A 288358-nucleotide genomic window follows, 5' to 3' on the forward strand; every position below is an offset into this window, starting at 1 on the left:
AAAGACGGTTTCCAGAAAAACATCACATGACACAACTGAGTTTTTAAAGAAACCAGAAACTTCCACTGCACAAAAGTATTTTTTAAATACATAAGAAAAGCTAGAAGCAATAAAAAGAACTTAGTGAAAAAAAAAAGAACTTAGTGATATTTACTTAGCCTCATAAAAATAAGGACTATTTTAAGAGAGACAACACTGAACATCCTTAAGTAAAGCTGCACCATGAGGACAATGTGTGGCTGGTAAAATTACTGAGTTAAAGCATATGGGATAGAGTATACTATACAAATTAAAGATTGGTCCCTAATCAATAAGTGCAATTATAATGGGGCAACAAAACAAAAACAAAACAAAACAAAATAAAGAAAATATAGCTTCCAAACTGCCTACCTCAAAAACCAACCATGGACAAATATAAACAGTACCAAAAGGGGCCCAAGACCTTCTTAGCCCCTTAGCAGCTGAGACGTAAGCAGAATATTCCATTAGCTGAGATCCAAAAAGATGTTGGGCTCAAGCTTAAAGTGTTTATCTGAGATCCCCAATAATGTTTCTAAGGAGGTTTCTAAGGTTAGCCACTGTATGGAAATACACAAAATACATTTTGTATGAACTATGGTCAAACATGGTGCAAATGAGGATTAGATGCAAGGTTAGCTCGTTGAACCCAATGATGCAGAGGACTTATAGACCTATGTGATAAAAACAGGAAATCTGTACCAGACACCAAACTGCCAGTGATAAGAGGATTCCATAAGAGTAATTAGGCATATGAGAGATATGAGTTAAGGACTGAGTTCACTCAAGAGTACAAGAGTAAAAGAAAACCAAAAGTCTTCAGAAGATCATATTGCTGTTTTGGATGACATGCTAACACCAAAACCAAAAGCCTAAGTTTAGACAAGAAGCATGCTGAACCATAGTTGGAGCATTCATCCTCCCAGAAGCAAAGGGAGAGTCTAGAAATGAAGCAGGGCTTGCCAGTGTGGGAAAAAGGCCACCTGTGCAGTGAGCACAAATTTATTTTGCCATTAGCAAGTGTATGATAGTTACTGTTCTCAATTACAGGGCTTCTCAACCTTCCTAATGCTTTGATCCTTTAAAACAGTTGCACATGTTGTGGTAATCCCCAACAATAAATTTATTTTCCTTTCTACTTCATAATTGTAATTTTCCTACTGTTATAAATTGTAAGGTAAATAACTGATATGCAAGATATCTAATATGTGGCCCCTATGAGAGGGTCATTTGACCCCAAAGGCGTTGTGACACACACAGGTTAAGTACTGCTGCTCTAGAGAACTAGAATCAGTGATTTTATATATACATATATGCTAATATGTATATATTTAAACCGTGTTTTTTAAAAAATTACACACCACATCATACTTTGATGATATTCTTTCCTTTCCTAACTTAACCTCCCCAAGATTCAACCTACCTGTTTCCCTACCATCACTCTTCCTCCCTCTCTTTAAAAACTGAAATCACAACAAAAACTTAAATAAAAAGAAAACAAGCAAGACAAAATGTACTAGATACAACAGGGGTGATATACACATGAACTCATAGAGACTATGACATTACATAGAAGACCTGCACAAGTTCAAACCTGACAAAATCTCAGCATGAAGAAGAGGAAATGAACATCCCCTAACAAAAAGCTATTTGCAATTTATACTTGTTAAGAAAGGGAATAACAGTTTTTCTCAATAGAGTGTCACTGAGCATATCCACTATACTCCAGGGCAGGCCCAAAGTCCAGGAGTAAGTAGTTAACCAAAAGAACATTCCACCTGCTTATGTGTGCATATACTGTTGTTTTCTTTGGGTATTCTTTTTTTTTAATTTATGTATTATTATGTATACAGTGCTCTGCCTGCATATATACCTGCTGGCCAGAAGAGGGAATCAGATTACATTATAGATGGTTGTGAGCCACCATGTGGTTGCAGGAAATTGAACTCAGGACCTCTGGAGGAGCAGTCAGTGCTCTTAACCACTGAGCCATCTCTATAGCCCCTTCTTTGGATATTGTTATACATGAATTTATCAATTTAGCTTATGTTGATATTGGACTCATGCATGAAAAGCTAAGAAACCATTAGTTTCTCAGTCCATAACACTGAGCACAGAAGCAATAAGAATAACCCCAGAGTAGCTTTCTGTCACTGGGAAGGCCAACAAGCTGGTAGACATCAGTCCACAGGATGGGTGTTACAGCAATTCCAAGCCCATTTTGTTTTCTGCACAGTGGCAGTCTGGTTCTGCTATATCAGAGAAATCAATAGCAGCAACAAGGCAAATCAACTTGGTGTCAAGAGAGAAGACCAGGAAAACAAAAAACAAACGACCTTCCTCTGCCTTACATTATTTAAAAAATTCGGACTGCTAGAAGATGCTACCCACTATCAGGTATATGGGGGGGGGCGGGCAGGGGCATGGAGTTGTTCTTCCTGTATCCATTTGAGGCAACCAATGCAGTTTTTCCAATGATGATGCATACTAATGGGTCTAATTTGTGGCAAGCTAACATGAAAATTGACCAGAAGAGTAAGAAACCAGAGAAAGCACCCCTCCCATTTAGAGACTTTCGCACATAATAAATTTATACTTGCTTGCTGTGTAAATTCCTCTAAGACGATCCATATCTCTGCGCACAATTTTACATATCTTTAAAATCAATGCAATAAAAAAAGTCTATATACCTCAAAGGTGTGTATGGAAAGCTAAAAAAATATGTGTATCTGCTACTTGTGTGAAGAATTAGTTTCTGTATTAAGAGGCCAGAAAGTTAGCCTTCCTGAAAAGAAGTGTGCGTACCACAGAAAAATTGTCTCAGCTATAACCTGTCCTGTGAGAAGTTCCAGGCCTTGTTCATATATCCTAAAGGAATACTACCTGACTCCAGCTCTTTAAGCCTGTGCTATGAAACAACCATGGAATAGGAAATTAAGTGTATTATTTGTGTCCACAAGTGCAAGAGTTAGATTTCCAACCAAACAAGGCATAGCCTTGTGACAGGTCTATCTAGACACAGCACGCACTGATCAGACAGCGAGACAATTACAAAGAAGTAAGAAGAAAATACTGAGAACTACAGGGCAATTAGACTGGTATGTTCACCAAGAAACTGGCTTACAAAGACTGCTGAGAGGAAGGTTTACTTTTCTTCTTTGCCTGCATTAGTACATGGCACTGAAGAAAAGAAACTTAAAGTAAGCTGAGCCTGCCACAAAAGACATGATTACATGATGATACATGTCCTTTATACTTTTATTTTTTCTCCACAAAGAAGTGATTTGTTTCCCATCAATGTATTAATTTACAAGAAAAGGAAAACTACTTTTTGTTTTGTTTCTTCAGATAACCTGTAAAATTATCTACCAAAGCTTAAAGACCTACTTGAAGGAATCTTCTCCCTAAGGTGAAAATATCTCAGATGAGGAGGAAGCACGCTACCAAGAAGAGACCTGATAGGCTGTGATCACAGACTTAGGGGAGGGGAATAGGATGAAGGATGGAGGCAGGGGGAATGGGAAGATACAAGTGAGGGGCTAACAACTGAGATATAATCTGAATAAATTACTTGAAGAAGAAGAAGAAGAAGAAGAAGGAGGAGGAGGAGGAGGAGGAGGAGGAGGAGGAGGAGAAGAAGAAGGAGAAGAAGAAGAAAACATCTGTACTCTACGGGAGAAAGGATGTGAGCTACTTTGAAGTTATGAACATAAGATGTGATTGTGCCAGTAGTACCTGATCTTTTAGGAATTATGAATAAAATGGCCTTCTAAATTTTTGTACAGCGTGCTATTGATTGCGCTGAAAAGGGTTTGGAAGTGGATATTAATTGTGGGTGGAAATTGCAATGCCAAATACTCCCCCAAAACCAAGACAGCCTCTCTTCCATTGTCTTCTCTCCTTCTAGTCCATGGTCCCTGGCCCTGGCTAAGCAGGCAACATGCAAGAGCCTTTTGTAAATATAATAAAGCTAATCTTAAGTGAAAATATCAAGAGGGTTTTGCCAACTTCCTCCCTCAAGGCAATGGGTGGTCACTGCAGAAAGTGGATAGTCACCATGACAACACTTTTAATGACTAAATACAGCAATGGAAGCACACATAAGGCCCCCACAATGGATCCTGGGAAGAAATAGAATGGAAAATTTGAAGGAGTTTATAAGGACAGTTTTCAAATGAAAAAAGAGGCTGCCCTGGGCAACCAGCTACAAGCAGAACTCAATGCCCACATCTTGAGTCCAGTTCCTGTATAGTTTAAAAGCTTCAATACTAACTATTACATATAGAGAATAGACATTTCATTGCGTTGATTGGTATTTTTCCCAAAGAACACAGGGTACCCCTCCAATTATTTCTTTATCCCAATGGGGATCTCAACAAGAGATATGGCAACAATTAAAGATCTAAATCCTATTTCTTTGCTTTCAAGGGAAAAAGTGAGATTAAAGCAATGAAAATTTGACTACAATGGTAGCTTCTCCTCTGCAACAGAGACAGAAAATGTTATAAGTTACCTGAAGGAGGATCCTCTTATTGCTATTCTCTTTTAGAGGAACAAAAATTTTCAAGAATGTTTGCTAAGTCTTCAAAATCTGCATTTAGTACAATATTTTTTTCTGCAGCATAATTATTCTCTGCAGTGTTTACCACCAGTCTCTCGCAATGACTTTAAAGAAATTATGGAAAAGTTTGAAGATCAATGCTATATTTGAAGAATATTTCTAAAATAGCTCTGTATAATCTTTCTCATCTAGATTGCCTCTGAAATTACTAATTATATTTTTGTTATAAGTAGAAACTTATAAGTACAAAAGCCTGCCTCTACCCACCTTTCTTGTTTTCTGTCATTTTTCCTATTTCCTTGACTAAAAGCCTGAAATCCTATTAACTTCTTATATATCTTGTGACTTGCTTTATTCTTTGACATTTTGTGATGAACTAATTTTTTATGATGAGTTTTCCCTTTTCTTCCCAGTATGATGACTTCTTACTTATCTTTTGAGACCTGTTTCAGTTTATTACTTCCCTAGAAATTCTGTTTGAATCTCACCACTGCTTTATTTGTTCTTTTTTTCTATTCCTATATACTAAATTGACCTGAAGTTGAATTTAAGAGTGTTACAGCAGCTATTTAAGAAAACTAAACTACCAAGTCAATGCAGGAATTGGCTTTTCCTGAATATTCTTAACTGAACCAAAATATAGCCATTGAATTAACACCAGTGAGCAAGAGATGTTTGCTAGTCGATGTTCTATGCTTGCATTACATCTTGTTGATAACAGTGATTCTTTGCCATTTGGAAAGTATCGATGAAAACTATCCTTGACATCAATAGCAACTCACTTTAGTAGAAACTATATAACAAACAGCCAAGTAGATATGTAGCAAATATTTTGGCTTTTATAAGACTTGTTTCCTCCACTTTATAAAGTAGCTAAACATCAAAACAATACAATATTTACCAGTAGCCTAACCAGGAAGAAAAGATTTGTATGCTAAAGTATAGAAAACATTAATGAAAGAAAATTTTAAAACCACAGATAAATGAAAAGATACCTGTAAATTTGGACTAGAAAATGTAATATTATTAAGATGTCAATATCACTCAAAGTGAGGTTTTGTTTCAACATAATCTCTATCAAATTCTTAGTAAATTTGAAGAAAGAAAACATTGAGTGGGGCACGATGGTATGTGCTTTTAATCCCAACATTTGAGAGACAGAGGCAGGTGGATCTTAGAATTCAAGGCCGGTCTGGTCTACAGAGAGATTTCTAGGACAGCCAGGACTGCACAGAAAAACCCTATCTTTAAAAACCAAAGCACATCGAAAGAAAGAAGGAATGAGAGAAAGCAAGCAAGCAAGAAAGTGACACTGCCTCAAGCCTTGTACCTTGTTTCTGACCCCTTGATATTTATCTAAGCACCTAGCCTATTCATTGACCTACTAAAATCTCATATCCAAAGAAAGCCAATATCATAAATTCAGATGCTCAAGTCATTACACCAAAACAGAAATAGCACAACAAACTAAAGCAATATGCCGCAACCCAATTATCTATCATTTAGTAACATAAGGGGAAGAATTAAAATTAAACCCAAAACACACATTAATGACCATTGTGGCAATATTTCCTGAAAGGTTTTGTAGTGGCACTAATATCTTGGTAGTAACCCATAGCTATCTACTTGGATTTAAGGCTGGCTCAACAGGCAGGAAATGGGAAAGTAGTAAAATACATATGGTCAGAGAGGTCATAAGTCTTAGAGAAGAGCCTATCACTTCCACTTTCCTAGACGAGTATAATTCCTAACTACATACTAAAAACATATTTTGTATGCACAGATAAATGTAGGTTTTACACTTCATCAAAGATGATTATTTTTCTGCTATAATTGAAAGCTACAATTAGTTAAAATAAAGAGAACCACTGACTATGGGTTTCCAGGCTCAGTGGATACATCTACGATACACTTCTACACCTAAGGTTCAAGGAATATTATGAAAAAGGAAACATATTGGTTGTATTTCCAAGATGTCTGCTTTAAGATTGTACCCATGAAATATTTTTTAATTGAAAGATAAAATCATTCATATTACATCTCATTTACTATCCCATCCTATGCATCCTCCCATTCCTCCCTCCCTCCCGCTTTCACCCCATTTCCCTTCCCTATGACTGTGACTAAGGGGGACCTCCTCCCCCTGAATATGGTGCTAGGATATCAAGTCTCTTCTTGGTAGTCTGTTATCCTTCCTCCGAGTGCCATCTGGCCTCCTCATCAGGGAGACATGGCCAAATATGGGGCATGAGAGTTCATGTGAAAGTCAGAACCCAGGCTCCACTTAACTGTGGAGAATGTTCTGTCCCTTGGCTAGATCTGGGTAGGGGTTTGATGAGGACTGCACGTATTGTCTTTGGTTAGTGCCTTAGATCGAGCAGAGCCCCTGGGCTCAGATCTGCTCATCATAGTATTCTTCTTGTAGGTTTCTAGGACCCTCTGGATCTATCTATTTCCCTATCTCCTATATTATTCTCACCTAGAGTCCCAATAGGATGTCCTCACCTCTATCCCACTTTCCAGGTAAGTGACGACTTTCATGAGACATGACTAGCCTCTTGGGCTAGTGTTCAGTTATAAGTGAGTATATACCATTTGAGTCTCTTTGTTTCTGGATTAGCTCACTCATTATGATCATTTCTAGTTCAATCCATTTGTCCACAAATTTTGGAAATTCCTTGTTTTTTATAGCTGAATAGTATTCCATAGTGTAAATGTACCACAGTTTCTTTATCCATTCTTCTACTGTGGGACTCGTAAGCTATTTCCATGTTCTGGCTATTATGAATAAGGCTGCTATGAACACGGTTGAGCATATGTCCCTGTTGTATGCTGGAGCATCTTCTGGGTATATTCCAAGGAGTGGAATAGCTTACCCATGAGATCTTAATATCATTGTTGCCTAAAGAAGACCTGAATAAGTCAAACAGTCAACATCTCAATGTAAATAAGAATGACAACTGATTAACAACTGCTGAAAGGATAATTAATGTTCCCCAATATTGAATGGTTATCCCCGAAATCATCTGCATATGAGGAACACTAAATGCATGGAGACAGTTTTAGTTGTATATGTAGTTGTATGTGTGTGTGTATGTGTGTGTATTTGCATGTGTGCGTAGAGAAAAACGTTGGTTACAGAAAAGTAGGCCATGAGTTTTAGAGGGGGGCATAGAACAGACAGGTGGGAGAAATTAAGTAATTACATTTTAATTAAATTTAAAAACAGAGTTAGAGAATGCATGCTCAATGATTTCAAAGCACTAACAATAGTACAAATACAAATAAAGAGAACAGAAATGAATCTAAGAAAACAAAATCAAATGGCTGAGTGAAATAATAAAGACAATGCAGGAAAATAACTGAATTCAAGAGCTATAAACACTAAAGTAAATCCAAAGAGGAATGAAGCAGGAAATTTTAAACAGGTCATTAAGCCTAATTAAAAAACATATAAACCTCTGTGGAAAGCTTCGCTAATAGAACAGATGATATAGAATACACAATACTGGATCTTGAAGAAATTCTAGAAATACTATTCAAAAAGGAAAATTACAAATTACAAAAACCATGATTATTGTATGCAGGAAGTTGGGAACACCATGAAATGTCCATTCCTATGAATTAAGGGTAAAAATAAAGGAGGAAAATACCTGGCAAAAGGCATGGCTAATACATCACCTTAAATCCTAGAATAATTTCCTATATCTAGAGAAAAACGGATAGACAGGACTGGAAGTCAGAAACAGATAGAGAAATGGTATTGAAAGGTTCGGTAAACTAATAGTTGATTATTTGATAGAAATTTTAAAGCAAGAAGGGATGGAAAGATGCGTTACAAGTTATGAAAGATCATAACTGCAAATTTAGACTATTATACCTAAGTAAAACTATATCATGAAGCTGAAGAAAAAAGAGAAAACAAAATATTCCATGATAGAAATATACTAAAGAAATACATGATTACTAAGCCAGCATTAAAGAAGGCATTGGAAAGAATATGTTCGACTGAACAGAAAAGTAAACACGCCCACAAGCCACAGGAGAAAAATAAGTAATTGTCAAAGAGGTATGAGGGAGGAAAAATCACAAAATCAACAAAATGACAAGAATTAATACAAATCTTATGATAATAACTTAGACTATTAATATTCTCCATTTAACAATAAAAAGACTAAATAAAAAATCACAAATTAATGGTCTAGATTAGAAAACAAGATCTACCTTTTTGTAGTCTCCAAGAAATGCATCTCAGCATCAAAGATAGGTACAATATCAAAGTAAAATTGTATAAAAAGATACACTGAACAAATAGAGTTTGAAAACAGGTTTAGCTATTCTAATATTATATAAAATGGACACATGTTATATGATTAAAAAGAGGGTGACCTCTGGGTATAGGAAAGTCTAATGAGATATAAGTGTGGGTAAATGAGGGACAGGATGAAGAAGGGAGAAAAATTAACCAAAACTAAGGCTATATTAAAAAAAAACAATGGAATCTTACTATTTTGTGGACCCATTAAAATATGTTATCCCTGAAATTTGAGGTCATGCTAGTTTGTTTACCCTAGTCCTAATTTTTCTCCTTTCATTAAGAAGTTCTAAAGTATATGGACACAGTATAAAATTGTGTGAAAACTTCTGGAGAAAACTTGTACTTAATGAATGAACTACATCATGGCAACAAAGTGTGTAACCAGTGTTCATAGTATTTTAGAGTATTATTTGAAAGGCAGCTATCCTACTATTTTGTTAATGCTGGCTCGGCAAGCTGGAGGTCACTAAACAAAACTCCAGAGACAGGTTTAAGTTATGTCTGTTATGACGTATTCTTCACAAAAGCCATCAAAACATGATATTACCACTTTCCTATGCTCCATACTAAATGATAAATCTCTACTTATCATGATTATAAGGTATAAAGAAATAAAGATGGAACTGAACTGTTAATTTCTTTCCTGCTGGGTAGCTTTTAAGGTCCAGAAGACATTATTTATGATGGTGGGAAGCATCAGCATTCCTGCCAAGCTATGAATTCTTTTATCTACAATACCAAACTATTAGGTACTGCAGCAGTGGCATGGCTGTTGTGGGAATAAACAACCATTCTCTGATTGTACTTGAGGCTTATTCAATAAGAAGAAATTCATACATGTCATAGTGAACCTTTGAAATCACACATGTATGAAGTTTTCTTATGGCTTAGGGCCAAGCTTAATTCTGTTATTTGAATTATGCTACCAAACTGCCTTCTAAATATATCTGTATATACATATAGACAAATGTTTTTCTATACTTTACTCAGATAAACCTTTCTTTATAATGACAGCAATGACCACAGAGACTGAGAATACAAGCGCTGAGAAAAAATAAACTTGCACCAGAGTACGTGAGAAAGTGATATCCCATTCTCCACTCTACTGTGGAGAATGTTCTGACCATTGGCTAGATCTGGGGGAGACCTGGTGGCACTCAGAGGAAGGACAGCAGGTTACCAAGTAGAGACTTGATACCCTATGAGCATATACAGGGGGAGGAGGTCCCCCTCAGGAACAGTCATAGGGGAGGGGAGTAAGGGGAAAATGGGAGGGGGGGAGGAATGGGAGGATACAAGGGATGGGATAACCATTGAGATGTAACAAGAATAAATTAATTAAAAAAAAGAAAAAAGAAAAAAATCTTGCATATTTACCTCTTAAAAGGATTCTTATAACATTTCTATAATGTTGTTAATATTATCAATAAGGGCCTAATAATGTTTATTATCAGGCCTATAATTATTATTACTTTAGTAAAACCTGATAGCAATCAATCAAGACACAGAGACTTGTTATATTTTAAATACCTTTGATTGACCTGGGGCAGGGCAGACATTAATGCTCTAAACTACTTCACATAATAGGGCAGGTATGGGATACCTTCCCTAATCCCATGCAATCTGCTCCTGATAGTGTCTATCAAGCTACCTCCCATCCATAATCCCAAATACTTGCTAATGTTCTTCATCTGGGCTGAATCTTCTATCCACGCCACGTGCTTTTCTTCCACCTAACCCATGATGGCCTTCTTCTCTCTCTCTCCTCTGGTCTTTCTCCTTCCTCCTCATGGTGGTCTTTCTTCTTCCCAGGATTCCGCTCTCTCTAAGCCTGGGAACCTTAGCCACACCTGTCTCCTTTACCCTGCCCAGGTGGGATGGCTTTTTATTAATTAGCATAAAAATACATCAAACCATCCCCCAACACTATAAAGATTATAGAACACTCAGAGGAGGGAATAGAATGAATGTAAAGTGGGAAGACAGATGGGCTGTGGAATGTTGCATTTTGACCATTGTATAGCCAATGCAATCAGGAGCTCACAGTAGCTCTGGTTGTTTGAAATGGGCCTAATATGACAATGATACTGTTAACAGTCAATTATGGATTGGGGGGATGAGCTTATAGGACTTAACAGATCCTGACAACTACTGATTACTGATGGATTCTTGGGGAAGGACAGTCATTGTAGTTAGTTGTTTACCCACTGAAGAGTTCACTAATTACAAGTTACTAGATACAAAAAAGAAGGCCCAATAGTTACACATTCATGGTCACACAGATGATCTTGGTAAAGCACACTGGGTCTGATAAAAAATGCAAACAGAAAATAATGGCAAAACACCTCATAAAAGTAGGAAAGAACTTGTAGGCAAAGGAGAATGTAATACATGTGAGAAGAGCTTAGAGATATGGGGGTTATAATAAGCAGAATACATTATTACATACATATGACATTTTAAAGAGGAAAAAAGAAACATATACTGATAAGTAAGTGCATTGTCCTTCATGAAAAAAAAAACCTGATATAAAAACACTTTGAAAAGAAGTAACTGTTGGAGATTCACAGTCTATGATGCTGATCATGCCAACAAGTCAGTCTGAGGGTAGAAAAATAAAACAGAATTATAACTAGTCATTTTGATGTGAAATGCATCAAGTCATCCTGTATAGACTAAGGCTGATTTGGAAAAGTCAATCTTCCCACCTCCTGCTGCTGTTTCAAGGGACTTCAGTGGATAAAGAGGAATAAAAGCACAGCCATAAATCCTACTATTGAGAAAACCCTGAGCTGTGTTTTACCAGATCTCATTTATATAAATTGGACTTACAGAGACATCCCAAGGGTATGGCAAATCAGAGCAATTCATTCTTATGGACTCAGATCTTTATAGCTCTAAAGGACCTTGGAGACTATGTAATTCAGCTTCTTTGTTTTACAGATATGTAATCTGAGGCCCAAGGGGATCCCATAAGACGACTTATTAGCAATAGTTAGTATAAAATCTAAAACTAAAAAAAAAAAAAAGAAAAAAAGAAAAAAAAAACCTCTTCCAATGTGCTATCATAAGTATCTGGGTCTCTAGATTTTTAGGAACATGCCTCTGCCACTATCCTTCTTCAAATAATCTTGGGATATATATGAACTTTATTTCTGCTCCTCCTCCAAAATTCATATCTAACAAGGTAAGCACAATTTCATATACACTGTCAATGCCTCAGAGACCTCAGCTTCCTTCATTCTTGCATACAGTTTCAGATTCCACACCCTGCATCTTACCCACACTTTCCAGTGTAAAATGTAAAGTCAACGGCTGTATCTCTTTGCAGTTATACTTATTCCACTCTTGCTGTCCATGGCATCCTGAAAGTATAAAGTAACTGAGAAAATGGAAAGGGGAAAATCAGACCTAACAATGATGGAGTTTCTGCTGTATATATTTCTGATGTCTAGTATATAAATATGCATGAATTTCTTGTAAAGGAGATACTAGTTTCAATAGATTATAGTCTCTTTCACTTATGTGAAACCTATACAAATTTCCACCATCAATTTGCATAACAGGTCTGAATAGATTCTCCATTCTTGCCTAGTCCAGTGTTGCACTTTTTGAATAGCACATTGTAGGTGGGATACAAAAGTAATCCTGTCCCTTTATATCTAGAGCAAACATGAAGTTTTGCAGGAAGTCACAAAGCCAAAGAATATCATTACTGCCAATGTCTCTTAAAACACATAAATTCTGAAAGAAGTGGGTTTTTCAAGTTATAATTCACATTTCCAAATTTGTGTTCCTTTGGCCTCTTATCCCATGCCATGATTAATAATAAAACCTGCAGATGCCAGGTGAGTAGCATCAGCTTTCTTGAGAAGATGAGTTCATATCCAAATGTCATGAAATCATATTCAGTTGAGTTCTCCCTGCTCTTGTCTCCATTGTCCAGTATGCATTATAAGAACAAATAAGATTGACACATGTAACACCCAACATGGATCTGATTTCCCTCAGTCTTTCTGCTTTATCCACTTATCTTGATTTATCTCTCAGATAGTAATCCTTTTCTTGTTACAAGCTACTCTAAGTCTGATCTCAGATTTCCATAATTCTTTAACTGCATATATACAATTCTATTATTAGTTCCTAGAGAATTTCTATGAGCTACAATACTCATTGAATCTAGATTATGTTAGAATGTATTGACCCAATATACCATATATCTTTTCAGCCATATGTCATTGGGTAGTGAAAAATCTGCATACTTGTATGTAGCAGCTTTGTAGATACAAATTAACATACATAATATGTGGATGTCCGTTTGTAGATTATATGGACTACAACAATATGTTTTTAGTACATGCAAAGAATTGGAGCACTCTGTGGAAGTCTTTGACATTCTCTATAATGAGTATACCTATTAGAAAATAGAGAAAGGGAAGGGAAGAGAAACAAGGTAGAAGGCATAAGGTAGTAAGAACTAATTTATGTTATTTTATATATTGTGAATGTCTCTATTAACATTTTATTATTCTAATTTTACTCTCTTGGATTACAAAAGAATTACTGCTTAAACCAAATAAGCATACAATTTTATTATACTGTTTATGTTTTATTATTTCTTTTAATTCAAGGCATCCACCCTAATAACCCCTTCCAGTTTTCTGAATTCCATAAGATTACAAAATTAAACACACAAAACTAAGTATTTGAGGTTAGTGTGACATTTCCCCATCATCATCCACCATTATCATTTACTAGGACAAAAGGAGCAGAGGCAATGGATGGTCGTGGGTTTCAGATGGCCAGCGAGTAAGAAGGAATAGTTGACTCCTAGGATCAGCTTCAGAGAGACTACTCAACTTTATTAGGAAGAAACAGGGGATATATATATAGTTCTTGAGGGTGGATGGGCAAGGGTTCCCAGGTTAGGTTATACCACTGGCTAGGGTGAGAGGTGCTATGAATGGGTTACATTCCAGGAATTCCAGATACTTGTAGGGCAGGTTCTTATCAGGAGAAAGGCAGTTGAACCTGCATTTTGACCTTGAGCTACTTGACCTCCCTCAGGGTAGGGGTCATGCTTAGAAATACATTCCAGATGGATTCAGACAGACAGAAAGATGCCCCTTGCTGAGAAAGGGAGTCCTCTATTCTGTTCTGAACTCTCTAGACATGGTGGACAGGGACCTCAAAAAATGGGGTCGTCCAACAGGTTAACATCCATATACGAAAGAGAACATGTGGTGTTTTTCTTGCTGGACCACTGTTATCTTACACAGTGTATTTTTTCAAGTTTCATTCATTAATTTGAAATTTTCATAATTTCATTTTCTTTACAGTTGAATAAAACTTCATTGTTTATATGAGCTATTTTCATTGTCCAGTCATCAGTTGATAGATATCCAGGCTGTTTCAGTTTCCTATTTTGTGTAGAAAATTAATGAATATATATGCACAGGTATCACTGTAGTATCATATAGTGTATATGTCCTTTGCATATATATCCAAGAGTGGCATAACTGAAAAGAACTATATGGTAGTTTTATTTCTAGTGTTTTGAGAACGCCCCCAGTATGATTTTCCATGCAATTGTGTAAGTTTACACTTCCATCACAGTACATAATGGTTCAGATTTTTTCACATATATGCTGACATTTTTATTTTTTATATTCCTGATGATAGTCAATATCACTAGGATAAACTGGAATTTTAAAATAGCTTCAATCTGCATTTTTTCTGCCAAGGGATAGTTAACAATTAACAGCATTTCTAAACACTTTCAATTCCTTTGTTGTTAACTCTAGTTCTGAAGTATATTTTATGTGGCTTGTTTGTTTTCTTGGTATACAGTATTTTGAAAGTTTTTTGTTTATTCTGGCCTTTATATGTTAATATTTACCATTTACTATACTTAATACAAGATCAAACACTAATTCTAAAATAATAAAGCTATAGCCAGACATGGTGGTGTACAACTGTAATTTAAGTACTTGGAGAGGCAGAGGCAGATAGATCTCTGTGAGTTCAAGGCCAGCCTGGTCTATAAAGCTAGTCCAGGACAGCCAAGGCTACACAGAGAAACCCTGGCTCAAACCCCACACCCCAAAAGCTATGAATTTTGTAGAAAAAAAAGCAATGAAAAAACATCTTGAAGTTTTGTCCTGGGTAAAGATTTTTTAGACTGCACCTAATGCCATAAGTCATAAAAATGGAAAATTTTTAAATAGTATTATTATGATTCAAATAATGCTTTTCAACAGACACTATAAGAACATATAAGAGTAAATTATATGGGGCACCAGAGTTCGTGTAAAAGTCGGACCACACTCTACACTCAACTGTGGAGAATGTCTTGTCCATTGGTTAGATCTGTGTAGGAGCTCTGGTGTCCCTTTTCTGACCACATCCCCTGGATGCAGAGACCTGGTGGCACTCAGAGGAAGGACAGCAGGCTACCAAGAAGAGACTTGATACCCTATGAACATATACAGGGGGAGGTAATCCCCTTCAGTCACAGTCATAGGGGAGGGGAGTAAGGGGAAAATGGGAGGGAGGGAGGAATGGGAGGATACAAGGGATGGGATAACAATTGAAATGTTATATGAATAAATTAATAAAATATATTTTAAAAAAGTAAATTATAGAATGGCAGAAATATATAAAAACCTTTGTCATAAAATACTTGCATAAAAACACAAAAAGAACATAAACACTTCCTTTAGAAGAAAATTGGTCCCCCTAGCTCCTTCCCATTTTCCCTCATAGGCCTTCCTTCTAGGGTATTAACATTCTTATCAATAATCTATGAACCTAGAGAAGCACTTTCTACCAAAAACCCCATAGCCACCACACTTGCCTATGATACCAAGAGGGTAACAGCAACCAAAAACCAAAACATCATTCAGTAAATACAAGATGAACTATTAACACCAAGAAACAACAAAACCATAACTCCAGATGCCAGACCACAACACAAAACAAACTTTAAGAGTGAAGACAATATGCCTCTTCTATAACCCTGTAAAAACAATGTGTTTGATATTGAAAAATGAAATATAGTTGAAGAAAAATACTTCAAAGTAGCAAATATGAATATGCTCAATGACCAAGAATGGGATATATATAAACCCCATCTGCAAGCATAGCAACAAGTCCTTAATATAGTCATGGAATGGTTCTTTTCCATGTAGTGGGTCTCATATTGGGCCAGGCTTGGTTGGACATTCCCTCTATCTCTGGTCTATACTTATCCCTATACATCTTGCAGGTATGGTAAATTTTGTGTCCAAGGTTTTGTGGATGGGTTGATATTTTCCTCCCCTGGGAGTCCTACCTAGTTAGAGGGTGTCTTCTTCTGTCTCCATAACCCCTCCTACTATGTAGAGTCATGCCCATCTCCTACCTGAATTCTACCCTGCCTTGGGTCTCTAGCTTGACAGAGAGATGCCCCTACCCATGGTTTCTCTTCTCTCTGTAGGCCCTCTGTTTTCCTCACCCCCACCCCCATCCCTGTTCTCTCCAGGTTGGGTGTCCTCAATCACTTTGCTTTATGCTCCCTCTCTTACCTTGTTCCCTCTCTTCAACCACAACCTCTATCTATTCTATTTCCCCTTCTCAGTAAGATTTAAGCATCCTTCTTTGGGTCTGCCTTGTTACTTATCTTCATTGGGTCTATGAGTTGTAGTATATTTATTTTGTATTAGGTGGCTAAAATCCACTCATGAATGAGTACATACCATGTGTATCTTTCTGGGTCTGGGCTACCACTCTCAGAGTGATCTTTTCTTGTTCCATCCATTTGCCTGCAATTTTCTTGTTTCCTTGTTTTTAATAACTGAGTAGTATTACATTGTATAAATATGCCACAGTTATTTTATCCATTCTTCGATTGAGGGACAGCTAGATTATTTCCAGTTTGGGGATTTTATGAATAAAGCTTCTATGAATATAGTTGAACAGGTAGCCACGTGGTATGATAGTTCATTTTTGGGGTATATGCCCAGCAATGATATACTTGGTTCTTGAGCTTAAAGTAGATAAATTACCAACCTCCAAATTAATATCCAAAGTGACTGTGCAAGTTTGCCAGCAGTGGAAGAGTGTAACCTCTGCTGCACATGCTTACCAGCAACTGCTGTCATTTGAGTTTTTAGTTTAGTCATTCTGACAGGGATAAGATAGAATCATGGAGTCCTTTTGATTTGCATTTCCCTGATGGCTAATAATGCTGCATATTTCTGTAAGTGCTTCTCAGCCATTCAAGATTCCTTTGTTGAGAATTCTGTTTAGCTCTGTATTTCATTTTTTTAGATGAAGTTATATAGTTTGGTTATATGGTTTGTTGGTGTTTAAATTCTTGAGTTCTTTGTATATTTTGGATATTATCCCTTTGTTGGGGAAGATTTTTTTCCCAGACTGTTGGCTGAACTTTTGTCCTACTGACAGTATCCTTTGCCTTACAGAAGCTTTTCAGTTTCATTCATTCCCATTTATTAATTGATGATCTTATGGTCTGACCTTAGGTATTGGTGCTTTGTTCAGGAAGTTATCTCCTGTTTTCCTGTGCCATTGAGTTCAAGGTTATTCCCCACTTTCTCTTCTAATAGATTTAGTGTATCTTTGATACACTTGGACTTGAGTTCTGTGAGGAGTGATAAGTATGGATATATTTTCATTTTTCTACATGTAGATATCCAGCACCACTTGTTAAAGATGGTTTATTTTATTAGTTCTCTGTCCCTTCATTAAAATACATTAGGTTATATTTTAGCTTGGGACTGGCTTTTCACATATTCAATTCTAATGACATGTTAATTTAGGTGAAGATGCTATTGGGTTTCCCCTTGTCCACAGTTATTTTGAATCTTTCTTCACATTTTGAGTGAATTTAACTTCATATGTTCTATTTTAAAACTCTGAATGATCACTTTGTTTCTTCAAAGAATTTATCAAGGTACTTTGCAGGAAATTGTAACAATTGGGATATCTTCTCATAATAACTTTTACATTTCAAGCTATCCATAGTTTCAGGTTTGGGTAGTACCCGAGAAAGTATCCTTGTAATCTAGGTAATCATGTTTTGTGCCTTGGATAATTTTTTTTACTATTTTTATAATAATATTTATAAATATATAGAGTAAAATATAGTATTACAAAGCACCAATAATACTTTTAGAAATAGTGTATTATGTAGCTCAGACTTACCTCAAACTGACCGTGTACACAAAGTTTACCTTAAATTTATTCTGATCTTTTTGTCTTTACATTCCAAAAGCTAAGATTAAGATGTGTGCCACCATGGCTGGATTATGATGTTCATTGTATAAAGCCCAGGATTTTGTGCACAGAACATAAACAAATTATCAACAGAGCTGCATTTTCATTCCTAGAACCAAATATATTAAAATAAAAAAGATTATATATTAAGATATATTTCCATATAGTAAAATTAAAATTTGGACCTTGTGGTAGATAAAATAACTATCACAAATTTGAAGTTTTGTTGAATCTATACATTATATAGATAATTTAAAATCAGTGTACTATATTATGAGGTTATCTCTTATATGTATGACAATGATATAAGTATTATTATTACTATACTAATTTGTTTTTGATATCATAACTGAAGGAAATTAGGTAGGTAAAACTATGATATTTTTTAACAAAAATTCATTGATTTCTTAAAACCATTCTATGATATTTAAGAACTTTGATACCTGGTATATGAATGATCTTAATATTCTTCTTGATATATAGGGATAAATAGTTTTGCTTAAACTTTAGCAGTGATAAGGAAATAAGAATATAACTATTAGTGAGTCTATCATCTTTCTATTGTCAACTAATTTAGGCTGCACTGGTAGGGGTCTGTAAGCTATTCCCCACAAATTCCTACCATAAGCTCTTGTTCTCTCCACATCTTTATCATAATATCAGCTTTACCTTCAATGGGACAAATATTCAGATGCTGAAAAACAAGATTTCTACTCCTTTCTTTGGCTATTTGTATTATAGTTAGCAGTGGTTCTTTTATCTCTGACTTAGATTGTAATACAATGGAGTTGAATTTGTGGCAATTCAGTTTGTGGAATTCAGGAGCAGTTTTACCTGGAGAGTTTTACCAAGATAGGTTGAAGAAAGAACAAGCTAAGGTAAAGAGAGAAATAACCAGAAAATGAGAAGGAGTCAGAAGATTAGAACAGATTGCTAGAGTTAATCTGAGGGCAAGCCGAGCAATTCAGTCATGGCCAAGAGAGAGACAGATTGAATCAGTCATCTTGGAGAGGAATTTGAGCCAGAACTATGTTGAACCAGTGAACAAGGGTTCAGAGAGAACAAGAAAATGTAGGCTTATTCAGCAGTAAGTCTCAGAGGCTGAAAACATCCTAGGTCTAGATTAGATTGTATGGAGGCTAGAAGCTTCTAGAACTAGGCCTAGGTTAGCAGAAGAGAGAGTAGGTCTCAGAGATGACAATTACATCTGGCAATATGAAAGTTACTTTTAAAACAGAGCCCAAGAATTCTACAATCAAACTTCAATATATAATCAATAATTTAAGCAAAGTGGGAGGATATAAAGTTTACTTAACAGAAATTAGTAGCCAACAACAAACATACTAAGAAAACAGAGCGCTGGGCTGGAGAGGTTGCTCAGCTGTTAAAGACTATGCTCACAACCAAAATATAAGAAAACAGAGCATAGACATATTTGCATTTACACTAGCCTCAAAATAGTAAAGTATCTGGGAATAACCTTAAGCAAGAAGGTGAAAGACATATACAATGAAGACTCCAAAACTCTGAAGTAAGAGATTGAGAGAGATATAATAAAATGATGTTGATATTGTGCAAACAAATGTTCTACCAAAAGCAATTTGATTAAGTGCAACCCAATCAAGTTTATGCACAACATTTTTCATGGAAATAGAAAAAAATTCCATTCTTAAAATTCACATGGGACTGGAAAATATTCTGAATAGCCAAAGTAATCTTGAGCCAAACAAATATACTGGAGAGATTATAATTTTTAGTTCAAGATATATTATAGTTGTATAGTAATGTGCATGTGTGTGTGTGTGTGCGCGCGCGCGCTCGTGCGCGTGTGCGTGTGGTGTAAAATGATTAAAGTAAAAAAAAAATTACATGATGACAGGGTGACCATGCCTCTACTAGACTTTATAGGCTAATAAAATTCCCGGGGTGAAGTATGGGTTTCTCCTTTTTTGTGTTGTTGGCCAGAGAATTTCTATAGCTATTTTGCTGTTCCAATCCTTCCCATTAATAAGATATAAACACTATCTAACCCTTCTTATACTGTCTCAGTGACAAACTGAGATATGATTCTAAAAAAGTTTACTCTGTGGGACCAATGAGTTTATTAAATTCATTTATAGAGCAGTACGTGAGGGGTTTTTTTTGTTGTTGTTGTTGTTTTGTTTTTTTGGCAGGGGCATAGGTGACCTTAAAGTCACCACTCTGGAACATCTGCAACCAGTGTAGATAATAACTTCTTCATGGTTGTGTAGGTGTATCTCCCTCTTTTGATTTTTTCACCTTTGTCCTTTAATCATTCTCAGTTACCTCCAGGCCAAGTGCAATTAGTGCAGAATTGTAAAAACCTGTTTGAGAGAGGGGTGGCTAGATACTTTGGTGAGAGTCACAGAATCTTCCCTGGACCTTCCTTTGAAGATGGAAAATGAACAGGCAACAAGTTGAGCTTTGAGGCCGAGCTGATCTCCGGAGAGTAGCAGCAGATTAGCTCCAAGGACATTCTTGTATAGGACCCCAAGTATTATAGGCTACTTACAATGTTATTGATTACCCTTATGAACAGGAGAGTAAGACCACATTGGTGAAGACACCCATACTTGAGCCATATAACATGGAAAAATCAACCTGGTAATGAGCTGGAAGTTTCATTCCTACTGGTTGCTTTTATAGATAGAGAGAATCATGCACACCATAAAAAGATAAAAGTAAACATCAATCTTAGTCAGCTGTGATCCCTGTAAGCTAAAATAATGACTGGCCTGTTAAAACAATGTCCACAGTGAAATAGTGGCAAGGATATCATGGCAGTATCTTGCCACTTTATGATTGGATATAAATCCCACTCCAGAAAATGAAATGTATACCTGGAACCATTATTGGACCAGGAACCTAGGACTAAACAGGTCATGGGCCCTAGGAGAAAATCTACTATATATTACTCTGCTAAATGAATAGAGTGTTAAACTGATTCCAAATGATTTATCTCTATACCCATAGATCAATACATCTTTCAAACCTCATCAGAGTGCTTCTATTTGGAATAGTGATGAACACAGAAATCTAAAACTAGCTAAGATGCAGAGAATAAGAGATATATTATATGAGAAAAAAATCCAATTTTTAATGAAAGAGAATAAATGTTAAATGAAATTAGGTTAAAAATGTGCCAGATCAAACGTTGTAACTTACATGGAACAATATTATGTTTATATATCTACTTTGAGGAAAAGACATTTCTTTTCAGATGTGGTCATACAATTTTTATAGATTATCATTGACATCTTCATTTTAGAGATGTGCTAATTAATACAGTACATACTAGCCATATATGTCAATTAAGTTTTTGAAGATTACTGTACTTAATTCAAATGTGCTGCAGTTATGACCTGTATTCTAAGTTCAAGGCCATAATATGATAAAAATGTATAAAACATGTTACATTTTAAATTTTTTCATATATTACATTTTGATCATATTCTTTCCCTGACATTAATGCTTCTCTGATCCTTCCTATCATCCTACATCCCTAACAATACACTTCATAGTCTCTCTCTAAAATAATAATAGTAGTAGTATTGCTGCTCCTGCCACCACTGCTGATACAAAAATGAAACCAAAACAAAACAAAAATGTAAAAATAACTTTTATTCTCCTGGCTCAATTGTTGTCTAGGAGGCTTACTGCCTCTTTCTACTAACTGGGGCCTAGTCCTGGAAGCTTCTAGCTTCACCTAGGTCTAAAATGTTTTCAGCCTCTGAGACTTACTGCTTAATATGATCACTGTTACTTGTTCTTTCTGAGCTCTGGGGCTGGTTGATTCAACTCACTTGTTTCATCTCAAATTCTTCTCCCAGATGACTTATTTAATCTAGATTCTTTCTCAGCCTGGAATTGCTCTGCCTGGCCTCAAACTAACTCAGAAATCTGCTGTAATCTTCTGGCTTCTTCTCATTTTCTGGCTCATTCCTTCTTCACCTGAGTTCTCCTTCTGTAACCCATCTCTCTATTACTGTCCTGGTAAAACTGCCTCACCCCCTGTATAACTGCCTCTTAAATGGCTTCCATTTCCTCTCTCTTCTCATGAGAGTTGCACATATCCTATTCTGTCAAATCTTCTCTGATTCATCACCTTTTCTGCCACTCAATTAGACATTACTTTCTAACATGGGTGCTTTGTTCTACAAACTAACTTTACCTTCATTGTTTGGGATTAAAGGCATGCACACACACACACACACACACACACACACACACACACACACACACATGCACACCCATGTCTTCACCCACACACATACTCCACAAGCATGGAGTCTATTTTTTGTCATTGTGTTAACTACTTCTGAGCACGAGGCCTATTTTAGAGTATGGTTGATATAACCAGTGACACTACAAAGAAAAGTGATTTTCTCTTTCCCATCAGGCAACAATTACAAATAACGTCTTCATAAGGCATGGGATTTATCTACTTCTCTTTCTTAGTGCTGAGGTTTTGACTGGTTTGAAGCTGTGAAGATCTATTCTATGCTGTTATAGTCTCTGCAAGTTCATATGTGTACCAGCCATGCGATATTTAGAAGACACTTTTCTTTTAGTTATCCACAACCTCTGGCTCTTATAACCTTTCCACATACTATTAATAATAGACCACTGAGCCTTTCTGGAAGGGGTTTGATGAAGACATTCCATTCAGGACTGAGGGCTTCAAAGTCTCTCACTCTCTGGATACATTGTTCCATTGTGGTTCTCTGTATGAATTACCATCTACTGTAAGAAGAATGTTGTCTGAAAAAGACTAAGCGATGTACTGATCTATGGGTATAGCAATTTGTCATTAGGGACCATTTCATTTCTATGTTCCTTTAGTAAAGATAATAGGAGTACAGTTTCCCCTAAGTTCCACAACCTATAAGGACTCATGTTCCCAGCCACCTTAGCAGTGTCAGATGTGGGCTGTATCTCATGGTGTGGGTCTTAAATTAAATACGGAACTGATTGGTCACTTCCATAGAATTTGTGCCACTATTATACTGGTATATATTGCACATGGGTCACAATGGACAGTTTCAGGGATTGTAGCTAGCTGGATGATACTGATGATTACTTTTGTCTTTCCATATCATACAAAGTACCCTTAAGCACCATGACTAACAGTAAATAGGGGTGAAACTATTAATTGGACAACAGCTCAACTTCTCCATACTCAATGACATAAATAAAAGGAATTTTCAGCAATAGCACCTTAATTCAAGTTGTTGAGGATAATCAAGAGCCTTGGCAAGAGCCTGTGTTGTTTGTGGGGATGAGTCCATTGGGCCCCTCTAGTCAATGACACACAAAATGCAACCCATTCTGGCCACTGAAGGCTTTACTTTACAACATAAGATGTCTTGTTTAGACAGTTTCTCTCCCCTTAATAATATAGTAACACCATTTAAAATTTTTAGATATCTGTATATTTTTGGAAATATCTCAAGCAGTCCATTTTCACAGATTTTCCAAATGGCCTTTAATGCTAGATTCCCCATCCTTCATTATTTTCTTTGCCTTGCCCTCCAATTCCACTCCTCATTAAATTATTGTTATTCTAGTTTCTTCTTCTTCTCATTGTAACACTATGTTCTATTTCCTCTTCCTTGGAAGATCCTCTCCCTGTCCTGTTGCTTTGTTAGATATTAAAACACTATGGTTAGTCTGATCAAAACATACATATCTAAAGTTTAAAAGTGAACATCTACATATAAGAGAAAACACAATATTTTATTTTCTGTATGATCTCTTTCATTCAGAATGACTGTTTTTAGCATGATCCATTTGCCTAAAATTTCACTTTCACCTTTCTTAACATCTGAATAACAGTGTGTAAGTATACCAAAGTTTCATTATTTATTCATCATGTGATGGATATCCAAGCTGTTTCTAATTTCTAGCTATTACGAATAGATCATCAATTAACATGGTTGATCAAGTGACTCTGTAGTGGGATAAGAAACCTTTGGGTAGAGTCTCAATAGTGGAATAACTGGATGTTGTATCAGACAGATTTTTAAGATTTTTGAGGATCATCCACACTTATTTCCATAATGGCTGTACCAGTTTGCAACCCAACATATAAAGGATAAATATCCCCCTTCCCCTGTATCCTCACCATCACGAGCTGTATTATTTTAATCTTGGCCATTCTGACTGGGGTAATATGAAGTTACAAAGTAGTTTTAATTTGCTTTTCCCTGATAGCTAAGGATATTGAACATCACTTTAACTGTTTCTCAGCCATTTGTGTTTCATCTTTTGAGAACTTTTTATTAGTATCATACTCAATTTTAATTGGATTATTTGTCTTATTGAAGTTTAGAATTTTAGGTCTTTGTATACTCTAGAGATATCAATCTTTTGTTAGATGTACAGTAGATATAAAATCTTTTCACTCTTTAGTCTGATGCTTCGCTTGAATGATGGTATAGAGAAGCTTTTTAGATTCATGAGATGACATTTAAACGGTAACTATTGGTCTTTAAACCTGTGTTATCAGTAAACTGTTTACAAAGTTCTTTCCTGTACCAATGAGCTCATTCCTATTCTATATTTTCTCTTCTATTCGTCAACATATCTTGTATTATGTACTTGAATCATGTGGAGTTTAAATGTTTACAGAGAGATAGACAAAGCCGAACTTTCCTACTTCTAGATAAAGCTATCCAGGTTGACCAGCACCACTTTTTGAAGGCACTGTCTTTTCTTCTGTGAGTATTTTAGGCTTCTTAAAAAAAATCTGTCCATACTAGAAATGATCATAATCAGTGAGCTAACCCAGAAGCAGAGAGACTCAAATAGTATAAACTCACTTATAACTGGACACTAGACCAAGGGGCATGTCCCATGAAAGTCTTCACTTACCAGGAAAGTGGGATAGAGATGAGGACATCCTAAAGTGAGAGAAATCTAGGAGATAGGGAAATAGATGGATCCAGAGGGTCCTAGAATCCTACAAGAAGTACACTATGATGGGCGGATCTTAGCCCAGGGGTTCTGCTCGATCTATGGCACCAACCGAGAATAATACGTGCAGTCATCATCAAACCTCTACCCAGACCTAGCCAAGGGACAGGACATTTCTCCACAGTTAAATGGAGACTGGGGACTGACTTTAACACGAACTCTGGTGCCCCACATTTGGCCATGTCCCCTTGATGGGGAGGCCCGATGGCACTCAGAGGAAGCAGACTACCGAGAAGAAACTTGATACCCTAGCATCATATTCAAGGGGAGGGGGTCCCCTTCAGTCACAGTCATATGGAAGGGGAATGGGGTGAAAGTGAGAGGGAGGGAGGGAGGAATGGGAGGATGCATGGGATAGCAATTGAGATGTAATATGAATGAATTTATTTTTCAATAAAAAAAAGATTATTGAAAACAAAACAAAACTAAACTAAAGCAAACAGAAAATGAAAAAAAATCTGTCCATAGTTTGTGTGGTCTTATTTATGGCTCTTCAATTCTTCTTCAACAATCAATGTCTCTATTTACATAACAATACCATGATGCTTTTATTACTATAGAAGTACAAGGTACATATAAAAGATTTTGTTTTAGAATGAAAGAAATTACAGTGTTATTAAATTGCCATTCTCTTATTTCTTCATATTTTAATGTTGTATCTATAATATTTAAATTTTAATATGTGATTTAAATTTTTAATGTTATTAATCTAAATAAGTATATATTATGTAAAGGAAACTTTCTACAATAGGTACAATATCATAACTAGCTGAGTTTACTATGTCTGTAAGATGTTTCTCTATCTGCTGTGACAGATTTGTTTAAAGAGACTTGCTTAATAGTTGTTGAATTTTGTCCAGTCTTAGAAGGAAGGTGGCACCAAACTCACACAACCTGTCAATCAAGAAGCATCCCTGCTTGATATCTATAACTGCTACTTCAACAACTTTTTGAGTGGTGACTTATTATGTCTTCAGATAATTTGCTATTTAGATTGATCATAAATCCACATCTTGACCATTAAATGCAGTAGAAACCTCTCTTTCATAGAATTATCCTGAAGGTATTCAAAGCAATCTTTTAATCATCTCTTCCTACTCTCATTATTCTATTCCTTCAAGTTGATTTTCTTGTACCTAATGTGGGAGTTGATTTCACTTTTTCTCCAAAAAAATGTATTATATGAGTTTGAACATATCATTAAAGTCTGTTGAAATCCTATCATCTGATTAATCTTATATCTTTCTTGCCATAACTCCATTTACTGCTCTGGCTATATTCTGGTGCTACTTATTTCTTTTGTCTGTAGTATTTCTCAAAGACAATTTTACTCTTTTCTGTTGTTTTATTGTCTTTGAATGATTCTAAACACCAGTAAATATCATGTATGTGCTACTGTTTGTTGAATCATACAGTAATATCTTATTTGTTGAATAATGAACATCAGAAAAATATTTAAATTTATCTAGCCCTATTTGTATAATCTCACTCACATTTCTTATCCGGCAGATAATTTTCTTTACAAGTACATTTTTAAGAAATCTCAAAATTCCATACTCATAATCTTAGAGATCAACTAGAACTAATACAATCACTAATATATTCTTTGTATAACCTAGTGCCAAGATTAAGTTTTATAAAAATACAGAATGTTGGACTGAATTACAGTTCTTTCACTCTTTCCTTTAGTGCCCATTCCCCAACTTACTAATTTTCTTGATTATGGAAATACAGTTGTCTTAGTTGGAGTTTCTATTGCTATGATGAAATACCATGAGCAATGCAACTTGGTGTGGAAGGAGTTTATTTGGCTTACTCTTTCACATTACTGCTCATTTTTGGATAAATTCAGGACAGGAACTAAAATATGGGAGGAACTCAAAGGCAGGAGCTAATACAGAGACCATGAAGAGGTGCTGCTTACTATGGCTTACTCAGCCATTTTTATTGAAATCAGGATTACCAGGCAAGGGATGTCCCCACCCACAATGGACTGAGCTCTTTTAAATCAGGGGATAATATAGAAAATGGTCTATAGGTTTGCCTTCAGCCTAATCTTATGGAGGCATTATTTCAATTGTGGTTCCATCCTCTCAGATGACTCTAGCTTGTGCCAAGTTGACAAAAATTAGGTAGCACAATATGAAAAGAACACAATATATGATCAGTTTCTTGTTCCGTTTCTTTATTGAGCAGTTCTGGCTTTGGTGGAAACACTCCTGAAAATCTGCATGGGTTGAGTTGCATAGCAAGCAGATTCAGGATCCTTTATTTCTGTGTTTTGAAGTACAGCTCTTGATAATAAGGCCATAGGAGACTTTCTTCATCTATTGCTTTGCAATAAATTCTTGACAATAGGCTTCATTTAACAATACACGATTTATTAGTTAACCAAACTTCACACTGATCCACAGTAGCTCAAAGAGAACATAATCCTCCTCAACATGTTTAGTTGTGACACAGTGGTTTATGTTTTAAAAAACTATTGAGCTACTCTAACATAGACAATCATAAAATCATAAGAAACCCCAGGTGGTTATGATATGTTTATCACAAAATATTTCAGGGGAATTTCCAGTTATTAAGGGAAATAGAGTCATAAGTCTAAAGTAAGAGATGGAGGAAACTATATGCATAAAATCTCTTTTATTAGGGCAAGTACAGAGTTATACAGCTTTAATAATAGAATTAGCGAAGCAGAGGCAGGTTGACTTTTGTGAGTTTGAAGCTATTCTCATTTACATAGGAAGTTCCAGAACATCCAGGGATAAAGAGTGAGATTCTTTGTCAAAAATCATCATTAGGTGCTATCAGTTCCTTAAAATTTGTGTTAAGCACATTACATATATTATCTCACTTAGCTCTCATAGAAGTTCCATCATGAGTGACATTATCATCATACTACAAATGCGTATCTAATGTTCCCAAAAAGGAGACAGTTGACCTTGAGTTGCATGAGTTGTTGAATTGGAATTTGCATCAACTTATAGGTACAACCCAAAGCTATGACTTGGCTGGAGATGAAAAATATAGACACTGAGGATTGAGGAAGCATAATCCAGTAGCTCTGATATCCAAATCTCTGTGTGTGTGTGTGTGTGTGTGTGTGTGTGTGTGTGTGTGTGTTTGTGTGTGTGTGTGTGTGTGTGTGTGTGTGTGTGTGTGTTTGATTTTTTTTGTTTTGTTCTGTTTTTTTTTTTTTTGAGACAGGGTTTCTCTGTGTAGCCTTGGCTGTCCTAGACTCACTTTGTAGACCAGACTGGCCGCCAACTCACAGAGATCTACCTGCCTCTGCCTCCCAATTGCTGGGATTAAGCTCCAAATCCATTTTAATGAAGTCAGACACATAAACTTTCTAAATCTCTCTCTCTCTCTCTCTCTCTCTCTCTCTCTCTCTCTCTCTCTCTCATTCAATATTTCTTTTCCTTCTAAAATTTATATATTCAATTTACATCCTTCTCACAGCTTCCTTCTCCTCTTGGTTTCTCCCTCCCACTGTCTTCCCCCAAGCTTCAAAAAAAGGAGAGACCCTACCCCACCAACCCACCTCAGTATATCAAGATGCTTCAGGACAGAGCTCATCCTCATCCACTGAAGTCACAGAAGGCAGCCCGGTTATGACAAAGTGAGTGAAACATGCAAAAAATGTTCATTTATAAACAGTACCTGCTCAATTTACTAAGGGATCCACATGAAGATCAAAATGCCTATAAGTTGCATATGTGTATGGGGTTTCTGTCCAGTCCATGCACACTCTTTAGTTGGTGCTTCTGTCTCTTTGTGCCCCCATGGGTCTAGGTTAGCTGAATCTCTTGTTCTTCTTGTGGCATTCTTGTCTATGGCCATACCACCTTGAATGTGCCTGATCTCATCTAATTCTATATGATTTCTGCCATTTTCACATTTCATTTTTTAAAATTTTGGCTTCCTCTATTATATGCCAGAGCTTAAATTGTGTTCCAAATTCCTTTAGAAAAATTTTGGTATGACTTTGATATTGCTCCTAAGTAGAGCCAAAAATTAATTTCGGAACTCTGAGAATATAGCACTGACCTGCCTGTGGCAAACAAGTGCCCCATCATGAGAATCTTGGTGCAAGAGTGCAACAGCTTTTCAGATAACTGTGCTACTAGATGAAAGATCAAATTATTAGAATGCTTTTTTCCATTTGGCACATTTCCACCTTCTTAGTCCTTTGATTTTTTTAAATCATTAAGATGTATAGGAACTCTTTACCTCCTGCTTTCCAAGGTCTTTCTTCTCTCACCCACTGCATAATTTTATCCACAAACAGTCCTAATCACCTGCAATTTCTGTTTTCTTTCCTACCCGCTTTATGCCCTAACTGCCAGACCATGAGTTTTTTCCACTGGTCATTGTGAGTTGCTTCTGTTCTCCTTCAACAAATTGGCCAAAGCTATGTAAAAGCAGCATGACAAAAAAGCAGAGGCAATAAAGACTATAAGAAAGAAAAATTTAAGACAGATTACAATTAAAGTAGTGGAGCAAAAAGAGTGCTAATCAGAAAAAAATATGTTAGGGCAAAATGAGAAAGGAAAGAATGTAAAACAGGCTTTATTGGATGATTTTGACAGTGGTAAGGTACAGTAGAACAGCGTGTCCCTGACAAAGCTGAAACATTGGTCTCTGGCCAAATAGTTCCATCCTAGTGACCTTTAGATAGCTAACTGTGTATGTTCAGCACAGACACATGGGTAAATAAATAAATAAAATGTAAACACACACACACACACACACACACACACACACACACACACACACAGAGAGAGAGAGAGAGAGAGAGAGAGAGAGAGAGAGAGAGAGAGAGAGAGAGAGAGAGAGAGAGAGATCACACTAGCAAAAACAATCCAGTAACAGGGAGCTGATCAAAGGCCTCTTACTCCTCACTATATTCAGTGATTAGCTTGTTGTTCCAACCTGCAGCTCCCTACTTCCTTGAGCTTATTTCCTAGGAGGAGAGGGAAGGCCAAAATTGTGATGCAGGCTGATAATTTCTGAAATGTCCCTTCTTTTGGCACCAACAAGGCTTGATGAAACAGAAGCAAAGTAGCAAGCCTGGTGCGGATGTAGCCTTAGGAAATGGAAGAATACTCTAGAGAGCCAAGAATTATTTGGCTACAGAAAGTCTCAGCTTACCCAAATAATAGTAGGACACTTGAAAATGAGAGAAACAACCTCACGGTCATACAGTTTTCTCTACGTCTTTTTAGGAATACCTACATTTGCAACAAGTTTTTTTTTCCTGGCAGTATTTTGTCAGCCTAACCTGATATTTTTTATTTTACTTGTTTTTTTTGTTAGTTTGTTTGTTTCAAGCTCTCTCTCAATGCACATTACCCAGTGGTGATTCTTCTCTTCCATCTTTCTGAGAAAAAGTTGTCATTTTGTCCAGAGTAAATGCAGGTGACTTTCTCATCTCACAAGGCATAAGGACCACTGTACTATGGTGACACAAACTTCTTTGAAAGGAATTAGAGCACAGAAACAGAATGTGTTTGAACTAGATATTAAAGGGACTGATCTTGGAAACCTTGAACTTTATGCTAGTTTATCAGGTCATTTTAAGCTTGTCAGTGGTACAACCTGACCAGTGCCTCAAATCCATCCCGTCAGATATAAGAACAAAGACCACAATGCTTTCAAGACAGAGAAAAAAATCAGCATTATTTATTCCCTTGTCCATTCCAGGTTAAAAGTATTCCTTTAAAAGGTTATAACTTTGGGTTATATTTTATATTTTTACCTAAAAGAAGACAACATCACTCATATAAGATATTTGTTTTTCCTTTGTAACACTACAAACAATCAAGAATGTTTCTATAGGGAATTGTTCTATAGTGTCCTCTCACACCTTATACTAGCTATAACACATTATGAACTATGGAGAGGTTTGAAGACATAGGCAGATCTCTAACAGTACTTCATATCAAATCCCAGTGACTTTTTACTTTTTCATATCACCTCAAGCCAATATTATTTTCCTTCAATTGTATCATCCAAAACCTCTTAAGTAGGAATAAATCAGGTTGAGACATAATATTTATGTGCTTTCATAATAGAAATATACTTATAGTTGTTCTGTGGGAAACAATTCAGTTGAAAAATATTTTAGAAAATATATCAGAGCTTCAGTATGGGATGTATCATTTGTTTGCAGACTACTACTTGAGCCTTTATTTATTTTTTAAATAGAGACAACAAAATATAAGATACCTTCACAAAGGAAGAAGAAGAGGATCAAGAAGGAGAGAAGGGGCATGGAGGGAGGGAAGGAGGAAGATAACATGGTTATGGTCAAAATAAAACATCAATCATAACATAGACACAGCATAACCACTGTTCATCATCTTTTCTAGTAAAGTCTTTTTTCTAAGCTTAGAAAGGGTGAAAATTAAAATTCTGATCCCCCACAAATTGTTCTCTTGACTTTCCATTGTCCTACTCATGAAAATTGCCCATCCTTTAATGCATGTCTCACTGAAGCTATTAGAAAATTCTTAGGTGTGTGGTGACCAGATTTTTGATAGCTTGATGACAATTTTCAATTAGCTTTCCATTGAACAACTCAAGATGAACTGTACCTTTATGGGAATTACTACCTTAGGGTTGTTATTGGCATAGATTCACTTTACATTATGCCCTGTTCAATCCTCCCCCATGACATCTTAGAGCCATTCTCAATTCTGCATATGTCATATTTCTTTGTTTTTTTCTTTACATAAATTTTAACGTCTTATTTTCCTTTTCGTAAACATTAAATTCAATTTATTCTAATTTTATTAACTGCAATTTATACTATGTATCAAGAAATACATTTTGGTAATATTTTCTTAAAAGATTTTTAAAATGAACTGTCATAGGGGAGGGGAATAAGGGGAAAATGGGAGGGAGGGAAGAATGGGAGGAGACAAGGGATGGGATAACCATTGAGATGTAACAAGAACAAATCAATAAAATAATATATATCTTGGAAAAAAAGATTTTTAAAATGACTTTAAAACTGTCCGAATGAATATAAAACAGTAGCATTTATTGACTATTATGATATAGCCCAAGTCATATTCACAGACAAAAAAACCAACCATTTTCGTTAGAAAAAGTATAGGGTACCAGAGAAGCCTAGAATAAAGCTGCCTAAATCAACTGCTTGATGAAAAACAAGCATCTGAAAATGACAAAACTTAACTTAGATACATGTGGGATATAGATAATATAGATATATTTCAATTGAAATAGAACTATACAATTTTCCCTCAACCTTTCCTCTCTCTGGTCCCTGTCAACTACCCAGCTGTTCCCCATCCAACTTGTCCCATGATCTTGCCATTCTCAAATTGAGTATCATTTTATTTTTTTATTATTGTTACATATAGGAGTATTTGTATGTATGCACGATTTAATAACTATAACTTGATGAGTAATTTTTCTTGATGCAGAGTATATGGTTCCAAGGCTTACCACTTTGCAATGGAAAACTAATAAGGAGTATCGCCTCTGGGGATGCTAGATTTCCGTCTCCCAGAGTCATTAGTTGCCTATAGTTGAATGTGTAGGGACAAGGAACCCCCAAAATGTTTCTGTTAGGTTTTATAAAACAGAATACTTGATTTATGTATTCAATTCCTATTGATCAGGTATTTGCAATTATGTTAGTGCAGTACTGGTACTAATTATGCCTCAGTAAGCAAAGCATTGGATTCAGAAATAAATATTCTAAGGCACATATATTTCAGGTGAAAATAACCACCTGAACAAAATAAAGAGAGAAGATAAGGGGTTAAAGATAATTGAATAAAACATGTTATAAGGAAAAATGTGAGGACATTTGGGCAGAATTGTGAGGGAAAAAGCAATTCAATCAATGGTAGTATCAGGGTCAAAGATCCTGAGTTGAGAATGCTTCTCGCATGATCATTTAACAGGAAGAAATAGAAGCTAATGGCTGATGTAAAGAGATGTAGGCCTTTAAAAAATGGACATTAAGGCTTTGGAACAGTGAAAAGTGATCAAAGGATGGGGAGGATTAGCAAAAGGATTGATAGAGAGGGAGGAGAGGAGAGGAGAGGAGAGGAGAGGAGAGAGAGAGAGAGAGAGAGAGAGAGAGAGAGAGAGAGAGAGAGAGAATATGAATTGTCAGAATTTCAAGAACATCAGTTTCACTGAATAATAGTCTGTGTATAAGATGCAGCCAGATATAAGACTGAAGCAGAATGGAGGGATCAGCTATAAATGACCCACAAGCCACGTTAAAAAGTTTTCTCTTTCATTGTACCATAACCATGATAAGGGATCGCTGAAGAATTTTAAGGTGGAAAGGGACATGATTCAATTTAAGTTTCAAAAAAGCAACTACTATTAACAGTGAAAATAGTGGAACAAAATGTAAAGATATCAATTTGGATGCTGTTGTATAAATTTGATGAAAGAAAGACAGCTAAGTTTCCAAGTGAAGAAATGTATGTGAGACATTTAGCAGGGATCAGGCTCAATTAATTCAGTCTTCTAGTGGTGTAAGGAATTAATGACAGGGAATGAGCAAGGATGACTTGCAGATTACGAGAGAAATCACACAATATATTGCAGCTTAATATTCTATGGGTGTTAATTTTATCTTCTGAAAGATATTGACAATAATCTATGCATTCCAGTAGGGATTATAATCCTTTATTTTATTTAATCCATTCTAAGAATTTATTGTGTAAGTGAAAGGAAGCAATGGATTGAATGTTCATTCGCCTGGGATCAGCAATCAATGGTTAACATTATGATAGAAATTTTATATACATTATGATATTTTAGTACATTATTATCCTATTTTACCAGGTACATTACCGTGTGTGTGTGTGTGTGTGTGTGTGTGTGTGTGTGTGTGAGAGAGAGAGAGAGAGAGAGAGAGAGAGAGAGAGAGAGAGAGAGACAGAAAGACAGAGAGAGACAGAGAATTTCATGCATTCATTTAAATGTTAAATGTGTAGAAATATAAAGAGAAAACATTTCTTATCCAAAATAGCTTTAACATATCGCTTCATCTTTGTAATGTTTCATGCAGTTTTAGAGCTTTTAACTTCCAGACTTGCAGAAGTGGCTACTTTGGAACTCGTGTATAATCATTTGTGAAGCAATAGATAGTGAATTATATTCTCACAGCTGATAGGTACTTAGGTCATCTAAACCATAGGAGACAGTTTGCTTTCTTATCTACAGTAGTCTTTTGTTTGCTTTGCCATGGGGTCTAATATAAAAATATATTGTCTATAATGCTTAATGTAGCATCTTTAAAGTGTAGTATGTTTATTTTTAATTGAAAACATGTTTACTGTTCCACAAGTTAACTACGCTACTGGTTCAACATATACCTGGTATACTCACTACAAAGAATTTTTCATTTAGAACAACTACACAAAGAAGAGAGATGTCTTTCTCTTGCTATCTGAGGAGCAGTAGAGAGAAAAAAATATTTGCACTATGAAATCTGATTGCCTGCCTGAGACTGAATTCTGGCTTCAATATTTTGTTTTATGGTTAAAAAAAAAACAATGAGAATTTGTGTAACTAGGGAACAGTGAAGAGATCCTTTTGGTTATAGCATTGCAAATATGCTTACGAGAGAAATACTAGAATCTAGCTTCTGCTGAAGGCCAGCCAAAAGGCCTTGGACTTTATTCAGAATATCAAACCCTGTGTTGCAACCCAGTGATGTATCAAAAGTAATCTGTTACCCATAAGAGTTAAAGTACCAATGTTTGCAAATGATTTACCTGGAAAGAAAATTGAATAAATTAGTCTCAAGGTTATTGTATAATAAAATCCTCTTTACTACCTTGTTTTTCAATGTGCTTTTTGAATAAGAGACAATGTTCAATATAGTTGTAAGCTACTTACTGAGATTTATATAAAACCTTCACAGTTATACTAATTAATTCTATAATGGATGACCACAATTTTAAGTACTTGGATGCTGCAAGAATTGGTAGGTGTAACTTTGTAGTCACTTATGTAAGTTTTATCTTTTTAAACCCTATACTTGGGTGTCTTCCTTATTAGAATGAAGACAAGAATAGGTAAAAGCATGTCTTGTGCCTTACTACATTTTCACTGATACTTTGGTAAGAAGCACAATTATTTCTGTTGATAATGTCACATGATTATTCATATGTGTTACTAAATAAGTGCTCAATAAAAATATGGAATACTCATGAGTACAAAAGTGATCTTTTAAACATCAGGGTCAATTTAACTTGTATAAAGCAACTACAAAATTATTGTTTGTTGTAGGTGTTATGCCCAAATTTTGAAAGATTCCCCAAACAGACTACCTAAGAGCTGAGTCCAAATGCAGTGGCAAGGAAATCTTTATTGAAGGTTTGAACAAGGGAAATACCTCCTATGCATTGACACAGCAGATGCAGGGAAGTGGCCTCAAGTCTCAATTGAGAGGGGTTTTTTATAGGTTTTAGACAAAGAAATAGGTTTTACAATATATTATTGGATGATATTTGGGCAGAAAAGCTGCAAGCAGGGAGTTACAAGCCTTGGCATTTCATGGCTGGGTAATAGGTGTAGGGACGAGTTGACCTATAAGAAAGATTGGTTGAAGCAGTCATAGGGGCATTAGGAACTTTGGCCGGGCTTCTCCTAATTGGTTGTTGCTATGTGCCAGACCACCTGCTTGTCAGTTTGACCAGCAGAGAGTATATTTGGACTTTCCCAAGGTGAGCTGATTGTGTTGCTAGGGAATATTGTTCTGTTTAAACTAGTTTGTGGTTTTCCTGGAATCTGGCTTGAACTCTTGGCTAGATTATACACAAAATGGAGTTTGTCTGGTCCTTAAAGTAGGTAGTGCAGTAATGGTTGACTTTATCAATGATTTGAAAAGTTAAAGAGACAATTATTTTCAAAACCTGAGAAAATAACCCAGAAACTAGCAAGTTACTTTCACCAAATTAGAGACCTGATACATTCTGGTCATATGGTTGGGGAGGAGGTCTCCTTCTGTCAGAGCCTAGGGGGAGGGAATAGGGTGGAAGAGAGAGGGAAGGTAAGAATGGGAAGATACAAACGAGAGGATAACAGCTGGAATGTAATCTGAATAAATTATAATACATTTTTAAAAGGGAGAAAAACTATACTAAATATATTTATTGTCAAGAACATGGAATAGAGTTAGAGAAATTGTCTTCACTGTGTATAAACTTAAGCCCTGACTTGTCATAATTTGTTTCTTATTAAAACTATTAAACAATAATTCATTCTTTTAAAAAAAGAAAATAGGAGATCAGGACAGCAGTGACTGTTCAGCAACCAAAGGACCAATCCAAGAACTAGAAAACACTGGTAGCACACATCTGAGGGGGACTCAAATTGTGTGGAGCATGGTTGGGTCCAGCATCTGGACACTGGGCAAAACCACAAAATCCCCGGTCCCTACAGAAATGGGTGAGCAGCCTCTGAAGGCTAGTGCCACACACTTGGACGGCAGGCAACTCTTAAACTCCCTGGGGCACAGCACTAACTGGGGCCTGCAAAATCACCAGAGTCTGTGAGTTTAGCACTGTACAGATGCCACAGTCAGGATCACAAGTGGATCTGACCTCAGGTTACCCAGAAAAGCCACAGAGAGCTCCTAGGTTTCTAAGTAGCCACTGTGCAACTGTGCAACTGTGCAACCACCACACACCTGGCCAGTAGGCAGCCCTTGAACTCCCTGGGCACAGAGCTATCTGGGGACTACAAAATCATCAAGATCTGTGAGTTCTAGCATTGTGTAGATACCACAGTCAGGATCAAAGTGGATCTGACCTCAGGTCACTCAGAAAAGCCATAGAGAGCTCCTGGGTTTCTAAGTAGCCAATGTGCAACTGCGCAACCACCACACTCCTGGCTGGTGGGCAGCTATTGAACTCCCTGGGCACAGAGGTAGCTGGGGAATGTGAAGTCACCAGAGTCTGTGAGTTCTAGCACCAAAGAGACACCATAGTTAGAAACACTAGTCAATCTGACCTCTAGTCACTCAGCAAATCCACAGAAAGTTCCAAAGTCCAAGCAGGAACTGGGCATATACCCCAACCAGAGACATCACAATTGGAAGAGGTCAGCATAAGAAGACAAGCAACAAGTCCCAGAACAATTTGATACCACAAACAAATAAAACAAAACAAAACAACAACAACAACAACAAAAACCCAGGAGTCCCACCACCACAACAAGCCCTGGAGATACTATCACAGCTGATGCACAAGAGGAAGATTTCAAATCTGAGGTTATGAAAATGATAGAGGCCTTAAAGGAGGAAAATAAATCCTTCAAATTAGAACTGGAATACACAAAGCAAGGGATGAAAGAACTGAGCAAATCACTTGAAGAAACTATAAGAAAACAGGAGAAGGAAATGAATAAAAGCTTTCAAGATCTAAAAAGGAGATAGAAGCTACACAGAAACTACAGTCTGAGATAATCCTGGAAATGGAAACCTGAGAGAAGAGGACAAGATCTACAGATACAGCATTACCAATTGAATTCAAGAGATGTAAAGAAAAATATCAGAGATAGAAAATATAACTGAAGAAATGAATACAACAGTCAAAGAAAATATTAAATTTAAAAAGCTTCTGATACAGAAAGTCCAAGAAGTATGGGACACTATGAAAACACCAAGCCTAAGAATCATACGGATAAAAGAAAAAGAAGACTCTCAACTGCAAAGCCTAAAAAATGTTTACAACAAAATCATGGAAGAAAACATCCCTAATCTAAAGAAAGAAATGCCCATAAATATACCAGAAGCTACAGAACTCCAAATAGAGTGGAACAGAAGATAAAAACCTTCTACCACATAATAATCACAACACTAAATGTACAGAACAAAGAAAGAATATTAAAAACTGCAAGAGAAAAAGGCAAGTCACATACAAAGGCAAACCTATCAGAATCATACCTGACTTCTCAATGGAAAATATAAAAGCAAGAAGGGTGTGGATGGTAGTCATGTAGACACTAACCACAGATGCCAAACCACATGACTATACCAAGCAAAGCTTTCAATCACCATAAAGATGTTCCATGACAAATCATGTTCAAACAGTATCTAACTATAAATCCAGTTCTACAGAATATGCTAGAAGGAAAACTCCAACCCAAGGAGGGTAATTTTACACAGAAAAACAAAGGAAATGAATAACCACACATTCACAAAAACAATAGAAAGGAAGCTCCTCTCTCTCTCTCTCTCTCTCTCTCTCTCTCTCTCTCTCTCTCTCTCTCTCTCTCTCTCACACACACACACACACACACACACACACACACACATACACACTACCACTACCAACATCAAAATAATAGGAACCATTAACCACTGGTCATTAACATCACTCAACATCAATGGCCTCAACTTCCTAATGAAGAGACACAGGGCTACAGAGTGGATGTGAAAACAGGGCCCATCAACCTGCTCAACCTGCTATATACAAGAAACACACCTCAGCAATAAAGATAAACATTACCTTAGAGTAAAGGACTGGAGAAAGGTATTCCAAGCAAATGGATTGAAGAAACAAGCTGGAGTAGCCATTCTAGTATGTTAATAAAATAGACTTTCAATCAAGGCTAATCAAAAGTGAAGTGAAAGAACACTTCATACTCATCAAAGGAAAAATACACCAAGATGATGTCTCACTTCTGAACATATATGTCCCAAATACAGGAGACCCCCATTCAAGAAAGAAACATTACTATAAATCACACATTGAACCTCACACTTCAATAGTGGGAGACTTCAATACCCTACTCTCACCAATAGATAGATCATTGCAGCAGAATCTAAAAGGAGAAACAATGAAACTCATAAACGTTATGAATCAAATGGACCTAACATATCTACAGAACTTTTCACCCAAATAGGAAAGAATTCACCTTCAAATCAGCATCTCACGGACTTTTTCCAAAATCAACCATATACTTGGTCACAGAGCAAACCTCAACAAATACAAAAAAATTGAAATAATTCCTTGCATCTTATCAGACCACCATGGATTAAAGCTGAAACTCAATAACAACAGAAACAACAGAAAGCCTACAAACTCATGGAAACTGAACAACTCCCTACTCAATGATATCTGGGTAAGGAATGCAATAAAAAAATAATTCAATGAATCTGAAGGTGTTACATACCCAAACTTATGGGACACAAAACTAATAATAGCTAATACATTCCTGAATAATAAAATATCTTCTGGAGGAATCTCAATCCCAGATCTCTAGCTGTACTATAGAGCAACAGTAATAAAAACAGTATGGTACTGTCAGGGAAATAGGCTGGTTGATCAGTGGAATCAAATAGAAGACGTAGAAATAAACCCACACATCTATGGCATTTGATTTTTGACAGAGAAGCCAAATCCTTACAATGGAAAGAGATAACATCTTCAACAAATGGTGCTGGTCTAACTGGATGGCTATACATAGAAAAATGCAAATAGACCCATATTTATGACTGTGCACAAAATTAAAGTCCAAATGGATTAAAGAGCTCAACTTAAAACTGGACAGCCTAAATCTGTTAGAAGAAAAAGTGGGGAAGAGCCTTGAACTCATTGGCACATGAGACAACTTCCTAAACAGAATACCAAGAGCTCAGGCTTTATAAGATCAACAGTTAATAAATGGGACCCCATGAAAATGAAAAGCTTCTGTAAGGCAAAGGAAATAGTCAACAGAACAAAATGACAGCCTACAGATTGGGAGAAGATCTTCACCAACCCTATATTGGACAAAGGCCTAATATCCAAAATATATAAAGAACTCCAGAAATTAAATACAACCAAGCCAAATATCCTAATTAAATAATGGGGTATAGAGCTAAACAGAGAATTCTCATGAGAGGAATATCAAATGGCTAAGAAATACTTAATGCTCAACATCCCTAGTCATCAGGGAAATGCAAATCAAAAACAGCCTTGAGATTCCATCTTACACCCATCTGAATGGCTGACATCAAATAATCAAGTGACAGCATATGCTAGTGAGGATGTAAAGAAAGGGGAACAGTCTTGCATCGCTTGTGAGGGTGTTAACTTGTACAACCACTTTGGAAATCTGTCTGGTGCTATTTCAGGAAAGTGGGAATTAATCTACCTTAAGACCCAGCCATACCACTCCTGGGCATATACCCTAAGGATGCTCTACCATACCACACGGACATTTGCTCAACTATGTTCATAGCAGCCTTGTTCATAATACCTAGAATCTGGAAACAACCTAGATGTCCCTCATCTGAAGAATGGATAAAGAAATTATCATTCATTTACACAATGGAATATTATTCAGCTAGCAAAAGCAAGGAAATCTTGAAATTTGCAGGCAAATGGATGGGACTAGAGACAATCATCCTGAGTCAGGTAACCCAGAGCCAGAAAGACATGCATGGCATATATTCATTCATAAGCAGATATTAGACACTTAATTCAGGATAACTATATTACAATGCATAAACTGATGCACCAACCTAGGTCCATGTATGATATGGACCTAGACCCTCTGCTCAGATGCAGTAGATAGGCAGCACAGTCTCCTTCTGGGTCCCACACTATGAGGAGTAGGGACGACCTCTGACATAGACTTGGGCCTCCTAATGTTGATCCCTCCCCCCCCCCCCCGACACACATGGCAGGGCAGTGTTGCCAGGCCACAGAGGAAAAGGACATAGGTAGTACAGATGACACTGGATAGGCTGAGGTCTGTGGACTAAGAAAGGAAAGGAGGGAGGGAGGGAGGGAGGGGAAATGAAGGAAGGGATGGGGTCTGGAGGTGATGAAGGAGGGGGCTTCAATTGGGATGTAAAGAATTTAAACAGCAGAACAAGCAGGTAACTTATATTGCTAATCCCACTACATGGGAATGGCTTTGAGACTGGCTGAGACGTGAATGTCTATGCATAGACAAGGCTTTCTGTTGGTCACAGAATCCCTGTCAGTTGGTATTAGATGCCATTCTTCATTCTGCATGAATGAAGACTTAGAGATGCCTTACTTCTACTCATACAGAGAACCAGCCTTTACTGTTTTTGTGCATCCTGCATACCTCATAAAATTATAATTTTAGAACTGTATAATACTTGTGAGGAATTATGTTTTCAGAACAAAAGAACCAGACACTGATGCTGGATCAGACCTGACAGTATTCAATCCACTTGGCATTGGACACTGATGTCCTGCATGATTCATGTTCCAGCCCCAGATGCTTCAGTTGCTTTTACTCCTCAGAAAAGGATGGCTTCCATGACAGCTTCAAAGAAAGCTTCCAATCCCAGTCGGTCCTGCATTTCAGGCTGTCCCACACAGGACTCTTATTAATCCTGGAATTTCCCAACATTTAGAAACTGGACTCCAAATGCTATCCTTGGCTTATTTAACCATTTCCCCCAATTTTATTTAGGCCCCGACAAAGGTATTATTTGCCTAAAATCAGCCTGAAGAACCTTTAATACAACAACACTTCATTTCCCCTAAGGGGATTGGGTAGGTTTCTGTTTGCTTTGTTGGGCAACAGATGCATATTTTCATCAGGAGTTGGTTATAAGTTACTATTGGTCTTATACAGAGAGAAAATGAGGTTGGACTGAGGGATGTCACTCTTTTCCTTTCTCTTTCTTTTGTATGTATGGATATACGGGTTGAGAAGAAAGAAAGGGGGATATAGAAATATATAGAGATGATAGAACAAAAAGTAAATTTATTGAATCTACTCCTCAACTTAAGGCCTTAATTGTTTCTCACAAATAGGTTGTTTTCAGTTCATTAGCATAGATTTTGCATAGTGATGCAAAATAGTGTAATTTAGCTACATTGGTATAGAATTTAAATTTAAGATTATTCTTCACATATATTATATATTACTGCTCTAATATGAGGTATTATACCCATACAACTCAATTATAATACAAAGTTAACTTCCAATACTTTGAAAGTGCTATTATAGGCTTTTTATGATAATTAAGTACTACAAGCTAATTCTTAGTTGATCAAATCATGGTCATGTCAATTACTAGTCTATTTTTTATCACAAGAATATATATTCTAGGTCTGTCAGATAGATATGATTCTATAGATATATAAGGTAAAATAGTTAGATAAGGTCTTCAAAAGCCTCAGAGACCTACAGAAAAATGACATTTAAAGAAGTTTTTATTATTCTAAAGATTCTTTGACAAGAAGACAGGTTAACTCATGGCAACACTCAGCCTACCTCAAAGAAAATGATAAGCATCAAATATCCTCCTTATGGAGATGGCTTCAAATATGGCAAACTAACCACTGGTAAAATGTCCTTATTTCTGCCGCAGACAGAATTCTGCCACAAAATGGGCAAGCTTAGATGCAGGCAGAGTTGACGGCCAAACTCTGCCAAGACAGGGTAAGCAAGTTCTCAATAGCTCCTTCCTCATAAATATGCCTGTCAGATGTATTGGGCCAGAAGGCTGAAGATAATGCTCCAATGTTGTAAAGAGTTTTGGGTGACTTTTCAGGCAGTAAACAGTTTCTGTCATTTTTTTTTTTCATTTTAGAAGCTGCTAACCTGCACTTCCAATTCACTGAGGAAATCAAGTTTTATTCCTTCTCAAGTCTCTGATGGGGTTCAAGACCAGATAGTTTAGTCTTAGAATTTAGATTAGTTCGTTAGGTGTTAAGGTGTTTTTAGATCTAGATAGATGTTTTAAGTTAATGGAGATGAGATATGATAAACATTGATTTTCATTCAGAATTTTAGACTCACTAATATAGGAAAGATGTTTACTTCAAGTTTTCCAAATACAAATAGCAAAATCACTATGAATGTAAAATTTATATAATTCTTGATTGCTTTGTGGTTCTTCCTGCTATATGCAATTTATTTTATTTATGAGTAATAATATAAATGTATATGTAAAAAGAAATATAATAAAAAAGAAACGAAAAAAGAAAATAAATCATCACTGAAATTATATTTTCATTCATTAATTAATTTATTTACCTTTATATCCAGATCACAGCTTCCCCTCCTTCCTCTTAAATATAATAAAAAAGAAATGAAAAAAGAAAATAAATCATCACTGAAACTATATTTTCATTTATTAATGAATTTATTTACCTTTATATCCAGATCACAGCTTCTCCTCCCTCCTCTGCTCACAGACCCTCCCTCTCACCTTTGCTTCTGTCATCTTCTTTGCTTTTCTTCTCAGAGACATGGAGGACTCTCAAGTATATCAACTCACTTTGGCATATCAAGATGCAGTAGGACTAGGTGCATCTTCTCTATAAGGCCCAGGGAAGTTGATTCTGTCGGTTTTTTGTAGTGTCTTTAACACCCCTGGCTCATTTAATCCTTCACTCCCCTCTTCTACAAGGTTCCTGGTCCTCCACCTAACATTTGGCTATGGGTCTCTGCATCTGTTTCCATTAGTTGCCAGGCATAACCTCTCAGAGAACAGTTTTGCTAGGTTACTGTCTGCAAGTATAGAAGAGTATCTCTAATAGTGTCAGGGATTAGCTCTCTCATAGAATGGGTTGGGCTAGTCATTAGTTGGTCACTCCTTTAATTTTCTCCATCTTTATCCCTGCACAGCTTGTAGGTAGGACAACTTTTGGGTTGAAGGGTTGTGGGTTGATTGGTGTCCACATCTCTTTGTTGAAACTCTTTCCTGGTTACAACAGGTTGCCATTTTAGGTTCTATATCATCTTTTTCTAGGCATCGTAGCTAGGGTCATCCTCATAGATTATTGGGAATTTCCCTTATCCTAGGTTTCTGGTTCATCAAGAGATATTCTCCTCCATCAATTTCAGCTCTTTTTTCCAGTTCTCTCCCTCAGTCCTTTCCACACTTGATCCCTCCTATTCCCCTAACTACTCCCTCTTCCACCAAGTTCCTTCCCTCTATCTACTGCTGATGTCAGTTTTATTTCCACTTCTGAGTGAAATTCAAACATCCTCTCTTGGGCCTTTTTTGTTACTTAGCTTCTTTGGGTCTGTGGACTGTAGGTTGGTTATTTTGTACTTTATGGTTAATATTCACTTATAGGTATCTTTCTAAGTCAGGATTACTTTACTCAAGATGTTACTTTCTAGTTCTATCTATTAGTCTGCAAATTTCATGACCATGTTTTTAATAGCTAAGTGGTATTCCATTGTGTAAATATACCACCTCACTACCTAAACAACTTTATATCCTTTTTGTCTCTCTCTATTTTTAAAAGAAGCAAAGAAATGTTCATATCAGCTTATTCATAATATCCAGAAACTGCAAACAAGCTAAATGTCCCTCAACCAAAGAATGGATAAAGTTGTTGTACATTTATGCAATGGAATACGACTCAGCTATGAAAAACAAATAAATCTTGAAATTTGCATGCAAACACATTAAACTAGAAAAGATCATCCTGAGTAAGGTAACCCAAACCCAGAAAGACTCACATGGTATATACTCACTTGGATATTAACCAAATAATACAAGATAACCACACTATAATACGCAGAACCAAAGAAGCTAAATAACAAGGAGTACCTCAAGAAAGATGCTTAATTCTCATTCAGAAGTGCAAAGGGAATAGACACCAGAAGTGGCTCAAGAGAAGGAATAGGATGGGAGCCTACCATAGAGGTCCTGTGAAAAAGACTCTACCCAATGTAGGATCAAATCAGATGCTGAGAATCACGGCCAAACTTTGGGGTGGAGGGCAGGAAGTCTTATGGAAGAGTTGGAGAATAAAGGGACATGGAGGGGACAGGAGACAAACAAGGAGACCTATGGAGCCACCAAATCTGGGTTCTGGGGGAGGGGGCTACAGACACTGTTGCACCAACCAAAGACCATGCATATTGAGGACCTAGACACCTTTCTAAGATGTAGTTGATAGGTAGAACAGTCTCTTTGGGGCCTCATAATACGCAGAGAAGGGGCTACTTCTGACATGGACTCTGGTTGCAACATATTGATCACTTCCCTTTGGTGAGGGAAGCAGTGTTGCCATGCCACAGACTAAGAGAGTGCAGACAGTCCAGATGAGACCTGATAGACTGGGGTCAGATGATAAAGTAGGATGGCTCCCCCTTTCTGAGGACTAGGAGAGAGGGGGGATGAAGTAAGGAGGGTGGGACTGGAAGACAACAAGGGAGGGGTCTACAACTGGGATGTAAATTGAATACATTAAAAATAAAAAATAATATTAAAATCAATAAACATACACATAAACAAAATAGAAATAAAAATAAAGGAGCAAAAGACCAGTAAGACAGGATTCCAAGATTTATTTATTGTAGAAGGATTTTAATGCAACAATATGGTTGCTCTGTCAGGAGATCACATCCAAAGACCTTCTAGGTCTGTGTGATCTGGTTGGAGTACAGACACACCTTTAATCTCAGGAGACAGTGGCAAGCAAATATCTGAGTTCAGGTCCAGCCTGGTACAGAGCAAATTTCAGGTAATCAAAAGCTTAATTCAGCCATGTTGGTATGTATTTTTAATCTCAGCACTCAGGACACAGAGGCATGCAGGTCTCATTAGATTTACAAAGGTTAGAAGCTTCCAGGACTAGGCAGGCCTAGATTAACAAACAGAGATGACAATTACACCAGGAGAATAACACTTACTTTTATAATTTCTTGTTAAATTATCACAAGAAGGAAATCAATTGAATCATTGTCTCTGAGTTCAAAAGTTATGGTCTTTATGTAGGGAGGCTGGCTAAAACTCACACACTCCTGCCACTGTCTCCAGAGTGATATAATTAAAACATGCTTGCTGTTGCAAATAATTTTTATGTGTTCTTGACTTCAGATTGCATGAATTTTCTTAACTAAATAGCATCTTTTTTCCATAGAGGTTGTTGTATCTTTTATTATATGGTTTTATTTGGTTTGGGGGGGTCAATGTGATACTAGTTTCATATAACAATTTAAAAGCATCCTGTGTTTTTCTTTTGTATGTAATAATATGGGGAGTGGTAGCTTTAATTCTTCTTTAAACATACTGTTGGATTTTGCAGTGAACTCATTTTGGGCCTAGGATTTTTTTAAAGCAAAACTTCATATTTTTATTACTGTTTCAACCTGTCTCTTGTGGAACTATATACATTTTTATCTACTTAACTTTATTTCACCAAGCATAATTTTTTCAGTTTCCAATTTGGTAAGATATAGATTTTTAAGTTATGTCTCTGTAATTTTCTGAATTTAATTTGTATCTGATTTAATTTCTCTCCTTGTAGCTCTAATTTTGTTCATCTTTTCATTTCTCTCTTTAATTTAGCTACAGGTTTGTAAATCTTATTTATTCTGTTAAACACCAAACTCTACATTTCAATTGTGTATTTTCTATCTCATTGATTAAGTCATGCCTTCTCTTTCTGTTGGTTAGTTTGTAATTTTCCTCCAAGACCATGAAATGTATCATTAAATTATTTATTTGAAGTATTTTTTTTACATCTATTATGAATGGAAGTTTTGCTAGGTATAGTAGTCTGTGCTGGCATCTGTAGTCTCTTAGAGTATGCAGCACATTCATCCAGGTCTTTCTGGCTTTTGGAGTCTCCATTGAGAAGTCAGGCTTATACTAATAGGTCTGCCTTTACATGCTACTTGGTCTTTATCCCTTGTAGATTTTAATATTATTTCTTTGTTCTTTATGTTTGTTTCATGTTTTAATTGTCATGCACATAGGAGTTTTCCCTCTAGTGCAATCTGTTTGGTATTCTGCATGCTTCTTGTATTTTTATAGGCACCTCTTTCTTTAGGTTAGGAAATTTTTTCTATGATTTTGTTTCAAATATCTTGTGGGTCCTTGGACTCTTCTTCTTCTTCTTCTTCTTCTTCTTCTTCTTCTTCTTCTTCTTCTTCTTCTCCTCCTCCTCCTCCTCCTCCTCCTCCTCCTCCTCCTCTTACTACTACTACTACTACTATTACTACTACTACTACTATTGTTATTTTTAGATTTTTGTCTTATCATAGTGTCTGAGATTTCCTGGATGTTTTGGGTCAGGAGTTCTTTAGAATTATCATTTTCTTTGACTGATGTGTCTGTTTATTCTTTGTATCTCCAGTGTCTGAGATTCTCTCTTCCATCTCTTCTATTCTGTTTGTGAAGCTTAACTGTGTAGTTCAGGTTCTAATTTCTTAATTTTTCACTTTCAGAATTCCTTCAGTTTGTGTTTTCTTTATTTATTATATTTCAATTATAGATAATATATATATATATTACATTGATCCATTTCCTGTGTTCAACAGTTTATACATTTCCTCAAACTGTTTGTTTGTGTTTTTCTGCCTTTCTTTAAGAATTTATTTATTTTGTCTTTAAAGACTTCTGTCATACAGGTAGTTTTAAGGTCTTTTTCTTGTGCTTCAGATATGTCAGGCCTGTTATGGTCAGGTAGATGTGCTTTAGTAGAGATATATATCTCTCTGGCTGTTAGTGTGTGTGTGTGTGTGTGTGTGTGTGTGTGTGTGTGTGTGTGTGTGTGTGTTTATGCTAGCCTCTAGGAATCTTGGATTGGAATGACTGTAGGTGTACTTGCTGATTTCTAGATTTATCGTTGTTGAGTGCATGCAAGCTTTGTCCCTTTGTTTCTGTTTCATCTCTGGGTTTTTGGAGAACATGATGGATGTATGTTGCCTGATAGGGAAATTTCTTTAGATTTTAGGGTTGTGGCCACTGGGGGTTACAGATAAAATGTGTCTCTAGGTATTAGGAACTATCACTTAGGAATGGGAATAGGTTAGGGGTCGAAAGGGGCTCACAGAAAGGTGGAGAACAGAGTGTTCCATAAAGATCTTCCAATTTCTTCTATTTAGAATGGGGGAAGAGAGTGAACAGAGGGCACCCCTGAGAGTCTCATGTAGCACTGGTGATGATACTAGAGGGTTGGATACAGATAAACAGAAAGAAAAGGAAAGATATTTTACCTGTGTCCCTCCCAGTAATAGTCTGTGGATTAGCGAACAGAGTATGATGTAGTTGGGCGCTGCAATAAAGCAACAAATGGGGAGAGAAGATGTGGGCAGAGCAGGAAGGAAAGCCGTGGATGCAGTAGATCTTTTTGTTTATACATAGGCATGAAACTGGGGGATTGAATTAGTTGAAGAAGAGAAAGTGGTGAAGGTCTTCAGTTAGCTAACTTGTTTCCTTTGTCAGCTTAGCAGATGTGTTCATAGCAAATCTCTACAGGTGGTGAAGTTTGAGAACTAGAATAAATTGGGGGAAAAGGTTGGAGAAGAATTCTTTGTGATCTCTTGGGTATAGGATCTGAGAGGAAAAGGAGACTAAAGTTAGTTTTCTGCTATAGAGCTGGGGAATGAGATTGGAAAATTGGATCTGAGGAGCAGAAGGAGAGCCATGATAAAAGCAAGTTTAAACAATATTTATCTACAAATACAGAACTATAGAAAGTGCTAGAAGGAAAATTCTAAGCTAAGGAGGTTAGCTACACCCATTAAATTACAGGAAATAAATAATCTCTCTGTTTTTGTCTCTCCTTCACACAAATACACACACACACACACACACACACACACACATGTGCACACATACACACCACCATCACCACTACCAGCACCACCACCACCACTACTGCCACTAAAATAACAGCAATTGACAGTTATAGGACATTAATATTTCTCACTATCAACGGTCTCAATTCCAAAGAAAAAGACACAGAATATTAGAATGGTCGCAAAACCAGGTTTCATCCCTCTGCTGCATCCAAGAAACACACCTCAACATCAAGAATGGCCATTACCTCAAGGCAAAGGGTATGAAAAATAAATTCCATTAAAATGAACCTAAGACAGAAGCTGGTGTAACCATTTAATTTCTAACAAAATAGACTTCAAAATAAAACTAATAAAAAGATATGGGAAAGACTAAATACTCATCAAAGAAAAAATTACCAAGGTGATACTCCAAATCTTATCATCTATGCCTCAAATGCAAGGGCATCCAGATTTATAAATGAAACACTGCTAAAGCTTAAATCACACATAACTTTTATACTTTGATTGTGGGAGGCTTCAATATCCCATTCTCACTAATGGAAAGATGATTTAGACACAATGTGCAGAGAACTGTTATAAATTGAATTGACCCAGCATATCTACAAAACATTTCAATCAGACACAAAGGAATATACAATCTTTACAGAACCTCATGGAATGCTTTATAAAATTCCTCACATACTTATTTACAAGCCCAGTCTCAAGAAATACAAGAAAATTGAAATAACCACCTGTATTCTGTCAGACCCCATGGTCTAAAGCTGGATTCCAACAACAGAAACAACAGAAAGTCTGCAAACTCATGGAAACTTGAATGACTAGTGGGTCAAGACAGAGAAAAAAATGGACTTTGTATAACAGAAGTTATACAAACGTGTGGTACACAATGAAAGAAGTTCTAAAAGGCAAGATCATAGCAGTAAGTGCCTACACTTAAAAAAAACTGGAGTGACCTAATACTATAAACCTAATAGTGCTCCTGAAAGGTCTAGAACAAAAAGAACAAATCACACCTAAAAGAAGCAGATGGCAGAAAATAAACACAGGGCTGAATTAATGAATAGAAACAAAGATAACAATACAAAAAATCAATGAAACAAAAAATTTAACAAGATAGACACACCCTTATCCAAACTAACTAAAATTCAGCAAAAGAATATCCAAAGTAACTAAACCAGGAAGGAAAATAATCAGAAAGGAAAAGTGGAACATAACCACAGACACCTAGGAAATCCAGACACTCAAAAGGGCATGCATTTAAAGCCCTTACTCAAAGTATAAAATCTAAAAGAAATGGATAATTTTCTCCATAGGTGTCACTTACCAAAGTTAAGGCAAGATCAAAAGAACAATTTAAAGACACCTGTATCCCCAAAGAGAAATAGAAGCAGTTATTAACCTGTTTCCCAAAGAAAAACAAAAAACAAAAATGAAAACAAAAACAGGGTCAGATATTATTATCATGGAATTCTACTAAACATTCAAAGAAGAATTAACACCAATACTTTTCAAATTCTTTCACAAAATAGAAATGAAGAAACATTACCAAATTCCTTTTTATGAGGTTATAGTTACTCTGTTACACAGAGTACATTAAAAACCCAATAATGAAAAAGAATTAAAACTTCCCATATGAACATTAATGCAAACATACTCAGTAAAATGTTTGCAGGCCATGAACACATCAAAAAGATCATTCACTATGATTAAATAGGCTTCATTCTAAGGATGCAGGGTGTTTCAATGTATGAAAATCCATCAGTGTAATCCATTGTATGAACAAACTGAAAGAAAAATCTACATGAATATCTCATTAGATGCAAATAAAGCCTTTGCCAACCTCCTATGACAAAAGTCCTGAAGACATTAAGGAAATAAAGGACATACATAAATATAATAAATTGAGTTTACAATAAGCTCACAGCCAGCACCAACTTAAATGGAGAGAAATTCAACGAAATTTCACTAAAATCTGGGGGAAGAAAAGGTTCTGTACTCTTGTCATATCTATCCAACATAGTACTTGAATTTTGAGCTAAGGCAATAATGCAACTAAACAAAGAGGTACATATTGGAAAGAAATAATTCAAAAAATAATTATTTGCAGATGATATTATAGTATACATAAGTGTCCATAAAATTCTCCTAGGGAAGTCATATAGCTGAGTAACACTTTTAGCAACGTAGCTTGATACTGAATTAACTCCCCAAATCAGTAACCTTTCTATATACAAAGGGTAAACTGACTAAAAAAGAAATCAGTGAAATAACAACTTTCACAATATCCTGAAATAATATAAAATATCTTGAGGTAACTCTAACAAAGCAAGTGAAAGACTTGTATGATAAAACTTCAAGTCTTTGAAGAATTTGAAAAAGATATCAGAAGGTGGAATGATCTCACATGCTCATCAATTGGTGGCATTTTCCAATGCAACTCTTCTCAGATCTTTAAAGGACAATTCTCATTTTCATATGAAAAAAAAACACCCAGAATAGCTAAACAAATCCTGAACAACAACAACAACCACAACAACCACCACCACAACAACAACAAAAAGATCTGCTAGAGTTCTCACCATTCCAGATTTCAAGTTCTAATACAGAGATATAGTAATAAATCCTACATGGTATTGGCAAAAATACAGACAAATGGATCAATGGAATCTAATTAAAGACACCAATATAAGTCTATACAAGTATGGACACCTGATTTTTAATAACAAAGCAAAAAATACATACTGGAAATAAGCACAGCATCTTCAACAAATGGTGCTCATTAAACCTAATATCTGCAGGTAGAATAATAAATTTAGCCTTATTACTGTGGACAAAAATCAACTCCAGACGAATCAAAGACCTCAACATAAAACCAGATGCATTGTACCTAAATGAAGAGAATGTGGAGAATGCATAGACACAGGAGAAGACTTCTTGAACAAAGCAACAATAGTGTAGGCACTAAGATCAACACTTTAATAAATGGGACCTCATGAAACTGAAAAGCTTCTGCGAAGCAAAGGACACTGTCAATAAGACAAAACTGCACCCTACAGAATGGAAAAAGGTCTTCACCAACCCTATGTCTGATGGAGGGTAATATCCAAAGTATATAAAGATCTTAAGAAATTAAACACCAACAAAACAAATAATCCAATTAAAAATTGGGGAACAGAGCTAAACAGAATTCTCAACAGGGGAGTCTCATATGTCCAGAAGCACTTAAATAAATGCTCTACATCCTTATTCATCAGGGAAATGCAAATCAAAATGACTCTGAGATTCCATCTTACACCTGTCAGATGAGTAAGGTCAAAAACTGAAGTGAGAGCACATGCTGGGGAGAATGTGGAGAAAGTGAAACACTTCTCCATTGCTTGTGGGAGTGCAAATTTGTACAGTCACTATGGACATCAATATGGCAGTTCATCAGAAGGTTGGGGATTGATCTACATCAAGATCTACCTATAACACTCTTGGATCTATAACCAAAGGACATTTCACCCTACCACAAGAACAGATGCTCAAAGATGTTCATTGTTGTTCCATTCATAATAGCCCCAAACTGGAAACAACCTAGATATTCCTCAACACAAGAATGTATAAAGAAAATGTGATACATTTACACAATGGAGTATTAATCAGCAGTTTTAAAATGATGTCATGAAATTTGCATGCATATGGATGGAACTGAAAAAAATTATCCTGAGTGAGGTAACCCAGACCTCAAAATGAAAATATGATATGTATTCACTTACATATAAATATTAGCCTTTAAATAAATGATAACCAACCTATAATTCATAGACTGAGATAGGTTATATATAAAAGAAGGGCCTAGGGAGGACATAGATCTCTCTGGGAGGGAGAAATAAAATTGGTATTACAGGTGCACTGGGGGTGAGTGAGGATGGGAAGTGTAGGGTTGGATGAGGAGTGGGAAGGTAGATAGGGTAGATGGAGAGAATGGGGGAAAGACAGCCAGAATTGAGGGACATTTGATCAATGGTATGGAAACTTCCCCAAATATATGAAATTGATCCTAATGAGGTCTCTTAATAATGGGTCATATGGAGTCCCAATTGACCATCTCTTGTCACCAGGGGAAGGACTGGTTTGAATTTAATTAGGTTGTTGGTGAAGGGGTTCTTATGGAAATACCCAAACAACCCAGGTTGTTGCTAAGACAGTGGATTGCTCTCTGCAAATTCAGAGCGGTGCCCCAATACCTACAATAATACCCACACAACTCACTGAACAAGGAAAAAATGAGCTTTTACCTACTTGGAGCTTTCACCCTTATATTCTAGTGTCTTTGGTGTGGGAAGGTGCTCTGTTACCAAATGATAAAGGTAAGCACCAACCCAGACACAAAACATTTGACCTACAATCTCTCCATCTGGAAGATACGCTAGATCAATAGTGGTACAGAACTTGTAGGAGTAACCAACAAATGTCTGTTTTGACTTAAGGACCACTCCACAAGATGGAACTCTTATCTGACACTGCCTGGGTAACTAAGAACCAGAGACTAAATAGCCCAGAAATCAATCTAGGGCAAAACTAAACATTTCTGGCATTATATATATATATTCCTCATGATATTCTGCTATAGTCATAGATCCATAGCTTATTCAGTAATCATTAGAAAGATGTTTCCTACAACAGGCAGGAATAGATGCAGAGGGACCCACAGCCAAACATTAAACAAAGAGTCCTTGGGACATACAGCCATAATAGGATCCCATCAAATTCCTCTCCTTAGAGCTGAATGAACCCTGCAGAAGAGGAAGCAGAAAGAATGTAAGAGCCAGAGGAGATGGGAGATGAAAGACACTGGAATAACACAATTATGAATCAATTAAGAAAGGCTCATATTAAATCCCAGCCTGAAACAGCAATCACAGGAGTATACAGGTCCACATCAAGTCCTCTGCATATATGTTATAGTTTTCAGCTTAATATTTTAAGGGGCTTCTGTGTGTGTGAATAAGTGGGTTTCTGATTCTTTTACTTGCTCTTTGGGCACATTTCCTACTGTTGTGTTGCTTTGTCCAGCCTCAATGAGATGATGTTTTGTTTTCTTTATCTTATTATATTTTATTTTCTCATGTTTTGTTGCCATCTCTTAGAAGCTTGTTCTTTTATAATGAGAGACAGGAAAAACAGTGGATCCAGTAGGGACAGGAGGTGAGGAGGAACTGGGAAGAACAGCAGGAGGAGAAACTATAATCAGGATATATTGTATGAAAAAATAATCTACTTTCAATAAAATAAAAACAAATTTTAAAAAGTTATGTATTTGAGAATTCATTGGTGTAATATAGACAAACAGAACTACAATATTCTCTCTTAGGACTGCACTCATTGTTTCTTTTTGGTTTTGTTATTTTGAATTTTCCTTTGTTTCTAGTAGTTTTCTAAGTTTTTCCTTGATTACCTCAATAGCCCAATAATTATTCAATAGTATGCAGTTTAGTATTCATGACTTTATTTGCTTTCTGCGTCTTCTCATGTTGATTTCTATCTTATTCATTTGTGGTCAGATATAATAACATTAAGTTATTTCAGTTTTACCATATTTCCTATATCATATCTTTGTATGTGATCAATTATAGTGTAAGTTTTACGGACTACAGATAAGGATGTTGTTCTATAATATTTAGGTAGTATATTTTGTAAATATTAAGTTCATTTGATTTATAGTATTATGTAAATCCAGTGTTTTCTTTTTGCAGTAACTCATTGGTTCCTGATTCAATCACCTTTTAAAAATTATATTTCAGTTAATCTAAAACTTTAAATCTATTAGTGTTTGTTTTATGAATTTGTGTTTAGCAGTACTCAGTGTGAATATGTTTAGAATTTTAATGTCATCTTAATAAATTTCTCTTTTAATCAGTATGAAATTACTTTGTCTATCCTGACTAATGTTGATTTGAAGTCTGTTTGGTCAGATGTCACCATAGTGACATGTGTTTCTAGGTGAGATGGCAGACTAGAAATCAGATAAGAACAAGTGGTTGATTTCAGATTGGTTATTAAAAAGAACACAAATATTTAATCTCTCCATATGATACTTTTGCAGTCCCAGAATTGATCTGGAGCCAGATTAACCCAGTAAAACCTGTTCTACCATTAACCCAACAACCTTTTTTGCCATACGATTGGACTTACAGCTGGAACAGCAATGCAATGAAAGCAGCAACCATTGCTACAGTGGCATTTTACCACAGACAAACTTGGCTAAGATACTCTACTAGGAAATCTACAAAAGAATTGTTGGAAGGTGTTTCACAGGATGTACTCCATCAACTAATGACATGGTCACCATCAGTGCCCAAACAGGGAAAGGTAAGATTTAGGGAACTAAGTCCAAATTTAAACATTGTTTTTCCATCACACAACCACGAGCTGCCACAGACTCCATGTGAATATAGCAGTTATGGATGAGCAGAGTTTGATTCAGCTTTCTACAGCCCAGAGAACAGAGTCAAGAAATTCCATACACAACATAAGCTGTTATACCACAAGAGAAGGTTACTTTTTATTATCTCAGGGAGTGCACTCCAAAACAATACCAATGAAGTGAAGCAATAGCTTACTCAAAAAAAGAGAATGGACTTTTTGGCCAGTGATCTCACTTCCTTATATTTCTATCCAGATCTCATTTCTCTCAGTATCTATTTTTTTTAAAAACTGCCATTGACTCCATTATCTCTTATCTCCTCTCATTGCTCCTTTACAGCTATTTCTTTTCCATATAGAAGAGGAAGGTATTGTAGCAGGCCAACACTGTCCCCTACTGTTTGTACCTTTTGTTGTTTTATTATGCCTCTTTCTCTTTCTTTTTCTTTTTCAATTTTCTGCTTCCTTTCTCTTTTCCAATAGTCATTTCTCTTACTGTTACATATTCCAAAGCCTAGTGGATGACCTGGCTTATGATAAAAACATACATATCTTTCCATCCTCCTTTAGTTTATTGATAACCCACATCCTAGCCTTAATTATTCTCAGATATATATATATATATATATATATATATATATATATATATATATATATTGCTCTGTCTTCCACTTTTTCCCATTTAAAACCCAGTCTTTATCACTATCATTGCTTTTCTCTTCTTTTTTACCTTTACATTCATACTAATATATTCATATTACCTTCACTCTGTAAACCAATTTTTATATTTAGTTTTTGTTGTTGGCTTTGGTTTTGTTGTTGGCTTTGGAGACAGTGTTCCTCTGTGTAGCCTTAGCTTTCCTGGAGTCATTTTGAAAACCACGCTTGTCTTGAACTCACAGAGATCTCCCTGCCTCTGCCTCTCAAGTGCTGGCATTAAAGGTGTGCACCACCATGCCCAGCTTCAATTTTTACATTTTAAGCATCTGTTTTGTGGTGACTTGCTACTTTACTGTGAATGTGGGTTATGTACTAGATAGTTACCATTGCTGCAGTCCACATAAACAAACAAGAGGCAAGGATTGGTACTAGGACTATCAGTCTAACATACAAAAATATCAAAACAACAGTATGACAACCTTGTCTAACCTGAACACTGCATACACACCAATTGAAATAATAGAAACAACCAGAATTAAAAGAAAAAAATAACAAATCATAACTAGTGCTCTAACTCCACATAGGCAGAAACAAATAAATAAAAATTGAAACAACATTCTGTATTCTACATAGAAAAAATTCAATAAAACAAGAATTAATCAAAAAGAGGAACTACTGAAAAATATACAAACACATTAATCAACAAACTATGAAATGATGAATGAGCCATTGCAGAAATCAAGAAAGAAATGTAATCATTCTAAAACAAAATGAAAATAAAATCAGAATACATTTCCTTCGATGGGAATCAATGAAGAAGGAAGATCATAGCTTGAAGTGCTAAATTATAAAATTAGAGAGCTCTCAAACAACCTGATGATTAGTGTTAGGGTGTTGAAAAATATAAGAACAAATAAACTCCAAGCAATAGGAGGACATAAATGATGACAATCAAAGAAATTAGTGCTAGAGCAATGAAAAATAAATTGGTTCTGTAAATAAAAAGAAAGAAACTTCTTGAACCTCTAGTCAATCTAACCAAAAGTAAAAGAGAAGACCAAAAATAATAATATTAGATAGAAAATTTACACAATACAACAGACACTGAGGAAACATAGAGAATCATGTGGATATACATGAAAAGATATATGAGGTAAAATAGTTTAGTAAGGACTTAAGAAACCTCAGAGACCTACAGAATATGACATTTAAAGAAGTTTTCATTATCTAAAGATTCTTTGACAACAAGACAGATTCACTTATGGCAACACTCAGCCTACCTCATGGAAGATCATGAGCATTAAAGAACCTCTTTAGGGAGATGGCTTTCAATATGACAAACAAGCCACTGGGCAAAATGTTCTCGTTTCTGCCGCAGACAGAATTCTACCCCAAAATGGGCAAGCTTGGATGCAGGCAGAGTCGAAAACCAAACTCTGCCAAGACAGGGGAGGCAAGTGCTCAATAATTCCTGCCTTACAAATATGTCTGTCAATATATTGGGCCAGAAGGCTGAAGATGGTGCTCCAACATTACAGAGAGTGTTGGGTGCCTGTTCAGGCATTAAACTTTCTCAGTCATTTTTTTTTTCATTTTGGAAGCTGCTAACCTACACTTCCTGTTCACTCAAGCAATGAAATTTTATTCCTTCTCAAGTCTCTGATGGGGTTGAAGACCACCGGACAGTTTAGTGTTACAACTAAGCTTATTTGGTAGGGGTTAAGATGTTTTTAGATGTAGATAGATGTCTTAATTTAATAGAGATGAGATACAATAGATATTGATTTTCCTTCAGAATTTTAGACTCACCAGTATAGGAAAGATGTTTACTTCAAGTTTTCCAAACACAAATAGCCAAACCACTATGAATGTAACATTTATATAATTCCTGATTGCTTCATGATTCTTCCTGCTGTATGTAGTTTGTTTTATTTATGTGAAGTAATATAAATGTATATGTAAAAAAGAAATATAACTTAAAAATTAAAAAAATGCGAAAACCAAAAAGTTTATATTTGAGTGGTAAGTCCTCTGAGCCCCATTTTATGGCTCACAGCTCTGCTTGCATTCCAGCATGCCTGCTAGCACCAGGGACAACCAGGTAAGACCACTTGTCCCCAATTCTCTGCCTGCCAGTTCCACCAAAAGCATACCCAAGAGTAATACACCACATCTACTTCCCTGCATCCATTTTCCAGCACACAACACTGCCTACATTCCTGGATGCCTGCCTGCATCAATGATAGCCAGTGGTCTAACTGCAAGCATAAGAACCCAATCAACAAGAGTCAAAACAAGGAGTTATCTTCCTAATTAATCCCTGGATATCTTAACATAGCTGTGCCACAAGAATATGATCTTAAGTCCAATCTTATTATGATGGTAGAGGCCTTTAAAGAGGAAATGTATAATTTTTAAAAAGTACAGGAAAGTGCAATCAAACAAGAAGTGAAGAAAATGAATAAAACTCTGTAATACATAAAAATGGAAATAGAAGTAATAAAGAAAACTCAAACTGAGGGAGTCCTGGAGATGGAATACCTAAGGAAGAGAACAGAAACTACAGATACATGCACCACCAACATAATACAAGAAATACAAAGATGAATCTCAGGCACAGAAGATAAGATTGAAGAAGGCATTATATCGTCAAAGAAAATGTTGAATCTAAAATTGTCCTGACACAAAACATCCAAGAAATTTTGAACATTATGAAAAGTTGAAACCCAAAAATAATAGGAATAGAAGAAGAATAAAACTCCCAGTTTGAAGGCCCAGAAAATATTTTCAACAAAATCATAGAAGAAAATTTTCCCAATCTAAAGAGATGCCTATAAGTATACAAGAAGCTTACAGAACATCAAATAGTTTGGACCAGAAAAGAAAATCCTCTCACCACATAATAACCAAAATAATAAATGTACAAAACAACAGCAACAACAAAAGAATATTAAAAGCTGCAAGGGAAAAGAGCCAACTAACATAGAAAGGCAGACCTATCAGAATTATGTCCACCTTCTCAACAGAGATTCTAACAGCCAGAAGGGCTTAAGAAGACATCTTGTAGACTCTAAGAGACCACAAACATCAGTCCAGCCTTCTACACCCAGCAAATATTTTAATCACCATAGATGTGGAAAACAAAATATTCCACAACAAAATTTAATATCTATGCAAAAATTCAACCCTATAGAAGACACTAGAAGGAAAATCCAACTCAAGGAAGTTAACTACATCCAAGAAAACACAAGAAATAAATAACTCCATAGGAGCCAAAACAAAAGAAAGGAAATACACACACAAGCACACACACACACCACCACACCACTCCCACCACCATCACCACACCACCACCACCACCACCACATACTACTACTACTACTACTACTACTACTACTACTACTACTACTACTACAACTACCAACAATAAAATATCAGGAATTAACAATCATTGGTCAATAATGTCTCAATATCAGTGGACTCAATTCCCCAATAAAAAGACACAGGCTAACAGAATGGATGTGAAGACATGATCCACCATTCGGCTGCATATAAGAAATACACCTCATCAACAAAGATAGGTAATACTTCAAATTACAGGTCTGCAAATAGGTTCTTTCAAGCAAAGGGACACAAGAAGCAAGGTTGAGTAGCCATTTTAAAATCCAATAAAATCAACTTTCAACTAACATTAATCAAGAGATTGGGAAGAAAAATTCACACTCATCAAATAAAAAAATCCACTAAGATGACATCTCAATTCTGAACCTCTATGTTTCAAATGCAAGGGAACACACATTCATATTTTTAAATTGCTAAAGATTAAATCACACATATAACTTCACATATTAATAACCTGAAACTTTAATACCCTACTCTACTCAATTGACAGGTCCTCAAGACAGAAACTACACAGGGAAATAATGAAACTGACAGATATTATGAATGAAATGGACCTAAGAGATACCTTTGGACATTTCACCTAAACATAAAATAATATACCATCTTCTTAGCATGTCTTGTAACCTTCTCCAAAATTGACTATACAGTCAATAACAAAGCAATCTTCAAGCAATACAAGAAAATCGAAAGAACCCATACTCAGAAAATTCACTTATAAGCAAATTTTAGCCATATAATACAGTATAACTACATTACAATCCACAGACCTAAAGAAACTAAATAAAAAGGATGACCTAGGGGGGATGCTTAATGTTCATTTATAAGGGCATCTAGAATAGATACCAGAAATGCGTGAAGAGAGGGTACAGGATGGAACCCTACTATAGAAGTCCTCTGCAGGACTCCAACCAGCAGGGGATCAAAGCAGATACTGAGACTCACAGCCAGACCTTGGGCTACAACTCAGGGAGACTTAATGAAGAGATCGGGGCTAGAAGGACCAGAAGGGGACAGGAGGCCCAAAATGAGAATAACAGAGCCAACAAATCTGGTTCCAGAGGGACCTACAGAGACTGATGCACCAACCAATGACCATTCATGGAGAGAACCCCCTGCACAGATGTAGTCGATTGGCAGCAGTCTCCATGTGAACCTTATAAATTTTAGAGTAGAGGCTGCCTCTGACATGGACCCTGTTGCCCACTCATTGATAAGTTCCCCCTTGTGGGATAGCCATGACAGCCCACAGAGCAGGAGAAGGATGCAAGCAGTCCTAATGAGATTTGATATGTTTCGGTAAGATGGTAGGGGTGTAGAGACGCCTCTTTCTGAGGACTAGAGGACATGGGGAGGGGTGAAGAGGGAGGGTGGGACTAAGAGGAGAAGAGGGGGCTACTATTGAGATGTAAAGTGAATGGATTAAAATTACAACAAAGAACACAATCATTTGAATTATGAGGCAGCCTACACAATGGGAAAATATATTTGCCAGTTATACAAATTACAGAGGACTAGTGTCTTGAATATACAAGGAACCTTAAAAACTAAACACAAAACAACCAACAAATTATAAAGTGTACAAAGAAACTAAATAGTGGGTTCTCAGAAGAAGATATACAAAAGGCTAAGAAATATTTAATTTTTTTTTACCATCTTTAGCCATAGGAAATTGGAAATTAAAACTACTTGAAATTTTATCTTACCATAGCTGGAATGATGACATTTAAGAAAACAAAAGACAACAAATGCTGTCTTTTTGTAGTAAAGTTAGTGAGAATGCAAATTGATGTAGTCAATATGAAAACTGGTATGGCAGTTCCTCAGAAAACTAAAAATAGATATACTATATGAACCAACTATTCCATTCTTGGGCACATATCCAAAGGCCCCTATGCCGTAATACATAGATGCATTTACATCAATGTTCACAGCTTCTCTATTCACAAGAGCTTGGACATGGAAACAGACAAGATATTCATCAACTGATTAATGAATAATTTTAAAAGTGTGTTATCTATATATAATGAATTTTGTACTGTTGTAAAGAAAAAAAGATATGAAAAATTTAAGTTAATGGATGAAGCTTGGAAATATTATACTGACTCAGACTCTGAAAGATATTTAATAAAGTGTTGTCACATATGTGTATCATAACTCCAATCCTGAGACTTTATGTTTTATTTGGAGTACCTATAAAATTCAGACAAATACTATTTGTGAGGAGGGGAGGGTAGATATTAAGGAAGGAGAAGACAGAAGAATGCAGGTGATGCAGATATATCAATAGATGCAATGATGACACACATGCTATGATATTATTCAGCTGCTTTTTGACTGGACTTAAGGCTGGCTTCACAGGAGGAAACACATATCAACACCTGGTATGAGAAGCTTTCCTTTGAGAGATGTTCATCAGGAGATTTCAGAAGACTCCCAAACAATATAGCCTTTGTTGTTTTCCTTGATTACATCCTAGAGATTGAAGATAAGCCTTTATTGTTAAAGACATTATGTAGTTTGGACAAAGGACTTGGAAGTTTCAATGGAAACAGCCTAAGTGTCCCTCAGTAGAAGAGTGGATAAAGAAACATTGGTACATTTACACTATGGAATACTGCTCAGCTATTAAAAACAAGGAATTTCTGAAATTTGTCGACAAATGGATGGAACTAGAAATGATCATACTGAGTGAGTTAACCCAGAAGCAGAAAGAGTCAAATGGTACATACTCACTTATATCTGGACACTAGCTCAAGGGGCATGTCCCATGAAAGTCTTCACTTACCAGGAAAGTGGGTCAGAGGGGAGAACATCCTATTGGAACTTTAGGTGAGAGAAGCATGGGAGAATGGAGATACAGAAGGATCTAGAGGGTCCTAGAATCCTACATTATGAGGGGTGGATCTGGGCCCAGAGGTCTTGCTCAAACTATGGCGCCAGCCAAGGTCAATATGTACAGTAAACTTCAAACCCCTACCCAGATCTAGCCAATGGACAGGACATTCTTCACAGTTGAGTGGACAGTCAGGACTGACTTTCACACAAACTCTGGTGCCCCATATTTGACCATGTCCCCTGGAGGGGGAGGCCTGGTGCCACTCAGAGGAAGGACACCAGGCTACAAAGAAGAGACTTGATACCCTATGAGCATATACAGGGGGAGAAGGTTCCCCTCAGTTACAGACATAGGGGAGGGGAGTAGCAGGAAAGTGGGAGGGAGGGAGGAATGGGAGGATACAAGGGATGGGCTAACAATTGAGATGTAATATGAATAAATTAATAAAATATTTTTAAAAATATGTCTTTAAACTGGGAAATCCTAAAGAAATGATTGTATTTCTGGACAAATACCAATACTTCTTATCAAAGCTAAATCAAGATGAAGATAATTAAGTATTCTTTCCTTTTATGTACACATGTCCATTAATATTGACATTGTTCCATTCTTGATTGTACAACCATTCCTAGGAGACACTGTTTCCCAGTAGATTTTATGGTATTCTAGCTCTTATAATCTCTACATTCCCTCTTCCATAATGTTTAGTTGGGCATGGTGGTACACTCCTTTAATCCCAGCACTCTGGAAGAAGAGGGAACATCTCTGAAACTGAGGCCATCCTGGTCTACAAATAAAGTTCTTGAACATCCAGGGATGCATAGAAAAACCTTGGAGAGAGGGAGAGAGAGAGAGGGGTGGGGGAGGAAGAATGAGTCAGTGAGGGTGAGAAAGTGCTCTGATTACGGGTGTTTTCAAATATCCAGCCATGACAGCTTTTGGTTGCCACTGATGTGTGAGTGCCATTTCTTGTACCTTTATGCATATTTTTACCATGTTGGTAATTGCTGTGAATCATAGGTATCACAGCTAGGTAGGACCCTTTAATTGGTTCCATTCCTTGGCAGTTTATGTAGTATTTTATGGAACCATAAAAGCTAGGGCACAGGAAAGGACTTTAAGATCATATCCATCTCAAATTATCTGAGTCCTGTGTCCTAACCTCTGAGAGGCAAGAAAGCATGCGTTAATAATCTATATTATTTGGGTATTAACAGACTACACTTAGAAACCATTTGAAAGGAGGTTTATTTTGCCTGATATGGAGTTTCTGATAGTCTTTGATTCTTGTCAGGAACACAATCAGAGAATACCTTAGCAGCCTTAAGATATATACTATAATTCAGATAAATAGAAAATAAAATGGTTACTTAAGGGTTTTCCAAACAATCTTGGTGTTATTAGTCCTTCTCCTTCTGTATTGACCTCTTTCCATCTTCCACGATTGGAACACCCTCATTATTTCATTTTCCACTTCATATTACCTGTATCCTGCAATTCCACTGCCAAATACCCCTCTCCAAATCTGGTCTCTTTATTTCCCATTTTTCTTGTTTTTCTATGTTGTATACTCCCATGTGAAGATTTAAAGCTAGGAATCACAGATGGGAGAGAAGTTATGATGTTTGTTTTCCTTAATTGAAGTTACCTCATTGAATTCAGAAATGTCTGTCCATTTACTTGAAAATTTCATAGTTTCATTTTTATTTATAGCTGAATAGTATTCCACTGTGCATAAAGATAGAATAGAATTTGAGGGAGGGTTTCAGCCCTAGACAAAGAACCACAGGTAACTAATTAGTTCCATAATAAGAATACACTTCTTTCAGGGGTGATCATCTTATTGTTTGCCCAATGCAGATTGGTCATCTCAGAAACCATATACACACACAAACAACAACAACAAACCATATACACACAAACAACAACAAATCATACACACACACAAACAACAACAACAACAACAAGTATTTTTGTTTTAACACCAATAAAGGAAAATGGACTTTCAAATTTGGAGATAGGAGGGATGTTTAAAAACAAATAATTAAATACTAATATATCTATAACATCCAGTGAGATAAACACAGTAATCAAAAATTCTTTCAGTAAAACAAACACAACCCTGGGGCAAGAAGGATTTAGTGCACAATTCTACCATATCTTCAAAGAAATATCCCCACTAACGTTTCTCGAAATATAACCAGAAATAATATTTTCAAATTCCTTTTATGAAAGCAGTATCATTGCTTTAATACCAAAACCAATTCCTCAGTTGCCTTATTGCTCTAGCTAAGACCACAAGTAAAATATTGAATAGTTATGGTGAATGGGCAATCTTGGTCTGTTTCTGATTTAAGTGAAATTTCTTTGAGTTTCTATCCATGTAATACAATGTTTGCTATAACCTGTTACTAAACTGCCTTTATTATGTTTAGTTATATCTGTTGTATCCATAATCTCTCCAGGATTTTTATAATGAAAGGGAATCTGACTTGATCGTGGTACCTTTTTTGATGTGTTCATGATCTTGATTTGCAAGTATTTTATTGAGAATTTTCACACTCATTTTCATAATGGAAATTGGTCTATAATTATCTTTATTTGTTTGGTCTTTATGTGCTTTGTGCATCAGGGAAATTGGGCCTCATAAAATGAATTGGGAAATGCTTTCACCATTTAAACCAGAAACATGACTGCTCTGGTCATATCCAAAGACCTTCTAGGTCTATGTGATCTGCCTGGAATACAGACACACCCTTCATACATACCTTTAATCCCTAACAATGAAGGTAACTTTAGTTGGTAGAAGGAAGTACCCATGTTTGAAAGTGATGTCTAATTGAGGGGCATAAGTGACAAATCAGAGAAAGATTTTACAGAATGAGTCAGAGATAAGATATTTCCTACTCTCACGAGGACAGGAAAAAGAAGCTACTTAAGAGCAGTGCAGTAGGCTAAGTGTGGTGGCACCCGCCTTTAATCCCAGCACTTGGGAGGCAGAGGCAGGTGGATCACTGTGAGTTCAATGCCAGTCTGGTCTACAAAGCAAGTTCAGGGCAGCCAAGGTTAACACAGAGTGGCCCTGTCTTGAAAAACCAAAAAGAAAAGTAATAATAATAATAAAATAAAACAGTGAAATAGACCTGTGATAGTAGAGTATGGTACAGGAGAGAGAGAGAAAGAGAGAGAGAGAGAGAGAGAGAGAGAGAGAGAGAGAGAGAGAGAGAGACAGACAGACAGACAGACAGACAGACAGACAGACAGACAGACAGATAGACAGACAGACAGAGACAGAGACAGACAAACAGACAGAGACAGAAACAGAGAGACAGAGAGAAGAGAAGCCAGTAGAGTAGTGTGAAGCTTAATACAGTAAAGGAGACAGTAGAATATACTTGAATTCAGTACAATACTGTACAGGCAGTTTTGTGAAGTACAGTTGAGTTCATGTAGTTCCGTGCAGTTCAGTTCCTTAAGTTCAGAAGCAAAGCAATTCAGGAGAAACCAAGAGAAGCCAGTTTGAATCCATCAGCTTGGAGAGGAGATATGAGCCAGAACAGCAGATTGAACCAGCTAGCAAGAGTTCAGAAGTACTAGAAAGGGCAAGCTTATTTAGCAGTAAGCCTCCAAGATGAGAATTCTTCAGGAAAATAAAAGTTACATTTACACTTTTGTTTTTATTTTGTGGAGTCATTTGAAGAGTATTGGCATTAGATCTTTGAAAGTGTGATAGAATTCTATAGTAAAACCATCTGCCCTTATTCTTTTCCTTGGTTGGGAGAGTTTTCATACCAGTTTCTATTTAACTAGGAGTTACAGATCTGTTTAAATTGCTTATATGATCGTGATTTAAGTTTATTAAGTGGTATATATTGAAAAATATTTTTTTAGATTTTCCAATTTGCTGAAGTGCAGGTTTTGAAAATTCTTTGAATTCCCTCCGTGTCTGTTTCTATGCTCTCTTTCATTTCTAATTTTGATAGTCTACCTGACTTTTAGTTAATTTTGTTAAAGATTTGTTAATCTTACTGATTCTCAAAGAACCAACTCTCTATTTCATTTGTTTCGTGTATTTTTTCTATTTTATATATTCCAGCCCTGATTTTGACTGTTTTGTTATTGATATTGTCTTACTTTGCTATGCTATCTACTTCTCTGGGTATTACTTCCTCTTTTTGTTCTAGGGTGTTCAGGTTTCCTATTAAGTTACTAGTGTGAAAAGGAGTCTCTCTTTTAATCAGGCTCTTAGTGTTTCTTAACACATTACTCATTGTGTTCCACAAACTTGAGTATGTTTTATATTCATTTCCATTAATTCTAGAAAATATTTCATTTCTTTCTTATGTTCTGTGAATACATCTTTTAAAATCAGTAGTGATGCTCTCAGTTTACATGAGTTTGTAAGCTTCTGTTGTTTATATTGTTGATGCTATCAAGCTTTAATACCATTGGTGGTGATGTGATAGAATGCAAGGAATTATTTCAGTTTTCTTGTATCTCTTGAGACACGCTCTGTGTCCAGTTTTGGACAAAATTTCATGAGATACTGAGAAAAAGGTATATTCTTTTATTGTTGAGTGAAATATTCTGTCAATATCTGTATGTCAACTTGGTTTATAATTTTAGTTAGCACCAAGATTTCTCTTATTAATTTTTGACTATGTAACTTGTCTATAAGGAAGAGAAGGGTATTGAAGCCTCTTGCACACAGTGTTTGAGAATACATATGTGATTTAAGCTGTAGTAGTGAGTTTTTTAAAAATGAATTTGGAGGCCCCTGTATTTTGTGCATATATATATAAGTAATTGCATTGTCCTTTGATGGATTTTTGTTTTTAATGAATATATGGAATACTTCCCTATCTTTTCTGACTAGTGTTGGTTTGAAACTTATATTTTTCAGATATTCTAATGGCCACAGAAGCTTGCTTCTTGGGTAAAAATCCCTTGGAATATATATTTTCCATCCTTTCACCTTAAGTTGATGTCTATTTTGATGTTAAGGTGTGTTTCTTGGGTGCAAAAGAAGGAGGTTTCCTGTTTTTGGATCTTTGCACATATGAGACTTTTTTATTAGGTAATTGAGACAAATGATGTTGAGAGATGTTAATGATCAGTGCTTGTTGTTTTCTTTTATTTTGCTGTTGTGGTATTTCTGTGTATGGATGGCAATATGTGTGTTCCAATGTGTTTCTATACTTTTGACTGGCTGCTCTGTATTTATGTATTCTTTGTTTTCCTGGGTTTGGTTTACTTCTTTACATTAGAAATTTCATTTGACTGCCTTCTGTAGGGCTCAGTTTGTAGATAGATATTGATTAAATTTAGTTGTATCATAGAATGTCTTATTTTCTCCATCTATTGTTTTGAAAGCTTTGATTGATATTGTGGTCTGGTCTGAAATTTGTAGTATCTTACAGTCTGTTCGGGCCCTTTTCGCTTTGATTATTATATGCTGAGGAAACTTTCTATTTTGGTCCAGTATATTTTGCTGTTCTATGTGGTTTTTGTACCTTAGTAGGCACATATATCTTTAAATTAGAAAAAAATTGTTTTGTGATTTGTCGAAAATATTTTCTGCACCTTTGACCTGGATTTTTTCTACTTTCTCTATTCCTATGATTCTTTGATTTTGGCTTTCCATAATGTCACATATTTTCTGAATATTTTGTGTCAGGATTTTCCTTCTTTCTTTCTTTCTCTTTCTTTCTTAGATTTAACATTTTCTGTAACAAACATATCTCTTTCTGCTATCCTGCTGTAAGTAACTGAGATTCTCACTTCAATGTCTTTCGTTCTGTGAATGAGGCTTGCCCCTGAAGTTCCTGTTCTAAATTTTAAATTATTCATTCCTAGATTTCCTTCAGTTTGGGTTTCTCTACAGGTTCTATTTCAGCTTTCAAGTCATGAACTGTTTATCCATTTTCTTTCATTGTTGGTTTGTGTTTTTATATATTTCTTTAAGAGATCCATTCATTTCCTCTTTAAAGACCTTTATCATATTCAGAAAGACCTTCTAGAAGAAGAAAGTTTCTTCTAAGGTCTTTCTCTAATGCTTTAGCTATGTTGCTAATACTCAGGGTCCTACTGTGGTAGTGTTGCTGGGCTATAGTGAAGATATTTTTGTGGCTATTGTTTATTGTCTTTTTACAATGGCATATAGGCATCTGCAGTTAAGAAGATTATAGTCTATGTGCTGATATATTGTAGAGACTTTGGTGAGTGGGTTTTGTTCCTTGGTATCTGTGCCTTCTCTCTTTCTTAGCAGAGTGTGGTGGCTGTGTGTTGATTGGTAGAACATTCTTTTGAGATTTTGATATGTGGGGTTACTGATGGTTCTAGGTAAAATGTGTTTCTAGGTATTAGGGGCTGACAGCTTCTAATGGGGATGGAGCAAAAGGTGGGGTGTAAAAGGTCCCAAAGTAACGAGGAAAGTGGTGTGTTCTATCAGGCTTTGCTTAGACCTGTAGGCATGGGGTCTGAGAATGAAGAAGGGCTGCATCCAGGGATCTGCTACAGACCTGGGGATGAACCTGGGTGATTAGACTTGGAAGAATAGAGAAAGAGGGGAAGATCCACAGTTAATCTACCTGCTTCTCTGGCTGGAGTGACCTTCAGGAGGAGGTTGTCCCAGGGAATGTCTGTTGGGGTTAGGGGCTTGGAATGAAACAATGAATAGGGGAAGAAAAGTTAGAAAGGAAGTTCTGTGTGATCCACTGGTTATAGAGTTATGGGGGAAAGAAGGCCATTGCAGGCTATCTTCTGTTGATATGGGAATGAGACTGAAAGATTGGATTTAGAGAAATGGAGGGAGGAGTGAAGATCTACAGTTAGCCTACATGCATCACTGGCCAAATTGTGTATTTTCAAAATGTTCAATGTCTTTAGCTGTTATTGGAAATGAAAATTAAAACTACTATGAGATTTAATCTTATTTCAGTCAGAATAGTTAATGTTCAATGGACTACTGACAACAAATTCTTATGTGGATTTGGGAAAAGCAGAAAACTTACTGAGTGATAGTGAGTATGTAAACTGGTATAACAACTGTGTAAGTTACTGTGCATGTTCCAGAAAAGGTTGAAAATAATTTATCACATTATTCCATAATTCTATTCTTAGACATATACCCCAAAGACTCTGTATCTGATTACAGGCATACTTGCTCATGCGTGTTCATTGCAACAGTATTCAGAATAGAAAGCACCTAAATTCCTATCAACTAATGAATAGATAATGAAACTATGGTATCTTTACTCAATGGGAAATTACCCAGATGCTAAGAAAAATTAAATTAGAAATTGCTGTGTAAATCAAATGAGCAGCAAATAATCATTCTCAGTTAAGTAACCCAGGCCCAAAATTTGTGAATGTTTTCTCTCATTTGTGCATATTAGCTTTAGTTCTCTAGATATATTTGTTTCCTTTGAAATTTGCACAAAAGTAAGGACATTCTTAAAGTTTACTGGGAAGTATTTTACATGGAAGGGGGAATATAAAGTCCTTGAATACGATTTTGAAGTCAAAGACATTGAAAGATCAATTTTCAACTTCATATGGAAAAACAAAAAACCCAGAATAGCTAAAACAATCCAATACAATAAAAGACCTTCAAGAGGAATCTCCATACCCTATCTCAAGCTGAACTATAGAGCAATAGTAATTAAAAGAGCATGGTCCTGGCACAGCAATAGGTTGGTTGATCAATGGAATTGAATCAAAGACCCAGGAATGAATCCACACACATATAGTTATTTGGTTTTTGACAAAGAAGCCAAATCTATTCAATGGAAAAAGAACAGCATCTTCAACGAATGGTGCTGTTCTAACTGGATGTCTACATGTAGAAATATGCAATTAGACCCATTTTTGCCACCATGCACAAAACTCAGGTCCAAGTAGATTAAAGACCTCAACATAAAACCAGAGACACTAAATCAATTAGAAGAAAAAGTGGGGAAGAGCCTGGAACACATTGACACAGGAGACAACTTCCTGAACAGAACACCAACAGCCCAGGCCTTAAGGTCAACAATTAACAATTGGGCTCTCATGAGGCTCAGAAGCTTCTGGAAGGCAGAAGACTCTGTCAACAGAACAAGGCAACAGCCTACAGACTTGGAAAAGATCTTCACCAACCCTACCTCTGACAAAGGTCTAATATCCAAAATATATAAGGAACTCAAGAAATTAAACACCACCAAATCAAATAACCCCACTGACAAATGGGGCTCATAACTAAACAGAGAATTCTCAACAGAGGAATATCGAATGGCTGAGAAACACTTAAAGAAATGCTCAATATCTTTAATCATCAGAGAAATACAAATCAAAATGACATTGAGATTTCATTTTACACCCATCAGAATGGCTAAGATGAAAAATTCAAGCGACATCACATGCTAATGAGGATGTGGAGAAAGAGGAACATTCCTTCATTGTTAATGGGAATGCAAACTTGTACAACCACTTTGGAAATCTGTCTTGCCCTTTATCAGAAAACTGGGAATATGGCTTTCTCAAGACCCAGCTATTCCACTTCTTGGGATACACCCAGAAAATGCTCCACCACACAACAAGGACATATGCTCAAGCATGTTCATAGCAGCCTTATTCATAATAGTCAGAACCTGGAAATAGCTGACATGTCCCTCAGTTGAAGAATGGATAAAGAAACAGTGGTACATTTACACTATGGAATACTACTCAGTTTTTAAAAACAAGGAAATCCCAAAATTTGTGGACAAATGGATTGAACTAGAAATGATCATAATGAGTGAGTTAACCTAGAAGCAGAAAGAATCACATGGTATATACTCACATATAATTGGGCACTAGCCCAAAAGGCATGTCCCAGAAATATCTTCAATTACCAAGGGATTGGGATAGATTGAGGACATCCTACTGAGACTCTAGGTAAGAGAAAAATAGGTGATGTGGAAGTAAAAGGACCCAGAGGGTCCTAGAAACCTACAAGAAGAACATCTTGACAGGTGGATCAGGGTCCAGGGGTCCTGCTCAAACTACTGCACTAACCAAGGACAATACGACCCCTACTCTGATCTACCCAATGGACAGGACATTCTCCACATTTGTGTGGGGAGCAGAGACTGGCTTTGACATGAACTCTGGTGTCCCATATTTGACCACTTCCCCTTGGTGGGGAGGCTTGACGGCACTCAAAGAAAGAATAAGCAGGCTACCAAGATGAGACTTGATAGCCTATGACCATATAGTGGGAGAAGAGGTCTCCCTCGGTCATAGACCTAGGGGAGGGGAATGGGTGAAAGTGGGAGGGAGGGAGGAATAGGAGGATACAAGGGGTGGGATAACAATTGAGTTGTAATCTGAATAAGTTAATAAAATTAAAATTAAAAATCTTTGAAGTCAAATTATAGAACATAAAGGGTTAAATTGGGATGGAAGAGTAGAAAAGTCAGACTGGGGGGTGGGTAAATAACACTAATGACTTTGAAAAGTCATGTGGATGTATGGAATCATACTAGTGTAGAAACTTCCTAAAATAAATATATTAAAATTACATATATAAAAATTTAAAATAGAGTTATTTTCAGTGCCTCTTCTAAACACCAGAGGTTAACAAATAAAAGACTCAGTCTCAGCCATGGGTTGTATATTTTGGATTTATTATCCAGTGAGTTTCGGAAGACCCCTTAACGTTACATGGTAATGACAATGCTCCTGGTTCTCCTCCAGAGCATGATGTTAAGACTCTGCTGCTGAAGACATCAAATACTTGAGTATTGGAACATGAAGAAACCAAGGTCATACTTACCTAGACACATCATCACTACAGGCTAGCTTTCATAAATCTTGAAGGTGATATGCACATTCCTGTAGAAGAGAAGTGATCATGAGCCATACTCAGTTGTGAGCCCTGTGACCTACAATTTTATCAGGCCTCACTAGATGTGTCACCTGGTGTCAAAGTGGCATGAATGTGATGGAAGTAACTAATCACTTTCTTATTATGCTTAAGTGTCATTCTATGAGATAAAAACCAACATCTAGCATTGTTATTGGGCTATTAACTTGTGGCTAGACATATCATAGTTCCTAGTGGAGACACTAATTATATTAGTAGTGGATAAAATAGTAAACTAAGTCTGCATGACTTATCATTATACCCATAAATTAAGACACCTCTCAACTCCCACCAGAAAAAAATTTTATTTGTAGGAAATGGTAATTAACACAGAGACCCACTGATGCCCAAGGTGCAGAGGATAAAAGGAAGCAGAATGTTCATCACTAATGGGAATATTTATACTTCAGCCCCTCCTCTAAATATTCAGCAATTATTGTGGAAAATAGCAGGAATTGTATAAGAGCCAGAGGTGCTGGAAAGAATGTCTTCTGGACACAGCAGGGAAATGGAACATATAAATATAGAGCAGCTCAGGAGAAAATGCAAAGACCTCTCTAGCCCAATCCCAACCAAATTTAAGTATAGTGCATTGATTGGGACACAAAGTTCTATTTGTATCCATCGAGCTATTATTGTTAGCTTCTGGGAAGGGAAGGTTCAGTATTCTCCCAGAGTGTAGACCCTGGCATTTCAACCACATTCAACCCACAAGCCACATGTGCACCATACAGTGGTGGCACATGCCTTTAATCCAAGCACTTGGGAGGAAGAGTCAGGTGAATTTCTGTGATTTTGAGGCCAGCTTAAGCTGTCCAGGGCTTCCCAGAGAGACCCTTGTCTTGAAGTTGCCCCCTCCCAAAACAAAATGGGTAATGGTGTTTGGATAACACAAATTAGCCTTGATGAAAGAAAAAAAGACAAAAAGTTGGGAGGAAGTGTGGCTGGATCTGGGAAGAGGTGGAAGAAAGAGATGGTTGAAAGAAGGTGAATATGATCAGCATCAACTGTAAAAAATTCTGAATGCAGGAATAAAAATTATTAATTGGAAATGAAAAAGAGAAAATGGATACTGAAAGGAGAGTTAGCAAGCCTTCTCAAAGTACAAATATCTGTTTTCTTTGAACTTCTCTTTGTCATTAAAGTATAACCATTATTGAAGATGTGATAACACTAGATGAGACATTTATTTTGCATGTAAAGTACAAAGGAGTCTTTTAAGAGAAAATTATGTCACTCTAAGAGAAGAGAGGGTCAGTCATACAAAATTAGCTTAATAAGAATGTATCAAGTGGAGAGAAAGAATGATAATGAATTCAGCACAGAGGATGTCAGTTGTATTTTTACATCCTCCAGATTTCATACACTAATTTCTAAGCTCTTGTGGGAGGAAATTGTGAGGAAAAATGAACTAGATGTTTCCATGGAAACCTCTAAAGAAACAAGAATATGAGGTATGACAATATGTATCAAAACAGGGTATATATTGTCTGCTTACTTACATCTTTACTTGTGCATGTAGTGTATCTTACCAGAAGTAGAAATAGAAACTCCATTTTCTATTAAATACTCAATGACATACATATTTGTAAAATCAAAACTTCTTCTGTGACAGATACTATATGCAAAGCATTTTGTGGCTCTTCTCATTGACTCAACAGAATAATTACATAAGTTAGTTACTTTGTTAGCAATTATTAAACCGAGGCCCATAGAAATACAAAGATATATAACCAAGGTCAAAAAGTAACATATGTTTAAATCAATATATTTATTTCTTTTATATTATTTTCATATTTAAATAGCACAAATTATTGAGCATCATCATGATATTTTATATATGCATAAAATATGCTTTGATTTATTGCTCATTTTCTTCCACTTCCAATTCCTCCCTATTTAGTCTCATTCATTTTGCTACATGAATCCTTACTACATTCTTATTTATTTATCTACTTTAATTAGCATAAAATTATTGGGTTTTCTTATGACATTTTCAAACAAAATTTGTTGATTATTCTCTACTCATTACCTCTATACCCCTGCCCTTTTGTACCTATCCAACCTGGTAAGAACTCCTCTTCAATAAATCACGAATATTTGTATACAAGTATAATACTAAAATGTGGATAAGTGTTTCAGGGAAACATCTAATATTTCCCTGACATTTACCAGTGTAATATCCTGGTAATGTTGCAGACTAAATGAATTTTATAGGCTTACATCATGCCTCTCATTTTTCTGATTCCTGTATTGCAGAACTTTTCCCAGAGTTCTAAAAGTTGATCAAGGAAACTGATGAAGTGTGTTCAAGATATCCAAAAGGCACACATGTTAATCTAGTCACAGAGTAAGATTTCTCCTTGTTATTAAACAAAATTATATGGCCTCTAAACAGCTTCCAAGGCAATGCTGATGTCTGGCTCAAAATCTTCTGCAAAGCCACTTTTAAGATTTTTAAAAATATAGTAACCATTGGAAGAGAGAAAATTACAACTGTCTTCCATGAAACACAACTCTCACATAGACATATACATAGAAGGATACTAATGACCTTGCTGCAGAAGTCAGGCATGATCTTGCCCTTCTGGATCGGGAAGCCTGGTAACAAGCCCCTACCTCTTTGCGAAATGTAGTTGTAGGAGAGTATACGGAAAAACTTGAAGGTAAGGTAATGCCCAGGTGAAGGCCTTGAATGGGCACAAAAAGTAGACGCTGGATGAAGTAGTCAGTCACAACCAACAAGTATGAGGTAGATGGCATTGATGATGAGGGAAAAGAGAAACACAGCCTGAGCCACTAGCATATTATTCTACTGACCAGTAAGAACCAATACTGAGGAAGACACTGAAGCCTTGTTCCAGAAAGAATGTTGGTTCTGCATCCTCAGATGATATGCCTATACAATGTTATGCCTCACTCTCTACAGTGGCTCCAGTATAATTACTCTGTCCTCATTGAGGGCTACATCCTTCAATGTAGCTCAGAAATATATGGTGGCTCTTAAGGAAACTAATATAATGTGAAGCTGTCTGTCACTGCCATCCACATGAGAAAAGACAACAGAATTTACTATGATTAAATAGATGCACTTCTCTCTAATTTTTTTTCTTTTCTCCTGATAGTTTCCCTTCTGTTTTCATGACTGATATGATTGATTGTGTAATGTGTAAATATATCACATACACAAAAATATCACATAGTCACACATGTATTCAAAATAATGAACTAACAAAAGTTGTTATTATGGGAGCAAAATGTGGACGTGCACCAGACAAACTACATTAGTATTCCAGCACAGATGGTGAAGAAATCGTGGGATCTGACTTCTCAGCAGAGAGATATTGCCATGTAATAGCTACTGGACAAGGGCTTGTCATTGTCTTAAGTGAGGTGCCCGAGTTTCAGTGGTTATTTCCACACCCATGCCCTAGTAAACAGATATGATTTAACTTACTGGAAGACAAGGCAAAAACAAGCAAAATGACATAATAGGAGAGAAACATGTAGGGGGGATGGCATCTGTAAGGTAATCACAGGAGGCAGTGTTGTGAGTGTGACTAGAAAGTATTATACACATGTATTCAACTATCAATGAATAATTGGCTTTTTAAAAGAAATAAAAGTTAGGAGAATTTTTCTGGTTATTCTGTAGAAGATAAATTGGATCCTAGGTTGTATAATCTAATAAGTTCATATATAGAAAGGGTGTTTTAACTGTTGAAGGTGCAAAGAATGGATGATGGTTGAATTTTTTCCCCAAGTGGGACATTTATACCACTCCTGTATGGCTCAGGGAACATCTTAGACTAGTGAGATGAATGAATATAAGAGCTGGAAGATAGGGAGAAGAGCTGAAAAAGGTTATCTCCTTGCTAAGCTACTGCCATTGCAATTGTGATCTCATAGCTAGCAACAGCTATAATTTCATGTATAAGATTGAGCCTGCCATGAATGAGGGAGGGACTATGAAGATTATGCAACATCTGCCGACCTTTGGGATGAGAATAGTCATTGTATTAAATTATATATTCACAGGTGAGTCCACTAACTACAATGAATTTCTTGAAATGCAGATGCTGCCATGATTAAGCTCAATCAGCCAAGAGAAAAACAACAACAAAACATCTACATGAGAAAGGGACATGGCTGGAGGAGGAGTGTTGACAGACGTGCCAGCGAGATATAAGAATGCTGTATATATAAGAGAGTAACAAAATACATATTATGTTTGCACAACATTGCCAAAAATATATTTAACAAAAGATTTAAAAGGAAGAATGGGAAAGGAATAGGTGACACAGAGGATTCAGGAGAGGCGAATGTAGGGTGGAAATTATGTAAATACGCTGTTTATGTATGAAATTCTAATAAAATAGATGTTGGAAATAACTTAAAAATTTAAAAAGAATTAAAAAATGTACCTCATGAAAAATAGCACTTATTTAGCTATCCTCATTTATAGTTTATATCTTAATAATATTCAATTTTTAAAATTTTGATTATACAAAATTGTATTAAAATATGGCATTAAAATCAATAAAAATGATTTTGCCTTCAACCAAAAAAGTGTTACATAAAAAAAGAAGAAAAATGATGACATTTGACCAGGGCTAGGAAAGAATTAAGTGGATTCCCGCACATTCAGATATACATATATAATAAAATACAAATATATTTATATAAAATATAAATATATATTCCTATAATATATATAAATATAAAATACACATTATAAAATATTGTTTAATATGTAATATGTATGTAATATACATATATATATATATAATCAGGATGATGAATAAGACAAGAAATATAGTAATGGTAAAATAGGAGAATAACAAATAATATTTGTAAAATATTTCCAATTCATATTACATTTCAGAAATAATGTTCAGTTTAGTGTGTATTACCTCATTTAATTTTCAAAATAACCCTTAGAGACAGCTTAATATTATTATTACCTCACAATTGGGGAGAGAATGGAGTGTACGTTAATGAGGCCTCATTCATGTTAAGTCCTGCTTTAGAATCCCAGCCATTTCAAGATCCAGACCCAGACCATTTGCATCTAGACATAACCTATGCTCTTAATCTCTGCAGTATAATTTTTACAATAAATAGTGAAAGATCATACCAGATATTGAAATGCAGGAGAAAAGATTTTGTGCTCAATTATGTTGTCTTTTGTTAAATTTCTGTCTCTAAAATTCACTAGCTTTATATGGCTTAGGTAAATTAATTGATTTATCTGATTTTTTTTGTTTCTAATTTTGTAAAGTAGAGATAATATAATAAACTCCTATAATACACAGGACCTATTAGAGATATTAGCTTGAAATACTCATTGAAGGTAGCTGTTAAAACTCACCATACAGTTCACATGAGATGATGGGGTAATTCAGGGAAAAGGAATTAATTTCCTTCAATTGCTGTTGTATAGGCTATAAGGTCATGCGGTAAGGAGGCTGAGAAAGAATTGTGGAGAGTTTGTTAAGAATGACTTGGATGGAACTTGAAATACATAACTTTTAGTCTACTTGTTACAAAGGACTCTCTAGGGAAAACATAGTTTCAAAGGGAAATTGTAAGAAGTGTGTTTGGGGTTGGTCGGATGATATGTGCTCTGATGTTAATTACTGGCTCCCAAGGTCTAGTTGCTGCCCAGATGAGCACATTCTCACACTTGCCATTGTTGTGTAAACCTTGCCTAAGAAATTATTCCTGTTTGACCAATAAAAAGCTGATACCTGGGCAGGGCCAAAGGAAGGTTGTTGCAGTTAATTTACCAGTATGGCCTATTAATGCTTATTATTAGGCGTATAATTATTATTGCAGAAGTATTTTTAACCCATTAGCAATCATCAAGACACAGATCCCTGTTATACCTGAGTTAACCTATGCAAGGGCAATATTGATCTCATAAACTACTTCCCATAGTGGGACAGGTATGGGATACCTGCCCCAATCCCATGACATCTGCTTCTGATAATTTCTATCAAGCTATCTCTCATCCATAATCCCAAATACGTGCAAATTATCATCATCTGGGCCAAGTCTCCACCCATGCCTCCATGCCAGCCATGTGTTTCTCTTCCACCTAAGCCATCATGGTACAGCCTCCTTCTTCTCTCCTCTACTCCAGTCTCCTTTCCTCCCAAAATTCTCTCTGTCTCTCCAAGTCCTGGAACCTTAGTCACACCTATCCCAATTGCCCTGCGCAGATGTGATGACCTTTTATTGGCCAAATAGGTTAGACTCTTAGGCAAGGTACAGGTGGGGCAAAGAAAGCAAGCAATAATTAGCATCAAAATGTATCAGACCAACCTCCAACAACTCCCCTTTTCTGTCTAAATAAAAAGATCCTTCTTTTTATATTCAGTAGGAACAATTATGAAAAATTATAAAAAACAATAGGTAAGACTTATATACATAATGTCTAATCAAAAGATATTTGTCAAACTTGAAGAAAGATTATCTATCCTACCTTGGTGAGTCCAAAGTTTTGAACCTAAATCCATATCTATTAAGCTCATATCTATCAGTCTTAAATATTTATCTAGAACTAAAAGGATCTTCTTAACTCCTAAACAACTAAGTTTAATTTTTAAAACTATCTGATCTTCAACCCCATCAGAGACTTGAGAAGGAATAAACTTAATTATCTGAGTAAACAGAAAGTACAGGTTAGCAGCTTACAAAATGAGAAAAAATGACGGACAGTTTGCTGCCTGAACAGCCACCCAAAACTCTCTCTAATTTTGGAGCATCATCTTCAACCTTCTGGCCCAGTATATTTGACAGACATATTTGTGAGGCAGAAACTATTGAGGACTTGCTTACCCTGTCTTGTCTTGGCAGAGTTTGACCATCGACTCTACCTGCATCCAAGCCACCCATTTTTAGCCAGCATTCTGTCTGTGGGAAATATGATATTTTTGTCCAGTTGCTGATTTGCCATCTCTACAAGGAGTTTCTTCAATGCTCATCATCTTTGAGATAAACTAGGTGTTGCCAGGAGTTAACCTGTCTTGTTGTCAAAGAATCCTTAAAATAATAAAAAAAAAATCTTTAAATGCCATATTCTGTAGGTCTCTGAGGTCTATCTATAGAATTATATCTATTAGACTTAGAATGTATATTCCTGTACTTAACATGACCATGAGTTGATCAACTAACAATTGACTTGTACTACTTAATTATTCTAAACAGCTTTCAATAGCATTACCAGAGTATTGGAAGTAAACCATGTATTAATTGAGTTGTATATGCATAATAACTCATATTAGAGTAGAAATGTAATGTGTGAAGAATAATATTTAATTTAAATTATACTTCAATGTATCAAAAGTAAACCTAATTTGTATTAATATATAAAATTCTATATCAATGAATTAAAATTAACCTTATTTGTAACAATTAAGGCCTTAAGTTGAGGAATAGATTCAATAATCTACTGTTTGTCCTATTATCCTTACATATTTCAATATTCCCTTCTTTCTTTTCAACCCCTTTCTCCATACCTAAGAAAGAAAGATAAAGGAAAAGAGAGAAATCCCTGAGTCTAACCTCATTTTCTTTCTGAATAAGACCAACAATAACTTATAACCAACTCCCAATGACAATAAACATCTGTAGCCCAAGAAAGCAAACAAAAACCTACCCAACCCCCTTAAGGGAAATGGGATGTCTTTCTCCTAAAATTTCTTCCGGCTGATTTGGGACAAATAATACCTATGTCTGGGCACAAATAAAATTGGGAAAAATGGTTAAACAAGCTAGGAATAGTATTTGTGGTCCATTCTCTAAAGTTTGAGAAATTCCAGGCTTAATATAAGTCCTGTGTGGGACAGTCTGAAATGCTGGACCAATTGGGATCAGGAGCCTTCTTTGATGCTGTCCTCTTCTCGTGAGGAACAGTAACCAAAGCACTTTGAGCTAGAACATGAAGGATGCAGTATGTCAGCATCTCAGCATGCTGGAGGAATGAGTCCTGTCAGGTCTGATCCAGCATCGGTGTCTGGTTCTTTTGTTCTGAAAACATAATTTCTCATAAGCACTATACAGGCTTAAAGCTATGAATGTATTAGGTGTGCAAGATGCACAAAACAATTAAGGCTGGTTCTCTGTTCTTTGTATGAGCAGAAGAAAGACATCTATAAATCTTCATATAATACAAAAAATGGCATCTAATAATAATGATCATAATGAGTAAATTAACTCAGAAGCACAATGATTCACATGGTGTATACTCACTTATAATTGGATACTAGCCGAAGAGGCATGTCCCATGATAGTCTTCACTTACCAGGAGATTGGGATAGATGTGAGGACATCCTATTGAGACTCTAGGTGAGAGAAGTATGGGAGAATGGGAAAATAGAAGGATCCAGAAGGCCCTAGAAACTTACAAGAAGAACATCGTGATCAGCGGATCTGGGCCCAGGGGTTCTGCTTGAACTACTGCACCAACCAAGGACAATGCATGCAATAAACATTGAATCCCTACTCAGATCTAGCCAATGAACAGGACATTATCCACAGTTGTGTGGAGAGAGGAGACCGACTCTAACATGAACTCCTGTGCCCCATATTTGACCACTTCCCCTTGGTGAGGGGCCCTGGTAGCACTCAGAGAAAGGATAAGCAGGCTACCAAGATGAGACTTGAGAGGCTGTGACTATATAATGGAGGAGGAGGGCCCACTCGGTCACAGACATAGGGGAGGGGAATAGTGTGAAAGCAGGAGGGAGGGAGGAACAGGGGGATACAAGGGATGGGATAGCAATTGAGATGTAATCTGAATAAATTAATAAAAAATAAATAAATCATGAGGATCCTGTAACCAACAAGAAGCCTTTCTATGCACAGACATTCATGTCTCAGCCTGTCTTAGAGCTATTCCCATGTAGTTGAAATAGCAATATAAGTTACCTGCTTGTCCTGCAGTTTGAATTCATGTAAGTATAAACTGACTTAAGTTAGGAGTCTATCTTTCATCTAGGTCTGTTTCATTTTGACCACTTTCAAAGAGGAAGTATAACATCACCGTTACCAACAAGCAAACAATCATTATAATATTGAAATCAAACAAGATTGTAGAGTTCTAAATGTCTGTCTCTAGGCTCTATGGCATCTGATATATAGGTGATGCTGATATCTGTTTCCTGAGAAGATGTATTTCATTTTAGAGCCAAGCCTGTTGCCCTCAGCAAAAGAAAAGGCATTAAGCTTTAAATAAACCTTATATAACCTCCTATTTTATTTTAGAGTTTATGCATACCCTAGTCATCTTGTTCCTGTGTTTTACATTTGTTGTGGGTATTTTGTCTCATCCCTTCTCTAGATAGAGGATAGAGACTTTCACCTTTTAGTTCTAAATGTCCTTTTCTATGCTCTATGGCCCTTTGATATAAAGGTTAGGCCACTACCTCTTTCTCAAGAAAATGCACTCTGTTTTAGAGACAGGCCAGTTTCCTTGAGCAAAAGAAATAGCATTAATTAAGCTTAAATTAAACTTTATATAAACTCCCATTTTATTTTAGAGTTTATGGCTACCCTAGGCATCTTATACCTGGGTTTTTACTTTTGTTGCGGATATTTTTTGTCTCATCTCTTCTTTCCATCATTTATATGTATGAATTGTAGCCTTTGAGGTTTTGAGACCTAACTAGGCTGATTCGTGTTTTGTCACCTTTAAGTCTTGTGTATCTTTGTATCCTGTGTGACCACCACCTGTCTCCTGTGAAAGTTGTTCACATTTAGAGGGATAAGCCTGCTGCCAGAGCAGTGACACCTCAACTCAGCCTGTATACAAAATCTTTTTGACGTGGGAGGCATGCAGCTTGCATGTTTGTCTGCCCACCCAACCTTGGCCCTTACATTAACCAACAGAACATATCTCTTAGGCCAATTACCCTTTGGCATCAGTTCTCCTGTGGAAGCTCCACTTTTAAGGGGATTGACTGGCCTTCTTAGAACAGTGACATCATTTTTCCTTACATAAATATAAGACTGATGTGTATCCATTTTTTAGATCAGTAAGGACATAAAATCCATAATTAAGAAAAGGGGAGGAGGTCCCCCTCAGGCACAGTCATAGGGGAGGAGAGTAGGGGGAAAACAGGAAGGAGGAAGGAATGGGAGGATACAAGGGATGGGATAACAATTGAGATGTAATATGAATAAATTAAAGAAAAAATATATAAAGGGAACTTAGATAGTAAATTTAAGGAAAAATTATCAGTTTAAATCCTAGGCAATATCTGCAAATATCTTATCAGCAGGGGTCACACCTTGTGGAGACCAGATTGGTCTGCAACTCAAGAGCTTTGCCTGTCTTTGTCTCCATTGTGTTGGGATTAAGGATGTGTGCCACCACCGCCCTGCTCAAATATTTCATCTCAATTCCGGTCAAAATCTTCAGAAATCTCAAACAAAAGTCAAGAAAGACAATAAGAAAAGTCTAAGTCTTGGTTCATTTGTGCTGGTTTAAGCTTCAGTTAGTGAAGCCCTGTTCATCGTTTCTTGGAATTTAGTTATTCCTAGCTATAGATGGACCCTTTCTAGAAAGATCTGACAAATACCTTGCAGTTAGAAGGCCTTGAGCTCCGGCTTCTATCAATTTAGCATTCTGTTAATCCCCTAAACTACTTCCCATAGTGGAGCAGGTATGGCATGCCAGCCGCAATCCCATGCCAACTGCTTCTAATAATTTCTATCAAGATACCTCCCATCCATAATCCAAAATACTTGCTAATTATCATCATCTGGATCAAGTCCCCATCCATACCAGCCATGTGCTTCTCCTCCACCTAACCCATGATGGTGCAGCCTTCTTCTCTCCTCTCCTCTTATCTTTCCTCCTCCCAAGATTCTCTATGTCTCCCCTAGCCCTGGAGCCTTAGCCATGCCTATCCCTTTTGCCTTGCCCAGGTTGATGGCCTTTTATTGGTCAAACAAGTTAGGCTCTTAGGCAAAGTACAGGAGATGGCAAGCAGTAATTAGCATCACAACACATCAGAACAACCTCCAACAGAAGGTAGGTGTGGTGAAGGTTTGTAAGCTTTGGGAACAGAAGGATCAAGGGAAGGGAAGCATACAGGTATTGGCAGAAGAAGGAAGCAGAGCCACAGCAATGGGTTAGCTTAGAGAGGAGAGAGGCAGGATCAGTGTAGATGGAGTAAAGCGGGCAAAATGAAGAACATTAGGAAGTATTTTGGAATTATGGATGGGAAGTAGCCTAGATAGGAATTATTAAAGCATATGACATTGGATAGAGGCTGGAAGATAATGGAAGGTAGCTTGGGAGGTAATACTTGCCATTCCCCAGATGAAATAAGGCTATTCTAAGAATCTATTAGGTGTCTGTATCTTTTTAATTGTGATAGCAGGTTATATAATACAGCCATAAGAATTATAAAGCTAATCATAATCATCACTAGGCCATACTTTTAAATTAACAGCAACAGAAGTGAAAAGGAGAGATACATGCATAATTTATGCCCCAAGCTCCTTTGCATTGGCTCTGTGACCAGTAGCAATACAGCATCTAACATGTGGGTGTGCAAATATAGAAAGCCAGTTTTTGTTTACAACAAATGCCACTGAAATAGTGGAAGAAAACAATGGCACACCTGGTTTCAAAGAAAGGTTAGCAGTTTTCTTAAATAGTTAAAAATTCAAACTTATATTTATATATAAAACTTTTTAGAAATGTTAATAACAACCATATTCTAAATCATCAATATGTGGAAAATGTCTATCTACAGATAAGTGTGACATATCAACTCCATTTGATGCTACTTAGGAATAGAAATATAATGACTACTCATGTTAAAAATAACGTAGATAAATGTGTAAAATAAAGCTAAATGGAAAAATAAAATTTATAAAGGACAGAGATTCTAATTCACATAGTGTATTCTTGTATTTCTATGAATTACCACTCTCACTTCTTTTACCTTGCCTGTTGTATTAGTTGGGGTTCTCTAGAGAAACAGAACTGATACAATGAATATATGTATTAGCTAGTCCAAAAATGATTGCCTAGCAATGGAAGGTCCAACAATCTAGTAGTTGTTTAGTCCAGAAAGCTGAATTTCTCAGGTGGTATTTGGCAGATGCTAGAATCCTATAGAACTCACTCTAATGCCAATGAAAGTAATGGGCTTGCTAGGAAGAGTCAGGGTAAACTTTCAAAAAGAAAGAGCAAGCTTCCTATTTCTATGTCATTTTTATAGGCTTCCAATAGAAGGTGTGGCACAAATTAAAGGCATATCTTTCCACCTTTGAAGACCCGGATTAAAAGTGGATCTTCCAACTTCAAATAACTTAATTAAGAGAAAAAAATCCCTGACAGTTGTACTCATCCAATTGGGTTTTAGTTAATTACAGATGTACTTGAGTTGACAGACAAGAATAACCATCACACTGCTCTACCTTCCCCTTGCTCCTTGGAAATTCTCATAGTCCTTGCCTGTTTTCTTTATCAATATACATTCTCTTGCATGCCCAATATGACAGATGGCCTCCCTGGGGATAAGGCAGGATAGGGACAGGAAACATATTCATCCAAGACTTTGAGAAAAGTGTTTATCAGGTTTTCTAATCTTTGCTTCCATGACTGTCTTTTAACGTTTGTGATATTGACAGTGTATTGACAGATTCAAGTGAAACAGATTAAGAACCCTTAGGCATCATTTTCTGTTAGTTCTTCTGGCTTTATCTTCATTGTTTTTGAATGTATCAGATTTTGTCTTTCACTGAGGGCTTCCCATAGAGGGTTGAAACCATTCAATATGCTTTGAATATAGTACAGTGTACTTGTATATTCAAATTATCTTCTAAGCATAGTGATAAAAAATGTTGAAGACCATTTGGAATCAGACTCTATTCTGAGTACTAATAATAATTTACTTAACCTCTCCTTCATGTCAAGAAATTTACTCTTCATTACTGTATTTAATTCACATAATATCTTGTAAGTATGTACTATTACTACTTTCATTTTTCTATATGAAGAAACTGACACTTAAAATTAATGGGCAGAGCTATCATGGGATTATGGGTGTCCCTGATAATGAATACAGAAGCAGTATCTAAGAACTTCACAGTATTTAGTAATAGATGGAAGTTACTCTGCCATTTTAAAGGGCAGAGACAAGTTATAGAGGATCTAGACGTTATCCCTCTGTGTTCCTGTGACTATGTCATCACTTAGTTCTATCCTTCCTGTTAGCATGTGTGGTGTTCCATGTCTCTACAAATCTGAAAACTGGATCCCAAATGCTCAGCTGGGCCATGTCATAAAAGAAAAAGAAATGGATGTCAGAGGAATCAATGACTGATATTATCCCATAAAGACAGAGAACCCAACAGTCTCTGGGTTCAGCAGTGGGTAATATTAGATGACTCCTAAGTGCTCAAACATGGTAACACCTCATTGTAACACCTAGGATACCAGCCCTGAAATTCTTGTCCAGGTTAACTTGTCACAAAACTCAGAAATCTGAGTATATGTTGTGGTGGTCTGAATAGGAATGGCACCCATAGACTCATATGTTTGAATGCTTTGCCATGCAGAGCTAGGGAATGACATAATTAGAAGTTGTGGTTTTGTCAGAGTAGGTAAGGCCTTGTTGGAGGAAGTGCATCAGTGTGAAGGGTGGTTTTGAGGGTATATATGCTCAACCCACACCCAATGTTGCACAGTCTCCTTCTACTAGTTGTAGATAAAGATATAGAACTCTCATCCCCTTCTCCAGCACCGTGTCTGCTAACAAACCACTATGTTTCTCTTCATGATGATTGTGGACTAAATCTCTGAAACTTTAAGCCAGTTCCAGTTAAATATTTTCCTCTATAAGAATTGTCATGGTTATGGTGTACTTCACAGCAATAGAAACCCTAAGACATATATTAAATTCCTACAATGATTTGGATACAGATTATTCTGGACTGCTTTGTCCTAAGTGAAGAGTTAGACCAAATAGCCTTGCAAATTAATGCCTTCCAGCTTTATAATATATTTCACAGAATAAGTTATCATGTTTAAGACAGAAAAAGAGTAGAAGCATATCAGTGCTATAGAAATAAATGGTAGCAATAGCTTCATGGGACATTCGCACTCTGGATCTTGAGGTAAAAATCAAATTTCAGTGCATAAAGACAGCTTGGAGGAACAAAACCTCAAACAAAGAAATAAGTGTAGTTTGTATGTAAGATTGGGTGATTTCTGAAGTCTGAGATTAGGAAATATTCAGTCAATTTCCTTAAAGCAAAATAACTGAACAGTTGGTACAATAGGAAAAGCTTTGATATTGAGAAACAAATATAGAGCATCTTTTAGAAAATAGACCTATAAGTTATGGTACCTAGAGGAAAAATTGACTGGGAACAAAGTTTTCAATTATTTTTGGTACACTTTTATGTACAAGTGTTTTGGTGACATGGGTGCATCTGTACATTGCAAAAACCGAACTTCAAAACATTACTTTTGCTAAGGAGAAATTCTCTAAAATTTCTGGTATGTGAAAGGCAAGATCTCAATTATTTGCATCTCAAAAATAATTTTATATTATTTATTTATATTTATTCTATGTGCATGAGTGCTTTCCTGTAATGTAGGCATGTGTAACACATATATACCTGGTGCAAGCAAAGGCCAGAAGAGGACATTGTATCACCTGGAATTGAAACTGCAGACAACTGTGTGCTAACATATAGTCACTGAGAACCAAATACAGGTCCTCTGAAAAGGCAGTGGGTACTCTTAACTACTGAGCCATCTCTTCAATCCTGAATATAATTTTGATTAAAAACATACTTGATGCAATCTGACATATATTACATAAATACAATATGTACATACATATGAAATATGTATTACATCTGTACCTATATATACTACTAATATAATTGTGTATATATACACAATATATATATATATACTATCAGTAGCAAATGTCTATTTATATATTTGTATACATGTATGCTATGTATACTCTATACACGTAAAAATATTTAAATATATGTGCATACATACTAGTGATTTGAATTAGCATACTCAATTTTAATTTCACACCTTCTTTTTATTTAATTTTAATTTTATTAGTTGTGTATATGTGTGCAGACTATACACACATATGTGCTTCAATGTTCTTGCAGAAGGAGTCAGTTCTGTATTTTTAACATGTGTTCCATGGTCTGAACACAACTCCAGTGTTTTTACCCACTGAGACATCTCACCACCCCTCATGCATTTAAAAATAAATACATATATTTATTTCCCTATTTCTATTCTATTTCTTTTTTTCTGTTTTGGAAGCTTTATATATGAGTGTGATATTTACATCATTTCCACCTCTTCCTCTTCACTCTTCAACTCCTTCTGTATCCTTCCTGACTCCCCAGTAACATGTTAGAATTGACAGCTGGAGAAACAGGAGTTTAAGGTAAATAAGATAATTTGTTCCTTGGATGTTCAATTTTGAGTTGATGAACAACAGCTTCAAAACACCTATAGATATTTGACATTATTTTCATTAGAAAATATATCTTAGGGATATTTTGAGCAATTTTAATAAATGTCCATGTGGTCTCAACCCTACACAAAGAACTACAGGTGACTAAAGAATGCTGGTATTTGGGGAAAAAAGTTTTTCAAAGGAAAAGCACACCAATTGGCTATCCAATACTAAATTACCATCCCTAGAAACATACATACAAGTAACATTATACAGACTGATCAGATTGTATTCAGGAATATATATGTGTATGCATGTAACAGCAAATTAATGAGAAAAGAGGCCATGATGTAATTATAACCTCAGATAAAAGAAAAATAATTATATCTATATGTAATTGAAAACTATTTACATATGTAATATACTCCATTAGTATTCATTAAAGAATCAGTTAAATATTAATGTTTTTTACATAATGTTTCAAGACAGATATTGAAATAAACATCCTACAGGTCTGAACACTTTATTTAACCTTCTAAATATATTTCTTTTTGAGTAGGTACTAATTTGGTCTCAATTTTTCTGTAATTTCAGTTTCCTTGTATCCAATCAACTGGATAAAGTATTTGACCAATTCATTTAGCTAATATATGCCTGTCTTTGGGCATAATAGATGAGCAACATGAGAAGAATGTGTAACATGTTGTATCATGTTATAAATTAATATGGGTAGTTTGTGTGCTTGTGCTAAATTTTAAGTGCAATGCTTTTAACTTCCATGTTGACTATTTGTTCTATTAAGTGGTGTTTCTTAGAGGTATCAAGAACTTAGCTAACCAGGTATAGCTGTACATACTGATAACTCAAATGTTCAGGAAGCCAAGACAAGTGATCATGTATTCAAGGCCAACAAACAAAACAGAAAAATCCTGTATCTAAAACATCACAAAAAGAATACCCTGTTAAAAAATTTTAATAAAATCAACCCATTTTTCTATTTGCATTATTGATTTTATCCAGATCAATTACAAATTATTTTATTATTTATCTTCAAAATAAAGTTCTTCATAGATCACTTTATCATTGTACTATAAATCTCTAAAACTTTATTTATTCCAGAAGCAGCACTCCCATCAATAAATGTCTGCCATTTGAAGTCTTTGGTATAGCTGTCTATAACAGTGATTAACTACAAAGGAAATGCTTCTGGTAAGTGGATTGAGAATAAATGAAGTTTCTCAAAGGTAGCTGAAAGACGTACACTTAGTAACTTTTACCACATCATTTAAATTTTTAACTGTAATAATTATTGTTTTATTTCTGACTGTCTATATTCCAAGTTTATTTTATGAATCCAGTTTTCCATGCATTGGGATTTCAGAAACTGGCCTTCATATGACCTATCCATTGGAGCAGAATGTACTTTTAAGCTTGCCTTCCATTTCATGAAGATAGACTAATGTTAGATTACATAGCAGAGTCACTTTGAGATTATTTGAAACTTGTTTGATTTCTCTCTCCAGAATCCCTCTTCCTACTGGTTTTGGAAAAACCCTTTCTGCTTTATTTTTCAGTTGCTTGGGAAAGTCTTTCATGCTGGAAGTCATGTAGTTGGTTAAAACTCATTTTCAGCTGTTTTCGAGTATGAACACTTATGTCATGCTAAGTTATTCGGCACATAGTCATATAGCACTTCAACCACACCTGCTATGCTGTCACTTATACTTACTGCAAGGTATTCAATTGGCAGTTACTCTATACTCCTCATTGAAAGGATGAATATTGTCTTTTCTTGCCTTTTGGAAACTAATTCCTTGTTATCCTAAGATTCCAAATTACCTCGAAAATGTCTATTAAAGTTTTTGTCACCCAGTGTTACAGTATTCATTTATATGTTCATTTTGTTTACTGAACTATAATATCATTGTAGGACAAACAACTTTGTTCTATTCTATTTGGTCCCATATAAAGATATATCCCCAAACATATCTTGCTCTGTATGTATAATGTTAGAGAAACATAAGCAGCATAAAATTTTAAAATTGTCTAGTAGGTAAAGATTTTAAACAGAGGTTTTGGAGAAAGATTATTTGTAGGTGTATTTGAAAAGAGAATCATAAAACAGTTCATGAAACAAATGCTTTCAAGTGAGATGGAGTGATTAGAAATAAAACAGAAAGAAATGTGCATGAAAAGTAAAAATGCATGGGTAAGTGAATATACAAAAACCAACTGAGTGCCTTAGCATAGGCCACCAAAAACAAGTGCCATAATGTTAGAAGTATGATAAAAATCTATCCTTGCTATATAATAACTGTGTAATGGAAATTTTAAATGTCCAGGTTAAAAAAAGCCACAGGATATGACCTTATATCTTACCTTAGACTTTCAATGCAAAAACTCTTACTACCTCAAGTAATTTTGAATAATGAGCTCTTTTTATCATGTATTTTTGTCATATTCACCTACCCAACTACTGCCAGACTCAGCCTTTTCCTCTACCCAAAGTTGTATTGTCATTTAGTTTTAAACCCATTAAATCCAATTTTTCCTGTCCATATATCATGGGTGACTTGTCAATCACTATACTCTAAGAGAAAATAAACTATTATTCTCACTGCAGCTATCAGTAGCTCCTCAGTTAAGGTTTCTGACTTTGTGTCCATATCCCTTCTCTAAGATTTTATTTTGTCTGATTTGATCTTGCTGCATGCTGTCAAAACTGCTATAAATTCAAATGTACAGCTGTTTTACTGTATCCAGAAGACATGATTTCCTTGTATTCATATACTATGGGACTGTATTGGATAAAGTCGATGTCTGACTTCTCAGGGAAGCTATTTCATGCCTAGTCTATGAAGGCCGATTCCCTTTTCTTAGCTGGGTACTCACTCCACCTGATCTGGTAATCCCAGATTTCATAATGAATGTCACATATACTTCAGGAAAGAGTAGGGCTTATAATCTTTCTTTACAAGCCCTAATCTTTCCTGATAAGGAACTTGACCAGCAAGCTCAGGAAATTTCGGTAAGTACTTCACCCTATGCTGAGATCCTAGCCTCCAGCAAATGACCTTTAATTGAACCCAGAAGTCATCTCCCCTCACATAGGATAACTAAGTATTGTTTTAGCCTTCTTTTGATGGGAAACCTCCAATGTTGCTGCATGCAACTGAGCTATTGTACCAATGTATGTAGAGTAAGTATCATGGTACTCTTAGCCTTAGTGAATCAGACCCATTCACCCTCATAACCCCTCCCTACTGCCCAAGGTTTATAAATAATGGCTGGCTGGCTTTCAGGAGATCTTGTGCTTTTGTTCATGTTCTCTTGCTCACCATTCCTTCACCACAACTGTCTGAGACTCCATTTCTTCAGTGGGAAACCAACTCTGAATGCCCAATGGCCAGGCAGCAATGACAGAACCTGCATTTGCACCCACTTGGGCCTGATCAACCACTGCCTATAGCTCCATGCTGACCACCAGTGAAGCACTGCTGGACTATCTCACTGGACTTGCTTGCCAGTGTGTGTAGGACATCTGCCTGCTTCTGCTGTGCTTGGCACGGCAGCTCAAACAAGGAGCTGTAGCATTTGTTATCATCACGGGGTTGTGGAGCTCCTGAGTTTCCACTGCCATTGGAAGACAGGCAGTTTCATGACACCTTGTGGAAAATTCATGTCTGAAGAACGTGGGGCCCAGGACACCTACTAGCCGGACACAGAATAACAATGCATAATTGCAGGCTCTTACACTCTGTGTATAGCTTCTTTCTTAATGATGTCTGAACCTTGAAAGGAATGAGTGTAATATACATATGCCATTGAGGACTGAGCATTACACAATATCTAAGTCTCAGTACCTTGGCCAACTGTCTCTGGGTTACATATCATGTAGAACCGTCTCTAATGAGGGTGGAGAGATGCATTAATCTATGGCTATAATGATAAGCCATTAGGAGTAAATTTAACATTACAATTGGTTACTTTGTGAAGTTTGTGTCACTATTTTACCATTAGGTGTGTCTTTCCAGGATTCACTGCTGGGCAAGATAGATGATTATATTTTTTCCTCCAGTAGCATGCATAACATCTTCTAGTACTATGGAAGCTCTTTTGGAGTTGTTGTCCAGTGAGGTTTTATAAATCCTCAACCACAAACATTAAAAATGTTCATAATTCTACAAGTTACCTTACAGAATTTGATGGTAAGTTCCTATTCCTTATTCCTGAAGATAACACAAATTTGAGACATAGTACAAGGAGAAATCAGCATGGTAATCACTTGGAAGCTTCATCTCCAAATACTTGTTAAGAAGTTTAAGGGGGATACCCAAGCAGCTTTGGGCTTGGATCTCCCTCCCTCCCTCCCTCTCCCTCTCTCTCCCTCCCTCCCTCCCCCCCTCTCTCTCTCTCCTCGTCACCAGCCTGGCCCATCTGAGACACAGAGAACAAACCAGTAGAGATGAGTTAGGCACATGCCACAACCCATATCAGCCGCTATCCCAAGGAAGCCTATAGGGCACCTGAGAAGCTTTGGGATTTCTTTTCACCTGTACCTGACTGGCCTGGCCCATCTGGGAAACAGACATTGGACCAGAAATGTTGAGTCAGGCACTAGCCACAAGCCACATTGTCCACCATACCAAGGAAACCTGTGGTGCAAATGGCAGCTTTCATCTTTGAGCTCTCTCAGCCTGCTCGTCACCTGCCTGGACCAACTGGGACATAGTGAACACAGCAGAGCTGAGCTGGGCAAGAACTCCAACACTCATTGTCCACCATTGTGAAGAGGCTGCTGGGGAGCCCTAGCTATAAGCCCTTATCTTTGAGCTCTTTTCGCCTGATCCTGACCTTCCTCGCCCACGTGGGAAACAGGTAGTGACCTCCATTAGAGGAACTTCCAGGCCTGCCAACACAAACAAAAAAGCCCTGAAGATCCATATGATACCACTGGAAACCAGCATTCCTACTACAGCAAGTTCTGGAAATCTTAATACCTCTTAAGCATAAGAATAAGATTTTAAACCTGAGGTGATAAAAATGATAGAAGCATTACAGTAGGTAAATAAATTTCTCAAAGAAATACAGGAAGATGAAGGGATATAACAAATCACTTAAGGAATAAAGGAAAATATAACCAATGGGAGAGAAAAATGAATAAAATTACTCAAATCCTAAAAATGGAATTAGAAGCAACAAAGAAAACACAATCTGAGGCAATTCTGGAGTTGAAAAGAACAGAAACTGCAGACTCAAGTACACCAACAGAGTACAGGAAATGAAAGAGAGAGTCTCAAGTGTAGAAGATAGGGTTCAAGTAAAAAATACATCAGTCAAAGAAAATCTTAAAACTAAAGTTTGTGACATGAAACATCCAATAAATCTGGGACACTATAAAAAGACTAAACCTAGGAATAATAGGAATACAAGAAGGCGAAGATTGCAATCTGTTGGGTCCCAGCCCACTGGAAAAATTGAATCAGGGTTCAACTGAGAGAGGGAGTGGGGATTGAAAGTAGGATACAGAGACACAAGAAATAACGAATGAAGTCAGGAAATTTCTGATCAAAATTCCCTTTAATGCAGACGAGTAAAACTTTATATAGTAAGGTCAATAGGATCTATTCTGATCCCTTTCTCCTATCTCCCAAGGCAAGAAGAACACAATAGCCTGAATAGCTCTCTGTAAGAACTTCCTTCACCCTCCAAGTGTTTCTCAGTAGGGACTTCCCTACTTCATTCAAAGGTAAATAGTCCAAGGATGGCCTGGAACACAAAGACCTCCTCCAGCAGAGATTAGCAGCTGGAAGGTCACAGCATGCAGCCTAAGCATGGGATTTCTGACTTGGCAGAATTTGCCATGGCTTCCCACAGCAATCTCCATGGCCCAGAAAATATTTTCAAAAAAATCATTGAAGAAAACTTCCCCAATCTGAATAAAAAAGAAGCCTATAAATATACAAAGGGCCCAGAGAACTACAAATAGATTGGACCAGAAATGAAAATTGTCTCACCACATAATAATCAAAATACTAAATGCACAGAAGAAAGAAAGAATATTAAATGCTGGAAGAAAAAATGTCAAGTCACCTATGAGAACTACACCTGACTGCTCAACAGAGACTGTAAAAGCTGGAGGGCCCAAATATATGTTATGCTGACACTACTTGACCCCAGATACCAACCCAGACTACTATAGCCAACAAAACTTTGAATTACCATAGATGGAGAAAATAAAATATTCCACAACAAAACCAAGTTTCAACAGTACCTAGCCACAAATTCAGCCTCATAGAAGATACTAGAAGGAAAACTGCAACCCAAGGAGGCTAACTACCTGCAGGAAAACACAGGACCAAAATAACCTCACATCTGTTAAAACAAGAGGAAGAAAACACAGATAAACACAATCTATCAACACCAACATAAAAAAAAAAAACAGAAACTAACAACCATTGGTCATTAATATCTCTCAACATCAATGGCCTCAATTCCTCAACAAAGCATAAAAAGATACAGCATAACAGAATGGATAGGAAACCAGGACCCATCATGCTACTGCATACAAGAAACACACCTCAGCAATAAAGATAGACTACCTGAGAGTAAAGGACTGAAAAAAGGCATTCTAAGCAAACAGACTAAGAAGCAAGCTGGAGTAGCCATTCTGGAAACTGATAAAATAGACTTTCAACCAAAACTAATCAAAAGAGATGGGGAGGGACTCTTCATACTCATCAAAGGAAAAATACCCCAGAAGGATGTCTTGATCCTGAACATCTATGCCCTAAAAGCAGGAGCACACACATCTGTAAAAGAAACATTACTAAACTTAAATCACACACTGAAGAATGGGGGACTTCAACACCCCACTCACACCAATGGACAGATCATTGAGACAGAAACTAAATGAGAGATAATGAAAGTAATAGATGTTATGAATCAAATGGACCTAACTGATATCTACATATCATTTTACCCAAGCATCTCATGGAACCTTCTCTAAAATTGACCATATACTTGGCCACAAAGCAAGCCAAACAGATTAAAAAGACTGAAATAACCCCTTGCATCTTGTGAGACCAACAGAACTCAACAACAGCAGAAAAAACGGAAGCCTACAAACTCATAGAAACTGAACAACTCCCTACTCAATGACCTCTGGGTTAGGGATGAAATAAAAAATGAAATTAAAGACTTCATAGAATTTAATGAAAATGAAGGCAAAATATACTCAAACTTATGGGACACAATGAAAGAAGTGCTATGAGGAAAGTTCATAGCACTAAGTGCCTCCATAAAGAAATTGGAGAGATCTCATAATATCAACTTAACAGCACACCTAAAAGCTCTAGAACAAAAAGAAACAAACACATCAATGAGGAGTAAATGGCAGGAAATCAACAATGTCAAGGCTGAAATCAATATATTAGAACCAGAAAAAAATTTGAAGCAATCAATGAAACCAACATCTGGTTCTTTGAGTAAATAAAAAAGATAGACAAATTATTATGCTATCTCAAAGGCAAAGGGAAAATATTGAAATAAACAAAATAAAAAATGTAAAGAGAGCTATAACAACAGACACTGAGGAAATCCAAAGAATCATTAGGTCTCCTTCAAAAGCCTATATGCCACGAAGTTAGAAAATGTGACAAAATGAACAATTTTCTTAATAGACACCACTTACAAAATTGAATCAAGATCAGGTAAACAAAATAAATAATCCTATATCTCCTAAGGAAATAGAAGCTGTCATCAAAAGTCTCCTAACAACAACAACAACAACAAAGCCCAGGGCCAGATGGTTTCAGTGCAGAATTCTACCAGACCTTCAAAGAAGAGATAATATGAATACTCTTCAAACTTTTTTACAAAATAGAAACAGAAGGCACATTATCAAAATCATTCTATGAGGCCAAGGTCACCTTGATACCTAAAACACACAAACATCCAACAAATAACGAGAATTGCAGACCAATTTCTCTTATGAACATTCATTCAATAATAGCCAAAAACAGAATTCAAGAACATATCAGAGCCGGGAAGTAGTGGTGCACACCTTTAACCCCAGCACTCGAGAGGCAGAGGCAGGCGGATTGCTGTGAGTTCGAGACCAGCCTGGTCTACAAAGTTAGTCCAGGACAGCCAAGGCTACACAGAGAAACCCTGTCTCAAAAAAAAGAACATATCAGAATATTCATCCACCATGAGCTAGTAGAATTCATCCCAGGCATACAGAAATCCATTAATGTATTCCACTACATAAAGAAACTGAAAGAAGAAAAAAACATGATAATTTCCTTAGATGCTGAAAAAGCTTTTGACAAAATCCAATATCTATTTGTGTTAAAGGTGTTGGAGAGATCGGTGACATAAGGCAGATACCTAAGCATAGTAAAGGCAATATATAACAAATTCATAGCGAACATTAAACTTAATGGAAAATGACATAAATTAATTTCACTGAAATCAGGCACAGGAAAAAGCTGTCCACTCTCTCTGTATCTCTGCAATGTAGTACTTGAAGTCCTAGCTGGGGCAATAAGACAACTAAAGAAGATCAAAGGGATACAAATTGGAAAGGAAGACGTCAAAGTATAACTATTCATGAATGATATGATAGTATACATAAATGACCCTCAAAAATCTACCAAGGAACTCCTACAACTGATAAACACCTTCAGCAAAATGGCTGGATACAAAATCAACTAAAAAAATATGAGTAGTCCTCTTGTATAAAAATGATATACAACAGATCTGGGCCCAGGGGTCTTGCTCAAACTACTGCACCAGCCAAGGACAATACGTGCAGTAAACACTGAACCCTTACTTAGATCTAGCCAATGGACAGGACACTCTCCACTGTTCAGTGGAGAGTGAGGAATGACTCTCACACAAACTCTGGTGCCCCATATTTGACCACATCCTCTTGATGGGGAGACCCGGTGGCACTCAGAGGAAGGATAGCAGGCTACCAAGATGAGACTTGAAAGCCTATAATCACATAGAAGTGGAAGTCCCCCTTAGTCACAAACATAGGGGAAAGGAATAGGGTGAAAGCGGGAGAGAGGGAGGAACAGGAGGATAAGAGGAATGGGATAACAATTGAGATGTAATCTGAATAAATTAATTAAATAAAAAAATTTAAAAAATGACATATAGGCTGAGAAAGAAATTAGCGAAAGTACACCCTTCATAATAGCTACAAATAATATAAAGTGTCTTGGTGTAACTCTAACCAAGCATGAAAGGCTTGTAAGAAAAAAAAGTTCAATTCTCTGAAGAAAGAAACTGAGGAAGATATCAGAAGATAGAAGATTTCCCATGCTCATGGATTGATGAGATTACCATAGTAAAAATGACTATCTTAACAAAAGCAATCTACAGATTCTATGCAATTCCCATCAAAATGCCAACACAGTTCTCAAATTCATATGGAAAAACAAAACAAAACCTGAAATGCTAAGATAATCCTGAGCAATAAAAGATCTTCTGGAGGTATCTCTATCCCTGATCTTAAACAACGCCATATATAAAGTAACAGCAATCAAAACTGCTTCATACTAACATAGCTTTATCTGACATGAACTCTGGCATCCACACATTGATCACTTCCTCCTGGAAAAGCAGCCTTGCCAGGCCACAGAGAAAGAGGGTACAGGCAGTCCACATGAGACTTGATATAGTCTGGGGTCAGATGATAGGGGAGGAGCACTCCCTATTTCTGAACTAAGGGTGTGTGAGAGAGGGAAGGTGGGATCAGGAAGAGATGAGAGAGGCAGCCTACTATTGGTCTGTAAAGTGATTAAGTTCAATATTAAACTTTTTTACAAAGAACTTCAAGGGGAATGTGATTTGTAATTCATTTTTTGGTATTCGTAGTACTGAGGATTTTATATTTTTCAGCATATTTAATATGTATTTCAAGGCACAGATGATTTATATTTCGGTTCATAGGTTTATTCATAGGCACATCCAACAATGTCTGATGCACAATAAGTTTAAAATAACTCCAGGCTAAGAAGTTAGCTTAGCTCTTGAAGTCATGATTAGCCTCAAATTCTTTCCCCTTATAAAGTGTATTGATAACAGTTGTTTAGTTTGTCTGCATTTTCCTTTTGTTCTAACAGTTTTAAAAGTCGATGATTTCATGTCTTTCAACTGTTGAAATATGGGTTTCTGCCAGTTGGAAAAAGTCCAGTGTACACAGCTATTTTCTTTTGTTTTACATCTAGGAATTTAACCTTTGCAAAGAGCTACATGCGTCTTTAGCTTAGGACTAAGATTTCTTGAGTGGTCCTCAACTTGGGACTATCTTTTCTGACATGCTCTTAATTTGTAAAGTTGTCTCACTGTAGCTAATGGGTAATAGAAGTTGTGGCATTCAGATAAGGAGAGTAAAACTTTTAAACTATGGATGGGATTGTGATAGTCAATCTTGACTATTAACATAATGTGATTTAGAATCACCTACCAGAGAACTTTTATGTGCTATTGAGGGAATCATTTTCAGGAGGCTTAAGTGTAGTACAAAAACCTATCTTGAATATGGGTGACATCATTCAATAGTCTGAAGTTCAAGACATTAAATGGAGAGTCAGCATTCCTTGCTCTCTGCTTTAGGATTGTGGATAGAATCTGATTAGCTTTCACATGTAATTGATATCACAGTGCTTTCCAGGCATTATGAATTATACCTTCAAATTATAAAGCCAAGAAATTGTTTTTTTCTTAAGGTTCTCTTGTCATATCAATTAAAGGCTAGCTAATGAAATGTCACATACAGTTCATACAGAAATAAGGAGCAAAAACTCTTCATGTTTGACTAAATTATAATAGCTGTTTATTTAATTCCTCTTGAAAAATTATTTTTGGTTCTGTTTAAAACATATTCTTGCTATGCAGTTATGATTGTCCTGGCACTAATTTTATAGCACAGAATAATCTAAAATCACAGTAGTCTCCCAATCAGCCTAAATTCCACTTATGGAGGAGAATAAAATTTTTTTTTTATTTCTGACAAAACTAGCAACCTGGTTTACTGATATACATTCTACATCAATTCATTTTTCTGAAATATTTGTAATTTCATTTTTCTTCAGAGATGAATAGTATTCTTATGACTTTAAATATTTACAGGCATATGTATCTATAGTGAATAAGGGTTCCTTTCTCTACATACTCTTTCTAATATGTCATCAAATTTGTTGATGTCATTAATGCATGTTTTAATTTTAGTTTCCTTGATGCCTAGGAATACTGAACACTTTTTAAAACAGTTACTTGCCATTTGTGTTTAATTTTTTTTGAAAATGTCCCATCTCAGTCTTTTGCCCATTTTTTTAAACTGACAAATTTGTTTTCTTTCTTTATAATTCATGCACTTTTTTTTGTAAATTCTGTATTTTATCCCCTTGTTGGAAGTCTAGAAGGTATGAATGCCCTCCATTCTATGACTTGTCTGTTTTCCCTTATGATTATTTGTTGTACAGAGATTTTTTTCATGTAGTCCTACCCTCTAATACTTTGTATTAGTTCCTATGCTATTGGGATTTTATTAAAAATATTCCTTTCTACCTTAATATCTAAAGGGTAATTTCTATGTTTTCATCTAGAATTTTTAGTATGTCAGGTTTTAAATTAAGGACTTTGATTCATTTTGAATTGAACTGTGTACAAATGAAAAATTATAAATCTATTTTCATTCTTGTGCAGTAGAAATCCAGTTTTCCTGCACCATTTGTTCAACAGAATATCTTTTCCCAAAGTTATTTTCACCAATTACATCAAATATTAAGTGGGTATAGAATTGGCATTTTATTCCCTGCTTCTCTATTCTATTACATTGGCCTACCTATCTATCTTTTTAATTTTATTTTATTAATTTATTCTTGTTACATCTCAATGTTTATCTCATCCCTTGTATCCTTCCACTTCTCCCTCCCTCCCATTTTCCCCTTACTCCCCTCCCCTATGACTGTTCCTGAGGGGGATTTCTTCCCCCTTTATATGCTCATAGGGTATCAAGTCTCTTCTTGGTAGCCTGCTGTCCTTCCTCTGAGTGCCACCAGGTCTCCCCATCCAGGGGACATGGTCAAATATGGGGCACTAGAGTCTGTGTGAGAGTGATACCACACTCTCCACTCAACTGTGGAGAATGTCCTGTCCATTGGCTAGATCTGGATAGGGGTTTGAAGTTTACGGCCTGTATTGTCCTTGGCTGTTGCCATAGTTTGAGCGGAACCCCTGGGCCCAAATCTGCCTATCATAATGTTCTTCTTGTAGGGTTCTAGATCATGGAAACAGCCTAAGTCTACCTATCTATTTTTATGGGAGCAACATTCTGTCTTTTTCACTATGGTTTTGCAATATAATTTGAGAATGGGTATTGTAATACCTCCAGCATTGAACTTATGATTACTTTGATATTCATGGTATTTAGGTTATAGAGTAAGATCCTTCTATAATATTGCCTCTTTTGATGCTATGTTTTTTAAGGTCTCAAATTTTAGTTTGCCAAAGGATATAGTTAAAATACTCACATGGAATTTCTTTGAATAACTGATGTGTTAAAAGTTAGTTTTTGGTTATGGACTCTTTCAACTTAGTTTCTGGATCCTTAAACGAAAAGACACATACCTGGATATTATCTATATTATCAGTAGGTTTTAATATTTTGTTAATGTATTAAGGCACAAATAACAAACTATAATAACTTATTTTTTCAAGAATCTAAGATACTTCTTGCAACTCTTTTGAAAACCCTTTATATGTAATACCAAAACCATAGTCTCATGAAACTGATTGTTCCTTGAAAGTACTTGTATTCAGTTATTTTTTAGTCTTAAAAAGAGATTACAAGGAAACTGCATGCCTATGGAGCATTCTGTCTCAGGCCAGCTGTTTCATGGTATCAAAGTTCTGAGAACTAGAATCTGGCCACTGTCCTTTGGTACAGCCTAGTCCAAGAACATTCCTATTAGTTTTCAAAAGCTAATGATTGGCAAGTGGACTGATATTTTCAAAAAGATATAATTGGATAAAGATCAGAGAGTATGAAAACATAAAACAATGAAATTTAATACAAATAAAAATTCTAGGAAAGAAAAATAATCAGTTTGTAGCAACCAAGGAAAGAAAGACAGGGTGGTCTCAAGAAGTTTAATTTTAACAAGTTTCAGTTATATTTTATGGTAGAATGTTTAGGCTAGTACATTGGATAAGTACCATCCTTATTTTAAATGAACAGATAAAGGATAGCCTATAAGATTTTCAGTGGGTAAGATGTTGAAATATAAACCAAATTAATGTATTTTTTGGTGAAATTTCAGAGTATTCTTTGGCTACCCAAACATGAACTCAGAGCTAGTTTTTCAATTTGAAAGGTTTTCTAAGTTGCTTTCTGTTTGATATTTTATCATAAAAATATATGAAGTTGTGGAACATTTGTTAAATTTATAAATGATATGAGAAAAATGCCATAAAATGCTAGTAACTTTAAAATTATCTTATGAATTTCTTCCTGTTGAGTGTGCCTTAAGTCCATTTAGAGGGTGTTGATTATCTCAAAATATAAGTACCACTATTCTACACTTAGTGAGAACTTTCAATGATGGTCATTGTCGTGGTGCATAGCATTTACAACTCTGTAGAGCTGTTAATTATTTTCCTCCCTAAAGCCTGCATAGCTAGATCTTAGGGAGAAGGCCTCTAGGTTAGTTTTGGTACACTTTCTACATTTTTGCATCATAAATATGATGTGTTTTCAGTAAATACTTTCTTACTTTCAAGTTATGGGTGGCAACCAAGGACAAAGACAATAGCTTATATTACTTTATGACATTCTTGAACTTTCCTGAAAAACAACTCAAGGGAAAGTTTCACATGTCTGGTACTGGGGCTTTTATGAGATAGTTTATGAGTCTTGGGTAAACATTACCCCTAGTGGTTTAACTTCAAACACACACACACACACACACACATACACACACACACACACACACACACACACACACACACACACACACACACGAGAGATCTGTGTATCTATATACGGAAACTTACATATATATGCATTTTAGGTAAACATAAAATATTGTTTTGCTATTGCTTTTCCAAACATTATTAGATTCATTTATCCCTTTCTCTAACTTACTTGTATGTACTACCATCTGCCTTCCACTGGATTAGTGACCCTTGCAGAATCAGGAATGGTTGAACTATTAGAGGAAGGCTTATGCAATATCCGAGAATATAGTAGTGTAGTGTAGGACCTATTCCTTCATTCTTTTCAAAATTTCATAGTAATTTCTTTTTCTTTTCTTTTGCTCAGAAAAATATATTTCCTTTTTATATATTCTTCTATCACATATTACATCCCAACTGCAGTTTCTCCACCCCCCCCCCGCCACCTCACCCTAGTTTATCCCCTCTCTCCTTATCTTCAGATTCACTCCCCTTCACCTCCTCTCAGAAAAGAGCAGGCCTTCTAGGGACTTCAACTAAATACAACACTACAAGTTATAATAAGGCTAATCACATATTCTCGTATTAAGGCTGGATGAGGCAGCCTAGTAGATGAAAAAGGAACCTAATGGCAGGCAAAAGAATCAGATATATCGCTCCCACTCCTGCTTTTAGGAATACAACAAGAACACCAAGCTATACAATTATAACATATGTGCAGAGGACTTAAGACAGACTCATCCAGGCTCCCTGATCTTTGTGAGTTTGCTTGAGTCCTAGTCAGTTGATTCAGTGTGCAATATTCTTGAATCTTTGTTTCCTGATTTATTTAACTCTTGTCATTGAACTCCCTGTGATTTTTCTGTTTCTTTGTTTCTTTCTTTTTTAAACTAAGCTGCTCCCCTTTCTTTCTTCCTTTGAACCTTGAACTGTGTCAAGACCTGGCATGATTTTCTGATTTCAGATTTTAGATACTATAAAGATGTTATATAGTGTTGATTGTCAACTTGAAAGGGTCTTGAGTCACATCAGAAACAATATCCTGGGCATGTCTATAATTCTGATTATGTTCTGACTATACCTGTGAAAACATTGTTTTTATTAAGTCAACAGGATTAGAAGATTAACCCTAAAATTCATCATTATTCCACAGAACATATGAATAAGAAACTGTTGAACACAAGAATTCCTCACTCTGCTTTCCTGATGGTAGATGCAATGGCACCAGCTTCTTAAATCCTTGTCTCCATGATTTCTTTGCCTGAACAAACTGGTTTTTTTTTAGTATAATACAAAGAAGCCTGCATCCCTTAACTTTTCTTCTTGCTAGGTGTTTTGTCACAAACAGGAGACAACTAACTAACACAGATGATCTTGTTTAGAAAGGCGTTAACTTTCTCAATTTCTGGAAATATTCAAGACTCAGGGTCATAACTGAGCAATGACACTTCAAGAGTGAAAAGGAAAGTTTTCCATTCTTATCTGTAAAAGAAGTCTTTCATAAAAGGTGTAAGTTTCTGTTTATTTATTAATGTTACCTACTAGTTTAGAACTTCTTTGGGTATGACCATGTCTTCTTCATTCTTGTCCACAGCACACAATATAGTGCCTGGAATGTGTATATATATATGTGTGTGTGTGTGTGTGTGTGTGTGTGTGTGTGTGTGTGTGTGTAAGTCAATGTATCATGTAGTATTTCCTTTCATAAAATACTTATATATACCAGAAACAATCAAGTTACATAGCTACATTAGAATTATCTCCCTTAAATACTGTGAATATATAATCAAGCCACTAGAGAATTTTACCTATATACACTTTGGGGTAAATATAAGAAAATACACATGTAGCATTTTAGGTGTCATGAGTCAGATCATAAATTGATTTTCCAAGTGTCTAAGCATTTTATTTTGGAGTACCATAGTAAACTCCGTATTTTTCACAATATCTTCTTATCATATTTTCCTTTCAGCCTTTAGAGTAGCTTGGCTTCCACTTGCTATAAGATTTTTGATATTCTACCACATTTTATTTGATATACAAAAAGACAGAAAAATTATACTACTAGACAAGCAGTTAGAAAATCAGTTTAAGGTTGTTAGTTCTGCCACAGAATAATCATATCATTATACAAGTTTCTCCTTTTACTTCTCTGAGCATGATTCTCCCTGTTACCTTTACTTGAGATTATTTTAAAAATATGACAGGATTGAAACCATAGAATTTATAAAAAAAATAGGCCTAATGAAAAAAAGAAAATTCAATTTTGTTTTTGTTTTTTTAAACATTTTTCATTTTTACATATACATTTATATTATTACACATATATACAATAAACTACCTATAGCAAGAGGAACCATGACACAATCAGGAATTATATAAATGTTACATTCTTAGTGCTTTGTTTATTTGTATTTGACAGTTTTGAAGAAGACATCTTTCCTCTCTTGGTGCATCTAAATTTCTGAATGTAGATCAATCTCCATCATATCTTGTCATTATCAACTTAAAACATCTATCGAGACCTAAAAGCATCTTAATCCCTAAACAACTAAGCTTCATTGTAAAACTAAACTACCTTGTCTTCAACTTCATCAGAGATTTGAGAAGGAATAAATTTCATTACTTAAGTATGCTGGAAGTACAGGTTAGTAGCTTTCTAAATGAGATGACAGAGACAGTTTTCTACCTTAATATTCACCCAAAACTCTCTATTATGTTGTAGCATCTTCTTCAGCCTTCTGGACCACTATGTCTGATAGACATATTTGTGAGGCAGGAACTTTTGATGACTTGCTTAACCTTTCTTGGAAGAGTTTGGCCCTCGACTCTGCCTGCATCCAAACGTGCCCTTTTTAAAGCCAGAACTCTGTCTGTGATGGATATGAGGACATTTTCCCAGTGGCTTGTTTGCCACACTTGGAGCCAACTACATAAGGAGGTTTTTGATGCTCATTATTCTCTTTGAGGTAGGCTGGATGTTGCTAGGAATTAACCTGTCTCATTGTCAGGAAATCTTTAAAATAAAAAAATTATAAATGCCATATTCTGCATGTCTCTGAGGTATTTAAAGACATTTTCTAACTATTGTACCTTATCTTTCTATAGAGTCATATCTATCTGTCACACTTAAGATGTATATTCTTGTGATACAAATAGACCATCAATTGATATGACCATGGTCTGATCAGCTAATAATCAACTTGTATAACTTATTTAACCTAAACTGCCTGCAATAGCACTTTCAAAGTATTGGAAGTAAACCTTGTATTAACATTGAGTTATATGGGTAAGCAGGGTTGGGCTGGATTAGTACTTGAGTGGGAGAATTCACTTTTGTAACTTCTGATGATTATGATATCATCAACACAATTGTTTCTTAGGGCCTAGAGTGATGGCTTTCTTGTGAAGAGTACTTGCTGCTTTTCCAATGGAATTGAGTTCAGTTCCTAGCACCCATGTCATGGAGATAGTAAATGACCTTACTGTAAGTCCACCTCTACAAATATCGGACACTTCTAGCTTTCTTATACAATTGCATTCACATGCTCATAATTAAAATAATAAAAACACAGTTTAAAAAGCATCATTCGGAAATATAACACTTGTTTTGGGCATGATCATCAAGTAAAATGTGCCCTTTGTAAATGAGAGATGCATTCTTAGGAATCACAAAGCAGCAGTGGAGGTAGATCTGGAGGTGGAATTTTGTGGATCATGGAGAAAACTTTACATGTAGTGGAATAATTTTGGCCATGGCCTAAAATTTGGCAAAGAAAAACTATAGTGGTAAAGACAATGGTAGAAGAGGTAGTTATGGAGGCTGTGATGGTGGCTATAATAGATTCAAAGGTGGTGATGTCAACAATGATGGTAGGCCTTATTATAATACTAAAGCAGGATATAATCTTGGTGAACAAAGACATAGAAATTAAAGTGGTCATTATGGTAATATTGGAGGAAGAGATAATGGTTATAATAAAGGAGGAAAATTTCTCAGCAGATAAATATGGTGACAATGGGAATTATACTGGTTTTGCAAATTTAAGTAGAGAACAGAAATAATATAATAATATAGTAGAAGAAATTCAGGCAACCATTTTGGTAGTGGCTATGGTTTCTGGTGGTTCAAATGGTTAATATGATAATAGTCAAAATTTTAAATCAGTAAAAGAAAAAGGGCTACAAATGATTACATATATATTAAAAGAACTGAAAAAAGTGTCCACAGAAGGAATGATGGCCCTCAATGAGAAAAATTACTGTCAGTTAATCAGGAAAGGCTTCATTTTCAGGACTATGATAGTCATAGCTTAGTAAAATTGCTGGTATTGATTAATGCAATGTATTGTATATAAGCTGTACATTTGCAGAATCTTTTATCTGTTTTAATTTTTTCCTTTTCTCTCTTTTTTCCCATTACAATAGTTATATATTGCCCAGTGATTTGTTGCAGTAGTACCAGGAATAAAAATTATTATTATTTTTTTACATTTCAAAAAGAAGATGGAGGAAGAGGACAAGGAGAAGGCAAAAGAGGAAGGGGGAGCAGGAGGATAAGTACAAGAGTATAAGAAGTGAAAGAATGAAGGTAAGAAAGAAAGAATGAAAGAAGGTAAGAAAGGAAGGAAGGAAGGAAGGAAGAAAAACAAACAAACAAACAAAGAAGCATAACATCTGACATTTGAAGGCTGAGGATTTCACTGTTTCAGAGCATAAAGATGATGTAGAATGAGCTTTTTTTTCCTGAAAGTTAAAGCACCAACTAGTTACTTACTGTTCAGTTTCATTGTGTAGAGAAGGTTGGATTGTTTTCTACATGATGTCATTAGCATCATCTGCTAGTTTTGTATTAGCATATTGTTGCCTTGGAGGGCTTAATACAGAGATTACTTCAAAGTCAACCATATGGAAAAATATATAATAAGGTCACAGTAAAATATCAAATAGGCTCACTGAAAATTAATTTAAAAGATTGTTTTGTTTTAGAATGAAAGCTGAACACATAGTAGCTTTTTAATAACATTTTACAAATGCAATAACAGCAGTTAATTCTACATGAAGATAATTTCAGATTTATAACATAAAATGATGATATTCCATACACGTTTTTAAGTTCAGAGGCTGGAAAACTTTAAAGGAATTGTATAAAACTCAATTACTTCAATGCAGATGAATGCATAAAAGAAAAGTTGTTTCTTTCATAAATATACATTCTTATTTTCCCCTCAAAATCAGAAAAAATATTTGAGTAGAAAGAATTTAGCTTACATTGAGCCCTCAGTGTTTGATAATAATATTATACAGATAAAACTGGCTCAATGTGTGCATCCTTAATTAATTTATTACCAAATAAATTACTTATAACTACAACAAAATTTTGCTTTGAGCCTTTCATCCCCCAAAACATGCAGACTTTTGTAATAAGACCCTACTGAAATTCATGTTCCTTTTTTGGCTTCAACAAACCCTTTGATTTCAAGGAAATTTCTGACTGTTGCTGAGTTCTAGCTGGTAGCCTTCAATTTAAAACCAAAGCTAAAAATTGAGACTCCTTCAGGGTTATATAAAAAACTTTGACTTTCTCAAGTACACAAAGTCTGTTAAAATGTGTTCATAGAAGTAGCACAATTGCTTGGGAGACAATGCCTAGTCAAAATTTGCATTCTTTTTTCCTTATAAGTAAAAAAAAAAAAAAGGTTTTATCACCTATTTCTTTCTCCAGAATATAATCAATTGTCTTTCTTACTTGTGGCTGTATCTTCAGTGCTCAGGGCTCTCCTCAGCATTTATTAAATACTTACTGAAAAATACTGTAGTGTTTCATAAATAAATTGGAAGAGTAAAGGAACAGTGTGAGTAGAGATCTAGATGCCTCAGGATTCAGTGCTCAGGGAAGTAAAGTGTATATATGCTTGTGATGTGTGACAGACTTGCTGAGTTGGGTCAGGAGAACCATAAGTAGCACAAAACTTTCAAAAAGAGTTACTTGATGGAATTGTTACATTGGTTCTTATTTTGTTCATTCTGATCAACATCATGACACTAGCTTTAGATTCCCAACACGAAGAAAGTATAAACTTAGCCTTGTTCAGAGGAAGGTTCTTGATCCTGTATATTAACCTCCTTGGACTGCCATTAACAGACTTTCACAAAATAAATGCAATGGAAATTAATTTTTTCATAGTATTGGATACTACAAATAATGGTGGCAGGGTCTTTGGGATTTGAAAATATGCTTCTATATTGTAGTGTTCTCATAATATCATCTCATTGCCAACCCTTAATGTATGTAGTCATGGTAATATGGGGTGGGTTCTATAGGATGTGTATTTCCTGCAAAATTTATATTAAAACTTAATTGCCTTTATAGGTTACTAGATCAGGAGAATACTGTTAAAATGTGTTAGTTACCATGGGAAGTCTTAAATAAAGGATGTGGTCTGCATGTCTATACGCTCATTGCTTAAAAATATATGCTCTTAATTATTTCACGTTTTGCTAAAGGATGATACAGTGAGAAGGCTCTGATCCAATGCCAGCACCATCTTTTTGGATTTTTAGATTCTAGGATTTGAAGAAATATTTTAAAATTTAAATTTATTTGTTTATTTATTTATTTAAACTTAAAAATAATTTATTCAGATTGCATCCCAGTGATTATCCCCTCACTTGTATCTTCTAGTTTCCCCCCTCCTTTTCTCTTTCACTGTATTCCTCTCCCCTAGGCCTGTGACAGAAGGGGACCTCCTCCCCCATCATATGATAACAGCCTATCAGGACTCATTTAGGTAGCCTGCTTACCTTTCCTCTGAGTGCCACCAGTTCTCCCCACCAAGAGGAAGTAATCAAATAGGGGGCACCAGAGTTCATATCAGAGTCAGTTCCCACTCTCCACGCAACTGTGGAGAATATGCTGTTCATTGGTTAGATCTGAATAGGGGGTCTAGGTTTCCTGCATGCATTGCCTTTGGTTGGTACAGTAGTTTGTGCAGGACCCCCTGAGTACAGATCAGCCAGCCTTGATGGTCTTCTTGTAGGTTTCCAGGACCCATTGGGTCATTCTTTTTACCCATTCCCCCATACTTCTCTCACCAAGAATCCAAATAGCAAACCCCAGCGTCTGTCCCAATTCCCCACTGAGTGAAGACTCTCAGAGGACATCCATCTTGAGCTAATATACAATTATATGTGACTATATACCATATGTATCTTTCTGGGTTTGGGTTAATTCACTCAGTATGATCATTTCTAGTTCCATCCATTTGCCTGCAAATTTCAAGATTTCCTTGTTTTTAATAGCTGAGTAGTATTCCACAGTGTAAATGTACCACAGTTTCTTTACCCATTCTTCAACTGAGGGACATCTATGTTGTTTCCAGATTCTGGCTATTATGAATAAGGCTGCTTTGAACATAGATGAGCAAATGTCCATGTTGTGTGGTGGAGCATAGCTTGGGTATATTTCAAGAAATGGAATAGCTAGGTCTTGAAGTAGCCGTATTCCCAATTTTCTGAGAAAGTGCCAGATTGGTTTCCAAAGTGGTTGTACAAGTTTGTACTTCCACCAGCAATGAAAGAGTGTTCCTCTTTTTCCACATTCTTGCCAGCATGTACTGTCACTTGAGTTTTTGATCTTAGCCATTCTGATGGGTGTAGATGCAATCTCAGAGTCATTTTGATTTGCATTTCTCTCATGACTAAGGTAGTGGAGCATTTCTTTAAGTGTTTCTCAACCATTCTATACTTCTCTGTTGAGAATTCTCTGTTTAGCTCTGAACCCCATTTAATTGGGTTATTTGGTTTGGTGATGCTTAATTTCTTGAGTTCTTTATATATTTTGGATATTATCCCTTTGTCAGATGTAGAGTTAGTGAAGATCTTTTCCCAGTCTGTAGGCTGTCACTTTGTTCTGTTGACAGTGTCTTCTGCCTTACAGAAGCTTCTTAGTCTCATGAAGTTCCTTTTATTAATTGTTGACCTTAGAGTCTGGGCTGTTGGTGTTCTGTTCAAGACGTTGTCTCCTGTGACAGTGAATTCAAGGCTTTCCCCCACTTTTCTTCTAACAGATTTAGTGTCCCTGGTTATATGTTAAGGTGTTTAATCCATGTGGACTTGAGTTTTGTGCATGGTGATAAATATGTATCTACTTGCATTTTTCTACATGTAGATTTTGCTGATTTGGATAGTGTCTCTCTGCCTTTTAGTTAGTTAGGCTAACAGTTAGTCTATCTTCTTGATTTTCTCAAATAACTATCTCTTAGTTTTGTCAATTCTTTGAATTGTTCTCTTTGTTTCTAATTTATTAATTTCAGCTCTAAGTTTGATGGTTTCTAGCCATCTACTTCTCTTGGGTGTTTCTTCTTCTTTTTTATTTCTAGGGCTTCCAGGTGTGTTGTTAATTTGACTATATGTGATATTTCCAATCCCTTTATGAAGACACTTAGTGCTATGAACTTTCCTTTTATCACTGTTTTCAATGTGTCCCATAAATTTGGGTATGTTGTACCTCTATTTTCATTGAATTTTAGGAAGCCCCCAATTTCTGTATTTTTTTCCTGACCCAGTTGTCATTGAGTAGAGTTGTTCAGTTTCCATATGTGTAGGATTTTTGTCATTTCTGTTGTTGTTGAAGTCCAGTTTTCGTCCCTGGTGATCTGATAGGATACAAGGTATTATTTCAATCTTCTTGTATCTGTTGAGGCTTGCTTTGTGACCTACTATATGGTCAATTTTGGAGAAGGTTCCATGAGGTGCTTAAAAGAAGGTCTAATCTTTTTTGTTTGGGTGGAAACTTCTGTAGGTATCTGTTAGATCCATTTGATTCATGACATCATTTACTGTCATTATTTCTCAGTTTAGTTTCTGTTTCATTGGCCTATTCTTTGGTGAAACAGGGGTGTTGAAATCTCCCACTATTAATGTGTTGGGGTTGATGTGTGGTTTAAGCTTTTTTAATGTTTCTTTTACAAATATGGGTGCCCTTGAATTGGGGGCATAGATGTTCAGAATTGTGTTGTTGTCTTGCTTAAACTTTCCTTTGATGAGTATGAAGTGTCCTTCCTCTTCTCTTTTGAATAACTTGGGTTGAAAGTCTATTTTATTAGATATCAGAATGGCTACCCCAGCTTGATTCTTGTGTCTATTTGCCTGCTAGACCTTTTTCCAGCATTTTACCCTGAGGTAATGTCTGTCATTGTGGCTGAGATGTGTTTCTTGAGTGCAGAAGAAAGTATTCTACATCCCAATTGTAGCTCAGTTCCTCATATCTTTCCAGCCCTACTCTTCCTACCTTCCCTCCATGCCCCTCCTCCCCTAGTCCTCAGGGAGAAGGAGCCCTTCATCCCTATGAGCTGAATCCACCCTACTAAGTCTCCTCAGAACTTTATAAGTTATACAATTGTCATATTATTAATAGTACTAGAAATCATTCCTTATATAATAACAAATTCTAGCAGTTTTACAGGATCATATTTAACTTTAGTCACCTCCCTATTTCAAATATAGACACAAAGGAGGTTGGGAATTTGACATATAAATTTTGAAATATATAACACTCAGTTCATAACAAGAAAGCCAAGGAAAATACATCCAGTAAGAAATAGTTAAAGTTGATGGAGATGTTTCCTCTGGAAAGGAAAAAAAAATCAAGAAGACTTATCCTTAACTTTGATTGCTTAACTGATGACATGACATATGGACAAATGGTTTAACATGCCTTTTGGGGAAGACTTTACTAAGTCAGGGAGAGAGTACATTTTATCAGTTCAATAAAAAATGACCTTCTATGAAGCAGAGTTCTCACAGAAGAGAATAGGCTATCATAGAGGGGCATGAGCTCATAATCACTAGAGCTAAGAAAGCTGGTTGAACTGTTAACATGGGAGGCATGTAGTATATGTTAGGCTTGAAGAAATGTTCTAAATCATAATTTTGAGTCCTATCTCCATAACAGGTTGCTTGTGTGATTCCTCAAGTTTTTATCCCAAACATAAAAAACAATTTATATCCCTTTTTCTCAGCCTCCAACTTTCATAGGATATCCCTGGAAACCTGCCAGCCATGGCAGCCCAGAAAGCAGTTGAGCAGCTGTTACTGTCTCTCCTGTTCCCCAATTCCAATCCTAGTCTTATCCATAGCTTTGTAGTAGACCATCTCCACTAACTTATTTCTATCTTCCCATCCATTTGTCTAACTCACCAGCACCAGAAGATAATCCCTAGAAGTCCACCTACAAACTTGCCAAGAATCCATGTAGCAGACCACATCCTGTGGTCTCTCTATCCCCTCTACTCCTACTTGCAGAGTTTACTTAGATACCAGTGGCACACCCAGTTGTCTAATTTTCTGTGGTTCCTCCCACCTCACTTTTATCTTAGTTCCATTTCATAGTGTTAGTTTCCAGTATTTGAAGCATATTCTATCTAGCACCCCAGTGATCCCAGCTGGCAAGATCTCTGAAGAGTTCTTTGTTAGGCAACACACAGCTACCACACTCTCCTAAGAATTAGAGAGGGCAACAGAAATCAAGGAATAGAACACAACAAAACAAAACTAGATTTTCAATCATGTCCAAAGCAGTTGCCTAGACAGCAACACAAAAACACAATCTTCAGGAAAGTGTATCTCCACTAGAGCTCAGCAATCCTACTGTAGTAGGACCTGAGAAATTCAATGTAGTTGAAGGATAAGACCAGAGCTTCACAGTATGTGTATGTTCAAGGTCCTTACAGAGGATGTGAATGAATTCATTAGTGAAATCAACAAAAACACATAGAAATTAAATGACAAAAAGAGTAAAAGACATTAGAGTAGAAATAAAATCACTAAAGAAGCCACAAAGTGAGAGGAAATTGGGAAAGAAAAAGTAGGAACTTGAACAGGAACCTCAGACCGCAAGCCTTATCAAGAGAATACAAGAAGTGGAAGAAATCTTGGCTATTGAGCATAAGATAGAAGAAATAAATACCCTAGTCAAGGAAATCTGAGATATTATGAAATGGCCAATCTATGAATAATAATAAGAAACCCAGGTCAAAGGCACAGAAAATAGTTCTTTTTTTAATATTTATTTTATTTTGGAGATTGTAATATAATTACACCATTCCTTCCCTTGCTCTCCTCCCTGACAACTCTTCCAAGAAAACAATTTTCAAGCATAAATTATTATTTATTATGTTGTTTGGGGTAAGGACGTAGAAGCTACATAAAATCAAGAAGCAAGTACTGAGAAATAAAAAGAAACTTTATAAGAAAATCAGAAGATAGTCTATTCTCCAAATGTGATACTACTTAAATAAGAATATAAAAGTAATTTTCCAACCAATGACTGGCCCAACCTGAGACCCACCCCATGGAAGAAAAGCAACTCCTGCTTCTGATTCTGTTAACAATACTCTGCTATGGTTTCAGACAGGAGAAGCTCTAGCCAGCAGCTGATGGAAACAGATGCAGAGACTCACAGCCAAACACCAGGGGAAATTTGGAGAATCCTGTGGGAGAGGGCGCAACATTACTCTAAGAAATATGTAGATATCCTAAGATCTCAATTTTATTGAAAAAAAAAAGTAGTTCAACATTACAAAGCTCTTAGAATGAAATAGCTAGTTTTTAATTACATTTATTTATTTATTTACTTTAAGTGTGTGTATGAGTGTGTGTGTGTGTGTGTGTGTGTGTGTGTGTGTGTGTGTGTGTGTGTATGTGTGTGTGTGTCATAGCGTATATATTTTAAGGTCAGAGGAGAACTTATGGGAGTCACATCAGGCTCTAAGGATTGACTTTGGTGGCATGGGCTTTTACCCAGGAATCATCTTGCTGGCCCAGAAGTAGCATATTTTTAAAGAATGTTTTAGAAAATCAAACTAAACTTCACACTAAAAAAACTACTCCTTTTATCCTGTGTGTTCATCTGTGCTTTATAAGCTTTATTTTTATTTTTTATTTTTGAGACAGTTTTTCTCTGTGTAGCCCTGGCTGCCCTGGACTTGCCTGTAACACATTGGCACAGGAGACACCTTCCTGAACAGAGCACCAACAGCCCACGCCTTAAGGTCAACAATTAATAAATGGGATCTCATGAGGCTCAGAAGCTTCTGGAAGGCAGGAGACACTGTCAACAGAACAAAGTGACAGCCTACAGACTTGGAAAAGATCTTCACCAACCCTACCTCTGAGAAAGGTCTAATATCCAAAATATATAAAGAACTCAAGAAATTAAACATCACCAAACCAAATAACCCAATTGATAAATGGGGCTCAGAACTAAACAGAGAATTCTCAACAGAGGAATATCAAATTGCCAAGAGACACTTAAAGAAATGCTCAACATCTTTAGTCATCAGAGAAATGAAAATCAAAATGACTCTGAGATACCATCTTATACCCATCAGAATGGTTAAGATAAAAAATTCAAGTGACACCACATGCTGGCGAGGGTGTGGAGAAAGAGGAGCACTCCTTCATTACTGGTGGGAATATAAACTTTTACAACCACTTTGGAAATCTATCTGGCACTTTCTCAAAAAACTGGGAATATGGCTTCCTTAAGACCCAGCTATTCCACTCATTGGAATATACTCAGAAAATGCTCCATCACACAACAAGGACATATGCTCAACCATGCTCATAGTAGCCTTATTCATAATAGCCAGAACCTGGAAACAGCCTAAGTGTCCCTCAGTTGAAGAATGGATTAAAAAAAACCCTGTGGTACATTTACACTGTGGAATACTACTCAGCTATTAAAAACAAGGAAATCCCGAAATTTGTGGACAAATGGATGGGACTAGAAATGATCATAATCAGTGAGTGAACACAGAAGCACATGGTATATACTCACTTATAATTGTGCACTAGCCAAAAAACCACATCCCATGAAAGTCTTCACTTACCACAAGATTGGGACTGATGTGAGAACATCTTACTGAGACTCTAGGTAAGAGAAATATAGGAGACGGGGAAATAGAAGGATCCAGAGGGTCCTAGAAACCTACAAGAAGAACATCTTGACAGGTGGATCAGGGCCCAGGGGGTGTCTGCTCAAACTATTGCACTAACCAGGGATAATACAAGTAGTAAACATTGAACCCCTACTCTGATCTACCCAATAGACAGGACATTCTCCACAGATATGTAGATATTGGGAGGACTGACTCTGACATGAACTCTGGTGCTCCATATTTGACCACCTCCCCTTGGTGGGGAGGCCTGGTGGCACTCAAAGAAAGAATAAGCAGGATACCAAGATGAGACTGGATAGCCTATGACCATATAGTGAGGGAGGAGGTCCCCCTTGGTGTTAGACCTAGGGGAGGGGAATAGGGTAGAAGCGGGAGGGAGGGAGGAATGGGAGGATACAAGTGATGGGATACCCATTGAGTTGTCATATGAATAAATTAATAAAATTAAAATAAATAAATAAAACTAATCATTTTATACATAATAGCAAACTAATAGAGAAAGAAATGAAGAAAAGTCTACTCATAATAGGTTTAAAAGGAATAAAATATTTAAAACTACCTAACCTAAGAGGCAACCATCATAATGAATATTTAAAGACACCAACACTAAATTGAAGAAGTTACAAGAAGATGGAAATATCTATTTCTTTGCTAACAAAACATCATGAACAAGACAACTTATAAAAGAAAGTATTTGGCTTATGTTTTCAGAGTGTTGTAGTTCATGATAGAAAAAAAAAAGCCATAGTGAAAGGAACAACTGAGAGCTCACATTTTTATCCACAAGTAGGAAGCAGAGACCTAACTGAAAATAGAACCCTCAAAGGCTACCACTAGTGACAAACTTCCAGCAACAGACCTCCTCTTCCTTTTCAAATACTTCTACAAACTGTGGACCAAGTATTCAAATGTATGATCTTATATCAGACATTTTCATACAAGCCACCATAATCTCCTATGGTCATGGATAGCTAGAGTTAATATTTTAAATTCCTGTTTTATCGGAAGCAAACCACAGGTTCAGTGCAATCCCCATTAATAGACTCCAGTACCACAATAAATACCAATAACCATGAAAAATGTTACCTCCTCACCCAAGAACCGTTAACTATCAAAGAAGTCTCATAACTATGTACCAGTGTACAACTAAAAAGGACGTTATGCTAATAGTATTCTTTGCCACATAGTAGACATTTCCATTCAAAAAAAAGAGAAGGAATTGGGATTTCATAGGAAACATGGAAATAAAGCAAGACCAAAACTCAGAAGGAAAAAGAAATCCAGAAGTTATAAGCATGACATCTGGGGTTCATGATAGAATTATCTGGACTCCAAAAGGTTTGAACAACCTACTCCTCTACTTTTGTTTCTTGCCACATACATGACCTCTCTATTGGGCTAGCTCTACTTCATTCCTGTAGATTTTCTTGGCAAACATCTAATGGTCCTCGTATCACCAAAATCTTATTGCCTTTATAGCAATCATGGCTTTACCTTAGGAAATGACACAATATAGATTTAGGGCCTCTACTCAGGGAGTCCAACCCTGTTATGAACTGACTGGCCCTACAGAACTTCAAGACTCTTGGCACATGTCTTAGTTATCTCCTTCATCTTTCATGTCTGTTAAATGTATATTGATGATGGTTCCAATGTCTCTGGCTTAGTCCTTCTGGATCACAGTTGCATTCCCATTTGCGCGCTTACTTTAGGAAATCTAGGTATTTGTTTTCTAACAAGAATTCCCTTCAGAGACATTCTTATTCTGTGCTCTATTCTTTTAAGCAAACTCCCATTTTTACAAAATGGCAACTTTGATGGGTGAGGTCTTGACTTAAGGACATCTTTCCTATTGACCTAGTGATGAGCAAGAGATTTATGGTTAGTGGTGCTAACCTCTTTACTGAATAGAGCTGCTTTCTTTTTAAATTTTAACTAATTTATTTACTTTATATATAAACAGAAGTTTCTCCTCTTTTCTCTCCTCAAAGTTCTTCAACCCTCCTTCCATTCCCCATGCATTTCTCCTTCCATGGATATTAGCCAGCTTTGGTATATGAAATTGCACTAAGACTAGACTCCTCATTTCCTATTGAGGCTAGATGAGGCAGCCCAGTAGGAGGAAAGGATTCTAAAGTCAGGCAACAAAGTCAGAGAGCCCCTGCTCCTGCTCTTAGAAGTACCACATGAAGACCAAGCTACACGGCTGTTACATATGTGAAGAGAGCCTAAGTCAGTCTTGTGCATGCTCCTTGGTTGGCAGTTCAGTCTCTGTGGGCCCCAATAGGCCCAGGTTAATTGATGCTGAGGTTTTCTGTGGTGTCCTCAACCTCTCTGGCTCCTATAATCTTCTTCCCCTCTTCCACAGGATTTCCAAAGCTCTTCCTAGTGTTTGGTTGAGGGTCGTTGCATCTGTTACCATTAGTTACTGAGTGAAGTCTCTTTGATGATGGTTATGCTAGGCTCCTGTCTGCAAGTATAGCAGACTATCATTAACAGTGTCAGGAGTGAGCTCACTGTCATAACATGAGTCTCATGCTGGTCCTGTCATTGGCTGACCATTCCCTCAATTTCTGCTCTATCTTTACCCCCAAATATATTGTAAGCAGGACAAATTCTAGGTAGAAGGTTTTGTTGCTGGGTTGGTGTCCTAATCCCTCCATTGGTGGTCTTGCCTGGTTACAGGAAAGAGCTGGTTCAGGCTCAATATGCCTCAGTGATGGGAGTCTTATCTAGGGTCATCCTGTAGATTCCTGGAATTTCCACTGCAGTAGGTTTATAGCTTGTCCCAGAGATGCCCTCCATTCCAGTTGTCTCTCTCAGTAGTCTCTTCTTCTGACCTCTCCCTACCTAATCCCTCCTGTTGCCATCATCACCCCTGTCCAGTCCCCTTCTCCCAGCCATGCATGATGTCTATTCTATTTCCATTTCTCAGTGAGATTCATGCTTTCTCCCTTGAGACCACCTTGCTACCTTGCTTATTTGGATCTGTGGATTGTAGAATGGTTATCCTTGACACTACGGCTATTAACCACATGTAAATGAGTACATACCATGTCTCTCATTCTGGGTCTGGATTTCCTCACACAGGATGATCTTTTCTAGTTCTATCCATTTGCTTCTGCATCCCATGTCCTGGGGTTAAAGGTGTGTACCACTACTGCCTGGAAAACCTTAATGTATTTATTTGCTTGTATTTCATTGGGTTGTAAGAAAGAATGTGGATTTGGTTAGATGGTAAGTTGGAGGGAGTATGGGAAGAACTGGAGAGGGAAATACAATCAAAATATATAGGATGAAAACACTATATTCAATAAATTTCAAAACAAGAGAATTTTGCAATGCAAATACACATTCACACACAAAAACATGGACATTTTTAAATGACTGGTATAGAATTTTGTATGTATATGCAAAATAAGTTTAATTCTAGATACAGTGGTATAGAATTCAAAAGTAAGTTTATTGTTCTATCTATATATACACATATATCATCTAATATGAGTTATTATACACATATAACTCAATTATAATACAAGGTTTACTTTCAGTACTTTGAAAGTGCTATTGCAGGTTGTTTAAGATAAATAAGTTATACAAGTTAATTGTTAGTTGATCAAATCATGGTCATGTCAATCACTAGTCTACATTTATCACAAGAATATACATTTTAGGTGAGGCAGATAGATATGATACTATAGAAAGAAAAAGTAGGTTAGATAAGGTCTTCAAAAACTCAGAGACATGCAGAATATTGCATTTAAAATGTTTTTATTATTTTAGAGATTCACAGACAATGATAGAAATTAACTCCTAGCAATACCCAGCCTACCTCAAAGAGGATGATGAGCATCAAAGAACCTCCTTATGGAGATGGCTTCAAGTGTGGCAAACAAGCCACTAAGAAAATGTCCTCATTTTCACCACAGGCAGTATTCAGCCTAAAAAAGGGCAAGCTTGGATGCAGGCAGAGTTGATGGCGAAACACTGCCAAGACAGGGTAAGAACGTCCTCAATAGTTCCTGCCTCACAAATGTGTCTGTCAGATATATTGGGCCAAAAGGCTTAAGAAGATGCTCCAACATAATAGAGAGTTTTGGGTGACTATTAAGGTAGAAAACTGTCTTTGTCATCTTCTCATTTGGAAAGCTTCTAACTTGTGCTTCCGGCATACTCAAATAATGAAGTTTACTCCTTCTCATGTCTCTGATGGAGTTGAAGACCAGACAGCTTAGTTTTACAATGAAGCTTAGTTGTTTAGGAGTTAAGATGTTCTTAGGTCTAGATAGTTATTTTAAGTTGATAATGACAAGATGCGATGGAGATTGATTTACATTCAGAATTTTAGACCCACCAAGATAGGAAAGATGTCTTCTTCAAGACTGTCAAATACAAATAGCCAAAGCACTAAGAATGTAACATTTATATAATTCCTGATTGTTTTGTGGTTTTTCTTGCTATAGGTTGTTTATTGTATATACATGCAATAATATAAATGTATATATCCATACCATCACCTTCCAAATTCTTATCTTATTTTGTGTGTGCCTGTCTCTTTCTGCCTCCCTGTGTCTGTTTGTGTCTTTGTCTATGCCTGTGTCTGTCTCTCTGTGTCTGTGTCTGTGTCTGTCTCTCTGTCTGTCTGTCTGTGTCTGTCTGTCTGTCTGTCTGTCTGTCTGTCTGTCTGTGTCTGTGTCTCTGTCTCTGTCTCTGTCTCTGTCTCTCTCTGTCTCTGTCTCTCTCTGTCTCTCTCTGTCTCTCTCTGTCTCTCTCTGTCTCTCTCTGTCTCTCTCTGTCTCTCTCTGTCTCTCTGTCTCTCTGTCTCTCTCTCTCTCTCTCTCTCTCTCTCTCTCTCTCTCTCTCTCTCTCTCTCTCACACACACACACACACAAAATACAAGTAGTGTTACCCATAAGTGCATGAGTGTAGAAACAGAAACTGGAGCATAACAAGTCTACCAGTGTCCATACCATCAATGAAGAATAATTTCCCTTCAAATGTAGCTCTCCAATGCCAACATTTCATCAGTAATGGATGGGCTTGGAAAGTATCTCCCACATTTGTGCTGAAATTTTGACTGTCTTGATCTTGCTAATGAGTGATATAGTCATGTCATCTCATAAAGACAATATTTCACACTCATATACATCCTCTGGCTCTTAAATTCTACAACATTCTCTAAGCTTTGGAGGAACTGGGATGTTGGTAAAAATATCACATTTAAGGCTGAACACTTAATATCTTATTCTCAGTATACTGATTGGTCATGCATCTCTCCGTTGTTTGCTGCCAAATGTGAAAAGAAATTTCTCTAACCAAGGGTGGGAACAACCAACTATTTGGAAATAAATACAAACATTTAGAAGGCAATTTGACTATATTACCAGTTATTAAAGCAGCAAAAGGTTCTAGTTTAGGCCCTATGATCACCTAAAACAGTTGTTCTCAACCTGTGAGTTGAAACCCCTTTGGTAACCCTCTATCTCCCAACATATCTACATTACAATTCATCACAGTAACAAAATTACAGTTATGAAGCAGCAATGAAATAATTGATTATCTGGGCACTCTTGGCAAAGGGCCAGAGGTGTCTTCCATGGACATGAGTATTTGAGTGGAAGGTACATGACCTTACATTGGAGAGTTTGCCCAGAGATGAATATCCATTTGCTAGCTCTGAGATGGTGTGGAGGAACCTGATTGGTCACCCAAAACCATAAAGCTAGCTGTCTTCCTAATTAAAGGAGTCTGCAACTGCTTGCCCTTGGTTTGCTTTTCCAACTCCCAGTGTCCTTCTGTGTGACACAGCCCCATGGTCTGAACCTCCTGCCTTCACCCATAGGCTGAACACTTGGGAGGAAGAGGAACAGTTAGGGATCACATAGGAACTGCATTAAAGGATTAGACCATTAGTAAAGTTGAGCACAACTGCCCTATGCCATGGACTTTTGACCAGGATTACATACTAGGCATGAAATTCCATTTGGTGAAACAGGCCTGAAGTTCTATTAGTACATAGTTAGTTACCACATGTAACAGCCACACTGCCATTGTACTGGACAGAATATATTTCATGGTTGGTCAATATTGCAGTATATATGGTACAGTGTTGAATAAGACCACTGGTATCATTTTTCTCTGAATCTTATATAGCATTTTCCAGAAATGGGAACGTTAATCAACAGGGAGATTTTCTTGGTAATTTCAAGACTGAGTTCTTTAGATCATGTAATCAAGGAATGTGATTTCTTCAGCAAATATTTTTCCATCTAGTTATATTATGAAAACATGAGAAATGCCAACAGTGTGTCTTATTTTGGTTGCCTTTTGGGGATACTTTGATTAGTAACTCATAGAGAGATATCCTGTGCCTTGACTTGAGACTTTCTATTGATAATCAGCCCTTTCTCCTGAACCCCTCCCCTCTCACTCACGCTTTACTTCAGCACCATTTGAACTAGGTTTGCTTGAAGGTCTAAATCCTTTAAATGGGCCCAAATCTCCCCCCACTTCATGCAGGTAACACACAGCCATGAGGCTCAACACTGGCACTAGTGATACATTACTAGCCTTCGAACCCTCGATGAGTCAGGTTTTTTTCCCTTTTCTGTAAATAGAGTCCAGTCTGATCCTATAAACCAGACAACAGACACTACTTTCTGAATTTTCAGTTTTCTTTTCTTTCTTTCTTATTTATTTATTATAACTTATTTACTTTACATCATGATAGTTATTCCCTAGTTCTTATCTTCCAGTTCCCTCCCTTCCTCCCTCTTCTGTTCTATTCACCTCCCCTAGACCTCTGGAACTAGAAAAGATCATCAAGTTTTCTTTATCATGAATGTCCTTTTGCTGTTTTCCAGGACCTAAAATAAATAGGGAAATGGCTAGAGATAGATAAACAGGTATCCGTAATGGCTCTATGATTTGATGCATCAGAAACTAATTATCCTTGCATTGCCTTAGATAGTTAAGCATTCATTTAAATGAGAGATGAGTGGTTATATTCCTCAGCCTTTCCTTTTTTACCACTCAAGAATGATGCCATATACTCCCATGCTATACAGTCTCAAAACCCAGGTAGTGAAGAGTTACTGCATTGCTTGTTTGAAAGCCTTCTCTAGATCCAACAGCTCTGAATATGAACATTCTCTGATTACCACAGTTTTTTTTTTTTGCACTTGTCCATTGTTAATGTTTCCATAAGTATACTGTATCAGATTTTTCCTTTTCTCTGTACTAAAGATAGGACCTGAAGGTATCTGTGATCATTTTAATGTCACTTCTTTGTTGTTGCTGAATAATTTTCCCCAGGATTTACAGGTTTTGGGGTCCCAGAAGGGGTCAGGTATTACTGGTATAATCTGAGCTCTCTTCCTGTTTTGTTCTCCTAGCTGTAAAATATCAGCTAGAATATGATATTCTATATCAAGCTTTGGGGTCCCTGGAGGGGTTGTGTATTACTGTTCTACTCTGGGCCAACACTTCCATTTCTCTATACCTTTCATTTACTTTACATACTAAATCAGAGGTAAATGTTAAAGCCACCAGCCTCATGTCCTCCTCACTTTATACCTCCAATATTTCTTTAGCATGCCACCAAAACCTCAGAGAGACTTATTAGCCTTAGCAGCAGCCAGGCTGCATCTGTAGCTGCTCATTGACACCTTCATCCATGATATACTATCCCCAGGACTTTAAATGTCCATTCTAGGTCTTTTGCAATTCTTAAAGGGTCTTTATAATCTCAGAGTGTACCCTACCCATCAGACAACCATGTCATTTCATATCTTATGGAATAAAAGTGCCAATTGGGGATTTCTCCCATCTATAGCACTGACTCTGATAGCCAAACCTTAGTTATACCTCAGCATTCTGCACTGCTCATTCCTCACCCACTGCCTTCAACAAGTCCTATGGGGAAGAAACCACTAAGGCAACATTTTTTTCTGCAACAATCCCTTAGGAAACTTTGTTTCATTTGTTTGATTTATATGCCATATAGGAGTACCATGTATTGTTCTACCTCAGTTCATCATTTTTATCATATCCTGCCAACCGTTGCTAAATTTCCTTCACAGATGGAGATAAGCAATATTTAGCCTTTCTCCTGAGGTTCCAATGACAAATCAAGGCATGCTTTCTACCAAAATTTACTCTGAGGAACCAATTAGTTTATTGGGCTTCCTAATAGAACATAGGCAAAGAGTTTCTTACTCAGATATGAATGCTCTTCCCACAACAAACCACCACATCTGAAAATCCTTGCCCAGCAAGGAGGAGGACTTCCATATAGCAGCAGAGCTGTAGTGCTTTTGCCCTACTCCTTCCTGGCCTATGTGCTCTAGCTTTTGCCCTACTCCTTCCCAAACCCACATAGAATTAAGAAAGAGTTGCTTACAGTAGATCCTAGGGAGTGGCTGGACATTCAGGAGAAGGCTTCATGATCAACACTATCCCTCTACAACTGGGTGTAAATAGTCAACAAACCCAACTAGATTGAACTTTAGTCAGGTAGTACAACTGAATACCCAAAGGAAGCAGGTCCCTTGCTCCAAAAAGTCCCTCATAACATTTGTTTTTGTTTTGTTTTGTTTTGGTTTGGTTTTGAGGTTTCGGTTTCAGTCTTTGGGTTATTGAGGCCAAGAGCTTGTGAATATTTGAATGTTGTTTATGTCCTCAAGGAAATAGTCCTTAGATTTGTTGATTCTTGTATTGGTTTATTTTTCTACTTCATTAATTTCAAGTACAATTTTTTATTATTTCTTGCTGTCTACTGTATGTGGATTTAGGTTGCGCTTGTTTTTCCAAATTTTTGAATTACATCATTAAATCATTTATTTGTGTTATTTCTGATTTTTATTGTAGGTACTTAAAGCTATAAATTTTGCTCATACAACTGCTTTTAATGTTTTCCAGATGCTTGGTTCTGTTGTGTTTTAATTTCCATTTAGTTCCAGGAATATTTTTATGTTTTTATTTCTTTTGTGATTTCTTTGACCCATTCATTATTCAGCAATGAATTGTTTAATCTTCAGGAGTTTTGTGTATTTGCTAGAGATTTGTTCCTGTTCTATTTTTAGGTTTATTGCATTATGTGTAGGTAGGGCACATTGAGTGGTTTCAATTATTATGATTTTGTTAAGATTTGTGCTTCAGGATGTGATATATTTCATAGGAGAATCTATGAGCTGCTAAGTAGACCATGTAGATATTTATTAGGTATATTTGATGTGTGGTGTCCTTAGTTCTGATGTTTCTCTGTTTATTTTTCTCCATTTCTTGATTTACTTAATCCCAATCTAGTCCCCTCTCTCCTTTCCTCCCAATCCCATTCTCCTAACACCCTCTTCTTATTCCCCCCTCTCTTTCCTCCTAGAGAAGGGGAGGCCCCCAATTGGTATCAATTCACCCAGGTATCTCAAGTCACTGCAGGACCAAGCACATCCTCTCCAGCCTAGGAGTTAAGAAGAAATCCAGCTAGGGGAATCTTACTCAGTAGTAGGTAGCAGATTCACAGACAGCTCCTACTCCTATTGTTATGGGACCTACATGATGACCAAGATGCACATTTGCTACATATGTATATGGGCTTTAGGTTCTGTCCATGCAAAGTCTTTGGTTGCTGTTCACTGTGGGCCTTTGTCTGTAGTTGAAGGAGATGCCCCCTCCATGTAAGCTTCATGCTCAGAAATAGGCAGCTGTTTCCCCTACTGGCTACAGTCCACAAGACCAGAATGTGTTAACAGGCTAGTTCCTTGCAGGGACACTTCCAAAGCAAACCACATAGAGTTTAGGCCAAACAATGTCAAAAGCAGGCTCTTTGATGAAACATATATCAAAGTTGTCCTGGAGACAAGCCCTGGGATCCTGGGTGTGGCTCCTGCAATTCAGACACTCTTAGGTTGCCCAGAGGTCTGAGGTGGGGGCCCTCACTCCCCTTTTCTCCCTCTGTAACTCCTTTTCTTTGTCTTTGTTTTATCATTAAGCTTAGTAAATTAAAATCTAGCTCTTTAAATCTTGACTGTCTTTATTTTAATCAAATTATCTGTCCTTTTACAAGTCCAAGGCTCCCTTCCCCCACTGGAAGGGACATGGACTCCCATTGTCATTGTCTCAATCCCTGCTAAGCACAAGGCTATCCTGCACTCCCTCAAGGTAATGGATCTAACTAAAAAGCTCCCTCACTGCCGTGGAAATCTTCTTCCTTGTGACCAGTTCTCTAGACAGAGGCTTCCTCAGCTAGCCTCCAGAAGGCTGAAGAAAGCGCTGTGACCAGATTCTCAGCCCAGCCTCCCAGAGAAAGGAACCCACAGTTCACTGTCCGTGAGACCCCATGGGCCCTGGTTAGATTACTCTTTAGGTCTTCTTGTGGTGTCCTTGACCCCTCCAGCTCCCTCAATCTTTCCTCCCGCATTTTCACAACACTCCCTGAGCACAGTGCATTGCTTGGTGTTGAGTCTCTGCATCTGTCTCCATCAACTGTCTGACAAAGCCTCTCAGAAGATAGTTATGTTAGACTCCTGTCTGCAAACATTGCAGAGTATCATTAATGGTGACAGTAATCAGACCTCCCCCATGGAGTGGATCTCAAGCTGAGGCAGTCACTGGTTTAGCATTTTCTCAAGCTCTGTTCCATTTGTGCCCTTACATTTGTTGCAAACAAGCCACATTTTGGGTTGTAGGTTTTACATGTGTGTTGGTATCATGCTCCCTCCATAGGAGTCCCAACTGGCTATAAAGGATGCCTATTTTAGTCTCCTTAACAGCTATTGCTTGGAGTTTCAGCTAGTGTCAACCCAATATACTCCTAGGAGCCTTCCCTGTCCCAAAGATGCCCCCTTCTTATCTGTTCTCTCTCCCAGTTAATTTCACCCACCCTCCTCTGCCCACCTAATCCACACTCCCATTATCCTCCCCAGCCCATCTCCCACAGTTCCCTGCCTCCATCTACTTAATATGTCTATTGTATTTCCTGTTCTAAGTGAGATTCATGCATCTTCTCTTGGGCTTTCTGTGTCTTTTTTGTATCTGTGGATTATAGTATGGCTATCCTGTACTGTATGGTGAGTACAGTACATACAAGTGAGTACATACCAAGTGTGTGTTTCTGAGTCTGGATTACCTCACTCAGGATTATCTTTTAATTTATTATAATTTATTCCGATTATTTCCTGATTGTTATACCCTTGCTTGCATCTTCCTATTCCCACCCTCCCTCCCTCTTCTGCCCTCTTCCCCTCTCCTATACCTCTGACAGAAAGGAACCTCCTCTCCCAACATATTCCTTTGTTTTTAATAGCTGAGAAATATTCCATTGTGTACATGTACGACATTTTCTTTATTCCTGCTTCAGTTGAGGGACATCCTGGTAGTTTCCATTTTCTGGCTATTACAAATAAGGCTGCAATGAACATAACTGAGCAAGTGTCCTTCTTGTAAAGTGGGCCATCTTTTGAGTATATGCCCAGGAGTGGTATAGTTGGGTCTAATGTAGATCTTTCTCCAATTTTTTAAAAGAAATCTCCACATTCATTTCCAAAGTGGTTAAACAAGTTTGCACTCTTACCGGCAATGGAGGAATGTTTCTCTTTCTCCACATCCTTGCCAACATTTGCTGTCACTTGAATTTCTTATCTGAGACTTTCTAATAGGTGTAAAATGGAATCTTAGGGTCATTTTGATTTGCATTTCCTTGATGACTAAGAACACTGAGCATTTCTTTAAGTGCTTCTTGGCCATTCGATATTCTCCTGTTGACCTGTTGAGAATTCTCCATTTGGCTCTGCGCATTTTCTAATTGAGTTATTTGCATTGTTGGTGTTTAATGTGTGTGTTTGTGTGTGTGTATGTATGTATGTATGGGTATATATATATATATATATATATATATATATATATATATATATATATATATGATATTAGCCCTCTGTCAGATGTGGGGTTGGTGAAGATCTTTTCCAAATCTGTAGACTGTCGTTTTGTTCTATTGACAGTGTCCTTTGCCTTGTAGAAGCTTTTCAGTTTCAAGAGGTTCCATTACAAATTGCTGATCTTAGTACTTTGGTGTTCTGTCTAGGAAGTTGTCTCCTGTGTCTATGATTTCAAGGCATTTCCCTACTTTCTCTTTTATTAGTTTTAGATTGATCCACTTGGATTTGAGTTTTTGTGCAGAGTGACAGAGAAGGATCTATTTGTATTTTTCTGCACTTCAACATCCAGTTAAAACCAGCACCATGTATTGCAGATGTATTTTTTCCATAGTATGGTTTTAGCTCCTTTGTAAAATGTCCATAGGTGTGTGAGTTTATTTCTGGGTCATCAATTAGATTCTATTGATACACCAGCCAATATCATGCAGTTTTTATTACTGTTACTCTGTAGTAAAGCTTGAAATGAGAGACAGAGATACCTCTAGAACATCATTTGTTCTATAAGGTTGTTTTACCTATTCTGGGTTTTTTACTTGTTTTGTTTTCCCATATGATGTTGAGAATTGTTCTTTTTGTATCTGTAAAGCTTTGCATAGTTCTAAAACAAAGAGAAGGAACCACACCCAAGAGGACAGAACATAAGCAAACTCAGGGCTGAAAACAATAAAATAAAAACAAAGAGAGCAATATAAAGAATCAATGAAACAGAGAGCTGGTTCTTTGAGAAAACCAACAAGAAAGACAAACCATTAGCCAAACTAACTAAAAGGCAGAGAGATAGTATCCAAATTAACAAAATCAGCAATGAAAAGTGGGATATAACAAGAGACACTGAAGAAATCCAAAGAATCATTAGTTCTTATTACAAAAACCTGTACTCCACAAGATTGGAGAATCTAAATGAAATGGAAAAACTCCTAGATACATACCACTTACCAAAGCTAGATCAAAACTAGGTAAACTTTTTAGATAGTCCTATAAACCTTGAGGAAATAAAAGCAGTCATTAAAAGTATTCCAACAACAACAAATGTCAAGGGCCAGACAGCGTTAGCATAGAATTCTACCCGACACTCAAAGAAGAGCTAACACCAGTACTCCTCAAACTATTCCACAAAATAGAAACAGAAGGATCACTGCCAAACTCATTCTATGAGGACACAGTCACCCTGATACCTAAACCTCACAAAGACCCAACAAAGAAAGAGAATTTCAGACCAATCTTCCTTATGAACATTGATGCAAAAATACTCAGGAAAATACATGCAAATCAAACACATTGAAGATATTATCCACCATGATCAAGTAGGCTTCATCCCAGGAATGCAAGGATGGTTCAATATACAAAAATCCAGCTATGTAATCCACCATATAAACAAACTGAAAGAAAAAAAAACACCTGATCATCTCAATAGATGCTGAAAAAGCCTTCACCAAGTCCAACACCCCTTCATGTTTGAAGTCTTAGAGAGATCAGGGACACAAGGCACATACCTAAACACAATAAAAGTAATAAACAACAAGCCAATAGCCAACGTCAAATTAAGTGAAGAGAAACTTCAAGCATTTCCACTAAAATCAAGGACAAGACTGCTCATTCTTTCTGTATCTATTCAACATAGTACTTGAAGTTCTAGCTCGAGCAATAAGACTACTAAAGGAGATCAAGGGGATACAAATTAGAAAGAAAGACATCAAAGCACCACTAATCGCAGATGATATGATAGTGTATATAAGTGACCTCACAAATTCTACCCAGGAACTCCTACAGCTGATAAACACCTTCATCACAGTGGCTGGATACAAGATTAATTTTAAAAATCATTAGCCTTCCTGTATAAAAATGACAAATTGGTTGATAAAGGAAGTAGTGAAACTACACTCTTCAAAATAGCCAGAAGTGATATAAAGTATCTTGGCATAACTCTCACCAAACAAGTCAAAGACCTCTATGACAAGAACTTCAAGTCTCTAAAGAAATAAATTGAAGAAGATAATAGAAGATGGAAAGATGTCCTATGCTCATTTATGGATCAGTACGATTAACATAGTAAAAATGGCCATCTTACCAAAAGCAATCTACATATTTGAAGCAATTTGAATAAAAATATCTCTGTTTATATTTCAGTAGGATAACCAACCTATTGGAGAATGTGAGGTATGGAAATCAGTTATTTTAAAGGATTAATGTCACCAGGTCTCCCCCTCCAGGGGACATGGTCAAATATGAGGCGCAGGAAGGATAGTAGGTTACCAAGAAGAGACTTGATACCCTAGAAGCATATACAGGGAGAGGAAATCCCCCTCAGGAACAGTCATAGGGGAGGGGAATAAGGGGAAAATGGGAGGGACGGAAGAATGGGAGGATACAAGGGATAGGATAACCATTGAGATGTAACAGGAATAAATTAATAAAAAATTTTAAAAATAAAGGGTTAATGATAATCTGTGTCTTTAATTCAGTACCAAGTATTTTTTATTATTAAATTAGATGTAACAGATTTTGGTACACATATGTTTAGCTTATAATGTCTTCTTGGTTAATTGTTCCCTTAATTAGAATGAAGAGTCTTTTATTATCACTTATAATTAGTTTTAAATTGATGTCTGTTTTTCAGATATCAGGGCAACAACAACTGAATGTTTCCTGTTCTCGTTTAGTTGGAATACTTTTTTCACCATTTCACATTAATATCATTTCTATCTTTAATGCTAAAATGAGTTTCTCATATACAACAGAAGGCTGAATTTATATCTTAGTCCATTCAGTCAGCTTGTATAATTTGATTGGATAAATCAAGTCATTAATATTTTAAAATGTTATTGGAATAGGTGTGTTGACTGTTGTGATGTTGTTTGTATTTTCAGTCATAATTTGTCATTCAGTAATAATAAATTTATTTTTTCTTTCAACAGGTTCTTGATTATGCCTATTCCCCCTTTTAATTCAAAGAATGTCTTCCCATATTTTATGATTTCTGAATATGAAAATGATTTAGCTGATTTTTGTCATCTTGGAATTTCTTTTTCCTTCAAATATGACTGGTATTTTTGCTGGATATATTAGCTTATGTTTGTACGTGTCTCATTAAGTTTAGTGTGCATTGCTCAGGATTGCCTCTCTTTCAAAGTTTATATTGAGAAATCAGTCTTTTCTTTAATGATAGAGGTTATTTCAGCTTTTTATATGACCTCCTTGAAACCTTTCTTAGTATACTAAAAGTGAAGAACACATTACTTGATAATTAAAGGGGGAAAAGCATAGAAGAAGCATCATAGGAAATCTTGCATATTTTTCTTTTTAAAAATTCCAGATTTGTTTTGTATCAGTGAAGTTGAGTTTTTTTTCTGTTCCATACTAGAGTTATCATGAAGAGCAGAGTAATTGGTAGACATACAACTTGTATAACTACACACCATGATATCCTTTTTTTCTCTTTCATATTCATATAATTTCTCAACCCTGAAAAGACTGGAGGTATCATAGTGAAGAGTGAGAATGCTTATAAGGATGAAATACTATTATGTTTCCCACCATTGTACGCAGATAACTTTGTAAAAGGTGATTGTTAATTTTGAATGAAGTGAGGACACTTTTTATTATTATACTGGAAGGGTATATTAATTATTAAATGAAACTTTTCTTGTGTCTGAAATGAACAAGGGTTTTTATTGTCTAAGTATAAACAGATTAGTATGTGCATTACTCAATATTGTCTTCTAATATCAGAGAAACAACTACCTTGACACAACAGCTTCAAATGGGTGAAATATAAAAATTAACTATTTTCTCTTATGAGTTTCACATGTCTGGTATGATATAGATGAATTACAGATACAGTGAAATACAAATAGAATAACAAAAATGAAAAGTCATCATGCATTATCAATATGATAGGGTAGATATAAATTAAATATATATATTAAAATTATTCCCCATAAAAATGGTACTATGTCCTCTTTCATCTAAGAAGGAGATCTGACATCATTGTGTGTGGTTTTACTGAGTAAAAAGAGTAAGTGTACATGCCTCTGTGCCTCTGTGTGTGTATGTGTGTGTGTGTGCATGCATGTAGGCATATTTGCGAAGGGATGTTTTTGTTACCAGGTGCTTGTCTATATATGTATACATGCATTATGAAAGGCAGTATTACAATGATATTATAGCCAGATTAAGATAAATAATAACAACAAAACAAAATTGCTATCCATCTTCCCTGATAAACAGAGGCAAAAGTGAAAATAAAAACTGCCAAATTAAATTCAAGACCACATCAAATCAAAAGTCATTGTGATAACCTTGGCCTTGGTAAGAATCAATAAAATTTCTACAGCATATAGACTAAAAGAAATCATGATCATTTCAAGTGATGCAGAAAATGTATTCAGCGAAATGCAATATCCCTTCATGATCAATGTCATGGGGAGACTAGGCATGGACAAGGCATAACTTGACATAGTAAAAGCTAGGTATGCTAATCTGAAAGCCAACATGAATCTAAAGGAATAATAATTTGAAAGACCAGGTACCAAGAAAATCTACTTTCTTTACTGCTACTTAATATAGAACTTTAAGTCTCAGCAAGAGAAGGAAATAGAAAGACTACAAATGGGAAAATAAGTAAGCTTCCCTACTTGCTGAAGACATGATTCTATATATAAGGGGTTATAAAGAGCACACTAAAACTTTGTAGACTTGACACACCCTTTCATCAAAGTAGCAGGATAAAAAAAATAACACAAAAGTTAGTAACCTTCCTATATATTGCCACAATCATTCAAAAAAAAAATAGAGAATCAATTCCAGTCACAATCACCACAGCAAATAAACAAACATAAATAAATTTAGGCATAAGCCTAATCAAGGGAATGAAAGACCTCTATAATATTTTTTAAAACTAAACAAAGAAATTGAGGCAGATACTAGAAGATAGAATGACTTTCTCTGTTCTTTATATTTTCATATAGACAGAGAAACAAATCAACACACAACAACATATAAGAATTCTGGTTATTCCTTTAGAGTAGTTATCAGAATTTAGAGCAAAAGTATAGGCTCTGGTAGTCCCTACAAGCTAAGCTTGGCCATCCACCCTGAATATGCAATTTAAGAATATAATAGTAGAAAACAAAGTAAGATCACTCAATGCAGCTTGCATTGGCCAGAGGAAAAGTTAAATGGGTCTAATGACCTTCAAATCCATCTTTAGGCTCCAGACATAGAACTCAAATTTAAACAGAGACTAAGAGGTAATTAAGTATGAAATGAACTGTGACCAACTCCTCTAAATGCAGGTCCAGCTTTTTTACATAATAAGAGACTATTGGAACAAGCAATAACACTCAGATGATACAAAATTAGTTCAATTTATCCATATAATATTTGCATCACTTTTCAAATATTATACTTTTAAAGATGTAATCTATATTAACATATCAATGAAATTCCATCAAATATCACAATATTAAATGTGTGAGATGAATGTGAAAAATTATAATATTTCTAAAATAACATATGCTATGAATTATGCAAAACAGGTATTTGTAACCAATTCATGTTAGATAAACTGCTATAGTGATAAAGCCATAGATGCCTTATGAAAGAGAGGTTGCTAGGTGTTTTATATGTCAATTATCACAAAATGACAATACAACTTGGATTTTCTATTTATTGAGCCAGTGCTCTAATGAGTCATAATATAGTAGCCACTTTTTCCAAGTGTCATCTAGTGCTAAACAACTCCTTTATGTTCTTGCTGCAAACTAAAGGGCTGCCCATACCTGAATGACTATTAAAATCTAAATTTATGGTATCATCCTTCAAACTTGATCTTACAAAATAACACTATCCCTCTGGATGATCAAATGATATTTGGGATTATTTTTGCATTTTTCATATAATGGAGTAATCTTCTCCTGTACCAGCTGTGTATCCAAGTAGTCTTTTTATGTTTTTTAGCATTTTACCAAGCTATTGTCATTGTATGCGATCTCTGTACTTGTGTATAATAAGAATTATATTTGACCTTTGTCTCTGGTACCAGGCAAAGAGCATGTAAAATTTCTGCAGTCTCCTAAGCAATAGATGTGTATTGATCTATTTATGAAAATACTTATGAATCACAACTGAGTTTGTGCTAATGAGATTATTCCATGTTTTCAGAAAGATCAAGTGATTATAAGATTGAGGCTTTCCTCTAAACTGAGTTCTTGGAAGTGGGATAGGTACAGATTACTCTCTATAAAAAACTCTTGAACAATGAGATTTGATACAGATTCAGGTTGGTGGACACATTCACATTCGAGGAAGGCAATGCCCACAATTGCCCAAAATTCTCTGCTCTCCAAAAGGAAATTTCCAAAATTTTCCCACACTCTTTTTCATCCTTGTATATTATCCTTCATAATAAATCAATAAATGTTAAGTAAAATGCTTCGTGGAGTTTTATGAACAATTTAACAAAATTATCAAATGCAAGGTAGAAATATGTATATAATATATTAATGAGTATGTGATCAGGAGTATAGCAAGTCCAGACAAAGGATTGGAGTTTGAAGGAGATGAGAAAACTTAAATTGTGGCATCTAATATTAACTTCAGATATTGTCAGTATTTGACCAAGCTGTAGGATATAAAGCTATGTCCATAGATAATCAGAGAAATTACTATAACTGGAAAAAGAAATTCACACATCTATAAGTAAAGTAACACTGCATTTTCTCAATGCACGTTTCCAAAACATCCTCCATACTGCTACCATAAATAATACAAAGACAGCCATGTCACATGTCTGTTAAAACCTTTTCTTTTTTTCATTATTCATCCTAGAAGAGCAAATATTAATGCTTAGACATGCCTGAATGTGCCTCTATGGACAAAAATATTTTCCATTTTTATTACTTTTTTAGATAATTAATTGATGAACTTCTTGATTTGGTCAAAGGAAATTTTATATTGTCTTATGGCATTATATTTTCCTTCCATTTTCACATATGTAACCATAAGTGTAAGCATACATGTATATGGTATAGGTAGTTAATTATCATATTTTCCTAAAATGTTCCTAAAGACAACTGTATTTATCTAGCTGTCCTCTACAAACTTATATCAATTTATCTGAAATGCTATAACAATATACCCCAAACTATGAGTTAATAATAGAGATCATGACCACATACCACCTCTTCACCCAACCAAATTTCCTACTTACTTCTCCAGAGTGTAGTAGAGTGTGTTTCCCTGACCTCATCATGTATGCCTTCTCCCCAACTAGATCTAGTCCAGGTCCCAGTGCCCCAGCCTGGTCTGATCTCCCCTGCCTGCTCTCCAAACATCCTCTTGACTTCTTCCAAGACACACCCTACATAACTCCCAATGTACCAGCCTCTCCCATACCACATCAAACCTTTCTACTCAGCCAGATCTACCCCCAAACTCCAAGCTTTCCCCATAGGGCACATCCTGTACAGTAGCCCAGTTTCCTCTGTGAAACTGACTTCATTGCACCCAAGCCATTTTAACCTATATGGCTAATCTGCCTAAACATATTTTCATCTGCCCCAGCCTACTGTCTATGTATGACTTTGGACTAACAAAAGAAATTTACAAGCCCACATCTCACCACAAAACTACCAATAAACCAGTATCTTATCATTAAGAAATATCAGTCCTGTAGATATGTTTACCAACTAGACACAAAGAAACAACTCAATGAAACTAAAGGCAAAGACCTTAAGAAGAATAAACATATGAATAATGTCCAAGAAAAAAGAAACATAAAGCTGATGAAAATAAAGATGTCAACCAAGGCAATGAAAATGAATTCTAAAAAGGAGGGAAGAAAAGCTGAAATGAAGATACAGTTGAAAAACTTAGTAATAACCAGAAGACTCAAATGAAAATGTTATAAGTAGAATGAGTCAAGCAGAGAATGCAATATTATGACTTGAAGATAAACTGAAGGAGCTAAACCAAATAAACAAGCAATATTATTTTTTCATTGATTCATTAATTTACTTACTTTACATCCCAGTAGGAAGTTTCTCTCCCTCCTCTCCTCCTAGTCCCTCCTTCTCCCCTCCCTTCCCCTCTGTCTGTGTCCCCTCTTTCTTCTCACAGAAGGGGACTGTGCCCATCTTCTTCTACTGGGGCTGTCTAGTTAGGGGAAAGAGATACAAAGGCAGGCAAGAGAGTCAAAGGTAGCCCCTGCTTCTGATATTAGAGGTTCCACATGAAGGCTAAGCTATACATCTGTTACATATATCATGGGTGGCTAGATCCATCCCATGGATGCTCTCTGCTTGGTGGTTCAGTCTCTGTGAGTCCCTATGGGCCTAGGTTAGCTGATTTTGTAAGTTTCCTTGGGGTGTCCTTGACCTCTCTGGCCCTTTCAATCCTTTCTGCCTTGTCTTCCCTAAGATTTCCTGATCTCGACATAATGTTTGGCTGTAGGTCTCTGCACAAAGGAAGATGAAGATGCTTAAATTTCACTAAAGAAAGGGTCAGTGAGAACTGAGTGAGAGAGGAGTCGGGGAGAGGAACAAGAGTGGGGATTAGGTGTGGGAAAGGTGTGGGAAAGGTATGGGAAAGGTGTGGGAAAGGTGTGGGAAAGGGGGAGTGAGGGCTCTCAAAGATAATGGAAATTGGTGGGTGGGCATGCCTGGGATGGTAAGAATCCTAGAAGTCTATTGTGGTGACCCTAGCTGAGAATCCTAGCAGCAGGGGATATGGAGACTGAAGTGGCCACCTCCTGTAGCCAGGTGGGATTTCAAGTAGAGGGAAGGGGACACCAACCTACCCACAAAACCTTCCACCCACCTAGTCAATGACTGCCCCAACTTGAGTCTCGTGCCATGAGAGAGAGTCCACCACTGAAACTATTAATAATATTCTGCAGACAGGAGACTAGCATAACAGTCATCTGTTGGGGGGAAGGTCTGATGTATTTTGATGTTAATTATTGTTTGTTGTCCCTGTGACCTACTTTCTAATTAATAAAAAGCCATCCCACCTGGGCAGGACAGATGAGATAGTTGTGGCTAAGTGTCCTAAGAAAGCAGAGAGAGAGAGAGAGAGAGAGAGAGAGAGAGAGAGAGAGAGAGAGAGAGAGAGAGAGAGAGAGAGAGAGAGGAATCCTGGGAAGAAAAAGAAGAAAGACTGCCACAAGGAGGAAGGAGAAAGAACAGAAGAGTAGGGGGCCTCCATGGGTTAGATGGAAGAAACGCACATGGCCAGTGTGGTTATTTGGGTTATTTAGGTTGGTGGTGCCTAATTTCTTGAGGTTTTTTATATTTTGGATATTAGACCTATGTCAAATGTAGGGTTGGTTAGACCTAAAAACATCTTAACCCTTAAACAACTAACCTCAATTGCAAAACTTAACTATTTGGTCTTCAATCCCATCAAAGACTTGAGAAGGATAAAACTGATTACCTGAGTATAGAGGGAGTGCAGGTTAGCAGCTTCCAAAATCAGAAGATGACAGAGACAGTTTGCTACCTGATCAGTCACCCAAAACTCTCTACAAAGTTGGAGCATCATCTTCAACCTTCTGGCCCAATATATCTGACAGACACATTTGTGAGGCAGGAACCATTGAGGACCTGCTTACCCTGTCTTGGCAGAGTTTGACCGTCTACTCTGCCTTCATCCAAGCTTGCCCATTTTTAGGCTGAATTCTGCCTATGGTAGAAATGAGAACATTTTGCCCAGTGGCTTGTTTGCCACATTTGAAGCCATTTTCCTGTGGAGGTTCTTAGAATCTCATTATCTTCTTTGAGGTAGGCTGGGTGTTGCCAGGAGTTAACCTGTCTCATTGTAAATCTATATTTGAAATAATAAAAAACATCTTTAAATGCCAAATTCTGTATATAAGAAGGATGTTTCCTTTAAGACTGCCAAATATAAATAGCCAAAACAGTGTGAATGTCGCATATACATAATTGCTGGTTGTCTTGTGGTTCTTGTTATAAGTAGTTTATTGTATATGTGTGTATTAATATAAATAAATATGTAAAAATATTTAGTAAAAATTTTAAAAAAGAATAAAATACTGGTGTCTGTTATCCATACAACTTACACTGCTTGAAATACTAGATGGAGAAAGAAATAATGGGAAAAAATTAAAGAGACAAGCAGGGAAAGAAGAAGGTAAACTATCACTACTTGAGAATAATATGAGACTCTACAGAAGAGATTCAAAATTGTACCTCAAAATTTCCAGAAACTGGAAATGAATCCAACAATGTCACAGAACACAGAATAAACTTCCACAAACCAATAACTTTTTTATATATCACCATCAAACATAAAGGTAAGCACATCATGTACACACTCCCTATTCAAAATGGCCCCTCAGAGAGAGTGGATATATCTAGGAACAGATTTAAATAAAGAATTGAAGGAAGTCTACAATAAAAACTTGAAACCCCTGAAGAACAAGATAGACAAAGATACTAGAAAATGGGAAGACATCCCATGCTCATGGATTAGTATAAATAACATTGAAAAATGACCATTCAACTAAAAGCAATTTACAGATTCGATGTACTCTCAATTAAAATCTCCATCTAATTCTTCACAAAAATAGAAAAAAATTCTAGGATTCATATGGAACCACAAAAGGACTTGGATAGCTAAAGTAATCATGAACAAAAAGATGAAAAGCCTCATTACCATTCCATATCTTAAGATATATTACAGAGCTATAGTAATAAAAATCAATATGCTACTGGCACTACAACAGACATTCAGACAAAATGGAACAAAACTGTAGAACGAAGATGAGAACCCATAACTCTAGGAACTTAATATTTAATGTTTGACAAAGATTCGAAAAACATAAGCTGGAGGAGAGAAAACATTTCAACAAATCTTCCCCAGAGAAAGATACACCAATTGATTTTCTAAAGAATTAGGCATCAAAAAAGGCACTCTAAAGAAACTTTCAGAGATGTTGTATTTAACAGAAATAAAATTTGTTATTACAGATATGCTCATAAAACCTAAATAACCCACAATTAAATAATGGAGGGTTGGTGAGATAGTTCTGTAGATATAGGAACTTGCTGTCATACCTGATGACCTGAGTTCAATTGTAAGTCCCTCTGAATTTCATGTCATTTACTTTAATATTGTTATTATTTACACATACTACTAGATCCATTTAGCATTGTTTGTATATATAAATATGCCTATGGCTGAAAACTTGGAATTGAATAACCACCAAACAGGGACTTTTCTCTGGAAAAGATTCAATCTCCCTCTTTCAGCAGCCATTGGTTACCTGTAGTGAGACCTTGTTAAAATTTCCTCATTATGGTGCAATGTCAACTGGTGTTGTCAGGGTGCAGATCTTGTTTAGGCAACTAAACTCCTAAGATTATATGGCTGGAACTCACAAGAGACAATGATTTTAAAAGGAATCCTGTGCAAATTTTGTATTTGAAATTTTATGTGCAAAATAGACCTTTTAGACACTATGAAGAAACTCTGGCTGCAAGAGACTTTCATCCCTCTCACCTTGGTCTAGACACAATTCCTTTATGTATTATTTATTCCTGTCTCATATATTATATCTTGTATGCAATTTCCCTTCCCTCTTTATCCCCCAAATTACTTCTTCTCCCCCATTTTTCTTTACTTTAGTCCTCTACTTTCTCTTGTTTATTTCCTTCGATCTTCTGTAGCTCCCTGTTGTTTCTGCCTGCTCGTTTTGGCATGCAGTTCCAGCAACGGGACTAGCCACTATCACCTTGAATCAACTCAGAGGTGCCCACTTTCTTCCACAGGCCCACCCTATCTCTCTGGCCTCCAAGTCTCTCCCCTTATTTGTCAGCATTTTTGAAAAGTATCTCAGTTACTTTTCAAGTCTTTTCAGGAATGCAGGGTGGCAGTGACTTGATTCATACCAGCCATTTAAGTAAAAGCACCTGGGAAGTGACCAGAGAACACCCTTCTACAGAGGACCCCTCTTCAATGCATCTAGAACTACTCACTCCGACAAAGATTTTCATCATCAGGACAAAGCTATGATACTCCTGACCCACATTTTTATATATGCCTTTAGAGGCCAGAATGATAGTTTCCTTTTAAACACTATAATTCTTAGCTTCCCTTATGGAGCAAAGAGCAGGGCTCAGGGAGAAAAATATGATATAATCATTTCCTCATCCTTACAAAGAGTCACAGTCATCCACCTGCATGCATGGACCTGGTCATTAAGCTTAACAATTCAGGTGGATGAGATTATGCCTCCTCACTATGTGTCTGACAGTACACATGGCCCTATGTATCTAAGGTTAAAAAACAGAAAATGTAAATATTCACTAAAAATTTAAGGAATAAATTTCATATGAGAGGCAAAAATATTTAGTATTTTTGCATCGATGTTCATAAGAGAAATTGGTCTGAAATTCTCTTTCTTTGTTGAGTCTTTGTTAGGTTTGGGTATCAATGAGAATATGGCCTCATAGAATGAATTTGGTAATGTTCCATCCCTTTCTAGCCACAGTAGAGTGGAAAGTGGGATATTACTTTCTCACATACTCTGGTGCCTCACCTTTGACCATGTCGCCTGGAGGGGGAGGCCTGGTGGCACTCAGAGGAAGGACAGCAGGTTACCAAGAAGAGACTTGATACCCTATGAGCGTATACAGGGGGAGGTAATCCCCCTCAGTCATAGTCATAGGGGAGGAGAATAAGGGGAAAATGGGAGGGAGGGAAGAATGGGAGGATACAAGGGATGGGATAACCATTGAGATGTAACAAGAATAAATTAATAAAGGAGAAAAAAAGTAAAAAAAAAAGAGAGAGGCAAAAATAGCACAAAACTTGAGGATAGATCATGAAATATTTTGTCAGCATAAACACAGAGATGAAAAAGTAAAGGAAATAGAACTTACAATGTCAGGCTCCATTAAGAGACCAGTGTATACACAATGAAAGAATAAGAACAAAAGACAAACAGAAAAAAGAAAAACTCTTTAAATTTATTTTTAAACAATAGCAAGCTAATCCAGAAAGATCGAGACAAATATGATTAGTAAAATACTGTTATTCAATGACAAAGTAAAACCTCAATCTTGAAATGGCAGGTAACTCCAATAAAAATAACAGCTAACTTATTAGAAACAAGAAAGTAGGAAAGAAATATTCTAAATTCTTAAAAAATGCCCACCAAATATCTTAGACGCAGTGAAATTATTCTTAAATGCAATGTAAAACATGGCATTCTCAGATTAATAGAAGCAATTTTTGTTGCTGCCATATCTGCTTTACAAAAGCATTAATACATTCCTTAAGAGGAAAGTAAATGATTCCAGATAGTAATTCAAACCCACCTAAACAAAAGACACGTATGTATTTGAATGCTATTCATTCTCCATATGATACAGAATATTAAATCATTGTTATGAATATGGAGTTTTAATATATTAACTATAATAAGTAAAGTACAAAGAGACAAATAATAAAATGCATCACATATGTGGAATTTAAGAAAGTTGAACCATAGAAGTAGACTAAGTCTTGGTATTCTATTATATAAAATCAAGAATATGATTAATGATAACATGTTGTGTAATTCAAAATAGCTCTAAGGAAGAATTTTAAATCATAGTTTAGTTGATGTGCTCATTAACCTTATTTCATCATGTATCAAAGCATCATATTGTGTCATGTAATTACTTGTTATAAATATAAAAATTAATTTTACATAATAATGTTTTATTGTGTCTTCAACACAAATATGTACTTTATATAATATACACATAGAGAATGTTTCAATAACATCACAGACTAGGTACACAGGTGAACATATTTTTAATAATAACAATGTAAAATTATAATATCAATATATATATAACATATTCAAGCAGGTTAACTTTCCTACATATTACAAGAATAAGCAGGTGTGAATTTGAATTATATTCTGATAATAGGATGTATGTGGTAAAATTTGGAGGAATCATAAAAAGTAGGATTCAAAATACATTTGAAACATTAATAAAATTAAAGATCTGCACAGGAATTTTTCATTCAATGTAGAAGAAAGCAGTACAGTGAAAATAGTGAATTGCAACTAAAAGAAAATATTAATCATAAGCAAAATTAAAGTGTCAGACATAATCTTAAAATATTAGTAATGAATGTGAATGTATTAAACTTTGCAAATAAAAGGAACAATTGTTAGTATGTAAGAAAAACACATTTCAGTTACATGTTTTATAGAAGAAAACAATTTAAGTACAAAGACTATATTTACTAAAATTAAATGATGGAAAAATACATTTGTTACACAAACAAACAATCCAGGAGAACTGGGTTGGTAAACTAATATCAGACAGAACATGCTTCAGAGTAAAAAAAATATTTTAGATAAATAAAAAATAAAAATTTAAATTTAGCAAAGTACAACCATTATTAAACACAGTAGCATTCCATAAAATATATTAAGTACAAAATCTTAAAAATAAAGAGAGAAAATGATATGCATGTATCACATTGTCATAATGAAACCCATTATTATGTACACTAACTAAAAATGTAGTTCTGAAAAAAAACAACAAATGGAAGAAAACTAAGAATCTATCAGTATATAGACTTAAGTTCACTAACTTTCCACAGAAGAATGAAACAGTACTAAAATTAAACACAAAACAGGTATTTCTGGAATACTCACCCCCAATAACTCTTGTAATTTCAAAGAAAATATTTTCCAAAATGTGGTAGACTATATTACATGCCTCAATAAAATTATGAGTGCAAATAATATAATTGTGTTTTTAGATGAAAGTAGAAAAAGATCATTTGGGGAAAATTAGAGTAATGTACATATACATGGAGAATAAAGAAGCTCAAATCTCCAATGAGTTAAGCATAAATTAAAGGGAAATTAGTAAAAGTGTTGAAAGTATTGAAAATAGAGTAAGGTGTACCAAAACATATGCGGTATAGTTAAAACAGTGCTTAAAGGATCGGTGCATACATCAGTGGAATAGAATTGAAGATCTCTAAATAAATACTGATGTTGAGAAGGGCATCAAGAATGTCATTGAAGAAAGAATATTTACAACAAATAATTCTAGGACAAATGGACAATCACATGCAAATGAATGAAGATTGAACTCAAAGTAAATTTGAGGTCAGAATGCTGGAACAATGCTTTTATTTATATAAATCTTTGTGACATCAGAATTGGCAAAAAATCTCCAGATTTAATATAAAAACTATGGGCAACAAATGAAAAAATGTTTAAATTGGGATTTATCAAGTTTTAAATGTTTGTATTTCAAAATGCCAATCAGAAAATAGAGACAAATTAGATACAGTGGTGCATATTAATGATAGAGGCAGGAAGGGCCATTGCTTCTAAGCCAGCATGGCCTACATAGTAAGATACTATCTCCAAAACAAAAACAAAAAAATAAGAAATGGAAAGGAATGTAGAAAGACAACAAATGAGAGTATTTTAAAGCAAATAACCAAAAAAAAAAAAAAAAGCAAATAACCAATAAGAGATTATATCAAGAATATATACCTCAACAATAAAAATTATATTATCTAAATAGAATTACACAAAGGCTTTAAGGGTAGATATGTAAATGTTTATAACAGCATTGTTTGACACCTTGAACTATGTACAATTTCATGAATGAATAAAGAAAATGAAATATGTAATGGAATATCATTCAACCATAAAAAGAATGTCATAGATGCTACAATATGAGTAAATCATGCAAAAAGGCTGAAAGAGTTACTTTTCAAATATATTATATGATCCAGTCATATACAGTTAAAAAATGGTGAAATCTCTATATAGATAAAATAGATTACTTAGGGACATATGAATGTATTAAATGATGCTTGCTAAAGTTTCTTTTTTTATTTTTCATCTATGTTTCTTTTTTATATTAATTTATTATAATGTATTCAGATTACATCCTGATTGTTATCCCTTCACTTGTATCTTCCCATTCCCACTCTCCTTTGCTCTTGCACCCTATTGACCATAGACATCTGACAGAAGGGGACCTCGTCTCCCACCATATGACCACAGCCTCTCAGATTCTCATCCAGATAGCCTGCTTCCCCTTCCTCTGTGTGCCTTCCAGGTCTCCCCATGAAGGGGAAGTGATCAAATGGTCAGAGGTAGTCCATGTTCCCCCTACAGCCATGGAAAATGAGCTGTCCATTGGCTATATCTGAACAGAATGTCTAGTTTCACTGCATTCATTGTCCTTGGCTGGTGCAAAAGTTTGTGCAGGGCCTCCTGGGTCCAGATCTGTTAGGACTGATGATCTCTTTGTGGGGCTCCTGATCCCTCTGAGTCCTTCCTTTCTCACAGTCTTCTATACCACTCTCAGTGCTACAACCAGAGTCCAGCAGATAGTCCCAGCATCTGTCCCCATCCCCTGCTGGGTGGAGTCTCTCAGAGAACATCTATGTTGGGCTAATATCCACTTATAAGTGAGTAAATACCATGCATGTCTTTCTGGGTCTGTGTAACTTCACTTAGGATGATCTTTTCTAGTTCCATCCATTTGCCTATACATTTCAAGATTCCTTTGTTTTAATAGCTGAATAGTATTCTATTGGGTAAATGTACCACAGTTTCCTTATCTACTTTTTGGTTGAGGGACAACTAGGTTGTTTCCAGATTCAGACTATTATGAATAAATCTGCTTTGAACATGGTTGGGCAAATATCCTTGTTGTATGGTGGAACATTTTTCGTGTATATGCCATGTCTTGAGGTAGCACTATTCCCAATTTTCTGAGAAACTGACAGATTGATTTCCAAAGTTATTATTGAATAGAAAGTTGTTCTGTTTCCATGTGTGTATAGGCTTTTTATTATTTCTGTTGTTGTTGAGGTCCAACTTCAGGACATGATGGTCTGAAGGATACAAGATATTATTTCAATCTTCTTGTATCTGTTGAGGCATGATTTATGACCTACATCACGGTCAATTATGGATAAGGTTCTGTGAGGTGCTGAGAATAAGGTGTACTCTTTTGGTTTGGGTGGAAAGTTTGGTAGATGTCTGTTGGGTCCATTTGATTCATGACATCTGTTAGTGTCATTATTTCTCAGTTTAGCTTCTGTTTCTTTGACCTATTCTTTGGTAAAAGTGGGGTGTTGAAGTCTTTCAGTATTAGTGTGTTGGAATCATTGTGTGGTTTATGCTTTATTAATGTTTCTTTTACAAATGTGGTTTCCCTTGTATTTGGGGAATTGATATTCAGATTTACAATGTCATCTTGGTTCAGTTTTCCTTTGATGAGGATAAAGTGTCCTTTATCAACTCTTTTGATTAATTTTGCTTGAAAGTCTATTTTACTAGATACTAGAGTGGTTACTCGAGCTTTCTTCTTGTGTCTGTTTACTTGAAAATACTTTTGCAAGCCCTTTACTCTCAGGTACTGTCTATCTTTTAGGCTAAGGTATATTTCTTGTTTGCAGCAGAATGTTGGGTCCTATTTATACATCCAATTTGTTAGTCTGTGTCTCTTTATTGAAGAGCTGAGACCACTGATGTTGAGAGAGATTAATGACCAGTAACTACTAGGTCCTTTAATTTTCTGTGTTATTGTATGTGATTGCCTGTCTAATTTTGTTTTTGTTAAAGTGAATTTATCAATTTTCTGTGTTTTTGGTAGTGTTGATAGTCTCCTTGGGTTGGAGTTTTCCTTCTAGTATCTTCTCTAGGGCTGAATTTGTGGATAGGTACTGTTAATTTTTTTTTTGTAGAATATCTTGTTTTCTCTGTCTGTGGTTATTTAACATTTTACTGGGTATAATAGTCTGGACTGGTATCTGTGGTCTCTTGGGGTTTTCAAGATATCCTCCTAGGCTCTTCTGGCTTTTATGATGTCCACTGAAATGTTGGGTGTGATTCTGATATGTTTGCCATTGTATGTTACTTTACATTTTTTCCTCGTTACTTTTAATATTTTCTCTTTGTTCTGTACATTTAGTGTTTTGATTATTATACAATGAGAGAATTTTCTTTTCTGGTATACTCTATTTGGTGTTCTGTGCGAGTATTGCATGTTTATAGGCATCTCTTTATTTAAATTGAGGACATGTTCTATGATTTTGTTGAAAGTATTTTCTGGTCCTTGAAGCAGGCATCTTCTCTTTTCTCAATTCCTATTATCCTTAGGTTTTGTCTTCTCATGTGTCTTTTATTTCTTGGATGATTTGTGCCAGGAACTTTTTAGATTTAACATTTTCTTTGATTCTTCCATTATATCTTCTACACCTGAAAGTATTTCCTCCATCTTTTGTACTCTGTTGGAGATGCTTACCTCTGCAGCTCCTGTTTTCTTCTCTAAGTTCTCTCTTTCCAGGCTTTCCTCAATTTGTACTTTTACTGTTTCCATTTTCATCTTCAGATATTGAACCATTTTATTGATGTCCTTGACCTAATTGTTTTTCTTTTCCTGAATTTCTTTCAGTGATTTCTTCCTTTCATCTCTATAGGCCTCTCTCATGGGCTCTGTAAGGGCTTCAGTCTGTTTGGTTGTATCTTCCTGTATTTGTTTATGGATTGTATTCATTTTCTTAGTTATCATCTTCATTAGGAAAGATTTGACATCATTTTCTTGTTTCAGTTGTGTTAGAGTTTACAGGGTTGATTGATTTGGGGTAACTGGGTTCTGGAGATGCCATATTACTTTTGCTTTTGTTGTTTGTGTTTTTAAGCTGGCCTTTAGCCATCTGTTTTTCTCTGGCATTGGGTGGGGGGTTTTGGTGTCCCTCACTGGCCATTGAGACCAGCTCATAGATGAGTAGCTTTATGTTTAGACCTCTCACCTGTGGGGATTAGGAAACTTTTCATGTGGATCAGGTGGGTGACCTAAGATCAGAAATGGAAACTTTCCATGGACCAGCCATTTGACCTGAGGTCAGATATACCAGTGTTACACACCATGGTATCTCCTCTTGGCAGACAGATTCAGACACTGGTGTTTTGTAGCCCACAGTTCCTTCTGAGACACATAATGTAGGTGCTGCCTGTCTTACCAGGTATGCTGCTGGACCTTGAAGCCCAAGCTGTCTGCAGGGGCCCAGGAACTTTCCATGGCTTGGCCAGATGATTTGAGGTTGGATCCCCTTGTATTCCAGACTATGGGGTGTTCTCTGGGCTAGAAAATCCAGATACTGATGTCTTATAGTCTCTAGTTCCATTTCATACCCAGAATACAGTTGCCACATGCATGAACGTGAGTGACTAGGCTTTGGAGAGTGCGCACAATCCTGTAAGGACCAAGGGATTTTTCTATGGATTAGCTGGGTAGCCTGAGACCAGACCGACCTCTGTTCTACACAGTGAAGTTTCTTTTTTTATATGATAAATACTTCCTGAAATTTTTATGTAGATAGTGATACATATGTATTTGTATTAAAATCATTCAAATGTATGTTTTAAGCTGATTAATTCTATCATTTATAGGCAATATTTTTAAATGCTGTTTTCAAAGATAGGATTAATTACAACAATAAAATTAGGTGAATATGGTATGTACAAATGAGGTATTTTATTATCATCAGAAAGTTATGAATCTATAAGCACTGGCCAATTAAATAACAGTACATAAAATTCCTAGATATAAGAGTTTTAATCATGAGTCAAAGTCTGATTTCAGCGATAAAGAATCTTAGTTTCAATTGTTAGCTATTGTTAGTATCTAAACCAAAAGTGTAAAATGCATTAGAAGTATATTGTTTGTGAATACTCAAAGGACCAGTATAAATGTAGACAAATGAGAGAAGAAATGAAAATTGAGGAGATTATAGAAGTTTACATAGAGTCTACCTGAGAGTTTCCTTAAACTAGTAATTCACTACCCTGGCTGCATATTGAGATTAGCAGGAAACCTTTCAAGTTAGTAAATCTGGGAGGTGAGGCCTGAATCTTGGCATTTTTAATGTTTCCTGTAGGAGTGGAAGAGATTGCCAGAATGGAAAACTACTAGTCCAGGCCAATTGAAACTGGATATGGCCAAAACAGAAAGAACCTTGGGAAATTTTCCACCTGGAGAATTGGTCCAATTAGGACTTTTGGTAAACTTTGGGAGTTGTATGGAGCCAAACACCTGGGTATAGCAGGTAGAGTTATACAGCAAGTCTTAGTGATTCTCAAGTTTAACTCCTGCACCTTAACCCCATCTTCCTGAATTTGAATTGGTGTGCTAATGTTTGCAAAGTGAAAGGTTTCACTTCATATCACAATGAGACATTAACAGAGCCCAGGTCAGAGTCCAAATCAGTACCCTTTACTGTACCCCACTGCCTTCCTGCTTCACAGTCTGAAATTAGGTTTAAGAGGCAGGCAATTCTTAAATGGGCTATTAATGCATTCAGTTCTAGTCCCCAATTCTTTTTCCAAACCTGCCTGAGGGCTTCAAATCTTTATCTTAAATACTGCTCTTTCAAAGCTACATTACATAATCAGTTCAGCAATAAACCTTTCAAGTTATATGGCTTTTAGTCAAAGCAAATCTTTTGGCCTGGTTTTCTTGCCAAGACTCATGACTCCTGCCTGTCTCATCCAATGAGCACAGTAATAAATCTCCTTTGCCGAATGCCAACAGCATGCTAGGCACTGTAAGGCACTTGGGACTTGGAAGCTGGTGAAAAAGTTGTAGCTTGAGTCTACAGGCTTGTTTTCTTTATTCTGCCCTTTCACCCTTTTGAAGACTTTAAACACTCTTTACTCATACCTAACTATCTCCAAAGTTTACAATTGCTTTTTTTGATGCAAATTTCTTCCACATTATTTATCATCAAGCTGAAATTCTTTCTTTTATTGTTCCATCTCCTTGTTTCCTACTTTCCATGCATATAGAGATACGCATGGTGTTGTACGCATATGTTGGTACCTATCTAAAATTATTTAATTCCTTTGTTAGCTTTTTTCAATGTCTGTTGGTTTGTAGGACAGCTTTGCTACTCTGCTTGCTTTTTCCCAGGGTAGATAATGCTTTCCCAGTTACGATTGCTTCTACCAGCTCAATTAATACTTTGTTCTTTTATTTATATAACAAACTCTGACAAATAGGGGTATGGTTTTGTGTGTGTGTGTGTGTGATGGCCAAATTTTATGTCCATAAAACAGGCAAAGGTTTATAAAATTACTTAAGTTTTACTATAACCAACAGTGGTGCTCCACTATAGGGGAGACAAAAGTGGATCAAACTTTGAAGCTTCTACTTCCTAGGCTCAGGTGTTTTATTTCATTTTTCCTGTAAGTATCCTGTTTGCTTTTGTTGGGATGTGTTGTTAGACATTGGCCCATTGAAGATTCAGTGGAATTAGCTCTGAGATTTGCAAATGTCCTGAGCCTCTTGCACAGAGTCACACTTCAAAGATGAGTCAGAAATGATTGTTCCAGTGTCTTTTAGTACTCAGAAAGCAGAGAATGAAGAACTAGGCATGACCATCTGATTCTACTGAAAAAGGGTCAGAACAGTTAGAGGCTGAAAAAAGATGCAAACATTTCATCATTAACTTTTAATTTGATAATTTCCTACATGTTAATTTTTTCTAATTATCATCTCCACCTTATCACTATCTCATTTCTAATATTAATTCTTATTATGTCTATTTGGCCATAAGTACAGATTAAATTTAGAGGACTTGGTACATAGGAATGTAGGTTTAACAACTAATACTAGGTACACTTTTACAAGTAGTTTACTTTCCTCAGCCACTTTTCCTTTGTATTAACATAAGAATATATATGAATATATTGCACATTTGATCTGATAATTTAGCCATGTCATTTTGATTTATGAATAAAATATCTTCATCTTAACTGCAACAAAATAAATTTGTAAGTTCTTTGTTTTTAATTCCAAGGAACTAATATCTGGCATCTGCTTCATGAATAGGCCCTAACTTATCTGAGTTAATAGTCACAACTTTTTTTTTTGGTTCAAGGGTCTAGAAAATATTAATAATTGTTAATACTTATCTAGAACTTTCTATGTTCCTGGACACTGAAACATGAGTCATTGCACTTAATCTTCACAACATCCCTGTAATTTAGGGCATTATTGCTCTTCAACAAATACTGCAATTGAGGTAAAGCATGACTCAGAAACTTGTACAAGATGTGTAGCTAGTAAGCAATAGTGTTAAGATTAGGACCAAAGCAGACTAACTGCCGAGTATAAGCTCTTACTTACCTTTATGCCTAGAAACATTAGACTTAGCTTAAGTGGATCAAATTCTAACTTAAAACTCCTATATACTGTGCTTCTGGGCCTACACAAAGATGTAGAGGCTAGAGCAACACAGTTCAGAGGTTCCTAGCTAACTACTGAAACACTTCTTCTTCACCTTTGTGTGCAATAACTTAAGCTTGAGAAGGCAGCAGCATTTTGCAATTCTCTGGCAGTGGAGTGTGATCTGTAAGAATTACCAAACTGTACTTTGCCCTCAACATAGCTACTGCACCAATTTGGTACTGTATGAGCCAAAATCCTTCTCTGGCCTGGAAACATCTCCTCTAGGTGTCATTCTGTAGTAGTTAGGATAACTGATAGTTGTTTAAAGTTGAAAATATATTTAATTAGATGGAAACCTCTATGGGAGATGAAGACCTTGGGCACAAGGGGAATTATGCCAGGCTAGAGGTTGCGGCTTTGCATAATACAGTTCCAGGTGTGCCAAGCAGCTGCCCTGCGAGGCACAACTCTGCAGGTACCATCCAGGTATTAGCTATGCTTTCAAATTATATCCCCTAGGACCCCAGGGCACGATGTGTTTGTTTTTATACCTATCAATGGATAGACTTCTGTCAGGGAATGCAGAGATGTTGATGGCAAATACTAGTTAGTTTAAGGTAACAAAGAATCTTCACTAGGTTTGGCCTGACTGGACCTGCTACTGGAGGATTTACTGTGTGATCTTGAGAAAAGTCCTTTTCTTCTCTGAGCTTCAATTTCCTTATATGTACAGCAAATGTACTGGAGAAGTTCCCTCATTCTCTCATTACGACAGACAATAATTAACAATTAAATTTAATTATAAAGTAATCAAAGTCAAACATACACAGCAAAACAAAGCAAAGTTGTTTATATACACTAAGGATAGGAGAGACAGCAAAGGTGATAGTACTTAAGGGAAAATAATTCTGTGCTAGAGTATGATCTATTTAAACTCTCATTAATATAATTATGGTAGTCCTAAAGCAATTTAAAGGCACACAGTTTGAAACTGACTCCTCTATATAATCTTGAAGTATCTGTCTAGATAAGATCTTTTAAATCACCTAAGTTAGGGGAAATGGCATGTTTGAGACTAAAGGAGAAGTAAACAAGCCATGCAAAGAGTGGCTAACCAACCACTTCTCAATCTTCCATGGAGTGTGATAGTGAAGTGCTAACTGACTACTAAGTTGAGAGAAGGGTCAGAAAAGGATTTCCTTTCCTCCAACCCCTAACTCTAAGGACAGAAGTTCAAGAGGGAGGCCAGAAAGGCAATAGATGAATTCATTAACAGCAACCACAATGGGCCCACAACTGCTTACAATTGCAGATCCAGAGAACTCAACAGTCTTTTGGCCTCTCTGAACACACACACACACACACACACACACACACACAGGGTAGGAGAGAGAGAGAGAGAGAGAGAGAGAGAGAGAGAGAGAGAGAGAGAGAGAGAGAGAGAGAGAGAGAGAGAAACAATCTTGTGAGTTGTGATAACTGCCATTTATTCTGGGCCTTAATGAGGCTGAAATATATTTCTCCTTGCAATTTAGTGGCCGATCCTTAGGCACTGTTCATGAGAGAAATTGAATAAAAAGCAAATTAAAATGATAGGAAATATCTTCTCAATGAGTGAGTTCATGCCTCCTTTAAACTGGCTTATGGCTTCTGAAGTGTCAAAGTGTCTCTAGTACTCACTATATTAGCATGCCCAAGGTAACTAGGACAGGTAATAATAGGGCAACACAGAAGTATAGCTTAAACTTCTCTCTAACATGGCTCCATAGTTTAGGATAACAATAATAGACATAACAATAATAGATCTTCCAACAAATTGCCCTTGCAAAAGAAATAGACAATGCATGCAAATTATGTGAAATCAAGAAGTTCTTAATAGAAGAGTGTGTGTGTGTGTGTGTGTGTGTGTGTGTGTGTGTGTGTGTGTGTGTGTGTGTATCTTCAATCCATGGAGTCTAGAAACAAAGAAGAAAAGAGTTACTGAAATTTACAAAGCAGACAGCCAGCTTTGACAGAGAAATAATTTTTTGAATTGAGGAGAACAACAAATTCTAGCTGACACTGTAGGAAGGAGAGCATCAAGACCCCTACTTCATTCTCCATACCTTTTCTTTTTAATTTTTGAAAATTTATTCTCCATATATTACATCCTGAACACAGTCTTCCCTCTCTTCTCTCCTCCCAACTTCTCCACCCCATCTCTCCTCTTTTACCAATCTACTCCTCTTTTTTCTCTTCAGAAAAGGGCAGGCCTCCCAGGGATATCAACCAAACATGACATATCAGATTGCAGTAAAACTAGGTAGGCTCCTTCCCTCATATTAGGGCTGGATAAGGCTACCCAGTAGGAAGAAAAGGGTCTGCAAAGAGGACAAATGAGTCAAAAATGCTCCCACCCACTCCCACTCTTAGGAGTCCCACAGAAGACAAAGGCACACACCATAACATATGTGCAGAAGGCCTAGGTCCATCCCATGCTTGTTGGTTCAGTGTCTGTAAGCCCCTGTGAGTCCAGGTTAGTTGATTCTGAGTTTACTTGTGCTGTCCTTTAACCCATTTTGCTCCCACAATTCTTCTTTCCTGTCCTAATCAGAATTCCCCCAGCTCTGGTTAATGTTTGGCTGCCTCTACACCATTTAATTTTGCCAGAGCTTAGGATAAGCAAATAGAACTGAAAGTTAGTGGGTGCTGAATCCTCTTAAGATACAAGAAGTTTCCAAAGCCAGAAGGGGAAGAATGTAAATAGTAGATTTAAGGAAGAAAAACCCAAGCTGAGAAAAAACTCTCCAGGGGAATGCAACTCCCGGTGCCACCTTACCCCTACAACAAAATATGTCTGCTTCGTTGTCTTTATTTTAACATCCTTTTGGGTCCAAATGCTGTGACTCCAACTTGAAGTCTCCGAAGTAAAACTTCATGGTTTCCAAAGCTTCTCCTATAGGACATTCCCAGGCATTTTAAAACATTTTATTAATTTATTCTTGTTACATCTCAATGGTTATCCCATCCCTTGTATTCTCCCATTCTTCCCTCCCTCCCATTTTCCCCTTATTCCCCTCCCCTATGACTGTTCCTGAGGGGGATTACCTCCCCCTGTATGTGCTCATAGGGTATCAAGTCTCTTCTTGGTAAACTGCTATCCTTCCTCTAAGTGCCACCAGGTCTCCCCCTCCAGGGGACATGGTCAAAGGTGAGGCACCAGAGTACGTGAGAAAGTCATATCCCACTCTCCACTCTGCTGTGGAGAATGTTCTGACCATTGGCTAGATGTGGGTAGGGATTTAAAGTTTACCACCTGTATTGTCCTTGGCTGGTGCCTTAGTTTGAGCGGGACCCCTGGGCCCAAATCTGCCTATCATAATGTTCTACTTATAGGTTTCTAGGACCCTATGGGTCCTTCTACTTTGCCATTCTCCCATGCTTTTCTCATCCAGAGTCAACCATGTTCATAGCAGCCTTATTCATAATAGCCAGAACATGGAAACAGCCTAAGTGTCCCTCAGTAGAAGACTGGATAAAGAAACTGTGGTACATATACACTATGGAATACTACTCAGCTATTAAAAACAAGGAATTCCCGAAATTTGTGGACAAATGGATTGAGCTAGAAATGATCATAATTAGTGAGTTAAGCCAGAAGCAGAAAGACTCAAATGTTATATACTCACTTATATCTGCATACTAGCCCAAGGGGCACGTCCCATGAAAGCCTTCAATTACCGGGAAACTGGGACACAGGGGAGGACATCCCAGACATTTTTGTCTCCAGAGATCCACCATTCCACAATCCCTTTAGGAATATTCTTCTTACAGGCCCATGATTCTGAAACATTCGTTCTCTCTTTATTTATATTGTAGTCAACATAGATGAATTGCTTCTGATTCAGGGTAAATTTTGGATCTCATGCTTTTCTGTACACCAGACAAGCAACATGTTGTTGCACTATAAATAATCCTAAATGATGGGTCCCATAAATCCAAAGTTTCTATTAATCACCCACCAAGACAAGAAGCTAGAACTAGAGACATTTGAAGGACCAGGACAGTTGGAGGATTCTAAGTTGGAGTAAAATATCATTCTGGTTCTCCTTTACTAATATTTTCATTTAACTGCCAACTTTGACCTCCTCCATGGTTCAGCATAAGCAGAGATATCGAGCATCTGTTTTGTGGAAAATATTTTCACTGGAAATGTCTTCCTATAATGAACAGGTGGTACAGGGAATGAGCATGGCATCAAAATGCCAATATCTATTTAGTACTTCTTGTGTGAACATAGGCCAGTCTTTGCTCTTTGTCTTTTAATTTATTAACCAAATAGTAATAATTGTACAAATCCTTGTAATTCTTCCAAAGGTATCTTATCTCTTGAGGTTTCTTTGAGATTTCAAATGAAACACTAGTACTAGTTCTCACCCTAAAATTCTGGTCAGATATGGTGGTACAAACATTTAATCCTCACTCTCAGGAGGCAAAGGCCGGCATATATATATATATATATATATATATATATATATATATATATATATATATATATATATGAGTTCAAGGCCAGCCTGGTTTACACAGCATGTTGCAGGTTAGGGAGAGCTTTATAGTGACACTCTGTCTCTAAAGCAACACACAAGCAAACAAAACAAAAACAACCATTGAGAAGTTCTAATTCCATGGCGTATACACAAGTATCAGAGTAGCTCATATGTGCATTAGTATTGGATATTAAGCAGGACACCATAAATAAACATAAATGAATGCATGTGCGAAAGTGGGGGAAACCTGTGAGAATATGTGGAAAAGTATGAGTGAAAATAAATAGGGAATATATAAAAGTGTGTGGCTATTTGTGAAGAGTTAACAAACTATTTGGAAATTGCATGAAAATAATCTCGAAGAGAAAACATAAATATCCGTAAGTTTGTGAGATTCCCATTCTGTGAGAGAATGAATATACTGACAGTATGTTATATAAAATGATGTAAATATATAGGAGACATTATAGGTTGGATCTCATGAAATCATCATTTTTATAAGCTCATGACATTTTAAAATTGGGAATTTCTTATATTTCATCCTACTATATGAAGGCATATATAAATAAAGAAATGTGTATGTTCAAACAGATGTTTCATGTAAATGAATTGTGCACAATCAAGTGTATATATGCTAGTAGAACTTGTGTAAATATAACTCTATATTAGTATACATGTGAGTTCAAATGTATGTATATGTATCTAACCAAGAGAGAGGTGGTGAGGAAGATAGGGAGAGAGAGATATTGAATAAAGAGGATCTAGCCTCTGGTCTCTGCGCTAGTGAACACATGCACACTTTTCAAGTCATAACTTTCCCAGAAAACAAGCTTTCCAAGCTGAAATTTTCCACACAGGCTTTCCACCCCAAAGGAGGCTTTATTTATTTTTTCTTTTTGCTCTGAGCCTTATGCCTAGCCATTCTGGACTGAGGAGAGGAGTAAGTGCCCAGCTCTACTCAGAGAATAATTGGGAACATTTTGCTACACACAGAAAACTGGAAAATGACTGGTGTGTGGGGCTGAAACAGTGCAGGTTGTAGCCGGCAAGACAAAGGGCCCCTCAGCTACTTTATTTGTTCTCTTTAAAAGTAGCCCCTAAGTGACTGAAATATCGCTCGCCACCACAAGCAGTATGAAATTTCACCACCAGTTGGAGTTACGTAACTGTCTCTATAGCAACCAAAGCCCATAAACATGCAGTATCATTGTTGGCTGGTTACATAGCAGTGGTTTTAATGCCCCCACCATTCTTCCCCTTCAGCCCTTTCTAGGTTGTTTTCTTCTTTTATCCCCCTTCCTCCTAATTTCCTTTCCTGTCAAAGGTAAGAAAATTAAATGTAGAACAAAATGAGTGAAAAGTAAAGCTTTTTAAGCAATGGGTGCACATGAGGTGAGTTCTCTGAAGTGCAGTGTAGGTGCTCAGCTTGCCTGCAGGCCAACTAACACCAGGGAAATTATTGCCTCCCACCACTATAACACAAGCCACAGACACACATATTCTGTAGTAGCTACTGTAGAGAGAAAACCAGACATGCTGAAAGAAGGCAGACAGAAGGTCCAAAAGAAACCCAGGAATTTTGGCCTTCCCTTACTTCTTCCTTTGCATATTTCTAGGATTTTTGGAGTAGCAACAAAATGGCGGACACATTTGTAACAGATGTTCCTGATGTTGACAGAGTGGAGTTTAGGAAAATGGATATGAAACCTTCCTTAGCAATATCTCTGCTTTCTCCATATCTTGGGAGTAAATTGTATCCCTCACCCAGGTCAAAAGTAAGGATTAATCAAATAGAACACCATGAGTGTTGAGACTTGTAGAATTTGATTCCTGGATCCATGTTTTAGTAGCTGTATTATTTTTGACACACACACACAAAAAAATCTTACGATTTCTAAATAGCTGTAAAAGTATTCTCCAATCCCCTGCTCTGAGACTTACATTAGACCCAGTCCATTTTAAGCATAAATTGCTTAGAAAGGAAATGATTTGACTCATTGTGGAATCTATCTACAGACCTTTACTCTGTCTCTTGGACTCACTAAATGTTCAGTATTTCTTTTGCTCCATTTGAAGCCCTCCATATCCCCTTTGAGTCTTCATAACTTCCAGTCAAATAGCATCGTATATTTCAGCCAATCCTTGTGAGTCTTGGAATCTGATTTTTCACTCTGATCACTTTCTTGTGTTCAAGTTCATGGTTTATTATTATTCCCATTAAATATTGAGGCTTAGATCTTGACACAGTCTTCCAAGCTAGGGTCTGACCAATTAACAATGTTGTAAATTCCAGGAACTGAGGACTGGAGGAGGCATAAAACATAGAAAATTGAGAGGGAACCCAAGAACATTTATTTTCTAGGTTCAGTCTCTGTAACTGGAAAAATTAGGTATTGCATACCTTTGTTACAAATACAAAGCTTATCTGCTTATTCACTTTTCCACATCCATCATTACTTGAACTCTGGCATGTCATCTGCATGTATGATAAGCATAGGCAGCCTGCACAGTAGTCCCATTTGTTTCTGCCTTGATCCCCAGAAATGTTGGTCTTGGTAAGAGTAGAATCTTGTCCATCTTGATGTCTACCCACATGCTAATCCCAACCATAGATACCACCTTCTTCAGAAAAACAGAGCAGATTCACAGCTTCTTTTATGGGGTCTTTTGGAGATTCAATTCTGAGATTACTTTGAAATTGCCTCTCTAACTGAGACAGTGTCAGAGACAGTAGATAGTGTAAGACACCATGTGTTATAAAAGAGGAAAGGAGGTATTAGGTAAGCTTTCAGTCTTGCCCATTGTTTTTGACAGTGGTGTTTCCAGGTTCTTCATGGAAAGAAGGGTAAGAGTGGATGTAAGAATTTAACTTCAACCTCTACTTAAATAGGTAAGTGGATTGACTTTATATTCAGCCTATGAACATTTAGAGAGGCTTTGAAGGGTTAGCAAATACAGAGAATTTAAAATCCTCTCTAAACCTACTTTATATTAAATCACTGTTTTGGTTCAGAGTCATTTCCCTTCAGAGTTCTGTATATATGTGTGCACATGTACATTCTCATGAAGAAGAGCAAATATAGGCTTCACCTGAGTCTTAATTACCATATTTGCAAAATAGAAACAATGTTCTTTTCCTATTCCAGACCTATCAAGATGATGAGAAGAGATTTCAAAGTGAAAAGGTGTGTGTGTGTGTGTGTGTGTGTGTGTGCGCGCGCGCGCGCGCGTCCATGCTCCATTGCACATCTATTACACTGGTTCTAAAGAGCAAGTGACCAAAAGATTACTTTGTCTTTCAGGGAAGATTGGACTACAGATACATTGTTTCAAAAACAGAAGAGTTCAATTAAGTATAACGTTTTCCATAAATACAAATAATTATACATAGTCATCTACAATCCAAAGTTAACCCTGACAATGAGAAATAGTAAAATAGAGTCTAGGAATGCTGCCAGAAATTTTGCAAGGCCTTACCTTCAGGGACACAGACTAAAGAGTTGATGAAAAGTCTATGTGTAGATGTAAAATGTTCACATGGCAGAGATGTGGTACTACAAGGAAGGATCATACTAAGTTGGTATCTCCAAAATAGACTCAATGGAAAGACAGAAAATTTGGGAATATCCCTAAGATTATTCAGGGTCATCAGTCTCTACAAGAAAAAAAACAGAGCCAATCAAAATTTGATTGATACAGGAATTATTGTTTCTTGAATATTTAAACTGTATGCCAATTATGATGTTTCATAATTTTATACACATTGATTTAATTTAATTTTAATAATATATACACTACTCTTTCCATGCCCCCATCAAGGTAGGTATTTCCATCATAGTTTATGGAGAAGACAATCTTGAAATCAGACTGATGTACTCAAGGTCTCATAGCTATAAATGAAAACACTAAGATTTGGTTTCAATAATGTCTTTAAAAGTGACTGCCTTCTGACCAAGGTTCACAGATTCTATTCCTCATAATTAAGAGAATTTACATGCCTTGGCCCTTTCCTTTAGCTACCATTTGGGTGTAATGATTCTTGTGAAACCATAAGGAATTCCAGGATAAAAAAAAATAGAAGTGGAGTTGAGAGGATTATGACACAGAGAATTTTTCCTATCGTTAGCTCAAAGCCAATTTGTGTTATTTAAAGCCTGGGTTTTTTTCCAGGAAAGAGATTTCCATGACCAAGCTAATTTGCAAAGTTTATTATAGTCATTGTTAAAAATTCTCTTACTTAGAAGTCAGGAGACCTGAATTATTCCTGTGACTCAGTTCTCAGTAGTTTTTAATTGCTATCATTGGGCCTTGCATTATACCCAATTATTGAGGAAACTGTGTGGCAAATAAACTAGATCTAATGCTTGTACTCCTAAGGCTTTCACTGTAATAGTTATGTTCCACAATTAGCCACTCAAAGTGACTCATGGGCAATTCCCTTCTCTATGTGTTGAGTTTCCTTATCAGTTAAAAGGTAGCCATTACTATACATAATAGTTCCACTTTGGACCTACAGCACTATACTTTTCCTTTAAGGCAAGATATATGTTCAAGGAGTTGGAAAAACTACCTCCTAGCTCCTTGGATACTCTGTTTCACCAAAGTTAAACAATGTGCCCTAGGTTGTATGTTTAGACCATGTCTTTAGCTTCCTCTGAAAATTAAATTTACATTTGTAGCACAAAGAAAATACATCTGCTAGATAATGGTTCTTTGATCACATTCTTTTCCCAAATAGACATTAAACAAACAAGATGAAAAAAAAAGACGTTGTTAATGCTTTTAATAACCCAATAATATTTAAATCAGTCAACAATTGTCTTATTAAATCTAAATGAACAACAGAAAAATAAACTTTCCTGGAGCTCTCGCTCCTTTTGAAGTAGAATCTTCTTTGGGAAGAAAATAGTGCCCTGGAGTAGATAAGTCAGGTTAAGCTGAAAGAAGTGATGAGAAAAGAACACCAAGGCTGGTGATTGATAAAATGTCTTTGTAACACACTTGGAATTCATAGGATCAAGAATGGTAGCAGAAAATGGAAACCTCTTGTACACATAGGAAGATGCAGGAAGAACGATTAACCAATTATAAAAATCATTTTAATCATAAAATTTAGACTAGAATCTAGACGTTTTCATGATGCCAATTTGCACACAACCTATTTCATCTGATTAAGTAATTTCTGACAGGTAACACCATGGGCTATCAAGGCATATGATTGGCATTTAAAGTTATTCACTGCCTTTCATCAAATATGTGGACATATGTAAGTTATGTTGTTTGTTTGGACTCCCCTTCCTTCATCTGTAAAATGAGCCAAAATACCATACTCAAATTAATAAGCTTGTCAGGAGGATTAGCCTGGTTATTACTTATAAAATGTTTAGAGAAATGCTTGTCACAAAGTAAGCACTGTGCAAATATTTGTTAAATAAAATAACCATATTTTATTTAATTTTGAGCTAGCTAAATAGTTCTAAACAGATAGCAGCAAGAGTAAGTCTTATATAATCCTACCTCTCTTCTCTAAAGTGTCCACCTGGTCTGCCTCTACTTTTGATCAAAAACACTCTTTTTCTTTCCAATCATGTGTCACATTTCTAGTACTCTTTTACTAATTCTTCAATTTCTCCAGTCACAAGACATAAACACCCAAAGGACACCTCACATGCATTCCCTCAAGAGATCAGCATATTAATTCCTATATAAATGTGTGATTCCTTCTCACTTCAGAAATGAGAAAATCAATGTCTTGCCTGTAAATCTTACTAGTGTTAACTGTTTAGGCTTAACTTTGTGCTGTGTTAAAGTAGCATTAAGTTACTGAAACTATCTGCCACCACCTCCTGTGTTCCTTGGTAACACAAGAAGTGTCGGCATCTGATTGGCTCTTTCTAGGAATCTCAATTATCATATGAAAAATTTAAGGTATAAATTTAACCTTTTCTTCTTAATTTCACCTCTTGCCCTAAGTGGGAACCTGTTATTTTAAGCTACCCAAAAGGAGATGGGAGGGATTATCTCTTAATAAAATGATATATTTTTCCTTCCCAGAAGTCCCTGGTCAGTACAAATGCCTGTATCCCCTTCTATCAGAGAACACTGAGGTGTGTCTTCCAGGCAACTTGTCTCAGAAAAGCTTAACTTTTCCTTTTTAAAATCCCTTTTTGATTACTGAACAAAGACTAAGTATGTTTTCCTGTAATTGGCTTTTTACCTGTTTTCCTGAAGCTTCCCCCTGCCTTTTTGATATAGTTGATCTCCACAACAAATGGTCCAACTGTTGTGTTCCATCTTTACCATTTTCTTTTTCATCAGAGCTGTTTGTACGCCCTATTGTTTCTTTCTTTAAAGCTAATAAGTCTGTCTGCAGTTTTCCTTTAGAGTCAGTTTCTAAATTCTTGTTAGGAAGACTAAAAACTCTAAAAAAAGAACCTCAATTTCCTCAGGACCAACAACATCACTACACTGTAGCCCAGACTACATTACCAGTGTGATATGATTTCAGGCAAAGGCTTCTCTATGCTAGTATCTCAAATCTCTCACCTATATGGTGAGGGGTCTGTGAAAAGATGATTTTTGAAACAGATATATGATTCTAAGACACAATACTTGTTTATACCCTTCTATTTCACTCCTTAAATTTTCTTTGGTTTCCCTTTATCACAAATAAATGAAGACTTCTAAAGAGTTCAGAGAACATGCTCAGCCTGTTTGCCTTTCTGCCTTCTTTCTATTTTCCTTCATTTAGCACCATGAGGTTCAGCTAGGAAAGGATACTTGTGTTGCTGAACTGAATTGACTGAGTACATTAAAATCATCAGAGCAGAGAAGAACTGCTTTTAGGTCAATGGCTTTGGACGGGAATGTCTTCTTCCTCAGTTTTCTAGAAATATGTAAATTACAAGAGCAATCTTTGCTGGGTATTTTTCTTTACTGGATTATTTGGAAGCAGTAAAAATTATTTTTGATGGTCCTTCTATGTGTCACAGGCTGGCCTTAGTTTCTCTTAGTGCTGGGATTATAGATATGTACCACACACGTCTTGTTTTAATTTTTCTCTGTGATGAGCTGAACTTTCAATGTTACCTAATAAACTCCAGATCTCATTGATTTATGGCAAGGACTTAAATCTGTTACTGTGTATAATGGAATCTACCTCTGAGTGGACATATGATGACATCTTCTTTCTCTAAGGTTAATCCAATAGAACTGGTAAATTTCCTGGCCAGGGGACTACCCTTAAGAAATGGGGATTTATATTAAACCATACTAGATCTAGGAAGAGTAATTTTCCCCTAATGAGATACTGCATATTTTCTTCCCAGAAACTATGCATCCTTAGTAGTCACAGTAGAGTCTCTATGGGATTATCTCTGGTCTTCTTCACACTTTCTCAGAAAAACCGAACTTTTCCTTTAGTTCACTCTTTTTTCTCCCCTCAGTATTCTTTGCCTACTACTTTGGACTTCATTATTTCTCCAAAGTTCCCCTCTCCATCATGCTGCTGTTTCTCTGCCATGTGGCTTATCTCTGTGATCACTTATCTCAAACGGCATGGCTTTTTTTCTTCTCTTCTCTATTCTTCTTCTCTGGACATTGCCCAAGGTTTTTAGCTAGCTGCTATTGGTTTGCTCTATTCAACTCTCATAAGATTTTCCTTTTGAGTATACTCATATTATTTTTATGAATAAGACTAAGAACTCCAAGGGAAATCTGATTTCCCTATTAACATGCTAGATTCCTCAAATTTTTGAATATAATTTCAATTAACAAATTTGGTTGAAGAGAGCCTTGGACCAGTCACATTCTGGGGCTCTTTAAGGACTTGAAGTTATATGGTCCCTGATCTGAGGGGTCATACTCTAGGATGATGCAGTCATATATCCCAGATATGCAAATACAAAGGGTGCTCTGTAACTCTTACTCAACTTGGATTTAAGAAAGTTTTACAAAAATAATCTCACTGACATTTCAAAGATGTGACAGAAGTTAGGTCTTAAATAAATAGAACAAGAATATGAAAGGGGAAAGATATAGATAGGATTTGTTTGAGGTACAGAGGGACATGGTATCTAGAGTGAAAGGTTTGAAGCACTCCACAAATATAGCTCCCAATCAATCCTGTAGTGTAAAGGGAAGAAGGGCAAGAAGAAATTATTTTCAGACATCATGTGATGAAAGTGAAGGAATATGTTTCTAGTCCTGATCAGGTAAACACATTTTTATATTACTAGTTATGGTTTTGAAGGGACATATCACTCCTCATTGAAATCAGAAGAGCCTTGAGCTGCTTTCCAAAGAAACCCTTACCTGCCTCCCTTCCAGAAGAAGAAATTCTCTCCTATAGAGCCAGATACAGGTTCCATAAAAAAGTGATCGTTGATACTTCTGATAGCTTTGATCTTTGTCTGACTCCTACTCTGACTTGTCACACAAAATGACCTTCTTAGAGAACACACTGCTAGAGACGACTTCAGGCCTTGTAAGCCTGTAAAGTTGCTGATAACAGTTAACAAGCTCACTCCATGTGGGAACTCCTCAGTCAGACAGATATATGACCCCCATGACCATTTTCTCACACCTTACCTGTCACTATCTTCAAGGTAGACAAAATATTCATTTCCCACCCTTATCTCATTCATTGAGTGAATTGTTTTGTCACTGAAACTGGGGAGCATGCAGGTTTAATCTAAGACATGGAATAGAGATTTCATCTTAAGAATAAGTTATATGGTTATACAACTACACAGATTTCCTTTACTGCTGCCTGGATCCCTTATTGAAATCACTGATAATTTTTCTTCTCCAGCCATCAGCAGCAAGGTGGTCCCAATTTTTACTAGAGTTTTTGAAAAAAATTATACTATATTAAGACATAATGGTAATGGAGTAGAATATAAAACATACAGGTAAGCTTTTCAAATTAACATAAGCCTATAAAATTAATATTCTGACTTAGGATGAAAAAGGTATCAATGTATGTTATAGTTAGAAAAAATGGAGATCCAGAGAAAGGGTATACTTTCCTCCTTGGCTTTACGAGGTACCTAATAACAAAGAAAGACATTCCAAACCACTGGCCTTCAAGATATTTGTAGTGCCCACTATGTGTCCTCCCCTGATGGTTTAAACGCTGTAAAACAATAGCTGTAAATCCCAAGAGGAATCTAGTACTGTTCATAGTAGGTAGAGAAGTACCTTACTAATATTGAGAAAATTTTTTATTGCTAAGGCCTTTGTGTCTTCATTTTCAAGAAGCCTTGCTTGAATATATAATTAATAGGTCATTACTCCAGCTCTCAAGCTTGGGGAAGTTCTTTAAACTCTCTTTGGAATAAACATAGCACCTCACTGCAAAGGCTAGACTGAAACATCCCAGACATTGGACTCATCTAGGCTATATAATGTGACTCTCTCTTCAGAAGTAAGCTAATCAATCAGTGAGCCAGTAGGGCTTATAGCATATAATTACTGCATGAAATAACAAGTTAAACCAAGCAAACCAAATGAAAAAGGGATCACCAGATAATTATTGTTGGTATTACTGTAGCTTGTTATGCTGTCTTTAGTTGATGTTCCTGGGAGGCCAAATTTTTCCTGAGAGAGGGAGCAGATGGGGTTTATCTGGGGGAGAGAAGGGATAGGGATGGGAAACTGTAGTCACAATGTAATATATGAGAGGAGAATAATAACAACAATAATAATAACTATAATAACTCAGAGCTTGTGGGGCTGAAAAAAACCACACCAGAAGTTCATGTTGAAATACCTTTGATAAATATAGAGGGCAGAGTTTACAAACCACAGGTCACCATAATTGTATTTCATGGATGGTCATCCAAACAAATATAGGTCTGAAATATATACTCATATACTCATGCTTTTTATTAAAAAGACTATACTTCATGAGAGGAAGTGTATCTTTGGATTTTTGAGATAGGAAACCAGTCAGCTGCTTATTGGAAATTGTTTCAAGCAAGGGGAAATTGAACTAAGAAAAATGATTTTCAGGAACAATTCTCAACTTCATATGGAGAAACAAAAAGCCCAGAATAGCAAAAATAATCCTTTACAATAAAAGATCCGCTGGAGGAATCTCCATACCTGATCTCAAGTTGTACTATAGAGCAACAGTAATTAAAACAGCATGGTACTGGCACAGCAATAGGCTAGTGGATCAATGGAATCGAACTGAAGACCCAGAGATGAATCCACACACATTTGCTCACCTGATTTTCGACAAAGAAGCCAAATCCATTCAATGGAAAAACGACAGCATCTTCAACAAATGGTGCTGGTGTAACTGGATGTCTACATGTAGAAAAATGCAATTAGACCCCTATTTGTCACCATGCACAAAACTCAAGTCCAAGTGGATTAAAGACCTCAACTTAAAACCACAGACATTAACCCAGTTAGAGGAAAAAGTGGGGAAGAGTCTGGAACTCATAGGCACAGGAGACAACTTCCTGAACAGAACACCAACAGCCCAGGCCTTAACATCAACAATTAATAAATGGGACCTCATGAGGCTGAGAAGCTTCTGTAAGGCTGGTGACACTGTCAAGAGAACAAAGCGACAGCCTACAGACTGGGAAAAGATCATCACCGACTCTTCATCTGACAAAGGTCTAATATCCAAAATATATAAAGAACTTAAGAAATTAAACACCACCAAACCAAATAACCCAATAGAGAAATGGGGCGCAGAGCTAAACAGAGAATTCTCAACAGAGGAATATCAAATGGCTGAGAAACACTTAAAGAAATGCTCGACCTCCTTAGTCATCAGAGAAATGCAAATCAAAACGACACTGAGATTCCATCTTACACCCATCAGAATGGCTAAGATCAATAACTCAACTGACACCTCATGCTGGCGAGGGTGTGGAGAAAGAGGAACACTCTTGCATTGCTGGTGGGAATGCAAACTAGTACAACCACTTTGGAAAGCTATCTGGTGCTTTCTCAGAAAAATGGGAATAGGGCTTCCTCAAGACCCAGCTATTCCACTCCTTGGAATATACCCAGAGGATGTACTACCACACAACAGGGACATATGCTCAACCATGTTCATAGCTGCCTTATTCATAATAGCCAGAACTTGGAAACAACCTACGTGTCCCTCAACAGAAGAATGGATAAAGAAACTGTGGTACATTTACACTATGGAATACTACTCAGCTATTAAAAACAAGGAATTTCCAAAATTTGTGGACAAATGGATTGAACTAGAAATTGTCATAATGAGTGAGTTCACACAGAAGCAAAAAGAGCTAAATGGTATATACTCACTTATATCGAGACACTAGTCCAAGGTGTACGTCCCCATGAAAAACTGTACCTACCAGAATAATGGGTAAGAGGGGAGGACATCCTATTGAAACTTTAGGTGTGAGAAGCCTGGGAGAAAGAGGAAATGGAAGGATCCAGTGGGTCCTGGAAAACTACAGGAGAGTCTGGGCCCTGGGGTCCTCCGCAAACTGTGGCAACAGCCAAGGAAAAAATAGGCAGTAAAAACCTTGAACCCCTACCCGGACTAGCCGATGGACATTCTCCACTGTTGAGTGGAGAAGAAGATCTAACTCTCACACAAACTCTGGTGCCCCATATTTGATCATGTCCCTTGGATGGAGATGCCTGGTGGCACTCAGAGGAAAGATAATAGGTCACCAAGGAGAGACTTGATACCGTATGAGCATATTCAGGGGGAGGAGATCCCCCTCAGACACAGACATAGGGGAGGGGAGTAGGGGGGGAAGTGGGAGGAAGGGAGGGATGGGAGGATACATGGGATGGGCTAACAACTGAGATGTAATATGTATAAATTAATAAAAATGTATTAAAAAAAAACCTTTCCTCCCCCCCCCAAAAAAAAAAAGAAAAAAAAAAAGAAAAATGATTTTCAGACAGGGAGACTTTACTTTTGGCAGTGGAGTATATTAAACAGAGCCAACAGAACTTGCTGAAAACCTGTCCTAGAATCTTGAGTTTTCCTCAGTAGCAGAGGTCCATTACTGGACAGATATGGTCTTGGAAGCTTTTCCCTTTCTTTTTCTGTGAGTGACTATTATAAACCTTATTTCCTTATATGTGCTTAACCATAGCTCCACAGTGTAACCTCAAGTCCACTGGATTGCTTAATTTTCATGTTTGTCAGTCAATAGTCACCAAATATATGTTTTAATTTTAATAAAGTCTAGCCTATTAGGGTTTGTGGCAATTACTATAAAACTATGTCATATGGAATCCTAAATATTCTATAATGACATCTTGGGAATTATCTAGAAGATATAGTCCTCCTACTTCACCAGAGGAGCTCACTTTGACCTTTCTTTTTTAACAGTGTGAATGGTTGTTGAATTTTACTTAAGGTAAAAGATTCTATTAGTATAATAAAGTTGTAAAACTCCTGTCAGATATGACAACATATTAGAAACCAAAAGATAATACATTGAGCTTCACTAACCTAAATTTTTGAGGCAATAGGAAAAACAAACAAACAAACAAACATGAAAATTATCCAAAGAGAAAGGGAAGAAGAATTTATTCTGCCTTCAATGTTCAAGTTGAGACAGAAGAACAAACAGAATCACCTTAAGCCTCAATGGTTTTGCTGAGTAATAATTGTAGGTAGAACCTGATAGATGGGAAAGTTTGCTACAATAGACAAGAATTGAAATATATAGGCAGAGATAGAAAAGAGGATTGTTTGAGGAAGAGGAAAGATTATGTGGAACAGTGGCTTATATAAGGATTCAAAGCCAAAGGATCATGAGGGGTTGGCAATGAATACTAGGAAGACAAAAACCACCAGCAACAGAAAGTGGAAATCTTGGAATTCCAAACAGAACTATTTGAAGAGAAAGACAAGGATTTAGGAGTTCTGTGTTTGGAAATCACTTTCTAAGTGGATAAAGGGATCATTCCAAAGAAAATGTATGGTGTAATATATACAACAGACCCACAGGGCTAGCTAAGATAAATGGTTAAAGGGCTATCTCCCCAAATTTTAAAATTTGTAACAAACTGGCAGGTTGATCTACATTATTGATAGATGAGGCAATGATTTGAAACATGTGAGGCGTTGGATATGACAACCTTGACTTTCTTAGCAAGGTAAATAAAAGTTTTGAATTTTCCTACTGATATATATGCAACAGATATCTTGCATTTAAGGTATTATTGAGGAAGGGAATATGGAAATATTGTAAAATCCAGAGAAACAAAAAGTTTGCTGTGAGAGTGTGTCTTCTAGAAATGACACAGAAGCTATACCCTTGGAGTATCAACAAGATGGCTGCCTAAACATGGCCTGTATAAGGATAACATCACACAAGGCTAATGTGGAAGGGAGGAAGGCCTTAACTGTAGAAAAAGAACTATAGGTAACTAAGAATATTGAAAATAGAAATAGTCTTCCTCAAGGAAAAGTATACCAATTGTTATCAAATACCAAATGCTTAGCCTTGAAAACATATACATACAAGTAACATTATGTAAACTAGTAGGTTCTATTTATACATTTAAGAATATAAACAACAACAACAGGAAAAATAACAATTAAAGAAAAGGAAGTCCTGAGTTTTAACAGAGCAAGTGGGGTACACAAAAGAGATTGGTGGGTGGAAAGCAGGTAGTAATATACCTGTATCATAATCTCAAAAACAAAACAAAACAAAACATCATGGGACTCAAGACATTCCAAGTTGCTTGTGTTCTTGGTTGCATTATACAAACTAATTCAAACAAAACAGAAAACTTATTCTTGGTCTAAAGGTGCTTCTTTTGTCTTTCTATAGCAAATTTTTATAGAATTTTCTGATCTCTATAGAAATCAATGTATTCAAAGAACCGTTTTTTTTTTCAAGAAATGTCAGTGGTTTCAAAGGCTCTTGATATAACTCAATATTCTGCGTTCTTGGTATTCTAAAAAATGTATCATTGTACAGTAGCTTGATTGGTATCTTGAAGAATGCTTCAAGTGGAGATTCTCTGTTACAATCTTGGCTTCACCAACAATTAGCTGTCTAACTTTGAATAAATGGCATATTTCCTCCAGCCCCCACATTGACAAAATTGTTCTGAGAATGAAATGATGTGACCATGATTCTTGGTTCAATTATAATAGTGCAGTTTTATGTATTATGAACAACAGTATACATGCACAATAATATATGCACACAATATAAGCATACATATTGGAACACATTTTTGCTAAGAGAATATTTCATCCAAAAAAAGCCTTACAAATTTTGTCCTGAATGTAAAAATTCTTATTGCTGTGCCAAGCAGATAGGCTCTCAGACACTGCTTATGCCCTTGTAATAAATATGAACATAATGAAAGGATAGAAAAGTGCTGCAGACAAAACTTCCGGGCAAGAGCTGTCTGAAGGAACTCCCCATGGAGAAAATGAGACAGGCACTGCAGTGTGATCCCAGGTCTTTCTTTCTTATTTAGACAGTTTGCAAAATGTTTTTTTAGGCAAACTAGATAGGCAGCTTGTACTTATTGCCTGAAAAAAAGAGAATTTAGAGGCAGGCTTTGGGAGATGAATTATAGATCTGTGTATCAGCAGGAAGCACTCCAACTTTGACCTAAGCTTAAGAAAAAAGTCTACCCCTGTGATCTGTCTCATTGCTTTCCCTTCTCTCTACTTTTCTTAAGTTGGGAACCCAGATATATATGTATATATATATACTGCCTACTTCAACTAATTTCACCAGAATGCCTTCATTTCTTGTGTCTGTAAAGTTCCTAGACTCCCACCACCAAAATCATTGTTCCCCGAGACCCAAGAACCACCTCTTTCTACATAGGGAGCCCTAAACACACTATTCTAGAAGTCTACACATCTCTGCTACCTTCCTGAGAATACCGTTTTCTATGCCTGCCTACCGATAGCCCTTCTGGATCCTTACTTCTCGAGCTAAAGATTCCAGACTCATGCCACCAACTCCACTAATTCTCAGCACATCCAACCATCCCTTCCATTTGTCCTTGCTCTGATTTCTAGGCAGTAACTCTAGACTGGTACCTCCAATCTCACTATACTCCTGAACTGAGGACTGTCTCCGACCAAGTAGTAGTCCTAGACTCTTTAGCCTTATGGCTCTTCTCCAGATTTATCTCTTCATATTCACAGCCCTAATTTTATTCTTCCCAGATACATACCATTGGCCACATATCTTGTCAGTGACTCTGGTAACATGCTGTCAGATGTACTCATCTCTGAGATACAAAGCTGTGTCTCTCAGATTATGATCCTAGGCTTATGCCACAAGTCTCACCCATTTTTATATCTATTAGTTCATCCTTTTATCTTTTCTTCAGGTAGAGATCTTAGACTTGCACCAAAACCTCCATCAGCTACCACTATAAAGAAGTCTTGAGCATCCCCCAGATTCCTAAAGATTGACTGTGAGAAATTTCAAATTAATTCTACTCCTACTGATGGTCTGCTATTGGACTTAGACACTTAACTATACTGGAACTGAGCTGGAACTACTGATTCCAATATCGACACTAGATTTTCCCAAGAGTGAACCCTACAGCTGAAAAGTTAGGGCAACAGAAGAATAAAATGGAATCATCCATATTCAACAATGAGGAGACAAGCTATTCATACCAAGAAACATTACCAACAATCTAACTCCAGATGCCTCAGTCTCATGGTAAAAACCCAAATTTCAATAACCAAAACAGTAAACCTCTGCCAGAAATTAGTACTTACTTGTAATGTTCCCTGAAAAAAAAAGATACTTTGGTAATGTACAAAACAATTACTTCAGAATAACAATAAATATAATCAAGACATGTAAGGAGGATATGAATAAATGCCAGAATGAAGGTAGCAGAAACACAAAGAATTAGATGAATGAAATAATGAAAACTATTCAAGACATGAAAATAGAATGTAATAAAGATGATGACAACCTAAAAGGAAATTGAACTCAAAATGAAAAGTTCAGTAATTCAAACAAAAAATTAAGAGGAGAGCCTCACCAATAGAATAGACGAAGTGTAAAAGAGAATATTAGATCTTGGAGACAAGGTAGAGGAATCAGATCATTCAATTAAGAAAAATAAAAAAAAACGGAAAGAAAGAAAATTAACAAGAACAGAATAGAACTATGGAATGCTATTTAAAAGCTTCAAACCTGCAAATAGTAAGTGTAGAAGAAGAAAAAAAGTTCCAGGTCAAAAGTTTTCCTCATATGCTTTTTATTATTCTGACAAAACACTGACTAAATAGACATTTGGGGTGGACAGATGGAGGGAACTGTGTGGGAGAGGAGGAGGCAAGAGGAACAGGTGGGATCAATTGTCAGGAGGATGGCAGGAGAGAGAACTGGGAGAGAGAAAGGTAATTAGTGGGGAGATATCTCTGGGACAAGCTAGAAATCTAGGACAGTGGAAACTCCCATGAGTCAATGAGGGTGACATTAGTTAAGACTCCTAGCAATAGGGGATACGTAACATGAAAACCTCCTGTAACCAGGCAACACTTCTAACCGAGGGATAGGGATACCAACCCAACTACAGAACCTTAGACCGTCAATTTTTCCTGCCCATAAGAGGTGCAGGGATAAAGAGGGAGCAAAACATAAGGGAGTTGCCAACCAGTGATTGCCCTAACTTGAGTCCCATGCCATAGAGAGAGCCCACTCCTGACACTATTAATGATATTCTGCTATACTTGCAGAAAGGTCAGAATAACTGTTATCTGAGTGGCTTTATCCAGAAATTCATGGAAACTGATGCAGAGACATACATTAGGTAGAGCTTGGGGAACCTTGTGATATGCCAAAGGTGAGTTGATATCCATGGGAGGTCTCCCCTTCTCTTAGAGAAAGGGAGGGAGCATAGGAGGAGGGAAGGTGAGAAGGAAGACCCGAGAGGAGAGGAAAGGAAGGAGGGGAAGCTCTGATTGGGGTGTAAAATAAATAAGCAAATAAAAAACACGCTGGCTAAAGAACTTGGAAAGGAAAGGTTTATTTGGTTAATTGGTTACAGTACACCATCTGAGAAAGCCAAAGATGGATTTCAAAGCAGAAGCCTGGATGTACATACTCAAGGAAAAAATATAGAGCAATGCTATTTATTCATTTTGTCTCCCATAACTCTCTCAGTCTTATTTCATATATAACCCAAGACCACCTTTCCAGGGATAGAGAGGTCCAATGATAGCTTGGACCCTTCTGCATCAATCATTAATCAGCTTCTCAGGCTTGCCTGCAGGCTAATAAATGGAATTTTGTCAACTAAAGTTTACTATTCCCAGAGACTCCAGGTGTGAAGCTGAAAAAAATCTACCAGCACCACTGACCCCTTATCAACTTGACATACAAATATGTCTCTTTTAAATCATAATTTTTCCTTTTTATATCAAAGATTTCATGTTAATATGACAATATAATATAGATTTCAGTATGTAAAAGTCCCATAGACAGAAAAGATCAGTCTTTTAAAAATGTGCAATGTTTCTATAAAAAGCCACAGTCTCTTTACTGTGAACTCTTATTTTCTAAAAAGTCACAAATAAGATACATACTTAAGGAATGAATCAGGGCATAGTTAAAACTGTAGCAAGATAAATCAAATATCAACAGTGCGAAAAGCTTGGTGGTAGATGTCTGGTATGCAATCATAGTCATCTGGGTTCCAAAGAGTCTAGGCAGCACTTCATCTCCAGTTCTGCCATCCTCTGAACATGCAGATGTTTCTGCCCTTCCTGGTTGTTTTAGTCCTGGTATATTTAATATTCTGAGGTTTCCAAAGGCTGAATTTTCACCAATGGTCTCCTGGCCTCTTCAGGGCCCCTAATCCTGACTCATGGTGTCAAGTCTTACCCCATGACACTTTCAATCCTAAGGTTTCCAGTGCAAGTAAGGCTGGACCTTCATCATTGGCCTGTCATGACTACATATAGCTCCAAGCCACAGCTTCTCTGCATGACCCGATCAGTCCTTCAGAACCAGTGTCACCTGGAAGACTCTTACATATTATTGAGACTCGAGGCCAGGATCTGATGCAGCTTTAGCCTCCTCTAGGTCAGTATTTCTGCATGCTGACCCTGAGGAAATCCTCCTAGAAAATTTCATTTCATTGATGTCCCTCTTAATCTCTGTTAATTTCTTAGTTCTAGTTGACCAGAATTGATTGTTCTACTAAAGCAGAGGTTTCATACTCATGGTACTGGTCTCTTGCTGATCATTTTTTATTATTCTTATTTAGCTCCAGGTAACCAGAGAATTCATAATTGAAACATATCATATGAATCTTCCTAATAGAGTTTTAATGGCACTCTCAAATTTCCCTCTGAAACTTTACAAGTCTTGCATTGCTATACCTTTCTCAGTACTATCTTTCAAGCTCTCACAACTGCTCAATGAACTTTGACTACTTAATGCTATTTCCAGATCAAAGTTCAAAACTCCTTCACAATTGTTCACAAAACAATATGGTCATATATGTCCCACCAATACTTTATGAACCTAGTACCAATTTCTGTCTTAGTTTGCTTTCTAATATTGTGACAAAACATTGAACAAAATCAAATTGGGGAGAAAAGGTTTATTTGGCTTATCGTTTATAGTCCATAATCAGTAGAAGCCAAGGCAAAATCTCAAGGCAGGAAACTGGATTGCTCAGAGATGATTCACTCAGAATGCTCTCTTATATATTCCTAGGGACAGCACTGCCCACTGTGAGCTGGCCCTCCTACATACACCATTGACCAGGAAAAAGTCTCACAGACTTGCCTATAGATCAATCTGACTGGAGTTTTTTCTTAGTTGAGGTTCACCCTTCTCAAACAATTCTAGTGTGGTAATTTGAATTAGAATGCCCACCTACCCCATCGGCTTTTCTATTTCTGGGTGTATTCTCCAGTTGATGAACTGTTTGAAAGGAATCAGAGGTGTGACCTTGTTTGAGTAGGTGTGCCTGTGGTGGAGGAGGTTATGCCTGTCTGCTGTCTGTCTGTCTGTCTGTCTGTCTCTCTCTCTCTCTCTCTCTCTCTCTCTCTCTCTCTCTCTCTCTCTCTCTCCCTCCCTCCCTCCCTCCCTCCCTCCCTCCCTCCCTCTCTCCCTCTCCTTTTCCCTCTCCCTCTCCCTGCAGATCAGGATGTAACAATTTCAACTTCTACTCCAGCACCATGGCTGGATTCCTGTCACTATGATCACTGCCATGGCTATAATAAACTAACCCTCTGAAACTGCAAGAAGGCCATCAATTAAATGTTTTATACTATAAGAGTTACTTTGGTCATGGTGTCTACTCAAAGCAATAGAAAAGCCACTAAGACATCTATATTGAGTCAATTTGACACAAAACTAACCAAGACAAAGGGAGAGAAAATATTTTTATTAATATCGTAGAAGGAAGTTTCCCAAGAGGCATATGGAACACCAAATAGACAGAAAAAGGTAATAAATGCGTAACATAAAATTTCAAAACACTACACATACAAAATAGGGAAGAATGTTTAAAGCTACAAAAAGGTAAAAATCATGCTAAACATAAAGTCAGGATAATGACAAAAACTTCATAATCTAGTGCAATATGAGGAAACTCACACCCTGTGGCATTAGATCACTAACAACCATTAAGAGCATCTGATTATCTTCAGTCATGGCCTTTATTAATATTAGGACTTGGAGAATAGTAGAAAAAGGACAGGCCCTATTAAGTTATCTGGAGATTAGAAAATGTGTTTGATGCTCAGTTCCTAGGCCAGATTGGACACTGTTTGGGAAAGAAGTAAAAAATGAAACTGACTCAGGAGGGACCACAGGTCTAGCTGGTATGGAGCACTATTGGCAGTGGTAAGCATTATGGTAGGGTGTTACCTGTATGAAGTGGGAGGGGTGTTGGGCAATCTAAAAGATTTATGTCTGCATGTAAGCCAGATATGCAAAGTGCTGAAGCAAGCGGGATCAAGTGAGAGGTGAGGTGGTCAGGGAAAAGGGTTGCTCCATATGTCTCCTTAGCACAGATGTGGCTGAACACCTAGGGATAAAATTGATAGGATACCCAAAATTATGTTTGTGAGCCTGCTGAGGGCCTTCAAGTAAGATCAGTGATTCAGAAGCAGAGTAAGTGGTAGTGGTAACCAGGAGCTACAGGTCATCCCTACTTCTCCATCTGCTGCCGAGAAAGGCCTCTTGGTGTGGAAATCTACCCCGTCTCTCACTTGAGGATATGGCCAAGATTGCCTATATATAAGAGCCATATAGAGTAACCAGAGACTTCATGTCAAACTAGAGAATTATTGGTGCCTCACTAATATAAAGAACACTTAGACCCTAGTGTGTACTGAAGCAAAATTTACATTGATTGATGGTAATACCCAAAAACATCAGGGCCAATAAGTGGAGGAGGACAAATATGGGAAGAAAACCATACAGGTGAGGCAAACTAAACTTATTTTTATGGTGTGAGTAATTACCTCGGCCAAGAGTATAGTGTGTACATATTTTCCCTACCCTCCTAGAACACATGCTGCAGAAGCACACTGGAAAATTTCAGTGGAGGATATGAATAGTAAAAGCAATCATGAAGGGGAAGGCAATGTGGGAGTCTGTAAGTTTATCTATCACCAATTACAAATAGGAGCAATTACAGAGGCAATTTAGAAGCTTAAAAAGGGTAGAGATCAGCAGCTTTGGACTTGGACCGCTCCCCTCCCACAGCCTGGCCATATCTGGGACACAGTGAGCTAACAAGCAAAGGTGAATGTGATACAGACCACAACCCACATTAGCTGCCATGCCAAAGAGGCCTGAGGGTCATCTGAGCAGCTTAGGGCTTGGCTCTGTCTCTGCCTGCTGCTTACCTTACTGGCACATCTGAGTCACAGAAACTGAACCAGCAAAGGTGAGGTAGGTACGGGCCTTAACCCACATTACCCACCATACCAAGGAAGCTTGAGGGACACCAGAGCAACTTTTGGCTTGGAGCTCTTTCAGCCTGCTTCTCTCTGGTGGAGCCAACTGGGACACAGACATGGAAGCCAGCAGAGCTGAGCTGGGGGTAGGCTCCAACACCCATCGTCCATCATCATGAGGAGGCCTCTGGAGATCCCTAGCAAGTAGCCTTCATCTTGGAGCTCTCTTTGCTTGCTCCCAACCTGACTGACCCATGTGGGACATACACAGACACTGACACAACTGGAGGAAAGTTTATGCCCGCTAACATTAGAAAAAACCAAATGGCTATAGGCCAGAACAAGAAAACAAGCAACAAAATTCAGAGCCACATGACACCACTGGAAACCAGTGGGCCAACCACAGGAAGCTCTGGAGATAATAACACTCACGAAGCACAGGAAGAAAATTTTAAATCTGAGGTGATGAAAATGGTAGAAGCCTTGAAGGAGATAAATCTCTCAAAGACATATAGGAAAATATATTCAAGCAAATGAAGGAAATGAATAAATTCTATAAAAAATTACAGGAAGATTCAATCTAATGAGAGAAAGAATTGAACAAAACTATTCAAGTCCTAAAAAGGAAATTAGAAGCAACAACAACAACAACAAAAACCACACACACACACACACACACACACACACACACACACACACACAATCTGAGACTCATGCCAGGAAAAAAATCCCAGCATGGACACAGAAGTTATTATCATTTGATAGCTAATGGGAGTCAATATTCTTTAAGAGTGTAGTCCCTTTTATGGGACGCTGCTGGGTACGATTGAAGTCTGACTTCTCTGGATAGCTGTTTTGCAATTGGTCTATGAAGGTGCACTGCCTTTCTTTTAACTTTTAGGCTGGTAGCCTGGCCATTTGGGGCTGTGGTCATGATATGGCAAGAAACTCTATCATGCTGCTAGCCAGCCTGGCTACTTACAGGCAATTTGTGATGGGGAGAAACTAAAGAAAGAGATAATAGAGAATTGAACCCTGCACCTTCAGATTCAAGGCCTGCAGCCTTATAAATTGAGCTATAACAGTCCTTCTGAGAGAAAAAAGTATGGGATTAAGAGGGCATATTGAGGAGAGGGAGATTTTTTTCTAAAGAATCTGATGTGAAGAATAAGCTGTATTTTGTGAGGGGCTATTTGAAATCCTACAGAAGACAGTGAAGGCGGTGTTTAAGTTGGGAGGGGGAGATGGAAGAATTTCCCCATACCAGGATGTATATTGGGTCCTTTCTCTAAGTGATGAATTAATGCAGTGGCCACAGCCTCCTGGCAAAGGGTTGGGCGGTTAACTATAGCCTGAGTCTGGCCCTGCCCTGTTAATGGTTGTACTGAAAAAGTACAGTATCCAAAGCCTTTAGGCTGGGGAGGGATTTTTAAAAAGTAATTTTTAATATCTATCACTAACAAAAAGACATTGGGTGGGATGGATGAGCTATTGCTACCAAAGGGACATTGGCAAGGATGGCCAAGATATGGGGTAGACCCCTTTGAGAGGAACTCAAAAGATGCATGGTTTTATTAGCTGCTTTCAAGACTTGTGACCAATTTTGGATTAAAGGCATAAGCTATTAGAGAAAAGAAATATTTAAGTAAGTATTTGGGAAACCTGCAGCTTGGTAGCTTCACCTCCAGCCACTCTCAGTATGGCAGAGGAGGAAGGAGACTTCAGAAGAGGTCTGGATTTCCATGGGAGTCTGACATCTTCCCACCAATGCTGTGTTGCAGGTGAGGTGGGAAGTCTATGTGATGGGTCTTGTTTGGGTGGATGCTCTTGCCACCACCACAGGAACTGTGACCCAGGGAAGACCTGGCAGTGTTGCATGGCACCCACTTTGCCCATGGCCCATAGCAGGCCTGACACTCATGCTCTTAGCAGCCAGGGCCCAGAGCAAGGCCAAGGATAGAGCAGGCAACGTTGGTTCTCTGTTCTGTCTCCCCTCTTCTGGTGCCAGGCAGAAAAGGGCAGAAAAGAGTGAAGGCATGTGTAGAGCCCAAGCCAGACACCAACAAGGACCTGGCTTGACTCAGGCAGATCGGTGGCTGCTTCCGGAGCAGTGGGTAACAGAGGCTTGCTCAGAGCTCTGAAACCAAGAAGGACTGAGACAGAGGCCAGGTTCTGCCCAAGCAGACGAATCAGCGGTTGCTTCATGAGCAGCCAGTGACTGGGGCTGGCTGGGAGCCTTGAAACCGAGAGAAGCACAGGCAGTTGCCTGTTTTTGTTCACACGGACAAAAATGGCTGCTTCAGGAACAGCTGGATCTGTTGCTCCTGCAGATTGGCACTGCAGTGGGCTGAGCAGAATTACTACAGATGGACATTGCAGAAAGCAAGAGGTGGGTGTTAGAGGAACCTCTATCCTGATTTGCCATCCTTTAAGTAGGCAATCACCTGCGTTGATGTTAGGAAACCAATGAGAAGGGCTGGGAATCATAGTTGCTTAAAATACCTAAGAAATGAAACATGTTAATTATGTGTCTGAAAGACAGTAACAGCTTGTCTGTGAAAAGTAAACTGTTTTCATAGTTCTTCACATAGTTCATTTGACCTGTAAGGTGGATCCAGGATATGTTATAATCACTTAGAAGCATTGTTCTGTTGAGGGTAGCATGTGTCTCTTTTCTTTTACCAGCATCTGCATCTGGTGCACGGGTGGCCTGGGTCACATGTCCTGTGAGCTGGTACAGGCACCGCTTGCCTCCTGACTGAGAACCAATGGATTTTAGGATTAAATGTCCCAAGGGCCTGTTTCTCTGTCAGGGGCAGGTAGGGAGCTTTAGGGTGAGGCCCAAGGCCCAGGGCACTAAGCCAGGTTCCCAGACTCAAAGGGGATCAGCAACTAGCTAGCAGTGGTGGAGTGGCTGCCAAGGCAGCTCTGCCATAGCTGCCTTGTCTACATTAATTGACAGTCAAGCCCCCGCCTTCAGTGGTGGTCCCCCCAGAATAAATGGAGTCTCAGTCAGGATGAAGGAATGGCAGCAAGAAAGCATGAGCCCTCCATCCACCTAAGCAAGCCAGCCACCCTTTATTTATAAACCTTGGGCAGTGGGGAGGGGTTTTGAGAGTAAATGTGTCTGATTGCCTAGGGCTAAGCATTCCAGGATACTTAATCTACATACAGTGGTACAGTAGTTCATATACGTGCAGTAACATGGAGGCTGAGGGTGGGTCTCATCTCAAGAAGGAGAAATCAGTACTTAATTATCCTATGTGTGAAGGGATGACTTCTAGGTAGGTCTTTTGCAGGAGGCTAGGATGTGTTCAGCATAAGGTTGGGTACTTTGAGGAATTCCCTGAGCTTGCTGCTCAGGTTCCTTATCAGGGAAAGGCAGGGCTTGTAATCTTCCCTGAGGGCTATGTGACACTCCTTACAAAATATGGGGTTACCAGATCAGGTGGAGTGAGAACCCCACTAAGAAAAGGAAGACCACCTTTACAGACCAAGCACAAAATGGCTCTCTGGGGAAGTCAAGACTTCAGCCTTATCCAGCAGAGTCCCATATACTATACATCCACCATGGTCTAGTTGAAGTCTATACATCCAAAAAATATATGAGCAATCAAATTGAAGTTTACAGTTTTTTAAAGGACACAAAGTTGGTGGGTAAGGAAGGGAAGATGTATATGGGAGAAATTTGGGGGAGTATCATCAAAATGCATTGTAGAAAAATTCTCAAAGAACCAATAAAATATAGAAAAGAATGAACTGTGAAATTCCTGGTATAAGTGGGGATAGATAAAGGATTTGGCAGTTCAGTTAGTAAATGGAAACCCAGGTGGATGAGTTTCTTATAAATATGCATCACATCTCTGAATCTTTAGATTTGAGTATATATCTAGAATTAAATACAGAAGCCAGAATCATATAATGAGACTGTGGGGGAAATGTTCTCAAGGGGGAATAGTAGGATACAGGTGGGAAGAAGGGAAGGAAGGAGTCAATCCAAGATGACTCTAACTGTGGAGAGGAGAGGGAGTAATACAAAGGAGCAGGGAGATATAGAAAATGTTTGAAAAAGTAATGACAAGATGTTACTTTATAAACATAATTGATGTATTTTGATGTTGCTTTAGTGAGGACAATATTAACAGCATTAGAAGTTTCTAGGCAAAAATGACGGTTTTCTCTATGACTATGAAAATGATGCTGTTGTTCCTGAGGTTTAGCTCTGTGTGAGTTAAATGGGTTGTTACTTAGCAATTTTTGTGTGTGCTCTGTGCTTAGCACTGCTCTTGAGACTAAATATTCTGAAACATCTCAGATACAGTCTGGATCTTCCAGGAGGTCACAATCTGGGAAAAGAGACAGACAGGTCAATATCCAACTTTAAAACATTGCAGACAAAGTAATTGATCCCTAGAGTTATAAGCAAAGTGAAATAAAAGTTCACTTGCTAATTTCTTCCATGTGTACTGCCCTTCATAGATTATAAATGCTCATGCATTTATTACAGTTTTAAAATCTTTACTACAGTCCTAAAAATTAGGTGAGATCATCATTGTATTACCATTGAGACAATGGAGGTTTTGTGTACCTGCCATGCTTCATTGTCTTCCTTGAAGAGAGAGAGAGGGAAAGAGGAGGGGCTGTCTTTGGACTTAAGCAAGACTTTTAAAAAGAGGTGACTAGAATGGATTAGGAAACTCAGATCCAGAAAGACAAACATAGTCTTTTTTCATCTGTGGTTCCTAGTTCGGAATCTTCGCATGTGAGTATATAATCTGAAGTAACTACAGAAAACAGGAAAGCAAAAAGAGACTGTAATTGGGATGAGGTAGAAGGAGCAGTAGAGAGGGGAATCCAGGACAAAAGTCATAGGTAGGGTAAAATAGGAAAAACGGGTGTGACTTTACCTGGAGAGGAAGAAAGGAAGTCAATAAGACAGGAGAGGAATGGAGAAGGGAAATAATACTAAGGATAGCTGAAAAATATGAAATTATGCTACTTGGGCTAACAATGTTTCCTGAAGCCATCGACAGTCTAAGAAAAAAATTTAAAAGGTACTAGTCATGAAAAATCCTCTTTTTAATTATTGGGCAGGGCTGTCCAAGTGACTCCCAAATTGATATAGACCACTGTTGCTGACTGACTGCTTCACAGAGCCTGAAAGTAATTCTCTATTGCTGAGGCCAGCACACTCAGAGAAATAGAACTTGAACTATTTGAGAGCTGGATCTGATCTGAATTCCCCTTCTCAGAAGACTACCTTTTGTAGCAGAAAGCACTAAATATACTGATAAGAGAGGGACGAAGCCAATAGTCCTACTCAGCTGTGATGCTTATGAACTTCAATGATCAGCATGGCAACACATTCCTAAAAATGTTATATTGACACATAGGCCGGTGGTAATCAGCAGCTGTCTAACAGGACTTAAAACCTCTTCAACAGAAGGGAACTTTGTCCTCTATTAGAAACCTACCCAGCTCCCAGTAGTGACTGAGACCATGAATCTCACAGGAGAGCCTTCTACCACTGGTTTACTAAACATATACAATTCAGAATTGAATTCTAAGTATTTATTCACAGAGATAAGTGTATTTCTCATCCTTATCCAGTTCTCTTTCCAGCAGATAGAAAGTAGTGCCAAAAGCTATAACTGGTCAAAATGCAGAGAACAACGGATTTGGGGGGTATTCATCCACAGTGGATACATCTACAGTAGAAGTCCTGCAACTGAAGCTCAGGGAACATTGCGGACATAGCAGAAGAGATTGTAATGGCCAGGAAACCAGAAATTCTACTGTGACATGGTCTCCTAGATACGGCAGAGAAACTTCACATGGCTTTACTTTACAATATAGTTGCCTAAGCAAGGTCTGAACTATAAAACTATCAGTAGACATGCTGTTATGGAAGGGAGAAATTTCACAGGGCCTCATCTCTAGACTAAAAACAACTTGACTGTTGAGAGAGAGAAATTTACCCATCCCCAGAGATGATCCCCATAATGGATTATCCAATTCCAAGTGGTCATCCCTGAAATAATATAAACAACTCTGAAGGTTACCTGCATTTATTTCTGTAAGTATACATATATCTGAAGTAATAACGGTACCGAAAAAGAGGCTGTGAGTTTAGGAGACAGCAACTGAACAAATGCATGGAAATGGTTGGCAGCAGAAAAGGAAAGGGGTCAAATATGTAATTGTTTTCATTAAAAATAAATTAATTTATAATGTTGGAATATATGTGAATAAAGAAACCATAATGTTTGGAGGTAAATGGATGAAACTAGAAATTAAAGTGAGTGAAGTAATCTAGCACCAAAGAGTCAAACGCTAAGTGTTCTGTCTTAGTTGTGCATCCTAGCTCTGAATCTTTAGGTTTGAGAATATATCTGGAATTAAATACAGAAACAAAAATAGTACAAGGAGACTACGGGGAATGTTTTCTCAAAGGTGAATAGTAGGACACCAGTGATATGAAGAATGGAGGAAGGAGTCAACCTAAGGTGCCTATAGCTGGGGAGAAGAGAGAGCGTAATACAAAGTAAGAGAGAGACATGGAGATATAAGTTACACTAGGTTTGAAAAAAACAATGATAAAAGGTTACTTTATAAGCATAATTAAAAATACTATTTATATTTTTGATGAAGTGGTAATTCTGCCTGCAATTCTCTGGGGCAGTGGAACAAAAACTTTATCAGAAACCTCCATTCAAGTTGTTGAGTACTGGGCTCCAAGGACCTCTCCAAACAGTGTAGGAATTTGCTATTGTCCTCCCAGAAAAACACTACTTTTTGTTCTCATTTAATATAGCTGTGCAGCCCAATATGGTAGGTATTAATCCCATATGGTTATTTGATTTTACATAAAATTAAGCACACTGGAAAATGAAGTTTTCTTCATTGCACCAACCACAATTCAGAAGCCATATGAGGCTAATGCCTATTTGATTGAATAATGTAGTTATAGAACTCCCAGAAACCTGTGGTAAATATTTCTATTTTACAGACATGAAGGAAAATGCATTTGTTGTTTTCTAAATGTGTTGCTGAGCTAGTGGTTGAACATTTCAAATATAACAAACCTGGCTATTAAGGTTGTACAAAACAAAAATATTGGATTCAGCACTGACACATGGGTCATATACTCTACACACTGGAGATCTACAAATCAAAGGCACCTGTATAAAAAAGAACGCGTACTGATGGTAAATCCCTGAGTCAAGTCTCATCTTAGACCCATACCCTGTAACATGTAGCAATCATCTACTTCTCTTTTGCTCTGTGAAATACAGGGGTGGGGTTCACATCAAAAGGCCTTATATTCTGTGGGTCTATAAAACACTGGCTGAATTTTCACTAAATAAATTGGGGCATCTCTGTTAAAGGAGACTTCTGAAAAATTCTAACAGAAATTTGGAATATTAAATAGTAATGATTCTGTACTAAATGTGCAAAGAAAAAAAGTTAATACCAAGAAATATGCATGTATTCCTTGGTTTGTAGAAAATGTTTAATGGGTACTTGTTCAATACTTATTCCTGCTGGTTGTTTGTTTGTTTTGTCCTTTGAATATGTGTGGGTCTTCTCTTATTGGATTTTAAAGTTTTGGTCTGTTATTATGCAATACTCGCCAAACTATTTTAATAACAGACATATTTTGCTTTGGAAAATTACTTTTCTAAAAAAAAGTAATAAACAACAATTACTAGGCATTTGTGTGTCAGAAAAAAGTCAAAATTTTTGAGAAGAGTTGATATATGAGCCTTTTTACATATTTAACACCAGCTTTAGCAGTAGAGAAACTTGGTGTCATATCTGAAAGCAACACTTCCCTTTCCTTTTTTATTTTCCAGGACCCACGTTTCCTTAACTGCCTCACTTCAACTTACATACTTGTCTCATCTATATTTGTACAGGATACTTTTGAATTTTCCATGGCCTTCTCCATTTTTCAGTATGTATTGATCATGTGTCTATCTATGTGAATACACCACATGTGAGTGAGTAGCTGTGGAGGGCAGAAGATGGTGTTGGATCTCCTGGAGATGTAATAATGGTGGCTGTGTCCTATCTGTTTGTGAGTCAAACTTGGATCCATATTTATAGCCACTAGGCCTTCTCTTTTTATTTTATTTTTTATATTTTATTTATAACCATCTCAATGGTTATCCCATCCCTTGTATCCTCCCATTCTTCCCTCCCTCCCATTTTCCCCTTATTCCCCTCCCCTATGACTGTTCCTGAGGGGGATTTCCTCCCCCTGTATAAGCTCATAGGGTATCAAGTCTCTTCTTGGTAACCTGTTGTCCTTCCTGAGTGCCACCAGGCCTCCCCCTCCAGGGGACATGGTCAAAGGTGAGGCACCAGAGTATCTGAGAAAGTAATATCCCACTCTCCACGCTACTGTGGAGAGTGTTCTGTCCATTGGCTAGATCTGGATAGGGGTTTAAGGTTTACCGCCTGTATTGTCCTTGGCTGGTGCCTTAGTTTGAGCGGGACCCCTGGGCCCAAATCTGCCTATCATAATGTTCTACTTGTAGGTTTCTAGGACCCTCTGGATCCTTCTTTCTTTCTATAGATAATTCTTTCTATAACTGTAGATTACTTTTTGTCTTGTTTTTGTTGTTGATTCTGCTTTTGTTGAACCTGCTGGGCATATAGAACATTATTCATAGGCTGTCACTGAGGATCTCAGGTCCTGTTTCTTCATTTTGGGTTGTCCAGGCACAGGTGTGTGTAGATGCTGAACTTGAAAGATACAACTTTCAGTGGTACAGCTCTTCCAGTGATACAATGTTCTTTATTGGATGGGGAGGGATGCAGGAATAAGGGCTATATAAACCTTGGGGAAGTGGGAAGGGATTTTCCAGGTGAGTGTGCATCATTGTCTGAGGCTGAGGTGCTGGAAATGTTTCGTCTTCATGGAAAGGAATTCCAGGTGCTTGCTGCACATGTCCTCCTGAAGAATCCTGAAATCTGGTCACCAGTCCAAGTGACTTCATCAAGGATGATGGAGGTGGGGGTTGCAGGGCTTTGTACATCAGGACATACAGGCCCAGAATAGGGAGGGAGTGATCCTTATTCCTGTCAGTCTCAAGATGATGTTTCCAAGGTTTGGATATGTACAGACATTAGTCTTACTCCAGACTGGTTTCGCCAATCACCATTCACATGCTCCACAATAGGCAATCATTTACTTGGCCAAAACAGTAGGGAACAAACTTTGTTAGTAGTGGAAGAAGCCTTGAGTGAATGTGTGAGTGGATGAAATCCTGAGTGAATGTATACTAACATATGCACAGCCGTGTCAGAGACCAATAACCTAGACACATAAGAACATGGCAAATGATTTCATTATTCCAAGGAAGAGTATTGATGAATTGATTGGTCAGTGTGTGAAAAAGTTAACAAGTACAACTTACTCCTCCCACGTGTTTACAGCCTAAGACTGTTCACTTTGACGCCTCCTACCAATGCTAGCTAACCCCTCTACACAGTGTGGTACATAATAAAAGCACTGAGGTTTCAGGTTATTCAATAGTTGGCTCAACAAGTTCAGAGTATGCAGAGCCCATCTGATCAAAGCTTTTCTGTGTTCATGTGTCTGTGTTTCATTTTTTCTTCATTTCTCACTGTCTATAGTCAGAATAAGGTCTCCAAACTAGCCATCATACAGCAGAACTTAGGGTTATTTATTAATTATTTTTAAAAAGGGACAGGTGAAGTAAAATAAATGTATAGATAGGAGCATGTGTGCAAGTTAAGTTCCATTTTTCAAATAAACAAATATATAAGTGCTCTGATTCTCAGGGTGGTTTACTCCCAGGCAGAGAATCCCTAATTTCTCAGAGACAACATATTTTGCTTGCACATCCTATCTCTAGCTAGAATGTAAAGCTCAAACTGTCAGTTGATTCAAATACTCTTATGTATTTGAACACAGAGGTAGGATATCCACAGATGTGATGAGGGAACATTCTTAGTAATGTAAGGCCAAATTTGGAACACAATTTTTCCAAGTAAGGGCTCATAACATTTAACCCTGAATGTAGGTTCTGTGGTCCAGAAAATTTAGGAACAATCTAGGTTTAGACTTGTTTAAAATCAGAAAAATTTAAGGACATGATTTGGGCTAATAGAGGTAGAACAAAAACAAGAAACAGTCTTTTTACAGCAAACCTTTCTAGATGTGAAGCAAAAAAAAAATTCATTCTGTGATGCCTAAAATCTGTTTATATGGTATTTTAACTAGCTAGTCCTCTCCAGATGCTACTATTGCCCTCTACCATCATTGTCTAATTCAAACTTCTCTAAACAATTTAAAGAGTAAATTGAGTGGTATTATACTGTGATGAACAATTTTCAAATGCTGATTTCTGTATCCTACCATATCTGATTGCAGTCCTTGTTTTTGAGAATCTCTTGTCTCAATGTTGTGCAAAAACAGCTCCTCAATTGTCCTGTTATACGCCAATAAAGCAGCTTATAGTGAGTCACTGAACAGGGTAGAGAATATAGCTGGACTCCTTGTCAGCCATGGAAGGAGGAGTTAGAGGAGGAAGTAGGGTTTTGAGCCACCAGTAGAGGTCCAGGAAATATCAAAAAAGAGGAGCTGGAGCGAGAAAACATCAAAGTGCAAATGTCTCTGGGATGTACACTGGGAGGAAGCCACATTAGCTTAGAGGGTTAAAATAGTTAAAACAATTAAAATAACTGTTCAGGTTCTGAGCTGTGATGCTTGTTAAAATAATATAATCTAGTCTCAAGTATTTGTGTGACAGCTGGGCTAAGAGAGAAACTGAGAAGAAACCCCACAATTTTATAAGAATAACTTTAAAAGTGAATGGCATCTCCCTAGGCTGTTAGTATCCAATAGTTCATAAAGAAGGGGTATGGCTTCATAAGCCCTTCCTAATTTCATGGCTGACATTTGCTAAGTCAGACTTGTTCAAGCCCACTGCAAACAACTATATCTGCTCTGTCCATGATTGTGGCATACCAAGAATATGGTATATGGCAGCCCTTCTTCGTTTTTACTGTTGTTTCTACCACCTCTCCTAATATATTCCCTGCATTTTAAAACTTGAGTCATACATGAATTACTTAAAGATGAGAATTTATACCTTTTAAAATATGTTTTATTAATTTATTCATATTACATCTCAATGGTTATCCCATCCCTTGTATCCTCCCATTCCTCCCTCCCTCCCATTTTCCCCTTACTCCCCTCCCCTATGACTGTGACTGAGGGGGACCACCTCCCCCGTATATGCTCATAGGGTATCAAGTCTCTTCTTGGTAGCCTGCTACTAAGAATTTATACTTACTTGCTCTCATCTTGAGCATCCAGGAATCTCTGATTTTATGATTATTGATTGGAAAAAAGGTTCTCTCATTAAGGCTGAAAATAATATTTATGTATAGACATAAACATATGTTTAGATGGCAGTGTGATGTGTGTCAATTTAGATAAGCAATAGCAGTAATTTTCCTCACTCAGTCCAAGACTTTCCAAGCCAGGGCTTTTGGAAGAGGTTTATACAAACAAACATGAATTTCATTTTGTGAAGTATGCAGAAAAGCCACATTTTAAAACCCTTTTTTAAATTATAAAGCCTGTAACTTAATTCCAATATCTTTCCCTTCCTTTTCCACCCTCTAAACCCTCCTCCCACTTATCCCTCCCTGATCTGCTTCAAACTCATGATCTCTTTTTTCATTAATTTGTATTGCATATATGTATGTGTTTGTACATACATATATATCCCTAAATATCATTGGGTCCATACAACATTGATTGTATGCATATTTTCATGGCTGAATGTTTGGCACTGGACAGCCAATTGATGTGCTCTTCCCTAAGAGGACACCTCTCCAACTCCTGGATTTACTCAGTTGCCTGCAGGTCTTTGAGGCCCTATGGGATTTTTCCCCATCCAGATTGCTGTATTTGTTGGTGTCATCCTTGTTCAGCTCATGTTTAGCTGATCATGTTGGTGAGACTTCACAGATGTAGTTTCTGATGTTAATAGCATAAATAATCTTGTAGAAAACTATCTGATTCTCTAACTGTTATAATATCTTTACCTTTCCTTCTGCAATGCTCCTTGACCTTTAGGTGTGGGAGTTGCTTTTTATATGTATCCATTGGACTTGACTCCACTTCTCTGCATTTTGATTGGTTGTGGTTTTCTGTAGTGGCCTCTGTCTATTGGAAAAACAAGTTTTCTTGAGACAGAAAGTTAAACCTATATTATCTGTGGGTACAAGGACAAATACTTGTAGAGTGCGTTAGAGATTATGCTGGCTTAATAAATTAGTGGTTGTAGATTCTCTTCCAATAACGATGACTTCACTATCTCTGACTAGATATCTAGTTTTCCAGTACCAGGCATGGTATCATTCTTGTTGAGTGGGTCTTAAGTCCAGTTAGAAAGTGCTTGGCAGGAGACAACTTCCTGAACAGAACACCAACAGCTAAGGCTTTAAGGTCAACAATTAATAAATGGGATCTCATGAGGCTCAGAAGCTTCTGGAAGGCAGGAGACACTGTCAACAGAACAAAGTGACAGCCTACAGGCTGGGAAAAGATCTTCACCAACCCTACATCTGACAAAGGTCTAAATATATATTAAAAAACTCAAGAAATTAAACACCACCAATCCAAATAACCCAATTGGGAAATGGGGCTCAGAACTAAGCAGAGACTTCACAACAGAGGAATATCAAATGGTTTAGAAACACTTAAAGAAATGTTCAATGTTATTAGTCATCAGAGAAATGCAAATCAAAATGACTCTGAGATTCCATCGTACACTCATCAGAATGGCTAAGATAAAAAACTCAAGTGACACCACAGGCTGGCGAGGATGTGGAAAAAGAGGAACACTCCTTGATTGCTGGTGGGAATGCAAACTAGTACAACCACTTTGGAAATCTATCTGGTGCTATCTCAGAAAAATGGGAGTAGGGCTTCCTCAAGTCCCAGCTATTCCACTCCTTGCAATATACCCAAAAGAAGCTCCAGCACACAACAATTACATATGCTCAACCATGTTCATAGCGGCCTTATTCATAATAGCCAGAACCTGGAAAAAGCCTAAATGTCCCTCAGTAGAAGAACGGATAAAGAAACTGTGGTACATTTACACTATGGAATACTAATCAGCTATTAAAAACAAGGTATTCTAGAAATTTGTGGACAAATGGATGGGACTAGAAATGATCATAATGAGTGAGTTAACCCAGAAGCAGAAAGAGTCAAATGGTGTATACTCACTTATATCTGGACACTAGCCCAAGGGGCATGTCCCATGAAAGTCTTAACTTATCAGGAAAGTGGGACAGAGGGGAGAACATCACGTTGGAACTTTAGGCCAGTGAAGTATGGGAGAATGGGGAAATAGAAGGTTCCAGAGGGTCCTAGAAACCTACAAGAAGAACATTATGATGGGCGGATCTGGGCCCAGGGGTCCTGCTCAGTCTATGACACCAGCCAAGGAATATACATGCAGTAAACATCGAACCCCTACCCAGATCTAGCTAATGAACAGGACATTCTTCACAGTTGAGTGGAGAGTTGGGTCTGACTTTCACACGTACTCTGGTGCCTTATATTTGACCATGTCCCCTGAATGGGGAGACCTGGTGGCACTCAGAGGAAGGATAGCAGGCTACCAAGAAGAGACTTGATACCCTATGATCATATACAGGGGGAGGAGGCCCCCTTCAGCCACAGTCATAGGGGAGGGGAATAAGGGAAAAATGGGAGGGAGGGAGGAATGGGAGGATACAAGGGAGGGGATAACTATTGAGATGTAAAATAAATGAATTAATAAAAAAATTTTTTAAAAAGAAAGTGCTTGGATACCACAAAGGTATGTCGGCTACTAATGTACCCATAGGATATAAGTTTCTTTGATCATTTTACTTGTACTCTGCCATTCTCCCCACTAGTGCTCTATGACCCCTACTATCTTAGCAATAGTTCCATTTTACTTTTTGGTTTCTGTAGTTAAAACAGTCTAAATACTTGCATATAAATATTTTTACTCAGGAGCCTTAGATAAGTGAGAATATGTGACATTTGTTACTTCACTCAATATAACCTTTTTTCATTCCGTCCATTTACTTCTAAAGTTTATGATTTTACTATTCTTTTCCATTAATAATATTTATTCTACAATATACAATAATATATAATAGTCTTTACAATGGTTACTGGTTTTGATTGTTATGTTGATTTTCTGAAAGTACTTATCAGTTCTAAGACTTTAGTGTTTTATGTATACAATTGTATAATGTGCAATAAAAATACTTTTGTGAAGGTCAAAATAGGGAGTTAGATCCCCTAAAGCTGGAGTTACAGATGGTTGAGATCCACACAATGTGGTGCTGGGAACTGTCCTCTGGAACAGCAGTAAACATTATGAATGGTGGAGCCCTCTTCCCAGATTCTTGTTCTTGATTTTCATAGAATTGCCTTGTTTTTCTCATTTATAATGTTGTTAGCTATGAATTTATCATTTACGGATTTTATTGGGTTGAGGTATGTTTCCTCCATTCCTATTCTTTCCAGGAATTTTATTATTAAAGGATTTCACTGTCTATTTATATGACCATGTGATTTTTGACTCTAATATTATTTATGTTATTAATTTCATTCATCAACTTGTGTTTTTTGAACCATCCTCACATCTCTAGAATATAATCAACTTGGATATGATAATTTTTTAAAAAATTTTAATTAATTTATTCTTACATCTCAATGGTTATCCCATCCTTTGTATCCTCCCATTCTTCCCTCCCTCCCATTTTCCCCTTATTCCCCTCCCCTATGACTTTCTCACGTACTCTGGTTCCTCATATTTGACCATGTCCCCTGGAGCGGGAGACCTGGTGGCACTCAGAGGAAGGATAGCAGGTTACCAAGAAGAGACTTGGATATGGTAAATTATTTTTTAATTTTCTTTTATTTTTAATTAAAATCATATTTTTCTTTCTTCTCTTCCAACCTTTTCCATTATTTCTTGACTTTCAAATTCAAATGTATATCCTTTGCCATACATGCATGCAATACTAAACGGACATGGCAGATGTCATCAATTGCCTATAGTCCCATGAGATTTCTGTTATCCATTATGGCAAGTCAACCGATATTGTCACTTCTCAGATCCTTTTTTTCAGCAGCCATATTGTTGAGAGTTCATGAGTGGGAGCTGGTGAATAATTTTTAAATGTGTTTCTTCCTCCAGTTTGGAAGTATTTTGTTGATGATCTTTGTAATTACGTTCATACAGGAACAATCGTGTTTAGTTTTCTTTTTCTCTGTGTATTTATATGGTTTGGGTATTAGAATACTGTCAAGTGTGCATGAAATATTTCAAAGTGTTTCTTTTATTCTAATTTTATGGAATAATTTAAGAGTAATTGGTCATAGTTCTTCAAATGACATAATTCTGCTGAGTATATCTGGAACTAAATATTTGTTGCTATTGTTATTTTAATTTGATATATTTTTATTATTGTTACAGTTTTTTAATTTTTCTTCTTCCAACTTACTATACTATAGGTATGCTATCATGTTCTTGTGACTTTCTGAATTTCTTTGCCATTTTAATGTCTCCCTTTTAACCTCAAAATTTGTTAATGTGAGACCTCACTCTTTTATTTATTAATATTGCAATTAATATTGTCAATCTTGTTTATCTTTTCAAAAACCAACTCTGTGTTCATTAATTCTTTTATTGTTTTCCCCCCCTTTCATTAAAGTCTGCCTTGGTTTTGGTTATTTTTCCCACCTATTGCTTTTCTCTTTGGTTTGCTCTTGTTTTACCAAACTTTTTTTCCCTTTTCCCATCAATTTTTTTGAGAATTTCATACAGCCCCTTCATGAACTCTTTCCAGATATATTCCTTTACCCTAACCACCTGAATTTGTGGTCTCATTCTTTATTTTTAAAAACATATCAAATTCAACTTGTGCTACCTATATATTCCTGAATGTGTGCCATTCCTTGGGAGCATGGCTAACCTACTAAGAACCAGACCCTTAAAAGAAAATTGACTCTACCTTTGCCAATAGCTATCAATCAGCAATACATACTCAGTTATGGGTAGGACTTAATGCTCACTTCATTTCTTTATGCTGGAATTTTGTTTAACATAAGATTTCATAGGACCTGTGCATCTGTTGTAAGTTCACATGTACAACTCTCCTACTGTATGAAGAAGAAAATGTGATCATATATAACCTCTGACTGGAACAATTATTTTGTCCCCCTTTTCACAATAAACTCTGAGTCTTGGGAAGAAGATATGGTATATACGTTCCATTCCCCACTAAGCATTTTGCAATTTTTATCTTCTGAACAGTAGGGGGGTCTTTGTGTTAATCTCCACCTACAGTACAAGTAAACTTCTTTGATGAGAATTTAGACAGACACTTATTTACGTGTTAAATAAGTTAATAGAAGTCAATTCAATGCTGTTTTCATTTAGCAAAATGTAAGTAGTAGATTCTTCCCTAGGGCTTATGACCTGTGTGCCCACAGGATCTTAATACCAACAGTATAAAGGTATGGGATTCATCTTGTGGAACAGTATTTAAATTCTCTCCAATGACATTAGTGCCACTGTTGTCATACTGTTTATTACTATATTCAAAGGGATTACAGCTCAGGAAAATCAAGGTTGACTTTTCTTTTCTGGTAGTGTGTATAGCACCTTCCAGCATTAAGAAAGCTAAACAGTAGGTATGAAGTCTCCATATTTTATTTTTTCAGAAGCTTTTCTTTGTTTTATTTTTATTAAATATTTTTTATTTAATTATTAATATATTAATATATTAAATAATATAAATACATTTATATTATTACACACATATGCAATAAACATCTACAGCAAGAAGAAACATGAAACAATGTTATTTTCCTAGTGTTTTTGCTATTTGTATTTGACAGTCTTGAAGAAAACATCTTTCTTATCTTGGTGTGTCTAAAGTTCTTATCTCATCATTATTAATCAAAACATCTATCTGGACCCAAAAACATCTTAATCCCTAAACAACTAAGCTTAATTGTAAAACTAAACTGGTCTTCAACACCATCAGGGCTTGAGAAGGAATAAAATTGATTACCTGAGTATATAGGGAGTACAGGTTAGTAGCCTCAAAATGAGAAGATGACAGAGGCAGTTTACTGCCTGAACAGTCACCCAAAACTCTCTGTAACATTGGAGCATCATCTTCAGCCTTCTGGCCCAATATATCTGACAGGCATATCGGTGAGGCAGGAACTACTGAGTACTTGCTTGCCCTGTCTTGGCAGAGTTTGGCTGTCAACTCTGTCTGCATCCAAGCTTGACCTTTTTTTAGGCAGAATTCTGTCTGTGGTAGAAATGAGGACGTTTTGACCAGTGGCTTGTTTGCCACATTTGAAGCCATCTCCATAAGGAGGTCCTTTGATACTCATCATCCTCTTTGAGGTAGGCTGGGTGTTGCCAGGAGTTAACCTATCTCATTGTCAGTGAACCTTTAAAATAATGAAAACATTTTAAATGCCATATTCTGCATGTCTCTGAGGTTTTTGAAGACCTTATCTAACTATTTTACCTTAACTTTCTATAAAATCATATCTGTATGTTGCACCTGAGATGTATATTCTTGTGATAAATATAGACGAGTAATTGACATGACCATGATTTGATCAACTAACAATTAACTTGTGTAACTTACTTATCTTAAACAGCCTGCAATAGCACTTTCAAAGTATTAGAAGTAAACCTTGTATTATAATTGAATTATTTGGGTACAATACTACATTAGAATGTATATATATATTGTGTGTGTGAAGAATAATCTTAAATTTGAGTTCTATACCACTGTATCTAAAGTTAAGCTTATTTTGCATCTGTATACAAAATTATATACCAGTGAATTAAAAATATCCTTGTGAGTGAGTTAAGGCCTTGAGTTGAGGAGTAGATTCACTAATCTACTTTTTATTCATTCATTTTACATCCCAATCATAGGCCCTTCCTTCTCTTCTCTCTCTTCCATCTTCTATCCATCTTCTCAGTAGCATCCCTCCTCTACTCCTCAGAAAATAGGAGCCTCCCCCAAACAACTCACCCCAGCACATCAGATCATATCAAGACTTAGAGCATCCTCTTCACCTGTGGCCTGGTGAGGTAGCACCAACAGGGAAAGGGTGATCAACAAGCAGGCAACAGAGTCCATGTCAGAGATAGCCATTGCTCCCCTTACTAGGGGACACACATGTTGGCCAAAATACCCATCAGTTATATATGTGCAAAGGATGTAGGACAAGTCCATACATGGTCCTTGGTTGGTGCTCTATAAGGTACCCTTGGCCCAGGTTTATGACTCAAGAATGTGTAATTTTCAGTAAAAGGATATTAATATCAAGTTGTGAAAGATAACCAAGGAACTTACTGACCAACAGTTAAAAAAGAAATAATTTATTACTGTCATTGGGAATTTTATTTCATTGCTCTGTTATGATGTAACTATTTAAACCATACATAGATACCTACAAACATACATTTTCAGAAGTTTCTATGATTATAATTTCCATATGACTTTTTTGAATGTTATTTCTTTTCATATTCCCTCCTATACTCTGCCCTCACATTTGTTATTCCAATTTACAAATTTCAACTTATTTTTCCATTATTACTTTTTATTCTTTATACCACTGTGTTTTATCTTCCATTACATGAACTCCTCCCCTACTCATAGTTTCTTACTAATTAATAGACCTCTATGGGTACTCCAAAGGAAATTCACAGTCTAAAAATTCAGTTATTTTAATTTTTCTATATTTGTTGATATAGTTTAATGTTTTAACTGAGATAGAATTACATTGCCCCACCCTTTCCTCACTTCAATTACTCTACTCTCCCTCATACTCATCCCATCTCCCTACACTCTCAACTAGATAGTCTTGTTTTTTCTGTCTGCATTTCTGATTTCATACACATATACAACTCTCCCAACCTACCTACACCCCTCACAAATATATACAAATACAACTTGCTTAATCTGTTTCTATTTATATGACTTCAAGGCTAACCACTCTGCATTTGTTGGTGGGGTTTTATTTTTATCTGTATATTTCCCCCAAAAAATGTTCTATTGGGCCTCTGAGAAGTTTGTATATTCTGTAATGTTTGTGTCAAATGCCCTGTAGCTATCTATTGGGTCCATTTGCTCTGTGGTGTCATTTAACTCTAGTGTTTATGTATGTTTTTGCTTTTTTTGTCTGAATAAACTGTCCATTAGTGAAAGTGGGACACAGAAGTTGCCCACAATTACTATGTGTGCTTTTTAGTTTTATGTCAACTTGACACAAGCTAGAGTCATTTGAGATGAGGGAACCTCAATTGAGACATTTACTCTATAAGACTGGAGTGTAGGCAACACTGTAGGGCATTTTCTTAATTAGCAATTGATGTGGGTTGTCTCAGCATATTGTGAGTAAGGCCACCCTGGTCTGCTTGGGTGGTCTTGGGTTCTATAAGAAAACAGACAGTAGAGCAAACCATGAGAAGCAAGCCAATAAGCAATATTTTTCCATGGCCTCTGTATCTGCTCCTTCCTCCAGGTTGCTGACCTGCTTGAATCCCCTCTCTTACTACCTTTATGAAGAACTGTAATATGAAAGAGTAAATGGAACAATCTCTTTCTTCCCCATGTTGCATTTAGACATAATGTTTCATTACAGCAATAATAACTCTATCAGAGACATTGTATTTGGTAAATCAGTGGACTTACTCATGCTAATATTTATGAAAGTAGGCATTCCTGAGATTGGTACATATAACTTTAGATTCTCTTGGTGGCTTGTTCACTGATAAGAATGAAGTAATTATCTTCTGGTTAGTTTTGGCTTCTTATATATTTTCTTTAAACATTATACAGATGTGTGCTTCTCTCCTTGTCTCATTTGCTTATCAGATTGTGGGTTTATCCTTTTACTCCAACATAGCATCTGTGCTTGAAGATGTGATATGATTCTTGTAGATAAGTTTGGATCTTGTTTTCTAATTCAGTCACCTATCCTATGTCTTTTGCCTAGGAGAACATCTGTTTTATTTTTTTGGTGTTTAATTTATTCGTTCTAATTTGCCTAAGAAGGGTGCAATACATCCCTGTGAACTTCAGGGGATCCTGGCATGGTAGCTAAATTTTGGGATCCTCAGGGAGATCCTTTTTTATTGGTGTATTTGATATAGGAACCTGGCTTAGACAGGTGAGGTTTTAGATGCCCCAGGTAGGAAAAATGAGGAAGACCTCCCTAAAAGTGTGGTCAGCCACCTCCGCAACTTTTTTGCTAAATACATTAACAGACCTGAATCACTCTTAGCATATATAGTTCTTATCCTATAATAAACCATTCAGTGCCTTACCTAGGGACTAGGGACTAAGGAGAGAGGGCAGTCAGTAAAGTGCTTGCCGAATAATCATAAAGACCCTAGTTCAATCCTAGGCAACCACACTAAAAAAAATGAGCATGTGCTACACTCTTATAATCCTAGTACTGAGGAGGTAGAGATTGGATTCTGGGATTCACTGGCCACCTAACACAGTAAAATCAGGAACCTTTTTGTCCTCACAGGAGAATTGTTTCAGAAAAAAATAAGGCATATAACACCAATGAAACAACATAAAAGGTTTTTTTTTAACCTCTCCAAACACACACATGTGTACACACATACAAATGCATGAATATCCACACATGTACACACATATACATATAAGAAAGTCCTAGGTACTACAGTAGAAAAATTGTAAAACGTAGCTTAAATTTTGGCCTATCACTTGCTGCCTTCTCATCTAAACTTCACTTAATATTTCCAATATATACCATGATAAGATTGAGTGAGCTCATCAGTAACATTTCTTATATGCCAGGACTTTTTTGTAATATATTGTAAAGATGATATATTCCAGAATCAGAAAGATATGGCTTTAAGTCCCAGCGTTACCACTTACTTATATGTGTGTGCATGCCTGCATTCATGCCTGTGTGTGCCTGCGTGTGTGTGTGTGTGTGTGTGTGTGTGTGTGTGTGTGTGTGTGTGTGTGTGTGTGCTCTGTTTGTTCTTTTTCTTTGGAGAATACTGACAAAAATACACCCACACAAAAATGTGTGATTTGGAGCTGGATCCATGGCCTCATGTGTGCTAGTAAAGTGCTTTACCCCTGAGCTGCAGCTATAGCATCAGAAACATTTTAAATGGAGCATTCCAGGAACTGGATTTATTTTTCTGCAAAGAGTTCACTATCTCTTAATTTATCATGTGGAAACTGTCAGTAAAAATAAGTACAATGGGTTTTGGTGAGATGGCAAAGTGTTATAGAGCAATAGCTGCTATTCCAGAGGTCCCACATTTGATTCTCAGCACTCATACAGTGGATCACAATCATCTTTTATTCCAATTACAAGAGATTCCATGCTATATTTTTGGCCTCTGTGGGCACAGTCATGCAAATGGTATACAGACATAGATGTAGGAAAAGCACTTATGCACAATTAAAATTTTATAAAAGCTTTAAGTATGTATAACTTCTAATGTAATGTACTAAACTTTTGGAACTATAAATCCTGCCTCTGAAAAAATAGAAGTACTAAAATGTATGAACATAATGGAACCAGAATATAAGAAATGAATGAATAGTATCCATTTTAGAATACTATTATTGCACTACTCGCATTAACTTTCTTTGCTTTCTGCATGTGGTTAAGATGTGATCCCACAGTTCCATGCTTCTGTTTTCATGCCTTCCCAACCTTCGTGGACTCTTCTTCTGGAACTACAAGCCAAAATACCTCCCTCCAGATACATGCGTGCACGCGCGCACACACACACACACACACACACAAAGACAGTTTTTTTTGTTTGTTATTGCTGTTGTTGTTGTTGTTGTTGCAAATAGCATTTGCCATAATAAAAAGTAACTTAAATAGGAGTTGGTAACAAGGAATGTGCAATTGATGTTGTGAAGAACCTGAACATGTGGAGGGTTTTTTTGAGAAATATGGAAGGCTTTGGACTAAAAATAAGGTTGAATGTTTTAAGTAGGGATGTGAGAAGCAGATGTAGTCCTGAGTTAATATGCATGCTTTGTATGATCATAACCATGTCAAGGAATCAAATGCCTCTAATCCATGGAAATGGTAAAGCCTTCCCATGGTCAAGTATGAATGTTTTTGCAGGTTAAAGAATGGTCCTTATGTAAAACTAATGTATGTTGAAACTATCCTTTAAAAATTCCTTTTCCCCTTGACTGCAGCTTGAGACTGATCTCCTATTGAGATTAACTAATCTGCTCCTCCTAACTCGAACTTCATATAATTAATGATCTCAGTATCTAGGTTGGTTTTGGTGCATCTCTATCGGAGTGTATGGGTCACCCGATCCCAGATTTTCTGTAGTGTTTTCATCATTTTGCCATTCCCCCGATGCTCCATTTTGGCCAATCCCATAGGTGTTTAGGTTGTGACACTGATCTTAACAAGTATTTCTAGAATGAGGTTGGAAGATATTAGTTTTGAAAATAAATATGGACAGTGGAAACTTCACTCAAGAGGTATTACAGGAAAGCAAGTACTTTTACAACAACTAGAATAGAGGACATTTTGTAATATTTTGTCAAATATTCTGACTTCATTATGCACCTGTGTTAAGAAATTTTCATTATGGACTCTTCCTCTCAAACCATATGCCAAAATAAAATTTCTACCTTAGGTTGCTTCTGTTCATAGTATTTTATCACAGAAACATAAAAGTAACTAACACACCAGTAAAAGGCAGCCATGATAGAAAACTAATTCTAAATTGTGTTTAATAATTAGCCTCAAAATAAAATCAAACCTTATTTTAATATATATATATGTACATGGCTTCCATAGGTTTGGAGATGGCAGAATTGTTAGATTTTTAATTTTGCTGTGGTTCACTCAATATCTAATCTTCAATGTGGATTCTGGCCTTGATAGTGACAACTCCCCAGTCAGAGCAATATCTCCATGTACAGTCACTGAACATCAGCTATGACAGAGATTAACACCTTTTCTCTCATAAACTCCCTATTTTACTGAAGTAACAGCCATCATCTCCTTTTACTAACTTGGAATCCTTTGCCTGCTATCAAATTGCTGCCATTTTCTTTGCCTATTCTGCCTGACCAAAGAACTATTTCCAGTAGACTCAGTGGGTAACTCTGTTTCATGGGAACAAATGGGGCAAAAAGGCTACTAGTGGAGAGATGGGACTAATTAGCACTAGATGAGAGTCAGTGAATTGTGCTGGAAGGTGTTTTTGGAATATCTTTGATCTTGCTACTTGAAGATGTATCACACATTATTGTAGACTGGCCTTAACCTGTTATGCCATGGAATGACAAATTTCATTTCTCCTATGCAACTATATTTTAGTACTAATTATACATTTTTATATTATCCCCACCCACTCCCTCTTTTTCCTCAGTGCTAATGTCAGAATAATATACTCTTTTCTATGACATCAATGATTTTAAGCTTAATAAAATAAGTAACATCATCTGATTCTGTCATTTTTGTGCATGAGTCATATCACTGAGTATCTTTCATATCTACACATGTTGCAAATAAGAGAATTTAACTCCTTTTTTCTGGCTGAACATCAGTATTTCCTTCAAGGTTATGTACCATATTTTCTGTATCTATCTGATGATTGACATCTTGGTTGATTCTACATATTAGATACTGAGAATGGTTTTCAACAAATATTTGAGTGGTGGTACCTCATTGATATGATTATTTTCATTCCTTTCCATAAATACACAGAAGTGGGATTTCTATATCGTATGTAGATTATAACTTTAGGGTTTTTTTTTAAAAAACTGCTTTGATTCTGTTTTACATAATTCCTATAGTAATTTATATCCATGTTCAAAATATCCTTTTCTCTACACCTTTGCCAGATTATTTTTGTCATTTTGCAAATGAAAAAATATTAGATATTTTAAATTTTTGTACATGTATTTTGATCCTACTCAACTTCCCTCAACAAGATTTTTCTTGATCCACCCTATCTTTCATATTCATTCAAATTTGTGTCCTTAAGAAATCACTCTTTGCTGCAAAAATTTATGACCTTCTCCAGAGCATGGCCCACTTATGAGGGAATATACTTAGATAAAAATGACACCCTCTAGACAGTGGGTCACTTGTGTTGGCTAGTTATGTCAACTTGACACAAGCTAGAGTCATCAGAGAAGAGGGAGCCTCAATTATGAAAATGATCCCATAAGATCAGACTGTAGGCAAGACTACAGGCCATTTTTTTCAATTAGTGGTTGATGGGGGTGGGCCTAGCACATTATGTGTGGTGCTACCCCAATGCTGGTAGGCCTAAATTCTATAAGAAAGCAGGCTGAACAGACTATGGAGAGGAATCCAGTAAGTAGCATCCTTCTGTGTGTTCTCCTGCTTCCAGGTTTTTGGCCTGCTTGAGTTCCTGTCCCAACTTCCTTCAATAATAAACTATGGTGTGGAAGTGTAAGCCAAATAAACCCTTTCTTCCCCAAGATACTTTAGTCATCGTGTTTCATTATAGCGATAATAACCCTAACTAAGACAGACAGACAGACTGACTGACTGACATGCACCCACTCACACACGCACACACACATACACACAAACACACACACACACACACTCACATACACAACACTTCTACAGTAGTAGCTTTCTATGTGGCTTTTCACAATGCCTTTATTGTTAGTTATCCCTCTGTATTTCTGTTTTACCTTATCTTCCCATTAGCTTCACCATTTAGTCCTTCTATTCTACTTTCTCTTTATCTCTTTATAACACTCTACTCTATTTCCCCCGCCTTGAAAGATCATCTCCTCCCCTTTGGTCCCTTGCTAGCTACCAAACATATGTGGTTATTTCATCAAAAGACACATAGCTACAGCTTAAAATTGTCATCCATATATAAAGGAAAACATGGAATTTTTTTTTCTTTCTTGCTATGGGTTAGGTCACCCAGGACGTTTGTTTTTCACTAGTACCACTCACCTGAAAATTTAATTTTTCTTAATATCTGATTAATATTCCAATGTGTAAATGTATCACAATTTCATTATGTGAATTATCAGTTGATGGACTTCTAGATTATTTCCAGTCTCGGGCTATTATGAATAGAGCAGCACTAAACATGGTTGATCAAGTACCCTGGTAATAAGATCTAGATTCCTTTGTGATGATGTCTGAAAGTGATACAGCTAGATAATGTGGCAGACTGATTTTTAGATTTTTGAGGAGCCTCCAGACTGACTTCCATAGTGACTATACAAGTGTGTACTGTTGCCAGCAATTAATAAGTGGTCCTCTTTTCTCAGCATCCCCACAAGCATACGCTATTGTTTTATTGATCTTGGTCACTCTGACTGGAATAAGAAAAAATCTCAGTGGCTCATCTGGGTGACACTGATGATTCCATCTTACCCACATGCAGGATACCTTCCATCACCATGAACTCTAATCTGTACAGGTGAAACTTCTAATTAAACACTGGCTCAACTTCACTATGTTTGATTATATAACTAAGTGTTGATTTCTTCAGCAATATGACCCCTTCTGATCAGTTTGTAGATAACAACTGATAGCCTTGGCAATAGCCTGTAATAAGTATTTTTTGTTCAAAAGATATGTTTATGTCCATTACATTACATAACACCTAACTTTTCTTCATGTGAATCTTTGGCTATGTGGCTGTATAACCTCATCTGGAATTTTTCTGAAGCATAAGAAACAATATTGTTTATTAACTACCAGCATACAGTGAATATAGCATCACCTACTGTATCAGATTTCTGAGTCTGTGAAAAGGAGACATGAGCAAAGGAGAAAAAGTTATAAGGAGATTAATGTCTAAATAGCTACTGAAATCTTCAAAATCAGAGTGATATCTTCAACAAAATGTTTACTAATCTCACATTTTCTCTAAATATCTGGCACAATGGCATAGTATATGAAAGTAGGATGAACATATTTTGTTGAAGGCTGGAAAGATAGCTTTGTTGGTGAAAAGATTGCCACACAAGCATAACAATTTTAAAAATCTGGTCATGATGAAATCTAGTTTTAATTCTATCACTGGAAAACAGCATACAAAGAGGTTTGTGTTCCTCCCCCCCCTTTTGTTCTAAGCATCAAGACTTGGGACCCAGCAATGAGAGTGTTTAAGAAATAATGTGGACAGCTCCTGAAGAAGGATACCTGATGTTGATTTTTGGTGGCTACATGAACACACACACACACACACACACACACACACACACACACACACACCAAACAAAACAAACAAACTACCACCACCACCACAACAACAACCAAAACAAGGCACTAAAATGAAAAAGGGCATCTTTTGGTAAAGGTAAGAGATGTCTATAGTGTAGAATAATGGTGAATTTATAGCGCAATCTGGTCACAATGTAAAAACTTTATTTTGTTGAGCTAAATTCCATGTTCTTTTTTTTTTTTTAATAATTGAGGATTCATACATGCTGTCTTAGTTACTTTTCTTTTTTAATTAATTAATTTATTCACTTTACATCCTGATTATAGCCCCCTTCCTCCTCTCTTCCTAGACCCACCCACCTTCTCCATCCCCATGCCCTATTCCTCAAAAAAGGGAAGCCTCCCTACCCCCACACCTCAGCTGATCAAGTTGCATCAGGACTGAGTTTGCCTGCCATCTTCTCCTATGGCCTGGCAAGGCAATTCTGTCAGGGGGCAGTGATTGAAAGGCAGGCAGCAGAGACCATGTCAGAGAAAGCCCCCACTCCCCTTACTAGTGGACTCACTTGAAGCCTGAGCTGCCCATTGGCTACATCTATAAAAAGGACCTAGATGCAGTCCATGCATGGTCCTGGGTTTGTGCTTCAAAGTCCACAGGCCCATCCACAGGGAGCAAGCTACAATCAGGATATAAAGAATTCAAATTGCAGAACAAGAAGTTAACTTAATTGCTATTCCCACTACATAGGAATAGCTCTATGACTGGCTGAGATACGAATGTCTATGCAAGGGCAAGGATTCATGTTGGTCACAGATTCCCTTTGACTCATTATTAGATACAATTCTTCCTATGGCATAATTGAAGATTTGCAGATGTCTTACTTCTGCTCATACAAAGATAAAAGAACCAGCTTTAACTGTTCTGTACATCCTGCACACCTCACACAATTATAATTTTAGAATTATATAATGCTTGTGAGAAATTATGTTTGCAGAACAAAATAACTGGACACTGACCCTGAATTAGACCTGACAGGTTCCTGCATCCTTCATGTTCCAGCCCCAGGCATCTCAGTTGCTGTTACCTATCAGAATTGGACAGCTTCCAGGATAGCATTGTAGAAAGCTTCTGATCCTAATTGGTCCAGCATTTCAGACTATCCCATACATGACTCGTATTAAGCCTGAAATTTCTCAACATTTAGAAAATGGACAACAAATCCTATCCTTGGCTTGCTTGACCATTTCCCTCAATTTTATTTGGGCTGCTTCAAAGGTATTATTCACCCTAAATCAGCCTGAAGAACCTTAAGAGAACAACATCCCATTCCCTCTAAGGGAGTTGGGTAGGTTTCTGATTGCTCTCTTGGGCTACAGATGCTTATTTTCATCAAGAGGTACTTATAAGTAATTATTGGTCTTATACAGAAAGAAAACTAGGTTGGACTTAGTGATGACTCTCTTTTCCTTTATCTTTCTTTCATAGGTAAAGAGATAGGAGCTAGAAATAAAGAAAATAGGCTATAGAAAAATAGAGGGATGATAGAACAAAGGTAGATTATTGAATCTACTCCTCAGCTCAAGGCCTTAATTGTTACTCACAAACAAGGGTATTTTTAATTCATTGGCATATAATTTTGTATATTGATGTAAAATAAATGTAATTTTGATACATTGTTAGAGAATTCAAATCCAAGATTATTCTTCACACATTATATATATATATACTCTTTTATGAGGTATTTTACCCATCCAATCAATTATCCCACAAGGTTTACGCCCAAAACCTTGAAAGTGGTTCTACAGCCTACTTAGGATAATTAAGTAGTACAAGCTAATTGTTACTTGAACAAATCATGGTCATGTCATATATTAGAAATTCTATCACAAGAATATGCATCCTAAGTGTAATAGATAGATATGATTCCATAGATATATAAAGTAAAATGGCTAGATAAGGTCTTCAAAAGCCTGAGAGTCCTACAGATTATGGCATTTAAATATTTTTTATTATTCTAAAGATTGACAATGAGACAGGTTAACTCCTGGCAACACCCAGCCTACTTCAAAGAAGATGATGATCATCAAAGAACCTCCTTATGGAGATGGCTTCAAATGTGGAAAACCAGCCACTGGCAAAATATCCTCGTTTCTTCCACAGACAGAATTCTGTCTAAAAACTGGAAAGCTTGGATGCAGGCAGAGTCAATGGCCAAACTCTGCCAAGACATGGTAAGCAAGTCCTCAATAGTTCCTGTCCCACAAATATGTCTGTTGGATCTATTTGGCTAGAAGGCTGAAGATGATGCTCCAATGTTATAAAGAGTTTTGGGTGACTATTCAGGCAATAAATTGTCTCTCTCATTTTTCATTTTGGAAGCTACTAACTTGCACTTCCAGTTCATTCAGGTAATGAATTTTATTCCTTCTCAAGTCTCTGATGAGATTGAAGACCAGATAGTTTAGTCTTACAATTAAGCTTAGTTGGTTAGGGGGTTAAGATGTTTTTAGATACAGATAGATGTTTTAAGTTAGTAGAGATGAGTTAATAGAGTTAATATGATAGACATTCATTTTTATTCAGAATTTTAGGCTCAACACGATAGGAAAGATGCTTACTTCAAATTTGCCAAATACAAATAGCCAAATCACTATGAATGTAACATTTACATAATTCCTGCTTGTTTCAAGGTTATTCCTGCTATGTGTAGTTTATTTTATTTAGGTGTAATAATATAAATGCATTTCTTTAAAAAGAAACATAATTAAATAATGGAAAAAAGGACAGACTCACAAATTACATCCAAAACCAGAATTCATCCTTCTGCTGCATCCAAGAAACACACCTCAACATCAAAGGTAGATAACATCTCAAGGTAAAAGGATGAAAAAAAGATATTTTAAACAAATGGATCCAAGAAGCAAGCTGGTATAGCCAATTAATATTTGACAAAATAGACTTCAAATGGAAACTAATTCAAAAATAGAGGAAAAATATGGTATACTCATGAAAGGGAAAATCTACCAAGAAGGTATCAAAAGTCTAAAGATCTGTTCCCCAAACACAAGGCCACCCATGTTCATAAAGAAACATTACTACAGATTAAGTCACATATTGGCCCTTACACTCTAATAGAAGGTTACTTCTTGAACCCACTCTCATTAATAGACATGTCATCCACACAATGCTAAAGCTAAATGATATCATAAACCAAATGGACCTAGTATATATTTACAAAACATTTCTCCCAACTGCAAAACAATATGCCATCTGTTCAGCAGCTCAGAGAACTTTCTACAAAAGTTACCACATATATTGACACAAAGCAAGTCTGAACAGACACAAGAAAATTGAAATAACATCTTGCATCTTATATGACCACCATGAAATGTAACTAGATATCAACAAAAATAGAAACAACAGAAAACCTACAAACCCATAGAAACTGAACAACTCACTGTTGGGTGAAAAACAAGTCATGACAGAAATTAAGATAGAAATCAAAACCTTTTTTATAATTGAATAAAAGTCAGGAGACAACATATTCAAAGTTATTGGATGAAATGAACGTGGTTCATAGCACTAAGTGCCTACATCAAAAAAATTGGAAGACACCTTTTAATAGTAACTTAACAGCACATCTGAAGTTCTAGAACAAAAATAATAACACCAAAAAAGAAATAAACTCAGGCCTGAAATCAATAAAATTTGAAACAAACATACAAACCAAAAACAATATAAATAATCAATTTAAAAAGAGTTGATTTTTTGAGAAAGTAAATAAAATTGACAAAACCTTAACCAAATTAATTAAAAGGCAGAGAAAGTATCCACTAACATTAGAGATAAAAGCAGCAGCATAACATGAAACACACTAAGGAAACCGTGAGAATCACATGGATATATTTTTAAAACCTGGATGCCACAAAATTTGAAATTGTAAATTAAAAAAGGCCAATTTTCTTTATATGTGTCACTTACCAAAGTTAAATAATGATGACTTAAGCACTTTAAACATTCCAACAACCCTTAATGAAATAGAAACAACAATTAAAAGTCTACCAACAAAGAAAAAACTCAGGGTCAGATGTTTTTAGTGCAAATTTCTACCACATTTCCCAAGAATAATTAATGCCAATACCAATTAATACTCAAATTACTCTGTAAAATAGAAGCAAAAAGAATATTGCTCAATTCTTTTCATGATATCACAATTTAAACCACATAAATACCCAAGAAAGAAAGAGAACTACAAACTAATGTCCCTTATGGACATATCTGCAAAACTTCTCAATAAAATACTTGCAGTGGAGTACAAGAACACATCAGAAATATAATTCATCTAACATGATGAGTTAAGCTTCATTCCAGAGATGCGGGGGTGGTTTAATGGTTCAACATAAGTAAATCAATAAATGCTACCCACCGCAGAAAGACAGAAGGACAAAAACACACTGTGATCTCATTAGCTTAAAAGAAAGGTCTTTGACAAAATCCAACACCCCTTAATTATAAGCATTCTGAAGAGACTAGAGATACAAGGAGGATTCCTCAACATAATAAAGTGAATGTACAGCAAACCCATAGGCAACTCAACCTAACTGAGGAGGAATTCATAGCATATTTATTAAAATAAGGCACAATACAAATCTGTGCACTCTCTCTATACTTATTTAACATATTACCTAAAAGCATAGCTAGAATAATATGACAAAGTAAGAGTTCAAGAGCATAGGATCAGGATAGGAAAAAATCAAGTTATCTTTACTTGCACATGATTATTCTCTCTCATATATATATATATATATATGAAGATGATATATAGATAGATAGATACAGATATAGATATAATCAGCATGAAAACTTCAACTAGGGAACTCCTACAGCTGAAAAACATTTACAGAAAAAATATCAGTGTGCAAAGCTAATGTACAAAGATGATTACCTTTCATATATACAAATGGCAAATGGACTGAGAGATAAAATAGGAAATCAATACCTTCTGCTGTGGCCTCAAACAATAAAATAGCTTAGGGTAATTCTAACCAAGCAAGTGAAGGTTTCTGTATAGCAAAGGACACCATCATTCAAATAATGTTGAGGGCTAGAGAATGGGAAAATACTTTTACCACCTACACATCTGATAGAAAGCTAATATGTAACATATATTTTAAAAAACTAGACATCAAGAAACCAAGCAATCCAACAAAAACTAGTGCACAGATCTAAACAGAGAAATATCAAAAAAGGAAATTCAAGTGGCTGAGAAACACTTAAAGAAATGTTAATGTCCTTAGTCATTAGGGAAATGCAAATCAAAATGACTCTGAAATTCTATCTTATACCCTTCAGAATGGCTAAGATCAAAAACTCAAGTGACAGCATATGCTGGTGAGGATGTGGACAAAAGGGAACACTCCTTCGTTGCTGGTAGGAGTGCAAATTTGTACAGCCATTGTGGAAACCAATGTGGCAGATCCTTGGGATTTTAACAAAGCTGTTGATTGTATTCTACAAATTGATGGTAAGACCCTATTGCTAGAATCAACTCCTACAAAACTCACTGAACATGGAGAAGTTCAGCTTGTGCCTACCTAGAATTTTCCCTCCTACTGATTAGTGTTCATGATACTGGAAAGTACTCTGAATGTTACCTGAGGAGACAGATAAATACTACGTCAGCCACAAATAACTTGATTTACAATGATGACCTGCCTGTAAGCTGTGCTGGTACAACAGTGGCATGAGCTTGTGGGAGTTACCTACTACTATCTGATTGGAATTAAGGTGCTCACCCCATAAGAAATATCTCATGCTTGACACTGCCCAGGTGATAAAGACTAAATAAGTCATATATCCAAACAACAGCAATAACGAAACAGCAAATACTACTCTTCTTTATGATTTTATGGGATTTTTGCATGTGTCTGTCTGCATATATTTTCTGAATTTTTTCCTTTGACTCTTTTTTCCCTCTTTTGTCTTATTCTGGTTTGTTTGCCTTTTCAATAATAACAATAATAGTAATAAGATGATGATTATTAAGTTTGAGAGAGAAAAAGACTAGGTATATAGGTTTAGGTGGAAAGTGAAATGGGGAAGATCTGGGGGGAGTTGGAGGAGGAAAAATTATGATCAGAATATATTGTGTGGTAATATCTACCTTCAATTTAAATAAATAAAAACACTTGGCAAAATATAAATAAAACAAAAAACACTTGGCATGCATATTTCCAGAAACTTTTAATCTCATACATTTCTGTCAAAAATATCAGATGTGCCTACCATTATAATTTATTTTATCTTTCCCTATTAGAGCTAGTATTTATTCTGTATTTTTACTGTTTTTACTATAATATGCTGTAAAGAGGATTTTCTGGTCTGTTTCTTTGTTATTTTGTAGGCCTCATGTTCCTGAATTAACCTCTGTTTCTCTAGGTTTAAGATATTTTCTTCTATGATCTTATTGAAGATATATTATGCCTTTGTTACCATATTCTTCTTCTATGTACATAATTCAAATGTCAAGCCTTCTCTGGTGTCCCACAGTTCTCCCGTGTTCTTTTCATATATATTTAAATTTTTTCTCATTGACTTTCTTTAAATGATTTAATTTCTCCTATCCCTAGAATTTTGAGTTTGCTGCTGGCTAACTAAACTAGCCTAGATCCAACACACCTCTTGCTTCCCTTTCTCCTTGACCTTCTTTATGGTTTTGAAAGTCTAGCATTTATGTTAAATATGCTGTGGTCAGCCCAAGGCTCTGGATAGTGAATCACTAAAAAATGGAAGGTACATTGCCTTCTTAATTCTCAGGTGTTCAAGATGGCACTTTAAGGGTAGGCTATGCTACCTGTGCTTGGCTCTGCACTATTCTTTGATGGTATAATTTGGGTTTGATGGGTGGATATTGCTACATGCATGATATATGTGGCTCCACATGGTTATTAGTTGGTAGGAGTAGTGTCTGGCCAAATTCTGAGTATGTAATCTGTTATGAAAGGTCAATAATAATTTAGTTTTCATTTTCGTGGCTTTTAAAGTTTTCCTCCACCATTGTCCATGGTATCCTATGTATCAACTATGCTTTATAATTTACATATCTAAGCAAGGCCATGGTTTTTCACACACTGTTCATCCTATGTAGTATGCAGTTTCCACCACACATTTTTGGCAAGCTCCTGCTGTCTCGCCAAGAGGTGACTCAAATCTGTCTGAAAGATCTTTCACCATTCTTTCATTCTGAATTAGTCACTCACCTTGTTATCTTAATATGAGTGCATTTTGTAAATGTTTGTATGCATGTCCATCTCTTTCAGAGAATGTGAACCCTTTATTTACATAAACTGCAGGCTATGTATTACTGTAAACATCCCATGCACTAACGGTGCTGAGAACACGCTAGAGGAAGTAAGGAAGACAAAAAGGCATAAAGAAAAAAGGAAGGAAGGAAAGAAGAAGAATAAGTCAAGAAACAGAGGAGGGGGAAAATAAGTAATTAGAGAATGAGGAAATAAAGGACAAAGGAAGACATGGAGGCATGGATGTGGATCTTCTTCTTCAAAAAAAAAAGAAATATGACTCATTTTGTAGCACCATGTATTAACTATGGGATCTTAGCTTATTGCTTAGCTAGAGGATGGCTGGGTTACAGTTTTTAACTCGAATTCTTACTATGGTACATTGTTTTCTCCATGTACCTTGATTTACATAGTTATGAAATGGAAAATATGTAGACAATGTATAACAACATGGACATGAGCAACCATGATTAGGCCTTGAAGCGGGAGTTCCTTAAGAGGAGAACACAGTGATGGCGAGAGGCAGCTTTTAGGGACCATGAAGAAAAGGCACTTACTTCTATTATTCACAGGTGTTCAAGGGGATGGAGGTTTAAGTTCCAAACCCTGTAAATTAGCCTTTCTTTTGCTAACCAAGAGTCAAGAAGGAAGTCACTATATAAGACCGTACGTTTATTCTGCAAGTGTATGTGTGAGGGAGGACTCTTCAGCTCTGTATCTGTAAAGGGAGAGACTGCAGAGAGGTGTGGCCTGATTTCAAATGGAGAGAAAGCAGAGGAGTGTACAGATCTGTAAGTTAATATGGAGGGCTGATGAGTAGGAAGGAAGTAGGGAAATTTCCTTTCAAGGTATATCAACAGAAGTATTTATTTTCGAAACATAAAATATAACATTGTTCTCTTTTCTGGAATGTCCAAAAGATGTTTTGTTTGAAGGTCACTGTGACTCTTTTAAATGGCATGGAAAACTTAGAGCAGTTACAAAAGAAAGTCAGCAGAGTGAAGTATGTTTTCTGTGGAATCACTGAATGAACTGGAGCTACAAAAATAATGGAAGCTGTAGAGAACTCTAATTTGGCCAACACAAGGAAGATCTTTTAAAGTGACTTTCTAGAACTAGAGGTATAAAAGCAAGACTTGCAAGATGGGTTGAGTGGATCTGACTGAAGAGGTACTGTCTAAACCAAAGCTTTTTAAAAATCATTCTTCCCTTTTCTGTGTGATTTGGGAATTGGAAACTGTGCCATGCTAGCACATTTTTGGAAATCCTAGTTATGAACTACCAAGCTAAAATGAAACCACACAAGCAAACCCTATAATTTTAAGAATATACCTCAATCCACAGGTTATCACACAATTTGGGAAGTACCAGTTTAGCAGAAATAGGGTTCTATGGGCCAAAGAGTAGACTCAACCTTCTCTTTTTCAGGTTAAGCATGAAAACATTAAAGCACTGTTGGCATGTGTTTGATTTGGACTTATATTTTGTAAATTGGATCAATTGACAGTGCTTTAGAAACTGAATAGAGGTAGTGAATAGTGGTAGTAAAACACAAACAAGTTTAATTGTTTATAACAAGCCACTCTAGGTCTCCTGGAAGTACAGTTAAGTTTGTCATTCTAAGAAAATAGTTAATATTGCTCCCTAAGAATACTGAGCTTACTTTTACTCCAGTAGAGTTCCTTTAATTTTCTAAACTTGTATCTTCACTGAGTCAGATATTTTTACAATGCAGGATGGATACAGGAATGATCAGTAGTCTGAGAGTGAGATGACACAGCATGTCACTTTATTCCTTTATTTTCATTTTAGAATTATATGAAACCTGGAACATGTAAAGTCTAAAAGGTATTAACCATTAAGTCACACCTTCTCTATTGAAACTTCGTTCATATTTTCTGTATCACGTCTTCAAATCTCTGGGAGAAGCAATGGTAGAAGATTGTACACTATGTAATTAAACAGAATGATAAAACAAATATACAACTCTCACAATTTTCTACCCTGTAACATAATAAGAACTAAGCCTTAGCTTTGTTGTCTTGATTTTAAAACAACATCCAAAAGCCAAGCAGAGTGATTGGAAGATAGTGTAAAATTGTATCAGTTGTTCTCTTATTAAGTAAAAATGTAAAAAAATCTGGTACATCTCAGGTACACTAAAAAACTATAAAGTATTGTTAAGTCTGTTTTTCTCTATATTGTCCAGCAGAGGTATTCAAAGACAGCTGAATGCAAAGACTTGACACCACAGATAAATTAAGGTGCCTTACTGAGCCAAGACTGGTTATAATGAGATCAGATAATCTCAGGAATTCTAAAGAAATAAAATGTCCTGATAGACTGGAAAATTTCAACTTTCAAGTCTGCAGCTTCTTAACTGATCCATATTTTTCATATTTGTCCACAGAGTTTTGTAAAAAGCACAAAAAGTCATACGACTCAAGGAGGTTAGAAAGGTACAGAGAAGAAAAGGAAAAGTTTGTTAGGATCTATTTCACTAGTCTGTTTATGAACAGTGAACATTTGAATTGAGCATGAGCATTTGAGTTAAGAATCTTTTTTTTTCACCTTTCTCATTAAAATGACTCAGGGCTCATTTGTTTCTGACATTTTTAGAATATAAAGACGAGCTTGCCTCAAATGAAAACACCTTAAATTAAGAACATATTCAGCTGTTGGTTTCATATGCAGAAAGTTTTGGAAGACATTTGATATTCTAGTAAGTATGTGACTATGTAAATGACCACAAGGGTGGTATAATAAGTAAATGTGACCATTTTTTAAAGGGCTCTAATTTGTTGATAGACTCCATGTGGTAAGAACATTCTATTTTAAGGCAGATAAAAGTCTAATAAGAACCTTAGGGAGACTGAAGATCCCTGAGTCTGGCCTGATATTAGGAGAAGCAAGAATGAGCTAGCAATATGTAACATGTCCTTTTATCATTCTGGAGCAGTGCTTTCTGAAAGATACCGGAACTTCATTTATTTCCTATGGGTTTTTATTGAAATTTTCACTCCTTTTCTCACTTATTTGAAATTGTCCACTGTTTAAGAGCTTTTTGAAATATCAAATAAATAAAAAGGACACTTTAAAACATCAAGTCATCTTAAAACTGGTGGCTATTCAGTAAAGTAACAAAGACATAAAGACAACATATAACTATTGAGCCTTGGGATATTTTACCACTTAGAACATGGAGTAATTATAAGGAACAACAAAAAAAATCCAACCAAACAACCAAACAAACAAAAACCTCAGAAACTGAGCATGTTCAAGAATGGAAGAGATCAATTGTGGGTCATAAATCAGGTGGCAACAGTAGTAGTAAATAAAGGAAACACGAGAAAAGAATGTTCACAAACCTACATTACACCTAATCAAGTGCTTAATGGATATTGAAGATGTGGTATATTTAATAATCCAATATTACTTGGCTATTAAGGAAAATAAATGATGAAATTAGTAGACAAAAGAATACTTGGATCTGGAAACAATCATTCTGAGTGAGGGATCCCAGACCAAAAAAAGACAAATGTCACATGTGTTGATGTTAGTTTTTGGATGTTAGCATCTATGGATGTTAATTCTGAGCCTTCAGATGTTTGTTTTTCATTTGGTATGACCAGGAAATCAGGCAATTAGTAAGTCAGCAAAGGGGGATATTTTCAATGAAACAGAATATGCTGATATAAAGGGTTAAAAAGTGAGTAGTGAAAGAAAAAGGTTGAACTATGGTCAAAGAGCAGAGAGTGCGGCAGAGAAGGGAGTATGAAAAGAATAGGTATCATTAAATAATGATTACAAAAGATATATGAAAAGCAAGTCCTGTAGAAACTTCGTGTGTATGCATATAAAGAATTAAAATACAGTTACCGTACAACAGAGTAATGAAATAACCATACTAAACACCAGAGGGTAACTAATAAAAGGCTCAGTGCCAAGAAAGGGTTACATTGGCCAGTGAAATTCATTAGATGTCAAAACATTATGGGCTATTGATATCACTCTTGGATATCCTCCAGAACTTGGATATCTACCAGAACAATGGTAAGACTCTATTGTTGAAGATGCTGTATACTTGGGTCATAAAACATGGAGACATCACACTGGTACCGGCCTGAAAGTTTCATCACTGCTGGCTAGTTTTCATTGCACTGAATGATGCTATGGAAGTTACAAGAAGAGAAAAGTAACCATAGATCATACCCATTTATAACCATGCAAACTCCAATAATGACCTTCTTAGAAATATATTTCCATTGTTACTACAGTGACATAAACAACCATTCTCTGGTTGAATTTAAGTAGTCCTTCAGAAATGAAATCCATGCTTGGCACCATTACTGTTCTAAGAACTTATGGCTAGTCAGTAGTTAGGCTTTAGGGTGGACATGCTACTAAATTGACAGTATCAAACTGATTACTAATGACTTATTGCTATGCTGATCTGAAAACCTTCTATTTGCAGTAGATGGTGATTAACACAGTGATGCCCAACTGGTTAACGTGCAGAGAATAAGAGATGGCAGACTGCAAACTGCAGATAGCAGACTGCTCAACCTTAATGGGAATATACAAAACCTTCAAAACCTGATAAAGTCAAAGCTGAACCTAATCTCAGCACAGAAGCATGGGTGGATTGGTACACAACACCACCCCTAATTATGAAACTTCTGAGACATGGGGAGACAGCTTTCTCTAACACCAAGTTTGGCTTCCAGATTGGCATACAACATTGGCCTGCCTAGACCACAGCTTCTGTGTGCTTGTCTAGAAAATATCTTCCAAGATTTTCCCTGAATAATGCTGGTCTTTTTAAAATCACCTTGGATTTTTCTGTCCCTAGCTAATGAGCACCAATTTTCTCAGTAAAGTTGAAATCTGATAATAGTATCTTTTATCAATAAAAATGAACGTAGCAGTAAAATAACCCCTAATATTATTCTTCTGTACTTATGTACATGGCCACACATCAAAAGAGAAGCTTCATCCTTCAGCTGATGGTACAGTACAGAGTCCCAAGCTAGAAAATATGCTCAGAGTGAAAGACCTGGAAACACTCAATCCTAAGTGAGAAATCTCCATTAAATTCCTCACTCAGGACTCAGGGAATCCTGCAGATGATGGGGTAGAAAGAGTGAAAGCGAGAGTGGATGAAAGTCACCAAAGAAACAAGGCCCTCTACATCAACATATGAAATCACAGAGACTGTAGCAGTGAGCACAAGACTTGCAAGGGTCTTCACCAGATGTAGCTAAGAGGAGTAGACACACGCCATCATCCCTAACCCAAAATCTACCTCCAATTGATAACTATTTACAAATGAAAATTTAGTGTTACTGTGGAAACAAATTACTCTTAAAGGTATGTTGCATGCCCAGCAGTAGATGGGCAATAGAAAATGAATTCAAAGGGATAATAATGTCAGGCCTATTTTTTCCTTTTTCTTTTTTCTTTTTGGCTTTTTGTTTTTTGTTTTATTCCATTTTTGCTTTATTTTTAATGTTTTCCCACTATAGGTCCTTACATATATATTATGGCTCTTAGTTTTGTGTTTTTATGGAATTCCTGAGTAGTCAAGACAGCAAATGTCTGTAGCTATATCCATTTCTTGTGCATTTTCTTGGGCTTTTTACCTTATGGGTTGGCCTTAACTTATTAAAATGCATTATTATATTTATTTTATCATCACAAAAATAGTTGGATTCAGATTGGATGGGATGTAAAGAGAAACTGGAAGTATTCGATGGAGGTTAAACTATAATCAGTGTATAGTGTATGAAAATTACCTATTTTCAATTTTTTAAAACAGCCCATAAACCTTCTAACTTAAAATTAAACATACAACAAAAAGAAAACACAACAAAAATGAAATAAAATATTTTTATTAATTATTTTTATTTATGTTACATCCTGACTTCAGTTTCCCTTTCCTCCTCTCCTGCCACCCCCTTCCTCCCACTGCCCCTCCTTTCTAACTCCCCTCTCCATTTCTCCTCAGAAAAAGGAAGGCCTCCCATGAATATCAATCAGCCTTAGCATACCAAGTTGCAGTGGGACCACATGCATTTTCTTTTATAGATGTTAGACAAAGCAGCCCAGTTAGGACAAAGGGAATCTAAAGACAGGCAACAGTGTCAGAGACAGATCCTGCTCCTGCTGTTAAGTAGGAGTCCCACATGAAAAGCAATCTGCACAACTGTAACATATGTGCAAAGGGCATAGGTTTGTAACATGCATGCTCTGTGGTTGGAAGTTCAGTCTCCATGGGCTCCAGTGGGCCCAAGTTAGTTGATTCTGTGGAGGTTTGTGGTATTGTTGACCTCTGTGGCTCCTCCTCAATCCCTACTCCGCCTCCTCCACATGATTCCTCAAGCCCCACATAATGGTTTTGCTGTGGGTCTCTGGTTCTGCTTCCATCAGCAGCTGGGTAAAGTCTCTCAGATGACAATTATTCTAGGCTTGTGTCTGCATGTATAACAGAATAACACTAACAGTGTCAGTGGTGGGCTCTGTCTCATGGCATGGGTCTAAAGCTGGGCCAGTCATTGGTGAACCTTTCCCTCAATTTCTGCTTCATATTTGCCTCTGTACATCTTGCAGACAGAGACAGAATAATATTATTTTACAAAAATATTGAACATCCAGAATCACTATGTATTTCAATTTATATTTCCTTTGCTAATGTACAGGAATAGTAAAACTGAATCTGTGAATGAGTGCATCTGAAAAAATGAGACATGGCATAGTGGATGGCCTGTGGAATATTTATGGAACACAGCAATAGAAGGAGAGACACAAAAGCACCACACATATTTAATGGGGGAAGGGTGTCCTGATATTTTGTGTGTTTTATATGTATTTTACCTGCTTTAATTTCATTTTGAAACTACTCAAATTAGTTCATACAGCTTCAGAAACAGTTCATGAATTGAACAAAATTTCCTGGCTGAATCTATACTCTATGGACAAACTTATTGTTACAAATGTCTCCATTTGATGGTTCCTGGAAATATTTCCAGTATATCTGAGAAATAAAGAATCATATATAAAGACATCTCATAAGCCCCTAGAGCCACTATTTTATACTACAATTCTCCTTATACAATTTTAAAACTTTACAAATGGAAAATGTTCACTAACTATAACCTAGAAATCATTAACCAAGATAGCATACTAAACCTCTTTAAAGATATGGTAAGGAGTAGGATTTACCAAACACCCTATATCAATCCTGGTATAAACAAAACCTAGCCAATTAATTTGTCTTTGGTCTTCATGTTTTACCAAGAAGGTTAAGCAAAGATAAGAAGATCCCTGACACAGTGTACGAAATATGATTTGAGACTTGCTGACAGCATTTTCCTATGAGACAATGGTCTGTGAGCTAGGAAAACCCCTTAGGCTATATCAGTAGGATCAAATAGAGTCCATCATCACAATTCTCTGCAAAGGATATGAGGGCAAAGCTGGCACTAAAACCATTGACAAACATATAGTCTAGTACTTATGTGATGCACCTAAGCAGCGACTGACAGGTCAAATTAAACAATTAAAAAAGACCAATAATCTACTAAAACAGTAGGTAAAAATTTCATCACTCAATGGGAGTGTGTTTGTCTCACATACATGAGATGCAGATCTAGGACCACTGTCTAATACACACACACACACACACACACACACACACACACACACACACACACACACACACTCACTCACAAAGAGAGAGAGAGAGAGAATCCCCTCCCAACCACCCACAAACACAATTCCAAAGTTGACTAAAACTTTATGATTTCAGAAAAAATTATGACAGATTCCAAATATAAGAAACCTAATTAAATCTATGACAATAACAGTAAATTTCTAAAAATTAAAACAAAGGCAAATTAACGTGAATGCTACTAGAGAAAAATAAGCTATGAAGGAAATATAAATTATAAAACAGCATTTGAAAATAATGAAAGGCCGAGAAAAGTAGGATAACTGTCAACCATGAATTCTGTCTTTGTTAAAATTGTCCTTCAAGATAATGTGTAGAGCCTACAGGAGACTTAGGGAAAGCAAACAAAAACCCAAGTATCCAGAATGGGACACCAATTTGGGGATTCTTAGCCAGTGGCAATACAGACTATTGCCAATGCTCTTGATTACTCTCCAGAACTTGCTCATTTCTAAAGACACCACATACTTGAGTCATAGAACACAGAGAAAAGCTGCTGGTACTGAACTGAAAGTTGCATCCTGACTGGTTTACTATCATAGTGCTGGAGGGTTCTATGCAAGATACTCACAGATAAAAGTAATCAACAATCATATCTACCTATAAACACCATGAGATATAATAAGGACTAGTCTGACAAGACATGGCAATGAGCACAATAGTGGGATGAACGTTATGGGGTAACCAATAACTTTCTGATCTGATTTGAAGTCCATACATGTCAGCAGCATGATAGCCAAGTACGTGTGGTTAATAAGGTCATGAGCCTCTGAGAAGAACTCACTACTACTAGTCTGCAAAATGATTTATCATTATACATATACACTAATACATATAGGAAGCTTCAATTTGCAATAGATAATAATTAAATCAGACCCACAACTGGCCAAGGTATAGAGAATAACAATTATCATCTCTGCAGAATTATCATCTCTGAAGAGAGCATATATACTTCACTTACTCCTCTCTAGTTTCAAATATTATTGTGGAGAAGAGCATGGAAATCATGTGAGTCCCAGAGAAGTTGGGACTCATCTTCTGGACACAGCAGGGCAGCTGTGCATATAAATTCACAGTGATTGTGAGAGCACAAACAAGAACTTTGAACACTCAAACTAGAACAAAATTAAGCATCAAGAGTAGTCAGAAATGAAGCCCCACCCCTAGCTAACCAAAAGAGGCACAGTCAGTTTTCTTCCAGAATGTGTTCCCTTTTTGTGTTGAGCAACTACTACTCAGTATATGGCCTGCATTGGAGTGTGGTTAGTAAACCCAGTAGCACTTCATTGGAGAATACTGATTTTCTCTTTTTTCAGCAGAGGCCAATTGCAAATAGTTTCTTGGTTAAGCTGGGATTGATATATTATGAGAAGAATTAAATGAAAATAAGGAAAACATCACCAACAATATGAATGTGTCCACTAGTAAGTAGACCTAACTTCTGGGTTAGCTTTACACAAAAGAATTTGGGCACACAATTTGGATACAATGGATTTCTTTAATAAGAGGATATGAAGCTGGGTGGTTAGAGAGGTGGTGGTGAATCTGGGAGGAGACAAGAAAGGCAGTGAATATGATAATAGCACACTTTATGAAATTCTTAAAGAATTAATACAAATAATATTCTTAAAAGAAAATGTAAAATGTCCTCTGCTAATAAAACAAAATTTAAGGTATAGTAAGATAAAAAAACAAACCATAACTGGACCTACACAGAAAAATTGGCTAAAGGAAAAATTTCAATCATAATGAAAATGCTTTTTTAACATATGTAGGATATCAGTAAATAATTAACACTAAAACAGCAGAAATTGAGTCCAGACAGTAGATTATCTACACCACATGAATTAATAAACAATAATACAATAATGTTTTCAACAAAAGTGATATTGTCTGGTACTCTACACATGGCAACTGATAGTTGATAATGTAATTAAACCACCTGAACTAGTTCTATATTTGGTTTAAAAGATTAAAATATTAATCTTAGCTTTTATAAGCACACTTATAGTAACTTGCTGAAGGATTGGGGATAACCACTACAAATTTTATAGACATTAACCCACTGAGACAAAAATGACTACTAGCAATGTGTAATTTTAAAAGTGTTCAAATAACAGAAATAAAGAAAAGAAGAAGCAATAAAAAACACAGACATAATATTTTTGTTCTAACTCAGGGATAGAGTATTTGCTTACTATGTAAAATGCCTTAAATTTAATCCCCAGCACCACAAAAAGACAGATTACTTCTGGCATGCACAAATAATTATCTCAAGTGAAAATGGCCTGTATGTCCTAATCAGAAGGACCAAGAGTGATGGAGTTGTTTTAAAAGCATGGCCCATTTGGCTTTGTTGTTGTTGTTGTTGTTGTTTATGCAAAATACTTTTTAAAAACAGAAACAAGTAAAATGAATTAATAGAATGTGTTTAAGTATATTTAGTGTACATTATTCACAGCAAATCAGGAGTGGTTTAGTGTCTGATGATATCTGCTACTATCTTGCACCATTTTTCCTGGGAAAAAAGTAGTAAAAATCACTTCACCTCAGTGCATTTGACAACAGAACAAAGTAATGATTCCGTACAAGCCCAGCCCAGTGATCCACTGAATTTATTTGCCTTAGTTTAGTAGTGTACCCCAGTTTAGGAGTTTCACTCCAGTATGAGAAGCTGCCTCTCATTAAAGTTGCATCACTGAAGTTATGTCTTTGGTTAACATTACCCTTCTTACTCCAACATCTCTAAACCCCCATACACCTGAGAGACAAAGAGGCTTTGTAAGAATCCCACAGTGTTCTTGACTCTTCTGAATTTTCTTCTACTACAAAATGTTAAAAGCTACGTTACCATTGCCATTGAATTAATTCTCACTCTGTTTGTCCTCTGATTTTACTGCTATGATTATAGAGCCAGTGTTCTGTAGGTGAGCACAGTTTTCTGTGTCACATTATCATAGGTGTCATATCATGTCACTCCCTAGTGAATAGCTACACTAAAACAATATCTTTCATTCAGAGGGAAAAAACCTACTACGAGCAAAGGAAAGCATTGCATAATGATAAAAAGGGTAAGACAGGTCATCATAAACATATGCACAAAACAACAGAGTTTCAAGATAGATGAAGTAACACTTGATTGACCTGAGAAATGAAGTAGACAAACTCTTATATTTTGGTTGTGAGCCTAGCCTTTAATGGCTGAGCCATCTCTCCCTATGACCATATGGTAGGGGAGGAGGTCCTCCTCAGTCTTAGACCTAGGGGAGGGGAATAGGGTGAAAGTGGGAGGGAGGGAGGAATGGGAGGATACAAGTGATGGGATAACAACTGAGTTGTAATCTGATAAATTAATTAAATAATAAAAATTATAATAAAAAGAAATAGAAAAACTCACAATTAAAATTAAGAACTTCTGAGCTACCTCTCAGACACTAAAAGAAAAGCTCAATAAAAAATGTGGTGGGGATTACTGACATATTGAGATATTTCTGTCTGACAATGGCAGAATGTGATTTCTAAGCTATGATGAAATACTCCCTAATACACAGAACATATTATTGTGCCATAAAAACTTAGAGACAAGAACATATAAAATATATTATCATAAGTATCAAGTCAAAGTAGAGGTAAATAACAGAAAGAAAATGCCTAAATAATAAAGATTTCAAGTTTCTGAATTTATCTTTAGGTTTCATGGAATTTCTGTTAGAACCTAAAAAATATTTTTCATAGAAACAATCAAACTCATTTTAAAATTTTTAGAAGAGATCTTAGCTTTGTTCCTGGTTCTTTGGTTTGAACCTTAAGTTGATGGAGTATTAGCTGAATAATCTTGCTTAAACACTTCTGAATCTGCTCAGTTTCACCATATATAATATAGGGATAGCAGTACCATTTTCTGTATAAAGATTATTAAATGATTGACTTAAATGGTACTTGCGAAATGTTAAGGATAATATCACAATGGGTATTTGATCACTTTCTACAAATGTAACTGTTTACCCACACAATCACACAAGTATTCTGTATTCTGTACCTTCTCTCATTGTTAAGTATAGTTACATGTCCAATATGTGGTGGAAAATATGTGGAAGTTATGTTCCTCTTCAAGGTTTGCTTCTTAAATATCTATTATCTGTTTTCCTTCACTTTAAATAAAACAAATCAGAAGTCCCAGAAAGATAAGGTCTGGTACTGCAATTGTGCTATCTATTCTATTTTGTTCTCCTAGATTCATTTTCTTAGTGATATATGGATTACATCATCTTGATTCCTAAGCTCATATACATTTAATGTACTGTCTCTCCCTACTCACATGCACATAAAATGTTAAAATATTCAAATTTCAAAACTAGTTTATAAATAGTTGCTCCCATAATCCTCGGCCTTATGAGGTTCATCAATTTTCTTCTCCGATACTCTGACACCCTTCTCTGGGCAGGATCTAGCCTTCTGAGAGGATACCACCAAATACTGCTAATCATAACACTCTGGGAAGTGTTTACAGCCTATAATTAGGAATTCTTTAAGTTTTTAAATGTGGTGCCTTTGTCTTAGTCTTACTGAAAATCTTTCTTCTTTTGAAGCAGATTCAAGTACAAATTATTACACTGTATTTAGAAACATTACTTTCTTTAGCACCTGAACTTTTATGAATAAGCCAAAATTGTTTACTTGGTGATTTTTCCCCACATACTGAATCCCTTCTTAGCAAGTTCCTCCTAGTAATTCATACAAATGCTATTAGCAAGACAACCTCGCAGATTGGCCAATATATCTGAATCTGAAAAGTATGTAGCTAGGGTAAAGTGGGCTCTAAAATAACTGTTAAACAACAACTGCTTTGTGGTTAAATGTTTCTTTTGGGCATGATTTGACTATTGTCACCTTAAAATCAAAGCAGCAGTGATCACCTGAATGAAATCATTCTAGGAGCAGTTACTAATGATCCCTTATAAAAAGAGATGGAGCACAACCAGAATCACGATTAATATTCCATCAACATATTCTGTCTTGTTTTTTTTAGCTTTTGGTAATCCTGTCATATCTACAGAGTCATTGACAGAGACAGAGTAGGAGGTAGAGGAATGACAACAGTCAAAGTTCTGATAATGTACCTTTCCTTAGCCATCCTATGTTGTGGCATTTTGTTGGTATAGTTGCCTTTGAGTTGTAAACACCTGTACCACTTATTGGTTCACTACTCTAGGCCTTATAGGAATTATTGCATAGGTCTGTCATCAGTGCCCTATATGACATGAATAGGCATTTTTTCATATAGCTCCCCCAAAAGTAACACAATAGATTGGTTATCACTGTGAGATATGACAGAATTAAAGAGTTTGGAAAATTTAGTTGTATGGCATTTGGTGTGTGTAGTCAGATTTGCAACTGAGACTGAGTATTCTGGCATTGAATATCTGTAGGTACAACAGGCATAGGTTTCTCATAAGCAATGTCTAATGAAATGATATGTCTTCTCAGTAGGATGGCAGTTATATCACTTTTCCTGTGGTTGAAAAGACATACAATTAAGACAGAGCTGTCTGACATGATGGAAAGACATGATGGAATTTTTACAGGGGAAGTGTGGCAAGGCTGTCCTCCTTTCTGTGCTTTAGAGTAACAAAAATTAATTTTTAATTTTTTAGAATGTATTCACAACACATCCTGATTGTTATCCCTTTGCTATAATCCTCCCATTCCCATCCTCCTGTTGTTCTCTTCCGCCCTATTCCCCTCCTCTAGTTCTCTCACAGGGCCAGGAACACAGGGGGTACTTCTCCCTCACAATCTGACCACAGCCTATCAGGTCTCATCAGGATAGCCTGTATCCCCTTCCTTTATGTGCACACAAGGTGACCGACTGAGAGGAAGTGATCAAAAAATCATCAGCACCAGAGTTCATATGAGAGGCAGTCCCAGCTCTGTGCCCCCACCCCTGATTAGGAGAAGGAGCTGTATATTGGCTACATCTGAACAGAAGGACTGAGTCCTCAGCATGCATTGTCCTTGGTAGGTGCATCAGTTTGTGCAGGCCCCACCTGGGTCCAGATCCGCAGTCCTTAATGGTATCCTTGTGGAGCTCCTGAAACCTCTATGACCTTCCATCCCCCCCACTCTTACATATGACTCTCAGCACCTTGCCAAGAATTAGGGTGTGAGTCTCATCATCTGTCCCAATCTCCTGCTAGGTGGAGCCTCTCAAATGACATATATGTTGGGCTAATAACCACTTATAAATGAGTATATGCATGCCATGTGTGTCTTTCTGGATCTGGGTTACCTCACTTGGGATGATCTTCTCAAGCTCCATCCATTTGCCTTCAAATTGCATGATGCCCTTGTTTTTGACAGCTGAGTAGTATTTAATTGTATAAATATACCACAGTTTCTTTATCCATTCTTTAGTTGAGCGATATCTGGGTTGTTTCCACATTCTGGATAATGTGAATAAAACTACTATGAACATAGTTGACCAAATGTCCTTGTATGATGGAACATCTTTCAGGTATATGCCAGGAGTGGTTCTTGCAGTAGCACTATTCCCAGTTTTCTGAGAAAATACCAGATTGAGCTCCAAAGTCATTGTACAAGTTTGTACTTCCATGAGCAATGCCCCCCTTTCTTCACATTCTCACCAGCACATTTTTTATCTTAGCCATTTGGATAGGTATAAGATGGAATCTCAGAGTAGTTTTGAGTTGCATTTCCCTGATAACTAGGGATGTTGAGCATTTCTTTAAGTGTTTCTTGGATATTTGATATTCCTCTGGTGAGAATTTTCTGTTTAGTTCCCTACCCCATTTTTAATTGGGTTATTTGGTTTGGTGGAGTTTAATTTCTTGAGTTTTTATATATTTTTAATATTATTATCTCTTTGTCAAATGCAGGTTTGGTAATCTTTTCCCAGTATGTAGGCTGTTGCTTTGTGCTATTGACAGTGTCCTTTGACTCACAGAAACTTTTCAGTTTAATAAATTCCTATTTATTGATCTTAGAGCCTTAGCTGTGGTATTCTGTTCAGGAAGCTGTCTCTTGTGCCAATGAGCTCAAGGCTCTTCTTCAGTTTTTCTTCTACCAGGTTTAGTGTATCTGATTTTATGTTCAGATCTTTAATCCATTTGGACTTTGATTTTCTACAGGTGATAGATATGGAGCTATTTGCATTTTTCTATGGGTAGCCATCCAGTTAAACCAGCACTATTTGTTGAAGATGCTATCTTTTTTCCATTGTATGGGTTTGTCTTCTTTATAAAAAATCAAGTTCATAGGTGTGTGGGTTTATTTCTGGGTCTTTGATTTGATTCCATTGCACAACCAGCATATTTCTATGCCAGTACCATGTTGGTTTTATTCCTTTTGCACAATAGTACAGCTTGAGATCTGGGATTGAGATTCCTCCAGAAGATCTTTTATTGTAAACAATTGTTTTAGCTATTCTGGTTTTTTTTTATGTGAAGTTAAGAATCAATCTTTCAAGCTTGGTAAAGAATTGTGTAATTATTTTGATGGGAATTGGATTGAATATGTAGATCTTTTCCCAGTCTGCAGGCTGCCATTTTGTTCTGTTGACAGTATATTTTGCTTTACAGAAGATTTTCACTTTCATGAGGTGCCATGTATTAGTTGATCTTAGAATCTGAGCTGTTGGTGTTCAGTTCAGGAAGTTGTCTCCTGTGCCAATGAGTTCAAGGCTTTTCCCCACTTTTTCTTCTAACAGATTTGTTGTATCCGATTTTATGTTGAGGACTTTAATCCATTTGGAATTAAGTTTTGTTCATGGTGATAAATATGGATGTATTTGCATTTTCCACACGTAGATATCCAGTTAGACTAGTACCATTTGTTGAAGTTGCTATCTTTTTTCTATTGTATGGTTTTAGCTCTCTTGTCAAAATTCCTGTGTCACTGTTGTGTGGGTTTATTTCTGGATCTCTAATTCAATACCTTTGATCAGCCATCTTATTTCACTGCCACTACCATGCCAGTTTAAGTAATGTTACTCTATAGTACAACTTGAGATCGAGGATGGAAATTCCTCTAGAAGATCTTTTATTGTATTCTGGGTTTTTTGTTATTCCATATGAAGTTAAGAATGGATCTTTCAAGGCCTATAGAGAATTCTTTAGGAATTTAATGATGATTGCATGAATCTGCAGATTGTTTTTGCTAAGATAGCTATTTTCACTATGTTGATCCTGCAGATGCATGAGCATGGGAAATCTTTCAATCTTCTTATATATTCTTCAGTTCCATTCTTTAGAGGCTTAATTTTTTTTCATATAAATCTTTCACTTGCTTGGTGAGAGTTACATCAAATACTGTATATTACTTGTGTCTATTGTGATGGGTGTGGTTTCCCTAATTTCTTTCTTGGCCCCTTTGTTATTTGTATGTAGGAAGGCTACTTATTTTTTAAGTTGATTTTGTAGCCTCCTACTTTGCTGAAGGTGTTTATCAGCTGTAGGAGTCCCTTGGTAGAATTTCATCTGTGAATAGTGATACTTTGGCTTCTCCCTTTTCAATATGTATCCCCTTGATGCCCTTTAATTGTCTTATTGTTCTAGCTAGGACTTCAAGTACTATACTGAAGAGACATGAAGAGAATGGACATCATTATCTTGTCCATGATTTCAATGGAACTGATATAAGTTTCTCTGTTGTGTACATTTAATGTTTTGTTTCTTATGTGTTGTAAGAATTTTCTTTTCTGATCTATTCTATTTTGTGTTCTGTAGGCCTCTTTGAATTGGGGGAATCTTCTTCTATGATTTTGTTGAAAATATTTCCTGGTCTTTTGAGCTGGTCATATTCGCTTTCCTCAATTTCTATTATTCTTACCTTGCATGTTTTTCTGGTGTCCTTGATTTCTCGGATGTTTTGTCAGAAATTTTTCAAGTTTAACTTTTTTTCATGCTTACATCAACTACTTCCATTGTATCTTCTATTCCTGGGATTCTTTCCTTTATCTCTTATATTCTATTGGTGATGCTTACCTCTGTAGTCCCTGTTTTCTTCTCTAAGTTATCTCATTCCAGGGGTTTCACAATTTCTGCTTTTTGTTGTTGTTGTTGTTGTTTCCTTTTTCATTTTCAGATCTTGATTTATTTTATTGATTTTCTTCAACTGATTGTTTGCATTTTCCTGAATTATTTATTCATTCCTTTCCACAGGCCTCTTTCATGGCCTCTCTAAAGTCCTCACTCTGTTTGAGTGTATCTCCTTGTATTATATTATGTCTTTTATTCATTTCCTCCATTATCATCTTCATAAGGATAGATTTGAGGTCATTCTATTGAGTTTCAGTTGTGTTAGGGATCCATGGCTGCTTTCTATAGGATAACTGGGTTCTGAAGATTACATATTGCTCTGGTTTTTTTTTCTCACATGTACCTAGATTACAGTATTGTTTTATCCTTTTTTATTGTTATTAATTAATTTATTTTTTGAATTTTTTCTCCTTTATTAATTTATTCTTGTTACATCTCAATGGTTATCCCATCCCTTGTATCCTCCCATTCTTCCCTCCCTCCCATTTGCCCCTTATTCCCCTCTCCTATGACTGTTCCTGAGGGAGATTACCTCCCCCTGTATATGTTCATAGGGTATCAAGTCTCTTCTTGGTAACCTGCTGTCCTTCCTCTGAGTGCCACCAGGTCTCCCCCTCCAGGGAACATGGTCAAAGGTGAGGCACCAGAATATGTGAGAAAGTAATATCCCACTCTATTGCTCTGGTTTTTGTAAATTGTGTTTTTACACTGTCCTTTAGTCATCTGTCTGTCTCTACCCTTTTATGGTAGTTTCTGATGGTCTTCACTGGCTATAAGCTGAGACATGGTGCCTGTGGGGACCAGGAGAACTCTTCCATCGATCAGCAAAGTGACCTGAAATCAGACCTAGGGATATTTTGTGGACCAGTAGGGTGACCTGAGGTAATATACAACTGTGTTCAACACTGTAATGTGTCCTCTCTGCAGGGACATTCATCACTGGTGTTTTAAGGCTTGCAGTTCAGTCTAAGCCACTCCTGTGTCTTGGCATCTGGCAAGACACTGGAGTCTACACCCATGCCTGTGTGGACCCTAGAACTTTCTAGTGACCTAAGGTTAAAGACAGCTGTGTTCTATACTGGGGAGTCTCCTCTGAGCTAGGAGACCCATATTTGTCACCCACAGCTCAGTCTGAGACACAGAGTGCAGTGTGTTGCACACCAACTCATATCACTAAATGATGGAGACAGTGTGCATGCCTGCAAGTTCCCAGGGACATTTCTGTGCATTTAGCTAGATGACCTGAACCCCAAACCACCTGTGTTCTACACCATGTCATCCCTTCTTATATGGGAAACACCAGCACTGGTGTTTTGGAACCCACAGTTTGGTCCTTTGATTGCTGTTTAATCACTGCTGTCCTGTTAATCAGAAATAGTGTGTGATCAGCATTGCCATCTTGGATCCAAGCCTAACAAGATTTTGATGAGTGTTCCCCCACATGAGTAGGAGAACGCCTCAAAAATATTTGTTAGACTAGACTAGATTATATTGCAGTCTCTGAAAGTAATACAGGATGGCATGGTAAGAAAGCTGCAGCTGCAGTTTTATATAATATGCTACACACTCAATTGATGTTGAGCTATCATCCTAGATGGAACTACTTTTTATATAGGCAAAATTTCAACAGGAAATAGAGACATGGGAAATATCCTCCATATTTATCTTTGATTTGTCAGGAAAACTGAATATGAAGTTAAGAGATTTCTGATTCATAGGTCAAGAAACATATAAGAAAAGTAGACAAAGAAACCTATTGGAGCTAATCAAATATCAAATGTGGCAAGGTTTCTGATAAGCCAGAGATCCTAGGGAAAAGTATACAAAAATCCAAATGCTATTTTTTTTGTGAATTTTTATCAAGCTTTAATACCTGAACAGCACTTCACACAGGAAAACATGGATTACAAAAATATACAGACATTGCCCACTGTACTTCTATGGGTTCTAACCCATAAGTCATTATTTCTTAGGATCTGCTGTTAGCTGCTCCATAGACTCTCAATTTCCATCTTGTTTTAAGCAACACTGCCTTTATTTTACATATCTAAATTTACATAACAATATTTTCAGGTAAAGTATTGTTCCAAGAAAAATGTTCAAAGAGAGAAAATAAAGAATTAAAAATTTACTTCAAATTATGGAAGGCTGTTGAACACTTAGGGCCAGTCTTTATTACTCCCCAATTATCTTAACTTTAGTGTAACATTTTGTCTCTTTTGCTTTGTGTAATGCATCTATGTGTTTTTTATTTCTTTATACTTAGCTTAAAACAACAAGTTTAAATATACACTAAAAGCTTCACTGTTTAGATGTAAAGGAATTATAGTGCTTAATTTTCTTCTTAAAGTCACCCAGAAAAATTCCACCTGGAGAATAGAATTGTTGAGTCATATTTGTCTTTTATTCCAGACACAAGTACCTGGACTTTTTTATATAAAAGAATAGAAGTAGTGAGAGTTTCAAAATGAATATAAACTAGGATTAAATCATATTAGATTACAATGAACGAATATCTTAAAGCAGGTGATTTATAAAAAAAAAATAAACTCATTTCTCACAATGCACAGTACACTGATCCTGGTAGACCTATGTAAGGTATATCTAAAGGCCACAGTGAGAAAAATAGAGCCAACAATTTAAAATAGAATTGGGAAACAATAATCATTGCCTCAAAATCACTTGGCATCCTGCACTGGGGACTTACACTCTGGTCCTGTCATGTGACATGAAGCTAGGGTGATTTCCAAGAAGTGCTTAGATCCAGTTTTCCATTGTAGTTATATATAGGTCTTGGTTTCTTTATAGATAGCTGACCATATCTCCTGACTGTCTTATTGAATTTTAATTTCTTTATTAACCGTGGACAGATTGTTTATGTCTGCTTTCAAATAGGCTTGCTAATCATTTGTGTATTTATTTATTTTTTACACCATGGATAGGTACAGCATCCATCTTTGTTCTGGAAACCTGTATGGGGTAGTCAGAGAATAAAGAAAAGATAATGACAGTAAAAAAAAAAAAAAAGACACGTATGTACAAAGAAAAGTTGGAGTAAGGTGTAATGTTAGCACTCTGATGAAGTAGCACCAAATGCCACAGTAATATGCCAGAAACCTCTGGACAACTTTTATATATCACATAGGGTTGAAAGGATTGTCTAGTGTCTATGTGTAGGGCATCTCTATAGGTGGACAGTTCAGGCTGCAAGCATCTTAGAAGAAGAAGCTTCGGCTGCTAGTTTTTACACACACTGGCTAATTGTTTGTAAACATTAGTACTTGGGCCAGATAAAGGCTTTTTGTCAATTTTCTCTGAGCCTGACCTATGAGGCAGATTCTGTCTATTTCCTGTAGGCTAGTCACTTTGGCCCTTGCATGATTAGCTTATGTCAAACTACATACATTTATTTACAGATGATTCCACTTTTTCTTTAAATATTCACTCTGGAATTCCTTAACAACCCATTTTTAAGCTTTGGCTTCTCTTATGATCAGCAATTCAATTCTTAAATCAGTTCTCTCTTCTTATATTTTATTGTTAACAATCAAGAGGGATAGGCTTTTCTTTCAACACTTTTCAAAAGATATTTTCTGTTACAAATCCAACTTCACTCTTCACAAGTTTTATCTTCCACAGAAACACTAAGAGATCACTGTATTTCTTCCATGTTCATTGTCACTTTATAACAAAACTGGTCATTTTTCCATTGTCCAATAGCATACTCTTCATTTTTATCTGAGATATGATCAGAATATTAGTCATGTATGCTTCATTGATGCTTTTTTCCCAATAGCCAGGAAACACAGTTTAGATGTCCATCCGCTGATTAATGGATTATGACAATGTGGCATATTTACACAGTGGAATATTGTTTAGCTGTTGAGAAAAATGAAATTACAAAATTCACAAGTAAATGGATGGAGCTAGAAACAGTCAGTCTGAGTGAGGTCACTCAGATCCAGAAACACAATTTTGCCCTTTCTCTCTTATTTATGTATGTTACATTTGAATGTTCAGATGTTTCATTTGAAATGTACATAAAGGCCAGGAAATTAATATGGGATCACTGGCTAGGGGTTCATTTGAAGGGAAAACAAATGCAGTAGTATAACAGAGTAAAGGGGGAATACTAGAATTTGAAGTTAAATGAGGTGGTGATTAAATTGTAAGACAGAAAGTGGAAAAATGAATAACTAATATTAAAGATATCTGGAAAGAGTCATATGAAGCTTTCTACTACTATAGAAGCTTCTTAAATATATACATACACACATTTTTAAAAATTGCTAAGTTACCCCATAATGAGACAACAATGACCCCACAAAAAGTAACCACACGAGACAAATGAGAAATGCAGTTGCCAGGAATGAGTGATCTCTTTTGGAGCTGTTGGCCAGGTATCTGCCATAGATCCCAAGCATTACAGACTATTGCCAATATTCTTTATTACCCTATAGAACTCGATGGTGACACTATCACTGAAGACAACACATATTAAATCATAGAACAAGGAGAAACTAAGTTAATAGTGACTCAAGGGCTTCAGTTCTATGAGTAGCTGTCATACTGCTGGAAAGTTCTAAGCATGCTTGTGGAGCAGGAAGTTAATCACCAATAATGCCAGGCTATGAATCTTCAAAGTTACAAAAATATCTTACCTGGGAAAACATACATTACAGAACTTAAGCTGTTCCCACATCTTACTTGTTAATAATAATGCTTTAGTGTATGTGAAAGTAGAGTTTTACATTCTACACAATATTTACTTGTCTTTGAACATATAATCCAGTACTTGGGTTATTGAATCACATGGCAATTCTAGTTTTAATATCTTGAGGAAACTTATATAATATTTTATAGTTGCTATATTATGTATTTTCATTCTTTTTCATATATGATTTGTTTTCATACCCCATTTTTTGAAGTGGCTGTGCTTTTCATGTTTGAAATTCTTAGTATGTTTACTGAAGATCATGCATAGATGTATTTATTTGTTCTACTGGTAAATATGCCAGTCTTCTTCCAATTGCATGCTGTTCTGATTACTATAGGTTTGTAATATATTTTTATGGGTATGTTGACATGTCCAAATTCATTTTAAGATGCCAAGGTTACCATAATACAAAAACAAAGACATCACCAGAAATAAGAAATGTGCCAATACTTCTCATGAATTCATATGAACGGCTTCTTTGACTTGAGGGACCAAGGAGCTGGGTATAGAGATAAATGCACAGAAGCCCAAAACAATGTCACAGAAAAAAATGTTATGACTTTAATAAATTTAATTTTCCCAATTCTTTGCTTGGTTACCCACTCTTCCATGGAAAAATACCTTAAGAAGAAATTTAAATGCCTTTATGGGCAATCTATAAGCACAGATACAGAATAATATAATTCTAATACACATACAGATATACACACATACATGACATTCTCCTTCTAAACTCATGGTAATATGCTTAGCTTCACCAAGACCTCCAATTATCAAAAACTGTACATTTCCATAACACCTTTCTCTACATTCATGTCTGTATATGGTCACATATCCAATATCTACTTATATACTTCCAACACATAGATGACCATTTCATATGTCTGACATTGAGTGAAGCTTTAGAGTGATATCTAACACACATTTCAGCCTCGGAGACACGCACAGTCTAATGAAATATGGAGAGTCATGAGTAGGAAAACTAGAAGGTCAATATAAAATTAACTTTAAAAGGAAAATAGTTTGGAACTATGATGCTGCCTTTTGGTCTCTGGACAATGCAAGGTAAGTAGGCACATCTAACATCTCCTTTATTAGTGCAGTCTGAAGTTAATTAAAGAGAAGCTCTGGTATTATTATAGATTGTCACTGCAACTCTTCTTAGTCTCACTTCATTCTTTTTGAAAAATGGAAATGATTATTCCAAGCTTTCAGAGTCATTGAAGAACTTAGTGAAAGGAAAAACTGTGAAAAGCACTCTAAACTGTCAGGCACTTATTCAAAATGGGAAATGTTTCTCTGCCTAATTTTGTTGGTGACTTGTAGCATTGTGCTGTCTCATGGCCCCATTTACTCAGTTAAGGGACAAAAGTCCTAAGGCTTTAGGGCACTGAGCCAAAAGAGTAGAATGGGTGCTTCCTGTCACCCCCTCACTCAGCTTCTCAGATTTATCATTCCTCCCATCCCCTGGGATTCATTATTGCCAATTCTTGAAGAATGTACTTGGGCCTTTGAGCTCCATAATTTCTGACTCTTGAACCAAACACGACCCCTTTGAGGTTGGAAATCCATTTACTCTTGGCAAAGTCACAACATCTTGTTTCAAAGAAAAAGGGAGTAAAAAAAATTTAGCTCACAAAATCTTAGGGAGTTTTATAACCAACGCTTATAAGACATTTTTGGAGCCGAATTCACTCTTACAACAGAGCCCTTGGATGATTTAAGTGTAAATGAATCAGAAGAGTCCAGATCAGATTTCTGTTGAAATACACAAAGTTTAGAAATGGAAGGATTGGAGGCTCAGCCAAGAGCACTCTCTGTTTGGGCAAAGCCCCCAGGGTAGTTGGAATCACAGTATTTGTAGAGATTTCCCACGGAGACACTTAAATGGGTCCTAGAGAACTACATCATTAGGTGCAGTAGGCACCTTCCTCAATCTGTGTGTTGATGCCCAGGCCACCCAATGGCCATAAGATCTCCTAAGTACAGGATGACTAATTTTCAGGAATGCTTCTCTAAATGAGCATCTCTAAATGTAAGGAAAGATAGAAGTTGTAATCCCTGCTTTCAGTCCCTTAATATAATCACAGAGACAAGCAAGATACACAGGATACTTTACTGAAAGAACAGGCTCCTGTGCCATGGAAGAGGTCCAGCACAAGCTAATAGCAGCAGCAGAGAAGAGTAAACAGCTTAGAAAAATCGTAAGAGCATTGGATAAAACTCAAGAGACTCCAAATCTTGGTTCTTAGCTTCTGTTCTTTCTTTACACATGCTCAACTCTACTAATTCCCAATTAGTCAATAACCAATCAGGTTGTGTGATTCTTAATCTTAAACAAATTCATTTCTTAAAATTTAAACTCACTTACTGACACTCTGATGTAATGGATAACCGCTTCTACTTTAGATGTATTTACATAATTTTCACATAGTCTCAATTTCCCTCTTCTCTTTAGCCTATCTCCAACAGAAAAGAGAGAAAATTGTGAATCATAATATGATCATGCCACTCTACTATTAAATGTTTATGATGGCTTTACATTTCCTGTAGGACAAAAATCTAGGCATCTTATATCTGATAAAAAGTATAGTAGTGTTTGTGATCTGAGGTAGTCTTAGCTTTCCATTCCATATATTCTCATGTTTTTACTATTATGGTAAAAACCTTCACCTCAATTACAATACCTATCTTTATATCTATCACCAATCCATCATCTTGAAATTCTTTTACATTTTGAGATTATAATGTAATTAAATCATCACCCCTTACTTTTCTGCCTTCAAACACTCCCATGTACACCCCCTTTCTTTCAAATTTATGGCCTCTTTTTCTTTGTTACATACATATTCTTAACTATAATCTGCTTCATCTATTTGTTCTTTACATATGTATATTTTCAAAGCTGATAATGGCTTATCCTTTTATTAGATTTTTGGAAGTATCACACTATTTTTGACAGCTGTAAGCAAAGAATTGGACAGAGCAATAACAGAAAATCATCTGAATGAGAAAATGGGCTTTCTTCCTACATGTGTGCAATTGCACATGTGTAAAAACATTATTGCATCACAGTAATATGCATCTTTGAATTCTAAATTGTGAGTCACAAAATATAAGACAAATTTTTAAAGTGTGACTTGTTTTCCTCACTTCATTATTTTACTACTTTATTATTTATTATAATGGCATGCTTTCTATCTACCTAACTTTAATCCCCTTTAGAAGAGTGAAAGCAGTAGCCCAAGCAAAACTGCTTTTAAACTGATTTTCTCCATCAATGGTTATTGATAGTTTTGCTGGGTAAAGTAGTCTGGCCTGTGTGGGAAATTTGTGAACAAATGGATTGAACTAGAAATGATCATAATGAGTGAGTTAACCCAGAAGCAGAAAGAGTCAAATGGTATATACTCACTTATATCTGGACACTAGCACGAGGGTCATATCTCATGATAGTCTTCACTTACCAGGAAAGTGGGACAGAGGGAAGGGCATCCTATTGGGACTCTAGGGAAGAGAAGCATGGGAGAATAGTAAAGTAGAAGGATCCAGAGGGTCCTAGAAACCTACAAGTAGAACATTATGATGGGCAGATCTGGGCCCAGGCATCCTGCTCATACTATGGCACCAGCCAAGGACAATATGTGCAGTAAACTTCGAACCCCTACCCAAATCTAGCCAATGGACAGGACATTCTCCACAGTTGAGTGGAGAGTGGGGTATGACTTTCACAGGAACTCTGGTGCCTCATATTTGACCACATCTCCTGGATGGGGAAGCCTGATGGCACTCAGAGGAAGGATAGCAGGCTACCAAGAAGAGACTTGATACCCTATGAGCATTTACAGGGGAGGAGATCCCCCTCAGTCACAGTCATAGGGGAGGGGAGTAAGGGGAAAATGGGAGGGAGGGAGGAATGGGAGGATACAAGGGAGGGGATAACAATTGAGATGTAATATGAATAAATTAATAAAATATATTTTAAATTTCTAAAGTGGCTGTACTAGTTTGCATTCCCACCAGCAATGAAAGAGTGTTCCTCTCTCCCCAATCTATCTGGTGCTATCTCAGAAAAATGGGAATAGGGCTTCCTCAAGACCCAGCTATTCCACTCCTTGGAATATACCCAGAAGATGCTCCAGCACACAACAAGAAAATTTGCTCAACCATGTTCATAGCAGCCTTATTCATAATAGCCAGAACATGGAAACAGCCTAAGTGTCCATCAATAGAAGAATGGATAAAGAAACTGGTACATATACACTATGGAATACTATTCAGCTATTAAAAACAAGGAATTCCCAAAATTTGTGGATAAATGGATTGAGCTAGAAATGATCATAATGAGTGAGTGAACCCAGAAGCAGAAAGACTCAAATGGTATATACTCACTTATATCTGCATACTAGCCCAAGGGGCATGTCCCACGAAAGCCTTCACTTACCAGGAAACTGAGACAGAGGGGAGGACATTCTATTGGGACTCTAGATGAGAGAAGCATGGGTGAATAGCAAAGTAGAAGGATCCAGAGGGTCCTAGAAACCTACAAGTAGAACATTATGATAGGCAGATTTGGGCCCAGGGGTCCCGCTCAAACTAAGGCACCAGCCAAGGACAATACAGGCAGTAAACTTTAAACCCCTACCCAGATCTAGCCAATGATCAGAACATTCTCCACAGTAGAGTGGAGAGTGGGATATGACTTTCTCACGTACTCTGGTGCCTCATATTTTACCATTTTCCCTGGAGGGGGAGACCTGATGGCACTCAGAGGAAGGACAACAGGTTACCAAGAGGAGACTTGATACCCTATGAGCATATACAGAGGGAGGAAAGCCCCCTCAGGAACTGTCATAGGGGAGGGGAATAAGGGGGAAATGGGAGGGAAGGATGAATGGGAGGAGACAAGAGATGGGATAACCATTGAGATGTAACAAGAACAAATTAATAAAATAATATATATCTTGAGAAAAAAATCACATGAAATATATTTTAAAAAACAAATGTCCATGTTTCTGATTGTATTTATATTTTTCTCAAGATTTTAACACGAGTGTGAACATCATGAGAAAATATTATAGAATATCTTACTGTTGGATTTTCTCAGAAAATAAACATATGCATTTTCAGATTAAAAAAACTGCTTTTAAAATAACAGCCAGCAGGGAATCCTATCGATGAGTGGGGGGAAGGAAAGACATGGGGATGGGGCAGGAGCTTCACAAGAAGATCAACAAATCCAGGCCAGGGGAGGGGAGGGGAGACTGATGCACCAAACAAGGACCATGCATGGGGAGGACCTAGGCCCCTCACTCAGATGTACCTGACAGGCCAATTAGTCTCCACATGGGTCCCCTACTAAAGGGAACAAGGGCTGTTCCTGCCATGGACTCTGTTGCCTGCACTTTGATCACTTACTCCTGGTGGGGTGCCTTTCCATGCTACAGAGGAAGAAGATACAGACAGTCCTGATAAGACTTGGTAGGGTGGGGTTAGTTGATAGGAGAGAAGAGCTCCCCCTCTTGGAGGACTAGGGGAGGGAAATAAGGGGAAGGAGGGAGGGAGGGTGGGACTGGGAGGAAATGAGGGAGGGGACAGCAGTTGAGATATAAAGTGAATAAATTTTTTCTCAAATATTTTTTTTTATTTTCTACATATACATTTGCACCATTACATATATATACAACAAACTAATCACAGCAAGAAGAACCATGACACAATTAGCAATTATATAAGTGTTACATTCTTAGTGTTTTGGCTATTTGTATTTGGCATCCTTGAAGAAAACATCTTTCCTTTTTGGTGAGTCTAAAATTCTGAATGTAATTAATATCTATCATATCTCTTTATTATGAACTTAAAACATTTATCTAGACCTAAAAATACCTTAAACCATAAACAACTAAGTTTAATTTTAGAACAAACTATCTGGTCTTCAACTCCATCATAGATTTGAGAAGGAATAGAATTGATTGCCTGAGTATACAAGGAGTGCAGGTTAGTAGCTTTCCAAATGAAAAAATGACAGAGGCAGTTTTCTACCTGAAGAGTCACCCAAAACTCTCTATAATGTTGAAGCATCTTCTTCAGCCTTCTGGACCAATATATCTGACAGACATATATGTGAGGCAGAAACTATTGAGGACTTGCTTACCCTGTCTTGGCAGAGTTTGGCCATCGACTCTGCATGCATCCAAGATTGCCCTTTTTTAGGCAGAACTCTGTCTGTGCTAGAAATGAGGTCATTTTCCCAGTGGCTTGTTTGCCACATTTGAAGCCATCTCCATAAAGAGATTCTTTGATGCTCATCATCCCCTGTGAGGTAGGCTGGGTGGTGCCAGAAGTAAACCTGTTTGATTGTCAGTGAATCTTTGAAATAGTAAAAACCTTTTTAAATGTCATATTCTGTATGTTTCTGAGGATTTTGAAGACCTTATTTAATTGTTTCATCTTATCTTCTATAGAATCATATCTATCTGTTGCACTTAAGATCTATATTCTTAGGATAAAAATAGACTAGTAATTTATATGATTTGATCAACTAACAATTAACTTGCATATCTTATTTATCCTAAACAGCCTGCAATAGCATTTTCAAAATATTGGAAGTAAATGTTGTATTATAATTGACTGAAATGTATCCTTGGGGTCTAGATGCATTCATATTCTGCCTTTGCTAGTACCTATCTATGATTATGAATGAAAATACTCCATGTCAGTCAATTTCTGTATTTTCCAACTATGTCTTCTTCACATATATTGCTATGTATTTCTGAAATACTCCTTTTCTTTAATTAAAATGTCACAATTTCCCCAGTGACAGGTATGAGAAATTTATATTTGAGTTGTTGGTCAGAGGGTTCCAACAGACTCCTCAAATAATATAGGTCACTTAGTTTTCCATGGTTACTTCCCAACAAAAATCCTTCTGATAAAGATACCACATACTTTAGAATAGGGCTGGGATTAATGAAGCTGGTACTGACCTGGAAGTTTTCTCTCTATTGATTAGTTATAGTATCCAAAGGAATTATTTAAGGTGCCAAGGGAGAAGAGTAATCTATAGTTTTTCTACACTGTAACACCTATGGCACATAATAACTAGAATAGCAAGGCATTATCCATGGTATAATAGTGGAGCTTATATTTGGGGAAGAATCAACAGCTGTCTAATTGGACTTTAGTCCTACTCAATAGAGAATGTATACATGGCAATATAAACTCACCCAACTCCCCATGCCTGGGGAGATCATAGACCCTAGAGAAGAACCTAGAATTACTTACACTTTTTTAAGCTGGTATAATCTCTAACTGCATTCTAAATACCTATCCATACAGCAACATAGAAGTCTAGCTTTTACTCTCATTATATAAGCTTACTCTATAGCAGAAAGAGACAACTTCGGCGGTATCCCCAACATGTCAAAATGCAGAGGACTACTGATTATGATGTGCCCAAACTCAATTCATACATCTACAACACAACTCCTACTGACAAGGCTTAGGGAACATCTTGGAATATAATATGATAAGATTATAATACTAAGAGGGCCAGGAAATCTGTTACAAGATAGTTTCTTATATATATTACAGAGAGTCTGCAGCAATGAAAGTTCAACAATATAGTCACAACAAGAACAGTGTAATGACAACACCAGATAACATTTGAAAATGGATGGGGAAAATCCTATCTTACTCACCCATAGGTGCAGTGCAACAGACACTAAACAGCTTTTGAGACATGTAGAATCCATCTTCTCCAGATAGACCCCCCATTAGGTTATCCAGTTTGAATCAGACATCCCTAAACACACACACACACACACACACACACACACACACACACACACACACATACACACACACACACACACACACATGCATGTACACACTCATATATTCATGCATGCATGCACTCACACATGCACCACACACAAAGAAAATTACGTGGAATCTCAAGGTTTATTTATATTCATATCTATGAGTATATGTATGTTTGTATTTGTATATATTTGATAATTAAAGAAAAAGAGAATATGAATTGAGTGGAAGATACACAAGGGAATTTGGAGTAATGAAATTCATACACCCAGACCCAGAAAGACAAATATAGTATGTATTTACTTAAAAATGGATACTAGTTGTTAAGTAAATGATAACCAAGCTATAATCTATAGACCCAGAGAGTTTAGATAAACAGTACTGGTCTCGGAGGTGGAGGGCACACGAATCTCTCCAGGAAGGAGAAACAGAAGAGATTTTATTGGTGGACTTGGGGTTGATGGGGGCAGAGTAGAAGGGTCAGATGTGGAGGAGATGGGGTGGAGGAAGAGAGTGTGGGGAGAGACAGCTGGAATTGAGGGACATTGGGGGAGGTGGTGTGAAAACCTAGTGCAGTGGAAACTTCCTTGGATCTATGAAGGTGATCTTATTGAGGACTCCTAGTAATGGCGGAATAGGGCCTCAACTGGACATCTCTTGTCCCCAGAAGAAGCTTCTAGGGGCAGGGCTGGATTGCCTTCAATTGAATGTTGGCCTAAGAATTCACATGGAAATTTCCAAGCAATCATGCTCAGACTTTTAATGTTCACTTTGTTCCCCTAAAAGGCTGTTATAAAACCAATGGTGTGTTTTGCAAATTGTAGTGTATTTTGTAGAAATGCTTAGTTTATATCCAGATCATGTAGAAACTACACTAGCAACATATGGAAAGTCAGGTCACACAAGCATAGAAAAACAATCAAATCAAGAATTCATTCATGGTACTGCAACTATGGTCAAAAACATGATGAGATGGGTCATAGACAGTAGCAGAGAATCTACTGTTATTTTGCTAAGGAGCCATGTTTTCAGACTACATTCTAAATATTTATATTTATGTACACAGATTTGTTCTGCTTTTTAAAAACTATACTCCCAAATTTATTTGCCTTTTCTTTTGTATTAATTAATTTATTTATTCAGATTACATCTAAACTATTCTCCCCTCACCTGTATCCACCCTCTCCTCCCTTCCTCCAGCTCTCACTCCACTCCCCTCCTCAGGTCCATGACTGAGGGGCACCTCCTCCCTCACCATGTGGTCACAGTCTATCAAGTCTCATCTTGGTAGCCTGCCCATTCATTCTCTGAGTGTCACCAGGCCTCCCTACCATGAGGAAGTAATCAAACATTGGGCACCAGAGTTTATGTCAGAGTCAGTCTGCACTCTCCACACAACCATGGAGAATGACCTGTCCATTGGCTAGATCTGAGCAGGGGTCCAACATTCATGGCATGCACTATCCTTGTTCAGTGCAGTAACCTGAACATGCCCCCTGGGTCCAGGTCATGATGCTCTTCCTGTAGGACTCTAGGACCCTCTAGGTCCTTCTATTTTCCCATTCTCCCATATTTCTCTCACCTAGGGTCTCAATAGGATGTCCTCACATCTATTCCAATGTCCAGGTAAGTAAAGACTTTCATGGGACATGCCTCTTGGGCTAGTGTCCAATTATAAGTGAGCATATACTATATGAGTCTTTCTGCTTCTGGGTTAACTCACTCAGTAGGATCATTTCTAGTTCCATCCATTTGTCCACAAATTCCGGGAATTCCTTGTTTTTTTTATAGCTGAGTAACAAGGAAGTGATTACTTATTCTAGATCCATGCAAGATCAGTCCAGTTAAATATTCAAGCACTGCTGAGTGAGGGAGTACCAAGGTCCTACCTAATGTCTCCACCTCTGAGGAGTTATAAGCTGTTTATGTCTGCTAGCACATGGAGATTTTTTTTGGAGGTTTGGTCACTCTTTGAGTGGCCACACTGAGGGACATAATCCCATACTCATATACATATGTCAAAGTGGATCAAAACTAGTTAGAAAACTAACTTAATAAATAACAAAAATTGAGAACATAAAGCTCAGAGGGAGATTCATTGGGAGATTCTGCTGTGAGTTGTAGGGAGGGAACAAAGTTTATATGAAGATACATTGTATAAACAAATAAAAATAATATTCAAAACCTTTCTGTAAAACACAAGTGATGAACAAGGTTTCAAGGTATTAACTTAAATAGCATCCAATATTGTAAAGAGAGGTCAATTAGAATAATAAGAGTTCTCATAAAAATCTGAAAGAATGTGGACCAAGATTCAGAAGAAGGTAATTTTCCATGGAAAGTTCTATAACTTACCAAAATAGCTATTCAAGATTTAGAAAGGAAATATTGAACTTGTTTACAGAAGAAAAGCTTCTGGTTTTGTGACTATGTAACCTAACACTTAAATGATGACGATAGAAATGATAAATTATAAAATACTATATTATATATATAATTATATTAAATTCTTTTTTAAATTTTATTTTATTAATTTATTCATATTACATCTCAATGGTAACCCCATTCCTTGTATCCTCCCATTCCTCCCTCCCTCCCATTTTCCCCTTGCGACCCTCCCCTATGACTGTGACTGAGGGTGACTTCCTCCCCCTGTATATGCTCATAGTAAATTATTTGGTTGAAGAACATCTAGGTTGTTTCCAGATTCTGGCTATTATAAATAAAGCCTTTATGAACATAATTGATCAAACGTCCTTGGTATATTGTAGAGTATCTTTTGGGTATATGTTCAGGAGTGGTATATCTGGGTCTTGAGGTAGAGCTATTCCCAGTTTTCTGATAAATCACCATCTTGATTTCCCAAGTGGTTGTACAAGTTTGCACCCCCACCAGCAATGGAGGAAGGGTAACACAAACCCACCCACAAAAACTTTGACTCAAAAATTTACCCTTCCTACAATATATTCAGAGATAAAGATAGAACAGAGATTGAGGGAATGTCCAAATATTGTCTGGCCCAACATGAGACCCACCCTATGGGAGAGAGTTAACCCCTATCAGTATTAATGATGCTCTGCTATGCCTGCAGGTGGGATCATAGCACACCTGTCCTCTGAGAGGCTACACCCAGAAGCAGATTGAAAGAGATGCTCGGACTTAAAGCCAAACATTAGGCAGAACCAGAGAGCTTTGTTGAAGGGGGTGTGGATGATAAAAGATGGGGGCAAGAACTCCATAAGACCAACAGCATCAAATAATCTGGGCCCAGGGGTTCTTATGAAGACTGAAGCACTAAGCAAAGACCATGCATGAACTGGACCTAGGCCCTCTATACAACTGTAGGAGATGGGCAACTTAGTCTTCCTGTTGATCCATTAGTAAGGGGAACAGGGGCTGTCTCTGATATAGACCCTGTTGCCTGCCTTCCAATCACGACCTTCTGCCTGGGCTGCCTAGCCTGGCCTCCATTGAAGGGGATAGACTCAGTCCTGATGCACCTTGAGGTGCTGGGGTGGGTTAGCTGGGGGCTGCTCTTTTCCGAGAAGTAGGGGAGGAGGGAGGGGGGAAAGAGGGAGGAGGGACCAGGAAGAGAGGTGGGAGGAGGATTCTATCAGGATGTAAAGTGAATAAATAAATATATTTTTAAAAGAATGAATAAACCTAGAAAAAGAATTGTTGGGTTATTGAGTTTTTCATTTCCACCTTCATTTCAACTTGAATTCTTATAAATGTGTCTTTTTATTTATCTCCATTTTTAAATTCTGCATTGTCATTATTATTTCCATCAGCCTTATATTTGTGTTTTCTTAAGTATCACTCAAGCATTTATTCTCTTTAAGTTCTTTCTTTAAGTTCATTGAAATGTCTTGTTTATGTCTTCTTTAAAATCCCTGATTTCTTTGAAGCTTATAATAGTTCTTTTAAATTCTGTATTCAAGCTTTCAGCTTGGTAATTCTCATTGGCAAATATTTCTCTAAGCCTGATGTGTTTTAGGGATGAAATCCTGCCTTGAATTTTCAAAATATTTTTATTTTTTTCTTGTTGTTTGATGGAAGCTGGGTATATAGACTCCTTTTGTTAGTTTTGTGTGTGATAGAGACAGAGAAGATTGGGACAGAACATGGATTCAATGGCCTAGAGGTTGAATGTGGCTTACGTAGAATTAAGTCACACAGCCACAGAGGCCGCATTGGTTTCAAGGATGGGAATACTGATTCAAGACCGAAGTTTGGGGGTAGATCTCGGCTTTGTGGAGGATGGGTGTAGAGGAGGATCAAGTGTACTCACTGGCTAGAATGATGAAAATGGCTGTATAGGGTCTTGGTGATAGAGATTTTGGATATAGTATGGGAGAGTCCTTTGCATTTTTGATAGGCATCGAGCCTCCTAGAAACTTGGACATTCATTTACAGCATTGTTAGGCATGGGTGATCACACTGGGAAGTCTCAGTGGATGTGGGCTCTGAGCTAGGTGTGGGGTGCTGAGGAAGATGTGTGGATGGAAGCATCAGTCAGACTCACTCAGCTAGACTCTGGAAAATGATGTGTAGAATCTGGCTGGGTGGAGCAATTGGATGCATTATCTAGAGATGCTTATTAAACATATAAATTGAGTTGTAAAATAGGTTTGTTTATATATAAGACTGGAGTTTATAGAATAAGTGATACTTGGAGATATAAGGATTGACATAATTCAAGAACATGTTTTTTCTTAGAATTTTTATTAATAATGAGGTTCATTATAGCATCTTATGCAAGTGTCTCATCACATTTTGTTGTCAAATTTCATGTCTACCATCATCCTCTCTCTTATCCTACTCTCGCTGGTACTTAAAGCATATAAATCACTTTTCTCATTATCATTCATTTTATTTTCAACAAAGAATTTCATAAAGTCAAGTTTTTCTTCTCCATAAATGTTTTTTCTCTCCAACCTAAAACTCCCAGCTTTCCCTGTAAACATCATGTTGCTTTTGAACATCCTATGATATATAGCTTAAGAATTCTTTTAGTAGTTAGCAAGGTATAGTGATATATTCACCTTCTTTTGAAGAATGGAAAATTGTAAGGATGTGTATATGTAAAGAAGAATACAATCTAATGATCTATTCATAAATGAAGATGATTTTATGATGTGTGTTTTCTGGTCTTCTATCCTACCATGCAGTAGTTCTGTTTCTATTGCTTCTAATTTTGACATTATTTTGTAACTGACTTTCCATATGCCTTATTTTCTGACAGCTCAATAATACTATCTCAGTAGTTTTGCATCTAGAATGTATGGATAGAGTTCTCATCCTGCAGGGATATATTATTTATCCATGAAGAGCATATAAGTGCCTTTGCTTCAAGTGGTTCAAAATCCAGATTTTATTAGCTGTAGCTTTGTTTCCAAGATCTCATAGGAATAATATGAGTGAAAGATACTCATTATGGTGAAAGATTTTTAGCTGCTTTTCCACAAATGTGGTAGACTACAAAGAAACATTATAGAAGAGCCCTGCTATGGGAAAATGAGGACCAAAATGACTTATTTATTGGAATAGACATTTTACTTCTTGATCATCTGTGTCATTATTCATTTCTGTACATGAGTCTCATTTATTATCTGTTCTATGACATCATCTTTGCTTGTATTTTCCTTTAATTTTGCTTAATATGAACTTTAAATATGACTCAGGTGTTTTGATCTGGTTATTAAATTTTCCAATTTGAACTTCTTTTTTAAGAATTGTCTTTCACCACCTTTGTCTTCACCATCTTTGGCTCTAGACTCAAGCAAATATATCTAGTGATATTATCATCTCAGTTTTTTCATACTTGAGTGCTTTATTATTTTGTAAAGTTAGAGTTTTAATTTTTGGTTAACTTTTTACCAGTTGCCATTTCATTTAAGAATATTTATTGTTTAAGACAACACAACCTATTGTAACATATAAATCCAAAATGATTTTATATCTCAAATATGGTACATGTTTAGTTCCTATTGCTCAAAATGCAATATAAATGATATCCTACAGGTTATTATTTATAGACCTAAATCATTATATTTACATCTTCCATATTTAATTCATAATTTTCTAAGTTATTGTAATACTCTCTAGCAATCCCATGGAAAGATACCATATTAGCATAAGGCCTGGATGTAGAACAAACCCCTTTCACTCACATTGTTTTAGGTAGAACTGAGTCTTTTTAACACATTTAACTTGAAAACAAGTGTAGGTATGTGTTCAAGAAGAAGGAGAAATGAATATTTGGTGAATAGTTGTCCACACTTTTCCACATAGCTTAATTTTTTATTTCTAAAGGGTGCTATCATAGTTGCATGCTTTTGTAAATAATTAAGGTTATTTGGAATCTCATGGATATTTTGAACATTTATTCTGAAAATATTTGAAAAGTTTTTGTCAGATTCCTCAGGGGCAGCATCAAAGTACTGTTTAAAAATAAGGACATTGATTTCCAAAGTTTGAAAGTATTTTTCAGTGACAAAACCCTTACTAGAGTCATTTCAATTTCAAAAGATTATATATATACCATTGCTGGAAGTATTTTTTATGTTTTATCATTCAGAATTGCAAGTTTGTTCTTAACAGATTATAAATACATGTCTTTATAGACTTAATAAGTATGAGTGGTAAGATATCCACTGCAGCATCATTTATACTACTAAAACACCGAAACTACACAAAAAGTGTATATATTTAATCTTATACTGTCCCTGAAAACAACATGTATAGCAATGCTCATAAGACAGTAGTAGTCTGATTGCATACATATTAAGGTATATATAGGTTAAAATATTAGTCACCATGGATAGATGCTAAGTAATGGTTATGATTGAATGATGCAATTTGTAACCTTTTAGTTGACTTATGTATTTTCTGAAATCTCTTATTATAATTGTATAAAAGATTATTCATTGGTATACTTCTACTCATCTCCCTAAATCATGTTATTAATAATGATTCAGGGAAGACTTTATATTTTCTTTAAAGTCTAATGTCTACCAAACTTTTTGTTGTTAAGTAGCCTTTCTAAACGTACTTTTTATTTACTCAAATGGTTTCTTATTGGTCCAGTTTCCATGAGTGGACAAGATCAAAGGAAAAAAGAGAGCAATCAGTTGAAGCAATGAGGGTCATTTCTATAGGATTACATTTACATAGGATTAAACAGACAACCTCAGAGTCATTATTGTAGTTAGAAGTTGGCACTCTGTGATGAGAAGGGACAGAAAGTAGGAGTATCATTTTAAAAGGACATGGTTCCCCCAAACTAGGTGCTTGGATGAGCCCTTGGTTTCCTTCAACAGAAGAGGAATCAGAAAACTAAAGATTTGGGAAGGCCAGAACTGGCACGGATGGAGGGAGGGTGATATTCCAGTGGGATTGGAGAGACATTTTGGAAATGGGATGAAGTGAAAGCTATATGTCTGCTGGGATCTCCTCAGCCCCTCTCTGATTTAGGAAGAAATAGGCAGTCTGTGATGCCCAAGAGCAGATCTGGGACTGCCAAATGTTCCATGCTGGAGGTGGATCACAAAAAAATTTCCCTCCAGGGAGATGACAGCACTCCCACCTAGTTTTTCTGCCAGGGAAAGTCCTTGACTTTCTTATAACAATTTGTTTATACTTCATATTTAATCATTGTCAGTTTCATTTTGAGACAATCATTGGAGCTGGCATAGATAATTTTGCTCTTAAGAGATGCACTCTCAGAGGACAGAAGATAAACCCCAGGTCCTCCTTCTTGCTCTTCTTCGCCTCATGGGTTGTATAGTAGAGAGAACAGTGGCAGTCCTTCTCTGGCAGCATCTTGACAAGAGTGATTCACAGTCTGCCCCATGTATCCTAACATGGTCTCTTTGCCCTTTTCCAGGATGCTGTACTTCCTGTCCTTACTCTGGCAGAAGAACACTATCTTCTTGGGTTCATGTTTTCTGGCATTGAGGACTTGAGCATTCATGTCAATGAATACCTTGATGATACTATCAGATAGCCATAACAGAGACCATGTTTCTGGAAGTGAGAGACAGGAAGAGTCATAGAAGTTACTGAGCCAACACATCTGCTGCCAGGGTCTAACTTCCAAATATTATTAAATGTGCTTTAAAATACTAGAAAAAGATATGTCAAAAATTAGCAATATTTGATTCTATATGGTTCAATCATTGGTAAGTTTTCCTTGGTATTTCTGTCTAAATTTTTTCTGGAAACTATCATGCTGAATGAGGTAACTGGACCCAGAAAGATGAGCACAGTATGTACTCATGTATAAGTGAATATTGCCACATAATACAGGATAACCACACTACAACCCATAGAACTAAGGAAGCTAAATAACAAGGAGGACCCTAGGGAGAATGTTTAATTCTCATTCAGAAGGGCAAATACAATAGTCAACAGAAGCAGTTGAAGAGAAGGATCAGGATGGGAGCATACCATAGAGGTCCTCTGAAAGACTCCATGCAACTGGGGATTGAAGAAGATGCTGAGACTCACAACCAAACTTTGGGGTGAAGCACAGAGTCTTATAGAAGAGTTGGAGGATAGAAGGACCTGGAAGGGACAAAAGATCCACAGGAGACCAACAGAGCCAATAAATCTTGGCCCATGCGGCCCACAGAGACTGATGCACCAACCAAGGATCATGTATGGTGAGGACATAGTCCCCTGGCCAGATGTAGTTGATAGGCAACACAGTCTCCTTGTGGGTCTCATGATATGGTGAGTAGAGGATACCTCCAACATGGGCTCTGGTGCCCACTCTTTGATCACTTCTCCCTGGTGGAGTGGTCTTGCCAGTTGACAAAGGACGCAAATGCAGGTAGTCCAGATGAGACTTGGTAGTCTAGAATCAGATGTTAGGGGAGTAGGACTCCCTCTTTCTGAGTAGAAGATTAGAGGATGGGGGATGGAGGAATGAGGGCTAGCGAGTATTTACCTCAGTATTCTTATGACATTATATTAGATAATTGATCAGAATGTGATATTAGTCAATAAATTTTATTTAAAATGTTTAGCATTCTGTACTCTATAAATTTTCTTCAGTGAAGATACATTTCTTTAGTAAATGCAAAAGGTGTTTAAATCTTAAATAAATTAAAATATTCCATTATATAATAGACCTGAGCACAGTGAACTCTAAATGATGCTGACAAATGGGGCTTGGTACTCATTTGCATAGACATTAATTGTAGATGCTTTTCAAGTGTTCTCAGCAGCTCTATCCCATCTCAACTTGATGCAAGCACATATACACTGACCTACCCCTCCCCCCAAAAAAAACTTAAGTGAGGTAATGCTTGGCTTCCTCTCAGGAGAATCTAGGATGACAGCTAGCTGAAAGATGAATAGCTCCATGCATTCCACACTTCTGAGGACAGACCTCCCACTATGAGCTACACCAATGTCATACTTTATAAATACAAAACAGAGACTTAGTAGTATATGTCATACTTACCAAGAGGTCAATATAATCTGAAAAACCAAGAGGAATCAGGAACATGGTACAGAGTTAAAGTGATTTAAACGTTTGTTAGGAATCAATTTTATGCATTCAGTTCTGCTATTTTCCTAGCTCACAGTCTTATTATTGCTTACATTGAACATTGCTCTAATCTTTCAAAAAAAGTCTCCAAAAGGTCTCTATATTATACTTTCTCATGGTTTATATATTCTTTTTCTCTAGAGTGTTCTACCTAGAAACTAGAAACATAATAATTTCACTGTACTTTTGAAGGCATTTTTAAATCTACTATCAACTAGTGTATTGTTTTGGTTATTAGATACACTATAATAAAAAACAAGTAAATTAATAGACAAATATGTTGTTTTCCCATTTTTATAAAATATGGCATTGAGGCCCACAGAAGAGGAAAGCTTGGACATGGTTATTGATCAAGGCAATGATAAATATAAAAGTATAACCTTAGGATTCCTGATCTCATGCCATTGTCTAGACTATCTACTACTATTACTTTCTGTTTCTGGAATGGGAAGAGAAACACATATCTAGCAAAATCAAATGCCTGCAACACCCAGATCACTGAGAATTTTCTGACTCTAAGAAAAGAATTACATGTTTTCCTTAGTTACATAAGTTTTCTCTGTAGTGTCTAGATTTTGCTACTCCTATAATTTAAAATATGGTAATTAAAATGTCATAATGTGTTCTCTTTTGTTTACTATATCATATCTGCTATGAAAAATATCTCTATACTAAAACTTTACATATTTAAGTTAATTTTATGAACTCTAAAATGTAAATGTCACTGTCTTCTCCATTTGAAGATGAGATTAAAAAAAAACCATAAGTGAAATGGCATAATACATATTAACACATCTAAATGTGTAATATAATTCTTTTTAAAAGCCTATTAGTACCATCCTTTTCCACATTTCTGTGTTATTTGACTATCTTTATCACCTCCTTATACACACATGCACACACACATGCACATACACAAGACACTTAAGAGCTAGGAGCTTGGAAATAAGAAATAATAACGCTATTTACATTCACTCTTCAAGAAAAATTTGATAAAGACAAATTTACATTTTAAAATTAAATTTTATTTTCCTATAAAACAAAACCAACACAAAACACACTTTTGCATAGGTCACCTACAAAGTAAAATATTTCTATGTAGTGAATTATTTATTTTTATGGACATTCTGTTAGCTCTGAAATCAGATGAGTTACTTTTCTGCAGTCACTAATTAAGAAATGCATATATAAATTAGCATAAAAGGTAAATGCTTTCACATAGGTAAGAACATGAAGCATGTGTGTCCAAAATGTAATGCAGGCAATATGGTGCAGTGGTACAGTGGAAAAATATCAACGATTGAAGAGCTCAGTTGTTGGCATGTATTTGGCACTGAAAATGATTGATTTTCAACACCATGATTCTAAGGGTCTTCAGGCTGTCTTCTTTCAAGAACGTAGCTACTAGATTTTAAAATGTGTTTTGTGGAGAGATGGAAATCTTCATAGCCCAAAAACAGGAAACCCTGATTCTAGTATAAAACTACTAATAATTTATTGTATGTCTTTATATATTCATCATTCTCCTACAAGCCTTTTACCTATTCAAGTTGAACTAGGTGATCTAGTTTTGCAACTACTTCTGATTGCTGCTATAATGTATTGTCACAGATAAAGTGAATGAAAATAAAATAAAACAGTCTGAGCTCTGTTGTCAGACCCATGGCTCTGTTTGCTTTCCGGAGGAGTCATGCCAGCATGAGCAATATCCAGCCAACACCAGGTAAAACCAGATGGTTAAAGGCAAGCTTAAGAAAACAATCTACAAGAGCCAGGGAAATATGGTACCACCAGAAGAACCAAGCTATCCTATTACAACAAGCCCTGGATACCCTAACACAGCTGAAACAAGAGAAAATAATTTTAAATTCAATCTTAAGAAGATGGTAGAGGACATTTAAGAGAAAATTAATAAATATTTTAAAGAAATAAAGAAAAATATAATCAAACAGGTAAATGAAATAAACAAAACTGTTAAAGCCCTTAGAATGGAAATAGAAATAATGAAGAAAACACAAGTAGATGGGATCTTGGAGTTGGAAAACCTAGGAACAAGAACAGAAACTACAGACACAGATATCACAAACAGAATACAAAAGATGGAATAGAAAATCTAAGGTATAGAAGATACTATAGAAGAAATTGACACATCTGTAAAAGAAAATATTAAATCTGAGAAGTTTCTGACACAAAACAACTAAGAAGTCTGGGACATTAAAAAAGAGAGAACCTAAGAATAATAGGAGTAGAAGAAGAAGGTTCCTAGCTCCAAGCCTCTGAAAATATTTTCAACAAAATCATAGAAGAAAAATTCGCCAACACAAAAAAGAGGGGCCTATAAACTTTACAGAACACCAAATATATTGGACCAGGAAAAAAATCATCTCACCACATAATAATCAAAACACTAAATTACAGAACTAAGGAAGAATATTAAGACTGGATCTATGCCTCCTACACAGGTGTAACTGATAGGCAGCTAAGTCCTCTTTTGGGGAATGGGGCCTGAATCTGACATGAACTTTGTTGCCTGCTTTTTTATCACTTTTCCTTTGTGGGGCTACCTCACCAGGCCACAGGGAGGAAGGATGCTCACAGTTCTAATGCAACTTGATATGCTGGGTGGCAGTACTCTGTTTCTCTGGGAAGTAGGGGAAGGGGACGGGGGAAACAGGGAGGGAGGCAGGAAAGGTAGAAAATGAGGGAGGGGCCTATGACTGGAATGTAAAGTGAATAATTTATAAAAGAAAAAAAGCTGCAAGGGGGAAAGGCAAAATGACATATAAAGGCAAATCTATCAGAATTACAACCAATTTCTAACTCTTAATAGCAATAGGGCAGCAATAAAAGCAAAAGGTCTCTGGGCAGACTCTAAGTACCCACAGATGTAAGGTCAGACTACAATACTCAGCAAAAATTTTAACTACCTTAGATGGAGAAAACAGGATATTCCATGAAAAAAATTTAAACTATCTATCCACAAATCCAGCCCTACAGAAGATACCAGAAGGAAAACTTCAACCCAAGGAGATTAACTATTCCCATGAAAACACAGGAAATAAACAATACCACACCATCAAACACCAAAAGAAGAGAAAAACACAGTCTCTCTCTCTCTCTCTCTCTCTCTCTCTCTCTCTCTCTCTCTCTCTCTCTCTCTCTCTGTCTCTCTCTCTCTCTCTGTCTCTCTCACTCTCTCTGTCTCTGTCTCTTTCTCTTTCTCTGTCTCTCTCTGTCTCTCTGTCTCTCTCTGTCTCTCTCTCTCTGTCTCTCTCTCTGTCTCTCTCTGTCTCTCTCTGTCTCTCTCTCTTTCTCTCTCTCTCTCTCTCTCTCTCTCTCTCTCTCTCTCTCTCTCTCTCTCTCACACACACACACACACACACACACACACACACACACACACTACCACCACCACCAACATCAAAACAAGAAGAAATAACAAATTTCAACAAAAAGAATTTTAGACCAATTTCCCTTATGAACATTGATGCAAAAATACTAAAAAAACAAATCCAAGAAAACATCAAAGACATAATTTACCATCATCAAGTAGACTTGATCCTAGGGATGCAGGGATGGTTCTTTATGTGAAAGCTCATCAATGTAATCCACAGTGTTTACAACCTGAAAGGAAAAAAACATGATTATCTCATCAGATGCTGAAAAAAAACCCTTTGACAAAATTCAACATCCTTTTAGATTGAAAGTCTTGAAGAGATAAGGAATATAAGCTCATACATTAAAAAATAGAAGCAATATGCAACTAGCTAATAGCCAACATCAAATTAGATGTAGAGAAACTTAAATCAATTGCAATAAAAATTAGGGACAAGATAAGGCTGTCCACTCTCTCCATATTTATTTAATATAGTAAATATAGTACTTGGTCTTCTACCTAGAGTGAGAAGACAACAAAAGGAGATTAAGGGGATGCAAATTGAAAATGAAGATGTTAAAGTATCGCTATTCAATAATGATAAAATAGTATACCTAAGTGACCCAAAAAGTTCTACCAGAGAACTCCTACAACTGATAAACATCTCAGCGAAGTGGCTGGATACAAATTTAATTAAAAAAAATCAGTAGCCAAGCTACTAACTTGCACTCCCAGCATACTCAGGTAATGAAGTTTATTCCTTCTCAAGTCTCTGATGGGGTTGAAGACCAGGTAGTTTAGTTTTACAATGAAGCTTAGTTGTTTAGAAATTAGGATGTTTTGGTCTAGATAGATGTTTTAAGTTGATAATGACAAGATGTGATGGATATTGATTTATATTCAGAATTTTAGATGCACCAGGATAGGAAAGATGTTTTCTTCAAGGCTGTCAAATACAAATTGCCAAAACAAGAAGAATGTAACATTTATGTAATTCCTAAAAAATAAAAGCAGTAAATGGGCTGAAGAAGAAGTTAGAGAAGCAATAGGCTCCATTATAGCCAAGAAAAAATATAAAATATCTTGTAACTCTAATCAAGAAAGTGAAAGATCTGTATGGCAAGAACTTTAAGTCTCTGAAGAAAGAAATTGAAGAAAATATCAGAAGATGGAAAGATCTCCCATATTCATGGATCAGTAGTATTAACAGAGAAAAACGGCCACCTTACCAAAAACAATCTACAGATTCAGTGCAATTCCCATCAATATTCCAATATAATTCACTATAGAGCTTTAAAGAACAATTCTAAAGTTCATATGGAAAAAGAAAAAATGCAGGATTGCTAAAACAATCCTGTACTATAAGAGAACTTTTAGTGCTACTACTATCCCTGATTTCAAGCTGTATTACAGAGCAACAGTAATTTTTAAAAAACCCTGGTATTTGGTGTAAAAACAGACAGGTTGATTGATCAATGGAATCACAATTAAGATGCAGACATAAACCCACATATCTATGGACACTTGATTTTTTATGAGGAAGCTAAAACTATGCAACGGAGAAAAGAAAGCTTCTTAAACATACCATGTTGTTTAAACTGGATGGTGGCATTTAGAAGAATGCAAATCGTTATAAATTTATCATCCTCCACAAGTCAAAACAGATCAAAAACTTCAACATAAAACAGGATACACTAAATCTAATAGAAGAGAAACTGGGCAATAACTTTGAACACATTGGCACAAAGGACAACTTCCTGAACAGAACATCAGTAGCTCAGGCACTAAGATCAACTATTATTAAATGGGACCTCATGGAACCAAAAAGCTTTTGAAAGGTAAAGGACACTGTCAATAGGTCAAAATGCAGCCTACAGAATGGAGAAAGATTTTCATCAACCCTACATCTGACAGAGAGATTATAACCAAAATATATACAGAACTCAAGAAATTTAACAACAACTAACCAAATAACCCAATTAAAAATGGGGTATAGTGATAAACACATAATTTTCATGATAGCAATCTCTAATGGCCAAGAAGCACTTAAAGAAATGGTCTACATACTTAGTAATTCAGGAAATGCCAATCAAAATTACTCTGAGATTCCATCTTACAATTTCAGAATGGTCAAGATCTATAACATTTGTAAGAGCATATGCTAGTGAGGATGTGGATCAAGGTGAATACACCTTCATTGCTGTGGGGAGTGCAAACTTGTACAACCACTGAGGAAACTAATTTGGTGGTATCTCAGAAAATTGGCAATAAATATACATCCATACCCACCTATACGACTCCTGAGCATATACCCAAAAGATGCTTCATCATACCACAAGGACACTTGCTCAACTATGTTCATAGCAGCCTTATTTGTATCAACCAGAAACTGGAAACAACCTAGGTGTCCCTGAACCAAAGGAATGGATAAAGACTATGTGGGACATTTACACCATGGAACACTACTCAGTTATTAAAAACATGGTCATCATGCAATTTGCAGGCAAATTGATGGAACTAGAAAAGATAAACCTGAGTGAGTTAACTCCGACCTACAAAAACAAATATGGTATCACTTGGGTATACATGAACAGTATTCATAAAGTACAGGATAGCCATGCTACAATCCACAAACCGAAAGAATTTAAATAACAATAAGGACACGAGAGGGATGCTTGAATCTCCTGAGGAGAAATCAAGTGAACATTGGCAGTGGATGGAGCCAGGAAACAAAGTGAGGGAGGGGTTGTAGAGGGAAGCAGAAGGATAAGCTTTTCTGATAGTGGTTAAGCAAATCACTTATCTCTGTGTATAGCAGAACATAATAAGGATACATTTTATTGCTATGTTTTAGAACAGTAGTATTTAGTATTACCTTAGGTCTCTGGGAAATCTAGTCTTAGGCTCTTGGTCACCTACGCAATGTGAAAGTGTTGGTTATGATTTCTAGCTTGTAGAGTGAATCTTAAGTCAAATAAAATATTGGTTGGTTACTCCCATTGTCTTTGTACCAGCACTGAAGAAAAGATACCACTGTAGATCAAAATATTTGTACCTGATTTAGTATTTATGCTTCTCTTTGGTAGCCTACAGACTACCTTCTGGTACCAAGAACACTAGTTTTTAGGACTGGAGGCTCTAGATAGGCACCTATTCCACTTTTCTGTGTTCTATTACTTATATAGGTATTATCTTCATTGGGAAGTTTGTGGAAAGCAGTGTATAGAATTGGAAGCACTTTGGGTTGTTTAAAGTTCCCACGTAACTTATTCCCAGGACTGGAGGCCTCATTTGATGACCAGAGATATCCAATTCGGGCTCTCTCTCCCCCATTATTTGGCAATTTCATTTAGATTTTATTCATTTATGTATATATTTTAGGAAGCTTCTACTGTATTTGGTTTCCATACTAGCCCTTAAATGGCCCTTAATTTTAGCTGTCTTTCCCCACTCCCTCCTTCTTCTGTTTGGTCTGCCTACACTTGACCCCTACCACTCTAGTATATCTCCCTCCATCATCACGATGTATTCTGTTTCCCCTTCCTAAGGAAATTATTCTGTCTTCCTCTAGTCCCTTACTCTATACCTAACTCCTGTGGTTCTACACATGAGAGCTTGCATATTATTGCCTTATCAGATTATATATACATATAAAGAAATACGTACATTATTTGTCTTTCTGTATGTGGGTTACCTCAATCAGAATGAATTTATCTGGTCCATTCTGCCTACCTGTAAATTTTGTGGTTTCATTTTTTGTGAATGAATAATATTTCATGGTGTAAATGTACTTCATTTTCTTCATCCATTCTTCTGATGAGAGACATTTAGTGATTCTCCAACTCTGGCTATTATGAATAGATTAGTGATTAATATAGTTAGGCAAGTATTCTTGTGATAAAATAGTGTCCTTTTGGTATATTCCTACGAATGGCATAGCTGGTTCTTGATGTAGATTGATTCCCAGCTTCCTGAGTAACTCCCATACTGGTTTCAATAGTGATTGTACAAGTTAGCGCTCCCTCCAACAATGGAGAAGTGTTCCCCTTACTCTATAGCCTTGCCAGAATGAGCTGTCATTTGTTATAATTAGCTGAGGCATTCTGACAGTGGTAAGATGAAATCCCAACGTAAGTTTGTTTTGCATTTTCCTGACAACAAAGGATGATGCATATTTCTTTGTTTCTTTTATGTGTGTTCTTATTTTTATTTGTTTATTTTAAACTTATTTACTTATTATAATATATTTACATTACATCCTGATTGTTATCCCCTCACTCTTATCTTCCAGTTCCCACTCTCCCTCCTTCTTCTGCCCTATTCCACTCCCCTTGACCTCTGATGGGGTGAGTCTTCTCCCCACCACTGTCTGACCACAGTCTGTCATGATTCATCAGAATAACCTGCATCCCCTTCCTCTGTGCACCCAAATGGCTGCCCCACCAAGGGGCAATAATCAATTCACAGGCATCAGAATTTATGTCAGAGGCAGTCTACTCTGTCCCCCCTCTGTACACACATAGAGAATGAGCTGTCTATCAGCAACATCCAAATAGGGTGTCTATGTATTCTGCATGCATTGCATCAGTTTGTACAGACCCCATTGGGTCAAGATCTGCTGGCCTTGGTGGTCTCCCTGTAGAGCTCCCAAGCCCTCTTGGTCCTTCCATCTCCCTAACTCTCCTATCCAAGTCATCTCTCTGCCCAGCGTCCAGCTGAAAGTCCCAGGATCTGTCCAGAAACCCCGTTGGGTGGAGTTCCCAGAGGACATCTACGTTAGGTGCATATCCACTTATAAATGAATACATGCCTTGAATGTCTTTCTGGGTCTGGGTTACCTCACTCAGGATGATTATTTCTAGTTCCATCTATTTGCCTGAAAATTCATAATTTCCTTGCTTTTGATAGCTGAATAGTATTCCACTGTGCAAATGTACCACCGTTTCTTCATCCATTCTTTTGTTGATGGACATCTAGGTTGTTTCCAGATAATAGAAATTATAAATAAAGCTGCTATGAACATAATTGAAAATAGGTTGTTCAATATATGGAAATCCGTCAATGTAATCCATCATATAAGCAAACTGAAAGAAAAGAATGATCATCTATTTAGATGCTGAAAAAGTATTTGGCAATATACAATACCCATTCATTTAAGTCTTGGAGAGATCATTGATACGAGGCACATACCTAAACATAGTAAAAGCAATATACAGTAAGCCTATAGTCAACATCAAACTAAGAGAGAGAAACTTAATCAATTCCACTGAAATCAGGGAAAAGACAAGGCTATCCACTCTTTCTGTATCTCTTCAATATAGTACTTGAAGTCCCACCTAGAGCAATAAGACAACTAAAGGAGATCAAGGGGATACAAATTGGAAAGGAAGAAGTCAAACTGTCACTATTCATAAGTGATATGATAGTATGCATAAGTGACCCCAAAAATTCTACCAAGGAATTCCTACAACTGATACACACCTTCAGCAATGTGGCTGTATGTATTTCTTATGCATTTGCATTTTCCCTTTTGAAAATTTCTTTAGTTCTCTTCCCCAATTTTTAACTGGGTTCTTTTTGTCTTGATATTCAGTTTTTGTTTTGATTTTTGGGTCTTTGTATATATTAGTTATTTAGTCATCTATCAGATGTGCAATTGGTAAACATCTTTTCCCATTTTGTAGGCCATTTCTTTGTCCAAATGCTGATTTTCTTGTCCATGCAGTTTTTCAAGTTTCATGGGGTTCTATTTATTATTTGTTGGTATTATTTTCTGTGCCAAAGGTGTTCTGTCCAAAAATTATTTTCCTGTGATAATGAGTTTGTGATTATTCCCAAATTTCTCATGGCTAACTGTATCTGGTTTTCTGTTGAGTTTTTTGATCCATTTCTAGCTGAGTTTTACATAGAGTGATAAATATGAATCTATTTCATGCTTCTACATGAAACCAATCAATATGCTCTCCATCACTTATTCAAGATACTGCCATTTTTCCAATATGAATCTCTGGCCTTTTTTATCAAAAAAAAGCAGATGTTCTTAGGTATGTGTATTTTTATCTGGGTTTCAATTTGATTTCTTTAATTGATATGTCTGTTTATTGTGCCAGTACTATGCTGTTTTTATTACTATCACTTTGTAGTGCAATGTAAGGTAAGAGAGAGTGATGCTTCCACTACTTCTTTTATTATTTGGAGCTATTTTAAGTATTCTTCTTTTTTTGTGCTTCCATAAGAAGCTGGATATTGTCATTCAAGAGCTACAAAGAATTGTATTGCAATTTTAATGGGGACTACATTGAACCTGTATATCAGTTTTAGTATGATGTCCATTTATAACATATTTATCTTATAGATATATTAACATGGAAGATCTTTGTAGCTTTTGATATCTTCTTCAATTTCTTTCTTCAATATCCTAATTTTTTTCATTATACAATACCTTCAGTTTTTGTTAGTTATTCCAAGATATTTTATATTTTGAGGATATTATAAAAAGTGTTATTTCCTCACCAGTCTGTCATTTAAATATAGGACAGTTTCTGACTTTTATGAGATAGTTTTCTATACAACATTTTTCAATTTACATATATTGAACCATTCCTACATTTCTGGATTGAAACCTACTTGGTCGTGTTGGATGATCTTTGTGATACATTCCTGGATTAGTTTGCAAGTGTTCTACTAAGAATTTATGCATCTGTGTTCATAAGGAATATTGGTGTGGAACTCTCTCTTTCACTGTTTTTGTTGGGTTTTCCTGTGTGTTAAGTCTCAGGGTGACTGTGGTTTCATCAAATAAATTGTCCAAGGATTCTTTCCGTTTCTAGTATGTCAAATAATTTGAGGAGTATTGGCCTTAATTTTTCCTGGAAAATCTGTTAGAATTCTGCACTAAAACAATCTGGCCCTGGGATTCTTTTTTGTTTGTTTGTTTGGGAAATTTTAATAACTGTTTCTATTTCACTAAAGGTTATAGGTCTGTTTAAAATGTTTATGTAGACTTTATTTAACTTTTACATTTATGTACTGAGAAAATGATCCATTTCTTTTAGATTGTTTTAATTTTGATGAGTGCTGGTTTTTAACATTTATCCTGGTGATTCCTTGGTGACTATGTGTCTTTTAGTTAAGCTTGCTAAAGATTTGTCAGTCTTATAGATTTCCCATAAGTGAAAGGAAAAAAAAAAGAAATTATCTGCTTCATTGATTCTTTGCTTCCATTTTAATGATTTCAGCCCTGAGTTTGACTATTTCTTGCTGTCTACTCTGTTGGGGTGTTATTTCTTCTTTTTTTCTGCATCTTTCAGTTATATTGTTAAGCTTCTAGCATGACATCTTTTCACTTTTTACATGTAGGCACTTAGTGCTATGAACTTGACTCTTAGAACTGCCTTCGTCGTGTCCAATAAGTCTCAATATGTTGTATTTTCATTTCATTCAGTTCTAGGAAATCTTTAATTTGTTTCTTAATTCTGTATTGATTCATTTTTCATTCAGGTTTGATTTCAGTTTCCATGTGTTTGTAAGTTGTCTATTGTTTCTGTTGTTGTTTATATCCAGTTTTAATCTGTATTGGTTGGATAGGATTCCGGGTGGTGTTTAAATTTTCATTCATCTGTTGTGACTTGATTTGTGACTCACTATGTTCTATATTTTGTAAAAAGTTCAATGCAGTGCTGAGAATATGGTATATTCTTTTGGATATGGTTGAAATGCTTTGTACATATACATTAAGTGCATTTTGTTTATAATATTATTAGATCTAGCATTTCTCTGTCTGAATGACCTAATAAAGTATGGTATGTGAACTAAGCTTTAGTAGTGATATTTTCATGAACTTTGGTGTCTTTGTGTTTTAGGAATAAATGTTAAGAATTACAGTGTCAGATAGACACCAGAAGCAGTTGAAGAGAAGGAACTGGATGGGAGCCTACCATAGAGGTCTTCTGAAAGACTTCACTTAGCAGAGGATCAAAGAAGATACTCAGATTCACAGGCAAAGTTTGGGATGGAGCTCAGAGAGTCTTATGGAAGAGTTGGGGGATAGAAAGACCTGGAAGGGACAGGAGCTCCGCACAGAGAGCAATGAAGCCAACAAATATGGCTGAGGGTATTGGTGGTGCTACAAAGACTGATGCACCAACCAAGCACCATGCATGGTGAGGACTTAGATCCTCTGCTCAGATGTAGTAGATAGGTAGCACAGTTTCCTTGTGTGTCCCATATTAAAGGAGTATGGGCTACCTCTGACATGGTCTCTGTTGCCCTCTTGTTGATCACTTCCTCCTGGTGGGGCAGCCTTGCCAGGCCACAAAGAAACAGGATGCGGGCAGTCCAGATATGACTTGATAGGATGAAGTCAGATGACAGGGGAGAAGGATTCTCCCTTTCTGAGGAATAGGAAAGGGGGAGGCAGATAAAGAAGGAGGGTGGAACTGGGAGGAAATAAGAAATGAGGCTACAATTGGGATGTAAAGTGAACAAATTAAAAAATAAAATTAAAATTAAAAAAAGAATTACAGTGTCCTCTGGTGGAGTTTTATTTTCATGGATATGTAGTGTCCTTTCTTATTTCTTTTGGTGAGTTTTGGTTTGAAGTCTATTTTGTTAGGTATTATAATGGCTACACCATCTTGCTTCTTAGGTCCATTTGCTTGTAATAACTTTTTCCAAACTTTTTACCCTGAGATGATATTCATCATCAATGTTAAAGTTTGAGTCTTGGATGCAGCAGAAGGATGGATCCTGTTTTCACATTCATATTGTCTTTTTATTGGGGAATTGAGATAATTGATGTGGAGAGGGGATTTTTCTTCTTTTGATTTGCTGGTCTTAGTTCATTTATTCCCTGTGTCCTCTTGGGTGTTGTTAACCTCTTCAGGTTGAAATTTTCCTTCTAGCTCCTTACTTAAAGTTGGATTTGGAGATAGATACTACCTGAATTGGTTTTTATCTTGGAATATTTTTTCCATCTATCTCTTGCAACTGAAAATTTTGTTGGATGTAGTGGCATCTGTGGTCTTTAGAATTTGGAGAATATCTTTCCAGGCCCTTCTGGCTTTTAGAGACATCATTGAGAAGTCAAGTGTTATTCTAATAGGTTCATCTTTTTATGTTACTTGGTCTTTTAAGCTTTTAATATCTTTTCCTTGTTCTGTACATTTAATGTTTTGATAACTATGTCCAAGGGGACTTCTTTTTTTAGCTCAGTCTATTTGTTGCTATATATACTTCTTCTACCATATAGTCATCCCATTTTTTAGGCTAGGAACATTTTTTCTAGGATTTTGTTGAAAATATCTTGGATTTCTTCTCCTTGTCATCCTATTATTCTCAAATTTGATTTTTCATAGTATCCTGGACTTTCTGAATGTTGTTCTTATCCATTTTTAGTTTTGGCACTTTCTTTGACAAAAGTATCTATTCCTTCTTCCATCTCTTTTCTTTTGTTTGTGAGGCTTGCCTCTGAGTTTCCTGTTCAAATTCCTAATTTTTTTTTCATTTTCCAGATTTCCCTAAGTTTGTTTTCCTTATTGATTTTCTTTCTGTTTGCAAGTCTTGGACTATTTTATTCATTTCCTTCTCCTGATTGTTTTTCTTGCTATATATTTCTTTAAGGGATTTATTCACTTCCTCTTTAAGGACCTCTAACATATTCATAAATTTTATTTTTAGTTCTTGTCTTATGTTTGTTCAAGCATGTTGCATTTCTCAGCCTAGTAGGCCTACTGTGTTGTGGTGGAGACATATCATCCTGGGAAAAACACCCTCCTTTTTTAAGCTAGCAACTAGATGTCTGGGATTTTGAATGATTGCAACTCTAACTGCTGATATCTTGTTTTGTCTTTACTAGGTGGGAGTTTTATAACTTGATTTCTGTTGCCATCTCTGTTATTGAAGTGGATGTGGTAAATGTGTGTTGCCTGGAATGAAATTCTTCTTGGGTCCTGCTAGTTGTAGTCACTGGGTTTCCAATAGAATGCATTCTAGATATTTAGAGGTGTCACATAGGAATTGGGATAGGTTAGATGGAGGTTGCTGAGGAGTCCACAGAAAGGAATAAAGTATGATGTTCCACAAGGATCTGCTTAGTCCCTTGGGAATGGGGGCATAGAGTGAGGAAAGGCCACAACAGGTAGCCTTGCCACAGATATATGGATGAGATTTGGTTATTGGATTTGGTGGAGAGGAAGAAGGGCTGATAATCTGCAGGTAGCCTACCTATTTCTCTGGTCATTTACAGAGAATACCTGCTAGAGTTAGGAGTTGGTACAAAGATATTAGTTGAGGGAAGTAAGGTTGGGAGATCTGTGTGATCTACTCAAGGTGGAGGCAGGCAGGAAGAGGAGGCTACAGTAGATGGTCTGGTACAGAGTTGGAGATGAGACTGTAGAATTAGATTTGGAGGAAGATGAAGATCTGTAGTTAGCATACTTATTTCTATGGTTAGCATGGCATGCTAATTGCTCATATCTTAATGTGGATACAACTTAACTGAAGTTATAGATATTTTCAGCCCCTCTGGCTGCAAAGGGTAATTGGAAAATTCAAATATCAAAACTATCTTAGTTTACATTTACAGGTATGCAGTGTTCAATATGTGGGACAAGACTCTTATCAGCAAGAGTATCTTGCCTTTATTGGCCTGCCATATTCTTAGTGAAATCAAAATTTAAAATGAAATGTGCCTAGAGAAGGAAGAAAAAAATACAGAGTCAAATATTCAAATGACAGTCAATTATATTTTTCTCAAACAACAGAATACTTAGAGGAAATTTGGAAGTTCTGAAGATTGTCAGGAATGATGATTCTGCAGCACAATCTGAGGTTAATTATTGTGATACTTCGAACACTGAACTTCTTTGTTCACAACTGTTTTGTCTATTTGGTGTATTTTGTGCCTCTAAATGCATTTGTGATTATCTGTTATAATTGAGTGAATAGTATCAATGGAATTTTGATAGGAGTGGTTAGATTATTTTTCTCATTTTATAAAATTGCTTTATTGTAATTATTTGTAATTTACTTGTAATCACAAATAAAAACATCACATAGTCACCTTAGAGAATCCAAGCAACCTGTTCTGAATTCTATACAGTGACAATGGCCATCCTGGAACAATAAAGGCTAACTTAGTTGTTTGTTTTTTAGGTGTATATGGATATATATTTCTAAATACATAAATAAAAATTGCTCTGACTCTGTGTTTGTATGTATTTGTTTTCAGGGATGACTAGTTAGTATTGGATATCAAATTGATGTGTACTATTTCTCCCACTCTCAGCATTCCCCATTTGCCTATAGTTCTTTGTGTAGAGTTGAGGTGTAGTGGGCTTTCGTTATTCACATTAGCATGTGCATTCTTAGCTTTATTCAATTCATGTTTATGTAGTTACATTGGTGAAGCTTTATGCCTGGATTAGACTGGTTTGTGAGTATGCATGAGAAAGATTTTCCTAGTTCAGTTTATTTAAGTTGGTTAGATTGGCACCAAAAGCCTACTAATGGAAATCAATTTCTTTATGATAAAGAGATTATTTCTTTATGATGAGGAGATTATTTCTTTATAATCTCTAGCTTTAGTGGACACATAACATTCAATTATCTCTCTAGGAGACAATCCCTTACAAAGGCAGTGCCAATCTTCAAAACACAGGATCACCTTATACTATGCTAAAGAGATAAAAGGAATAATCATTATTTTAATAAGTAAAATTTACTTCTGTGCAGTTATGTTGGTTCTGATATGCTATTTTTTCTGATCCAAGCATGGTGTGTACTGACACGGGATACAGGTATCGTCCTCTGTGTTAGAAGGAACTCAAGTCCATCAAAAACAAATTTGTTGAAAATAGTTAATCTTCCTTTAACTTTCTGAGATATCACTTTATTTTTGTCTTCTTTTTAAATTTTTATTTTATTATTTTATTCATATTACATCTCAGTGGTTAGCCCCTCCTTTGTATCCTTCCATTCCTCCCTCCCATTTTCCCCTTACTCCCTTCCCCTGTGACTGTGACTAAAGGGGACTTCCTCCCCCTGTATATGCTCATAGGGTGTCAAGTCTCTTCTGGATAGCCTGCTATCCTTCCTCTGAGTGCCTCCAGCCCTCCCCATCCAGGGGACATGGTCAAATATGAGGCACCAGAGTACGTGTGAAAGTCATACCCCACTCTCCACTCAACTGTGGAGAATGTTCTGTCCATTGGCTAGATCTAGGTAGGGGTTTGATGTTTACAGCCTGTATTGTCCTTGGCTGGTGCCATAGTTTGAGCAGGACCCCTGGGCTCAAGTCTGCCTATCATAATGTTCTTCTTGTAGGTTTCTAGAACCCTCTGACTCCTTCAACTTTGCCATTCTCCCATGCTTCTCTCATCTAGAGTCCCAATAGAATGCCCTCCCCTCTATCCCAGTTTCCTGGTTAGTGAATATTTTCATGGGACATGCCCTTTGGGCTAGTATGCAGATATAAGTGAGTGTATACCATTTGAGTCTTTCTGCTTCTGGGTTAACTCACTCATTATGATCATTTCTAGTTCAATCCATTTGTCCACAAATTTTGGGAATTCCTTGTTTTTAATAGCTGAGTAGTATTCCATAGTGTAAATGTACCACAGTTTCTTTATCCATTCTTCTACTGAGGAACACTTAGGCTGTTTCCATGTTCTGGCTATTATGAATAAGGCTGCTACGAACATGGTTTCAGATGTTGTTTGCAGCCTAGTATGTGTTTTTGTGCTTTGGTTTTCCTTATTATTATTTCTCAAATGGTCCCCTTGTAGCATGTGGTTGTGTGTCCACCATGTGTCTGCCATCCATGCCAGCATGACACAATGTCATGGCTCTTTTTTTATTCTCTATTTCATTATCTTCCTCCAGTCAACTGCAAAGATTTATTATTTGCCTTCCCTTAGATTTTTCTTTTAAGCTCTAATATAATTGTCATTGTATTTTGAATGGAATCCATCCTTTTTACATTGTTTTATTAAAGAGACTAAAATCCCAAGAAAGGACTCTGATTTCCCCAATAACATGTGGTTACTCCTCCAAATTTCCAGAAACATGTTGATGGCCACATAGGAGTATTACAGAAACTCCTCTGAAGACACAGAAATTTACTGTACTCCAAGACTTTAGGAAAGTTCCTTTATCTTTTATCTTGCCTTAGGGCTATAGGCTGTTTAACTGGAACTTTGTTTTTCTGAGAGAAGGAAAAAAATTCTCTTCATTTTCCTTCTTCCCAAGTTTGTTTTTCTGGGAAATAGTGGAAAGACATGGAATACACATGAAATTCCTGTTCCTTGGGTTGCTTTTCCATATGACTGTGTCCAGTGACCACATGGTGGACAATGAAGAGTACCACATTTAACTCTCTTTTTTTCTTTTGTGCACAGAGCTGTTGTTGCTATTATTTAATAATATTTTAATTTGTTTACCTTGATTCTTCTACCTCCCTTCCACACACACCCCCAAATCTGGCTAGGAGAGAAAGAATGTTAATAGGGAAAGGGGACATAGACCTCTTTAGACTTAGTTCCAGCTGGGTAAGGTCATCAGGGTATCTAGCAGTCTAGCAACAGCAAATGGCAAATGCAGCAGGACAAACAAGCAGCCTTCTTCCTCCTCAGTCCATCTCTTCAAAGCCCTTTCTTCTCTCTGGGCTCTGATACTTATACTCTCCTAGAGTTCTCAGAATTCCACTAACTCCAGCTGGCATAGACCATGCCCCACACAAGGCAATTATCAGCTGTTGACAAACTAAAGGTAACTCCATATCTCAAACTTGGGATTAAAACAAAAGCATGTTTACATAACTGAGTTTCTAAGGAAACCAAAACTTGCACTACATAAGGTTCTCTCTTTACCTCACTATCAAGGTTCCCTGAGAGAGATTATTGGATTTTATATCATGTATAGGGGAAGAAGATAGAATAGAGGCTTTTAACACAGTTAGGCCCACACATCAATGACCATAACAATGGGCACCAGCATGACCTTAGACCTTTATGGTCTCTAGGCAGTGGCTTCTATAACTGTCTAGTTATAGAAGTAAGTATTCTAAAGATTTAAATAAAAGAAGTTCAACAAATTTATTCTTAAGGTATTTGAGTTCTTAACAGCACAGAGGGCCACATGTGTATTCAGTCTCAGTACACACCATGTTTTGGTCAGACAAAATGGCATCAATGTTATTTCCTCCATCCTGGTTTCTATACATTGTTTTTGGAAAACAGTGCCAATCTCTGAGTAAAGATGGTCCTAGTTCACCATTCTTCCTGCTTCGTTCATAGGTTCCCTTTCCAGTCCAGTTACAGCATGTACATAGGAACTGAGGAAGAATCAAAATGAAATCTAGCTGAGAATATTTTCATGAACCAATCTACAATTAGTGGTACAGCATATGGACTCTCCTTTCGTGGCTTAAATCCATCCAATGCCTTCTATCTAGTTTCTTTGCTTAGGTATTTAGAGTCTATATACTTCAGGACAATTTCTTCTGTCACATTTATACTATCTCTTGCATTCTCCATGCTAACTTAACTACGGTGCTTTTCTAAAGGACAAAGGATAACTGTGCACATTTAATCTTTGAGGTACACAGATACACAGGTACTCATTCTAAGTTTGGGAATAGACTCATTATGTTATAGGACTCAACTCATTGCAAACAGAAATTAATCATGTGGTTTTATAGGCATCTTGACTAGTAATGTCATGTAGATGGTTGCAAGCATCTTGTACAGTGGCATAATTAATAAGATAGCAAGCATAGGCCATGGTAGAAATTCCATAAAACTACTTTTGTGGTAGGCCTGATTTCAGGTGATCAGTGCAACCTTAGGATTTTCTGAGCTACAGGTATCGAGCTACACACCCCAATCATTTGTTCTAAATTATTTTTTCCTTTTGGCTTTTCACCTTCTTGGATACCTAATGGAATAATCAAAATGGAAGCCCTAGTCAAGACTCCAGCATGAATTTTATTCCCATATGATAAGGTCAATGCATTCCCTATATCAGTCTAAAGAAGACAGACTACTAGTATTCCATGGTGGGTTCATTACATTTTGATATATTGCTTCCCACAATTTATATACCGGTTTCTAATAGGAGACTTACAGTTTCCCAAGCCATGTGCCTCAAACATTACTTAGCTACTAAATGACGCTGACACTTTGAGATTACTAGACCTGGGATGCTCCTGTGAAGTTATAACAACACAGGGCTGAGTATTGACACATAATCCTAACCAAACCCCAATGATACACTGTCAGGTTCTAGGCAATCTGCTTCCAGCAGGCAGATGCAACAGCCAAGGGGAACAGAGTCTACCTATTCAGAGAGGAGACTGAAGATGTGAACTCTGTGGACTCTTAATGCTTGCTGTTTCTGCCTGGTTTCTACAGACTTGTTTTTCTCTAGATGAGATAAAACATTCACTTCCAAGACTCCTTTGTTCCTACTTATTGTTTACTTTTGTTAATTCCCCCATCACACCCTGGATACTGTTGATTTTGTTTTTTAGTTTCCAGTAAATGTGACATACACAGGCTAAGGAAAAAGAACATTCTGATACACTCTTTTCAAAGTTATTTTAGATATTGTTTTCTGTTTTCCATATTCCCTAGGTTATGGAAACTTAGATCCAAGTTACATATAGAAAATTACAAATAGGCTTTCTTAATCCAGATAACCCTTTTTAAATGGAAAATTCAACCTAAGTGCTTATTGTACTTAAATCATGTCTAAATTGAGAAATGTAATATACACTGACAGATTGTAAATTTATGAGAAAAGGTCAAAGTGAATGTTCAAAGAAAATATTGGAAGTTCAATGCACAAGGGAGGTGAGACCCTGCCTGACTCATAAAATCATAAGAAATTGGCTGACATAGGTGACTCATGAGGGTCTGTATTTATTTTTCAGGGTTTTGAGATGGTGGGTACTATACAAACAGGCTAAGATTAACTGAAGAAAGTGCAGAAAGAAATTATCAAAGTCACAGGTGTCAGTCACTTCAAGTCACATTGGTAAAAATGAATAGTGTGGTTGGCTCCATTTCTTCATTGTCTCAAAAGAGGGAGTACAAGGTAGAGAGAATCCAGGATTTTGTTGTAAGGGTGGCCAAACCACTCGGCCTCTTTTCCTTATGATTAATCATGAACAGACAAAGAAGATACAATGAAAAATTCTCAAAGGATTCTATGAAGAGGATGACAAAAGAGATTTGGAATACAACCCAATCTGTGTTCCTTCTGTCTCACAGATCTTTAACTACACTGTTAGTTTGACCCAACCCTTTAATAAGACCAAGGAAAAGGAAAAGTTATCACTGTCCTGTTGAGCCTGGACTCCAAAAGGCAGACAGACCTCAGAGATGTTGTGCAACTTGGGGTTGGGTGGGATTTTTTTTTAAGGAAAAGTACATTACCTCATTAAAGAGCTAATTGTTCTTCCTCTCTCTTCAGCATGGCTAAAATTGAGCCTGCTTACCTAGGATTGGTCCCACATTCCTAAGGGTTAGTCTGTTACCCAGGCCATTTACTTGCTTAACTGGAAATCTAGGTCTCCATTTAGGCTAGAAATTTCATTCATATTTCTATCATTACTGGCCTCTAGCCAGGACAAGAACAAGGACACTTTTCACTTGCGGTCAAAGACATTGCCCATTAAGTTTAAGGCATTTAGGGTAGAATTCATGGAAATATGCTGTTAGCATTAATGGGATGGATTTTAGGAACAGCATTTGGAATGTGGAAATTTTTAGAAGCTTTAAGATTCTATGGGCTTTACTTATCTGATGAATCATGCTACATGCACCAAAACCTCTTTATCATAGTCTGAGTTTTTAATATTCTGCTCAAAAAATATTTCAGGCCATCATAGGCAAGCTCAACAAACTGCTTAATGCCAGACTTATCTCAACGTTGACGTTCATTCAGCAATATATGAAGCAAAGGAGACTAAAGAGAAGACTCAACAGTTAATAGCACTTTCTGGTTTTACAGTAGAGATATATTTGTTCCCAACACCCACATTATGGCTCAGGACCATCTATAACAAAAGTTCTGTGGAATTTGATACTTTCTTCTAAATTTGGTGGCCATTGCATGCAATGTTACACATACACACATGCTGGCAAAACATATATACACATAAAATGAGTCTAATAATTTTTAAGAAAATGAATCAATTAATTTTATCTTATATATAAGTTTAAGCCCCATTGCCACATCTGTATTTCCACTGTCTAATGTAAACCCACATTCTTGGCCTTACATATGAAGGTTTCCAGGACACTTTTGTGAATATGTATATTTCCATTTTAGCTTAGTCCATGACTTTCCCACCCAGTCAAGTGCCCCACAGCCTGATAAGGTAGGCATCACTAAACACAACTGCACATTTCCTTCTGATTTCTCAGATATAAGATTCTTTTGTCAATTATATCCAGAAAACAAGAGCAATACAAGTTTTGCTTGTATTTTTGCTTGCAAGTTTACTGAGTCTGATGTGGGTTCAAATCTTAGAATATGCCTAAGTTTTCTTTTTTCTCATATAGCAGCTTTATTATCCATCTTACGGAAGCCATGTCTGTTTTGGGGGGTTGGTTTTATTTTATTAATTTATTCAGATTACATCTCAATTGTTATCCCATCCCTTGTACCCTCCCATTCCTCCCTGCCTTCCACTTTTACTCTATTCCCCTCCCCTATGTCTGCAACTGTGGGGACCTCCTCCCCCATTATATGGTCACAGCATATCAAGTCTCATCCTGGTAGCCTGCTTATCCTTTCTCTGAGTGCCAAGAGGCCTCCCCACCAAGTTAAAGTGGTCAAATATGGGCACCAGAGTTCATGTCAGAATCAGTCCCTACTCTCTACTCAACTATGGAGAATGTCCTGTTCATTGGCTAGATATGAGTAGGGGTTTTCTGTTTATTGCATGCATTGTCCTTGGTTAGTGCAGTAGTTTGAGCAGAACCCCCTGGGTCCAGATCTGCCCATCATGATGCTCTTCTTATAGGTTTCTAGGACCCTCTGGATCCTTCTATTTCCCCCATTATCTCATACTTCTCTCACATAGGGTCTCAATAGGATGTCCTCACATCTATCCCAATCTTCTCATAAGTGAAGACTATCATGAGACATGCCTCTTGGGATAGTGTCCAATTATAAATGAGTATATACCATGTGAGTCTTTCTGCTTCTGTGTTAACTCACTCATTATGATCATTTCTAGTTCAATCCATTTGTCCACAAATTTTGAGAATTCCTTGTTTTTAATAGCTGAGTAGTATACCATAGTGTAAATGCACCACAGATTCTTTATCCATTCTTCAACTGAGGGACATTTAGGCTATTTCCATGTTCTGGCTATTATGAATAAGGCTGCTTTGAACATGGTTGAGCATATGTCCTTGTTGTGTGCTGGAGCTTCTTCTGGGTATATTCCAAGGAGTGGAATATCTGGGTCTTGAGGAAGCCCTATTCCCAGTATTCTGACATAGCACCAGACAGATTTCCAAAGTAGTTGTGCAAGTTTATATTCTAACCAGCAATGAAGAAGTGTTCCCCTTTCTCGACATCCTCACCAGCGTGTGCTCTCACTTCAGTTTTTGATCTTAGCCATTCTTATGGGTGTAAGATGGAATCTCAAAATCATTTTGATTTGCATTTCTCTGATGACTAAATACAATGAGCATCTCTTTAAGTGTTTCTCAGCCATTTGATATTCCTCTGCTGAGAATTCTCTGTTTAGTTCTGAGCCCCATTTCATAATTGGGTTATTGCGTTTGATTGTGTTTAATGTTTTGAGTTCTTTATATATTTGGATATTAGACCTTTGTCAGATGTAGGATTTCTTAAAATATTCTTTATTTCCATTATCTCCCCTAGTCATCCAAAAATCACTCAGGTCCAAATTAGCAAAATTATGCACAATGATACTCAAAGTTAAATGAAAACTAGTTAAAGGTCCTAATTCAATGGAATAAATGTAAATTTTAAGTACTCCAAACAAATTTTTAAGGTACCCATTTGAACCATTTTGCTGTCAAAATCCTTATTCTTTATACTTCCAAATTACGCTAAATTTTGAGAAGACACACATTATCATAGCTATTTTAGGTTGAAAATTGAGCAACAAATATTCAGTGCAGATACAAGAAACAAAAAGGAAAATTATCAGAAAGTAATTTGTTACTACATACATATGTCTGGAGTTCAATGGTGTTTAGAAATGAAACAGGTATTACATGGCTAAATTTATAGTCGACATTAGTAGCAGTAACAATGATTGGAGTTTCTGTTCATAGAATAAGGCAAGACACATATGATGATATAAAAATATGTAATTTATGGCCCAGAACTGGTAAGTGCTATGAAAGAAAATGATGTAATGTACATGGATCAATTTTTACATTCTCTGAAATTAATAATTAAATGAATAATAGTCACCATTAAACTCTCACAACCAATAATCTACATCATATAAACTGGATAATAGAAGTCAGTCAATAAAATATCTTGCTTTAAGAGCACACAGATAGCAAGTCTTGAGATCTAAATGCATGCTGTGTAAATGTTGTGATAGATAATCTTTGCTGTCAACTGGACTGGATCTCAAATCAACTAAAATTCATCCCACTGGCACTATTGTGAAAGACTTTCCTGATCAGACTATTTAAAACATGAAGACCTACCCTAACTGTAAGCAGCACCTTTTAGTGACAGTCCAGAAAAGGGGATCACTGATGAAAAGCTTTTGCTTTTAGTCTGTTTGCCTTCACTCTTACTGGAAATTTCATCTGTTGCAGTCGCATTCTTTACCAAATAAGAGAATGAGATTCTATGGTCTTCCAATATAGATCGAATGAGCATCAGCAGCTCTCGAGGAATCTTCCATGCCTTCAGTGCCAGATTGGAACTTCTAAGATCTTGAAACTCATAGACAGAGGAAATACTAAACTCTCAGCCCATACAATATGACACATACACTGAAGAAATTTTCTTTTGCATTCCATTATTGGTAGAATTCTAAATCATAAAATAAGGAATAAAAAGTTGTTAATAATATCATTCACTTCACAGGTTGTTTTGTTTTAGATTGTTTTCTAAAATAACTTCCATTTGTGAATTACACATTAAAAAGAATTGTTTCTCAGCTTTAAGTAAACTAAAAGATTGTCTAGAATTGGGATTTGCCAGACCCCTATATCTCTGATAAAGCCCCCATAAATATGGTATTTACATTATTTATCCCATTCCTTCTGACTACTGCAACTCCAAGAAACTCTATATCAAATTCATGGCCTCTTTCCCTGCTAGTTACCTTTTATTAACTTGTCACAAATTAGAGTCACTTAGAAAGAGGGAACCTCAATTGAGAATAATTGAGCAAATATCCCTTTTGTATGGTGGAGCACCTTTCAGGTATATGATCAGGAGTGGTATAGCTGGGTCTTGAAATAAACTAGTCACAATTTTCTAAGAAAGTGCCAGATTGATTTCTAAAGTGGTTGTACAAGTTTTCACTTTCAAGAGCAATGGAGGAGTGTTTCCCTTTCTCCACATCCTCGTCAGCATGTGTTGTCACTGAGGTTTTGACCTTTGCCATTCTGACAGATATATGATGGAACCTTAGAGTTGTTTTGATTTTTATATCCCTTATAACTAAGGACACTAAGCATTTCTTTAAATGTTTCTTGGCCACTTGATATTCCTCTATTGAGAATTCTCAGTTTAGCTCTGTGCTCCATTTTTAATTGAATTATTGAGTTTGTTAGTGTTTAATTTTTTCATTCTTTATATATTTTGGATATTAGCTCAATTTGTAGACTCCCCTTTCATTCTACTGAGAAAGTCCTTTGCTTTGAGAAGCTTGTCAGTTTCAAGAAGAGTCATTTATTAATTATTAATATTAGGGCCTGAGCTATTGTTCTGTTCAGAAAGTTATTTCCTGTGACAATGAATTTAAGGATATCCCCCACATTCTCTTCTAATAGATTGGGTATATTTGGTTTTACGTTGCTGTCTGTGATCCACTTGTACTTGAGTTTTGTGGAGGGCGACAAATATGGATCTATTTGCATTCTTGTACATGGAGACATCCAGTTATACCAGCACCATTAGTTGAAGATGCTTTCTTTTTTCCATTGTATAGTTTTTGACTCCTTTGTCAAAAATCAGGTGTCTGTAGGTGAGTAGGTTTATTTCTGAGTCTTCAATTTTCTTTCATTGGTCAACTAGTACATTTCCATTCCAGCAACATGTAGTTTTTTATTGCTATTTCTCTGTAGTGTAGCTTGAGTCAGGGATGGAGATGCCTCCAGAAAGTCTTTTATTATATAGGATTGTCTTAGGATTCTGGGTTGTTTGTTTTCCTATGTGAAGTTTAGAAGTGTTCTTTAAAGGTCTTGAAAAAATATGAAGATCTTTAAAGAACTATGTTGGTATTTTAATGGGGACTGCATTTAGGCAAGATGCCCATTTTTACTATGTTAATCTCACCAATCCATGGGCATGGGACATCTTTTCATCTTCTGATATCTTCTTCAATTTCTTTCTTCAAAGACTTGAAGTTCTTGTCATACAGGTTTTTTTTATTTGCTTGTGAGATTAAAACCAAGATACTTTATATTGTTTGTGGCTATCATGAAGTGTGTAGTTTCCCTAATTTCTTTCAAAACACATTTGTAATTTGTATAAAGGAGGCCTACCTAATTTTAAAATTAATTTTGTATCCAGCCACCTTGCTGAAGGTGTTTATCAGCTGTAGGAGTCCTTTGAGAGAAACTTAAAGCAATTTAATTTAATGTTGGCTATCGGTTTGCTGTATAGTCTTTATTATGTTTGGGTATGTTCTTTGTACCCTGATCTTTTCAAGACTTTTATTATAAATGGGTGTTAGATTCAGGCAAATGCTTTTTGACTTCTATGGAGATGATCATGTTTTTTTTCTTTGATTTTGTTTATAGGGTATATTACATTAGTGGATTTCCATATATTGAACCATCCCTACATCACTGGGATGAAGCTGACTTGGTCAAGGTGGATAATGTATTTGATGTGTTCTTCTACTCGATTTGCAAGTACTTTATGGAGTATTTTTGCATCAATATTGATGAGTGAAATTTGTCTGAAATTCTCTTTCTTTGTTGTGTCTTTGTGTGGTTTAGGTATCAGGGTCACTGTGGCTTCACAGAATGAGTTTGATACTGTTCCTTCTATTTCCATTTTGTGGCACAGTTTGAGGAGGATTGTTATTAGCTCTTCTTTGAATGTCTGGTATAATTCTGAGCTAAAACTGTCTGTCCCTGATTTTGTTTTGTTTTGTTTTGTTTTTTGTGGTTGGGAGATTTTGATGAGTGCTTCTATTTCCTAGGGGGTTATAGGATAGATTAAACTGTTTACATGATCTTGATTTAACTTTGGTAAGTGAAAACTATCAAGAAAGCCATTCCTTTTCTTAAGATTATATAATTTTGTGGAATATAGGTTTTTGAAGCAAGACCTAATGATTCTTTTGATTTTATCAGTGTCTGTAATGTCCCTCTTTTCATTTATGATTTTGTTAATTTGGGTACTATCTATCTGCCTTTTAATTAGTTTGGCTATGATTTTTCCTATGTTGTTTATTTTCTCAAAGAACCAGCTCTTGGTTTTATTGGTTCTTTGTATCATTCTCTTTATATATAGTATAGTGACTTCAGCACCGAGTTTGATTATTTCCTGCCATCTATTCCTCTTTGGTATGTTTTCTTCTTTTTCCCTCCTAAGGTTTTCAGGTGGTTGCTAAGTTGTTAATATGAGAGCTCTCCAATTTCTTTATTAAGGCACTTAGTGCTGTTAAGGTACCTAGCACTGCTTTATGGTATCCTATGAGTTTGTGTATGTTTTGCCTTAATTTTCATAGAATTTTAGGAAGTCTTTAATTTATTTCTTTATTTCTTTTGTTGCCCAGAGGTCACTGAGTAGGGAGTTCTTCAGTTTCCATGTGTTTGTAGCATTTTTGTTATTTTTATTGCTGTTGACTTCCAGTTTTAATACATGGTGGTCAGATAAGATGCAAGGGGTTATTTCAATCTTCTTGTATCTACTGAAGTTTGTTTTATGACAGTCTATATGGTTAATTTTGGAAAAATTCCAAGCAGTAATGAGAAGAAGGTAGATTATTTTGTGTTTGGCTGAAAAGTTCTGTAGACATCTATTAGGTCTGTTTGATTTATGACATGTGTTAATTTCATTATTTCTCTATTTTCTGTCTCAATGATTTGTCTACTGGTGACAAATGGGTGTTTAACTCTCCCACTATTAATATGTAGGATTCAATGTATGATTTAAGCTTTAACAAATTTCTTTTACAAATGTGAGTAGACTTGTATGTGGGGCATAGATGGTCAGGATTGAGATGTCTTCTTGATACATTTTCCATTCATGAGAATGAAGTGTTCTTCCCATCTCTTTTGATTAATTTTCATGACAAGTCTATTTTATTAGGTATTAAGATGTCTACTCTAGGTTACTTCTTGGGTCTGTTTGCTTGGAAAACATTTTTTTCAGCCCTTTACTTTGAGGTAATGCTTAACTTTGTTGCTGAAATGTGTTTCTTGTATGCATCAGTATGTTGGGTCTTGTTTAAGGATCCATTCTGTAAGCCTGTGTCTTTTTATTAGAGTTAAGTCCATTGATGTTGACAGAGCATTGTTGAGTCCATAGATGTTGCTTTATTGTGAAGTTATTTATATCCTGTGTTTTGGGGGTTGGAGTTTTACTTCTAGAATATTCAGTAGGGCTGGGTTGGGGCACAGGTATTGTTTAAATTTGATTTTGTTGTGGAATATCTTGCTTTCTCCCCCTATGGTGATTGAAAGATTTGCTAGATATAGTAGTTTGCTCTGATATCTGTGGTCTCTTAGAGTCTGTATGACATCTTCCCATGCTCTTCTGACTTTCATAATCTCTGTTGATAAATAAGGTGTGATTCTGATAAGTCTGCCTTTATATGTCATTTGGCTTTTTCCCATGCCACTTTTAATAGTTTTTCTTTATTCAGTACATTTAGTATTTTGCTTATTATGTGGCAGGGGGACGTCCTTTCCTGGTCAAATCTACTTGGTGTTCTGTAAGCCTATTGCATGTTTAAAGGCATCTCTTTCTTTATGTTGGGGAAATTTTCTTCAATGATTTTCTTGAAAATATTATCTGGTCTTTGAAGCTAATAATATTCTCTTTCTTCTATTCCTATTGCTCTTAGGTTTCATCTTTTCATAGTGTTCTTGATTTCTTGCATGTTTTGTGTTAGCAATTTTTGAGTCAATATTTTCTTGGACATATGCAATGATTTCTTAAATTATAACATCTATGTCTGCAATTCTATCTTCCATATCTTGCAGTTTGTTGGTGATGCATACTTCTATTGGTTCCTCTTCCCTTCTCTAGGTATTCCATCTTCAGGATTTCCTCAATTTGTGTTTTCTTTACTATTTACATTTTCAGGCCTTGAACCATTTAATTAATATCTCTCACATTTTTTATTGTTTTCCTATATTTCTTTGGAGGCCTCTATTTTTTGTTGTATTTTCCTGTATTCTTTTGAAGAATATATTTGTTTCTTTTTTAAAAGCCTCTATTTGTTTGATTGTATTTTCCTGTATTTTTTGAGAGATTTATTCATTTCCTCTCTAAATGTCTCTAACATCTTCATAAGCATATTTTTAAAGTCATTTTCCTGAGTTTCAGTTGCATTAGAATATTGAGTGTTTTGTGGGGCTTCTGGTAGAGCCTTGTTGCCCTGATTTTTGTTGGTTGTATTCTTACACTGGCCTTTAGCCTTCTGGTTGTCCTTGCTTAGTTATTTCCAGAACCTGTTGGGTTTCTAGGGTGAGATGGAAGAGCTCTAGGTCATGGGCTGGGGGCTGAATCTCTTCCTCTAGCCTTCAGTTCTTCTCTGCTGGTTGCATCCCAGTTGGACCTTTAGGCAGGGAATTAAAGTATTAGGGTGAGTGTTTCTAACCTGTATAAACCAGTGGGGTCCTGGAGGTCTCTTCAAGTCATCCAGAACTGTGAACCATAGGTTGGGTCTGTGCATCTCTAGAGTCGTTCCCATATTGCATGGGTAGTCAGGAAGTTCAATGTGGCAGCATGTGTGTTTGGCAGCCAGGTTACTTTCCTCTCTCCAGAGAACATGAAGGAATGCTGGAGCTTTGGAATCAGAGTACTTTAAAGCAGCACAGTGGCTTTCTTGCCCATCAATTACTCAGACTAAGCTGGATGCCACCATTTTGGAACTGGGACCCTGCATGCTCATATTATCCAGCTGGTCTCTGCAGGGGGACCAGTAGAACCATGGAAGGGAGGGTGGGATCTTGTTGCTGGTGGGGAGATGGAAGGAATCTGAGTTCTGGATGCTGGACCCTAGGGAACAATATCTTAGTAGGTCAAAGACACTGTGTACCAGGTACAGAACTGTGCATGACTTTTAGACCCTGAAAACAAGAATGGGGGAAAGGAATCGCAAGTCTCCAGCCCTGGGGATACCTCCACCTATCAGGGAAACACAGACAATTGGAGTTCTGGAGTCAGCAGTCAGGTCACTCACTCAGTCTGCAGTCTCTGATCTTCTGCTATTCAGATACTGTAAATACTGACCACCACCATCTTAGTACTCCTATTGACTTGTAAAATTTTATTCATACACATTACTAAGTAAACTGATGTTGTCATCGTGCATGTCTTATTCAGGTAACTATATTGTTGAGATTTCATTGATCATGTAGGATGGATCATGTGGAAAACAGAAAATCATGGCTGGCATTTCAGATAAAGACATTGAATCACTCAGTTGAAAATAATGGTAAGTTACTAAAAATATAAACAGAAGATGAGAGAGCTATGGGATACCATAAAAATATCCAACCTATGGACATAGAATATGGAGATGAATACAATAGTAAAAATGGACAGAATATTTTTAATGAAGCCATGAAAGAAAATTTCCCAAACTTAAAAAGATACCTATCTAGGTTAAAAAAAAAGAGACATCATAACATCAGATAGATAGAACTAAAAATAAACTATCCAGCATATATTATAAATAAAACATTAATCTAAGTACAGTGACACACATATTGAATCTCAGTGTTTTGGAAACACAGTCAGGTAGATCTCTCTGAGTTTGAGGTAAAGTCAGATCTCTGTGAGTTAAAAGTTAACCTGATCTACTTAGTGGGTTCCAGGCCACAGTAAGGGTACACAATAGGACCCTGTCTCTAAAACATGAGCAGGCCAAAAAAATGTACAAAAATGACATCATTGAAAACATAACCTAAAGTGTCTGTGGTCATTTTGGGTTACCTAAGATACAATGTGAAAGTGTTTAAATTATCATTTTTCTAATAGGATGAATTCATAGTTTTATGAGTCTGCATTCTCAGTACTGGCTGTTCTACTACTTTTGTTTTAAATATAAACATTAAAATGTAATATTGTTCTATTAAAAAAGAAAACATAGCCTAAAGAAAGTGAATTGAAAACTGCAAGACAGAAAGGGCAAGTCATCTCTAAAGGCAATCCCATCAGAATAAGGTCAGATTTTCCTGTAGAATTTGTTTCATACAATGTATTACAATATTAAACTTTCCCTTACATCAACTCATGCCTGATCCTCCATATCTCCATTCCCACTCAATTTCCTACTCTCTCTTTCACTTTCTTTCTCACTACCAAGAAAAACAAAACAAAACACCAAAAGATCAAATAAGACTGAAAAAGCTAAAAGACCAAACAAGACAAAAAGTACTAAAACAACACAACACAAGATATCCACAAAACAACAGGGTGTCCATTTTGTGTTGGTCAAATACTCCTGGAGATGGGGCCTTCTCTGTGGTGTAGTTGTTACACATAATAACACTTTACTAGAGAAAACTGATTTTCCCTTTCACAGTGAGTATCAATTGCAAATAGCTTTTTGGTGCAGAGTGGGATTTTATGTCAATGTAACCTTGGTACTGGGATTTTGCCTGCTTTCAAATTGTGCTGTACAGGTTTTGTTTGTGCTGTGACAGTCTCTGTAAATTTATATGTATTTCAGCCCTAGAAATAATCTACTACCTATAGCTCATACAATCTTTCTACGCCTTCTTCTGCATACATTCCTGATCCTTGAAGGGAGGGCTTTTGCCTGTAAAAGATTTCTGAAAATTCGCATTGTCAACCCATACTATATTACCAGGAAATTTATTAATTAAAATTAAATGAGAAAGAAAATCAATCTATGATAAAATTAAAATAAAAGAATTTATAGCCTATAAGCCAGATCTTTTAAACATGCTAGAAGGAATACTTACATCTGAAGAGAAAGATTAACCCACCGAAGAGTTAACAGGACAGAAATGATTCCATTACAGTAAAACAAAAGAGGGCTGATAAAACACCACAAATGAGAAAAGGACAAGGATAATTATACACTTTATTCAATAACAACTCCCAATACTAATGCTCTCAGTTTACCAGTAAAGAGACACAGAACAATAGATTATATTAGAATTTATGCTCTGTCTTTCACTGTCTCAAGGATACCCAATCTTATCACCAAAGATTCTTAAGACGAAATTAGTTCCACTTTTTTGAACAATCTTTATCCATCTTCTTACCCTAGGAACAAATAAGCACAGCTATTCTATTTGACAAAATAGATTTTTGAAACAAAACTAATCAGAAGAAATAAGGATGATCATTTCAAAGTTATTGAACTTCTTGATTTTATGACAACTTGACACATGTTAAAGTCATTTTGGGAGAGAGAAACTCAATTGAGCAAATTCTCTTACCAAACTGACCTGTGGGCATGCCTCTGTTATGCTTTCTTGATTGGTGATTGATATGGGATGGCCCAGTTCACTGTGGGCATTATCCCCTCTGAACTGGTGGTAGTCTTGCATAGTATAAGAAAGTAGACTGATCAAACCATGAGGAGCAAACCAGCAAGCAGTATTACTCTGCAGCCTCTACATCAGTTGCTGCTTCCAGGTTCCTGCCCTGAGCTCTTGTTCTGATTTTCCTAACTAATGAACTGATGCCTGGAAATGTAATCTGAAATAAACCCTTTCCTCACCAATTGTCTTTGTTCATGGTGTTCTATCATGGCAACAGAGAGCGGACTAAGACACCCATTAAAGGAATAATCCACACAAAAGATATTACAACTCTAAAGTCATATGCACCCTCCCCCAAAGTCTCTGACCAATTTCATGAGTCAAATACTACTAAATGAAAGCTACACCTTAACTTCAAAAGAGAAATGCAGTGACTTCAATATCCCAATTTCCAAAACAGGAAGGTAGCCTACACAAAAATAAAACAAAAATATTGAAGTCAATGACATTATAAACCACACGGACATAACATTCTTATAAGTCCATTGTACCCAAACACTAAATAATACATACTTCTCAGCACACCATAGTTTTTTCAAATGCAGACTACATATTAAAACACAAAGCAAATCTCAACAAACATAGGAAAATATAACAATATCCTGCATAGTATCTGAACAAAAAGGAATAAACTCAGTAACAGTATCAACTGAAACTGAAAATGTACATAACCTCATAGAGATTAAACAACACACTGCCTAATAATGATAGGTGGGTGGATCAAAGGAGAAATCAACAATAAGATACAAAAACAAAGATTTTAATGAAAATCAAAACAATATAATAATACCTGTATCAAACAATGAATATGAGTACATTTTTTAAAAAAATTTGAGAAATCTAAAATTAATGATGCAATTGTGTACTTTGAAAATTGTGTTCTTTGAAAAACAAAGAAGAAATGTACAAGCAGTAAAGAGAAGAGACAGAAATGAGAAGAGGAGGAGAAGGAGGAGGAATAGGAGGAAAAAGATAGGGGAGAAGAAGAAAGAATCAATAAAATGAAGTGCTTTTTTAAAAAAGATTATTAACAATAATAGCAAACCTTTAAGCACAATTTACTAAAAGAAAGAGAAAAGGTATCCAAATTAATAAAGTTAGAGATGAAAAAGAAGACATTATAGCAGACAATGGGAAAGATCAAAGATTATAGGGAAGTAGTTTAATAATTTATAATCTATTAACCTGGAAAATCTAAAAGATAACATTATATTTCTGGATGAATATGAATTACCAATAGTAAATCAAGATGAAGAAAGTAATGTAAAAGTATCCATAACAACCAATGAGATAGAAGTAGTCATTTTAAATCTCCCAACTGACTCTCAAAGAAAAAAAAACTAAAAACTAAAAACCCTAATATCAATACTTCTAGAAACTTTCCATAGAATCAAAAAGAACCCAGGCACAAAACGTTGCACCTGCAATCTATCCTGCCTGCAAGATGTTTGGGGATAATGGAGGCACAGAATTGGTAGGAGTAGACAACCAATGACTAGTATACATTGAGGGCCATACCACAAAAGGGAGCTCACAACTGACCCTGACTGGATAACCAGGAACTGAAGGCTGAATAGCCCAGAAACCTAGGATAGAAAAAAACAAACAATAAAATGATTCTTAATGATTTCTGTTGTAGGTTGGTGCCTAGCCCAATCATTATCAGAGATGCTTCTTGCAAAAGCTTATGGGAGTGGATGCAGAGACACATATCTAAACATTAGGCATAGAGAACCCAAATCTCTTCTAGATTCCTCCCCTCAAAATTTGAGAACCCTGTAGAAGAGCAGAAGGAGTAAGTGTAGGAGCCAGTGGGATTAAGGACACCAACAGGGATCCAAGATGGCGGCGAGCAGTGTGGATCGTGTTTGGAAGCTCCAGTGAACAATTCAGGGAATTGCACAGATTTCTGAGCCAGGAACACCAAGGTCCCCACACCACGGCAGCAGGAGTGCTCCACGGTTTGGAGGGACCAGGGTGCTGAGGACCTGCTTGTCCCTGCACATGGGAGGAGCGCGGATTTTCTCAGATCAGAGCAGCAGCAGCAGAGACAGCAGTGCCACCAGCAGCACCGGCGGCACCATCGGCACCAGCGGTGGTGGATGAGGTTTGCAACTCAGAGCCTTCCAGTGGAGGCAATTGGTGTGGTGGACGGTGGGAGTTGCTGCGGGAGAGGGGAGTCTGGACAGGATTTGGGTCGCGTGGTGCCTTCAGTCCCAAACTGGATTCGGCAGACAGTTCAGCCCCAGAGTCCCGGGTTTGCTCAGTGCGCTGTGCCGTGGAGACACTGGCTCAGCTCAGGAAGCAATTCTGCCCGAGGCACTACCTCAGCACAGCCACAGCTCCCCTGCTATGACACAGGCTGAGCCGAGCTCTCAGTTCCACCCTAGGCACCAGCTCAGCGCAGCTGCAGTTCTCCTGCTGTGATGCAGGCTGGGTGGAGAGCTCAGTTCCACCCTAGGCACTTGCTCAGCACAGCCGCAGTTCTCCTTCTGTGACACAGGCTGGGTGGAGCGCTCAGTTCCACCCTAGGCACCCGCTCAGCGCAGCTGCAGTTCTCCTGCTGTGACGAGGGCTGGGTGGAGAGCTAAGTTCCACCACAAGTGCTTGGTCAGCACAGCCACAGTTCCCCTGCTGTGACGCAGGCTGGGCAGAGCACTCAGTTCCACCCTAGGTGCTAACTCAGTGCAGCCGCAGTTCTCCTGCTGTGACACAGGGAGGGTGGAGCGCTCAGTTCCACCGGAGGTGCCAGCTCAGCACAGCTACAATTCTCCTGCTGTGGCAGACAGTTCAGGCCCTGAGAATCTAGCGTAGTTCGACGCATGGTTCTGGCCCAGTATCCCTGGCTGGACTTGGCAGGGGACTCAAAAGACTGTGGGTACTTTGGCCTGATGCAACGCTCATTCAGAGACCCAGAAAGATTGCAGGACCCACAGCAAAGGCGAGCTGAGGATCACTGGCTGTGAGAGCCCAAAACGACAGGGCTAACCTCCTGCCATACACACCAGTGAAGTATCAGAGCTTCCAGTCTATGGAAATCGTGAGAAAACAAGTGAATCTATTATCAGAGTCCCTCCACCCAAATCTGGAAGTTACCCAACAAAAACAGAGACGGGAAGATGTCTAAAGGACAGTGTAAAAGAATACGCAAAAAACCCCAAAACAACATGGCATCTCCAGTTTCCAGCTGTCCCAAAGAAAACAACCCAGAGAACTCAAATACAACGGAAACACAAGAAAATGACCTCAAATCCTTGGTAATGAGGATGATAATGGAGGAAACAAATAAAATTCGAAATCAGATGCAGGAAGTCACAGCCAAACAGGTGCGAGACATAAAAGAAGCACATAGAGTGGAACTGGAAAATTTCCAGGAAAATGTAAACAACCAGATGAAAGAAATAAATGAAAGGGTTCAAGATCTGAAGACCTATAAAGTGACAATGGAAGAAACTCAGGAATATACAAAAAATCAGATGAAAGAAATCAAAAAATCTGTTCAAGATATGAAGATGAAAATGGATTCAATGATAAACACACGGACAGAAGAAAAATGAGAACGTGAGACCTCAGAGAAGAAGGCGAATGACACAGTGCTGAGCTTTTCTAACAGAATCCAAGAGATGGAAGAACAAATCTCAGGTCTAGAAGATACAATCACAGATCTTGAAGCAACCATTAAAGAAAATGCCAAATCTGGAAAACTCCTGACACAAAACTTCCAAGAAATTAAGGACACCATGAAAAGAAGAAATCTGAGGATAATAGGCATTGAAGAAAGAGAAGATATCAGACTCCAAAGCCCAGAAACTATTCTCAACAAAATCATAGAAGAAAATTTCCCCAATCTAAAGAAAGAGATGCCTATAAACATACAAGAGGCATACAGACCACCAAATAGAATTGACCAGAAAAGAAAAATTGCTCGTCATATAATAATCAAAACACAAAACATACAGAACAAAGAAAAAATATTAAAAGCTGCAAGGGAAAAGGGCCAAATAACATTTGATGGCAAACCTATCAGAATTACACCTGACTTCTCAGCAGAGACCGTAAAAGCCAGAAGGGCCTGGACAGAGATCCTGCAAACCCTAAGAGACCACAGATGCCAGGCCAGACTACTTTACCCAACAAAACTATCAATAACCATTGATGGAGAAAACAAAATATTCCATGACAAAACCAAATTCAAACAGTACCTATCTACAAATCCAGCTTTACAGAAGGTACTAGAAGGAAAACTCCATCCCAAAGGGTCAAGCTACAACCAAAACTACTCAGGAAATAGATAACTATACCATGGCAAAAAACACAACTACACAAACGCTCGACTGGAACCAACATCAAAATTAAGACTCTTAACAGTCACTGGTCATTAATATCTCTCAACATTAATGGTCTCAATTCTCCAATAAAAAGACACAGACTTACTGAATGGGTGCATAAACAAGATCCAACATTCTTCTGCATTCAAGAAACACATCTCACCCATAATGATAGGCATTACCTCAGGATAAAAGGTTGGAAAAAAATATTCCAAGCAAATGGTCACAAGAAGCAAGCAGGCGTAGCCATTTTAATATCGAACAAAATAGACTTTCAACCAAGATTAATCAAAAGGGATGAGGACGGACACTTCATACTCATCAAGGTAAAGTCAACCAAGATGACATCACAATTCTGAACATCTATGCTCCCAATACAAGGGCACCCACATTTGTAAAAGATCTGCTAAAAAGGCTTAAACCACACATTGATCCCCACACAATAATAGTGGGAGACTTCAACATCCCACTCTCACTGAAGAACAAGTCATTGAAACAGAAACTAAGCCAAGAAATAACATCATTAACCAATGCCATGGGTCAAATGGATCTAACAGATATCTATAGAACCTTGTACCCAAACAAGAAAGAATATACCTTCTTCTCTGCACCCCATGGAACCTTCTCCAAAATTGATCACATCGTAGTTCACAAAGAAAGCCTCTACAGATACAAGAGGATTGAAATAATACCTTGTATCCTATCAGATCACCATGAGCTTAGGCTGCAATTCAACAAAACAGAAATAACGAAAAGCCTACACGTATGTGGAAACTAAACAACTCTCTGCTAAATGACACCTGGGTCAGGGAAGAAATAAAGAAAGAAATCAAGGAGTTTCTGAAATTCAGTGAAAATGAAGGAACAACATACCCAAATTTGTGGGATACATTGAAAGCAGTGCTAAGAGGAAAATTCATAGCACTAAGTGCCTTTAAAAAGAAATTGGAAGCATCACACATAAGCACCTTAACGACACAACTGGAAGCCCTAGGAAAAAAAAAGAAGCAGAAACACCCAAAAGGAGTAGATGTCTGGAAATAATCAAACTCACGGGTGAAATTAACAAATTAGAAACTAAGAAAACAGTACAAAGAATAAATCAACAAGATAGACAGACCATTAGCCAAACTAACTAAAAGGCAGAGAGACAGTATTGAAATCAACAAAATCAGAAATGAAAAGGGAGACATAACAACAGACACTGAAGAAATACAAAGAATCCTAAGATCCTACCTTGAAGGCATATATGCCACAAAATTTGAAAATCTAAGGGAAATGGATGATTTTCTTGATCAATTTCACATGCCAAAGTTGAGTGAAGAACAGATAAACAGGCTAAATAGTCCCATTTCCCCTACAGAAATTGAAGCAATCATTGATAGTCTCCCAACCAAAAAAAGCCCATGGCCAGATGGTTTCAGTGCAGAATTCTACCAGACCTTCAAGGGCGAGCTAATACCGATACTCTTCAAGCTACTCCAAAAGATAGAAAGGGATGGAACATTACCAAATTCATTCTATGAGGCCATAGTCTCATTGATACCTAAACCTCACAAAGACTCAACAAAGAAAGAGAATTTCAGACCAATTTCTCTGATGAACATCGATGCAAAAATACTAAATAAAATACTTGAAAAACGAATACAAGAATACATCAAAGATATCATTCATCATGACCAAGTAGGCTTCATTCCAGGCATGCAGGGATGGTTTAATATACGGAAATCCATCAATGTAATCTACCATATAAACAAACTGAAAATAAAAAACCACATGATCATCTCTTTAGATGCAGAGAAAGCATTTGATAAAATCCAACACCCATTCATATTTAAAGTTTTAGAGAGATCGGGGATACAAGGCACTTTCCTCAACATAATAAAGGCTATATATAGCAAGCCAATAGCCAAAATCAAAGTAAATGGTGAGATACTCAAGGAAATTCCTCTAAAATCAGGAACAAGGCAAGGCTGCCCACACTCTCCATATTTCTTCAATATAGTACTCGAAGTTCTAGCCAGAGCAATAAGACAACAAAAGGAGATCAAGGGTATCCAAAAGGGAAAGGAGGAAGTCAAATTATCCCTATTTGCAGATGATATGATAGTGTACATAAGTGACCCTCAAAATTCCACCAGAGAACTCCTACAGCTGATAAACACCTTCAGCAAATTGGCTGGATACAAAATTAACTCAAAAAAGTCTGTAGCCTTCCTATACACAAATGACAAGCTTGCAGAGGAAGAAATTAGGAAAACCACACCCTTCACATTAGCCACAAGCAATATAAAATATTTAGGATTTACTCTAACTAAGCAAGTGAAGGACTTGTTTTTTAAAAAATTCAAAATTCTAAAGAAAGAGATTGAAGATGACATGAGAAGATGGAATGATCTTCCTTGCTCATGGATCAGGAGAATTAACATAGTAAATATGGCCATCCTACCAAAAGCAATCTACAGATTCAATACAATCCCTATCAAAATACCTACACAATTTTTAAAAAACTTTGAAAGTTCAATTCTGAACTTCATATGGAAAAACAAAAAACCCAGAATAGCTAAAACAATCTTGTACAATAAACAGTGCTCCAGAGGAGTCTCCATAACTGATCTCAAACTGTACTATAAAACAATAGTAATTGAAATAGCATTGTACTGGCATAGCAACAGGCTGGTTGATCAGTGGAATCTAATCGAAGACCCAGATATGAATCCACACACATATGGTCACTTGATTTTCGACAAAGAAGCAAAATCCATTCATGGAAAAAGGATAGCATCTTCAACAAATGGTGCTGGTCTAACTGGATGTCTATGTGTAAAAAATGCAACTGGACCCATATTTGGCACCTTGTACAAAGCTCAAATCCAAGTGGATTAAAGACCTCAACATAAAACCAGAGACATTAAGTCATTTAGAAGAAAAAGTGGGGAAGAACCTGGAACATATTGGCACAGGAGACAACTTCCTGAAGAGAACACCAACAGCCCAGGCATTAATGTCAACAATTAATAAATGGGACCTCATGAGGCTGAGAAGCTTCTGCAAGGCAGGTGACACTGTCAAGAGAACAAAGTGACAGCCTACAGACTGGGAAAGGATCTTCACCAACCCTACATCTGACAAAGGTCTAATATCCAAAATATATAAAGAACTCAAGAAATTAAACACCACTAAACCAAATAACCTAATTGAGAAATGGGGCTTGGAACTAAACAGTGAATTCTCAACAGAGGAATATCAAATGGCTGAGAAACACTTAAAGAAATGCTCAACTTCCTTAATCATCAGGGAAATGCAAATCAGAACAACTTGGAGATTCCATCTTACACCCATCAGAATGGCTAAGATAAAAAATTCAAGCGACACCACATGCTGGCGAAGACGTGAGGAGAGAGGAACACTCCTTGATTGCTGGTGGGAATGCAAACTAGTACAGTCACTTTGGAAATCCATCTGGTGCTATCTCAGAAAACTGGGAATAGGGCTTCCTCAAGACCTAGCTATTCCATTCCTTGGAATATACCCAGAAGATGCTCTAGCACACAACAAGAAAATTTGCTCAACCATGTTCATAGCAGCCTTATTCATAATAGCCAGAACATGGAAACAGCCTAAGTGTTCATAAAGAAACTGTGGTACATATATACTATGGAATACTATTCAGCTATTAAAAACAAGGAATTCCTGAAATTTGTGGATAAATGGATTGAGCTAGAAATGATCATAATGAGTGAGTTAAACCAGAAGCAGAAAGTCTCAAATGGTATATACTCACTTATATCTGCATACTAGCCCAAGGGGCATGTCCCATGAAAGCCTTCACTCACCAGGAAACTGAGAGAGAGGGGAAGACATTCTAGTGGGACTCTAGATGAGACAAGCATGGGAGAATGGCAAAGTAGAAGGATCCAGAGGGTCCTAGAAACCTACAAGTAGAACATTATGATAGGCAGATTTGGGCGCAGGGGTCCCGCTCAAACTAAGGCACCAGCCAAGGACAATACAGGCGGTAAACCTTAAACCCCTACCCAGATCTAGCCAATGGACAGAACATTCTCCACAGTAGAGTGGAGAGTGGGATATTACTTTCTCACATACTCTGGTGCCTCACCTTTGACCATGTCCCCTGGAGGGGGAGACCTGGTGGCACTCAGAGGAAGGACAGCAGGTTACCAAGAAGAGACTTGATACCCTGTGAGTATATACAGGGGGAAGTAATCCCCCTCAGGAACAGTGATAGGGGAGGGTAATAAGGGGAAAATGGGAGGGAGGGAAGAATGGGAGGATACAAGGGATGGGATAACCATTGAGATGTAACAAGAATAAATTAATAAAAAAAGGAAAAAATTAAATGCAAATTAAAAAAAAAGACACCAACAGAACATGGCTCACAGAATCAACTAAGCAAGGTTCATTGGAGCTCAGAGACTGAAGCTGAAGTGTCAATCACAAAGCCTGCATGGGACTATGCTAGGTCTTCTGCATATATATTAAGGTTGTTAGCTTGATGGTTTTGTGGAACTCCTAAGAGCGGGAGGGGGCATGACTCTTTCATCTGCTCCTGGGACCCTTTTCCTTTGCCTCACCTATCCTTGATAGGAGGGGTTTTATGCCTAGTCTTATTGTATGTTTGGAGGCCTACTTTTCCTGAAGGTAAATAGAAGAAGAGAGGGCCTAGGAGAGAAGGGAAATAGGGGGAGGTTGGGAGGAGTGAAAGATGAGGAAACTGTGGTTGGGATATATTGTATAAGAACAGAAAAATACATACATGCAAACATACATACATACATACCTACATACATATGTACATACATACGTACAACTGAACATTTCCACATTTTACAATGTCATTATTATCCTAATACTAAAGTTAGACAAAGACACAATGAAAAAATAAAATTATGAACCAGCAGGTCTGTTGGACATAGACTCAAAAATTCTCAATAAAATACTTGTAAATTTAATTTTTTTAATTTTAAAAAACAAAAAGTTTGTGGTAGTTTTAAAGAAAATGGCCCCCAAAGGCTTGTAGGGAGCAGCACTATTATGAAGTATGTCTTTGTTGGAGCAGATGTGGTGTTTTGAGGGAGGAAGTATATCACTGGAAGCAGTCTTTGAGGTCTCCTATATAAGAGTTATTGTGGTCATGGTATCCTTCACAGCAATAGAAATTCTATCAAACACAAAAATAATCTAATAATATCTAGTCATGATTATACCAGAGATTCTAGAATATTCAATAAATGTAAATAAATATATGTAATATATACACAATATAAGGACAGAAAACATACCACTGCCTCATTAGATGCAGAAAAGGCCTTGAACAAATTCAACATCTTCTTATTATATAATTACCTTAAAACTTACATACACAGAGGACATAGTTCAACATGATAAAGGCAAGGCCACAACCAGTATCCTGCTAAATGGAAGAGAAACTTGAAGCATGCCTACTAATGTCAGGAACAAAACAAGCATTTCTACTCTCTCAAATCTAGAATCTAGTTCAATATAGTGCTTAACATCTCATGTAGACCTTGTCATTTTAGACAAAATATGGACATAAAAATAAATCCAAATGAAGGAAAGAAGTCAAGGCATCACTGTTTGCAGATGGCATGCTTTTGTACATAAAAGATCCAAAAGACTCCATCAGAAACCCCCAATATTTGATAAACATATTCACCAAAGCAACAGTATACAAATTTAATACACAAAGATTATAACTTTCCTATATACAAATGACAAATATACAAAGAAAGAAACCAGGATAATAAGCCCAATGGCAGTATCTTCCTGATCTAAGTCTAACCAAGAAAGTGAAATACATAAAAACAAACAAAGAAAGAAAATCTTATGACACTAGAAAAGAAATTAAAGAATATAAAAGAAAATAGAAAGATTACCCATAGAAAGGAAGAGTTAGTTTTGAGTGATTGGACTCCTTACCAAAATCAGTCTACACAGTTCAATGCAATTCCTCACAAATTTTTGAAAAAGCAAATTAAAAATTCATATGGAGACACAAAATATCCAGGACAGCCAAAACAATCCTGTATGATAAAAGCACAGATGAAGTTATCATTTCCATGATTTTAAGTTATACTTTGGAGCTATAGCAATAAAATCAGCATGGAATCAGCACAAAATAGGTATATTGATGAATAGAACTTAAGTCCCACATATAAGCCCAAGCCACTTAAATCTAAAAAAAAAAAGAGACATTAAAAATCTACACTTGAGACATAAAACCTTGTTCAACTAACAATGTTGATAAAATTGGATAGCTACTTGCAAA

This window comes from Acomys minous (assembly GCF_964271855.1).
Source record: "Acomys minous genome assembly, chromosome: 7".
In the NCBI taxonomy this organism is placed as follows: Eukaryota; Metazoa; Chordata; class Mammalia; order Rodentia; family Muridae; genus Acomys; species Acomys minous.